Source organism: Oncorhynchus mykiss, chromosome 6, assembly GCF_013265735.2.
Source record: "Oncorhynchus mykiss isolate Arlee chromosome 6, USDA_OmykA_1.1, whole genome shotgun sequence".
NCBI lineage: Eukaryota > Metazoa > Chordata > Actinopteri > Salmoniformes > Salmonidae > Oncorhynchus > Oncorhynchus mykiss.
In genome coordinates, this window is record NC_048570.1 from 27,877,879 (window position 1) to 28,148,522 (window position 270,644).

At 43.2% G+C, this 270,644-nt stretch overlaps 5 protein-coding genes across 12 annotated transcripts in view; 2 read left to right on the forward strand and 3 right to left on the reverse strand.

The window, feature by feature from the left end:
- Positions 1-82,183: 82,183 nt before the first annotated feature.
- Positions 82,184-145,540, forward strand: LOC100136655 (beta-3a-adrenergic receptor). 6 transcript variants are annotated; one of them, XM_021604933.2, is made up of 3 exons: positions 82,184-82,697; positions 82,796-84,144; positions 99,618-100,162. In XM_021604933.2, exon 2 carries the CDS (start codon positions 82,796-82,798, stop codon positions 84,140-84,142), a length of 1,347 nt encoding a protein of 448 aa, XP_021460608.1. In that variant the 5' UTR covers positions 82,184-82,697; the 3' UTR covers positions 84,143-84,144; positions 99,618-100,162.
- On the forward strand, positions 142,017-147,484 carry LOC110525656 (prolactin-releasing peptide receptor). The gene is made up of 3 exons (XM_021605983.2): positions 142,017-142,466; positions 145,436-145,947; positions 146,455-147,484. Exons 2-3 carry the CDS (start codon positions 145,481-145,483, stop codon positions 147,089-147,091), a joined length of 1,104 nt encoding a protein of 367 aa, XP_021461658.1. The 5' UTR covers positions 142,017-142,466; positions 145,436-145,480; the 3' UTR covers positions 147,092-147,484.
- A 2,813-nt stretch (positions 147,485-150,297) lies between these two features.
- LOC110525658 (rab11 family-interacting protein 2) lies at positions 150,298-166,422 on the reverse strand. 2 transcript variants are annotated; one of them, XM_021605984.2, is made up of 6 exons: positions 165,517-166,422; positions 158,808-159,247; positions 157,752-158,706; positions 153,139-156,099; positions 152,527-152,632; positions 150,298-152,439 (listed from the first exon to the last, which is right to left on the reverse strand). In XM_021605984.2, the coding sequence occupies exons 1-6, from the start codon at positions 165,864-165,866 to the stop codon at positions 152,233-152,235; spliced, it is 5,019 nt and encodes a 1,672-aa protein (XP_021461659.2). In that variant the 5' UTR covers positions 165,867-166,422; the 3' UTR covers positions 150,298-152,232. The 2 variants fall into 2 exon arrangements, with proteins under 2 accessions (XP_021461659.2, XP_021461661.2); XM_021605986.2 differs by lacking the exon at positions 153,139-156,099 and having other exon boundaries at positions 165,517-166,408.
- A 504-nt stretch (positions 166,423-166,926) lies between these two features.
- Positions 166,927-227,291, reverse strand: LOC110525659 (adhesion G protein-coupled receptor A2). The gene is made up of 19 exons (XM_021605987.2): positions 226,201-227,291; positions 193,598-193,669; positions 179,846-179,917; positions 178,776-178,847; positions 178,582-178,653; positions 178,103-178,266; positions 176,586-176,799; positions 176,211-176,375; positions 175,907-176,105; positions 175,563-175,712; positions 175,234-175,395; positions 174,946-175,146; positions 174,424-174,613; positions 174,072-174,283; positions 173,788-173,915; positions 173,571-173,694; positions 173,342-173,490; positions 172,410-172,499; positions 166,927-172,245 (listed from the first exon to the last, which is right to left on the reverse strand). Exons 1-19 carry the CDS (start codon positions 226,443-226,445, stop codon positions 170,826-170,828), a joined length of 4,101 nt encoding a protein of 1,366 aa, XP_021461662.2. The 5' UTR covers positions 226,446-227,291; the 3' UTR covers positions 166,927-170,825.
- A 5,798-nt stretch (positions 227,292-233,089) lies between these two features.
- Positions 233,090-270,644, reverse strand: part of LOC110525660 (PDZ and LIM domain protein 2) — a 69,753-nt gene continuing 32,198 nt past the window's right edge. For both annotated transcript variants that reach the window (XM_036979772.1, XM_036979773.1), the window contains 6 exons: positions 267,146-267,297; positions 261,165-261,234; positions 243,057-243,175; positions 240,106-240,251; positions 239,420-239,534; positions 233,090-234,869 (listed from right to left, as the gene is read on the reverse strand). In XM_036979772.1, the coding sequence (XP_036835667.1) occupies positions 234,671-234,869; positions 239,420-239,534; positions 240,106-240,251; positions 243,057-243,175; positions 261,165-261,234; positions 267,146-267,297 (801 nt within the window). In that variant the 3' untranslated portion in view covers positions 233,090-234,670. The remainder of the gene's footprint in view (positions 234,870-239,419; positions 239,535-240,105; positions 240,252-243,056; positions 243,176-261,164; positions 261,235-267,145; positions 267,298-270,644) is intronic.

Genomic DNA, 270,644 nt, shown 5'->3' on the forward strand with positions numbered 1-270,644 from the left:
AGAAGGAGTGTGCTTTGCACTTTAAAAAAATATATCAGATTGGAACGTGTCATGTGGATCTGCGAAGCAGGGTGCCTATCAAAGGGTTTATTCCAAACGTCGTAAATTGTTGGTTATCTGCATGAACTCAGTCTTCACTATGAGTCATCCATACATCAATTGTCTTAAATCATTTATTTATTACTAACTAAGTAATTCACAGAAATGCATAAACAAACTAACAAACAAGGTAAATGTGGTTACATGAAATGAGAATGTGCCCTAGTGGGCTAAACCGGCATGGCAAGCCGCCATGCGGCAAAAGGGGAAGTGGGGGTCGACTAAGAAGTCACGACAAAGTGATAATTCTAACAATTGAAATGCTAATCCTTTGCACATGAACGCTCACTCATTCAGGAACAATTGCAATCAATATATATATATTTATGCTCAGTGTGTCATCTTGATCGCTGGTTTTGGGGAAAATAATAAAGAAGAAAAATACTTTTAATGTCAAAGTGAATTATGTTTTTCGAAATGTTCACAAATTAATACAAAATTTAAACCTGAAATGACTTGTCATTAAGTATTCAAGCCTTTTGTGATGGCAAGCCTAAATAAGTTAATGAGTAAAATATGTGCTTAACAAGTCACACAATAAGTTGCATCGACTCACTGTGTAAAATAATAGTTTTTACATTATTTCTGAATGACTACCTTATCTCTGTACCCCACACATACCATTGTCTGTAAGGTCCCTCATTCGAGCAGTGAATTTCCAAGTATGGTGATGGCTGCATCATGTTATGGGTATGCTTGTCATCGGCAAGAACCAGAGAGGTTTTTTTTATAAAAAGAAATAGAGCTTAGCACAGGAAAAATCCTAGAGGATAACCTGGTTCAGTCTGCTTTCAAACAGACACTGGGAGACACATTTACCTTTCAGCAGGACAGTAACCTAAAAAGGTGAAACATACACTGGAGTTGCTTACCAAGACATCATTGAATGTTCCTGAGTGGCCTAGTTATACTTTTTTATTAAATCAGCTTAAAATCTATGGCAAGACTTGAAAATGACTGTCTAGCAATGATCAACAACCAATTTGACAGAGCTTGAAGAATGTAAAAAATAATAATGTGCAAATTTTGTACAATCCAGGTGTGCAAAGCTTTTGGAGACTTACCCAGAAAGACTCACAGCTGTAATCACTGCCAAAGGTGATTCTAACATGTATTGACTAAGGGATGTGAATAATTATGTCAATTAAATATTTATGTATTTAATTATCAATACATTTGCAAATATTTATGGTGTATTGTGTAGATGGGTGAGGGAAAAAATGATCATTTCATCAATTTTGAATTCAGGCTGTAACACAACCAAATCTGTAATAAGTCAAGGGGTGTGAATACTTTCCGAAGGCACTCTACCTCCTACCTATAAACTGACTCGTCATTGTTCATTATCAGGCTTGCAGCCAATGTGTCGTCAGCAAACTTGATGATGGAGTTGGTGTCGTGCAAAGCCACGCAGTCGTGGGTGAACAGGGAGTACAGCAGAGGACTGAAGACAAACACCTGGGTTCCCATGTGTTAAGAGTCAGTGTGGAGGAGATCTTGTTGCCAATCCATACAGCCTGTGGTCTGCCCGTTTAGGAAGTCCAGGATGCAGTTGCACGGGGTGGTGTCCAGACCCAGGTCTCTGATCTTGGTGTTGAGCTTGGGAGGGAATAATAGTGTTGAACACTGAACTGTGGTAAATAAACAACATTCTCACATAGGTGTTTCTCTTGTCTAGATGTGTTACGGCCACGTGAATAGCAATGGAAGTGGCATCTTCCGTGGACCTGTTGGAGCAGTAGGCAAATTGGAGTGGGTCCGGTGTGCCTGGCATGCTGGCCTTGAAGTGGGCCATGACCAGCCTCTTAAAGCACTTCATGATGACAGAGGTGAGTGCGACGGGGCGATAGTCATTGGGCATGTCACCTTGTTTTTCTTGGGCACTGGGATGATGGTGGTCTCCTTTAATTAAAACCTCTACAGGATTGGTGGGTCCCCCGCGGGACGGTTGAGCTAACAAAGGCTAATGTGATTAGCATGAGATTGTAAGTAACAAGAACATTTCCCAGGACATATCTGATATTGGCAGAAAGCTTAAGTTCTCGTTAATCTAAGCGCACTGTCCAATTTATAGTAGCTGTTAATGTGAAATAACACCATGCTATTGTTTGAGGAGAGTGCACAGTTATGAACTTGAAAATGTATTAATAAACCGATTAGGCACATTTGGGCAGTCTTGATACAACATTTTGAACAGAAATGCAATGGGTCATTGGATCAGTCTAAAACTTTGCACATACTCTGCTGCCATCTAGTGGCCAAAATCTAAAGTGTGCCTCGGCTGGCATAATGCATTATGGCCTTTCTCTTGCATTTCAAAGATGGTGCCAAAAAAAATACAAAAAAAATGCATGTTTTTTTCTTTGTATTATCTTTTACCAGATGTAATGTGTTATTCTCCTACATTAATTTAACATTTCCATAAACTTCAAATTGTATTCTTTAAAATGGTATCAAGAACATGCATATCCTTGCTTCAGGTCCTGAGCTACAGGCAGATCGATTTGGGTATGTAATTTTAAGTGAAAATTGAAAAAAAGGAGTGGATCCTTAAAAGCAAGTGGGTACTACAGCTTGGAACAGGAACAGCTTGAAGATGTCAGCTAAGACTTCCACCAGCTGGTCAGCACACACTGAGTACGTGGCCAAGGATGCCACCTGGGCCAGCAACTTTGCAAGTATTCACTCTTTTGAGAGTCCTTCTGGGTGAGAAGATTGCATGGAGAAGATCCTTGCTGGCTAATGATCTTGTACAGTTCGCTGAGTGCCGCCTTAGTGTTTGCTTGTGGCGGTATGTACAAAGCTGTCATAATAACACACATGAATTCCCTCAGAATTTTAGCATCAGAAACTCCAGGTTGGGTTAACAGGAGCTCGCAATGTTTTCAACTTTGGTACACAAGGATTTGATTATGATGAAATATACCCCTGCCCCCGACTCTTACCCGAAGCCACCGTGCGATCCATTCGGAATATGGAGCCTTCTGGTTGAATAGCAGAGTCGAATGTATTGTCCTTAAGCCATGTCTCAGTAAACACAAAGACACAGCATTCCCTGATGTCCCTCTGCGAATATAGCCTTGCTCTGAGTTCAAAGTTTATCTGAGTTCACAAAGTTTACAATGGAAACTGATGCAACCCTGCTGGCTATGTGGCTAGCTACATGACCAGTGGTGCCAGTGAGGTCCATATGAGATTCAAGGCTCTAATAAGTGCCATCATGCAGAAATAGCAAAGAAAATAATGTTTGATGAGCTAGCTAAGTTAGCTAGCAAGGTATACCGGTTAACAAAGAGGATGCTAGCTAGCTTAATTTGAATGCACGGCAGGACCAGTTTTGTCAAAGATAGATGGTAGACTGTCTTTGGTGTTGTGTCAACATTCAACCAGGATGAACTGTTGGCAAAAATGCCGGCACATACACATATGCAGCGCTCATGCAATGCAATGATCTTTTATTATCTGTAGTTAGTAGTTAGTATACAGTCAGTACACAAACTCACATAGCTATGAGCGAACATGTTGAAGACAGTAAAGTAGCTAGCTATATGTGTTATCATCTCCATACATCTTGCATTTGCATAAAAAATACATACGACAAAATACACTATATGTCCAAAAGTATGCGGACACCCTTTCAAATGAGTAGATTCGGCTATTTCAGACAGAAACATGTATAAAATCGAGCATACAGCCATGCAATCGCCATAGATAAACATTGGCAGCAGAATGGCCTTACCCGAAAAGCTCAGTGACTTTCAGCGTGGCACCGTCATAGGATGCCACCTTTCCAGTAAGTCAGTACTTCAAATTTCTGCTCAGCATAGCTGCCCCGGTCAACTCTAAGTGCTGTTATTGTGAAGTGTAGGCCATACAAACTCACAGAACAGGACTTCAGAGTGCTAAAGTGCGTAGCGAGCAAAACGTTGTTTGCAACACTTAGTTGTAACTCTCCCTACCGAGTTCCAAACTTCCTCTGGAAGCAAAATCAGCACAAGGACTGTTCGCCGGGAGCTTCATGAAATGGGTTTCCATGGCCGAGCAGCCGCACACAAGCCTAAGATCACCATGTGCAATGCCAAGCGTCGGCTGGAGTGGTGTAAAGCTTGCCGCCATTGGACTCTGGAGCAGTGGAAAGGTTTTCTCTGGAGTGATCAATCTTCACCATCTGGCAGTCCGATGGATGAATTTGGGTTTGGCGGATGCCAGGAGAACGCTACCTGCCCGAATGCATATTGCCAACTGTAAAGTTTGTTGGAGGAGGAATAATGATCTGGTGCTGTTTTTCATGGTTCGGGCTAGGCCCCTTAGTTCCAGTGAAGGGAAATCTTAACGCTACAGAATACAATGGCATTCTAGACGATTAATTGTAGGATCAATTGTAACGCCGACTACAAGCTAGGCCGAATTGCCCAACACCAGTGCCCGACCTCACTAATGCTCTTGTGGCCGAATGGAAGTAAGTCCCCACAGCAATGTTCCAAAATCTAGTGGAAAGCCTTCCCAGAAGAGTCAACACTGTTATAGCAACAAAGGAGGGACCAACTCCATATTAATGCCCATGATTTTGGAATGAGATGTTCGACGAGCAAGTGTCCACACACTTTTGTTCATATAGTGTATCTCTCAATACATTGCGTATTAGTCCACAACATCTCTGACATTTGGCTCGTAGCTCTTGCACAGGAAAGAAGTGGAGACCGTTTTCAGGGACCTACCAAATCACAATAGACAGTGAACAGCGAGGGGATGGTTTGGGAGATGGTTAAGGAGAAACAACCATACGACTGACCACTAGGTGTCATTGAATACCCACAGATCAAATCAAATTGATTTCAACAGTACTCGATAGAGTCCACTAGTTTTCTACACTGGTGTAAAATGTCACTATTGCATATCATTTGTATTTTAACATATCTGGGACATTTTGGAGAACACTTATGGATCTATTAGACACATACATGCATACATCTATGTATTTTCTCTGTCAACTGTTTTGCATTTCTGGATTGAGGTGGGTTTAACTAACTGAGAAATGGCAATCCAGGGGAAATGGAAATACAACATACATTGTGATATCAAATTACCTTCTTACATTTTAAGATGGGGGATGCAACCAAGCCCACGTGAAACCATTCATGAAAACAAATGATCTGAAGTACTTAGGCCCTTACCAGCTGACTACAAGAAACAACAATTATTATAGATACCCCAAAATAGATTGATTGGACTTGTCATTCTCACAGTGTTGATGAAATACCAAGTGTGTTTTTATCTAAATATGGGTATACGAGGACATCTTGTGGTCATAGGGTTTTCCTCAGTCACTAGCTATCATAAAAGTGTATCCCCCTTCACAAGCTCGATTTTGAGCGTGTCCCCTTTCCTATGCAAACATTTGCATGCACTTGCATGAAATGCAATGAGATATATTTGACGCATGTATTTACTTTGCAACATGTATTTTCATTGAGTAGATCGAACAAATATGACCGTACTGTTTTTGTACCCCTCTTCTAGCTAGCTACTGTAGATGGGTCAGTCCAGTCCCAGAGGCAGTCCGTTCTGCATGTGTCACGAGTCCGACCGAGGGTGTTTCCCTTTCCCGGGCAGGTGGCGCTCGGCGGTCGTCGTCACCGGCCTATTAGCTGCCACTGATTGTTTTTCCTTCCCCTCCTTGTATGTTGAGTGGTAGCACCTGTGAATGTGTAATTAGTTTGTCTTTATTAGACAGCCGGCCCGCCTGGTTGTTGTGCGGGATTATTTCATTGTAAACCTTCGGCTCTGTGGTATAGGCACGTTGTGTCCCATTTGTACATTTTGATTCCCTGTGTTTTGGGAACGTAACGTTTTTGTGAGCACCCTGTGGTGCATTGGTGCGATTAAAGGACGCGCAGCATTGAACTCTCTGTCTCCTGCATTTGACTCCACACCCACGACACCCGGAGCATTACAGAATCCCGCACCTATCAAATTGATGGAGTCAGCAGGAGCAGCAGCCAACCCTCTCCCATCGATGGAGGAACGGGTTCTCCACCACACCACCGTCCTTCATCGGATCGGATCCGCGATGGATCAAGTGATGGAGAGAATGGACAGATGGGAGAGGAGTGGGCTCCTCTCTCCACCTTCGGCACCCACGGTTCCGGACTCCCCATCTCCCGACTCCAGCACCCTCCGTCTGACGCTACCGAGGGCTTATGATGGAGCGGCGGCGGGTTGCCAGGGGTTTCTGCTCCAGCTGGAGCTATACCTGGCCACCGTCAGACCCACTCCCTCAGGAGAAGAGAGGGTGAGTGTCCTCATCTCCTGCCTCACGGGTCGTGCCCTGGAATGGGCGAACGCGGTCTGGAATGGTCCAGACTCAGCGCGGGAGCACTACCCAGAGTTTTCCCGTCGCTTCCGCGCCGTGTTTGATCACCCTCTAGATGGCCGAGCGGCGGGAGAACGACTATTTCACCTCAGGCAGGAGAGGAGGAGCGCCCAGGATTACGCGCTGGAGTTCCGGACCTTGGCAGCCGGATCTGGGTGGAACGACAGGGCTCTCATGGACCACTACAGGTGTAGTCTCCGAGAGGATGTCCGCCGGGAGTTAGCGTGTCGGGACACCACTCTGTCACTGGATCAGCTGATTGACATGTCCATTCGACTGGATAATCTGCTGGCTGCCCGCGGGCGTTCAGAGAGGGTCCTGTGCGTTCCACCACCCAGCCCCTCCGCTCCCATTCCGATGGAGTTGGGAGGGGCTGCGCCGAGGGGTACCGGAGGAGGAGGCCTTCCCTGCACCAACTGTGGTCGGAGAGGACACACGTCTGATCGGTGCTGGGGGGGTCCGTCTGGGAGTAGAGATGGCAGGCGGAACGCTTCTCGGTCACCCCAGGTGAGTCAGCATCAAACTCACCCAGAACCCCCTGTTGGCCACATGTTTGTCTTAACTTTTTTCCTTCGCTTTTTTCCCTCTTCCCAGCATAGGGCGCTCGTCGATTCAGGCGCAGCTGGGAACTTTATGGATCGCGGACTCGCCCTTAAGTTAGGGGTTCCGCTGGTGCCGATAGATTCTCCTTTCCCCGTGCACTCCCTAGATAGCCGGCCATTAGGGTCAGGGATGGTCAGGGAGACCACGGTCCCACTGGACATGGTGACGCAGGGGAATCATAGGGAGCGTATCAGTTTCTTTATTATTGACTCGCCTGCGTTTCCAGTGGTGCTGGGGACTCCCTGGCTGGCCCGGCACAATCCTAAAATTTCGTGGAAACAGGGGGTTCTCCAGGGGTGGTCAGAGGAGTGTTCTGGAAGGTGTTTGGGAGTTTCCATAGGTGCCACGTCGGTGGAGAGTCCAGACCAGGGTTCCACGGTGTGCATTCCCCCCGAGTATGCCGATTTGGCAATCGCTTTCAGTAAAGTGAAAGCGACTAAATTACCACCTTATCGACCGGGAAGGGATTGTACGATAGATCTCCAGGTAGACGCTGCGCTTCCCAAGAGTCACGTGTACCCGCTGTCCCAGGAGGAGACGTTGGCAATGGAGACATATGTCACGGAGGCGCTGGGACAGGGGTACATTCGGTCCTCCATTTCACCCGTCTCCTCAAGTTTCTTTTTTGTGAGGAAAAAGGAGGGAGGCTTGCGTCCGTGTATCGATTATAGAGGTCTAAACGCCATCACAGTGGGGTATAGTTACCCTCTACCTCTCATCGCTACGGCGGTGGAATCGTTCCACGGAGCGCAGTTCTTCACAAAACTGGATCTCAGGAGCGCGTATAGTTTGGTGCGTATTCGGAAGGGAGACGAGTGGAAAACCGCATTTAGTACTACATCAGGCCACTATGAGTACCTCGTCATGCCGTATGGGTTAAAGAATGCTCCAGCCGTTTTCCAATCCTTTGTAGACGAGATTCTCAGGGACCTGTGCGGGCAGGGAGTGGTGGCTTATATCGATGACATTCTGATCTACTCGGCCACTCACACCGCGCATGTGTCTCTGGTGCGCAAGGTGCTTGGTAGACTGCTGGAGCATGACCTATACGTCAAGGCTGAGAAATGCGTGTTCTCTAAACGAGCCGTCTCTTTTCTGGGATATCGCATTTCCACCTCGGGGGTAGTGATGGAGGGTGACCGCATTAGGGCCGTGCGTAATTGGCCGACTCCGACCACGGTAAAGGAGGTGCAGCGTTTTCTGGGTTTTGCCAACTACTACCGGAGGTTTATCCGGGGTTTTGGCCAGGTAGCGGCTCCCATCACCTCACTGCTGAAGGGGGGCCCGGTGCGTTTGCAGTGGTCAGCAGAGGCGGACGGAGCATTCAACAAGTTGAAGGCGCTGTTTACTGATGCGCCCGTGTTGGCGCATCCGGACCCCTCTCTAGCATTCATAGTGGAGGTGGACGCGTCCGAGGCTGGGGTGGGTGCCGTGCTATCACAGCGCTCGGGTACGCCACCAAAACTCCGACCCTGCGCTTTCTTCTCAAGGAAGCTCAGCCCAGCGGAGCGTAACTATGATGTGGGGGACCGGGAGTTGCTAGCGGTGGTTAGAGCTCTGAAGGTGTGGAGACACTGGCTTGAGGGGGCTAAACACCCCTTTCTCATCTGGACCGACCACCAGAATCTGGAGTATATTCGGGCAGCTAGGAGACTTAACCCACGTCAGGCAAGGTGGGCCATGTTCTTCACCCGGTTCCGATTTACTTTGTCTTATAGACCGGGCTCCCAGAACGTGAAGGCTGACGCACTGTCCCGCCTTTATGACACGGAGGATGGGTCCACCGAACCTACTCCCATCCTTCCCGCATCGAAGCTGGTAGCCCCAGTGGTATGGGAGGTGGACTCGGACATCGAGCGGGCGTTACGGGCTGAACCCGCGCCTTCTCAGTGTCCAGCGGGGCGAAGGTACGTGCCGCTTGGTGTTCGGGACAAACTGATTCGGTGGGCTCACGTTCTACCCTCCTCGGGTCACCCTGGGGTGACGAGGACAGTGGGGAGCCTTCAGGGGAGGTATTGGTGGCCTACGTTGGCTAAGGACGTTAAGGGTTATGTCTCCTCCTGTTCAGTGTGCGCTCAGAGTAAGGCTCCTAGGCACCTTCCTAGAGGGAAGCTACAACCCCTCCCTGTTCCACAGCGGCCATGGTCACATCTGTCCATAGATTTCCTAACCGATCTCCCGCCGTCTCAGGGGAACACCACGGTTCTGGTGATTGTGGATCGGTTCTCTAAGTCCTGCCGTCTCCTCCCGTTGCCCGGTATCCCTACAGCCCTACAGACTGCGGAGGCGTTATTCACCCATGTCTTCCGGCACTACGGGGTGCCGGAGGACATCGTTTCTGATCGGGGCCCCCAATTCACGTCCCGGGTATGGAGAGCGTTCATGGAACGTTTGGGGGTCTCTGTCAGCCTGACCTCCGGTTATCACCCCGAGAGTAATGGGCAGGTGGAGAGAGTGAACCAGGAGGTGGGTAGGTTTCTGCGGTCGTATTGCCAGGATCGGCCAGGGGAGTGGGCACGATACATTCCCTGGGCTGAAATGGCTCAGAACTCACTACGCCACTCCTCTACTAACGTGTCCCCTTTTCAGTGTGTGTTGGGGTACCAGCCGGTCCTGGCACCATGGCATCCGAGCCAGACCGAGGCTCCTGCGGTGGAGGAATGGGTACAGCGCTCCAAGGAGACCTGGAGGGCCGTCCAGGAATCTCTACGACAAGCGAGTGGACGGCAGAAGAGGAGTGCTGACCGCCACCGCAGTGAGGCCCCCGTGTTTGTACCGGGGGACAGGGTCTGGCTCTCGACCCGAAACCTACCTCTCCGTTTGCCCTGCCGGAAGCTGGGTCCGCAGTGTGTAGGGCCCTTTAAAGTCCTGAGGAGGATAAACGAGGTGTGTTATCGATTACAACTCCCTTCGTATTATCGTATTAACCCCTCGTTTCATGTGTCTCTCCTCAGGCCGGTGGTAGCTGGTCCCCTGCAGGACAGTGAGGTACCGGAGGTCCCTCCCCCCCCGCTGGACATCGAGGGGTCCCCGGCGTACACGATCCGGGCCATTCTGGACTCAAGACGCCGGGTGAGGGGCCTGCAGTACCTCGTGGACTGGGAGGGGTACGGTCCGGAGGAGAGGTGCTGGGTACCGGTGGGGGACATCTTGGATCCCTCCATGTTGAGGGATTTCCATCGCCTCCATCCGGATCGCCCTGCGCCTCGTCCTCCGGGGCGACCTCGAGGCCGGTGTCGGCGCGCTGCGGGAGCCACGCGTCAGGGGGGGGGTACTGTCACGAGTCCGACCGAGGGTGTTTCCCTTTCCCGGGCAGGTGGCGCTCGGCGGTCGTCGTCACCGGCCTATTAGCTGCCACTGATTGTTTTTCCTTCCCCTCCTTGTATGTTGAGTGGTAGCACCTGTGAATGTGTAATTAGTTTGTCTTTATTAGACAGCCGGCCCGCCTGGTTGTTGTGCGGGATTATTTCATTGTAAACCTTCGGCTCTGTGGTATAGGCACGTTGTGTCCCATTTGTACATTTTGATTCCCTGTGTTTTGGGAACGTAACGTTTTTGTGAGCACCCTGTGGTGCATTGGTGCGATTAAAGGACGCGCAGCATTGAACTCTCTGTCTCCTGCATTTGACTCCACACCCACGACACCCGGAGCATTACAGCATGCCTTCGTGACTTCGATACATTGTGTCGTCATGCATTTATGCATGCAGACTGCTGATAACTGTCATAGCTACCTTGCTAGCTAATTTAGCTAGCTCATCAACCAGTATTTTATTTGCTATTTCTGTACGATGGCACTTATTAGAGCCTTAGAGCACCACTGGTCATCTAGCTAGCCGTTAGCCAGCAGGTTTATCGGTTTCCATTGGACTAGGAGAACATTTGACATGCTGTAATGGTGCGAATACATGCCCTCAGTTGATGAGATCATAAAAAATGTCCCTCTTAAGTACCCCTCAAAAAACCTAATTTAATTACAGCTAAGTGTTCAACACAGTTCCGTCTGTTATCTTAGCTAGCTAGCTAATGCCGATACACCATAGTCGTGGGTCTGCAAAATCAAGCAAATAGTATAGTACGGAACTCATGACAAAATCATGTTTTGACATTATAGTGGCTATTGATGTTTTGCTTGCTTTGCTTGTACTTTGCAAATAGCATTTTTGGGATATTTAACTCTGCTGTAACTACCGGTATGTATTTAATCTGGTTTCGGCAGGAGGAAATTAGTGAAGTGCCAATTTCCTTCAAGAATTTGCGCACTCTAGGCTACGGAGCCTCAGAAATAAAAGATCCAGTCACGGATTAGGAGCCACTCCAATTTTTTAAATGTGAAATTAGATTGCTATTGTTTGTGAACAGGCTACTGGGTGGTTGTTGAGTTGTTTTGTAACAATTGTTTGCTATCACGTTTTAAGGTATGACCCAGGTGCAGACAGTGTTGAAGAAACCAAAGTGTATTCTTTAAACAGGGACAGGCAAACAACAGGTCAAGGTAGGCAGGGGTCAATAATCCAGAGAGGGTAAGGCACCGGCAGGCGGGCTCAGGGTCAGGCAGAGGTCGATAATCCAGGGCGGGCTCAGGGTCAGGGCAGGCAGAACGGTCAGAACCCGGAAACTAGAAAACAGGAGCAAGGAACAGGCCAGAGCAGGGAAACAAAACGCTGGTAGGTTCTACAAACAAAACGAACTGGGAACAGACAAACAGAGAACACAGGTATAAATACACAGAGGTAATGGGGAAGATGGGTGACACCTGGAGGGGGTGGAGACAAGCACAAGACAGGTGAAACAGATCAGGGCGTGACAGTTTGCCCTGTTAAAATGTTTCATATACACCCTTTAAACTATAACATGGAGAGAGGATGTTTGATGTTTATGTTTCATCACTACTCATTGACTACAGCTCAGCGTTCTACACCATAGTGCCCTCAAAGCTCATCAATAAGCTAAGGACCCTGGGACTAAACACCTCCCTCTGCCACTGGATCCTGGACTTCCTGACGGGCCGACCCCAGATGCTAAGGGTCGGTAACAACACATCAGCCATGCTGATCCTCAACACAGGGGCCTCTCAGGGGTGCGTGCTCAGTCCCCTCCTGTACTCCCTGTTCACTCATGACTGCACGGCCAGGCACAACTCTAACACCATCATTAAGTTTGCAGATGACACAGCAGTGGTAGGCCTGATCACAGACAACGACAAGACAGCCTCTAGGGAGGAGACCAGAGACCTGGCCGTGTGGTGCCAGGACAACAACCTCTCCCTTAACGTGATCAAGACTAAGGAGATGATTGTGGACTACAGGAATAGGAGGACTGAGCACGCCTCCGTTCTCATCGACGGGGTTGCAGTGGAGCAGGTTGAGAGCTTCAAGTTCATTGGTGTCCACATCACCAACAAACTAACATGATCCAAGCACACCAAGACAGTTGTGAAGAAGGCATGACAAAACCTATTCCCTCTCAGGAGACTGAAAAGACTTGGGATGGGTCCTCAGAAGGTTCTACAGCTTCACCATCGAGAGCATCATGACTGGTTGCATCGCTGCCTGGTATGGCAACTTCTCAGCCTCCGACTGCAAGGCACTACAGAGGGTAATATTATCATCTATGCATGGTCACTTTAATAACTCCACCTACATGTACATATTACCTCAACTAACCGGTGCCCCAGCACATTGACTCTGTACCAGGACCTCCCCTGTATATAGTCCCGCTATTGTTATTTTACTGCTGCTCTGTAATTACTTGTTACTTTTATTTCTTATTCTTATCTGTATTTTTTTTAAACTGCATTGTTGGTTAGGGGCTCGTAAGTAAGCATTTCACTGTAAGGTCTACAGCTGTTGTATTTGGCGCATGTGACTAATAACATTTTATTTTATTTGATATCATTTAGGGACCTATTCCCTGTCAGGAAATCTTCTACATCTGTATTTATACAATAAATGCAATGCTTCTAAAGCAGGGCCAATCAGCACATACTTGAGCAGATGGATTTGACTTGTTGAGCTTCACCTGCAAGAGGTTCAATCTCTAATGACTGTGTAGCCATTTTTCAGAACCTAATGATTTACACAGGAACAGCCCATGACCTGACATTCCTTTAGAGTCTAAAGAATCTGAAATCTTAGGGAGAGGGGAAACAGCATGTCTAATAGCAGCTGGTTTCTAACTTGGTGACAGATACACTGCATAAAGTGCCTTTTGAGTGGCATGGTGAATAGTTATATTGTGCTTGAGGTTAAAGGAGAACATTTGATATGTAATAATGCGATGACATGCTCTAAATTGATAAGATCCCCTCAAAAAACCTATTGTAAGTGTACAACACAGTTCAGTCTCTTCCAAAGCCGCGAACACACACCTCAGAAAAAGGAAACAGAGTAATCAACAGAGTAGAAAATCGAATGCAGATTTCCCTGCTGCATAGGCTATTATCCAAGAAAGACCATGATGGCCTCCCGGGTGGCGCAATGAGCTTGTTTTGACTACTGAGGATTATTTAAAGTATGCAGAACAGAACACTTAAACATCATGGTCTTTCTTTTTATTTAATTTGAACATTTTACTCCCTTTTTCTCCCCAATTTCGTGGTATCCAATTGTTAGTAGTTACTATCTCTTTGGAAGAGACTGAACTGTGTTGTACACTTACATTAGGTTTTTTGAGGGGATCTTATCAACTTAGAGCAAATAATCCTCAGTAGTCAAAACAAGCTCATTCCTCAGTTTTCCTCTGTTCCTCCGAGTGCTAATCCCATGTTAGGACACTAGAATTTACACATTATTTCAGCTGTTTTCCTTTACAGCAGAGTAGGCCTGTCTTCAGTTTTCTGCTGTGCCACCAGAGACTCTGGGTTCGAGCCCAGGCTCTGTCGCAGCTGGCCGCGACCGGGAGGTCCATGGCGCGACACACAATTGGCCTAGCGTCGTCCGGGTTAGGGAGGGTTTGGCCGGTAGGGATATCCTTGTCTCATCACGCACTAGCGACTCCTGTGGCGGACCGGGTTCAGTGCACACTGACCAGGTCGCTAGGTGCACGGTGCTTCCTCCTCCATTAGTGCGGCTGGCTTCCGGGTTGGATGTATAAAAAATAAAAATAAATAAAAATAATAAATAATAAATAAATAATCCTCAGTAGTCAACACAAGCTCATTCCTCAGTTTTCCTCTGTTCCTCCGAGTCCTAATCCCACAGAAATTACATGTTAGGACACTAGAATTTACACATTATTTCAGCTGTTTTCCTTTACAGCAGAGTAGGCCTGTCTTCAGTTTTCTGGCCTAATGTAAAGAAACAGCAAGGTGCATAAGGGAATAAACTGCATCCAAAAATAGATGTACAGCTCTGTGCTTGCACAAATATTTATACTCTGAGTTGTGGTTTATATATTTGTGTAATCATTTTATATGTGAATGGAATATGTCAGTGCATGTTTATTGGTCCATGCTATGGGATGTGCTCTCTGTCACAGGAGTCCAGTAAAAACTGGAGTCAAGTTGTTAGACCCACACAATGCTTCCTCAACTGGTGGGCTGCTTCTGACAGCATTGACTAGGAAGGTGACGGTGTAGATGGGCTCTGTGACAAAGCCAGCACAGGTGACGAGAACAGCGATTCTATCTATTGTAAGCACTTATAGCAGCCATTGAATTTAGATACTTCTTCCTGGTAGAATTGATTTGGATATCCCTGATAACACTATTCAATTTCTTTATCAATGCTGATGCAATAACCTCTCATTTATAATGTAGACACAGAGTATTTTGCATTGATTCATTGTGGCTTACTTCAGAGCAGTGTACCGTTGGTTCACACCATTACTGTATGTGTGCAGGCCAGGCCAGGGGTCTCCCCGACTCATTCTCTTATCAGCCCACAACAATCAGCACAAATCTGAAAGGGTGGACAGGAAGAGAGAGGGAAGAAGGGAAGAGTAAACTTCCTTTGGAATGTGCCTCTCCTCAAGCAAAGGGTGGGGCGCTCTGAACAGACTGCCCACAGAAGGAGAGGCAACCGAGTGTAAAATAATGATCTCTTTTCCACAGGACTGTTGAGCTCATAATGTAACCTCATGTCTCCACCTGAGCCTTCAGAAACTTTGGATATAGACACCAGCATAGAGCCTTCAGTAAGACAGTGAGGTGAGGAGCTCTCAAATCGGCCTATACCAAGACGATCTGCCTTCGATTGTCATCAGCCATGCACAGAGAACAAATAGAGCCAGTGCCCTGGTTCTTCATCTTCAGCCCAACCACAGGTTCTGTTAGTGATTAATATGTAGACCACCCCTGGCCCCCCAGCTCCACTCCACAATCACAGCTGCCTACCTAGCTGCTGATCAATATCAGCCCTGGCTCACATAACAAAGCCATTTTTAGTCTTCGTTAGGTTGCAATCACATGCACAGATAACAAAGGCTTTCCACTCTGAGCCAACATCGTGAGGGTCAGATCTTGTCCCATTCGAGAGCAGCCTCATTAGAACATTTCTATGTTTGGTGAAATCGCTACATAAATGGAAGCAAAGATTTTAGAGGCGGTTTAAGGTACTGTGGATAGAATTAAACTTTGCAAGCACCAGACTGCAAGTTCCTAAAAATGCAAAAAAAAGTGGCACAATCGCTAACCTTAAAAATAAAACCTAATTCATTGCACATCACCCTAACCTTAAAGATATAAATTAATTTGCACATCATGCCTAACTGTTAAAAAACAACTTAATTGCACATCATCCCTATCTCTAACAAAATACAACCTGATCAACAGTAGCAGCAACACAAGGGGGCAAAGGGACAGTGGAGTGGTTTCTCTTAGTTGACAACCTCACCCAAATGAATAACTTTGCATGCTTTTTAAAGCTGTTTCTATAATTAATTTGCTTGATCTCTGAGGGGAGGCTATTCCATAGACAAATGGCTGTATAGAAACATGTGCTCCTCGCAGTACTGTTTACGCTTGAAATCTTACAAGACATCACTAACTCTGGTATTATAAGAAATTACATTATCATTATGGAGAAAATCAAGATTACAAAAGATCACAGAGTCCCACAAACGTGTTTTCATTAATAGCAGTCACTTGAATTGATAAAGGAGTGAAATGATAGAAAGACTTACTATTAAAAATAAACTATTTTCAGAACTTAACCATATCATAGCCTTTCTAGTAAGCACATACACAGCTCACATCCTATAAACAATTATAATCACTTAGCTGGAGGGGGATTGATTTTTCTTGTTTGTCTATGTCTGTTTGAAGATGGATCAGAAGGAGATTTAGAGTAAACAGCAGAGGAAACTGAAGTTTAGGTGATAGCAGATTGTTTCAAAGATGACCTCGACAACAGAGCCCCTTTGGGATCATGGTCAAGGCTCAGAGTGTAATAGAGATTAATACAGATTATTAACACCTTACTTACACAATTATCAAATCAAATTTGATTTGTCACATGCGCCAAATACAACAGGTGTAGACCGTACCATTAAATGCTTACCTGCCCTTAACCAACAATGCAGTTTTAAGAAAATAGAGTTATGAAAATATTTACTAAATAATCAAAAGTTTAAAAAAAACATAATACAATAAAATAACAACAATAGTGGGTACCGGTACCGAGTCAATGAGTGGCGGTACAGGTTAGTCTAGGTAATTTGTACATGTAGGTAGGGGTAAAGTGACTATGCATAGATAATAAACAGTGAGTAGCAGCAGTGTAAAAACAAAGGAGGGCGTGGTGTGGGGGGGGGTTGTGGTCAATGCCAATAGTACGGGTTGCCATTTGATTAATTGTTCAGCAGTCTTATGGCTTCGGAGTAGAAGCTGTTAAGGAGCCTATGGAGTCTATGACTTGGGTGACTGGAGTCTGACAATTTTTGGGCCTTCCTCGGACACCGCCTAGTATATAGGTCCTGGATGTCAGGAAGCTTGGCCCCAGTGATGTACTGGGCCCAACGCACTATCCTCTGTAGCGCCTTACGGTTGGATACCGAGCAGGTGCCATACCAGGCGGTGATGCAACGGGTCAGGATGCTCTCAATGGTGCAGCTGTAGACCTTTTTCAGGATCTGGGGTCCTGAGGGGAAAAGGTGTTGTCGTGCCCTCTTCATGACTTTCTGTAGCAATGGATGTGTTTAGATCATGGTTGTTGGTGATGTGGAAACCTGCTCCACTGCAGCCCCTTCGATGTGAGTGGGGGTGTGTTCGGCCCTCCTTTTCCTGTAGTTCACGATCTTCCCCCCAGTCTTGCTCACGTTGAGGGAGAGGTTATTGTCCTGGCACCACACTGCCAGGTCTTTAGCCTCTTTCCTATAGGCTGTCTCATCATTGTCGGTGATCAGGCCTACCACCGTTGTGTCATCAGAAAACTTAAAGATGGTGTTGGAGTCGTGCTTGGCCACGCAGTCGTGGGTGAATAGGGAGTACAGGACGGGACTAAGCACGTACCCCTGAGGGGCCCCATGTTGAGGATCAGCGAGGCAGATGTGTTGTTGCCTACTCTTACTACCTGGGGGCAGCCTGTCAGGAAGTCCAGGATCCAGTTGCAGAGGGGAGGTGTTTAGTCCCAGGGTTCTTGGCTTAGTAATGAGCTTTGTGGGCACTATGGTGTTGAATGCTGAGCTGTAGTCAATGAACAGCATTCTTACATCAAATCCAATTTATTTATATAGCCCTTCTTTCATCAGCTGATATCTCAAAGTGCTGTACAGAAACCCAGCCTAAAACCCCAAACAGCAAGCAATGTAGGTGTAGAAGCACGGTGGCTAGGAAAAACTCCCTAGAAAGGCCAAATGGGTGTTCCTTTTGACCAGGTGGGAAAGAGCAGTGTGAAGTGCGATTGAGATTGCTTCATCTGGGCCTCCCGGGTGGCGCAGTAGTCTAAGGTACTGCATCGCAGTGCTAGCTGTGCCTCCAGAGATTCTGGGTTCGAGTCCAGTCTCTGTTGCATCCGGCCGCGACCGGGAGGCCCATGGGGCAGCGCACAATTGTCCCAGCGTCGTCCGGGTTAGGGAGGGTTTGGCCGGCAGGGATATACTTGTCTCATCACGCACTAGTGACTCCTGTGGCTGGCCAGGCGTAATGTACGCTGACCAGGTCGCCAGGTGGACGGTGTTTCCTCCGACACATTGGTGCGGCTGGCTTCCGGGTTGGATGGGCATTGTGTCAAGAAGCAGTGCGGCTTGGTTGGGTTGTGTTTTGGAAGACGCATGGCTCTCGACCTTCGCCTCTCCCGAGTCCGTACGGGAGTTGCAGCGATGAGACAAGACTGTCACTACTACCAATTGGATACCACAAAATTGGGGAGAAAAAACGGGTTGGGAAAAAAAAGAGATTGTGTCATCTGTGGATCTGTTGTGGCGGTATGCGAATTGGAGTCGGTCTATGGTTTCTGGGATGATGGTGTTGATGTGAGCCACGACTGGCCTTTCAAAGCACTTCATGGCTAACATTGTATCTGTGCTACTGTATCTGTGCTACGTTAAGTTTCTGTTCTCATACATCTTGTCGTCATACATTTTTCGAAGAGAATACTAAAACGTTAATGTGATTTAACTTATGGCTGTGCTCCCTGCTTAAGGAAGGGTTGGGGTGTTTTTTTTTTTGGGGGGGGGGGGGGGGGGGGGGGTATCTAGAACATGCTCCTGATTAGAAATGTGGTTGGATGGTTATGTTGTAAAGGGCAGAGCACAATCTATTTATGTTGAATCAAGTTAAAAACAGACGGTATTCTGTGATGGAAGATCACTAACAAGAGTCATCACTAATCAGTAATCATTAATGGTGGGACTGCATTAGTTAGCTTTGTTCATTGAGTCAAATCCCACTGGGCACAAACTGGTTGAATCAACATGGTTTCAATGTAATTTGTTAATGTATTGTGACATGGAATCTATGTTTAAAATACATTGGATTCGCAAAAAGTCACCAACATACGATGTTGTTTTGAGGGTGAAATTTCAACCACAGGATTATGCCATTTGGGTAACCAATTTTCAACATAGACAAACCTTGTATAAAATATGTTGAATTTGTACTTTTGAAACAACGTCAGATCTTCAACATTAGGCTGAGGCCCAGCACCTCCTACGTGATAATCTATGTACAACTGAACTTTGTTCTCCCATCCAGGGTTTTAGCCGAGCCCAGCTTAGTTTTGATATTTGTCACTGACTTCTACTAATGTGCTTTCGTGGAAATTATTATTGAGAATCCTCCACGTAAAAAATATATACCATCAATAACATTATTTAGGCATACAGTTGAAGTCGAAAGTTTACATACACCTGAGCCAAATACATTTAAACTCAGTTTTTTTAATACAATTCCTGTCTTTCAATTCGAGTAAAAATTCCCTGTTTTAGGTCAGTTAGGACCACCACTTTATTTTTAAGAATGTGAAATGTCAGAATAATAGTAGAGGGAATGATTTATTTAAGCTTTTCTTTCTTTCATCACATGGTGGGTCAGAGGTTTACATACACTCAATTAGTATTTGGTAGCATTACCTTTAAATTGTTTAACTTGGGTCAAACGTTTTGGGTAGCCTTCCACAAGCTTCCCACAATATGTTTGATGAATTTTGGCCCATTCCTCCTCCTCAGGTTTTTAGGCCTCCTTGCTCGCACATGCTTTTTCAGTTCTGCCCACACATTTCTATAGGATTGAGGTCAGGGCTTTGGATTGGCCACTCCAATACCTTGACTTTGTTGTCCTTAAGCCATTTTGCCACAACTTTGGAAGTATGCTTGGGGTCATTGTCCATTTGAGACCAAGCTTTAACTTCCTGACTGATTGCTTCAATATATCCACATAATTTTCCATCCTCATGATGCCATCTATTTTGTGAAAGGCACCAGTCCCTCCTGCATCACAGCACCCCCACAACATGATGCGTGCTTCACGGTTGGGATGGTGTTCTTCGGCTTGCAAGCCTCCCTCTTTTTCCTCCTAACATAATGGTCATTATGGCCAAACAGTTCTATTGTTGTTTCATCAGACCAGAGGACATTTCTCCAAAAAGTACAATATTTGTCCCCATGTGCAGTTGCAAACCGTAGTCTGGCTTTATTATGGCGGTATTGGAGCAGTGGCTTCTTCCTTGCTGTGCGGCCTTTCAGGTTATGTCGATATAGGACTCATTTTACTGTGGATATAGATACTTTTGTACCCGTTTCCTCCAGCATCTTCACAGGGTCCTTTGCTGTTGTTCTGGGATTGATTCGCACTTTTCACACCAAAGTACGTTAATCTCTAGGAGACATAACGTGTCTCCTTCCTGAGTGGTATGACGGCTGCGTGGTCCCATGGTGTTTATACTTGCATACTCTTGTTTGTACAGATGTACATGGTACCTTCAGGCATTTGGAAATTGCTCCCAAGGATGAACCAGACTTGTGGAGGTCTACAATTACGGTCTTGGCTGATTTCTTTTGATTTTCCGATGTCAAGCAAAGAGGCATTGAGTTTGAAGGTAGGCCTTGAAATACATCCACAGGTACACCTGACTCAAATTATGTCAAATAGCCTATCATAAGCTTCTAAAGCCATGACATAATTTTCTGGAATTTTCCAAGCTGTTTGAAGGCACAGTCATCTTAGTGTATGTAAACTTCTGACCCACTGGAACTGTGATACAGTGAATTATATGTGAAATAATCTGTCTGTAAACAATTGTTGAAAAAATTGCCTCTGTCATGCACAAAGTAGATGTCCTAACCGACTTGCCAAAACTATAGTTTGTTAATTAACAAGAAAATTGTGGAGTGGTTGAAAAACAAGTATTAATGACTCCAACTTAAGCTTATGTAAATTTTCGAATTCAACTGTATATAGCAATTTCAAAGTAATCAACATTTATTGTTTCAATTCAACCCAAGATTCAACTAAAAATAGACAATACATATAGGCCTAGGGTTTCAAGCTTTGGTTGATTTAAAATGTAATTTACAAGTTAATAATTAATATGTTGGATTCACATCTCCATCTCAACCAAAAATCAAAGTTAAAGAATAGGACTAAATCCAACATATCAATTATTAATTTGTAGACTGGAATTAAAGACAGATTAAGTCAGTGGCACAGATGGTACTATCCAAGCAGAAGATTCATCTCCTTTAAATTTTGATATTTGGTTGAGTTGACAACAAAACACAATTCAATATAACTTTTGCAATAGAGTAAATAGCCTGTTAACTTGTTGACAACTTAACAAATTATATGTTGGATTCACATCTCCAACTCAACCAAAACATGTAAATTCAATAAGAGCGAGTGGCTCATATTAAACTATCCAAGCAGTAGATACAGTGCCATCAGAATTGTTTACAACCCTGGACTTATTATTCCACATTTTGTTGTGTTACAGCCTGAATTCAAAAAGGATTAAATATATTTTTTCTCACTCATCTACAGACAATACACCATAATGAATTGAAAATATGTTTTAGATTTTTTTGCAAATGTCTTGAAAATGAAATACAGAAATATCTAACTTACATAAGTATTCACACTCCTGAGTGCTAGAATCACCGTTGGAAGTAATTACAACTGTGAGTCTTTTTGGGTAAGGAGCTTTGCACACATGGATTGTACAATATTTGCACATTATTCTTTCAAAAATTATTCAAGCTCTGTCAAGTTGGTTGTTGATCATTGCTAGACAGCCATTTTCAAGTTTTATCATAGACTTTTAAGCCGATTTGTGTATACTTGGCCTTGTGTTTTCAGGTTATTGGCCTTCTGAAAGGTGAATTTGTCTCCCAGTGTCTGTTGGAACCAGGTTTTCCTCTAGGATTTTGCCTGCGCTTATCTTTATTGTGTTTATTTTATCCTGAAAAAAACTCTAGTCCTTGCCGATGAGAAGCATACCCAGAACATGATGCAGCATCCACCATGCTTGAAAATATGAAGTGATCTGTTGTGTTGGATTTGTCACAAACAAAGCTTTTTGTATTCAGGACATAAAGTTAATTTATTTGCCCAATTCTTTTTGCAGTTTTACTTTAGTATTTTACTGCAATCAGGATGCATGTTTTGGAATAATTGTATTCTGTCTTTTCACTCTGTCATTTAGGTTAGTATTGTGGAATAACTACAATGTTGTTGATCCATCCTCCGTTTTCTCCCATCACAGCCATTAAACTCTGTAACTGTTTTAAAGTCACCATTGGCCTCATGGTGAAATCCCTGAGTGGTTTCCTTCCCCTCTGGCACCTGAGTTAGGAAGGATGCCTGTATCTTTGTAGTGACTGGGTGTATTGATACCATGCTCAAAGGGATATTTAATGTCTGCTTCTTTTATTTTTACACATCTACCAATAGGCACCCTTCTTTGTGAGGCAAACCTCCCTGGTCTTTGTGGTTGAATCTGTGTTCGAAATTCACCGCTCGACTGAGTAACCTTACAGATAATCGAATGTGTGTGGTACAGAGATGAGGTAGTAATTCAAAAGAACATGTTAAATGTCGATATTTGATTGCATTGTCAACCAAATATTCCATATTACTTTTGTAATACAGTAAATGGTCAAAAGAGTAACACATCCATTGCCACATTTTTGAGGTTACTGTAACTATAACGTCCTCTTATGTAATCATAGAAAGCGTGCATGTTCAAGATAGCATTCAAAGGTTGCAGATATCAAATCAATCACTTCCCAACAATGCAGAATACATAAAAAAATAATAATAATAGAAAAGTCTGTGGAGATCTTCACAATTGCTATAATAAAGAATCTCAAACCGCATTGATCACTTGCACTATGCAGACAGTAGTGTACCTACTTTTAATGCAATATCAACTGCAATCAAGGTAATTTGACTGTGCTCTAGAAGATGAATTGCATTGATAACACAATACATTGTGTAAACAAAATATGTGACATTGTATTCCCATTTGAACTGTGTTGTTGTGCTTGTGGATGGTTGGAAGCACAGTGATAGCACATTTAGATGACAACTAAACCAAAAATCTGTCATTGTTTTTCCAGTGGAATTTGTTTGTGCTTTTAGATGGTTGAAAGCATAGTGATAACACATTGGGAATTCATCAAACTTTTGGCTGTCTTTTTCCGTGAGTGAAGGTAGGTTGAAATCTCAGTGAGTAATGTCTCAACCAAATATGACCCAAATGTCCACATTGAATTGTTATTTTGTTTTTTTACCTTTATTTAACTAGGCATGGTGTGCCCATTTGGATGTTGCTTTTGACAGTGACACATTTGAAAAGGAAAAGGCTCAACACTCGCTCACCATTAATTATTTGTTTTATTTAAGCAAGGTTAAAATCTAAAGTTTCGTCCTTCAATGGCCTTCATATTTTCATAATTACACTTTATTCTCAATTTTGTCTTATGACTCCACAAATGCATAATTACTCATCATTTAGTATCAGTTTCAGTATTCCCCTTCAGACATGTATGACAACAAGATGTTGTCTGAGGACAGTAAATCTGAGTACAATGAAAATGATACCTTAAGGTCATGTGTAGTTCACGCAGGTGCAACGTAGTTAAAGTGCCGTGAGATCATTTCACAGCTACAGTTGAAGTCGGAAGTTTACATACACTTAGGTTAGAGTAATTTAAACTCGTTTTTCAACCACTCCACAAATTTCTTGTTAACAAACAATAGTACTGGTAGGTAGGTTTTGGACATCTACTTTGTGCATGATACAAGTAATTTTTCCATCAATTGTTTACAGACAGATTATTTCACTTATAATTCACTTTATCACAATTCCAGTGGGTCAGAAGTTTACATACACTATGTTGACTGTGCCTTTAAAAAGCTTGAAATATTCCAGAAAATGACGTAATGGCTTTAGAAGCTTCTGATAGGCTAATTTACATCATTTGAGTCAATTGGAGGTGTACCTGTATTTCAAGGCCTACCTTTAAACTCAGTGCCTCTGCTTGGCATCATGGGAAAATCAAAAGAAATCAGCCAAGACCTCAGAAACAAAATTGTAGACCTCCACAAGTCTGGTTCATCCTTGGGAGCAATTTCCAAATGCCTGAAGGCACCACGTTCATCTGTACAAACAATAGTACGCAAGTATAAACACCATGGGACCACGCAGCCCTCATACCGCTCAGGAAGGAGAAGTCTCCTAGAGATTAACATACTGTACTTTGGTGCGAAAAGTGTGAATCAATCCCAGAACAACAGCAAAGGACCCTGTGAAGATGCTGGAGGAAACAGGTACAAAAGTATCTGTATCCACAGTAAAACGAGTCCTATATCGACATAACCTGAAAGGCCGCTCAGCAAGGAAGAAGCCACTGCTCCAAAACCACCATAAAAAAGCCAGACTGAGGTTTGCAAGTGCACATGGGGACTAAGATCGTACTTTTTGGAGAAATGTTCTCTGGTCTGATGAAACAACAATAGAACTGTTTGGCCATAATGACCATCGTTATGTTTGGAGGAAAAAGGGGGAGGCTTGCAAGCCGGAGAACACCATCCCAACCGTGAAGCACAGGGATGGCAGCATCATGTTGTGGGGGTGCTTTGCTGCAGGATGGACTGCTGCACTTCAAAAATAGATGGCATCATGAGGATGGACAATTATGTGGATATATTGAAGCAACATCTCAAGACATCAGTCAGGAAGTTAAAGCTTGGTCGCAAATGGGTCTTCCAAATGGACAATGACCCCAAGCATACTTCCAAAATTGTGGCAAAATGGCTTTAATCCTATACTTCAATCCTATAGAAAATGTGTGGGCAGAACTGAAAAAGCATGTGCGAGGAAGAGACTTACAAACCTGACTCAGTTACACTAGCTCTGTCAGGAGGAATGAGCCAATATTCACCCAACATATTGTGGGAAGCTTGTGGAAGGCTTCCCAAAACGCTTGACCCAAGTTAAACAATTTAAAGGCAATGCTACCAAATACTAATTGAGTGTATGTAAACTTCTGACCCACTGGGAATGTGATGAAAGAAATAAAAGCTGAAATAAATAATTCTCTCTACTATTATTCTGACATTACACATTCTTAAAATAAAGTGGTGATCCTAACTGACCTAAGACATGGAATTTCTACTAGGATTAAATGTCAGGAATTGTGAAAAAACTGAGTTTAAATGTATATGGCTAAGGTGTATGTAAACTTCCGACTTCAACTGTAGCTTAAAATGTTGCTGATGGAGCTAGCAAATTTGATTATTTTCTATAGATCATTTTGTTTGTCAAGGAGGGCGGTCACGTGTATTTGCAATCAGATGACCACTGGTTCGAGCCCGGTATGGGACATGGACAAAAAGTTTCCACTCTACTTAGAGTGAAGCTGCCTGTACCCCTGTGTGACTTAAACAGAAATCCCTGCTGCTTTCATTCCATCCTTTGGCATGTCAGACTTTGGCATGTCACCAAATATACATCAACCTCAGTGGACCCTAATACCACAGTATTGTGTGGAGCAGGAAAGACGCCGGATGGATCTTAGTAGTGGCTCCCTCAGGGCTGGAGAGCAGCATAAACCGGGACATGATGAGCTGACATGACCACAACGGATGGCTTCATTAAGTACATGGTTACAAGCCTCTCCAAAGAAATCAACTAGAATAGGCTAGCAATAAAACACTGTGGAAACCAGCATTGTTGATATTCATCTGTGTAGTTTTATCAACAGTTATGTGATTTTATCTTAATCCCATGTGTCTAAGTAATGTTCAGAGTAGCAACAGATCCGATTTACGAGCCCCTGGTGGGTTACATAAATATCTTTCCCCAGAATTAAATGATTCACACCTGTGATCCACAGCTAGAGTGGAATAGAATGTAGTCTATAGAGGCACAGGAAGTAACCTAATACTCAAACAGGCTGTTAACCGTGTGGATCAGTCCTTCATGAGAGTCCTCACCTCTAGAGGTCACATAAGAAGAAGCATAAACTTCTCTCATCACAAAAGAAGAGGCAAAGAGGTTCATGGAGGGCGTCCAACTGCACAGAGGCACCATGAATGCATGCAGGAACACACTGTATGCCTGGCTGAGGACCATACGTTGACAAACACAAATGACCAGCTACTGCAAAATGAGCAGAGAAGTGTGAACTAAAGACGCCATTAGAAGGGGTGTCATACATGTCGGCACTGCGGCTCCTATACTGTGAGCCCAGCAACTTAGAACTTCATTAATTGTACGCACAAAAATAACACAAAAGATACTGGCAGACAAAACAGAGCTCCGACTTCAAATAACAAGCTGTAGGAGGTTGTGCTTTCTCCCTCTGATTCTATTTCAGAGACTGTGCCTTCTTTCTCCAGATCATTAGTCATATAGAACCTTTTCATTGCACATTGTGCACAATACATTTCAAGCTCAGTGCTTTTTTTTATGGCAGTATCTGTCAATCACTTGTGTGACCCCAAGATGGAAGAAGTGCTAAAATCTTCCTGTATTCCTATAAAGCTAAAATGCTATTTTCTTTCTGTTCTTCCCATCTGTCTCGTATTGTCTGTCCCACACACCTTAGAAACAATTAAACTCATTCAAGGGTATAATAAAAATGCTTCTTCACATTCACACTGTGCATTTGCCTAATAGCCTACTAATTAAAAACCTTTTTAGCACCATTCTTATTCATATTTTAATATTTTATTGACTGATTAAGTCTGTGTGTTCAGTGACGTAGTGAGATTAATTTCCCTCATGCCTATTTTATTTTAATTAATTGCTTTCTGATCGAAATACAATTTGAAAAGGTAATATTGTTTTTGTTGCTCAGGGCCAGTATTACATTTGATGCATTAGAGAGGGGTCTTTTTCCATTATGTTTTTTGTTTTCCTTGAACTGAGGAAGAGTTCAATACCAACATCAAGCTTTGAGTGTTTTTGACAATCTGAATACTGTTCAGCATGTGTAGGAATCGTATCTTACACTATAATCGTATTTTAGATGATAGAAACTATCATTTGAAACCACTGATGGCTGAATTTACAGCCATTGGCCCTTGGCCTCAGGGAGGTCACCTAGGATACTAGGTTCTGCTTTATGATGATGCTTAACCTCTTGGAACTCACTCAGGGGCTGAGTTCAGATTTTAGGGGGCCAAGAATTTAGATCTTAATAGTGTGCACGCTGTGTCAGTATTTGCAGTATACTTCAAGAGCAGGGCCAGATGTTGACCATCATTCCTATCCCAGTGCCTAATCCCATTTGGCATTCCTGGACCAAATGGCAGCTGATTTATGATCTATTACATTGTTATGATTGTCTTTTAGGAACAGTCAGTCACCTACCAATTGTGTCCTGTAGACAGGAGTTGGGTCTACTGACCCTAGATCTGATCTCTAGACCATAGGATTCAGCTGAGCTGCCCAGAGATGAGTAATGAGCCTCAGATTCACTCACTGGCAGTGTGTCCCAATCAGCAGAGCCAGCCTCTGAAATACTACTTGCTGACTATCTCACTCAAAGGCTAAACCTGGTCTGCACGAGCCCCAGACGGTAAGAGGATAATTTCTATGCTATATTGGAGATTTTACTCAGACCGTGTCTTGTAGGTTTCCTTCCACACATAAAGCTGATCAAATTGTAAGGAAGTGGCCAGGCATGTCTAGAAATTTCTATGATAAAGCTCTGGGCCCAGACTCGTACAAATTATGTTAATCTAAGGTCTTGTGCTTTTGATTAAAATTGGACCAGGTTTACAATTGGTTTACAATTGGACCAGGTTTATGTAGAGTCGTACAACAAACCAACCTGCAGATCATAATGCCTTGTCATTGTGTCAAAGTCTGACTGGGCAGTGTCGGCATAGAGAGTTACTACTAAAGGATTGGTTACTAAAGAGAAAGGAAACAAACGATTGTGTCCTAATGAGATTAAGGTAGGGCATGAACTGGAGAAGTTATTATCTATCTCCTTATATGACACTAATTCCTAGGGACGATATATGGCTTTGTCAGCCAGCCTGTGTCTCCAAGCTTTGGTGGAGATATTTGCCAATGATCTCCTCTTCCTTTTCAGGGAAGATGGGTATGATCCTGGAGAGATATGGATTACAAGCATTGGCTCTGATCAATAGATAGAGGGGGAGAGGTGATTTTTCAGATACTTCTTACAGGTGGGAAAGGGACATGTGATTTTGTTAGTGTCTCTGTCAGTCAATGCAATGAAAGACTGAATCAAACTATCAACACATTTTGGCCGAATGGAGTTATTATTTGGGCGTTGATTAGTCAACAAGGTACTCTAAACTGAACTTCATGGAAGAAATGTCCCTGTGCTTTTCTTTGGATCTGGTGGATTTTTTTATCACAATTCCACTCAGATGGGTGACTGGTGACTGTTTGAAATTACCCTCCCAATTCATAGTGGGCAGAGGCAGGCTGGGAAAGGATTAAAGAGGTATGAGATTGGGCAGTGGGCCCAAGGTTATTGCCCCTGGCTCCCTATCACACAGCCCCGCAGTGGTCCAGACACCAAGGAAACTCCAGTGAAACATCTCTCCCTCTGCTTCACTCCATCCTCTAGTCTTGAATATCAATGGGAGACAAAGAGTCATAATTAGCATTCATGGATTTATAATCTTATAGACAGCTCTAGTCAAACAAACTTTTTTTATGGCTTAAACTTGACAAAAGTTCATTAAAAGAGTATCTGATGCTTCTGGGTCAAAATAACGGCAGCAACAGTCACTATTAAATGTACCTATCTAATCACAAAGCCTTCATGATGCTTTAACCAAAACAAAAAGTTTACATATTGCTCAGTCTACATTTAGCAATCCTGATGGCAACGGCATGAGTGTGATCACAGAGCATTTTTAAAATGCCTCAAATAAGCGACTGCCAGTACAGAACGTCTAAATGTCTAGTAATTACCATAATTAGCATGGGGAAGTGCTAGCCCATGGGAGTGGAGAGCAGAGAAGTACTAGGGCCAAGATAATGGCACAGAGCATTATGTAATCACATTATCTCTGCTGATAATGGCACAGAGCATTATGTAATCCCAGGGAGTTTTCCGCTTGGCCCACAAGTTTGTGCAACACTATAAAATGAAAATAAGAAAATATTGCATTGAGTATGTACTGTATATAGCTACAGCATGATGCACAGCAAGTAATATTGGTATGCAAAATTATACTTTCACTGACCAGTATAATTCATCACAGACACAATTTTTATCAAATTTCTGCAGTTGTCTGATCAGAAGAAACAGTATGGTCACTTTGGTGGATTTGTTGTGAAGTGCTTGACAGTTGCCTGTTATTGCCAGATCAAACTGACAGCAGATTGTGATATACTGTGTTACCTTTCACTTGACTTGCATTGAGTATTTGTGGTATTTGGTTAGGAAACAGTCATTACAGTACAATGAAGAGCTAATTTTATATCAATTAAAAAAAATAATATATATATATATATATATATATATATATATATATATATATATATATATATATAGACTTAGCACACAGAGAGTAACACCTGCCTGTCCAATTTTTGACATGAGGTAGCACCTGCTCATCCTCACAGCATGCAATTTGACCTGGGGAGGCACAGTACCTTCAGAAAGTATTCATACCCCTTGATTTATTCCTCATTTTGTTGTGCTACAGCCTGAATTCAAAATGGATTTTAAAATAATAATAATTTTCACCCATGAACACACAACACACACATATTGACAATGTGAAAACATGTTTTTAGAAATATGTGAATTTTGTTTTAAATGAAATACATAAATATCTAATTTACATAAGTATTCACACCACTGAGTCGATACTTTGTAGAAGCGCCTTTGGCAGCGCCTTTGGCCATTTTCAGGTCTTGACAAAAAATCTGAATTTAATCTATTTTATTTTCCGGCTGTAACATACAAAATGTGGGAAAAGTCACAGTGAAAAGCACTGTAGTTCTAGTTTCAAGCTTTATTGTCACGAGTACAGTGAAATGTCTTTCTTGCAAACTCTTTTCCAAACAATGCAGTAATCAATATCAATATATAGTACTGTAAAATAAGGTAAAGTAGAACAATAACACACAATAAATCTCTGATCCACACTGTTCCTCTGCTTGCAAGGTACTCATCTATTCCTTATTTGTGTGACTAGTGCAGAACTGCTCAGCGGCTGAGACCTCTCAATTTCTCCAACAACTGGCTCCAATTCCTTTAAGTTGGTTCAGCATTCAGTGTATTTGAATTGGATTCAACTGTGCCTTGTTCTGTGGCAGGAGCAGACCCATAGGGACACAGTGGGGGGACTAGATGCAGGGCCTGAGAAAAGAATGGAATGTCTGTCCCAATACGATTACACTAGTGATGTATACTGCACAGTTGAGCCCAAAATATATCAGCACAGGAATTATAAATAATTGTATAGGTTTAAGTCAAATATCTCGTTTTTCTTTTTAGAAACCATAACTTAAATCTCTCAAGGGAATTGGGCCTTTTAACTTGAATCACACACTCATACAGACATCTCCTATTGGCTAGGGCCAGGTTCCCACAGGCTGCCATTGGTCACGGCCGCACATGGCCGCAATCATGTTGACAAAATGAAACCCAGACCTCTCCAAGTTCACAATTGCCTCATGCATCCCCACCCCCACTTCCCATTGTCTCCTCTAATAAAAACAGCATGTGATATCTCTTGAATTGCTGATAATGCTAGAGGAATAAGTGCAGTATTGTTTGTTCAGCCATTATGAACTAATTTCATCAGAAAACCCCCTGTTCAGACACTATCTCACTGAGCCTTGTTACTTCAGTCTGCAAACAGAACAATTAGCATAGGCACAGCCATCTCTTCTACTCAAGCTGTATCAATCACTGCCCCACACATCATTTTGTGAAACTTCACATTCTGTTGCTGCCTACTGCTACCTCATGATTACCCTACTGCATGCAGACAGTTGTGTACTGTCTGCATGCCTTCTCATCTCTCTTGACGTGCAGTTTTTCAACAGTCAATAAATAAATGTTATCCCTAGTTCTGATCCATATCTGTATCTTGAATATTTAAAACATGTGCAGTGTGTACATTAACCATGCCTGCAGTCAGACAGGGAGTGGGTGAATGGGTGAGTGTCGAGGGGGCATGTGGAGTTGAGGCGCAGGTACATGTTTACAGCATTAACTTAATTCATAATATTAATTACCGTATTGTGTGCGTGGGTTTGAGGGTTGTCCATTGTTGAAGATATGGTTCCTGTTGTGGAGAAGAGAGCAGCTCTGGTGGTTTGTTCAAGGACTTTAGGGAAAGGATCCCTGTTCTTTGGCAGCTTAGTGTAGCCCATTCCCCTGTGCCAGTCTCCGTGCCCCACAAACTCTTCCTGTACACTCTCTGCTCTCTGCCCATCCTCGCTCTCCTAGCAAGCTCAAACACAAAGAAAACAATCAATAAATCAATTCGTACACCTCCACTGTTTTTCACTGAATATGTAGACTGTAGAGATAGGAAATGGATGTAGCCAGGCCCGGCGCCACGAGGGGGCAAAAGGGGGCAATGTCCCCTTAGTTGGAATATTGTGCCCCCTCAGTTTTGTATCCCTATTCTGTCCCACAATCTGCCCCCTCCGTCATGCCCAAACAATTTGTTGTGTATCCTTCATTCATGCAACTCCCTTGTACGCATCATACATACGTCATACACATTTTAACAGTTGAAAAAAAACGCATTTTGATTGGCTGTCACAGTAGAAAGGCGGGGTCAATTTGACCGTTTAGGTTTACTTTCAAAGTTAAGTACTACAAAAAAAAGTTTCACTGCCCAGCTGGTTGGAATATAGCTAATGTTAACAGGTAGGTAGCTGATAGCATGATGGATATTAGAAATTGGCTTTGCCAGGGCACCACGGCAGCATCGGATCAAAGCGGCGGGGAGGGGGAGGCCTGCCAGAGGCCAAGGCCGCTGAGCCGACGCTAAACACCGAGGCCAAGGCAGTTGAGCCCAGCAGCACCTGCACAACTGTCTAGCAGCCTGGTGACATAGGAGATAATCAACACGAGGGGCCTGCAGCCGCCAAGACCGAAACTAGCAGCAGCACCACCAGGATATTACAAGCACTGATGCCTCTGTTAGTGCCTAACGACCTCAGTGATGAGGAGCCAGCACAGGTTTGTCTGGGGAAATATCCAACCTGCCTGTACTGTGGGAGAAAACTGACATTTTGTAGTGTGTGGCTGGAATATTCCTGCAAGGCAGATGCAGATTTCTGCTATCCTTGTCAAAAATTTAACAATTCGGCTTCAATTCTAACGCTGATAAGGCTTTCACCCAAACTGGATATAATAACTGGTGATATGCCATTGATAGCAACAAGGGACTGGAGAGCCACGCATCAAGCAAGTAACATTTAAAATGCATGGTACTTTGGACAGAAAGACAAACAAGGAATGCGGAGATTTCAACACTTGTGTATTCTGCAAAGCTTGCAAGAAATCGTCAAAGATTGTGGACATTGTGAAATTTCTTGCTGCCAATGAGCTTCCTCTATTCCTGGCGATGTTAGATTTTATGCTCAGGAAAGACAAGGAACTTGCTAGTGCCTTTTAAGCACAATTCCCCGCAATGCCACATGCACATCTCATGACCCAGAACTAAATAATTGGGCTCATGAGTGAGGTAGTCACAGAGGAAATTGTGAAGGAAGTAGGTGATTCATGGTGCACACTTAAAGTGGGAAAGTGCAGCTGATTTCAACTAGCATTTGAGAGGGATCTTACAAGCAAATTCCATGGCGAGTGGAACGAGAGACGGCTGAGGACGTTCAACACCGCACCAAGGTGGCTGCAACGCTTTTGAATCTGGGTAAGAACAGTCAGCCTGTCACACCCTGATCTGTTTCACCTGTCTTTGTGATTGTCTCCACCCACCTCCAGGTGTCGCCTCTTCCCCATTATCCCCTGTGTATTTATACCTGTGTTCTCTGTTTGTCTGTTGCCAGTTCGTCTTGTTTGTTCAAGTCAACCAGCGTTTTGTATCTCAGCTCCTGCTTTTTCCAGTCTTTCTTTTCTCGACCTTCTGGTTTTGACCCTTGCCTGTCCTGACACCGAGCCCGCCTGCCTGACCACTCTGCCTGCCCCTGACCCAGAGCCTGCCTGCTGACCTGTACCATTGCCCCCCTCTGGATTACCAACCTCTGCCTTACCCTGACCCTGCCTGCCGCCCAGTGCCGTTGCCCCACCTCTGGTTACTGATTCTTCCTGTCTTGACCTGTCTATTGCCCGCCCCGTTGGTATATTAAACTATTGTTTATTTGATGTGGTCACCAGTGGAACAGCAATACCGGATCAGCACAAGGAGTTGTCTGTATTGTGGGACTTTGGGGAATTTTGTGTCCTCATGCCCGGTAAAAGACCATTCTCACTGGTAGGAGCGAATACTCTGGTGAGCCATATGGGGAACTTTTCTGCTCCCCTTACTCGCACCCCTTTCATGTCATTCTGCTATGGGGAAACCAGTCCAAATCACTCCTGGTCCTCATTGACTCTGGGGCCGATGAGAGCTTTTTGGACGCCACACTGGCTTCCGATCTGGACATCCCCTCTGAGCCCCTCTCCTTTCTTGTGGCTGTGAGAGCATTGGACGGACGCTTTATAGGTCGGGTCACCCATAACAACACTCCCATCAACCTACGGGTGTCAGGGAATCACAGCGAGACCAGTCAGTTCCTGCTCATCAAGTCCCCCCAGATCCCTGTGGTTTTGGGATTCTCCTGGCTCCAGCAACACAACCCGCTCATCAACTAGTCTACAGGTGCCATCATGGGCTGGAGTCCGTTCTGCTACGGCCATTGTCTGATGTCGGCGCAACCTGCCCCGGGACATCTTCCTGGGTCCTCAGAGGTAGTTTCCGATCTCTCCGCCATTCCCGCGGAGTACCAGGATCTCCGGGAGTTGTTCAGCAAGTCCCAGGCCATTTCCCTTTCACCACCCCGCCCCTATGACTGCTGGATTGACCTTCTCCCTAGCACCACGCCACCCCGGGGGCGTCTGTACTCGCTGTCGGGACCTAAAACCAAGACTATGGAGGGCTACATTGGGAACTCCCTAGCTACTGGATTTATCTGCCCCTCTTCCTCTCCCGCTGGCGCAGGGTCCACTCCTTCTCCTCCACAAAGAAGAACCCTGCCCGTGCAGATGACTCAATGACATCACTGTTAAGAACCGTTATCCGCTACCACTCATCTCCTTAGCCTTCGAGCCGCTCCAGGGGGCCACTGTGTTCTCCAATCTGGATCTACGTAACGCCTACCACCTGGTGTGGATATGAGAGGGGGACAAGTGGAAGACCGCCTTCTAAACGGCCAGCGACCTCTACCCTGACCCTGCCTGTCGCCCGGTACCGTTGTCCCGCCTCTGGATACTGACCCCTGCCTGCCTTGACCTGTCTATTGCCTGCCCCTGTTGGTATATTAAACTATTGTTTATTCGATGTGGTCTGCATCTGGGTCTTACCCTCATACCTGATACAGCCTGCCTGGGCTTGTATTATTTTGTTATTTGCTAGCTTTTGGGAATGCGTGGCAAATGTCAGAAATAGGCATAGACGTGATTTTCTTTATTGGCATTGCTGCCAAGTCTACTGCTTGTTTTCTGCGAAGTGATTGGATTGGAAATGTTTGGTTTACAGCATAATCAGATTGATGTTGTTCTATATGGTAGAAGAGGTGCTTTGCATTACATTGATGAGGGTGGGCAAACCTTGAACAATGGTTGAGTAACAATGTAGCTATAGTGTTGCCATAAACAAATCATTGCTATGGAATACAAATTTCTCTGTTATCATACGGTGTAGTATGGCACTCTTGTGGGAAGACAGCTTGGTAAACTGCGTCCAAGCTACATTGTACCGATAATTCATGGTAGTGCATTGTACATTATTGTTTGCTTTCCGCGATGGGACATGCATTGTATTGGCATGGGGAAGTGTATTATGGTACTTAGCAACTGTTTTGCATTGCATTGTTGGGTATTGTGCATGTAGCTGTGTAGCGTTGTCATAACTTGCAATTTCTCGAGCTGGTTATGTGTCAGCGATTGGGTGCAGAGATGTAGCAGAGTCAGGCGCAGGACACAGGTTTGAGCAACACAACTGAGTTTACTCACAGAAATTCAAACAATATTCCAAATAGGAAAATATATACACTACACTAACACCTACAACAACCACTAAGACACCAACAATCACGGACAGAACAGAAATGTATGCCAGAGGGTTAAATAAGGAACATGATATGAGAATTGAAACCAGGTGTGTGTAATACAGACAAAACAAAACGAAAATGCAACATGGATTGGTGGTGACTAGAAAGCCGGTGACGTCGACCGCCGAACACCACCTGAACAAGGAGAGGGGCCGACTTCAGCGGAAGTCGTGACATTATGAATTGTCCATGTTTGTAAAGCGGTGCAGTAGCCTGTATTCTTGCGTCAAGACAGCCGTGCGTGGCTGCAAATACAATGTGTGTAATTGTACTATTAATTATTATCCATCGTGTGGTGTCAGCAAGCAAAGATAGTTGTGCCCCCTTAGTCATTTCTGATGCCCCTTTGCGGAGTTAATCCTGCCGCCGGGCCTGGATGCAGCTACTTGTCCATTTCCTGAATATAGAAATATTGTATTTGTGATCATTTCAAAGTATTTCAAAGCCACTTAAGACCGTGTTTATCTTTGCACAACTACAATAACTGTTTGTTTGTGTCCTGTTCAAACGGCCGTTAAAATGATTTTTCTATACATTGAAAAATGAATCACCCAAAAAATAAAAGCTCTCTAAAAAGCAACCAGGTACAGTGCACAACATGACCAATGCTCAAATTGTTTTGTGAGGTATGTGGAAGGGAGACGACCCCCAATATATGATTGGATCAACTGTCACAAACACACCTGTAAAACAATGTAAAACATGCTGGAGTCAGCAGACAGACAGAAGGTCAAGGTGAAGTCAGCAACAGCCTGACTCACAGTCCTGATGGCTTAAATTCCTCACATGACTGATAGATAGACCTGGAGCTCCAGACCTGCTGATGACCATCATACACGCTTCTCCAAGCCCAGAGCCAGTCCATTAATCATAGTCTCTAGAGAGCTCTTCCTGACAGACATTGGATTATACACCCACAACTGTTAGCACCCAGATAGTGGGAAACCACTGTAGTTCTTCTATGATTGAATGCTGGATAACATTAAACCCTATCTGCACCACCTCATGGCTGCAGCCCAAGCCTGGACCTGTTGTACCTGGGAGAGGAGAGGGGGCTGGGATTGGGCCATGCAGGATAAGGGAATGCTGGAAAAGGCCAAACACTAAGTTTCCAGGAGCCTCTGGGAGGCAGCAGAAGCAGGAAGTGTGATTATGTATTCAGATAAAAGAGAAATCCAATTAAGGGACAGTGCGAGGGGCATTGACAGAGACTGATAGCACAACCGGCCCAGCACAGAACCAAAATAGCAAAGAGCAACACGATCATTCGACAAGAGCCAAAAAGATAACATGACCTCCTGCCAAAAGGAACCCACACAATAAATGCTAAGCTGCGTTAAAAGACCACAGACCTGACTCTATGGTCATGACTTACCACCACATTCTCCCAGGCTAGACTGGAGACAAGGCCCTGCAGGGGAAAAGTGATCAATTCAGAGACAATTACTTCACACATGAAGTACTACGTTTCCTGTACAGTCGTCCCATGCCATTGCAGACATACAGTATGAATATGTCTCTTCATTAAGGGGGTGTATAATATAAGGCTAGCATTGGCACTGTGTTCTAGCCTGTAACTGAGACCCCACTTCAACAGATCTCATAACACTGAACTAAGATTTCAGTATGCATGGCTGTTGGCTAGATCTTTTTTCTAACGTATGTGGGAATGTTCTGTTCATATTGAGGAATTCATAGGGTGAAGTGTCCCCCACTACTCTAAGTCAAGGAAACTGTAAAAGAGTTACATTTACATAATTGTGTTATCGATAGAATGATAATTATATGCAGCTGCAGCGAGACAGTGTTTTGAAGGGATTTGGCATTTAAATCAAATCTAATTTTATTTGTCACATGCTTCATAAACAACAGGTGTAGACTAACAGTGAAATGTTTAAGGCCCTTTCCCAACAATTCAGAGCGATTTAAAAAAAATATAATAACACAAGGACTAAATACACAATGAGTAACAATAACTTGGCTATATGCACGGTGTAGTCAATATGCGCTCAATGGTGCAGCTGTAGAACATTTTGAGGATCTGATGGCCCATTCTAAATCTATTCATCCTCCTGAGAGGGAAGAGACGTTATCGTGCCTTCTTCACAACTGTGTTGGTGTGTGGACCATTTTAATTCCTTAGTGATGTGGACACCGAGGAACTTGCCGCTCTCAACCCGCTCCACTACAGCCCCTTTGATGTGGATGGGGCATGGTTGGCCCTCTGTTTCCTGTAGTCCATCATCACACTGCCAGGTCACTGACCTCCTCTCTATAGGCAATCTCATTGTTGTTGGTGATCAGGCCTACCACCGTCGTGTTGACAGCAAACTTAATGATGGCGTGGAGTCTTGCGCAGCCACGGAGTCGTGAGTGATCAGGGAGTACAGGATATGACTAAGAACACACCCCTGATGGGCCCCTGTGTTGAGGGTCAGTGTGGCAGATGTGTTGTTGCCTACCATTACCACTTGGGGGCAGCCCATCAGGAAGTCCAGGATCCAGTTGCAGAGGGAGGTGTTCAGTCCCAGTGTCCTGAGCTTAGTGATGAGCTTGGAGGGCACTATGGTGTTGAATGCTGAGCTGTAGTCAATGAACAGTATTCTCATATACTCCTGGGCTCTCGAGTGGCGCAGCGGTCTAAGGCACTGCATCTCGGTGTAAGAGGCGTCACTACAGTCCCTGGTTCAAATCCAGGCTGTATCACATCCGGCCTTGATTGGGAGTCCCATAAGGCGGCGCACAATTGGCCCAGCGTCGTCCGAGGTAGGCCGTCATTGTAAATAAGAATTTGTTCTTAACTGACTTGCCAGGTTAAATAAATACATTTTAAAAACGGTGAAATGCTTACTTATGTGCCCTCCCCAACAATAAAGAGAGAAAAATAGAGAAATAACATTGGAATAAATACACAATAAGTAACGAGACCCTTGTCTGCAATGGCATGTACTTTGTTGAAGCACCTTTGACAGCGATTACATCCCCGTGTCTTCTTGGGTATAATGCAACAAGCTTGGCACACCTGTATTTAAGGAGTTTCTCCAAATCTTCTCTGCAGATCCTCTCAAGCTCAGGATGGATGGGGAGCGTCACTGCACAGCTATTTTCAGGTCTCTCCAGAGATGTTCGATAGGATTCAAGTCCGGGCTCTGGCTGGGCCACTCAAGGACATTCAAGGACAGTCCTACTTTGTCTTGGCTTTGTGCTTAGGGTCATTGTCCTGTTGGAAGGTGAACCTTCGCCCCAGTCTGAGGTCCTGAGTGCTCTGAAGCAGGTTTTCATCAAGGATCTATGTACTTTGCTCCGTTCATCTTCCCCTCGATCCTGACTAGTCTCTCAGTCTCTGCCACTGAAAAACATCCCCACAGCATGATGCTGCCACCACCATGCTTCACCATAGGGAATGCCTTCAGATGCCAGGATGCCTTCAGATGGTATTCTTGCTTGGTATTCAGGCCAAAGAGTTCAATCTTGGTTTCATCAGACCAAAGAATCTTGTGTCTCATGATCTGAAAGTCCTTTAGGTGCCTTTTGGCAAACTCCAAGCTGGCTGTCGTGCCTTTTACTGAGGAGTGGCTTCTGTCTGGACACTCTACCATAAAGGCCTGATTGGTGGAGTGCTGCAGAGATGGCTGTCCTTCTGGAAGGTTCTCCCATCTACACAAAGAAACTCTGGTCACCTCTCTAACCAAGGCCCTTCTCCCCTATTGCTCAGTTTGGCCGGGCGGGCCAGCTCTAGGATAAGTCTTGGTGGTTCCAAACTTCTTCCATTTAAGAATGTGGAGGCCACTGTGTTCTTGGGGACCTTCAATTCTGCAGAAATGTTTTGGTACCCTTCCCCAGATATATTCCTCGACGCAATCCTGTCTCGGAACAACGGACAAAAAACAATTATTTCGACCTCATGGCCTGGTTTTTGCACTGTCAACTGTGGAACCTTATATAGGCAGGTGTGTGCCTTTCCAAATCATGTCCAATCAATTTAATTTATCACAGGTGGTCTTTAATGAAGTTGTAGAAACATCTCAAGGATGATCAATAGAAACAGGATGCACCTGAGCTCAATTTCGAGTCTCATAGCAAACGGTCTGAATACTTATGTAAACGTGATAGGAGTTTTTTTTATTTTTAATACATGTGCAAAAAAATTCAAAACACAATTTTGGTGGGAGAGGGCAGTATGGAGTGCAATAGAGATTGTGTCATCTGTGGATCTTTTGGGGCGGTATTCAAATTGGAGTGGGTCCAGGGAGTCTGGGATGATGGTGTTGATGTGAGCCATGACCAGCCTTTCATAGAATTTCATGGCTACAGATCTGAGTGCTACGGGGAGATAGTCATTTAGACAGGTTACCTTGGCGTTCTTGGGCACAGGAACTATAGTGGTCTGCTTGAAACATGTAGGTATTACAGACTGGGTCAGGGAAAATGTCAGTCAGTGAAGACACCCGCCAACTGGTAAGTGTATGCTCTGAGTAAGGGTCCTGGTAATCCGTCTGGCCCTGCAGCCTTGTGAATGTTAACCTGTTTAACCCAATGAGTCCCACCGCCACACTGGCGTGAAGTAGGATTGTTGAACATGGTGTGTTTGAGCTACAGACTTCTTGGTTGTACCATTGGATTAATCTATTTAGTCTGTGTGATTAAGAGGGGCTGAGCTAGAGCAGTGTTTGTGAGACAAGGGCGGATCCCAAAGGGGCCCAGGGCCGGGGCTTTGTTTTACAAAATGTCTGTAGTGCTACAAACTATTCAAAACTATCTATGAAAAGCTGAGACTCTCACACACAGTAACATGTTTTTGCTTTGTTAGAAGGTAAGGGGTTCTTCTACATACTGTAGAAGGCCATATGAAATCCCAGGACATAGTGTCTACTGTAATAAGATCACATAGTAATTATCACCAACTCCAAACTCCACACAGTTGTTACTGACTAGTTAGATATTAATTTCCCACTGAGCAAACAATTTATACAGCATTCATATGAATTCATTTTTTTTATCAGTCTTTAAAAACATGTACATTTGTCAATATAACTCATAAATGCAATTGTTTATTGTTTTGTGTTCTACTTGTATCCCTGGTTATCCTGAAAAGAAAATGGTAAAACACTTCATTGTGAGGCTAAATATAAGGGCTGGACATGCTGATCAATGAGTCCGGATTAGTGTCCTGCTCCTTGAAAGAAGCAGCTCTAGTCTTTAGATCAGTGCAGATGTTACCTGTAATCCATGGCTCTTGGTTGGGATATGTCCTTAAGGTCACTGTGGGGACCACTTTGTCGAGGCACTTATTAATGAAGCCGGTGACTGATGTGATTAACTACTCAATGTTATCGGATGAATCCCGGTACATATTCCAGTCTGTGCTTGTGGGGCACTCTTGTAGCTTAGCATCCGCTTTATCGGACCACTTCCGTATTGAGCACGTCACTTTTACTTCCTGTTTGAGTTTTTGCTTGTAAGCAGGAATCTGGAGGATCGAGTTATGGTCAGATTTGCCAAAGGGAGGGTGAGACAGAGCCTTGTATGCATTTCTGTGCATGGAGTAAAGGTGATCTAGAGTTTTGTTGCCTCTAGTTGCACAGGTGACCTGCTTGGTAAAAATGAGGTAAAACGGATGTCAATTTCCCTATATTAAAATCACTGGCCACGAGAAGCACCAGCATCGGTACCAGCATCGGTTTGTGATGGTAAATAGATGGCTACGAAAAATATAGTTGAAAACTCTTGGTAAATAGTATGGACTGCAGCTTATAATGAGATATTCTAACTCAGGTTCCTTAACATTAGAGATGGCCCACTGGCTGTTAACAAAGATACACACCCCTCCCCCTCTCAGATTACCTGAGGCTGCAGTCCAATGATGACGATGCATGGAAAAGCAAGCGAGGTGTATATTATCCATGTCCTTGTTCAGCCACGACTCCGAAAAACATAGGGTCCTTTTGATAGGATAGTCTCGACTGGAGCTTGTCCAGTTTGTTCTCTAGTGATTGTATGTTTGCCAACAAAACAGAGGCAGTGGCGGTCTAGATGCTCGCCGACGTAGTCTATTCATGATGCTGCCTCACTTGCCTCTCTTTCGCCTCTGCTTCCTCTTTCGGATCCTGGGGATCAGGGCCTGATCCTGGGTAAGTATAACATACAGAGCTCCCGACTCGTTGAAATATACATTTTCACCCAATTCGACATCAGTGATTGCTGTCCTGATGTCCAGAAGCTGTTTTTGGTCATAGGAAATGATGGCTGTGTTAAAAAAACACACACACACATATACAAAATAGCAGAATTGGTCAGGAACCTGTAAGATTTCAGCCCTCCCCTGCAGCTATCCACTTCATGGAGTGAATAGAGGAGGACATTATGTAACTGTCTGGTACAGAGACCAATACTCTCCATCTAACATACATCTAGGTCACAGTGTTTGCTTAAAGTGAACTGACAGCATTTTAGCAACATGACATCTTATTAAAATCTGTTCATATACACCCCAGGAAGAATATTACACCTTAAAAAAATCAGACAAGAAAGCACTTAGAAATGGTCCTTTTCACATTTTTCATGAATTCATAGAATGTTTGGGAATGATGTATAGTAAGGCATTTGTGAAAATTCTATAGCAATATAGAGTGGGAAAACGGCCGTGCGTTTGGACAATTAATAGACACTGCAGTAAATGAAACCTAAAACAAAACATCTGACTTGTCCAGGACTGGAGTCTATGCAGACAGGAATGCCATAGCCTATCAGAGTTACAGTAGGCCTATATGCAAATAAGCCATTTGTCACACGGGCTTGCCATCATTCACTTTGAACTGGAATGTGTGTTTATAAGCAGTAGCAAAAGCACAACTTTAGATCATTAGAACGCTTTCAAAGCCACAAAATACACCTGAATAGATTTCTGCAAATATGTAAATACAATTGGAGTCCTCTTGCATTTGGGAACTTTACAGTCCTATTGATCAAACAACCTTGAAAAGGTACTCTTGTTCTCCCTCAGTTGCCTATGCACTTCAACAACAACAAGATCAACAACTAATGATAGCCAGAGCGAGATAAGCTAAATCTAATGAGGGAAAATTAGATAAACCCTCTCAAGCTTTTTAAGCTAGTTGGCAGTCAAAATTGCACTGAAACAATGGGCAGGCTACAATAGTAGCCTGCTCATCCTTCTGCAGCTTGCCTGACAATGGATGCTTGTCCCAACCCACGTTTTGACAACAGATTGGGAACTTACCTGCCTGCCCCGCCCATTTGATCGATGTTAAATACATTTGATTGACAACTAAGAGATATGCTAACTATGGATAATTGTCGCCGCTAGCTAGCAAAGCGATTCACATTTCTTGGTAGTTAACCAAATGACACCTGCATCTCTAGCTGTAGTCACCGAAAAACGATATGAGGGTAAAAAGTCGGTCACTCATCCACTCCTCCAATGACATTACATCCTCCCAGCAGATAGCTAATGTTAGGCTCTGTGTTCTTAGTTTGCTAAATAAATAGCTAGCTACATAAATAGAAACGCTCGCCCAGGGGTGTCAAACTCAATCAGATCAACGGGCCACATTGAAAAAACACAAGAAATTCACAGTCCAGACATAGCCTATTTTATTTTATTAAAAAAAAGTGCAACTGCTACCCAAACTGGCAATTGTTGTATTAGAAAATATATGGCTCTTTATAATGTCCACACATACACACACACACATATATATACAGTGGGGCAAAAAAGTTTTTAGTCAGCCACCAATTGTGCAAGTTCTCCCACTTAGAAATATGAGAGAGGACTGTAATTTTTATCATAGGTACACTTCAACTATGACAGACAATGTGAGAGAAAAAAATCCAGAAAATCACATTGTAGGATTTTTAATGAATTTATTTGCAAATTATGGTGGGAAATAAGTATTTGGTCACCTACAAACAAGCAAGATTTCTGGCTCTCACAGACCTGTAACTTCTTCTTTAAGAGGCTCCTCTGTCCTCCACTCGTTACCTGTATTAATGGCACCTGTTTGAACTTGTTATCAGTATAAAAGACACCTGTCCACAACCTCAAACAGTGACACTCCAAACTCCACTATGGCCAAGACCAAAGAGCTGTCAAAGGACACCTGAAACAAAATTGTAGACCTGCACCAGGCTGGGAAGACTGAATCTGCAATAGGTAAGCAGCTTGGTATGAAGAAATCAACTGTGGGAGCAATTATTAGGAAATAGAAGACATACAAGACCACTGATAATCTCCCTCGATCTGGGGCTCCACGCAAGATCTCACCCCGTGGTCAAAATGATCACAAGAACGGTGAGCAAAAATCCCAGAACCACCAAGTGAATGACCTGCAGAGAGCTGGTACCAAAGTAACAAAGCCTACCATCAGTAACACACTACGCAACCAGGGACGTCTGGCACTGCAGGATTTGAGTCCCTGGCGGTGTAGTGTGTGTCCCGTAGTGTGTGTCCCTATGCTTAAGCCAGTACATGTCCAGGCCCGTCTGAAGTTTTCTAGAGAGCATTTGGATGATCCAGAAGAAGATTGGGAGAATGTCATATGGTCAGATGAAACCAAAATATAACTTTTTGGTAAAAACTCAACTCGTCGTGTTTGGAGGACAAAGAATGCTGAGTTGCATCCAAAGAACACCATACCTACTGTGAAGCATGGGGGTGGAAACATCATGCTTTGGGGCTGTTTTTCTGCAAAGGGACCAGGACGACTGATCCGTGTAAAGGAAAGAATGAATGGGGCCATGTATCGTGAGATTTTGAGTGGAAACCTCCTTCCATCAGCAAGGGCATTGAAGATGAAACGTGGCTGGGTCTTTCAGCATGACAATGATCCCAAGCACACCGCCCGGGCAACGAAGGAGTGGCTTCGTAAGAAGCATTTCAAGGTCCTGGGGTGGCCTAGCCAGTCTCCAGATAGAAAATCTTTGAAGGGAGTTGAAAGTCCATGTTGCCCAGCAACAGCCCCAAAACATCACTGCTCTAGAGGAGATCTGCATGGAGGAATGGGCCAAAATACCAGCAACAGTTTGTGAAAATTGTCAAAATGTCATTGCCAACAAAGGGTATATAACAAAGTATTGAGAGAAACTTTTGTTATTGACCAAATACTTATTTTCCACCATAATTTGCAAATAAATTCATTAAAAATCCTACAATGTGATTTTCTGGATTTTTTTTCTCATTTTGTCTGTCATAGTTGAAGTGCACCTATGATGAAAATTACAGGCCTCTCTCATATTTTTAAGTGGGAGAACATGCACAATTGGTGGCTGACTAAATACTTTTTTGCCCCACTGTATATACTGTATGTATATATATATATATATATATATATATATATATATATATATGATGCTGTCTATAGCATTTTAACATGGGTCAGACTGATAAAGAGCTGTGTGTAACAACATGTTAACCTGCAAGCACGGAGGAATCTGGCCTGGCCAGTTAATGCTTGAGTTGAACCGAGGAGACAGAGAGAGTAAAATGGAGACAGAGGAGGGTGTCATAAGGTTGGGTTGTCTGGGGGTGGGGAGTTTTCAGGCATGGCAGAGGAGGAAGAGACAGCCAGGTTTATAGCCTACTGTGTGTTGAGACAGGAGGGGGTGAGAGAGAGGGGAGCGAAAACATGAGATCTTGGCCTGTGATAGCATCTCTGCAGCCCGCTTCCCTTTGCTTTGGAACATTACTCACATTGCTAATGGTATATAAAGGCTGGCGGCGAGCTCAGACCTGTTCTTCTGACTTCTAAAATAGAACAGCTAGTCTCTGCTCCTGTGTTTGGCCCAGCCCTTATAGAGGCTAGCAAAGCAGAGCAGACAGCATGCCAGCCCAAAAATACAAACAGGACATCTCAGTGCAGCACAGGGGAAAGGTCCTCATTATCTGGAAACAACAACAGCACTACAGAAACATGCCACTCCATTCATCAGTCATTACTACATACAGTACAGAGAGGTCCACTGAACCAGAAAGAATAGAAAGTGACCATTTCTAAAAAGAAACCGTAATAAATAGAGTATTTCTTTCAGAATACAGAGTGACACAGAAGCAGTGAGCTGGTCCTCTATGCAGATCAAGTCCAAATTCCAGCCGGGAGAGAATGGGGTTGGAATCCCAAGGTTGAATTGCCAGTAATCACATTTCAGGATGAGTTGATTTGATTGATTCCCTGACATTGTTCTGTCATTCAGACCCTCATATGCAGATTGAGCAAACAACATGTAATTTGTCCAGCTAAACAATTTTCCTTCCTATCCAATTGGGGTGACGCAAGTGATGACATTGGAGCCCGGCACAAATTGGTGCACTGGGATTTGGAACTGGCTTCATGGAACAATCTAGGATTTCCCAATGTTCATTAGGGGTAAGAACACCAATGGTTGCAAAGTAGTAATTTAATTATATGTCACTAAAACCTTTATCGCTTTGTCTAAGGTCTTATCAGCAGCAGACTAATGACAATGCAGACAGGTGGGCTTAATACAGGTCAGCTGGTAGCCTAGGGTATTGAATGAACCAGAGATGGAAATGTGAGTGCTCATAATATGCACCAAGGCTGTTAAGATAAGGGTCTTACCATTATGTCCTCTCATTACTAAGTGAGAATAAACATTTGTACACAGCTCATTTTTGTAGTGTTGTCGACCTACATTATCCTTACTCTTTGTCATACTAGCTGTGGCATAAAATCAGACAGAGAGAGTGTCAGAAATCTTTAGCAGACTGTTTTTTCTCAAGGCTCCATCCTCTGTGGGCTTGATGCCCAATCAGTCCTTCTGTCTGTACGCTGCAGCCATTTCCCATTGCTGCACCGGTTGTGTGATGATAGATTACACAGAGGGTCACCAGGAAGCTGGTCCCTTTAAATGCATATCGTAATGATGCCAAATAGCACAGAAAAATTGAATGGGTTCATTGGAGCCAAGGGGAAGTTGTTCATTGAGATACGAGAGCAATTGCTTTTACTTTTGCCAGTCTGACAACTCCCGCTGTGTTCTTTACGCTTATCAGTCTGCAGTAGAAGTTTTACTGTAAAAAGGGTCTCCCGCTTTGACGCCACAAAAATAGAAGTGTTGTAAGAATTTGATAGTCTACGTGATACAGTATGTTTATGATGTTGGCAATTTCCCATTCCTGTGATGTGGGCCTTGTCCTGTTTTGCCTGATTTACAGTTATTGTTATTGTTTTTGTTGCATGCCATCAGAAAAATGTTTTGGTTCCACGGTTGGCCGTTGAAAATAGACACACCAGGCTGCTCAATACATCCACTCGATTAGATCTATTCAGGCAATCTGACAGAGCTGGAATGACTCACCAGAGTTACCTGAAACTTTAGATTGAGTTTGGTGCTTTCCCATGTCCATCTTACTCACCTTGTTCTGGCCTGTTTATGTGCTACCAAGGAAGAGTGGTAGGAAATTTAACATGTGGAATTTAACTGTGGGGTTTCTGCTTCTGGCCAGTTGAGATTGGACATTTGCACAGTTTCCTTTCACACTTGACAGGGGTAATATAGCTCATTTAGGGTAATATATAATTCTGCATTCTGGTCAGGGCTTAAGCTCACCTTCTTGGCCTCAGCCGGACATAAGAGTGCAACCATGCACGTGGGTCTGTATGTGTGTGTACATGTGTGGGTATGCATAGGTGTGTGTGCTAAAAGCCACATCTGCAGAATTGGTTTTGTAGTGAGGACTTATGCAGTGTGGTTTCATGTGTGTGGATGTGGGCAAAGTGTGGGATACAAGCAGAGAAAGTGAAAACCAATATTTGTCCACTGGCCACTTTTCCATCTTCAGTTACAGTTGCCTAGCCATGAATTGGAAAACTTGAGACGTGCATGGAGATGAGGAGGAAGAGGGAGTGGGGGAGCGATGGGGAGGTATGTCTCGGGGTCTAATCTCCAGGTTTAGTATGCCATTGTGCGAGTTTCCAAGCCAATACCTCCCACCCAGGTACAGAGACACTGCAGATTAAATTAAAATGATTATATTATGCTGCACTTTTGTTGTAGACCACTTAGCCACAATGAGGTGATGAGACCAGTGCACCAACCATTACAGTGTACTGAAGGAGCCCAGCTAGCACATTTGGTTCCTTAGAAGTTGTGGGAATGTATGTTTTCGGTTTCCCATTAGTTCTGAGAACATTTTACTATGGTTCCCTGAAAGTTTTCCTGTGAGGTTTTATTAACAGAAATTCTAGGTTATTTGAAGGTAATTAAATAATGTTCTGAGAACTTTTAATAACACTGCTGGTAGCTTAGGTTAACTTTTTTTAAAACTCCAACCAATGGAGCTAGAATGCCATGTATTTTTTACTCATAAAAATATGTTCATTTTAGTCTTTTCAAACAAACCCAATTTCAAAGGAAACAAGCACTCATTAAGATGAGGTGTAGCCATTTACTCGGCGTGACCAACACACTTGAACACACTTAACAAGATAGAGGATAGAAAGAATGTTCTTTGGACTTTACTAATGTTTTCTTGTGTTTTTTTTATGGAAAGTTTTCTTAACGTTCTCAGACCAATTTGAGATCATGACTTTAAATAGAACTATTAAGAAACCTGTAGGAAACATTATGCTGAAGTACTGAAGTTCCCACTGAAGAACTGTTTCTTAACGTTCTCTGAACTATTTGAGAACATTCCCAATGTCAAACTAGTTGGAGAACGTTCCTAGAATATTACAGAAATGTTAATTAAATGTAACCATGTTTGAACTTTAAGGAAACGTTCTGTTAAAGTAATGAAATACCAAGAAAATCATGTTTTTTTGTCATGTCCGTAAATGTCCTGAGAATGTTCCAAAGTCAAGCAACTGTCCTGCACCATTCCCAGAACTTTGTGGGAAGGTTGTATGCAAAAAAAAAACATAGGACAACCACAATCTCACCAGGCTCTAAAAAACACAAGGTTCTCAGAACGTTATGTGTTAGCTGGGAGGACTATATATTGTCTTGGGAGTTTGGCGGCAGGAGACTGGCATCATGATGGCTCAGGAGACAAACTGTTGTTGTTCAAGGCAAATAAGTCAAAATCAGAACTAAAATACCTACCAGACAAACAGAAAAATAACTATGTGAAAAATTGAGGAGAGCTAATTGATCAAATATCAATATCACAACATCTAGCAATTGAATGTCAATCTTTTCATGTTTTAGGTTTGTATAGTTTTTGTGGACTGTAATGTTAAATAATTAAAGTTGAACTGACAGGGTTTTAACTACTCTGTGGATATGAAACAGACAATATCAGTCAAAATATAAAATTCCCAGTTTATGCTTCAAAACCAACTTTATAAAGAGGTTTTAAAAATAGGTTATATTTTACTCAAAATTCCATGAAGTACAGTAAGACATTGTTGCCAGAATCAATGGATACAGTTCAATGCATGATTAATATAATTAATCAAAACATTTCTTGGTAGTCCCAAAACTATTGCTATCAGGTTGTATGTAAATCACAGCTGGCCTGGTACATTGTTTGCTGCCTCCACCCATTCCGGATGCATTGTTTCAGTTTCTATGACTCAATATTTTGAAAGAAACAGATGACTATAACTAAGGCTGGGAATGTCAATACAATCAAACTAGCAAGGGTAATGATCACAAGTCAGTCATAATGTGGCTAATAGGCTAGCCCACATGTGTCAAACTCAAGGCCCGTGGGCTGAATAGGATACACAAGCGAGTATAAATGAGTCACCAGTTGAGTCAGCTACTTTATGATATTACATCTTGATGCCTTCACATTGGTGAATTCAACTTCAATTGCGCTGCTTTCGTGTGTCCCGTTTACAGCACGCAGCGGAGGGAAAGTGTACTGACACAGTCCTAGCTAGGCTACTAAAATGTTGCAGTCTGGCTTCGGTTTTTTAAAGCTTGACAAGGAATAACCAAAACAACTAAACCTGCAACAAAACACTGTGCAAAGGAGAAACATGTAGGCCTATTACAGCAGAGTGGCTACTCAACTACAATATATTTTGAGTACACCATACAGCAATGCTGCATTCAACCGCAACGGTGATCCATGTAGTGCAAAAGAGACATGTTTTAAGTTATTTGGAGTTATTAAATAATTTTTGATTAGGGTCGCAGCATATTATGCACATCTGCAAGCACAGCAGCAAAGGCTGGACAAATATTATTTAGCTCTTTTTTTGTTTTAATATGTTAAGAAGGTGAGTATGTTCATGGGCTTGCGTGTAGTGAAAGCATTCAGCAACAAAAGAAGGCAGATGTCTGGAAGTCTTCCAGCCCTTCTCCTCTCCCGTTATCTCTAAGCCCTCCTTGGATCACCATGAGTACCACCAGAGGCATTGTTGCTGTGAGAGGAGAGGCCTGACAGTGTCTCAGACGGCCTGATAATCCGAGTGCACACAGTGTGGAGAGATAAGGCCCCCTCCGAGCCCCTTCCTAGCCACATGGCCTCAAGTTCTATTACAGCAGAAACATACAGCATCAGTAAAGGACATTTTGAACAACAACCCAAGTTTTACCTGTAGTAATAATATGCAAACATTTGTAGCATTCTCATTAAGACAGCCTGTAAAAGGGATTTCAATATAGTACATACAAAGGACACATGTACACATGTATTTATAAAGCCCTTTTTTACATCGGCAGATGTCACAAAGTGCTTATACACTGTAAAAAATATTGTGCTACTTCCACTTCAAAAAATTGAGGCAACTATTTGCTTCAGTTTTTTGGGTATTTCCAACATGATGTGTTTTTACTTATAATATTCTTGACATGTAGTGTTTCACAAACACTAATATATTAAGTCCAGCTTAAAAACATTTCTATACATGGCTTTATATATTTCATCTCTTGACATTTTGATCCACTTTAGCAGGAATTGTTGAGCGCGGTGGAGATAAAGCTGCAAGCATTGTAGCTTGATGTATTTGTCTCTGTCAAGAGTGTGTGCATGATCTTACTAATGGTGAAAATGGCTGATCTCATTGAACGTCAATTTGCCTGACAGTTTTGCTATTTGTATTTATTATGGATCCCCATTAGCTGCTGCCGAGGCAGCAAAATTAAGGCAGTTATACATTTTAAAAACATTACAATACATTCATCATGGATTTCACAACATATTAAGTGCGTGCACTCAGGCCACTACTCTACTACCACTTAATCTACAACACAACATCCATGTATATAGTGCGTATGTTATCGTGTGTTTGTATGCATGTGTCCATGTTTGTGTTGCTTCACAGTCCCCGCTGTTCCATAAGGTGTATTTTTATCTGTTTTTTTAAATCTAATTTTACTTGGTGTGGAATAGAGTTCCATGTAGTCATGGCACTATATGTAGTATTGTGCACTTCCCATAGTCTGTTCTTGACTTGGGGACCGTGAAGAGACCTCTGGTGGCATGTCTTGTGGGGTATGCGTGGGTGTCCCAGCTGTGTGCCGGTAGTTCAAACAGACAGCTCGGTGTATTCAACATGTCAATATTTCTCACAAATACAAGTGGTGAAGAAGTCAATCTCTCCTCCACTTTGAGCCAGGAGAGATTGACATACATATCATTAATGTTAGCTCTCTGTGTACATCCAAGGGCCAGCTGCGCTGCCCTGTTCTGACACACTGGCTTTACTCAGAGCCAGTGGCATGTTCTTTTATTTATTTATTTCACCTTTATTTAACCAGGTAGGCCAGTTGAGAACAAGTTCTCATTTACAACTGCGACCTGGCCAAAATAAAGCAAAGCAGTGCAACAAAAACAAGAACACAGTTACACATGGGATAAACAAATGTACAGTCAATAACACAATAGAAAAATCTGTATACAGTGTGTGCAAATGAAGTAAGGAGGAAAGGCAATGAATAGGCCATAGTGGCGAAGTAATTACAATTTAGCAATTAACACTGGAGTGTGCAGATGAGGATATGCAAGTATAAATACTGGTGTGCAAAAGAGCTGAAAAACAAAAACAAATATGGGGATGAGGTGGTAGTTGGTTGGATGGGCTATGTACAGATGGGCTGTGTACAGCTACAGCGATCGGTAAACTGCTCTGACAGCTGATGATTAAAGTTAGTGAGGGAGATATAGGTCTCCAACTTCAGTGATTTTTGCGATTTGTTCCAGTCATTGGCAGCAGAGAACTGGAAGGAAAGGCGGCCAAAGGAGGCATTGGCTTTGGGGATGACCAGTGAAATATACCTGCGGGAGCGCGTGCTACGGGTGGGTGTTGCGATGGTGAACAGTGAGCTGAGATGACCTGGAGCCAGTGGGTTTGGCGACGAATATGTAGCGAGGACGAGCCAACGAGAGCATACAGGTCGCAGTGGTGGGTAGTATATGGGGCTTTGGTGACAAAATGGATGGCACTGTGATGGACTGCATCCAATTTGCTGATTAGAGTGTTGGAGGCTATTTTGTAAATGACATTGCCAAAGTCAAGGATCGGTAGGATAGTCAGTTTTACGAGGGTATGTTGCGAAATAGGAAACCGATTCTAAATTTAATTTGGGATTGGAGATGTTTAATATGAGTCTGGAAGGAGAGTTTACAGTCTAGCAAGACACCTAGGTATTTATAGTTGTCCACATATTCTAAGTCAGAACCGTCCAGAGTAGTGATGTTAGTCGGGCTGGCGGGTGCGGGCAGCGATCTGTTGAAGAGCATGCATTTTGTTTTACTAGCATTTAAGAGCAGTTGGAGGCCACGGAAGGAGTGTTGTATGGCACTGAAGCTCGTTTGGAGGTTTGTTAACACAGTGTCCAAAGAAGGGCCAGATGTATACAGAATGGTGTTGTCTGCAAGAGCAACATTGAGCGACATACATCATTGATATATACAGAAAAAAGAGAGTCGGCCCGAGAATTAGACCCTGTGGTACCCCCATAGAGACTGCCAGATGTCCGGACAACAGGCCCTCCGATTTGACACACTGAACTCTATCTGAGAAGTAACTGGTGAACCAGGCGAGGCAGTCATTAGAGAAGCCAAGGCTGTTGAGTCTGTCCATAAGAATACGGTGATTGACAGAGTCAAAAGCCTTGGCCAGGTCGATAAAGATGGCTGCACAGTACTGTCTTTTGTCGATGGCAGTTATGATATTGTTTAGGACCTTGAGCATGGCTGAGGTGCACCCGTGACCAGCTCGGAAACCGGATTGCATAGCGGAGAAGGTACAGTGGGATTCGTAATGGTCTGTGATTTGTTGAAGACTTTAGAAAGGCAGGGCAGGATGAATATAGGTCTGTAACAGTCTGGCGGCATGTCTCCCCCTTTGAAGAGGGGGATGACTACTGCCGCTTTCCATTCTTTGGGAATCTCAGACGATACGAAAGAGACGTTGAACAGACTAGTAATAGGGGTTGCAACAATGGCGGTGGATAATTTTAGGAAGAAAGGGTCCAGATTGTCTAGCCCTGCTGATTTGTAGAGATCCAGATTTTGCAGTTCAATCAGATCATCAGCTGTCTGGATTTGGTTGAAGGAGAAGCGGGGGCTTGGGCCAGGGGGGCTTGGGCCAGTTACTGCGGGGGTGCAGAGCTGTTGGCCGGGGTAGCCAGATGGAAAGCATGGCCAGCTGTAGAGAAATGCTTCTTGAAATTCTCGATTATCGTGGATTTATTGGTGGTGACAGTGTATCCTAGCCTCAAGTGCAGTGGGCAGCTGGGAAGTGGTGCTATTCTTCTCCATGGACTTTACAGTGTCCCAAAACTTGTTGGAATTAGTGCTGCAGGATGCAAATGTCTGTTTGAAAAAGCTAGCCTTTGCTTTCCTAACTGACTGTGTATGCTGGTTCCTGACTTCCCTGAAAAGTTGCAAATGGCGGGGACTATTCGAAGCTAGTGTAGTACGCCACAGGATGTTTTTGTGCTGGCCAAGGGCAGTCAAGTCTAGAGTGAACCAAGGGCTATATCTGTTCTTAGTTCTGCATTTTTTGAAAGGGGCATGCTTATTTAAGATGGTGAGGAAAGCACTTTTAAAGAACAACCAGACATCCTCTACTGATGGGATGAGGTCAATATCCTTACAAGATACCCGGGCCAGGTCAATTAGAAAGGCCTGCTCTCAGAAGTATTTTAGGGAGCATTTGACAATGATGAGGGGTGGTCGTTTGACCGCGGAACCATAACGAACACAGGCAATGAGGCAGAGGGCAAGATGGTCAGGATGATATCTAAGAGTGTGCCCATGTTTACAGATTTGGGGTTGTACCTGGTCGGTTCCTTGATAATTTGTGTGAGATTGAGGTTATCTCGTTTAGATTGTAGGACAGCCGGGGTGTTAAGCATATCCCAGTTTAGGTCACCTTACAATACGAACTCTGAAGATAGATGGAGGGCGATCAATTCACATATGGTGTCCAGGGCACAGCTGGGAGCTGAGGGGGGTCTATAACAAGCGGCAACAGTGAGGGACTTATTTCTGGAGAGATTGATTTTTAAAAGTAGAAGCTCAAACTGTTTGGGCATAGACCTGAATACTATGACAGAACTCTGCAGGCTATATCTACAGTAGATTGCAACTTCGCACCCTTTAGCAGATCTATCTCGACGGAAAATGTTGTAATTGGGGACAGAAATTTCAGAATTTTTGGTGGCCTTTCTATGCCAGGATTCAGACATGGCTAGGACATCAGTGTTGGCAGAGTGTGCTAAAGCAGTGAATAAAGCAAACTTAGGGAGGTGGCTTCTGATGTTAACATGCATTAACCAAAGGCTTTTACGGTTTACGGTTCAATCTTGTAAATATTGAAAAAGGTAAGGGGCCTTAACAGCTGCCCTGGGGAATTCCTGATTCTACTCTGATTTAAAAAAAAGATGCTACCATTAAAGAACACCCTCTGTTCAGTTAGACAGTAAAGCCATATAACATATGTTTTTCCAGCAAAAACCTATGATCTATAATGTCACACTGAAGTCTAACAAAACAGTCACCACAATTTTTTTATCATCAATTTCTCTCAGCCAGTCATTTGTGTAAGTGCTGCTGTGCTTGTTGAACGTCTTCCCTATAAGCATGCTGGAAGTCTGTTGTAATTTAGTTTACTGTAAAATAGCATTGTATCTGGTCAAACACACATTTTCCCGGAAGTTTACTAAAGGGTTGGTAACAGGTTGATTGGTCAGCTATTTGAGCCAGTTAATGGGACTTTACTATTCTTAGGTAGGGGGATAACTTTTGCTTCCCTTCAAGCCTGAGCACATACACTTTTTAATTGGCTTAAATTGAAGATATGGCAAATAGGAGTGGTAATATAATCTGCTATTATCCTCAGTAATTTTCCATCCAAGTTGTCAGACCCCGGTGGCTTGTCATTGTTGGTAGACAATAATTCACCTCTTCACAGAATAAAAAATTACAATGCTTGTCTTTCCTAATTTGGTCAGATATACTTGGATGTGTAGTATCAAGTTTGCCAATGAAAAATATTTAAAGTAACAGTGTGTTTTGTGATGAATGAGCCATCTGTTTCAATTAATGATGGAACTGAGTTTGCCTTTTCGCCCAAAATTTAAGTTAAGGTGTTCCAAAGCGTTTTACTATCATTCTTTTAGGTAATTTATCTTTGTTTCATAGTGTAGTCTCTACTTTATATTCAGTTTATTGCAGTATGTTTGCTAATCAGTTGTACAGCCAGACCTATTTGCCATTCCTTTTGCCTCATCCCTCTCAACCATAAAATTTTTCAATTCCTCATCAATCCATGGGGACTTAACAGTTGTTACAGTCATTTTATTAACCTTTCTGGGAAGGGGGTTCCGCTAGCGGAACGCCTGGCCTACAGCCAGTGAAATTGCAGGGCGCCAAATTCAAACAACAGAAATCTCATTATTAAAATTCCTCAAACATACAAGTATTATACACCATTTCAAAGATAAACCTCTTGTTAAACCAACCACAGTGTCTGATTTAAAAAATGCTTTACACCGAAAAAACACCATGCGATTATGTTAGGACAGCACCTAGCCACAAAAACCATAGACATTTTCCTGCCAAGGAGAGGTGTCACAAAAGTCAGAAATAGCGTTAAAATTAATCACTAACCTTTGATAATCTTCATCTGGTGGCACTCCCAGGACTCCATGTTGCACAATAAATGTTTGTTTTGTTCGATAAAGTTAATCTTTATGTCCAAAGAAAAAGTAAAAAAGTTTAAAAAAAAGTTCCATTAAAGTTCGTAGAAACATGTCAAACAATGTTTCTAATCAATCCTTAGGGCGTTTTTATCATAAATATTCAATAATGTTTCAACCGGACAATATTGTTTTCATTAGAAAGGAAAGGGAATGAACGTTGCGCTTATGGCCACGCGCGATAAACAACTCATGGCTTTCAGGTGAGCCACTTACTCTGAGTGCTCTTATTCTCTACCCTTTCACAATAAAAGCCTGAAACAACTTCTAAAGAATGTTGACATCTACTGGAAGCCTTAGGAAGTGCAATCTGATCCCACAGACACTGGATATTCGATAGGCATTCACTTGAAAACTACAAACCTCAGAATTCCCACTTCCTGGTTGGATTTTTCTCAGGTTTTCGCCTGCCATGTGAGTTCTGTTATACTGACAGACACTATTTTAACAGTTTTGGAAACGTTAGTTTTCTATCCAAATCTAATAATTATATGCATATTCTAGCTTCTGGGCCTGAGTAACAGGCAGTTTACTCTGGGCATGCTTTTCATCCAAACTTCCCAATGCTGCTCCCTATCCCAAAGATGTTTTAATGGGTGCATGCTTATTAGTAACTAAGTTGTGTGTCAAGCACAGCATCTGGTTGCTCATCATTACACACCATGGACCAACAAATATTCTTCACATCAACAACATAGGAATCACTACAAAACTTATTGTTTGACCTCTTCTACAAAGTATTGTTTCTTAAGCTACAGTTGAAGTCAGAAGTTTACATACACTTAGGTTGGAGTCATTAAAACTCATTTTTCAACCATTCCACTAATGTATTGTTAACAACCTATAGTTTTGGAAAGTTGGTTAGGACAAATTACAGATTATTTCACTGTATCACAATTCCAATGGGTCAGATGTTTACATGCACGAAGTTGACTGTGCCTTTTTAAACAGTTTGGAAAATTCCAGAAAATGATGTAATGGCTTTAGAAGATTCTGATAGGCTAATTGACATCATTTGAGTCAATTGGAGGTGTACCTGTGGATGTATTTCAAGTCCTACCTTCAAACTCAGTGCCTCTTTGCTTGACATCATGGACAAATCAAAAGAAATCAGCCAAGACCTCAGAAAAAATATTGTAGACCTCCACAAGTCTGGTTCATCCTTGGGAGCAATTTCAAATGCCTGAAGATACCACATTCATCTGTACAAACAATAGTACGCAAGTATAAACACCATGGGACCACGCAGCCGTCATACCACTCTGGAAGCCTTCATATTGCGTTCTGCCTCCTAGAGATGAACGTACTTTGGTGTGGAAAGTACATATCAATCCCAGAATAACAACAAAGGACCTTGTGAAGATGCTGGAGGAAACGGGTGCAAAAATATCTATATCCACTGTCAAACGAGTCCTATATTGACATAACCTGAAAGGCCGCTCAGCAAGGAAGCCACTGCTCCAAAACTGCCATAAAAAAAGACAGACTACGGTTTGCAAGTGCACATGGGGACTAACATCGTACTTTTTGGAGAAATGTCCTGTGGTCTGATTAAACAAAAACAGAACTGTTTAGCCATAATGACCATCATTATGTTTGGAGGAAAAAGGGGGAGTCTTGCAAGCCGAAGAACACCATCCAAACCGTGAAGCACAGGGGTGGCAGCATCATGTTGTGGGGGTGCTTGCTACAGGAGGGACTGGTGCACTTCACAAAATAGATGGCATCATGAGGGTGGAAAATTATGTGGATGGATTTTTTTTGTTGCTTGGATTAAACGTCAGGAATTGTGAAAACTGAGTTTAAATGTACAGTGCCTTGCGAAAGTATTCGGCCCCCTTGAACTTTGCGACCTTTTGCCACATTTCAGGCTTCAAACATAAAGATATAAAACTGTATTTTTTTGTGAAGAATCAACAACAAGTGGGACACAATCATGAAGTGGAACGACATTTATTGGATATTTCAAACTTTTTTAACAAATCAAAAACTGAAAAATTGGGCGTGCAAAATTATTCAGCCCCCTTAAGTTAGTTAATACTTTGTAGCGCCACCTTTTGCTGCGATTACAGCTGTAAGTCGCTTGGGGTATGTCTCTATCAGTTTTGCACATCGAGAGACTGACATTTTTTCCCATTCCTCCTTGCAAAACAGCTCGAGCTCAGTGAGGTTGGATGGAGAGCATTTGTGAACAGCAGTTTTCAGTTCTTTCCACAGATTCTCGATTGGATTCAGGTCTGGACTTTGACTTGGCCATTCTAACACCTGGATATGTTTATTTTTGAACCATTCCATTGTAGATTTTGCTTTATGTTTTGGATCATTGTCTTGTTGGAAGAGGGTCCCAGTCTCAGGTCTTTTGCAGACTCCATCAGGTTTTCTTCCAGAATGGTCCTGTACTTGGCTCCATCCATCTTCCCATCAATTTTAACCATCTTCCCTGTCCCTGCTGAAGAAAAGCAGGCCCAAACCATGATGTTGCCACCACCATGTTTGACAGTGGGGATGGTGTGTTGCTTTTACGCCAAACATAACGTTTTGCATTGTTGCCAAAAAGTTCAATTTTGGTTTCATCTGACCAGAGCACCTTCTTCCACGTTTGGTGTGTCTCCCAGGTGGCTTGTGGCAAACTTTAACCGACACTTTTTATGGATATCTTTAAGAAATGGCTTTCTTGCCACTCTTCCATAAAGGCCAGATTTGTGCAATATACGACTGATTGTTGTCATATGGACAGAGTCTCCCACCTCAGCTGTAGATCTCTGCAGTTCATCCAGAGTGATCATGGGCCTCTTGGCTGCATCTCTGATCAGTCTTCTCCTTGTATGAGCTGAAAGTTTAGAGGGACGGCCAGGTCTTGGTAGATTTGCAGTGGTCTGATACTCCTTCCATTTCAATATTATCGCTTGCACAGTTCTCCTTGGGATGTTTAAAGCTTGGGAAATCTTTTTGTATCCAAATCCGGCTTTAAACTTCTTCACAACAGTATCTCGGACCTGCCTGGTGTGTTCCTTGTTCTTCATGATGCTCTCTGCGCTTTTAACGGACTTCTGAGACTATCACAGTGCAGGTGCATTCATACGGATACTTGATTACACACAGGTGGATTGTATTTATCATCATTAGTCATTTAGGTCAACATTGGATCATTCAGAGATCCTCACTGAACTTCTGTAGAGAGTTTGCTGCACTGAAAGTAAAGGGGCTGAATAATTTTGCACGCCCAATTTTTCAGTTTTTGATTTGTTAAAAAAGTTTGAAATATCCAATAAATGTCGTTCCACTTCATGATTGTGTCCCACTTGTTGTTGATTCTTCACAAAAAAATACAGTTTTATATCTTTATGTTTGAAGCCTGAAATGTGGCAAAAGGTCGCAAAGTTCAAGGGGGCCGAATACTTTCGCAAGGCACTGTACATTTAAACTCAGTTTTCACAATTCCTGACGTTTAATCCAAGCAACAAAAAAAATCCATCCACATAATTTTCCACCCTCATGATGCCATCTATTTTGTGAAGTGCACCAGTCCCTCCTGTAGCAAGCACCCCCACAACATGATGCTGCCACCCCCGTGCTTCACGGTTTGGATGGTGTTCTTCGACTTGCAAGACTCCCCCTTTTTCCTCCAAACATAATGATGGTCATTATGGCTAAACAGTTCTGTTTTTGTTTAATCAGACCACAGGACATTTCTCCAAAAAGTACGATGTTAGTCCCCATGTGCACTTGCAAACCGTAGTCTGTCTTTTTTTATGGCAGTTTTGAAGCAGTGGCTTCCTTGCTGAGCGGCCTTTCAGGTTATGTCAATATAGGACTCGTTTGACAGTGGATATAGATATTTTTGCACCCGTTTCCTCCAGCATCTTCACAAGGTCCTTTGTTGTTATTCTGGGATTGATATGTACTTTCCACACCAAAGTACGTTCATCTCTAGGAGGCAGAACGCAATATGAAGGCTTCCAGAGTGGTATGACGGCTGCGTGGTCCCATGGTGTTTATACTTGCGTACTATTGTTTGTACAGATGAATGTGGTATCTTCAGGCATTTGAAATTGCTCCCAAGGATGAACCAGACTTGTGGAGGTCTACAATATTTTTTCTGAGGTCTTGGCTGATTTCTTTTGATTTTTCCATGATGTCAAGCAAAGAGGCACTGAGTTTGAAGGTAGGACTTGAAATACATCCACAGGTACACCTCCAATTGACTCAAATGATGTCAATTAGCCTATCAGAATCTTCTAAAGCCATTACATCATTTTCTGGAATTTTCCAAACTGTTTAAAAAGGCACAGTCAACTTCGTGCATGTAAACATCTGACCCATTGGAATTGTGATACAGTGAAATAATCTGTAATTTGTCCTAACCAACTTTCCAAAACTATAGGTTGTTAACAATACATTAGTGGAATGGTTGAAAAATGAGTTTTAATGACTCCAACCTAAGTGTATGTAAACTTCTGACTTCAACTGTAGCTTAAGAAACAATACTTTGTAGAAGAGGTCAAACAATAAGTTTTGTAGTGATTCCTATGTTGTTGATGTGAAGAATATTTGTTGGTCCATGGTGTGTAATGATGAGCAACCAGATGCTGTGCTTGACACACAACTTAGTTACTAATAAGCATGCACCCATTAAAACATCTTTGGGATAGGGAGCAGCATTGGGAAGTTTGGATGAAAAGCATGCCCAGAGTAAACTGCCTGTTACTCAGGCCCAGAAGCTAGAATATGCATATAATTATTAGATTTGGATAGAAAACTAACGTTTCCAAAACTGTTAAAATAGTGTCTGTCAGTATAACAGAACTCACATGGCAGGCGAAAACCTGAGAAAAATCCAACCAGGAAGTGGGAATTCTGAGGTTTGTAGTTTTCAAGTGAATGCCTATCGAATATCCAGTGTCTGTGGGATCAGATTGCACTTCCTAAGGCTTCCAGTAGATGTCAACATTCTTTAGAAGTTGTTTCAGGCTTTTATTGTGAAAGGGTAGAGAATAAGAGCACTCAGAGTAAGTGGCTCACCTGAAAGCCATGAGTTGTTTATCGCGCGTGGCCATAAGCGCGACGTTCATTCCCTTTCCTTTCTAATGAAAACAGTATTGTCCGGTTGAAACATTATTGAATATTTATGATAAAAACGCCCTAAGGATTGATTAGAAACATTGTTTGACATGTTTCTACGAACTTTAATGGAACTTTTTTTTAAACTTTTTTACTTTTTCTTTGGACATAAAGATTAACTTTATCGAACAAAACAAACATTTATTGTGCAACATGGAGTCCTGGGAGTGCCACCAGATGAAGATTATCAAAGGTTAGTGATTAATTTTAACGCTATTTCTGACTTTTGTGACACCTCTCCTTGGCAGGAAAATGTCTATGGTTTTTGTGGCTAGGTGCTGTCCTAACATAATCGCATGGTGTTTTTTCGGTGTAAAGCATTTTTTAAATCAGACACTGTGGTTGGTTTAACAAGAAGTTTATCTTTGAAATGGTGTATAATACTTGTATGTTTGAGGAATTTTAATAATGAGATTTCTGTTGTTTGAATTTGGCGCCCTGCAATTTCACTGGCCGTAGGCCAGGCGTTCCGCTAGCGGAACCCCCTTCCCAGAAAGGTTAATAAAATCGCAAAGTTCAAGGGGGCCGAATACTTTCGCAAGGCACTGTATTTGGCTAAGGTGTATGTAAACTTCTGACTTGAACTGTACATATGTTAACTTGGGTTATTTTTAACAATATGCTGGGATGCTAGATTGTTTTTCTGGGAGGCTTAGCAGAGGTAGACATGCTAAGACATGGGTTATTTTTATTAGTGCAGGGTGAGCTGCATGCTGTGAACTTCCTACTAAGGCACACCACCTCAGTGCTAACTGTATTACTCTGGTTCATAGGCATATGATTACTGCATGCAATAGCTGTAGGATCAGCAGAGGCATTCAGGGAAGTAAGAGGGACATAAATTAGGTTACTTATATTTTGGTTACTTATATTTTACTTTTATTTCTTCCTACGCCCCCAGGATTTACTGAAGCATTATGACAACTCAGCGACACAATGGCAGGGATTATATGAGCTGGACTTGGGTCGTTGATAAGTAATTGTCTCAACGCAGCCTTATAAAGCGGCGAAAGGATCCAGATACCCAAATTATTTCGGTGGATCCCATTCTTCTTATAATATGAGCTTTCCCACAGAGCAGCTGTTTCATAGCCAGTTATGGAGTGGTAAAAGTCTGCTGAACTGTTCAATGCCACAATTTAGGGAGGGCAGAGGGCCAGATATTATGGGCCGTTTGTTGGTGTCAAGTGGAGACCCAATCAGTTCTTTAAAATCCATCTTTAACTGCTCTGAGCTGCACTTCATGATGTCTTTTGACCCCACATGAACCATGACATTATCCGCCCCCGGTGACTGACTCACAGCCTCGGGAAGCAACCTGGTGATATCCTGAACTTTTGCCCCAGGAAAGCACAAGGTCTTTGCCCCTGGTACAGATATATGCCTCACCATCGAACTCCCTATCACAATCGCCGTAATTATCCGACCTCTGCTGTGTCTCGAAGCTGATTACGGGGCCAGAAACACAGAACTCACCTGAGAAGAGGGCTGCTGAGAAGCCGGCAGGCCAAAACAAAGGGTGCTCCCTCCATGGCCACTGACACCCCCACACAACTGTGTTGTTGTCTGTCTCTCGTTGAATGTGAAGAGCGAGACAGAAGCGCGGGGGGGGGGCGGGTGATGTCTGGGTCAGTTGTCAGTGGCAGGTCGCTGGCTGTTCCTTGCTTTGCACCGGCCCGGCTGCGTGTTAGTATTCAGTGTAGCCTCTCAGAGCTGTATCGGGCGTGTCCTCAGTGTCATGAGCTGGGGGACTTTGTCAAATGGCGGAGTTGCTATCCATTCATCATGATCCATTACACCTCAAAGCATAACAAACTGTTTGATACTAATATAGAAATGTGCTTTTCGTTTTTCAACCATGCATTCAACATTGTGTAAAAGTATCAAAAACATTTTATTTTACCCACAATCCTCTGAAAACAGAGCCACATGGCAACTCTAAAATGTGCAGTTTTGTCACACAACACAATGCCACAGATGCCTCAAGTTTTGAGGGAGCGTGCAATTGGCATGCTGACTGCAGGAATGTCCACCAGAGCTGTTGCCAGATTATTTTATTTTAACTTCTCTACCATAAGCCACTTCCAACTTCGTTTTAGAGAATTTGGCAGTATGTCCAACCGGCCTCACAACCGCAGACCACGTGTACGCACGCCAGCCCAGGACCTCTACATCGGCTTCTTCATCTGCGTGATTGTCTCAGACCAGCCACCTGGACAGCTAATTAAACTTAGGAATATTTGTCTGTAACAAAGCCCTTGTGTGGAAAAACTAACTCTGATTGGCTGGGCCTGGATCCCCAAGGGTGGGCCTATGCCCTCCCAAGCCACCCACGGCTGCGCTCCTGCCCAGTCATGTGAAAATCAATAGATTAGGGCCTAATGAATCTATTTCAATTGACTGATTTCCTTATATGAACTGTAAACTCAGTAAAATCATTGAAATTGTTGCATGTTACATTTATATTTTTTATGTCAGAATAATAATATTTTCATGTATAATTTACTAACCAGCTGAATCATTATTTTTTTTTTTACAGTGTACAGAAACGCAGCCTAAAACCCAAACAGAAAGCAATGCTGAGCCCCTGGCCTGAGAGGGTGGAAGTTCAGTATGTACATTAGCTAGATGTGGGGAAAAAGAGAGAGAGAGAGAGATATCATGAACAGATCCTGCATTTTCCACATGTTTTTACAAAAAGGTAGATTTAGAGTTAGATAAACTTGGATTTTTCCGCAATATAACCTTCATTCCAAATCGAAACTCCAAACCTACAACCTGATTTTGGACAAAGTCCTGAAGCAATGGGAATCCCTACATCTTTTTCAGATTATTACCAATCCCACAAGGTATGACTACAAACACCCAGAAAAGGCTACTCTCCTTGATGTTATCCTCATTAATATTCCTGATAGGTATCAGTCTGGTGTTTTCTGTAATGACCTTAGTGATCACTGTTTTACAGCCTGTGTTCATAATGGCTGCTCAGTGAAATGACCTGTCCTGTCTTGTCATAGACGCTTGCTAAAAACCTTTAATGAGCAAGCCTTCCTTCATGATCTGGCCTCTGTAAATTGGTATAGAATCAGCTTGATCCCCTCTGTCGAAAACGCTTGGACCTTCTTTTTTTGATATTGTCAGAAGTGTTAATAACAAATAGGTGCCCATAAAGAAAATTTGAATTAAAAAGAGGTTCAGCCCCTGGTTCGACCGTAATCTGGCAGAGTTACTCCACCTCAAGAATTACATTTGGAAAATCGCTCGGCACACACATACTCAGGCTGACTGGTTCTCGTTCAGGCAAATGAGAAATAAGTGCACTCAGGCTATCCGGAAGGTCAAAGTTAGTTACTTTAAGGAGCAGTTCTCTCTAACCCCAAGAAGTTCTGGAAAGCGGTTAAAGACCTGGAGAATAAACCCTCCTCCTCACAGCTGCCCATGTCCCTTAATGTTGATGATATGGTTGTAACTGACAAGGAGCACATGACTGAGCTCTTTAATCACCACTTCATTCAGCCAGAATTCCTATTTGACTCAGTCATACCTCCTTGCCCATCCAACATTTCCCCATCTCCCACCCCTTCTAACCCAATGCTTCTCCTTTTTCCCCCTGCCCCGCTACAAAGTTTCTCCCTGCAGGCGGTCACTGAGTCTGAGGTGCTAAAGGAGCTCCTTAAACTTCTGGGTCAGATGGTTTAGACCCTTTCTTCTTCAAGATTGCTTTCCCTATCGTTGCCAAGCATATCTCTGACCTGTTTAACCCGTCTCTCGTCTCTTGGGAGTCTCCCATTACTTGGAAAGTAGCCACAGTGCATCCTTTATTTAAAAGGGGGAGATCAAGCGGATCCTAACTGTCATAGGCCAATTTCTATTTCACTCTGTTTATCAAAAGTTGGAAAAACTTGACAATAATCAACTGACTGGCTTTCTTGATGTTTATGGTATTCTCTTTGGTATGCAGTCTGGTTTCCACTCAGGTCACTGCAACCTTAAATTATGGCACTATTGCCCTTGATTCTAAGAAATGTTGTGCTGCTATTTTTACTGACTTGAGGTAGTGGCCTCATACAAGTACTTGGGAGTATGGTTTGATGGCACACTGTCCTTCTCTCAGCTTCAGGCTAAGGTTAACAATGCTCCTTATAGGACACATCACTGCACTCTATACTCCTCTGTAAAATCTCTGTATACCCGTCGCAAGACCAGCTGGTTGATACTTATAAAACCCTCTTAGGCCTCACTCCTCTGTATCTTAGATACCTACTGCAGCCCTCATCCTCCACATACAACATCCGTTCTGCCAGTCACATTCTGTTAAGGTCCCCAAAGCACACACATCTGTGGTTCGCTCCAGCTAGCGACTGGAATGAGCTGTAAAAAAACTCAAACTGGACAGTTTTATCTCCATCTCTTCATTCAAAGACTCAATCATGGACACTCTTATTGACAGTTGTGGCTCCTTCGCGTGATGTATTGTTGTCACTACCTTCTTGCCCTTTGTGCTGTTGTCTGTGCCCAATAATGTTTGTACTATGTTTTGTGCTGCTACCATGTTGTGCTGCTGCCATGTTGTGTTGCTACAATCCTGTGTTGCTACCATGCTGTGTTGTTATCTGAGGTCTCTCCTTTCGTAGTGTTGTGGTCTCTCTCGCCGTGATGTGTGTTTTGTCTTATATTTTTAATCCCAGCCCCCGTCCCCACGGGAGGCCTTTTGCCTCGCTAGCCTGGTAGCCCCAGGATGACAAAAAAATTGTTTACTGTATGACAGTGATGGACTGTTTCGTTAACATGAAATCGAGGAGGAAGGCATTGGCGTTTCTCTACAAGTAGGGGGAGTCAACATTTTCTACTTGCACGAACGCGCACGCAAACGCACACATGCACACAGAAATCAGAACCATGGACAGCCACATCATATTTAGCTTAAGTTGATTGGACTAAATTGTTTTGTTATCTTTTAGTTGTCACTGTATTAGAATAAGCAGAGGTGAATTGATGATGTTGAAATGTTGCTGGAACAGTAAAGGCAGCTCCTGTTTTCTTTGTGACTTGAGGTAACTCTCCGTGGTTCTAAATCAATAGTTATTTAGTGGGGGACACTGTTCAACGACAGGGCCAACCAGGCAGCATATAACCCCACCCACTTTGCCAAAACACAGCCTCCACACCACTAGATAGGTATATCAACAAACCACCAACTTACTACCTTATAGCCCACAAAGATGTCCTCGACCGCATGAGCCGTCAGTGACTCAACCCGCTCAAGTCGAGTGTAGCTAAAAAATCCTGGCACGACGCGACGCACTCCTCCTAGGGACGGCATAGAAGAGCACAAGTAAGCCAGTGACTCAGGGTCAGAGGCCACGCCAGAGCCTTATCCAGTATCTCCATATCTGATACACATAACTACTACGCAACCCACAAACTATATACATCTCACACAAACACATCCACACACTACCTACACCCAGTCTCACAGAAACGATGTCGTAAACACACACTATTGACTGTCTGAACTAGTTTTTGTGAGAAGCCGCCCTGTGAATTTCCTATCCCTGGAGTGGTATGAGCCCAAGGGGGCAGACAGAGACAGGGCATTCAGGAAGGCTCTGGCGTGGTGATGGAGAGGTAGATAGGACCGGGTGGGTGGAGGAGGCCGACTAAGGACAGCATGCTCCACTGGCTGGACAGGGTTTACTGCCAGATTTGGGTTACAGGCGGTTAAGAATGGTGCCCAGATGAGGTACACAGTGGTTATACTACGCTAGTTACTTATCTCCACCACAATATCTATATCAATACACAGAGATCTGTGCTGTGGTTCATTCATTTTCCCTGCTGTCAGGTTAACCTATGTAGAACTGTAATTCATATGACTATGTATGTAGAACAAGTGTGATTTATATGACTCTTACATAGAGTCCCTGTTTCAACCACATATGACCTCTCCTTTCATATGACATTGCATTAGCAGGGTTAGGGTTAGCCCTGGCATCCCATCTGAGTTGGTTATTTGTAGTTACTCTGCATTGGCCTCTTTAAATACAATGATTATAAATAACTTGCTGGGCCACTTAATGGGGGAGGTGTGTTGCTCTGCTGGGTAAAGAAACTACAATGCCCCACCTTGGTGATCCCCATGACATGCACACAGGGTAGGGGAGTAACTGATTACATGTAATCGCTTATATTTACTCTGATTACCAAAAAACTGTAATCAGTTACGTTACCAGCAAAAATATTGTAACCAGATTATAGATACTTTTGAAAGACTACATGATTACTTCTTGGATTGCTTTTACATTTAGAAAGAAAAAATAAATACATTGACATCCTTTTTGTTTTCTCAATAACATTCAATTCAACGTTGAAAAAAGGTGCAGGTTTAAGTTTGTTCAACCTGAGAGAGTCTGACCACAAGTCAGAGACCACTATGATGACACACCAAATGTGTTTGATGGATCCTTTTTGTCTTCTTCTAATGACTCTTAAGGGAAAAGTAATCCAAAAGTAACTGAAAGTAATCTGATCTACACAATTACGGTTGTTGTTTACACAGTCCAAAAACAGTCCATTACACAGTAAATCACAATCTGGATCAGGTGGACATAATTTGAATGCCAACATGACAAGACAAAATTATAAAATACGATCTTACTATGTTAAGATTTCACTAGGCAATTCAGAGAAAATAGATAATTTCGGTGCGCATAGAATGGAGTCTTGAGTGCATTTAGATGCGTGGTCAGCTGCAATGTTTTTTCACAATACAACAAAAATCGGCTAATTCTATTCAGGACAACCCAGGGTATAACGCCATGTCATTTTGGAACTGCACATCAAACAGTGATCATAAACGTTGACACTGTATATTACCTGTGTTTTATGATATGGAAATGTGATGTACACATTTGAACTCACTGGTGTTTGGCTTGCATGTATGACATCAAAGCGGTATTTATTATAATCCTCAACGTAGAGTCCTCGTAATTTACAGCATTTCCCTCACTCAGACAACAAAAAAATTCAAAAGTTTCCCAGTCAGCCGGCGGGATGGGGGCAGCTTCTTGTCGTGCGTGGTACTCAAGTTCAGAATGGCTGTCAGTCAAAACCCATACAGCGCTGTGAAAAGGCGGCCCAAACATAATTTATTAACATGTTACTGTACAGCTACTGTGTTCCAATTTAAGCGCTTATCAGTGTCCAAATTTGCCATTTTCAACCCAAATACGGGTACAAGTGTAAAGGGCTATGAGTTGCCCTATTGCCTGGGGCAAGTGAACTAGGCAGTCGGGCCTGCTCTGTGGTTGTCCAATTGGGCAGGGGATTAAAAAAAACTGAAAACAACCAAACTACAAAGAATTCCAGTGCTGTGTCAAATGACTGCTCGCCACATGTTTGTCGGCGGCCCTGACACACAGACACACACACAACCCTGGAGAGTATGGTCAATAAGGACCGAGGCCAGTTAAAAGGATCTTTGTAGGCTTGAATAAAGGGACTTTGTTGCTGTTGTATAAACATCTAGGGGCTTCCCACATATTACTTCAGCTGAAAGTGAAGGGGGGGGGACATTGAAACAGGAAGGGGTGGGGGTGGATTTAAATGTGTGGCCAGTCTTAATAGGAATCAGTGAATAATTGTGATTTCAGACTGTAATGTACTGTAGGCTTTGACTATATTGAGGACTGACATTGGACAGGAAAATACATTATGTCTAAGTCTCTCTCATTGCATTTTGTAGAGGAGCATGTCAACACATCATATTTCATTTTTAGAGAGCTAGAAATACATGAATTGGGTGTGGTTCCCTGCTTAAGTCACTGAAACATTGAACTGGTCTAGAACCGAACAGCATGATAGAGTAAGATACACACCTGATAATGAACAACTGCAGTTGAACACAATATGACGGCTATCTGGAGATCTGGAACACTGGAGGAGGAAGAATGAAGTGTTTACAAGACAATTCCTAGAACTTTCCACTTATCTGGACATCTTGAACATGTCTGTTTGAACCTGTCTAAGATTCTTAAACTGACACTCCACTGCTCTGGCATATCTGATCACTTTGTGACTAAATACCCTATGGATTGATCATCTCAGTTCAATGGATTTACAGATGTGTTCTAAGAGGAAAACCATTTCAACTGCTACAGTATAGGGAAGTAGCTATTTGTGAACTAGGGCACTGTATTGATGTTTTGAGCAAACTGTCAGACCTTTGGGAATATGAACAAAATCCATTCCACCCTTCTCATGCAAGAGCCAGAAAATCCTCAAGATCCCCCGAGTTTTCTTTCAGTGACCACTGTGTTAAACAATAAACCAAGTTGGATCTCATGTAGAAGAGAACACTGAGCTTTCTCTTCTGCAATACATTGGATTCTCAATACTGTAACTTCAACTGAACCCAACTAACCTCTTCATAGTCTTGATCACATCAACTGTCTGTTACACCAGTGAGTTGTGAAATACTGTTGAAAACAACACTGACATTGTAGAGCACTGTCCTCATACGTTAACTCCCACATACAACACTGCCAGCATTACTTTAATGCCATTATTGTTGCCTATTTTAGGCTATTCCCCGCTCAATTAAAAATGTTTTTCTTCAGCTCAGCCCCTCCTTACTTCATGTTGACATTAGAATTCTTCTCACGTGTACATTGTAGTCATCTTGTGTCATGGTAACTTCATTTTCCAAATTGACATTTTTACTTGCTTTATTAGGTTGTCATCTTCCCCTGATGCAAATGTATTGCTCCTGGATCTCACCTTGACTCAGATTGCTTGCCATAATTCAGCTAGATCATGGATGTTAATAAGCAATTACAATGATGAACGTGTACTAAAGTCAGTGTGACTGCAGCAGGTCATCAGGGTACTGACACTATCCCCACTGATCTATCCCAGAGGACACAATGATGAACTGAAGCACCTCTTTTTCTCTTGCTTCTCTGCTGCCATTTTGCCTGCGCCAGAACAAGCAAACCCTGGCCTCTTAGCCTGTCCTCTGTTCTATGACACATTCACGTGTTCAGCAGAAGTGCAGGGGGGACATGACTCTCTTAAAGTGCTGGTGCTATATCCCAACTTTGAGCCAGCTTTTCTACTGCCTTCAACCAGGCACTAAAATAGATAAGAACAAAACAAATATTTACTGTACAGGTGATTTACAATCAGGGTTGAAAGCAAGCCGCTATAGTCCGGTATGGAGTACTGGCAAAATAAATAGTGGGGATACGCCTTACCGGTAAAACATGAGCCGGGTGGTACATGCACAATTGGCCCAGTGTTGTCCGGGTTTGGCCAGGGTTTGGCCAGGGTAGGCCATCATTGTAAATAAGTATTTGTTCTTAACTGACTTGCCTAGTTAAATAAAGGTGAAATAAAAATGTCTCTAAATTGCAGTGTGGTTTGATGTGAACACTGAGATTTTTTTATTAATTGGTTTTGTGAAGCTTGCATTCCATTGCCACTCCCTGTTCCACGCAACAAGCTTCCATTCCCCCTGTCACAAAGGGATTTATGGCGTCAACCCTGTTACTTTATTTGTCACTTACTACAGTATTTAAAATATATACATATTTAACCTCTTGAGATGGGAAAACATGTTTATGAAGTTGAGCATGTGCTCTTTTTGACAGAATATGAATTACAGTTGAAGTCGGAAGTTTACATACACTTAGGTTGGAGTTATTAAAACTTGTTTTTCAACCACTCCACAAATTTCTTGTAAACAAACTATAGTTTTGGCAAGTCGATTAGGACATCTACTTTGTGCATGACACAAGTCATTTTTCCAACAATTGTTTTTTCCAACAAATTGTTTTCATACAACTATTTTTTTTGAAACTTTTATTTAATTTTCTTTGAGATTGTTGTGGAGATTCTTACACAGGGCCACTCAAAGTCAATCTTAAATTAATCATTGTTTATTGTCAGCGCATTGGATATGTTCCAACAAACTTGATGCACCATAGTGAACGTCTGTCAGGAGCCCTCACGGGGCAGTCCCCTTAGTTCTCTTATAAACATCCAGCAAAAAAATAAATGTCCTCTCACTGTCAACTGCGATAAACGCGAATCCGACCATCACCCCTGGTGAGACAAAACCGTGAGTCGTCAGTGAAGAGCAATTTTTGCCAGTCCTGTCTGGTCCAGCGATGGTGGGTTTGTGCCCATAGGCGACGTTGTTGCCGGTGATGTCTGGTGAGGACCTGCCTTACAACAGGCCTACAAGCCTTCAGGACAGCCTCTCTCAGCCTATTGCGGACAGTCTGAGCACTGATGGAGGGATTGTGCGTTCCTGATGTATGTCGGGTAGTTGTTGTTGCCAACCTGTACCTGTCCCGCAGGTGTGATGTTCAGATGTACCGATCCTGTGCAGGTGTTGTTACATGTGGTCTGCCACTACAAGGACATTCAGCTGTCCGTCCTGTCTCCCTGTAGGATTGTCTTAAGCGTATCACAGTACGGACATTACAATTTATTGCCCTGGTCACATCTGCAGTCCTCATGCCTCCTTGCAGCATGCGTAAGGCACGTTCAAGCAGATGAGCAGGGACACTGGGCATCTTTCTTTTGGTGTTTTTCAGAGTCAGTAGAAAAGCCTCTTTAGTGTCCTAAGTTTTCATAACTGTGACCTTAATTGACCTTAAAGCTGTTAGTGTCTAAACAACCGTTCCACAGGTGCATGTTCATTATTGTTTATGGTTCATTGAACAAGCATGGGAAACAGTGTTTAAACCCTTTACAATGAAGATCTGTGAAGTTATTTGGATTTTTATGAATCATCTTTGAAAGACAGGGACCTGAAAAAGGAACATTATTTTTTTGCTGAGTTTATATTGCAGACAAGTCATATTTGCATGATTTAGCTTATATCTGATCTCCCCATCCCGGATCCGGGATCGTGAATACAGACTCAAGCTCATTACCATAACGCAACGTTAACTATTCATGAAAATCGCAAATGAAATGAAATAAATATGCCATCTCTCAAGCTTAGCCTTTTGTAAACAACACTGTCATCTCAGATTTTCAAACTATGCTTCTCAACCATAGGAAAACAATCATTTGTGTAACAGTAGCTAGCTAGCGTAGCATTTAGCGTTAGCATTCGCGTTAGCATCCAGCAGGCAACATTTCAACAAAAACATAAAAGCCTTCAAATAAAATAATTTACCTTTGAAGAACTTCGGATGTTTTCAATGAGGAGACTCTCAGTTAGATAGCAAATGCTCAGTTTTTCCAAAAAGATTCTTTGTGTATTAGAAATAGCTTCGTTTTGTACATCACATTTGGCTACCAAAAAAACCCGAAAATTCAGTCCTCAAAAGGCGAACTTTTTTCCAAATTAACTCCATAATATCGACTGAAAACATGGCAAACGTTGTTTAGAATCAATCCTCAAGGTGTTTTTCACATATCTCTTCGATGATATATCGTTCGTGGAAGCATGGTTTCTCCTCTCTATCAAATGGGAAAATACTTGCACCTGGCGTTGCGCACCAATTTCGACGCAGGACACCAGGCGGACACTTGGAAAATGTAGTCTCTTATGGTCAATCTTCCAATGATATGCCTACAAATACGTCACAATGCTGCCGACATCTTGGGGAAACGGCAGAAGGTCTAAGCTTATTCCTATCGCATTCACAGCCATATAAGGAGACATTAGAAAACAGAGCTTCAGAAATTCTGCTCATTTCCTGTTTGACGTTTCATCTTGGTTTCGCCTGTAGAATGAGTTCTGGGGCACTCACAGACAATATCTTTGCAGATTCTGAAACTTCAGAGTGTTTTCTTTCCAAAACTGTCAATAATATGCATAGTCGAGCATCTTTTCGTGACAAAATATAGCGCTTAAAACGGAAACATTTTTTATCCAATAATGAAATAGCGCCCCTATAGATTCAAGAGGTTAAAATTAATGAATCATTCACGTTCGCTTCATTCATGTGACCAACCTATACTGGATCATGCATGTGACAGACCAGTACCTCACAAGGCTTCTTCTCTCTAAACTGAGACCTTGAAACGGAGATATCTTTCATTCTCAAAACAAGGGTCCGGGCGTACTGACAAATTGCAGGGTTTGTTCAATCAGTCACTGCATGAACACAGAAAACAGTTATTAGAAAAGCACTAACATAGAACGCCAGAATTGGTAAATAGAAAAGCACCAACATAACATTTACCATCATAAGATTTCTTGTATAATGAAAAGCGTTTTATAAATGTAACATATTATTATTATTACTGGGAATAATGAAATCTACGTTCACCCGTGTTTACAATATAACATTTTAATAACCACAGTTAACGGTAGTATCTTTGCAGTTTTATCGACTATAGCCTTTGAAGCTGTCCTTGAGTTAGTTTTGGGGTAAATGCTTGTATTGGATGGGTGAAATTAAAACATGTAGCACATACATATCAATAAAATATATCACAGTGCATTACAGGTCAATGTTGCATTGTTTGCCAAATAATACTGCCCACATTGGGTGTTTTTAATGACATGTGGCAATGAGTTTTCTTTTGAAACTAGAGTAGAAGCATTCTCTTATTTCCTCCTGATGATGACTGTGTTTACTGGCTCTATGTCTAATATGCACTGCCCATGGGCCTCTTTTGGACTTGGAAGCTGTGGAAGCCTGTCATACCTTGTTACTCCCAACAAAAATATAAGCTCAGCTCCCCACGTATTATAGATCTAATTACAAGGTAAGGGAGTCAAACTGTGGAGGAGGGCTTTCTAGAGTTGATTACAACTTGATTGACAGCAACTTCCCAGCTCATTAGCAGGTGGTTAGCCCTCCTCCACATACACACTGTGTAGCAACATGCAGTCCATGCATGCACATAAATACATGCATGCACAGAAACACACATGCACAGTCCAACACAAGCATACACTGTGGTCAACTGATGTTTTTCTTATTTGATTCTTCTTTAAAATAACAGGAACACCCTACTTCAACATGTAATTGGATCACTCTTTTGTTACCGAGAATGTTCCTGCACAGCAGGAAATACAAACTTGTAACGCATTTGAGTTTATAATTTACACTTTGAAATTTTAGACTTGATTTGCTCTAACAAAACATTTATCGACCCCTACAAAATGTTAATGAATTATAATCCACGTAATAATTCACATTTCCTGTTGCTGTAGGATGATTTTCCTACTGTAGCAAACTGTCTCAACTAAGGTCCTACACCTGTATGATCCAGAGAGAAACTAGGGCTCTCGGATGGCGCTGCAGTATAAGGCCCTGCATCTCAGTGCTAGAGGCGTCACTACAGACCCTGCTTGATTCCAGGCTGCATCACAACCGGCAGTGATTGGGAGTCCCATAGGGCGGCTCACAATTGGCCCAGCGTCGTCCGGGTTAGGGTTTGGCCAGGGTAGGCCGCCATTGTAAATAAGAATTTGTTCTTAACTGACTTACCTAGTTAAATAAAGAATAAATAAACATGAAAACATATGTATGCATTTTGGTGGTTATCAGAACTCCATGGTCCAATGAACCCAACAATAACCATGCTGTTTAACCCCCTAGAGTCAAATCTAAGTTACGTAAGTAGTCAGCATTTATGAAACATTTTCTTCCCAGAATCGTCAGGTTAAACGTCAGGTTAAACGGGACCATACAGACATATGTCACAGATAATTATTGTTGTATCTCTGTTGGTGGTGCAAAGACCGTGTTATTATGCTCTGATCATGGCAGATAAATGGTGAGGTCTCCGATGTGGTAGTCAGATCAGGGTGGGAGGGTCAGACTGTTTTGCAGTAGCAGTTTCCTCTTTCCCCCCTGTTGTCTTGATTAGCTTCTCATGCTAATGGAGAATTTCCTGTTAAAAAAAACAATCAAACAAACTTGTAAACTTCAGATAAACAGCAAAGTCACGACATTCGAGAATTGCGGAAGGATTGTCCTGGATAAATCAAGCCTGTCTTTGAACCAATGGGAATCCCTATAGTCAAGCAGAGGTGGGAATTCCAGTCCTCGAGGGCCTGGTTGGTGTCACAGTTTTGCCCCAGCCCCATCTAAAACACCTGACTCCAATAATCACCTAATCATGATCTTCAGTTTAGAATGTAATTTGATTAATCAGCTGTGTTTGCTAGGGATGGAGAAAAAGTGTGACACCAATCAGGTCCTCGAGGACTGGAGTTGCCCAACCCTGCTAGTGGGATTACATGAATCCCTACAGTGGGATTACTTTTTAATTTACGGTGAACTGATGGAATTTGATATAATACATTGGACATATGAAGAATAACAAACTTGGCCAATTTGTTCATACTGAATCCGTTATATGACGTGATTTAAATTTCATTTTTGTTTGACTGAGTTAAAGCCTAAAGCCTCCCTGTAGGCCTTTGGGGTGGTGTCTCCTTGAGAAATAAGCACAACTGGAAACTTCAGTTACATGTTTTAGGACACCTGCATTGCCTGATATACACCCCAAAATACCATAACTACATTTACATCAGGGGTATTTGCATGTATGAAAATACCCCTTTTTATTTTCTTTGGCTTCTCCAGCTGTATGACGAAATATCCTTTTCAGTAAAAGACAACAACATGCTGACAAGCACATGTCTCGTTAATCTAGTTACAACATAAGACTCACTCAAACTTGAGTCAAGCACATGGGAGCCTAGAAAATGTCATATTCATGAATTCACGAAAATCTCTTTTCTTCCCAGGTTTCTAATCTGCTTTACAATATTTTTTATCCATTGCCATAGGCCACTTTAGTAAGTCATCTAAGAACAGACACACACCAGTTGTGTGAGAGCACTAACTAATTTGATCATGGTAAAAGTTTCCATAGTAATGAAGAAAACATTCCCATGACGTGGGCAGGGTCTGTGATAAACAGGCTCCCTAACGCTCTGCGACAGTTCCCATGATTTACTGGCTGACACACTGTATTGAGCAGTTCCTGCAGAGCCTCTGAATTATGTAAACTGGGTTTCCTTCCTATGAAATATGGAGTTGCTGCTCTTAAACCTCTCAAAGGATGCAGAGTGTGTTCATCATAAAGGGTACAGTAAAAGTGAAATAATACTGAACAGATATGGATCTGTGTAGCGAGAGCACTTTGATTTCACCTTTATTTATAAAGTTAAGTCAATTTAAGAACAAATTATTATTTACAATGATGACCTGTAAAGCATCAATAAACAGCACATCAATTAACAACAATTACACTATACATACAGTGCCTTCAGGAAGTATTCACAACCTTTACCACATCTTGTTGTGTTACAGTTTGCATTTAAAATGGATTACATTTATGACTACCTCATCGCTCTACTCCACAGCAGTGGCGACCCATCATTCAGGGCACTTTTTGCTGATTTGATTTCCTACAGTTCTGACTTGGTGTACAGAGAGAATACCTGAAGAATGGCCCATGTTCTGAATTCTGTCGCTGTACATTTCAAAAGTGCTTAACAAATAGTTATATTGACTACGCCCGTCCTAGCTCGCTCACAGATTGCCTCTTATGCGCTTGTCGTCCCCTTATACCATATTTTGTACATCTCAATTATCAGCTATGTTTTTTAAAAGGCAGTAAATGAGGCTGAATGAACTGTTTCACTTCCAGACAAGGCTCCTCTGATAGCCAGGTGTAGCAGGGGTAAGGTGTTGGGACTGCTGTACGCCCTAACAGTTTGTGGACACCGTTTGTCACCGTTATAGTGCAAAAATGTATTGTTTAGTGTTGTGTTGTGTAGTGTAGTGTCTTTGCTCGTATACATCCCCAACATTTTTTTTGTTTGTTTGCCCCACCAAGATTTACATTCTAAAATCGTCACTGCTCCACCCACACAATTATCTGTAAGGTCCCTCAGTCGAGCAGTGAATTTCAAATACAGATTCAACCTCAAAGACCAGCGAGGTTTTTCAATGCCCCATGAGGCCAATAGTGACTTTAAAACAGTTACAGAGTTTAATGGCTGTGATAGGAGAAAACTCCACAATACTAACCTAATTGACAGATTTAAAAGAAGGAAACAGAATACAAATATTCCAAAACATGCAACCTGTTTGCAACAAGGCACTAAAGTAATGCAAAAATGTGGCAAAGCAATTAACGTGTTGTCCTGAACAAAGTGTTATGTCTGGAGCAAATCCAATACAACACATTACCGAGTACCACTCTCCATATTTTCAAGCATAGTGGTCACTGCATCATGGTATGGGTATGCTTGCAATCGTTAATGACAAAGGAGTTTTTCAGGATAAAAAATAAATGGAATGGAGCTAAGCACAGGCAAAATCCTAGAGGAAAACCTAGTTCAGTCTGCTTTCCACTAGACACTGGGAGAATAATTCACCTTTCAGCAGGACAATAACCTAAAACTCAAGGACAAATCTACACTGGAGTTGCGTACCAAGAAGACAGTGAATGTTCCTTGGTGGCCGAGTTACAGTTTTACTTAAATCTACTTGAAAATCTATGCAAGACCTGAAAATGGTTGTCTAGCAATGATCAACAACCAATTTGACAGAGCTTGAAGAATTTTGAAAAGCTCTTAGAGAAAAGCTCTTAGCTCTTAGATACTTACCCAGAAAGACTCACAGCTGTAATTGCTGCAAAAGCTGCCTCTACAAAGTATTGATTCAGGGTAGTGAATACTTAAGTAAATAAGATATTTCTGAATTAAATTTTCAATAAATTTGCCAACATTTCTAAAAACATGTTTTCCCTTTGTCAATATGGGGTATTGTGTGTAGATGGATGAGGGCAAAAAGTATTTGATCCATTTTGAACTCAGGCTGTAACACAAAATGTGGAATAAGTCAAGGGATATGAATATTTTCTGAAGGCACTGTACAGTATATACACATAAATGATACCATACATGAAAGCAAACACGAGAAGCAAAACACGATCATATGATCCCATGTGGTTCAGTTGGTAGATCGTGGCACTTGCAACACCAGGGTTGTGGTTTTGATACCCACAGTGGACCAGAACAAATTAAAATGTATGCCCTAGCTACTGTAAGTCACTCTGGATAAGATGACAGTAAAATAAAATATGAAACAAACACATTATTCAGTAAAAAAGTCTTGAACAATATGTTACTAGTTGGTTGGAAAGGTTATGTGTATGTGAAGGCCTTAATTCAGAATAATGACTCTGGAATTACCCAATTAAAAATAAGTCCACTGCAAAGAGGGGGGAGGTCAACACAATAAAACAGATACATTTAAGTAATTTATGGTCTGTTATTTATCTTTGGCTTAGGCTACATGCCACAAGTTGCCCAAGTGGCATTTGTTTGAAATGCATCACAGCCATGATAGGGGCAGTCTCCAGAAATGTAAACAGCCTGTCCAGTGTGGAAGGGTGAGAAAGCTGTACCCATATCAGGCCCATTCCTCAATCAACACCTCAGACTGTGCCAGTCACCATGCCCCACTGGACTAGCACCAGCTCTGGATTCATCCATGGCATATTCTCACGCAAAGACAAACGAGTGGCTGTCAAGCTGTCATCTCGGTGTCACTGAGTCTCTCCCCTGATGCCTTTGAAACCGGCCTCTCTGCCAAAACCAAGGTTAAGCACTGTGTTCAGTGCTCTGTCTCCTCTTGCCTTTGCACCTCTGCCCTCCCGACTACCCTGCTTCATCTCTGAGCCGTACAGCACCACAGAGCCTTGGACAAATAATTACATTAGAGGGAACAGGGGAAGAGGGAGGGACTCACTCCTGAGAGGGCACTGAGAGAGTTAGTGGTAATGCATCATGGTGACAGGGAGCAGTACATGCTTTAACTACAATTCAATTACCGGTAAGCATCTAAAACAGTGGTCACCAACCGGTCGATCGTGATCTCCAAGCCATTCCTAGTCGATCACCAAACATTTCTGTAAAAAACCCAATGATAAAGCCTTGCATTCCATTTTTTTTAATTTGTTTTTATTTGTTTTTAGCACCAGGAAGGCAAAGTGTTCCCATTTTTAACCATTTCCTGTGTCTGAAGCTAGAACGCTTACCTGGCGGGCCCAGAGAGCAAATCAAGTGCACCTATAGGTCTACCGGTGGCCAATCAAATGGCACAGATCACCGTGTCTGCACAGTTTCCTTGTGTCATAGACTGTAAAAACTCTCTAATTCTCTCTTTCTTTCTCTCTCTCGGAGGACCTGAGCCCTAGGACCATGCCCCAGGACTACCTGACATAATGACTCCTTGCTGTCCACAGTCCACCTGACCGTGCTGCTGCTTCAGTTTCAACTGTTCTGCCTTATTATTATTCGACCATGCTGGTCATTTATGAACATTTGAACATCTTGGTCATGTTCTGTTATAATCTCCACCCGGCACAGCCAGAAGAGGACTGGCCACCCCACATGGCCTGGTTCCTCTCTAGGTTTCTTCCTAGGTTTTGGCCTTTCTAGGGAGTTTTTCCTAGCCACCGTGCTTCTACACCTGCATTGCTTGCTGTTTGGGGTTTTAGTCTGGGTTTCTGTACAGCACTTTGAGATATCAGCTGATGTACGAAGGGCTATATAAATACATTTGATTTGATTTGATTTAAAAAGAAACCTTGAACACACAAATTTATAATGTAAGATTTCAAAACTTTTAAAGTCATGACTAGAGAGAGACTCAACAAATACAGCAAAGAGTTGCTGTTTTTATGTGTAAGTTCATGTTTAAATTGTTATTCAGCACTGTCAACTCTTTGTTCAACAGTTTTATAAACCATAAAATGCACATTCGCTACTTCCACTCACGCTACAACCAGCACTGCAGCTGCAATGAATGTATAGAAAAGTGTTTCGATAAACTTATGTTGTAATTATTTGCAGCTTGTGTCTTTGTTAATATAAAGGAATGGTTATAGGAGTAACAACATGAATTGGTGCATGAGTCAGAAATAATGCAGTGAACCTTAAGTGAAGTTTTTGCCAATCAGCTGGAAGACATCGTCCCCTTTTTTTACCGGGGGGCGGGAGAGAGGAGGGACGGTGAGTCGGGTGAGAGGCAGCCTCACCACTGTTCCCTTCCTCCCCTCAGACTGATCATCAGATGCAGGCAATCAATCCAGTAAAAAAAAATCCTATTATTATGCTCACTCAGCTGTGCCTCACAAGTAATACAACAAATGATCTATTACCAGTGCCAAAATGTTGTATTTTGACATGTCTCTCCGTCAACCCTGTGTCACCTCTAGGAAGATTTTAATCCATTTAACCCCCTTAATTTCTCCAAGTTTGACCTTCATTGTAAAATTCATTGTAAAATGTATTTATTTTGTTGCTCTGACAAAGTCATTCCTGAAGATGATTGTTTATTTCAAGAGATTCGTGATTCATTTACTTCTGAACCTCATTTTAAGGTCAACCCTGTTACGTGAACTGAATTTTCATTTTAATATGGTGAAATTATTCCTTTTAAAATATTTATTTCTAAATTAACATTGAACATTAACAGTTAAATCACAGTATAAAAGCATATGAGCTGGTTGTACTGTTTTTGGCCATTTTCTGGTGTTTTGTGGTGGAAAACTGAGCAGGTCGAGCATAATAACTTAACCCTGTTGCCCAGAGACAGGCTAAAAATGTTTTAACAATAAAAACAATTTTGTGAAGCTTGAATTTAATTGTTGCACACAAAAAGCTTCCATTCCCCCTGTCACAAGGGGATTTATGGCTGATTTAAGCTTAAATGGTCAACCCTATTACGGTCAATCCTGTTACTTTATTTGGCACTTAATAAACACTCACTATATAAACATGTTTTTTATGAAGTTGAACATGTGCTCTTCATGACAGAATGTTGAAATTAGGTCAAATCAAAAAGCCACACTTCTCAAAAGGCACCAAATTGGTGGAATGACCCTAATGGAACATTTACTTTAGAGAGAGCATTTATTACCCATAAACAAATGAGTACAGATGCAGACAGCATCTGTACAAATCTAATTCACCTTTTTTTTTCTTAAACCATGGTTAATAAAGGCAAATCAAAAAACATACAGTACTGTTATACTGGTATGGAATAAAGGAAGTAATATCCCAAAAGAAGAGATGCCAGTCAATCTGATCTCTGGTTTGACACAGCTTCTATTTAAATGATCCCTCCTAAAGGAGTTACTGCATCAGCAACGGATCGATCCTACAGCCATGTCCTTGACCAAGGTACCTAAACTAAGCTGCTGCGTCAGTGAAGATCGTGATCTATGAAAGTCATAGGTAAATAGTTCATGTTTCTTATCATTATTAATGACCATTTTAGCAGAGGAGTCCCTCGTGTTCTGTTTTGTATTCCTCTGAACGTTTGAATAATTCAAACAGACATCAAAATGTTTATCCAAGATAAATAACAGTCAGAAGCTGGTTTTCATTTCCTAGAAATAAGTTCCTAATTAGCAATGGATTTATGTAAACATTATTATGTTTTGGAGTACAAAAAGGCAAGGCACAGTACTGTTCTCACCCCAATTGAATTAGAGAAACAGAAATGACATTATCATTGTGACAGATACACACTGAGTTAGTAAAAGGCATTTTGAAACTTCTGTTAGTGAACTGTCCATAAAAGGAACTACGATGACAACACCCCATAGCACCCCCACGGCTATCTGAGGTGGATGGCATGCCAGGCATTTGCTTGATTGTTCTTCCTCAATGTACTAGCTGGCGTGAGTCATGTCAAGATAACAATCTATTATTTTTAGTGCTGGTCTACTAAGTCAGAAGGAGGGCACTGGTTTCCTTTTCAGCTGGGGGTGTCCTGACTTGCAGTCTACACTTGTTCGAGAAACGTTACCACAAATTGTGTTAGTGTGTCAACAAATAACTGAAGCACATGCCCAGTCAAGAAACCTTTCAATTTTCCTCATGGATTAGAATTGATGGTATGAATTTTCCAGCGAATGAGGAAGGACTGAAAGTGTGACAAACAATATGTAAACAATACGTTTTTTGTGCAATTCCAATACCATCTGTAACAATATATAGAACAACTCAAAAAGGTCTGTGCAGCATGCAAGTGACAGTGATTCATCGGTTACATAATTGAAAGGCCACAGAATAAAAGGGAGCTGTCTATCTTAATGGGGCCAGCAACGAACAAGCCTGTCAAGTCGTGGGCACTATCAGGTGATGTCAGCAAAGTCATGGGTTAACCTACAGTAAAATCACGTAACCTCCGGCAATGCTCCATCAAGACTAAAAAGGAACACCAGTAGCTGCAGCACTTGATCACACTGAAGGAAACCTTACCTCATACAAGAATTGGTCTACTAACTAATAGTTACCTGCTAGGCTTTGAAAGTGAGTATCTTAGAGTGTTTTCCAGGCATGAATCGCCTGTGATTGGTTTAATTCAAATTCTACACACTGGGCACAGGCGTCAATTCAACATCTATTTCACATTGGTTCAACGTTATTTCATTGAAATGACGTGGAAACAATGTTGATTCAACCGGTGTGTGCCCAGTGGGGATTGAGTATGTGGTAGTGACTGTACAGCATGAGCAGATTGCTCCCTGACTAGCAGTGTCTCAGTACACACAGGCAGGCACGCTTCACAGCTCCTCCCTCAGCTAGGGTGTGATTAAAGCCAGTGCACACAGAGAGAGAGAGAGAGAAGGGTGGAGAGATAGGGAGGGAGAAACACTCAAAGAGGGAGGGGCAGCTACTTGGTGGACTTTTGTGGTTCTTGCAGCAGCGTCACAGCTACTTGCTCTCGACAGTGTGGCATCACTCTCATATTACACAAGGCGAAAAGCGCTCCAGCCAAATACTACAGTATGTATGATTGGATTTATTTCACAGGTATAAGGGTTGGCCTTCTTTTTGAAAAGTTTTTCTTTACTTCTTGAATTGGTTGTTTGTTTCACTATCCTCTCCATGGATGTATAAAACTAAGGCAAAATAAGCAAAAAGGATTGTAAAGTATTTTTTATTTTAATTTGTACATTTTGGATGCATTGCACTGACAAGACAACATGTTGTTGTCAGCGACATTAGAGGAACTTCTCACCAACCTTTTTTGTCTTTGGAGACAGACATCCATAAACCACTGGTAGTGTTTGTAGGATCTGGACACTGGCCAGTGATACATGAAAGCTGTTTTACGTTTGCTTTGAATGAATAGAAGCGAGAGGATGTGACATAGAGAGACCAAGTTCTTGTGAGTTTGACTTTAAAAATGCTGGTACAAAATGTATTTTTTTACCCTTAATACATGAAAAATATATTTTCACTTTGTGTATCTCTCTGCTTATGAAGATGGATTTCAACTTGAGTAGCACAGTGCTCTATGCGGTCAACAGCACTGTGACCCCCTTCCTCAACAATACAGGACCCTACCATCCTGCAGCGGGACCCTGGAGTTTATTACTGCTGGTGATAATCATCATGACCATCGTGGTGGGCAACCTGCTGGTCATCATCGCTATAGCACGCACATCCCAGTTACAGACTATAACTAACATCTTCATCATGTCCCTGGCCTGTGCTGACCTCATCATGGGGGTCCTGGTGGTCCCTCTGGGGGCCACCATAGTGCTGACAGGGAACTGGCAGCTGAGTGACACCTCTTGTGAGCTCTGGACCTCCGTAGACATGCTCTGTGTCACGGCTAGCATTGAGACTCTTTGCGTGATTGCAGTGGACCGCTATATTGCTATTACAAGGCCCCTCAGGCACAAGGTTCTGCTTAATAAGTGGCGTGCCCGGTTAATAGTGTGTGTGGTTTGGATTGTGTCTGCTCTGATATCCTTTGTGCCCATCATGAACCAGTATTGGCGAGCAGAGGATGACCCGGAGGCCGTGCTGTGCTATCAGGACCCTGCCTGCTGTGACTTTTTGATCAACCGGACCTTTGCCATTATATCCTCTGTAGTGTCATTCTACATCCCTTTGCTCATAATGATATTTGTCTATGCCAAAGTCTTCCTTATAGCCACACGACAGGTACAGCTCATAGACAAGATCCGTCTGCGCTTCCAGAGTGAGTGCCCAGTCCCCCAGACGCAACAGCTGAGCCACCACAGTAACAACATCCTGCCCTTGGGCTATGGAGGCTCCTGCAGCAGAAGCAGCACCAGCTCAGCTCGCAAGAGGAGCTCCAGGCGAAGGCCTTCACGGCTAACGGTTATCAAGGAGCACAAGGCCCTCAAGACCTTGGGCATTATCATGGGCACCTTCACCCTCTGCTGGCTGCCTTTCTTTGTGGCTAACATAATCAACGTGTTTGACAGGAATGTGCCCCCTGGAGAGATCTTCCGCCTGCTCAACTGGCTGGGCTACATCAATTCTGGCCTCAACCCCATCATCTACTGCAGAAGCCCTGAGTTCCGCACTGCTTTCAAGAACCTACTGGGCTGCCCCTGGTTTTCCACCCCACGATTTAACATCTTCTACAAGGAGCTGCGGACACGATGCCCCTGCTTCCTGGGTTCGGCTGAGGCAGGGGCGGCCTCTTTTCAGAAGCCCCCTGCTGCTGCCACGCCTGAGGGTGATGAGAGCATGGCCAGCAGTCAGAGCAGCTATAAGAGTTTGGAACCTTCCCCAGGACCCCCACACTCCAACGGCATCACACAGTTCAGTGACTTCTCAGAACCAGAAAATTAATTGTAAGTTTCTTCTTGTTATGATTTCAAATTTTGCACACTACATTTTCTCATTCCATGCAGTAAAATACTATAAACAATGCATTAAAAAAAAATTGCACAGATAACTGGGTCTTTCCACCAATTCAGTGGCTTTTGAGATACAGTGCCTTCAGAAAGTATTCACACCCTTTGACTTGTTCCAAATGTTCTTGTGTTACAGCCTGAATTTAAAATAGATGAAATGTAGTTTTTGTATCACTATAACTACACACAATACCCCATAATGTCAAAGAGGAATGACGTTTAGAAATGTTTACAAATGAATAAAAATTAAAAGCTTAAATGTCAATAAGTATTATTATTTAGGCTTGTTACGGCAAGCCTACATAAGTTCAGGAGTAAACATTTGCTTAACAAGTAGCACGTAATACGTTGCATGGACTCACTCTGTGTGCAATAATAGTGTTTAACATGATTTTTGAATGACTACCTCATCTCTTTACCACACACATACTGTAAGGTCCCTTAATCAAACAGGGAATTTCAAACACATATTCAACCACAAAGACCAGGCACGTTTTCCAATGCCTCGCGAAGAAGGGCACTTACAGTATTGGTAGATGGATAAAAACAAAGAAAATTAGACATTGAATATCCCTTTGAGCCTGGTGAAGTTATTCATTACACTTGGAAGGACACTGCTCAGGAACTTCACCATGAGGCCAACGGTGACTTTAAAACAGTTACAGAGGTTAATGGCTGTGATGGGAGAAAACTGAGGATGGATCAACAACACTGTAGTTAATCCACAATATTAACCTAAATGACAGAGTGAAAAGCAGGGGCGTAAAGTACTTAAGTAGAAATACTTAGTACTATTTAAATCGTTTTTGGGGGGTTTTGTATTTTACTTTACTATTTATATTTTTGACAACTTTGACTTTTACTTCCCTACATTCCTAAAAAAATATGTACTTCTTACTCCCTACATTTTCCTTGACACCCAAAAGTACTTGTTACATTTTAAATGATTAGCAGGACAGGAAAATGGTCTAATTCACACACTTATCAAGAGAATAAGTGGTCATCCCTACTGCCTCTGATCTGACGCACTCACTAAACACAAATGCATCGTTTGTTAATTATTTCTGAGTGATGGAGTGTGCCCCTGGCTATCCGTATATTTTAAAAACAAGAACATGGTGCCGTCTGCTTTGCTTAACATAAGGAATTTGAAAAGATGTACACATTTTACTGTTGATACTTAAGTATACTTAGAACCAAATACTTTTAGACTTTTAATCAAATATTATTTTACTCGGTAACATTCACTTTTACTTGAGCAACTTTCTATTAAGGTATCTATACTTTTACTCAAGTATGACAATTGAGTACTTTTTCCACTATTGGTGAAAATAAGGAAGCCTGTATAGAATACAAATATTCCAAAACATGCAACCTGTTTGCAATAAGGCACTAAAGTAACACTGCAAAAAAATGTGGCAAAGCAATTACTGTTTTGTCCTGAATACAAAGTGTTATGTTTGGTGCAAATCCAATACAACACATTACTGAGCGCCAATCTTCAAACAGCCCTCACACTAAATTCCAACCTCAGTGTGGAAATATAACAAATCTAGTTTTTGACTGTACTGGGTCTTTAAAGGGAACTTTATTGAATATAAAATTCAATATTGGTGCACAATGTCTGCTTAAAAGATCAAAGGGATGCAAAAGTCCCTCATTTTGTGGAACGACCCAACTCACATTTTCACGTTTCAGCATTTGCACTATTAGATTTGGTAATGATAATCTTGAGAAGACACTATGGTCCATGTCTAAGGTGCTCAGTGTGGTCACAATGAAATGCTTGTGCACATTTTAGCTCTGATAAAAGTTTTAGTCTATTGCCCACAGGACAGCTCAGGCACAGTTAAGACAGGCAGTATGTTTGGGAATCTGCGTAAATGTGTAATGTCTGTGGTAGTAGAAGAAAAATATTGCATCAGTGGTCTGACGTGAGCATTAAATCGTTTTCTTAAACTTTAGGGCTCCTCTTATCTTTAGCGGTCTACAGCTGTGAAGAATGATCTGAGAAGTCACAACAGATCTTTTGTTAAGTAGGACACTCTGAACTTCAAATATCCCTATTTCTCTCTTAATACCATCAAATACTGTCAGAGGAACCTTTTTAATGTTTAGAAATCCCAAAACTGTGAAAGACAAGCTTTTTGTTGTCATGCAAGGCGACTAATTCTCAACCCTCCCGTATCAAAATGAGAAAAAAAAGTTGAGTGACATAATATTATTTCAGTTAAGTATTAAAGAGAAAACCACTTTAAAAGTGATTTAAAGATGACAGTTTTATGACAAAATGCAAGCATACTGTAAACCAACGCAAGCTCTGAACTGAAAAGTTTTGCTTGTAAAATAAAGACAGACCAAATAGTATGGGCAATGAAATGAAATCAACCAAAGTACAGGAATATAAATTATGTAGATGCTATACATTTTCAGTTTAGTTCTAATTGTCTTTTCAATGTAGGCCTATTGATATCTGATATTTCCCTGTAATATTGTTGCAATACACTACCATAAGTTAAATAAGCATTTTACAAGTGTTTACAAGTTTTGTGTGTGTGTGTGTGTGTGTGTGTGTGTGTGTGTGTGTGTGTGTGTGTGTGTGTGTGTGTGTGTGTGTGTGTGTGTGTGTGTACTGTCAATCATTCAATGCATCTCTATTTAAGAATGAAATCAATCCAGAGGGCATGTTTAGGATCGTATCTGTAGTTTTAGCGGTATACCTTTGGGAAACGGGAAATGTTTTTGGTAATCAAACAATCTCTTGAATCTTTCCCTCACATGTTTCATAGAGCTCACTGGGCATGCATGTTGAATATCAGGGAGAATCCATATTTGGATATGTTCTGAATACATCAAGGTGCTGTGTCCGACTAAAATAGATTTGGCAGAACCATGTACAATAAATAAATACACTCAATGCTTACATATTCAAAGATAAGCTGATGTGGGAATATAACATTGGAACATAATGTGAAATGTAATATTTATATTTCCATTATCTTGATCCATAAATATCAAAGTAGTTTGTTTAAACACGGTAGATTAACTAGTTGCTGGTACCATATTATGTTATCTGTAATCCATCTTTGAATCCAGCTCATGTCAACCTTATACAAATTACTATCAGATGTCCACGGTTTTTCTCTAAGAAACAAACACATCAGTAATTTTGTGCTTCTGTAGTTGTATATGTAGCTGTATATGTAGCTGTATATGTAGCTGTATATGTAGCTGTATGTGTAGCTGTATGTGTAGCTGTATATGTAGCTGTATATGTAGCTGTATATGTAGCTGTATGTGTAGCTGTATGTGTAGCTGTATATGTAGCTGTATATGTAGCTGTATATGTAGCTGTATATGTAGCTGTATATGTAGCTGTATATGTAGCTGTATATGTAGCTGTATGTGTAGCTGTATGTGTAGCTGTATATGTAGCTGTATATGTAGCTGTATATGTAGCTGTATGTGTAGCTGTATGTGTAGTTGTATATGTAGCTGTATATGTAGCCGTATATGTAGCTGTATATGTAACTGTATACTGTATGTAACTGTATATGTAACTGTATACTGTATGTAACTGTATATGTAACTGTATACTGTATGTAACTGTATATGTAACTGTATACTGTATGTAAATGTAAATGTAGCTGTATGTGTAACTGTATACTGTATGTAACTGTATATGTAACTGTATATGTAGCTGTATATGTAGCTGTATATGTAACTGTATATGTAGCTGTATATGTAACTGTATATGTAGCCGTGTTTATCCAATGGCATTGAAGAGTATACCACCTCAGACATCGGCTTCATCAATAATTGCACCGACGATGTAGTCCCCACAGTGACCGTACATATCCCAACCAGAAGCCATGTATTTCAGCCAACATCTGCATCGAGTTAAAGGCCAGAGCTGCCTCTTTCAAGGAGAGGGACACTAATCCGGACACTTATAAGAAATCCCGCTATGCCCTCAGACGAACCATCAAACAACCAAAATCAATATAGGATTAACATTGAATCCTACTACACCGGCTCTGATACTCGGATGTGGCAGGGCTCGAAAACTATTATGGACTACAAACGGAAACCCAGACGCGAGCTGCCTAGTGACACAAGCCTACCAGACGAGCTAAATGCCTTTTATGCTCGTTTCGAGGCAAGCAACACTGAAGCATGCACAAGAGCATCAGCTGTTCTGGATGACTGTGTGATAACGCTCTCAGTAGCCGATGTGAGCAAGACCTTTAAACAGGTCAACATTCACCTTGCCGCGGGGCCAGACGGATTACCAGGACGTGTACTGAAAGCATGCGCGGACCAACTGGCAAGTGTCTTCACTATCATTTTCAGCCTCTCCCTGACCAAGTCTGTAATACCTACATGTTTCAAGCAGACCACCATAGTCCCTGTGCCCAAGTAAGCGAAGGTAACCTGCCTAAATTATTACTGCCCCGTAGCATGTCAGTGGCCATGAAGTGCTTTGAAAGGCTGGTCATGGCTCACATCAACAGCATCCTCCCGGATACCCTAGACCCACTCCAATTCGCATACCACCCCGACAGATCCACAGATGACACAATCTCAATCGCACTCCACACTGCCCTTTCCCACCTGGACAAAAGGAACACCTATGTGAGAATGCTGTTCATTGACTACAGCTCAGCGTTCAACACCATAGTGCCCACGAAGCTCATCACTAAGCTAAGAACCCTGGGACTAACACCTCCCTCTGCAACTGGATCCTGGACTTCCTGAATGGCCTCCCCCAGGTGGTAAGGGTAGGCAACAACATGTCTGCCATGCTGATCCTAAACAATGGGGCCCCTCGGGGGGTTGTACTTAGTCCCTTCCTGTACTCCCTGTTCACCCACGACTGCGTGGCTAAACATGACTCCAACACCAGCATTAAGTTTGCTGATGACAACAGTGGTAGGCCTGATCAGTGACAATGATGAGACAGCCTATAGGGAGGAGGTCAGAGAACTGGCAGTGTGGTGCCAGGACAACAACCTCTCCCTCAATGCAAAACAAAGGAGCTGATCGTGGACTACAGGAAAAGGAGGGCGAAACAGGCCCCCATTCTCATTGACGGTGCTGTAGTGGAGCGGGTCGAGAGTATCAAGTTCCTTGGTGTCCACATCACCAACAAACTATCATGGTCCAAACACCAAGACAGTCCTGAAGAGGGCACAACAAAACCTATTCCCCCTCAGGAGACTGAAAAGATTTGGCATGGGTCCCCAGATCCTCAAAACGTTCTACAGCTGTACCATCGAGATTATCCTAACCGGTTGCATCACCGCCTGGTATGGCAACTGCTTGGCATCTGACCATAAGGCACTACAGAGGGTAGTGCGTACGATCTAGTGCATCACTGTGGCCAAGCTTCCTGCCATCCAGGACCTATATAATAGGCAGTGTCAGAGGAAAGCCCATAAAATTGTCAGAGACTCCAGTCACCCAAGTCACAGACTGTTTACTCTGCTACCACATGGCAAGCGGTACCAGAGTACCAAGTCTAGGACCAAAAGGTCCCTTAACAGCTTCTACCCCCAAGCCATAAGACTGCTGAACAATTAATCAAATGGCCACCGGACTATTTACATTGACACTGCTGCTACTCGCTAATTATTATCTATGTCACTTCACCACTACCTACATGTACAAATTACCTCAACTAACCTGCACACTGACTCTGTACCGGTACCACCTGTATATAGCCTCGTTGTTGTATTTTGTGTTACTTTTGATTATTCTTTACTTTATTTGGTAAATATTTTCTTCTTGAACTGCACTGTTGGTTAAGGGCTTGTAAGTAAGCATTTCATGATAAGGTCTACACTTGTTTTCGGCGCATGTGACAAATAAAGTTTGATTTGATTTGTATATGTAGCTGTACGCTACCATGCTCTTTAACACCAGATCTTACTGTGTTGTGGGACCTTAACTACCAGTTGATTATCAATTTAGAACCTGAAGGTTAATACAGCTAAGAAAACATGAATATAACATCTTTGATGAAAAAGGACTGCATTATAAAAATACATGACAGTAAAGTATGTCCAAACTTTACCAAATGAAAGTGTGAATGTCTCATGCAGAGCAACATGAGCTGATCAATGTTTAGCCTGTATAGAGAAGCTTCCCAATAGTTGAGTGGTTTTTATGCCTCTGCTGGGGCCCCTCTGCAGCCTGTCCAACACCACCCGCAGCTGATAAAGCTTTATCACTGGGCCACAATACTTCCACTCACTGGGAGACGCTATTTACAAGACAAATAGGCGAAGGGAGCACACGGTTTGGTTACAGTTGGACTGCTAAACATGTCTTACCAAACCAATCCAATTTGCAGAGTAACTCCATACACTATACAGATGCTGGGATCAGGTTTCCTTTTTAATGACTACCAATTCCCTCTAACAACTTCAACCATATGTCACAACCTGGCTCTTAGATGGTGACAAGCAAGGGAGTCCACACGTTGGCAATTGAATAACAAAAAATATTTATTAAATAACAAAGTATAAAACTACAAAGGAAAACTAACCTGAGAAGTGTGAAAGTAGGCATGTGAGGGATGTAATGGAGATGCATGGATGAAGGTAAAATGTGTGAACTCTTGAAGGGTGCACCTAATCCAAAAACATAATCAACCAGATCACAAAACAAAATGGTGCTTGTGGAGAAAGAGAGCCAAGACTGGGCACCAGGAACTTTTATCTCCTAGTTGATCCCAAACCCAGGTGCAACTTGTCACCTTAACGACCCAATCAGCTCCACCTGTCCCCAATCTGAAAATAAAAGCACAAACACAGAGAGAGTGAGGCAGGGAGAGTGAGGCAGGGAGAGTGAGGCAGGGAGAGTGAGGCAGGGAGAGTGAGGCAGGGAGAGTGAGGCAGGGAGAGTGAGGCAGGGAGAGTGAGGCAGGTGTAACCCATAGCAAGTGCGGGCACTCACGGCTGTCTGCATCAGTTGAAGGGTAGTGGGCTATGTTATCTTTACTGATCTCCAGCAGGGGTTTGGGGGCAGTTAGGACTCGTTATGAATGCACTTTCTTCTCACACATGCACTATTGGATCTAAAGATTACTTCAAAAGCTACAGAGGTGACGATTGTCTACTAATATGTATAGGCAGGTGACATGAAATTACAATTTTAGTTATCCAAACAGTTCATTTGTATCGTCACATTTGTATCTAGATACATGTTATTTAGCAGACGCTTTTTTTTATGCTGCCATCTGAGGTCTTTTACAGATAGAGCCAATCAGTTGGGCAGGAACATGGGAGACATTTTAAGAGCACATAAAGTATTCCTTAAAAGTAGCAGAGCCTGTCCAGTTCAGCCTGAGAAAGAAGGCTATAGCTCAGTGTAATACTACTCACACCGGCACTGCAATGCTTTGAGATAGATTTGATCATGTCAGGAAGATCAATGTGTCTCAGACAAACTGGGCCGTGGCTTTGACAGTATATCGAATGTGGATGATAAAGCGTGTGCACCATATTAGCTCGGCAGGCAGGGCGGCTAGGCTAAGACACGGCATGAATCAGGGATCTGTGGTTAGGCTAGGACAGTGATTCCCAACCGGGGTACTAGAACCCCTGAGGGTACCTGTCCTATCCACAGGGGGTACTTGAGAAGACTCATGAGACCATAGGCCTACTGATAAAATGCACATGAGGGGTACTTCACTGTCTCATAATGGTTGAGAGGTCTTTGAAACGTCAGTGGGACAATACTAACAATTAATAACTATTCTTATTAAAGTGCATGACAAACAGCCCTAAATAGGGAATAGTCTGAGCTTTGTTCAAATGACTGCTTATACATTGTTCTTGACAAAGTCGATGCCACATGGGCAATTCATGGTAATTATTTGTTCTCTCAAATGTGATACTGATAGTGCTGAGCATGAGGTAGAGAAAGATAAGCACCCAACACAGAGCAACAGATAGCAGTGCAGCTTTGTGTAGGTTAGCTGTCATCAACAGATGTTTTATTTACGTGACAGACCTCTAGGCACGCAATCGGCTGCCCATATAAGTAGGCACAGTGGCTTACTTTGAGTTTCTGCCACATATGCACCATGTTGTCTGGGTGGATGTTTTCTACATTTTCCATTAGGCTTACCCCATTTCATGAATTCCATTTACTGTATGAATAGGACATGTAGTATATGAATAGGACATGTATGGAATAGGACATGTGGATTGGAATAGGAAATGTAGTATATTAATAGAACATGTATGGAATAGGACATGTAGTATAGGAATAGGACATGTATGGAATAGGACATGTAGTATAGGAATAGGACATGTGGATTGGAATAGGAAATGTAGTATATTAATAGAACATGTATGGAATAGGACATGTAGTATAGGAATAGGACATGTAGTATAGGAATAGGAAATGTAGTATAGGAATAGGACATGTAGTATAGGAATAGGAAATGTAGTATAGGAATAGGACATGTAAGATATATGAATAAGACATGTAAGATATATGAATAAGACATGTACAGAATAGGACATGTACAGAATAGGAATAGGACATGTAGTATAGGAATAAGACATGTAATATAGGAATAGGACATGTACAGAATAGGACATGTAGTATAGGAATATGACACATAGTATAGGAATTGGACACGTAGTATAGGAATAGGACATGTACAGAATAGGACATGTAGTATAGGAATATGACACATAGTATAGGAATTGGACATGTAGTATAGGAATAGGACATTTACGGAACAGGACATGGAAATTGTTAATTCCATATGGTAGTCTTAACTAGCACGCATTGCAGCAAAATAAACAAATCTGTTTATGTCCTCAGAATTTCTCATAACAAACAGTAATGTTTTTTGGAGATCTATAGAGTGACAGCTGCTACTGCATTAGTCCCCATGATGCGGCAGCGCTACATACAGCCTCTTGTAATAGTTATCACACACTCATTCTCTTTCATAAGCAGTGGCCTGCTCGGGATGGGTCAGGGGGAAGGTGATAAGACTAATGAGAAAGGAAAACACTTAGTGATAGAACACACATTCCTATGTGTCAATCTTATCTTTAAGCACGGCAGTGGGGTATTTGTTTTCAGAAAAAAATAATGATTAATTTTGAGTCAACACTTCTCCCAACATACAGATTATTAAAAAGCAACATAGGCTATGTTTACATAGGCAGCCCAATGCTGATCTTTTGCCCAATGATTGGCAAAATATGTGATCTGATTTGTCAAAAGACCAATTAGTGGCAAAAGATGTGATCTGATTTGTCAAAAGACCAATGATTGGCAAACGATGTGATCTGATTTGTCAAAAGACCAATTAGTTGCAAAAGAACAGAATTGGGCTGTAGGTGTAAATGCAGCCATAGTTGTCAACTCCTGGAAGCTAAATGCCATGAAGAACTTTAGAATTCTAGAGCAGGGTTTGATTTTATTTATATTTGAGAAAAGGCTTAGGCCTGAAAAAAATAAAGATACGGCCTCTCGGGTGGTGCAGTGGTTAAGGGCCACCAGAGACTCTGGGTTCACGCCAAGGCTCTGTCGTAACCGGCTGGGACGGGGAGGTCCGTGGGGCTACGCACAATTGGCACAGCGTCGGAGAGATTGGCCGGTAGGGATATCCTTGTCTCATCGCGCACCAGCGACTCATGTGGTGGGCTGGGTGCAGTGCGCGCTAACCAAGGTTGCCAGGTGCACGGTGTTTCTGGTGTTTCTGGCGGCTGGCTTCCGAGTTGGATGCGCGCTGTGTTAAGAAGAAGTACGGCTTGGTTGGGTTGTGTATCGGAGGATGCATGACTTTCAACCTTCGTCTCTCCCGAGCCCGTACGGGAGTTGTAGCGATGAGACAAGATTGTAGCTACTAAACAATTGGATACCACAAAATTGGGAAGAAAAAAAGGGGGGTAAAATTGAATAAAGAAATAATGTATTGTTGTATTGTTTGATTATACAAGGCCAACACAATCAATATTGCAAGTTTGATTTCTGGAGCACCATTTCATTGTTATCTTCAATTGAACCATTCAGCAAAGAGTGCATAGCTGTTTTGTTAACACTGGAGCCAAACTGAGATAGAATAGTTCAGTTCAGCCATGGGACAAAAGGAGGAAGACTGTATAATAGAAAGACGCCGTTATCACAAAAAAATTCATGTTTGATTATCATACTAATTAAGCATAAAAAATTCAGAGCCTCAATGTTAGAAGAGAGGTTGGTTTTATAATGGCTTTGCAATCATTAGCTAAGTGGCACTGACTTTTGTGTTTGCCCAGGCACTAAAAGGTTATGGCTTAAATTGCCATCTGACAGAGTCATACCAGGGCTTTAAAAAGGGGAACCTATTGCAGCTTTCTGTGGAAATTCTTTGTGGGCTGTGTCTGGAACAGTAATGTCCATCTGATGGCTGATGGAGTAAACTCTCTTTCTGTATGCTACCAAGCAATTGAGACTGAGGCATGATCCAAACACCACGTCCCTCAAAAGAAACATGTAGTGTGTCAGGCATGATTATCAAATCTCCCTCCCAAAATACAGCAGATGAAAGATTCCTAGAACTCACATCGCAAGGATATCACATGAAATCCACAGAAATCCTAGGTTAAGAAGTTTCTGTGCAGCACCTATATTCAGTTCAGTAATTGCTTTTGTGAAATAGCACTCACGAGGCATCACAACAAGTAATGAAGGCCAACATGTTGTGGCAGTGTGAACTCAACTCTCAAATGCTTATGTTCAAAGCAAATTGAATTGCTCAGACACATTACACTTTTCCCCCTCTGAACTTTCAGCTTCCATTTGTTTGGCATGGCAACTATATCAGGCAAGAAATAGCTTTTGGATAGAATCCACCAAGCGTAGAGGCGGTGGAAATATGTCCATCTGCAGGCCTGCCTAATATACTGAGTGACTCAGAGCACCTGCCAAAATTGGCTTATTGCTCCAAATGACTGAGTAAAACATTTATACACACTTTAGGTGCCACCAGAACTATTTTTAACAGACATTGGTGATGCCTGAGTCCTTTAATAGAACTGCATGCTGAGTGTGTAATGCCACACAGCTAAGTGTGAAATCTACATCCCTGCTCCTGTAGACTGGAATGCAGCGATGTATTGATATGAATAAACAAATACATTGTACTCTGTTTTAGATCATTTTGTCAGTTAAACAGCATTATCAACTGTAAAATGCCATTGTAAGTACAGTCAATGTTTAGAAAGGCTAGTCATAACAGTTAATATATTAATTGATTTTTCTCATGACAGGATCAATGCTGCATGAAATACACCACATACTACAGGCATGCAGGACAGTCACAAAATATAACCAGTGAAACAGGAAATTGATCTGCTGACAGATGAATGCACTAAGGCTAAGCCTTTCCATTCTGTCTCAAATAAATCACATTGTACAATCTTTAACACAATGGCCACTTTTTCAGATTACAGCCAGTGACAAGTATTGTATATCAAAAGTATGGTCAGGATTCCATACAAAGAACAATTGCAAAATGTAAATGTCGTTCTCAGAGTGGCCATTGCAAAAGAGCTCTTTATGTGTGCAGACGACCATAACAGACCAAGCATTACCCTTTTTATATGTGAACACTGACAATAACTGAGACCTGCACAATATCGATTAGGAGTCTTTTGTTGGATTAGGATGGGATCAAACCTCAGAGAACATAAAACGAGGAACAGGATAAGAGGAGCATGGTAATGTGAGTATCTGATCAAATCCTACATCTAAAGCATCAAGAAGAAAATGGTGGGAGTTGAGTAAGCAGTTCACTATGGGACAAATCCAAATGTTAAGCCAACGTTTTACTTCGCTGTCTACAGCTGAGTAAAGTTTAAAGAAATTGGCAAGTAACTTAAATCAACTTTATCTCATCGATTGTTTCTTTCATACTTACTGTACCATTGATAGTAATGACCGGAGAGAAAGATCTACGCGTTCGAAGGTTCTTAATTTTAAGGAACCGTATGTGTTCCAGGTGGTTCTTAAGAAACTGCAAACAAATTGATTGAAATATTTTAATGCCATCAATCATTGGAATCAACATATTTTTACAAAATAATCCCTTTGGCCCCAAACCTCCCAAGGGCCATACCTCACTTTCTGACCACAAAGTACACTTTACCCTGTTGACAGGTACTGTAAAAGAAAGTACACTTTGCCCTGTTGACAGGTACTGTAAAAGAAAGTACACTTTACCCTGTTGACAGGTACTGTAAAAGAAAGTACACTTTGCCCTGTTGACAGGTACTGTAAAAGAAAGTACACTTTGCCCTGTTGACAGGTACTGTAAAAGAAAGTACACTTTACCCTGTTGACAGGTACTGTAAAATAAAGTACACTTTACCCTGTTGACAGGTACTGTAAAAGAAAGTGCACTTTACCCTGTTGACAGGTACTGTAAAAGAAAGTGCACTTTACCCTGTTGACAGGTACTGTAAAAGAAAATACACTTTACCCCGTTGACAGGTACTGTAAAAGAAAATACACTTTACCCTGTTGACAGGTACTGTAAAATAAAGTACACTTTACCCTGTTGACAGGTACTGTAAAAGAAAGTACACTTTACCCTGTTGACAGGTACTGTAAAAGAAAGTACACTTTACTGAAATGATGGATGTCTCTGCATGAGACTTTGGGATGGAGCGAAAGCTACATTTTAACAAAGTTTTAAACTGCACAGGCAATTCTTTCCCTCAGAAGTCCACGTGAAAGCACAATACTTGCTGTATAAGGGATGAGGGTACTTCTCTAGATTTCTCCAACAAAGCAATGGTGGTCATTGCTCATATTTTCCTGTGTAGACATGTACTGTACAGTTGATAGGATCAGAATCTCTGGCATTTTGAAAAAAATATTGGTTGAGCAGGGAGTATGTTTGTGGGAAAGAGAAACCTTAAGAGTACACACTACCATGAAGTGATTGATGGGAATAGGAAGGACATTAATCAATCAGGATAGACACATTCAAAAGCTCAAAATCAAATAAGCAGTAAAACTAACTGTTATTGTTCCCCAGTCTGAAGTGAACCCAAATCACATAATGTTCAATATGGTAATGTGGGTTACACATTTCAACCTCCTTCCACCATGTTAGAGTCATCTCTCCCACTGTGCATTTGCCAAGTCAAACAAACACATCATCTCCTGATGAGACAGTTAGTTGGCCTTCTTGTCGAGATGTTTTAATAGTAAAGAACATGTGCTTGGGATTTCATGGGAAGATGGGATAAACAACAAACAAGTCTGATATTGCAAAGCAAATTTAAATCACAAGTGACACAGTCACATAAGACAATTGGATCGATTTCAGGGTTAGATCTCAATGTTATGAATTCCAATTCCATTATTTAAAATATATATATACATTTCCCAAAAAGTTATGTCATATCAATGTAAAAATGTTTTCATCTTCCCCAAGGCAGGAACAACAAAACCAATTGTATTATTTTAGGGGGTCAGTGTAAATCAAATAAAACTTTGAAATGTAATTTATTTGTAATGTATTTTTGGAGGTATAGTCAATATTTCACCATTGCTTACAAGAACCACTTTCTGATGGTTCTGAATTGCTCTTTTTTATAACCATTACAGTAAATTGTGCTTAGTACAGTGAGGGAAAAAAGTATTTGATTCCATGCTGATTTTGTACGTTTGCCCACTGACAAAGAAATGATCAGTCTATAATTTTATTGGTAGGTTTATTTGAACAGTGAGAGACAGAATAACAACAACGAAATCCAGAAAAACGCATGTCAAAAATGTTATAAATTGATTTACATTTTAATGAGAGAAATACGTATTTGACCCCCTCTCAATCAGAAAGATTTCTGGCTCCCAGGTGTCTTTTATACAGGTAACGAGCTGAGATTAGGAGCACACTCTTAAAGGGAATGTTACCTATATAAAAGACACCTGTCCACAGAAGCAATCAATCAGATTCCAAACTCTCCACCATGGCCAAGACCAAAGAGCTCTCCAAGGATGTCAGGGACAAGATTGTAGACCTACACAAGGCTGGAATGGGCTACAAGACCATCGCCAAGCAGCTTGGTGAGAAGGTGACAACAGTTGGTGCGATTATTCGCAAATGGAAGAAACACAAAATAACTGTCAATCTCGCAAAGGCCTGGGGCTCCATGCAAGATCTCACCTCGTGAAGTTGCAATGATCATGAGAACAGTGAGGAATCAGCCCAGAACTACACGGGAGGATCTTGTCAGTGATATCAAGGCAGCAGGGACCATAGTCACCAAGAAAACAATTGGTAACACACTACACCGTGAAGGACTGAAATCCTGGAGCGCCCGCAAAGTCCCCCTGCTCAAGAAAGCACATATACATGCCCATCTGAAGTTTGCCAATGAACATCTGAATGATTCAGAGGACAACTGGGTGAAAGTGTTGTGGTCAGATGAGACCAAAATGGAGCACTTTGGCATCAACTCAACTCGCCGTGTTTGGAGGAGGAGGAATGTTGCCTATGACCCCAAGAAAACCATCCCCACCGTCAAACATGGAGGTGGAAACATTATGCTTTGGGGGTGTTTTTCTGCTAAGGAGACAGGACATCTTCACCGCATCACAGGGACGATGGACGGGCCATGTACTGTTAAATCTTGGGTGAGAACCTCCTCTCAACCAGGGCATTGAAAATGGGTCGTGGATGTGTATTCTAGCATGACAATGACCCAAAACACACGGCCAAGGCAACAAATTAGTGGCTCAAGAAGAAGCACATTAAATTCCTGGAGTGGCCTAGCCAGTCTCCAGACCTTAATCCCATAGAAAATCTGTGGAGGGAGCTGAAGGTTTGAGTTGCCAAACATCAGCCTCGAAACCTTAATGACTTGGAAAAGAGCTGCAAAGTGGGACAAAATCCCTCCTGAGATGTGTGCAAACCTGTTGGCCAACTACAAGAAACCTCTGTCTGACCTCTGTGATTGCCAACAAGGGTTTTGTCACCAAGTACTAAGTCATGTTTTGCAGAGGGGTCAAATACTAATTTCCCTCATTAAAATGCAAATCAATTTATAACATTTTTGACAAGTGTTTTTCTGGATTTTTTGTTGTTGTTATTCTGTCTCTCACTGTTCAAACAAACCTACCATTAAAATTATAGACTGATCATTTCTTTGTCAGTGGGCAAATGTACAAAATCAGCAGGGGATCAAATACTTTTTTCCCCTCACTGTATATTTTGGCTAATAGGGCATCAACATTCCTCTAAATAAATTCTCATTAACCAAAATGACATTCTTTGTTCACAGTGAATTATAGGCTTTAACAAAGTCTGGAATATGACAGTGTCTCAGAATATGAAAATGACAGGAATATGAGCCAAAAATTCTAATTTATCCTTATTCACTCAGTTTCACATTACAGGATGGGTGAAAGATTTGGAAACAAATCTCAAGAAATTAAAAACATCAAAAGGCCAACCCCAACAGTGACGTTCACAACTGACTGAGCAGAGATTGGAATGGCTAAGATGAGACTGCACGAAGAACAACCTAATAATGCAGATGCACTGGCCCTGGTGAATATGGGCAAGGAAGATTTACAAAACCCCGAGGAGGAGAACTGGACTGGGCAGTTTGGGTTGGCTGGATATTTGGGAGCGGCACCAGTTTAAAGGTCCAGATCACAAGACTTGAAGACTAACTGTGTCAACACAGCACCCTGAGGAAGACGGTTCACTGCAACCCAGCATTAAACCATCATCATGGACTGAGGTATCCTGGCCTTGTCTGCCACCAACACGCTCACAGCATACTGTGTACAATAGGATGGACTCTTTCTTTACAACCAGGAATGATTGCAGATGTGTAACAGTAATACACCGTAGATATTCATGCACAATGTGTGTGACCTCTGGTGTAAAGTGGGCAGTCAGAATAAATGGTGTACATTATCTAATGCAAAGTTATTTATTTATTATATCCTCACTATCTGCACATGCAAAACTTGTCAACTTAACACAGGAATATCATGTTAAATGTCTTTACTCTCCAGTAATGTCCATAGTGTAGCAACACATTTTCTATTCAGTGTTCATGTCATTAACCTCTGCACTGCCAAATCAACCTAATTAACTGCACTTGAAATATAAGTGTTCGTATCAAGTGATCTGCCTAAATAACACTGGTAATAACCAGACCCATTAACATACAGTACCAGTCAAGAGTTTGGACACACCTACTCATTTAAAAGTTTTTCTTTATTTTACTATTGTCTATGTTCTAGAATAATAGTGAAGATATCATAACTATGAAATAACACATATGGAATCATGTAGTAACCAAAAAAGTGTTAAACAAATCTAAATAAATTCATAGTAGCCACCCTTTGCATTGATGACAGCTTTACACACTCTTGGCATTCTCTCTACCAGCTTCACCTGAAATGCTTTTTTTTTCAACAGTCTTGACGGAGTTCCCACATATGTTGAGCGCTTGTTGGCTGCTTTTCCTTCACTCTGCGGTCCAACTCATCCCAAACCATCTCAATTGGGTTGAGGTCGGGTGATTGTGGAGGCCAGGTCATCTGATGCAGCCCTCCATCACTCTCCTTCTTGGCCAAATAGCTCTTACATAGCCTGGAGATGTGTTGGGTCATTGTTCTGTTGAAAAATAAATGATAGTCCCACTAACTGCAAGCCAGATGGGATGGTGTATCGCTGCAGAATGCTGTGGTAGCCATGCTGGTTAAGTGTGCCATGAATTCTAAATAAATCACTGACAGCGTCACCAGCAAAGCACCCCCATACCATCACACCTCCTCCTCCATGCTTCATGGTGGGAACCACACATGCAGAGATCATCCGTTCACCTACTCTGCATCTCAGAAAGACAAAAATCTCAAATTTGGACCCAGACCAAATGACAGATTTAAACCGGTCTAATGTCCATTGCTCGTGTTTCTTGGCCCAAGCAAGTCTCGTCTTTTTATTGGTGTCCTTTAGTAGTGGTTTCTTTGCAGAAATTCAACCATGAAGGCCTGATTCACACAGTCTCCTCTGAACAGTTGATGTTGAGATGTGTCTGTTACTTGAACTCTGTGAAGCATTTATTTGGGCTGCAATTTCCGAGGCTGCAGCAGAGGTAACTCTGGGTCTTCATTTCCTGTGGCGGTCCTCATGAGAGCCAGTTTCATCATAGCACTTGATGGTTTTTGCGACTGCACTTCAAGGCACTTTCAAAGTCCTTGAAATGTTCCGCATTGACTGACCTTCATGTCTTAAAGTAATGATGGAATGTCATTTCCATTTGCTTATTTGAGCTGTTCTTATCATATTATGGACTTGGTCTTTTACCAAATAGGGCTATCTTCTGAATACCACCCCTATCTCGTCACAACACAACTGATTGGCTCAAACGCATTAAGGAAAGAAATTCCACAAATGTACTTTTAACAGGGCACACCTGTTAATTGAAATGCATTCCAGGTGACTACCTCATGAAGCTGGTTGAGAGAATGCCAACAGTGTGCAAAAGCTGTCATCAAGGGTGGCTAAAAGCTGTCATCAAGGGTGGCTGAAGAATCTCAAATATATTTGGATTTGTTTAACCTTTTTTTGATTACTACATGATTCCATATGTGTTATTTTATAGTTTTGACATCTTCACTATTATTCTACAATGTAGAAAATAGTACAAATAAAGAAAATCCCTTGAATGAGTAGGCGTGTCCAAACTTTTGACTGGTACTGTCCCTATTTTCTAAAAAGTGATATGTAACTCAAGATATTGTTTGCAATAAACAGTCATGAATATAAGTCAAGGACTACCAATGTCAACCTATGAAAAGCTAAGACCATTTGGAGCATCAGCCACACAAAATGTACCATCATCAGGTGTACTGACATACAGCCAAATACATCCTCATTGTACTTCGTACACACAGCAGAAAAATCTGCATCTCTGCCCTAAGTCACTGACGACAGACATTGCTTTGACCCATAAGATCTAGTAACCATCCCTTGCATCTCATGCAGCTCATAACTTATTTATTGTGTGATGACGAAGCAGTGAATGAGATTGATGTGATTCCAAAAAAGAACCTTGAATATTGTCATGAACTAAGTCATTATGAATTCTGACAATGTGTACCTCTACAAACCTTTCACTAAACATATGACTGTACAACTGAAATAAATGACAAGGTTTCCATGATCCTTCTCACTTTTGTCATTGTGCGAGAGAGGGACAGACAGAGACAGAGAAAAAAAGTGAGTGAGACAGACAGTGACAGAGATTTAGAGACATAACAGAGTGAGAGAGAGAGAGAGAGACAGACAGACAGACAGACAGACGGACGGACGGAGGGGGGGAGGCAGGGAGGGGGGGATGGAGGGGGGGAGGGCAGACAGAGAAGATGGGCTGAGAGAGGGTCAAAGAAATAGTGAGTGAGAGACTGAGAGACAGAATCTTGACTATGAAGAGAGATACATATAGATGTAGAGTCTCTCTCTCGCTCTAGGAGAATAAACCCTGGACTCTCTCTCACTATAGGAGAATAAACCCTGGACTCTCTCTCACTATAGGGGAATAAACCCTGGACTCTCTCTCACTATAGGGGAATAAACCCTGGACTCTCTCTCACTATAGGGGAATACACCCTGGACCGCATAATGCTCACAGTAACTGCGTGGGGTTGGAAACAGTCATGCTACAAAAACATCCTTATCTCCTCAACCTCAACTCCTTGGGATGGAAACAATTATCCGGCTGGAGTTCAACTCGATTCCTATCAGGTAATTCCTGTTACAATTGGGCTTTTTAAAAGTGGCAGGCCGGTAAAGTATTCATTAATCACAACACAACCTACTGTGGTTTATAACACTACTACTATACAGGCCATAGTATATCAAAGGTGGCCAAAGCCAAGCAAGGCCCTGTGGTGTAGACGACAGATTAACCCAATGACAAAGCCAGGATTGAGCCATTTGTTGTTTTTCAAAGTTAGGGTGTCTAGCCAATATGATTATAAACACCAATGAACAAGTACAAACAAAATACAGTTTGGTATGATCTGCAAGGACAATTATGATGCTATGGTCACATAACCACTGATGAAATCAATTATCAGACACTTACCAGATAGTCATTCTGTACAGAAAGGGATACCTATCTGATAAACTTAAAGGACAGGCAGCTTCTCTGCAACTATTAGCTTGCATAACACACAAACAAGAATGTATTCACACAGTGGAATGCAGTCAAACAGTAGGTCAGGGGGAGTATTCAAGAGGCCATCTCATAATTACAACAGTGATGCGTACTAGATGACCAACGAATGATGTTCTCTAATCAAAAATGGGTACAAATATGCAATGGGATCTTGTGACTCTTGGCATCAGAAGAAAATTAAATTAGGTCAATTGTTAAGAGAGAACAAACATGAGTTTCATCATTCACATTGCCCATCAATATCAAATGTGTGCACATTTGTTATATTCAGTGAATAAGGGCTCTAACAAGAATCAGGGGCTCAAGTAAGTATACCTTCTGCAAATGGAGAGCAACTATTAACCTAAACATGCAGTGCCACCTAGTGTAACAGCTGAGTCTGAACAATCTGCCTTAAATGTTGTAAGTGACCACCGATATAAGCTTTTTACTTGCTTTGTGGTGATGGGCACAATGTTCACACTTGTGCAGTGAGAAATGTGTGCGAAAAAAAAAGGAATGGAATATTTTTAATCGATTTTCGCTATAGTCCTTGCAAATAATTTTTAGTAATTATAACACAGAAATGGATTGGCCCTCTTTGCTTATCTAGTCATTTTAAAGTTGGGTAGCCTATGCTGAATGCAACACTCTCTGGCCAAGGGCATGGTTAATGGAGTGGTTACAATGTATAAATCAAACGTTTGCCTGAACATTCTCATAAAAGGTCTGCGGTGAAGCCACGGGAGCAAACGAGTTTGGTACAGGGACATATAACATTTTCAAATTTGATTGGATTCAGCATTTGAATTTTGAAATATTATACTAAATTTAACTACAGAGATGCTTTTTTCTTTCTGAGTGCTAATCGGGGACATTTCCGGGCACAGCTCTAACTGGGGACAGGCAACCAAAATCAGGGACTGTCCCTGTAAATCAAGGGGAAAATTGGAACAAATGGTCACGGTTCCGGTCTGCTTATGGGGTGGCTCTCCCATAGGCACCAATGCATTAGCAGAGTCTGGACTGCTTAGTTCAATGGCTGTATATGAACCAAACAATGGAGTGAGTGAGATGTTTCGCTTCCTCTTCCGTCTCAGGTTAAAATAATATATTTTTAAGCCTTGAGACAATTGAGATACGGTTGTGTCTGTGTTCCATTCAGAGGGTGAATGGGCAAGACAACACATTTAAGTGCCTTTGAACGCGGTGTGGTAGTAGGTGCCAGGAGCACCGGTTTGAGTGTGTCAAGAACTGCAACGCTGCTGGGTTTTTCACTCTCAACAGTTTCCCATGTTTATCAAGAATGGTCCACCACCCAAAGGACATCCAGACATCTTGACATAACTGTGGGAAGCATTCGAGTCAACATAGGCCAGCATCCCTGTGGAACACTTTCGACACCTTGTAGAGTCCATGCCCTGACGAATTGAGGTTGGGCTGAGGGCAAAAGCAGGTGCAAATCAATATCAGGAATGTTTTCCTAATATTACACTCAGTGTATACAGGGCATTCAGAAAGTATTCAGAACCCTTGACGTTTCCCACATTTTGTTACATTACAGCCTTATTCAAAAATGGATTAAATTGTTTTTTTCCCTCATCAATCTACACACAATACCCCATAATGACAAACCAAAAACAGTTTTTTTGCAAATGTATTAAAAATATAAAACGTATATATCACATTTACATATGTATTCAGATCCTATACTCAGATCCTATACTCAGTAGCGATTACAGCCTCGAGTCGTCTTGGGTATGACGCTACAACACATTTGGGGAGAACGGGATCGTTCTGATGACTGGAGCAGAATAGGTGGAATGGTATCTAAAACATTTTTTAAAAACTGTTTTCAGGTGTACTCCAATCAAGTTGTAGAAACAGCTCAATGATGATCAATGGAAACAGGATGCACATGAGCTCAAATTCGAGTCTCATAGCAAAGGGTTTGAATACTTATGTAAATAAGGTATTTCTGTTTTCTATTTTTCATGTTTTCCAAAATGTTAAACCTGTTTTTGCTTTGTCATTATGGGGTATTGTGTGTAGACTGTAGAAATAATTTAATACATTTTAGAATAAGGATGTAACAAGATGTGGAAAAATTCAAGGGGTCTGAGTGTGGGAATACTTTGGAAGAGGTTTCCCAAATTAAAATCATTTGGGCTGATTTGCTGGTGTTTTTACAATCTTTTATGTCCCACAATTAAAAACAACAACAAATATATACAGTATATCACAAAAGTGAGTACAACCCTTACATTTTTGGAAATATTTGAGTACATCTTTTCATGTGACAACACTGAAGAAATGACACTACAATGTCATTGTACAATGTAAAGTAGTGAGTGTAGTGAGTGTACAGCTTGTATAACAGTGTAAATTTGCTGTCCCCTCAAAATAACTCAACACACAGCCATTAATGTCTAAACCGCTGGCAACAAAAGTGAGTACACCCCTAAGTGAACGCTGTCAAATAAGGTTTAAAAACATGTGGATAAAAACTGGAACATGGAAGATCCTGGATAAAAATGTGTTTTTAAAGCTTATTTTATAGCGAGGGATGTTCAACCCAAGTAAGTATTGTTCCTAGAGATTCGTGTTAGGGGTCATTCCACTAATTCTGTGCCTTTTGAGAAAAATAGTTTTCACCTAATTTTAACATTCTGTCATAAAGACCACATGTTCAACTTCATAAAACCACATGTCCCATCTCATGAGGTTAAACTCTTGAGATGGCAATCAGCAGTTGAAACAAGAACAAAGGTCTCCCTGCCACTGTTTTGCTAAAAAGCTTAGGGATGGGGATGGAGAAATGTAACCACTTGTTTTGATGCTATTCAGTGTTTGTTTATATTTACTTTGTTTACAAACATTGGAGTAAACAAGCTTATATATTGGGTTCTGATGGGGTATGACAGTTCATGAAGCGTTTATAATTGATATTCTTCAACAATCAATGGGTGGTACATATACAGTATATCATTAATTTAGTCCAACAATGGATGTAGCGCTTGCAGATTGCCCCTTTAAATAAATAAAAATACTATTGTAAGTGCCCTTTACGTGCCAAATAAAGTAACAGGGTTGACAATTTCATGTAAAATCAGCCATGAATCTACTTGTGACAGGGGGAATGCAAGCTTGTTGTGTGCAACAGGACATCGAAAGGGAATGCAAGCTTCACAACAAAAAAAAAAAAATGTAAAAAAATGATTCTAGCCTGTCTATGGGTAACAGGGTTGAAGTTTTATGCTCGGCTTCTCAGTTTTCCATAACATAACACCAGAAGAATTGGCAAAAACAGTAGAACCAGCTCACCTGCTTGTACCATATGATTTCACTATTAGATTTCAATGTTTCTTTTGAAAAAAATATTTACAAGGAATACTTTCCGCATATTTAAACGAGAGCTCAGATCACATAACAAGGATGAAATGACTTTGTCAAAGCAACCAAATACCCAGGGCTGTACAATGATGGTGAAAAGTCACAGAGGGTGCACGGAGGGACACTTAAGCAAGTCGTTATTCATATTTACATAACGGGTGGGTTTAATCTTGAATGCTGATTGGTTAAAAGAACATTCCAGCTGGTGTCTATTCCACAAGTTACCACCGGCTAAATCTACTCTGTTCCATCTGACTGTGCAATCCACTGTCTCATCCGCCCATCCAGGCAAATTATGAACTTGATCTCCACTATAAAAAGCATTTAGACATTATCTCACATTTCTTTTAAACTAACATTTAGTTTTCAACAGCGGAAATTTGTATATCTTTCCAGTCTGTCTCTCCAACATTTGCAACATTGTTTCAATATTTAAATGAAATCTCCAGCCGTCCAGTAGTAATGAACGTGTCGGGAATCGGGACGAGACAGACAGATAGGCAGGCAGCGTTTCTCAGCCAGTCGAAATCATGAATCAGCTGGCATCATTTGTATGGATATATACAAAGGCATGTCAATTGAGAAAAAGTAAAATGAATGAAGTGCAGCTAGTTTGAGGTCTTTACAGCTTCAGTGTTTGAAGTGATTGTGTTTGTGTTAGCTGTGTTGTTGGCTAGCTCCTCTGAACAACAGTGTCCTGACGAGAGAGCACATTTTCTATGCCAGGCGAAATCGCGCCTTATTAGCTCATTGTTATAAATGTATCCAAATAAATGTCACTAGAAAACAGCTTAAACAAATGCAAATGCAGCTACTGTTGTTATTGTTGTTTACATTTGGCGTGACTGTAAGTTAGCCATAGTTGGCTAGCTAGCAAGCAAGGAATAATAATTTTGCCAGCCAGTATGGCAGTGGAATATTTAGAACGAACGGCTGGGTCACGTCGATAGATACAGAACAAAAAAACTGAACGACTGGATCGCATCTCTGGCAACCAAACCAATAGAACTAATGACAAGCCAGTTTAGGTGGCAACCTTAGATTTGTGTTGGGACTATATATTGTGAAATAGTATGAATAAATTAATCTAAATAAAGTTTTTAATGAAAATATGTCCATCATTATTTGATTATGTTGGTAACCCGTTGTATAAAAGTGATAATGCCCTTGAAGCTGGTGTTTGGAGGATATATTGGCACAATACCTGTGCACAATACCTGTGCCAATATATCCTCCAAACACCAGCTTCAAAGGCATTATCACTTTTTTAAAAATCTGATTGAATTCTCCCTGTGGTCTATTTTAAAGGGCACTTAATGTATTATAACAGGCTTTTAAAATACAATATTGGCAATTTCTACTAAATGCAAAAGGCACTCTTTTCATGACACTTTTTTGGTGAAACCAACTAGTTTAGGTTAGGTTGATCAAGGACATCACGCTACTGTTCTTAAAAGTCAAAATTGTTAATATAAATATTATTGATATAAATGCCTAGTTGCGGATGAAGCTACCTAAAGTGGGAACCCTCTCCATTGGGTCACAACAGGTAGGTAGGATACATACATATTATGAATAGTCCTTAACAAATATGTCATTTAGTAGGCCTATTTATTATATAGCCTTAAAGTAAAAATTACACACTTGTATTACAGTAAAGTAAATGCCACGTTTACCTGTTCTGGCGCACTTCCTGGAAAATTGCAGCTCTGTGTGGATGCATCCCACTAAGCATGGACCGACGCCGACGTCTTTTGGACGTCTTTTTTAGCGCCAGTCTTGATTTCAAACCAATCATAGGCGTCTATGTTTGGTTCTGATTTTGGTCTTATTTGGGGACTGAGCTCATTCGAATAATACCCAGCATGCTTTACAAGTGTTTGTTTAACATTTACATTTGGGTCATTCAGCAGACACTTTCATCCAGAGCGACACACAGTCAGTGAAACAACATATCACAGCCATGGCAAGAAAAAAATATTTCTGCAACCGTTATTGAGGATGTTTATTTAACCTTTATTTAACTAGGCAAGTCAGTTAAGAACAAATTCTTATAACCCTAACCCTACAATGACGGCCTACCAAAAGGCAAAAGGCCTCATGCAGGGACAGGAACTGGGATTAAAAATATATATTTTTATAAAAAATATAAGTATTGGACAAAACACACATCATGACAAGAGAGACAGCACAACACTATATAAAGAGAGACCAAAGACAACAACATAGCAAGGCAGCAACACATGACAACACAGCATGGTAGCAAAACAACATGACAACAACATGGAAGCAACACAACATGGTAGCAGCACAAAACATGGTACAAACATTGTTGGGCACAGACAACAGCACAAAGGACAAGAAGGTAGAGACAACAATGCATCACGCAAAGCAGCCACAACTGTCAGTAAGAGTGTCCATGATTGAGTCTTTGAATGAAGAGATTGAGATAAACTATCCAGTTTGAGTGTTTGTTGCAGCTTGTTCCAGTCACTAGCTGCAGCAAACTGAAAAGACAAGCAACCTATGGATGTGTGTGCCTTGGGTGACCTTTAACAGAATGTGACTGGCAGAACGGGTGTTGTACTGTATGTGGAGGATGAGGGCTTCTTAGAGATCATGTTTGACTACTTTGAAATTCATGCTGTTTTAAAGATTGTAAAATAGAACATGTATTACAGCTCCAATCTTCAGTTGGCTCCCCTTTCCTATATTAAATGGACTTACAAATGATTATTATTATATAATGCTTACTTCATTGAGACATTTGGCCATTATTTGGAAAGTAATGACCAAAAAAGACATCTTGTCAATGTCTGTAAATTGTGTCTTTTCAACTTTAATTCAGAACTGAAAAGGAACCTGATTTCATCCGGAAAATACTTATTTTAAACGTCAGGAAAATACATATGTTCACCTTTTATTCAGAACATTTAATGAATGTCTGGAAAATACGAATCTAAAATTCATATTTTCAATGTCATTTTGCTTATTGGGTGTAGCTTCTGTGCAGAGGTCATGATGACTTAAAATCATTGCCTGAAGTAGAAAGAAGCAAGTCTGAAGAAAGCATTCATCACAGACGTTGCCAAGATACAGAGTAACTAAATTGTATGTTGTGCAGCTAAGCAACAACCATAAACTAAGGCTTGGGAGCATGCTGTGTGCTGAGTCAAAAAAAAAGCAAACCTGTAATACTGATTGTGGCGTGGTAGAGTACCATTGGAAATGTTCAAGTGCTGGGAATTACTTTTCTCTCCATATTCGTTGACACTCCTACTGCTGCACCGAATCCTGACGTTAAGAAAAATACTTATCTCAGCAAGGTGTATTTAGTGGGAAGCGATGAGTCAGCTTGAGCTGCGTGTGAACAGGTGGCTGACTTCAATGCATCTCAGACATTAGCTGGGCCAGCCAGCACAGTAGCCCCCTTAGAAAGTTTTTGCTTTGAGTAAGAACCACGGACTGAGTTTGCCAATGATTCATTTTCAACTATACTAAATGCCAGAATATCACTAGTAGTGATGAAATAATATTTGTTTTATTATTTAGTTTCCATGTGAAATTACTATTTTACAGCTTAATCTCGATGAGGTTGAGGAAGGTCAGATCTCAGTCAGTGCTCCCACTCATTGGGAAAATAAAGCAACAGATCAGTACAGACTCCTCTCTCTGTCCAGAGTATCCATCATCCTGTGGCCTTCCAGAATTCACCAGGAGAGCAACAGAATTTGCTTCGGGCAGGGACTGCCATGCCATTGTTGAGAACTGAGTAATGTTGACTGCCTACTGTATATCTTCCATGGATCAACTTTACCTCACGTGATCCTCACAGTTTGCTCATACTGTAGATGGCTTGCTGATTTATAGCCGAAAAACAAATGAAACAAGCACTGCACCCAGACACCAGTCACAAACAGCCACCTGGACACACAGATAGGCCTATCACAAGCTCAACGGCAGCATACTCTGCAATTTTGCCACCCCTTCCCTAGCCACACACTACTTTTTATATAACCAATCAACATGAGCTTGTAAGTGGCTCCTTGTGCTCTCTTTCTCTTCTTCTCTCTGAATCTTTCTCTCTTCTACACTCCCAGAGGAGTAGGTTTTTCGCTGTCTTCCTTCTGCCTGCACAGGGCCCATGCCACGGGGTCTTTGAATAAGACTCCTGGCCAGTGTGTCAGTGTGCCTCTCTGGGGATGGAGCTTCTGTCCTTCTCCTACAGCTTTGGTCTTTACGGTGAGTCACGTCAATGGTTCACTTGCCTCTCAGTGTATCTTTCATCGAATGTGACGATTGCAAGATCCCAGGACATACAGTAGACTGACAGTTAATCTCTGTAGGTAAATGCATTGTCTTATATAGTAGGCATCCTCAATTTGTCCTTACTGCAGTCGAGAGGGTTGGGCACCTCTTATGTGCCCTAAAGCAGAGCTCCAAACTGCTAGCCATTCAGTCCCAGGCCTAATCATTCATGATAAGCTAAATGGACCTCTGTGCAAATCCCTGTCCTAGGCAGTAGGGAGTGAAGAGCATGGTGGAGAGAGGCATGCTGGTCAGAGAGAGGTTGAGAGAGAAGCTCAGGCTTCTGGGATGTCCTGGCAGCTGGGATCACCTGATCCAGCATGGTGGACTGTACTGCTGCACTTGGCTGAATGGTGAGCAAACCATCTTAGTCAAGCTCAAAATGTGTCATCTTTTGACCAATTCAAACAGAACAATGTAGCTACTCCATTTAGGCATTGCAACTTCCGGTCTACATTGATCGTGGAATTGGTCGAAAGTCTAAGAGCATTTGAAAACATCAAGACAGGTTGCTTTCATTTCTTTGCTTTTAAAAAAACAGCATTTTCTACCTAGCCTTTGCTGTCAGCACTTTTCTCACACAATTTCCATGTCTAGTTTGTCTACTTTATTCTCAAATATATTCATTATACCATTATCAATGATGCTGTACAGTTTTACTTGAACTGAATTTAACCCCTTTTAGCCGAGCTAAGTTGCAGCAATCATGCTTTGTAAAAGCGTCTGATAAATGACATAATATACAGTAATATGCATGTCCACAATATTCAATACTCAATATAATAATTGCCAGTTCTTTTGTACTAATACACTACCTGGTACCAGTAAATGATGTAAAATAAAATAAGTGCTATGGTCCATGTTGAAAATGTATTTTCTTTGATCTTCGATTATGACCTCTTCCCCTGTCTACTTTAGTCCAACAAGTGGAATTAATGGAAAATAGGAGACATATCTACCTGCTTCCCAATGGCTGTCTAAATGTGAGTGCTATCAACAGCCATAACCTAGACTACGTAGCTGAGTCCATCCGACTTGCATTGACCTCTGTCTTTTGAAGTCCGGGGCCTCATTACATTATAGTGACAACCTCTATAAAACTCTTATTCAGCTTGACTAAATCCTGTGAAGGAAGCATATTTATGTCACATAGAGTACCAAACGAATGAGGGCTGAACGCATAAGGAAAATGGCTTTTAATTATCATTTGAAACTAAGTGTAATGTCAAGCTTTCAAATAGAGATAGGGAATATGAATTATTATCTGCATAGCTGGAGAAATACAGTGGGCATGTAGTTGTGGTATGATGGTCCAGTAAGGAGCACTCTTTCCTCTGGTCCCAACCTGGTCTCAGAGCATTTTGTAATATTCTGTATGTAAATCTGAGACACTCCATTTAGTATGATATGTTACATTTCGTATGATATGTTACATTTCGTATGAAATGTATTAATTTGTGGATGTCCTTCACCCATTTCATATGATATGTTATGAATTACAGTTCTTATTATATCTTACGAATTTGTAAAACATATGATACTGTACGTGACCGACCGGCTATATTCGGTCTTATGTAGCAAAACGTTTTTTATATTAGATAAAAGTAGAAAATGGTATATCATACTCGACTGTTGTGGAACAATGGAAAAGTAATTAAAAAAGAAAAAAATAGAAAAGTAATCCTTTGACAGTTGATAAAATTATTACCTCACTTTAGAGAAAATGGCCCTGGGAATGTTTTGGTACACCTACTGGAGAGCTCTTCTTTGTCAACAACCGTTCAGCATCATTCACACCCTCTAAAGCCTTATCCCCACCCATCTCTTTAAGTATTCACATGTGAGACCATGTACTAAACAACCAAAGATTTAAAGACTAAAGGCTGGTTTATACAATGTGTGTATTAATATATTTAATCTGGAGTGCCAGAGTGTGCTCAGAGTGCGCTCTGGGCATTAGTAAACTCGGGGGCATTGTCAGATTGTCCGTTGGTAAATTCAGAGCATTTCGCTCTCGGAGTGTTCACTGGACGCTCTGGCCGAGGAGTAGGGTTGATCCGAGCGTTCTGACCTAACAACAGCAGTCAAACTTCCAAGCTAACTGGCTAACGTTGGCTAGCTTGCTAGCTACTTCCAGACACAAATGAGAGACACATCACTCTGATCATTTTACTCGCCCTAGCAGAGCTGGTTAGTCTGTTTTTACATTATCCAGAGCGTTGGTGACTGCTACTGTGTTTCTGGCAACAATTTAGTTACATTTTTTCGGACACCGTCCATATTCACCGGGTGTTGAGTGTTCGTAAATTGCACACTCAGACTAGAGTGCTCTGAAATCAGAGTATTTACTAGCTACGCCTATCGTCAGTTGTCGCATTTGACATAATGAACATTCTATTGAAATGGTTACTTGCATAGTGGAGTCTTTTGTTTAGACATGTAGCTAGCTAGTTAAACAATGAACAACAATCCCAACTCATAACGTTACTACCCTGCATGAATCTGCAGGTAGCTAACCAATCAGGTTTAATATTAGCTAGCTAAGATTAGGCTATAACTAGCAATGCAAATGGCTCTGACATACGAATAATATAACTCCATAGATTATACACGTAATGTTAGCTAGTGAACCAGCCGGCTGACATTAGCTAGCTAGGTAACAGTACACTTTAACTTGAAATTAAAGATATCATGTAGTGGAACTGCATAAGTGTTGCTCTCCACTTTCTGGAGGACCGAGTTTTGAAATCTTTGGAATGCACCATGGAATTAGAGTACGATAGCTAAGGAGATGGAGACAATTATTGCGTTTGTTTGCAAATTATGCAGACGGAGTCAAAAAGAGAACACACTGAAGTCTGTTGTATAAAATACCTGTCTCCGGATTACATGGAACTGCATAAGTGTTGCTCTCCACTGTTAGAAAAGTGTACTGTTAGCTAGCTAGCTAATGTCAGCCGGCTGACATTAGCTAGCTAGCTAACAGTACACTTTAACTTGAAATGAAAACAGCTTTCTGACAAAATTAGAAAGGTCTAATATGAAAAATGTAGCTAGTTAGGCCATCCTACATGGATGGACACTTCGCCCTCTCTGTCACGGATGCCGTGGCTGCCCTTAGTTTGAAGATGTAATCCGGAGACAGGTATTTTATACAACAGACTTCAGTGTGTTCTTTTTTTGACTCCGTCTGCATAATTTGCAAACAAACGTAATAATTGTCTCCATCTCCTTAGCTATCGTACTCTAATTCCATGGTGCATTCCAAAGATTTCAAAACTCGGTCCTCCAGAAAGTGGAGAGCAACACTTATGCAGTTCCACTACATGATATCTTTCAAAAAAGCTGTGTTAGAAAGGATTACTTACACATACTGACCAGCTCATGTTATAGACAGAAGCATGCTACATGGCAGACCAATCAGAACTCATCTCTCGGCATGTCCAGCCCACTCATTATCTCAGCCAATCACGGCTAAACCAACTACACAGCTAGCAATGAGGAAGCGGCCCAGAAGCGGCCCACTTCCGGAGGGCCGGAACTGATTGAATCGTCCTGGAATCGGGTGTCGGACTCGACCCGGAATCAAAATGATTGACTGCCCAGAATTGGCCCAAGTACATCGGACCCTTTCCGTCAACCGTAATTCAGCCCACTTTGCTGACATCTTACCAGAATCCCCCCAGAAGCAGCCTGATACAAATTTAAATAAATGTACACAAAATGACCCGATTTAGTCATTTTAAATATTACTGTTATACATTGTATACAGTGGGGAGAACTAGTATTTGATACACTGTGATTTTCTGGATTTTTGTTTTAGATTCCGTCTCTCACAGTTGAAGTGTACCTATGATAAAAATTACAGACCTCTACATGCTTTGTAAGTAGGAAACCTGCAAAATCAGCAGTGTATCAAATACTTGTTCTCCCCACTGTAAATACAAATTATACCCATCCACAAAAAAAAAACATTTTGTCGGAGGAAACACCATACACCTGGTGACCGTGTCAGTGTGCATGCGCCTGGCCCACCACAGGAGTCACTACAGCGCGATGGGACAAGGACATCCCGGCCGCCAAACCCTCCCCTAACTTGGATGAAGCTGGGCCAATTGTGCATCACCTAATGGGTTTCGAACCAGCATCTGTAGCAATGCAGTTTGCACTGCAGTCTTAGACCGCTGCGCCACTCAGGAGGTTCTAGCCACAATGTTTTTAATGCTTATCCACAAAGTTTTAATGCTAAATAAAATAAAATAGTGCACAGTACTCTTAAAGAATTTCATTTAAATGTTAATTGTATTAATTGAAATGTTAATTAAATAAATCAGCCCGTGTAATCATCTGCCAGAGAGTAGCCCCAATCGGCCCGAGCCTAAGTAATACATTTGGGCCAGATAACTCACACTGGAATCGGCCCGAGCCCCAAGCAATTTATACATTTGGGCCAGATAACTCTCACCGGAATCGGCCCGAGCCCCAAGTAATATATACATTTGAGCCAGATAACTCTCACCGGAATCGGCCCGAGCCCCAAGTAATACATTTGGGCCAGATAACTCACACCGGAATCAGCCTGAACTCAATCCCTACATCCTAGCCATAAGTAATATTGCCAAAGGCGGCCCAGACTCGGGCCACATGATGTCGTCTGACTCTCAGCCAAGTGCCCCGACTCTCAGATGGAATTGGCCCAGATCCACTGTGCTAGCTGGGTAGGCTCGTAATTTAACAATTTTATTTGTATTTACAGATGGCATAGAAGTTTGTTATTAAGGCACATGAAAGTTCACATGTTCCAGAAGGCATTTCTGCCAAATAACACATTTTTTTAATATAAAAACAAGTTTACGTTCAAATGGCTCTCCTGTGAAGTAGTGACGCGCCACATACACCTAGTTTCCTTAAACTGTTATATTATGAATTCTGGCTAGGTGGCTAACATTAGCTAGGCTAGGGGTTAGGGTTAAGATTAAGTTTAGGAGTTAGGTTAAAGGCTTAAGGTTTTGTTGTTAGGGGAAGGGTTAGCTAAAAGGGTTAAGACAGATGGTTACTTAAGGCAGAAACGAAAGTAGGGTGGGTGGGCGTATAAAGCAATTGCCTAGAAAGGCACAGGTTGTGAGTTCAAATCTCAACATGGACAACTTTAGCATATTAGCAACTTTTCAACAACTTACCACTTTTGAGCTACTTTGTAACTACCTAGCATGTTAGCTAACCCTTCCCTTAATCTTAACCTTAATAACCATACCAAACATAACATAAAACTAATTTGAGTGTCCCGGATTTACATTTACTATGTTACGTCTAGGCTGCTGGTCCAAGTCCTAATACCCTAGTATGGTAAGATGGTTCTCTTGTGTAGTCAAGGCAAGCATTCATATTTTGGATTAGATGTTAAACAGAGGCCCTGACTTACAGATACACCTATTATGACACATACTATATGGAGGGAGTAGAGGGATTGTCCTGGCCAAATTCCCATTCCGACTCTAGCCTATCTACCCTATTGGTCTGCCATTTAATACTTGTGGATTGTCTTCATTCTCATCACTGCAATACCTGTTGTTTGTGCTGAACACTCACAGAACACTGAGTGTTTTAAATCTACCCATGGGTTCTGAAATGGAGACTAATATCTAAATATTTTGATGGCCATCATTCATTGATATCCATATTCTGAACGCACTAGCTAGCCATTTCACATCGGTTGCACTCACCCCCCTTTTGACCTCCTCCTTTTCCACAGCAACCAGTGATCCGGGTCACAACACCAATGTAACAGTTTAGCTTCCGTCCCTCTCCTCGCCCCTACCTGGGCTCGAACCAGGGACCCTCTGCACACATCAATAGAAGCATCGTTACCCATCGCTCCACAAAAGCCGCAGCCCTTGCAGAGCAAGGGGAACCACTACTTCAAGTCTCAGACTATTGTGGAAAGCTTGTGGAAGGCTACCCAAAACGTTTGACCTAAGTTAAACAATTTAAAGGCAATGTTACCAAATACTAATTGAGTGTATGTAAAATTCTGACCCACTGGGAATGTGATGAAAGAAACAAAAGTTGAAATAAATTATTCTCTCTACTATTCTGACATTTCACATTCTTAAAATAAAATAAATGACCTAAAACAGGGAATTTTTACTTGGATTACATGTCAGGAATGTTGAAAACGGAGTATAACTGTATTTGGCTAAGGTGTATGTAAACTTCCAACTTCAACTGTATATCATGCTTCTTAGGTAGTTCTTCATTAGTTTTAGTTTAGAAAACGATCTCTCCGCAGAAGAGACAGATACAGGGATGGAAAAAACAGCTTGATTGCCATAGCAACATCAGGGGAACTTTGGCAGACTGGAGTGGTGCTTCAAATACGCTAGTTCTACAACACCTTTAATTGAGCCTCTCATTCTCCTTAATTGCCAGCCTCAACACGTTACGGAAAGAGAATAACTTTATTGGAAACTCTAGGGACATGTCGTCTGGATTCTGGTCATCTTTAGTGGACAATAATTATTGAGGGCTTGAACACAAAAAGTGGTTTGCGATTTCGTTAATACTGCAATATCAACAGACTCTTATCTCTGGTACAGTATATCCTGAAAGATGTCATTCAAAACTAAGTTTAAATTGTGTGCAGTGCTATTGACATATAATGCACAACGTCTCAGGAACGATTGTCTGGGTGAAATACTCGGTGTAGAAAACAGCCGGGCCTGCAACCTGGGCCTAAAGGCCTTGGTGAAAACATTTGCACACAAGAAAGTAGGACTTCAGGAGACGAGTCTCTCAAGTTGGATTTAATTTAATTTAATTTAAATTTAGCCTTGAGTATTGCAGCCCATTTGTGTAGACTATTAAACAGACAAAACCCGAGTTCAACAAAAAATAGTGGCTGAATTTATCCTCAAGCCAACTACTTTTTTCCTCATTGTTAGGCTATTTGATTTGTCATTTTTATAAAATAGTTTCTAAATAGCAGATAAATACGGTATATAGCTATTGATAGTAAACTGCAGAATGAAAGCTAGTTTTCTATCCAAGCTGGGAGAGGCGCAAGAACGGCTCATAGATTTCCCAAGTCTAAATCGTGCACCTTGTGCTTTCAGGGGAACCTCAAGACACAATTTATTAGTAGAAAACAACACATTTGGCTATTCAGTCCTTTGGGTGGTGGACCATTCTTGATACACACGGGAAACTGTTGAGTGTGAAAAACACAGCAGTATTGCAGTTATTGACCCACTTAAACTGGTGAGCCTGGCACCTACTACCATACCCTGTCCAAAGGCTAAGGATCCACCCCTTTTTTAAATTTTTGCCTAAAATGACATACCCAAATCTAATTGCCTGTAGCTCAGGACCTGAAGCAAGGATATGCATATTCTTGATACCATTTAAAGGAAACATTTTGAAGTTTGTGGAAATGTTAAATTAATGTAGGAGAACATAACACATTAGATCTGGTAAAAGATAATGCAAAGAAAAAAAACATGATTTATTTTGTATTGTTTTGTACCATCATCTTTGAAATGCAAGAAAAAGGCCATAATGTATTATTCCAGCCCAGGCGCAATTTAGATTTTGGCTACTAGATGGCAGAAGTGTATGTGTAAAGTTTTAGACTGATCCAATGAACCATTGCATTTCTGTTCTAAATGTTGTATCGAGACTGCCCAAATGTGCCTAATTGGTTTATTAATACATTTTCAAGTTCATAACTGTGCGCTCTCCTTTAAACAATAGCATGGTATTCTTTCACTGCAATAGCTACTGTAAATTGGACAGTGCAATCAGATTAACAATAATTTAAGCTTTCTGCCAATATCAGATATGTCTATGTCCCGGGAAATTTTCTTGTTACTTACAACCTCATGCTAATCACATTAGCCTACGTTAGCTCAACCGTCCCATGGGGGACCACCTATCCTGTAGAGGTTTTAAATATTTTGTCTTGCCCATTCACCCTCTGAATTGCACAAATACACAATCCATGTCTCAATTGTCTCAATGCTTAACAATCCTTCTTTAACCTGTCTCCACCCATACATCAAAACTGATTGAAATGAATTTAACAAGTGACATCAATAAGGGATCATAGCTTTCACCTGGATTCAGTCTATGTCATGGAAAGAGCAAGTGTTTAAAACTAATTGTATACTCAGTGTATTTTATTATGTATTCTATTAAATTAATAGTAAACTATCCTTCTTGTGAAAGAGTGTTGAAGGCTTTTCCTGATAATATATATTTATGTTCTCACAAAAGTAGGCTCTCTAGAGTTCATTCTGTTTGATCATGTCCTCTCACCGAGGCCTAATGTCTATGCTTTACTGTTGCTTAATAATGAACCTGACATGTCTGTGCTTTCATCCGTTTTTGTCTAAATTCAGTTTGACAATGTGAGCAGGAAGGACACTGTGTCACTTCCAAAAAATCCAACCAAGATGGCACACACCTCACATAACACATAGTTTCAGCCCAGTGTAGATAAGTCCAGCCCTCACTCCTACACCCTGCCAATTTTCCCAGGCAACTTTTTGTGGCTTTTGTTTATTTATGTGGAATGGTAGCATAAACTGGGTACAAATTTATATTAGCTAAAGACCCCACAGTATGTTCATAATGCATACATTACAAAAAACATTTGGGGTGACAGGTAGCCTAGTGGTTAGACCCCACAGTATGTTGAATTGGGTCAGTAACTGGAAGGTTGCTGGATCAAATCCTGGTAAAGGTAAAAATCTGTTGTTCTGCTCCTGAACAAGGCAGTTAACCCACTGTTCCCCAGTAGGCTGTCATTGTAAATAAGAATTTGTTCTTAACTGACTTGCCTGGTTAAATATGTTTTTGATTTCATAAATGTGACATAGCCATATCATTATGAATGTATGAATAAGAGAATAATCACAGATGTCAGAGCTTAACCCATAATACATAGACAGCTGATGTCATAATAGACAGCTGACAGATAGACAGCTGATGTCATAATCATACACAATCCCTAACATCACAGAGGAGACAGTCTAATTGAACGGTATTGTGCTTGGTCATGTAATTTGTATACCTGCAAACATCAGTCTGTGCCTCTAGACACTGGGACTTACCAAACACAATCTATCATATGTTAAATCAAAAGGACAAAAACAACCCGAGGAAAACAATAGGTCCTGATAAGCTCCAAGCAAGCACCCATCAATCTTTTACTGAAACACGCAAAGATGCTCTCCAGCCATGGCAGCCTCTCTGCTGCCATTAATATCACCCACGTATATAAAACCAAGATATATGTCCACAACAAAAGACTCTGTGTACATAGCAGATCACAGCTCCCAGTTACAAGAAAACAAGGTTTACTGAGTAAATTACCTCCACAGGAACATCGTCATACCTGTCGGTGCTTCCTGACACTGACAATACTCATGTACAGGCAGATCTATTTAAGGGGCAGTGCAGTTAAAAACATGCTTATCCAGATTTTTAAATCATATTTCCAAACTTTGTGGGAGAAATATCATTCTAAATTGTGAAAATTATGATAATGCCCTTTTTGAAAAGAAAATGCTGGAATTTCAGCCTGTTCAGGTGGGACTTTTGGTCCATATCATGACATCGCAATATGATCTGATTATAAAAGACTGTTCATCTGAGTAAGGGGGTGGGCTCTAGACCATCCTATCAACCAATTAGGGCTGTATATGTAATTATCTTCTAATTTGTTTCCTAGAGCCCACACAATCAGACAGCATTCCAAGGGCAACAGGAGGCTCAGGGAAATAAATTATATAAAATGTATTTTGGAGTTATTTTCATTTAATAAATATACACAGGGATTTATTTGATATACATTGATGATGTAAACATGTTATAATTGCAAAGACTGAATGGGGGCTTTAAAAGAGCCTTATATATTTCATTTACATTGAGTCTACAAAACATTAAGAACACCAGCCTGGTCAGTCTATGATCCCTTATTGATGTCACATGTTAAATCCACTTCAATCAGTGTAGATGAGGGGGAGGAGACAGGTTAAAGAAGGATTTTTAAGCCTTGAAACAATTGAGACATGGATTGTGTATGTGTGTATGTGAATTGGAAAATATTTGTGTGCCTTTGAACGGGGTATGATAGTAGGTGCCAGACTCACGCTCAACAGTTTCCCATGTGTATCAAGAATGGTCCACCACCCAAAGGACTGAAAAGCCAACTTGACACAACTGTGGGAAGCATTGGAGTCAACACGGGCCAGCATCCCTGCAAGGTGTGTTTGACACCTTGCAGAGTTCATGCCCTGACAAAATGAGGCCTTTCTGAGGGCAAAAGGGGGTGCAACTCAATATTAGGAAGGTGTTCCTAATGTTTAAACACTCAGTGTATGTTAACCATTAGTGGGAGGATAAACCCACTAGTACACGACCAGAAAGTGCATGTACTACAATGTAATTACTAGGCGTTACACAGGATTCAGCTAGCTAACCCTTTGACGCATACGAGCACATGGTTGTGATCATTCTACAGTGGTCCCTGCAGCATACGCTCAAACTGGTTTCATTACAAAACTTCGTTAGAATGTCTAGTTAAAATAGACACATCAAATCAAATCAAAAATCAAATCCAATTTTATTTGTCACATACACATGGTTAGCAGATGTTAATGTGAGTGTAGCGAAATGCTTGTGCTTCTAGTTCCGACAATGCAGTAATAACCAACGAGTAATCTAACCTAACAATTCCACAACTACTACCTTATACACACAAGTGTAAAGGGATAAAGATATGTACATAAAGATATATGAATGAGTGATGGTACAGAACGGCATAGGCAAGATGCAGTAGATGGTATAGAGTACAGTATATACATATGAGATGAGTAATGTAGGGTATATAAACATAAAGTGGCATAGTTTAAAGTGGCTAGTGATGCATGTATTACATTAAGATGGCAAGATGCAGTAGATGATATAGAGTACAGTATATACATATACATATGAGATGAGTAATGTAGGGTATGTAAACATTATATTAAGTGGCATTGTTTAAAGTGGCTAGTGATATATTCTTACATCAATTTCCATTATTAAAGTGGCTGGAGTTGAGTCAGTATGTTGGCAGCAGCCACTCAATGTTAGTGGTGGCTGTTTAACAGTCTGATGGCCTTGAGATAGAAGCTGTTTTTCAGTCTCTCGGTCCCTGCTTTGATGCACCTGTACTGACCTCGCCTTCTGGATGATAGCGGGGTGAACAGGCAGTGGCTCGGGTGGTTGTTGTCCTTGATGATCTTAATGGCCTTCCTGTGACATCGGGTGCTGTAGGTGTCCTGGAGGGCAGGTAGTTTGCCCCCGGTGATGCGTTGTGCAGACCTCACTACCCTCTGGAGAGCCTTACGGTTGTGGGCGGAGCAGTTGCCGTACCAGGCGGTGATACAGCCTGACAGGATGCTCTCGATTGTGCATCTGTAGAAGTTTGTGAGTGCTTTTGGTGACAAGACGAATTTGTTCAGCCTCCTGAGGTTGAAGAGGCGCTGCTGCGCCTTCTTCATGATGCTGTCTGTGTGGGTGGACCAATTCAGTTTGTCCGTGATGTGTGCTTAAAACTTACTACCCTCTCCACTACTGTCCCGTCGATGTGGATAGGGGGGTGCTCCCTCTGCTGTTTCCTGAAGTCCACAATCATCTCCTTAGTTTTGTTGACGTTGAGTGTGAGGTTATTTTCCTAACACCACACTGCGAGGGCACTCAACCCCTACCCGTAGGCCGTCTCGTCATTGTTGGTAGTCAAGCCTACCACTGTAGTGTCATCCGCAAACTTGATGATTGAGTTGGAGGCGTGCATGGCCATGCAGCGTGGGTGAACAGGGAGTACAGGAGAGGGCTCAGAACGCACCCTTGTGGTGCCCAGTGTTGAGGATCAGCGGGTGTAGATGTTGTTACCTACCCTCACCACCTGGGGGCGGCCCGTCAGGAAGTCCAGTACCCAGTTGCACAGGGCGGGGTTGAGACCCAGGGTCTCGAGCTTAATGACGAGTTTGGAGGGTACTATGGTGTTAAATGCTGAGCTGTAGTCGATGAACAGCATTCTCACATAGGTATTCCTCTTGTCCAGATGGGTTAGGGCAGTGTGCAGTGTGGTTGCGATTGTATCGTCTGTGGACCTATTGGGGCGGTAAGCAAATTGGAGTGGGTCTAGGGTGTCAGGTAGGGTGGCGGTGATATGGTCCTTGACTAGTCTCTCAAAGCAATTCATGATGACGGAAGTGAGTGCTACGGGGCGGTGGTCGTTTAGCTCAGTTACCTTAGCTTTCTTGGGAACAGGAACAATGGTGGCCCTCTTGAAGCATGTGGGAACAGCAGACTGGGATAAGGATTGATTGAATATGTCCGTAAACACACCAGCCAGCTGGTCTGCGCATGCTCTGAGGACGCGGCTGGGGATGCCGTCTGTGCCTGCAGCCTTGCGAGGGTTAACACGTTTAAATGTTTTACTCACGTTGGCTGCAGTGAAGGAGAGATCGCAGGTTTTGGTAGCGGGCTGTGTTAGTGGCACTGTATTTTCCTCAAAGCGAGCAAAAAAGTTATTTAGTCTGTCTGGGAGCAAGACATCCTGGTCCGCGACAGGGCTGGTTTTCTTTATGTAATCCGTGATTGACTGTAGACCCTGCCACATACATTTCTCTTGTGTCTGAGCCGTTGAATTGCGACTCTGCTTTGTCTCTATACTGACACTTAGCTTGTTTGATTGTCTTGCGGAGGGAATAGCTACACTGTTTGTATTCGATCATGTTTCCAGTCACCAGTGGTTCGCGCTTTCAGTTTCGCGCGAATGCTGCCATCAATACACAGTTTCTGGTTTGGGAATGTTTTAATCGTTGCTGTGGGTATAGCATCGCCGATGCACTTTCTAATGTACTCGCTCACCGAATCAGCGTATTCGTCAATGTTGTTTTTGGACGCAATGCGGAACATCTCCCAATCCACGTGATCGAAGCAGTCTTGAAGCGTGGAATCAGATTGGTCGGAACCGGCGTTGAACAGACCTGAGTGCAGGAGCTTCTTGTTTTAGGTTCTGTCTGTAGACTGGAAGCAACAAAATGGAGTCGTGGTCAGCTTTTCCGAAAGGAGGGTGGGGGAGGGCCTTATATGCGTTGCGGAAATTAGAATAACAATGATCCAGGGTTTTACCAGCCCTGGTACCACAATCAATATGCTGATACAATTTAGGGAGTCTTGTTTTCAGATTAGCCTTGTTAAAATCCCCAGCTATAATGAATGCAGCTTCAGGATATGAGGTTTCCAGTTTACATAGAGTCAAATAAAGTTAGTTCAGGGCCATCGATGTGTCTGCTTGGGGGGGAATATATACGGCTGTGATTATAATCGAAGAGAATACCCTTGGTAGATAATGCGGTCGACATTTGATTGTGAGGAATTCTAAGTCAGGTGAATAGAAGGACTTGAGTTCCTGTATGTTGTTATTATCACACCACGTCTCGTTAATCATAAGGCATACCCCCCCACCCCTCTTCTTACTAGAAAGATGCTTGTTTCTGTCGGCGCGATGAGTGAAGAAACCAGCTGGCTGCACCGACTCCGTTAGCGTCTCTCGAGTGAGCCATGTTTCCGTGAAGCAAAGAACGTTACAGTCTCTGATGTCTCTCTGGAATGCTACCCTTGCTCGGAATCCATCAAGCCTGTTGTCAAGAGACTGGACATTGGCGAGTAGTATGCTAGGGAGTGGTGCGCGATGTGCCCGTCTCCGGAGCCTGACCAGAAGACCGCTTCGTTTGCCCCTTTTACAGCGTTGTTGTTTAGGGTCGCCAGCTGGGATCCAATCCATTGTCCTGGGTGGAAGGCAAAACACAGGATCCGCTTCGGGAGAGTCATATTCCTGGTCGTAAGTGTTTGAGCTGGCCACACTGTGTTTTCACAGAAACATTTTTGCACTAACAGTCTTTCCAACATTATGTTCTCAATGTGAGCACTTTTGTATGAAGATGTTAAGACATTCACAGAAGTAGCAACAGCATAACACAAATGTCATCCAAATCGGAAAATGTGAGCTACATTAGTCCCAGCACTGACTGGGGAAAGAGTAGGCTAACACAAGCGGTCATGTTTAGCTAACTCTCGGCTGACAGAAACCCTAAAATGAATTAGCTAATAACAATTGCTATTTACAATTGATGACATGATGGGCTCATCAGCGATCAAAATTAATTGAGTAAAAACACTTTCTAATATTAATCCGACGGTGGGTAGAGTTTGTGCATACCGCCATGTTTGTTTTTCCATGTCAACCAGAGATAAGACGAGGTGAAAAAAATGAGTTGGGTCTGTATGCAGTATGCATGCCGAAGGCGAAGCGGTGTGTTGTCTACCATCATTCACTTTTCATGATTCACTTCCGGAGGTTTACTCAAAAGGCAAGTGAACCATCCCTTCACCTCATTTTGCAATAGCATCCTATATCTGACACACATTTACGTGACACCCAGAATGCTTTGAATGATGTCAACAAACAGGGCTCCGTACATAGCTGGCAAATAGCTTAGCCTTAGCTCATCAGAATCAGTACAACCTTCAAAAAAGTATTTTACACAAATCATATGTCTCCATTACAATCTATGCAAGAATCGGAATGCATGATTTGCCACCAGTACTTGAATACTTGAATAGAACACCAAATAAAAAAATGACTACCACACAAACCATTTTCTGATAGTGATTTATTTATACCAGTGGCCCATGCCGGTGTTCTGATACTGATGATTTGTCGCCACAAATGATTTGTTTATGTTTCTACCATTGTGGCTAGATGGAGTAGCTAGGCATCTTCCTCACTCAGCGCAAAGCTGTCTCTGAATTCAAACAGCAACTGCCACAACTGTTCCTGCTGCTCAGGGTCAATACCAACACAGTTCCTCCCTCATATCTACCTCACAACAGACAGTATCCTCTCCTCTCCCATCTGGAGTAGCTGAGCTACTGTTTGTCCACCCGCCTCTAGAGGATTGACCACAAGTTCTCAATGGGATTAAGGTCTCGGGAGTTTCCTGGCCATGGACCCAAAATATTGATGTTTTGTTCCCCGAGCCACTTAGTTATCACTTTTGCCTTGTGGCAAGTTGCTCCATCATGCTGAAAAAGGCATTGTTTGTCACCCCTAAAAAATTGTCACATTGTTTGTCACTAAAATTGTGAGTGAGCCCACTCCCTTGACTGAGAAGCAACCCCACACATGAATGGTCTCAGGATGCTTTACTGTTGGCATGACACAGGACTGACGGTAGCGCTCACCGTGTCTTCTCTGGACAAGTTTTTTTTCCGGATGCCCCAAACAATCGGAAAGCGAGTTCATCAGAGAAAACAGAGAAAACGACTTTACCCCAGTCCCTTTACCTTTTGCAGAATATCAGTCTGTCCCTGATGTTTTACTGGAGAGAAGTGGCTTCTTTGCTGCCCTTCTTGACACCAGGCCATCCTCCAAAAGTCTTCGCCTCACTGTGCGTGCAGATGCACTCACACCTGCCTGCTGCCATTTCTGAGCAAGCTCTGTACTGGTGGTGCCCCAATCCCGCAGCTGAATACATTTTAGTAGACGGTCCTGGCACTTGCTGGACTTTCTTAGGCGCCCTGAAGCCTTCTTCACAACAATTGAACCGCTGTTCTTGATGATCCGATAAAAGGTTGATTTAGGTGCAATCTTACTGGCAGCAATATCCTTGCCTGGGAAGCCCTTTTTCTGCAAAGCAATGATGACGGCACATGTTTCCTTGCAGGTACCCATGGTTGACAGAGGAAGAACAATGATTCCAAGCACCACCCTCCTTTTGAAGCTTCCAGTCTGTTATTCAAACTCAATTAGCATGACAGAGTGATCTCAAGCCTTGTCCTCGTCAACACTCACACCTGTGTTAACGAGAGAATCACTGACTTGATGTCAGCTGGTCCTTTTGTGGCAGGGCTGAAATGCAGTGGAAATGTTAAATTAATTGCAATTCTTCTGATCACTCTTCATAACATTCTGGAGTATATACAAATTTCCCTCATACAAACTGAGGCAGCAGACTTAGTGAAAATTAATATTTGTTTAATTCTGAAAACGTTTGGCCTCGACTGTATATGTCAGTTTCAGGGATACGAGGAGCTGGGGGGGGGGGTCAATGTTTATTTACCTCTGTAGGTTGTGCGAGCAGTTGCCATACCAGGCAGTGACGCAACCAGTCAGGATTCTATCGATGCTGCAGCTGTAGAACCTTTTGAGGATCTGAGGACACATGCCATATCTTTTCAGTCTCCTAAGCGGAAATAGGTTTTATCTTGTCCTCTTCACGACTGTCTTGGTGTGCTTGGACCATGTTAGTTTGTTGGTGATGTGGACACCAAGGAACTTGAAACTCTCAACCTGCTCCACCGCAGCCCTGTCGATGAGAATGGAGTCGTGCTCGGTCCTCTTTTGCCTGTAGTCCACAATCATCTTCTTTGTCTTGATCTCGTTGAAAGATAGGTTGTTGTCCTAGCACCAGACGGCCAGGTTTCTGACCTCCTCCCTAGAAGCTGTCTCATTGTTATCAATGATCATGCCTACAACTATTGTGTCATCAACAAACTTAATTATGGTGTTGGAGTCGTGCCTGGCCGTGCAGTCATGAATGAACATGAAGTACAGCAGGGGACTGAGCACGCACCCCTGAGGGGCCCCTGTGTAGAGGATCAGCGTGGCGGATGTGTTGTTACCTACCCTTACCATCAGGGGGCGGCCTGTCAGGAAGTCCAGGATCCAGTTGCAGAGGGAGGTGATTAGTCCCAGGGTCCTTATCTTATTGTTGAGCTTTGATGGCACTATGGTGTTGAACGCTGAGCTGTAGTCAATGAATACATTCTCACATAGGTGATCCTTTTGTCCAGGTGGGAAAGGGCAGTGTGGAGTGCAATAGAGATTGCATCATCTGTGGATCTGTTGGAGCGGTATGCAAATTGGAGTGGGTCTAGGGTTTCTGGGATAATGGTGTTGATGTGAGCCATGACCAGCCTTTCAAAGCACTTCATGGCTACAGATGTGAGTGCTAATGGTCGGTAGTCATTTAGGCAGGTTATCTTAGTGTTCTTGGGCACAGGCACTATGGTGGTCTGCTTAAAACATGTTGGTATTACAGACTCGGAAACGGAGAGGTTGAAAATGTCAGTGAAGACACTTGCCAGTTGGTCAGCGCATGCTCGCAGTACATGTCCTGGTAATCCGTCTGGCAATGCGGCAAGGTGAATGTTGACCTGTTTAAAGGTTGACCTGTTGCATTGGTATCAAGTTTCCATAACTAAATAGTTAGATTACAAATAAATACAACTTTATTTACCTAATAGCAGTTTGTCGGACGGAGAGCTCTCTCGAGCTGTCACCAGCTGTCTACTACCTTAAAACTTCTTAGGGATCAAATCCCGTTAACAGGATCGATTTGACAACATCTGGTGAAATGGCAGAGCGCCAAATTCAAATTAAATTACTATAAATATGAAACTTTCATGAAATCACACATGCAATACACCAAAGTAAAGCTACACTTGTTGTTAATCCAGCCAAAGTGTCAGATTTCAAAAAGGCTTTACGGCGAAAGCAAACCATTCGATTATCTGAGGATAGCACCCCACCAAACAAACACCTGACATTCATATTTCAACCCACCGGGCGCGACACAAAACTCAGAAACAACGATATAATTCATGCCTTACATTTGAAGATCTTATTTTGTTGGCACTCCAAAATGTCCCATAAACATCACAAACGGTCCTTTTGTTCGATAAACCCCGTTGTTACATATCCAAAATGTCAACTTATTTGGCGCGTTTGATTCAGAAAAACACCGGTTCCAACTCGTGCAACATGACTACAAAATATCTAGTAAGTTACCTGTAAACTTGTTCCAAACATTTCAAAGAACTTTCCTAATACAACTTTGGGTATTTTTTTACGTAAGTAATCGATAACATATCAGACGGGATAACCTGTGTTCAATACCGGTCGAAAACTAAGTGGAGCGTGCTTTCAGTTCGTGCGCCTCTAACAAACAATACACTTCACTCGACCCTCGTTCTGAACTGCCCTACTTCTTCAAACATCAACCAATTTCTAAAGACTGTTGACATCTAGTGGAAGTGATAGGAACTGCAAGCAAGTGCTTTAGAAATCCAGATCCCCATGGAAAACCCATTGAAAAGAGAGTGATCTAAAAAAAAATATTCCTGGATGGTTTGTCCTCGGGGTTTCGCCTGCCAAATAAGTTCTGTTACATCTTTCAAACAGTTTTAGAAACTTCCGAGTTTTTTCTATCCAAATCTACTAATAATATGTATATCCTAGCTTCTGGGCCTGAGTAGCAGGCAGTTTACTTTGGGCAAGCTTTTCATCCAGACGTGAAAATACCTCCCCCTAGCCTTAAGAAGTATGGCTGACGTGATTGGCAGGTGTGATTAGCAGCGTTAGTACCATAGATAGTACAAAAGTTTTGATTGGTTTACAGTTTAGTACTTGGCGGCATTTGCCTGTCCAGCTAGCTAACATAAAAGTAAGTATTTAGAAAAAGCAAGATTTGACATTACAATCGTAAATGTGTGAAGAATAAATAAATATTCACAATATGTGAAGCCAGCTCCACCTTCGACAGAGATCAATCATGTCAAAAAAACTAATGCAGATCAAATTAAATCAAATTTTATTTCTCACATAAACATATTTAGCAGATGTTATTGCGGGTGTAGTGAAATGCTTGGGCAAGACAGCTTGCCTATTACTGAGTACAATTGCCACCAATTACATATTGTTTGTACAGTGTAACTATTAACTATTACTAAATAATTACAATACTTGTTAAAGTGTAATTACATTTGTAATCACACTGTTTATTTATTTCACCTTTATTTAACCAGGTAGGCAAGTTGAGAACAAGTTCTCATTTACAATTGCGACCTGGCCAAGATAAAGCAAAGCAGTTCGACACATACAGCGACACAGAGTTACACGTGGAGTAAAACAAGCATACAGTCAACAATACAGTAGAAACAAGTCTATATACGTTGTGAGCAAATGAGGTGAGATATGGGAGGTAAAGGCAAAAAAAGGCCATGGTGGCAAAGTAAATACAATATAGCAAGTAAAACACTGGAATGGTAGATTTGCAGTGGAAGAATGTGCAAAGTAGAAATAAAAATAATGGGGTGCAAAGGATCAAAATAAATAAATAAATAAAACAAATACAGTAGGGAAAGAGGTAGTTGTTTGGGCTAAATTATAGGTGGGCTATGTACAGGTGCAGTAATCTGTGAGCTGCTCTGACAACTGGTGCTTAAAGCTAGTGAGGGAGACAAGTGTTTCCAGTTTCAGAGATTTTGGTAGTTCGTTCCAGTCATTGGCAGCAGAGAACTGGAAGGAGAGGCGGCCAAAGAAATAATTGGTTTTGGGGGTGACCAGAGAGATATACCTGCTGGAGCGCGTGCTACAGGTGGATGATGCTATGGTGACTAGCGAGCTGAGATAAGGGGGACTTTACCTAGCAGGGTCTTGTCGATGACATGGAGCCAGTGGGTTTGGCGACGAGTATGAAGCGAGGGCCAGCCAACGAGAGCGTACAGGTCGCAATGGTGGGTAGTATATGGGGCTTTGGTGACAAAATGGATGGCACTGTGATAGACTGCATCCAATATGTTGAGTAGGGTATTGGAGGCTATTTTGTAAATGACATCGCCGAAGTCGAGGATTGGTAGGATGGTCAGTTTTACAAGGGTATGTTTGGCAGCATGAGTGAAGGATGCTTTGTTGCGAAATAGGAAGCCAATTCAAGATTTAACTTTGGATTGGAGATGTTTGATGTGGGTCTGGAAGGAGAGTTTACAGTCTAACCAGACACCTAGGTATTTGTAGTTGTCCACGTATTCACGTATACTGTAATAAGGACCCCTTCAAATGTAGTGTTAGCGTGAGGTTTTACTGACAATGCTAAATTAATGGACATTATGTACGGTTTATATGACAGACAAAGAGGGATTGCATTGACCATCTGATATCTGGTATCGCTGTTAAAATTCCTTGAGACAAACACCACTGCAACAAGCGAACAGCAGACTTGGGTTCAAATACATGAGAATTTAAACAAACTTTTCTGTGTACACAGCCCAAAACAACTATCCTACTTTTATTTAAAGTATTTGAATGTGAAATTGTAAAACCAAATATTCTACCAGGATATTTTAAGACAGTACAAATAGTATTTTGGGAAAGTATTTGAATGTAAAATTATATTTATTTACTGTATGTATAACATAGTCTGTATACGTATCCTCTTGTCTAATAAAAAGTGTGACAGAAATAATAATGATTCCATGCTATTTTCTCCCCTATTGTGTAGTCTTCTCCTCCATACTTGTTGCAATGGTTTGAAAATTATTCTTCACACACCTGAGATTCCTGTGCCTGCAGTGTTCATTATGTTTCATGCATATGGGTACATGTTTGAGACATCACAGCTAGAACAACGTTTAAAATCAACTAACGGCACCTCACAGCTGCCAACTGGAAACTACATGTCAGATCATCTAAAAATCTATTTTATTTGTCACATACACATGGTTAGCAGATGTTAATGTGAGTGTAGCGAAATGCTTGTGCTTCTAGTTCCGACAATGCAGTAATAACCAACGAGTAATCTAACCTAGCAATTCCAAAACTACTACCTTAAGGGATAAAGAATATGTACATAAAGATATATGAATGAGAAAAGAACGGCATAGCCAAGATGGAGTAGATGGTATAGTGTACAGTATATACATGAGATGAGTAATGTAGGGTATGTAAACAAAGTGGCATAGTTTAAAGTGGCTAGTGATACATGTATTACATAAAGATGCAGTAGATGATATAGAGTACAGTATATACATATACATATGAGATGAGTAATGTAGGGTATGTAAACATTATATTAAGTGGCATTGTTTAAAGTGGCTAGTGATATATTCTTACATCAATTTCCATTATTAAAGTGACTGGAGTTGAGTCAGTGTGTTGGCAGGAGCCACTCAATGTTAGTGGTGGCTGTTTAACAGTCTGATGGCCTTGAGATAGAAGCTGTTTTTCAGTCTCTCGGTCCCTGCTTTGATGCACCTGTACCGACCTCGCATGAATGATAGCGGGGTGAACAGGCAGTGGCTCGGGTGGTTGTTGTCCTTGATGATCTTTATGGTCTTCCTGTGACATCGGGTGGTGTTGGGGTCCTGGAGGGCAGGTAGTTTGCCCCCGGTGATGCATTGTGCAGACCTCACTACCCTCTGGAGAGCCTTACGGTTGTGGGCGGAGCAGTTGCCGTACCAGGCGGTGATACAGCCTGACAGGATGCTCTCGATTGTGCATCTGTAGAAGTTTGTGAGTACTTTTGGTGACAAGACGAATTTCTTCAGCCTCCTGAGGTTGAAGAGGCACTGCTGCGCCTTCTTCACGATGCTGTCTGTGTGGGTGGACCAATTCAGTTTGTCCGTGATGTGTATGCCGAGGAACTTAAAACTTACTACCCTCTCCACTACTGTCCCGTCGATGTGGATAGGGGGGTGCTCCCTCTGCTGTTTCCTTGAAGTCCACAATCATCTCCTTTGTTTTGTTGACGTTGAGTGTGAGGTTATTTTCCTGACACCACATTCCGAGGGCCCTCATCTCCTCCCTTTTGGCCGTCTCGTCGTCATTGGTAATCAAGCCTACCACTGTAGTGTCGCCCGCAAACTTGATGATTGACTTGGAGGCGTGCATGGCCACGCAGTCGTGGGTGAACAGGGAGTACAGGAGAGGGCTCAGAACGCACCCTTGTGGGACCCCAATGTTGAGGATCAGCGGGGTGGAGAAGTTGTTACCTACCCTCACCACCTGGGGGCGGCCCGTCAGGAAGTCCAGAACCCAGTTGCACAGGGCGGGGTCGAGACCCAGGGTCTCGAGCTTAATGACGAGTTTGGAGGGTACTATGGTGTTAAATGCTGAGCTGTAGTCGATGAACAGCATTCTCACATAGGAATTCCTCTTGTCCAGATGGGTTAGGGCAGTGTGCAGTGTGGTTGCGATTGCGTCGTCTGTGGACCTATTTGGGTGGTAAGCAAATTGGAGTGGGTCTAGGGTGTCAGGTAGGGTGCAGGTGATATGGTCATTGACTAGCCTCTCAAAGCACTTCATGATGACGGAAGTCGTTTAGTTCAGTTACCTTAGCTTTCTTGGGAACAGGGACAATGGTGGCCCTCTTGAAGCATGTGGGAACAGAGGACTGGGATAAGGATTGATTGAATATGTCCATAAACACACCAGCCAGCTGGTCTGCGCTTGCTCTGAGGACGCGGCTGGGGATGCCGTCTGGGCCTGCAGCCTTGCGCGAGGGTTAAAGTTTTAATTGTTTTACTCACGTCTTTTGCAGTGAAGGAGAGTCCGCAGGTTTTGGTAGTGGGCCGTGTCAGTGGCACTGTATTGTCCTCAAAGCGGGCAAAAAAGTTATTTAGTCTGTCTGGGAGCAAGACATCCTGGTCTGCGACGGGATTGCTTTTCTTTTTGTAATCCGTAATTGACTGTAGACCCTGCCACATACCTATACTGACGCTTAGCTTGTTTGATTGCCTTATGGAGGGAATAGCTACACTGTTTGTATTCGGTCATGTTTCCGGTCACCTTGCCCTGGTTTGTTACGGTGAGTGAATGAGGACCCAAAAGCGAACTAACTTAAACAGAGCTTCTTTAATAACCAAACATAGGTAGGCTCAGATAGACCGGCAGATTCCGACAGGACAGGACAAGGTTACAGCAAACATGACGATAGTCTGGCTCAGGCATGAAACACAACAAACAAGAATCCGACAAGGACAGGAACAAAAACAGAGAGAGATATAGGGGACTAATCAGAGGGAAAAGGGGAACAGGTGGGAGAAGGGGTGACGAGGTAGTCAAGAGGAGACAAGGAACAGCTGGGGGAAAGCGGGGGAGAAAAGGTAACCTAATACGACCAGCAGAGGGAGACAGGGTGAAAGGAAAGGACAGAAAGACACAACATGACAATACATGACATGGTTAAAAGCAGTGGTTCGCACTTTCAGTTTCACGCGAATGCTGCCATCAATCCACGGTTTCTTGTTTGGGAATGTTTTAATCCTTGCTACGGGTACGACATTATCAATGCACTTTCTAATGAACTCGCTCACCGATTCAGCGTATTCGTCAATGTTGTTGTTGGACGCAATGCGGAACATATCCCAATCCTCGTGATCGAAGCGTGGAATCAGATTGGTCGGACCAGCGTTGAACAGACCTTAGCGCGGGAGATCCTTGTTTTAGTTTCTGTCTGTAGGCTGGGAGCAACAAAATGGAGTCGTGGTTAGGTTTTCCGAAAGGAGGGCGGGGGAGGGCGTCGCAGAAGTTAGAATAACAATGATCTAGGGTTTTACCAGCCCTGGTTGCGCAATTGATATGCTGATACAATTTAGGGAGAATTGTTTTCAGATTAGTCTGGTTAAAATCCCCAGCTACAATGAATGCAGCCTCAGGATATGTGGTTTCCAGTTTGCATAGAGTCAAATAAAGTTTGTTCAGGGCCATCGATGTGTCTGCTTGGGGGGAATATATACGGCTGTGATTATAATCGAAGAGAATTCCCTTGGTAGGTAATGCGGTCGACATTTGATTGTGAAGAATTCTAAGTCAGGTGAACAGAAGGACTTGAGTTCCTGTATGTTGTTATGATCACACCACGTCTCGTTAATCATAAGGCATACCCCCCCACCCCTCTTCTTACCAGAAAGATGCTTGTTTCTGTCGGCGCGATGCGTGAAGAAACCAGCTGGCTACACTGACTCCGTTAGCGTCTCTCGAGTGAAGCAAAGAACGTTACAGTCTCTGATGTCTCTCTGGAATGCTACCCTTGCTCGGATTTCATCAACCTTGTTGTCAAGAGACTGGACATTGGCGAGTAGTATGCTAGGGAATGGTGAGCGATGTGCCCGTCTCCGGAGCTTGACCAGAAGACCGCCTCGTTTGCCTCTTTTACGACGTTGTTGTTTTGGGTTGCCAGCTGGGATCCGATCCATTGCCCTGGGTGGAAGGCAAAACACAGGATCCGCTTCGGGAAAGTCATATTCCTGGTTGTAATGATGGTGAGTTGACGTTGCTCTTATATTCACTAGTTCCTCCCGACTGTATGTAATGAAACCTAAGATGACCTGGGGTACCAATGTAAGAAATAACACGTAAAAAAACAAAATCCTGCATAGTTTCCTAGGAACACGAAGCGAGGCGGTCATCTCTGTCAGCGCCGGAAGTGCCTAACAGACTACAATATCAGCATAATTTAAAGAACATAATTATTTACAGTGACGTCCTACCAGAAGTCAAAAGGCCTCTTGCAGGGGGCTGGGATAAAAAATAAAAAAATAAAAAATTAAATAAAAATATAGGACAAAACACACATCACGACAATAGAGACACCACAACACTACGTAAAGAGAGACATAAGACAACGTAGCATGACAACAACACATGAAAACACAGCAGGGTAGCAACATGACAACAACATGGTAGCAATACAACATGGCAGCAGCACAACATGTTAGCAGCACAACATAGTAGCAGCACAAAACATGGTACAAACATTATTGGGCACAGACAACAGCACAAAGGGCAAGAAGGTAGAGACAACAATAAATCAGGCGAAGCAGCCACAACTGTCAGTAAGAGGGTCCATGATTTAGGTTTTGTAGAGATGTAGAGATGGAGATAAAACGGTCCAGTTTGAGTGTTTTTTGCAGCTCGTTCCAATCGCTAGCTGCAGCAAATTGAAAAGAGGAGTAACCCAGTGATGCGTGTGCTTTGGGGACCTTTAACATAATGTGACAGGTGTTGTATGTAGAGGATGAGGGCTGCAGTAGGTATCACAGATAGGGGAGAGTGAGGCCAAAGAGGGTTTTATGAATACGTATCAACCAGTGGGTCTTGCGAAGGGTATACAGAGATGACCAGTTTACAGAGGAGTATAGTGATGTGTCCTATAAGGAGCATTGGTGGCAAATCTCATGGCCGAATGGTAAAGAACATCTAGCCGCTCAAGAGCACCATTACCTGCCGATCTACAAACTACGTAGCCGTAATCTAGCATGGGTAAGATGGTCATCTAAATCAGGGTAAGTTTAGCAGCTGTGGTGAAATAGGAGTGATTATGATAGAGGAAACCAAGTCTAGATTTAACCTTAGCCTGCAGCTTTACTTTGTGCAGAGAGAAAGACAGTGTAACATATAGCCATATTCCCAAGTACTTGTATGATGTGACTACCTCAAGCTTTAAACCCTCAGAGGTAGTAATCACAGCGGTGGGGAGAGGGGAATTCTTCTTAACAAACCACATTACCTTTGTTTTTGGAGGAGTTCAGAACAAGGTTAAGGGCAGAGAAAGTTTGTTGGACACAAAGAAAGCTTTGTTGTACAGCATTTAACACAAAATCCAGGGAGTGGCCAGCTGAGTATAAGATTGTATCATCTGCATATAAATGGATGAGCTACTGCTTGAGCTATGCTTAATTTTTCTTGAGCTATGCTCAATGTAAATTGAGAAGAGTGTGTGGCCTAGCATCAAGCCTTGGGGTAGCCAGTCAGTTGATTATTGACAAGTTTCTCCAACACTTTTGATAAACAGGGCAAAATAGAAATTGGCCTATAACAGTTAGGATCAGCTTGATATCCTACTTTCAATACAGGATGCACTTTGGCTGCCTTCCAAACAATGGGAACCTCCCCAAAGAGGAGAGACAGGTTAAAAAGGTCAGAGGTAGACTTGGCGATGGTAGGGGCAGCAACCATAAAGAGGAAAGGGTCTAAACCATCTGAATCAGATGTTTTTTGGGGGTCAAGTTTGAGGTGCCCCTTTAGCACATCAGACTCAGTGACCGCCTGCAGGGAGAAACTTTGTAGCGGGGCAGGGGGGAAAAAAGGGAGGAGCATCGGGGATAGTCGCATTAGAAGGGGAGGGAGATGAAGAATTGTTGAATGGGAAAGGAGGCATGGCAGAGCCAAATAGGAATCCTGACTTGATATGGCGATTAAAAGAGCTCAGCCATGTGCTCCTTGTCAGTAACAACCACATCAACATTAAGGGACATGGGCAGCTGTGAGGAGAAGTCTTTATTCTCCAGGGGCCTCATTTATAAAAATGTTCTTAGATTTATACTTGAACTTGGTCGTAAGATAATTTCCGACAGTGTGCTTGAGTTCGATTCATAAAAAATGCTGAGCATAAAAAAATCTTGCTTACGCAGGTTCTAAGAAGCCCATTTGTGACTTACACACCTGTGATCTATATATCTCAAATTAACTGCACCTGAACGTGCCTTTACAATCAGCATTTTCCCCTTATAGAATGCTAGCACAAATGAGGGTTTAGTCAGGAAAAGCCATGGACCAAAAGAGAAAAGTTAACTTTTTGGAAGACGAGATCACGGCGATGGTAGAGGAGATTGAAGACAGGAAACACGTTTTTTCGGTGGACTAAATAGTGGGTTGACCAGCAAAGCCAAACAGGTAGCTTGGGAGTGTGTCACTGCTGCATTGAACAAGGTGGGGCAGCAAGACAGAACTGTGGCTGATGTGAAAAATAAATGGTATGACCTTAAACTGCAAGGGGAAAAAATAATAGTCATATATAACCGCCGCATTAAGGCAACAGGAGGGGGACCTGGAACGCCGGAGCTCTCCCAACTGGACCAGCGCATCGGGGCAATCATTGTGGAAAGCGCAATTGACATTTTTTGGTTTATCCCAACTTTTACATCGTTAAGCAGTAACATAGGAAACTGTGAAGTCGGGCAACGAAACCACCACGACTACATCACTGGATCACAGCAAGTAATTAAGAGAATGTGAAACTTGGTTGTCAGTCATTGTAATATACAATATACAAGACATGCACTGATTTATTTGATTATTTTATTCACATGGAAATGGGTGGAGTTGCGTTGCAGCCCGTGTGCCGGGTGAGGGTGCCCCCTCCACCAAGGGAGGTTTGCAGCCCGTGTGCCGGGTGAGGGTACCCCCTCCACCAAGGGAGGTTTGCAGCCCGTGTGCCGGGTGAGGGTACCCCCTCCACCAAGGGAGGTTTGCAGCCCGTGTACCCTCCACCCAGGGATAAAGTGCGTAAGGCTCCCAAATCAGCAGGTGCCAGGAGTGAGGGGGAATGTTTGGCCACAGGTGTCGAGGGTCCGTCTGTGTCCGTGTGCCGGGATGAATTCCCCAGCGTCGCAGACCCGCAGGTGCCAGGAGTGAGGTGGAATGTTTTGCCACCGGTGTCGAGGGTCCATCCATGTCTGCGTCCACGTCTACAGTTCGCGTGTTGACTGCCTCAGTCCTGCAAACCCAGAACAAGTTGAACACATTGGTTGAGCAGATTGTGACTGAACTCGGAAGAATACGCAGGCTTTTGAATCATTTACATAATGCAATTGTTGAACGTTTTCCACAACATGAATAAAAAAAACTTTGTATATTGTCTGGCATTCTGTTTCTTACCACCAATCTCTGTATGAGCTGCGCCTCCGCCGCGGGACTCAATTGGGTGGTAGGTTAGAAGGCTCTTGGGGGTCCATTCTAATGCCATTCCTCAGGGCTATGTTGTGGAGCACACCACATGCCAGTATTATGCCTCACCTTTGATTGGGGAGGAAAACCATTCGTTCTTAAAACCGGCCAACATTTTATACTTAGGTGTTCTTGTCAAACAAACTTGCACTACTAATGGGCACTACAGTCACTGAGCTGTCCCCTGGAAATCTGTTTGCATTCTGTTACAATGCTAGTGGAAATGATAGGAATCAGCTGATTCCATTGGTTTACACTAGCGTTGCTTCAAAATGCACAAGCTTCAAGGTGACATCTCAGTAGCCGCAGGGCCAAATTAAAACTGTTTTAATCTATTTGGCCAGAACCTTTGGGTGTGTAATTTCAATAAAATGCTAAATATAAAATGTTTATCTGTTGCTTTAAGTTGACCCATTTTAAAACGAAATTACATTTTAGCATTTTTATTAAATGGAGTTACATTTTCTGGCTTGTAGAGGAGTTTTCCACCTGATGCATCAAGGCAAAGCCACCTGCCCTTCAGCAGTCCGATGGTGCGCCCCACAACCGACCTTGTTCTGCCGTGTGGCAAGTTGTAGCCATTTCCGCTGCTGTTCGGGGATCGGCAAAGGGAGTGAGAAGCCACGTTTTCAGTGGATAGACCTGTCACCTAATAGGGTAAAACCGTTGTTACATTATTTTGCACGGTTAATAGGCTATTATACACTGAAAAGAAAATAACTCACTGAGAAGCCACCTGCCTCCACTCTCACCAGCTTCTAGATGCAGGCCTACTCTGCTGTGGCGCAGAATGAATTAGTCGTGGGTAGACCCTGGCCACTTAGAGCATACATTGAGAAGTTGCATACAGGCATTGCAGATAATCTGAACATTCAATTAATGGAAATTCTTCCTGTTAACATATTCATGCTCATCTGTAGATGGTGCACGTAAGGCAATATGCGTGCAGTCAACTGCACCTATGACCCTTGGGAAATTAAATGAGCGCACAAACTCGGCTTTGAGGCGCGCCTGTTCGTCGGCTGTAAATGGGAAACTAATGTATCTCCTGGACAATACGTGTAGTATCGCCTCGATCACTTGTGGCAGGATGCGGTTGAATGATGGCTGTGATATAGAACATTTCATCCTGTTGTTAATTCAAAACACATTGCCTCTGGCAATTAATTCCTTGCACCTTTAATTGATAATTCCTAACAAATTGTTCATAAAGCTAATGCACAGTTCACCACAGGCTTGGACGCATATGCGCCCCAAACTGCAATACTCCTACAAAACCAGCAGGAAAATCACTTACGTCAAGACTAGACTTTGCGTAGAGACAAGATCATTTCCACATCAAAGTGAGGTTTTATAAATAACTACGTATACATGGTTTTCTGCATAAGTCATACTTAATTAAGATCAAAATTTATCGTAAGTCCGTTTTATAAATGAGGCCCCAGGGTTGAACCGTTTTCAATAACTTATTGGGGTTAGACCAAGAGAGAGAACTGCTCCTTAAAGTAACTAACTTTGACCTTCCGGATAGCCTGAGTGCACTTATTTCTCATTTGCCTGAACGAGAGCCAGTCAGCCTGAGTATGCGTGTGCCGAGCAATTTGCCAAATGTAATTATTGAGGTGGAGTAACTCTGCCAGATCACGGTCGAACCAGGGGCTGAACCTCTTTTTAATTCAAATTTTCTTTATGGGCACGTATTTGTTAGTAATATCAATATCAATATCAAAAAAGAAGGTCCAAGCGTTTTCGACAGAGGGGATTCTATACCAATTTACAGAGGCCAGATCATGAAGGAAGGCTTGCTCATTAAGGTTTTTTAGCAAGCGTCTATGACAAGTCAGGACAGGTCATTTCACTGAGCAGCCATTATGAACACAGGCTGTAAAACAGTGATCACTAAGGTTATTGCAGAAAACACCAGACTGATACCTATCAGGATTATTTGTAAGGATAACATCCAGGACTTGACTTTAATGAATCAAATACCAGTTCCCATTTGAAAATAACATATATTTTCAATCATTAGGTTTGCTTGGTGAAGCTGTAACAAAATAATGAATTATATGGAGAGCGAAACAACTGAACCCAGTACATTACATTACTATCCATCCCATCCGATCTGTAAAATTGTAAGAGAGCAGACAAAACAGGACCAACAAAATAATTTTTGCTGTTGTAGTTGAGCTTACAGCTCCCAACAATCACAGTGAGTCATGAATATGCAATTGCAGCTGTCAAAACTGCCACCGGCTACATTGTGCATACTGTAGCATTGCTTAGAAACCTGCCTATTGCCTACAGACTGCCTTCACACCACTCCAATTTAACACCACACTGTCACTATGGCTCACTTCCCAGGTGGCTGACACAGCCAGGAGCAGTGTTTTGTACGAGTAGGTGAGGGAGGTTAACATCTATTGATCTCACTACTATGTGTTCTATGATGAACAGCCCCATGCTTTAATGAATGCAACTGTCAGAGCGAATGAAACACCTGGTCGCCCCTGGCCTGGCACGTAGCCCTGGTCTTCTTAAATCACAGTCAATGATTTAGAATGAATAGGCATTCAATGAATAGCCAATTATTTAGAATCGATAGTCATTCCCTCCAACATGGACAGCCATTGATTAAAACCTAGAGATACTGGAAGACGAAGGCTTTTCTCTACATTCATTGGCCATGAAAACAGGGATCATGTAATCAACCCATGTCACGTCCTGACCTTAGTTCCTTGTTTTTGTTTCTATTTTAGGTTGGTCAGGGCGTGAGTTGGGGTGGTCATTCTATGTGTTGTTCTAGTTTTGGTTTTCTATGTGTTTGGCCTGGTATGGTTCTCAATCAGAGGCAGCTGTCAATCGTTGTCTCTGATTGAGAACCATACTTAGGCAGCCTGTTTTTCCCACTTGAGTGGTGGGTGATTGTTTTCTGTGTCTGTGTTTCCGCCATACAGAACTGTTTCGGTTTTTCGTTTCTGTCTTTCACTTTGTTATTTTGTATTTTTGTGTTCAGTGACTTTTCATAAAAAAATTACGAACACTTACCACGCTGCACATTGGTCCTATCTGTCATACTCCTCATCAGAGGAAGACGAATTTCGTTACAACCCAGTCTAATTGACAAATAAATAAGGATGCTTGAGGAGATCCATTTGAATAGTTACTGTTGCGTTTCCACTACGTGATACCGCTATAAATTCAATTTTAAACCCTATGCTTAACCCCCCTGTTCTGCCGTTCCAATATCCACTTCCAAAAATAAAACAATTTAATCTACGGTGATGTAGACATGTATAGATTTATATGAGTAACTGTATGAATCCATCATGATGCGCTTTTTGATAAAGCCATCACAAATAGCCATCTGTTACATTCAAATAGGCTACTGTATAGGATGCGACAGACCAGTCCAGTACCTGTTGCATACAAGCAGGTGGTCATCAGAGGCAGCTGTGCACACTGCAGGCAGCCCACTGAGGATTTGGTGCACAATTTCACAAATTACTCTACTGTAATGAAGGCTATGCTGTAAAACAGCTGAGAGCGTTCAAGGGTTATTTATTTCCCTCTGCTCCTCTCTCTGGAGTGGGAAACGTGGGGACCGTTGATGCGCTCAGTTTGGTGATTCTCCAATGTGGATAAGTTGACAGTCACAGTCAGATTCACTGTCAGTCTCCGCTGATATTGGAGGAGTTGAAACGTGGACACCTGCTCTTCTTGCCGAATAGGTAAGGTTTAAAATGTGAATTTCCATGTTTTCTAGGCTTAATAGGCTATAGGAAATCATTTTACAATCGTTTTTCTGAAAATATTAAATTAGTAATGTCACTTTTCCTATAGCCTCTGTCATTTGCATTATACAATCATTTCAATCAGAGCCAGTTTTGTGCCACTGCAAACTTAGAATAAATTTTCTTTCCTGGGAATATATATTTCTAGGATTCATTTGGGTAGAACATTTTACAATGTTTTCCAAATAAGGGAATATTTTGTCAGAATCTAAATAACCTAAGTTTTAGTATGCTTTATGTTTACTAAATAAGATGTATTTGGATGTGGTTATAAGGTAAAATTACATGCTTTATAGTAGAACTTATATGGTCTTTAATAACCAGAGATTCTACCTAGACAGGGTGTCTAACAGGCTGACATCCATCAGCACTACCAAGATAAAGACCTGTATTAGCGGCCATTCAAATGCATTCTCAGAAAGAGGTGAACAACACATTAGGGAAATGTTTGCGTGCCTGGGGGCATCCCCTGGCATTATTAGACAAAAATGTTCCAAGCTAATGTGTTGCAGCACTTTGCAGAGAGTGAAACCCATGTGCACAATGTGCCTCTATTATACTGAGTCCTGTGTTTTTCATCTATTGAGATCATATTGAATCAGATATTCTCTTTGTTAAAATGTTCTGTCCTTGGTTGAGTATGAGGCCAGTGGAACAGATATTGACTGACAGGGATATAGATTGTTTAGTATTCCAGCCCTGTCTGTCTCCCAGTAGGAGAGTGGGTGAATGTTTAGACAACCTGTCCCACTGGGCAAAAACTGGTTGAATCAATGTTGTTTCCATGTAATATCAAACAAAAAATGTGGAAAACTGATTGGATTTGCAACAAAAAAAATGCATTTCACATTTTTTTCACCCAACTTTTAAACTAAATCTAATGACACAGTGACGTTGTTGAATTCACCTTAGTTGAGAACTCAACCAAATGTAAATCAAAACTAGATGTTGAAACTGACATCTGTGCCCAGTGGGGTGGTTTCTCTGACTAAACATTCACAGCTCTGTTCCACCTATTTTCCTGACCAGCGGGAGTCATGAGTACATTTTATTTTGTTGGTGTAAAGCGATGGCTGTGCAATCTGAAGAGGACCTCAAAAGTCCATTACCCTATGTTGCTGCATAATGTGGCTGAATTCAAAATAGAGAAGGACACATACTACCCACTGGGCACAGATGTAAATTCACCATTTATTCCACAATGGTTCAACGTCATTTCATTGAAATGATGTGGAAACAACATTGATTCAACCAGTGTGTGCCCAGTAAGTGTAAGTGCTAAAATTGGATCCATCTGTCCATCAACTGCACTGTGTGCTTCCTGTTTAAGCATGACTAATCCATGTCTCAAAAGCGTTTGAGAGACAGTCAAGATTGTAGATGTGATTGGGTAAAACCGTTTTGGCTCTGATGGTTTGCCCTCCCTACACGGCACAGTGTCTCTCATGAACATGGTTCAACTTCTCAACTCATACCATCTGTGTACCTGTTCTCAACATGGGTTTCTGTTGAACCGCTGCTAACACAGTAAGATGCTGAATGTATGCAGTCATCTATAGACTATATAGAGTCATACCCTATTGATCCTGTGACTCCTTTAGCAAAAAATGCTGAAATTAGGGTCACAACAACAAATCAACAAGCAAAGTAGGATTACACATTTAGAGGCTTGTTGAACGAAAGAGCATATGTGTCATTCATGTGTCACTGTCTGTTACTTGGCTTTGGATCATTCTCAGTAGATTTAGGGAACTTGACAAAGAAATTGTATTTTCTTGGTATTTCATTACTTTAACAGGACTTTTCCTGAAAGCTCAAACATGGTTACATTTCATTTCACTTTTGGTAATGTTCTAGGAATGTTCTCCAACTGGTTTCACATTAGGAATGTTCTCAAATAGTTCAGGGAACGCTAAGAAACAAATGTTCTTCTGTGGAAATTTCACTACTTCAGCGTTTTCTACAGGTTTCCCCATGGTTCTATTTAAAGTCATGTTCTCAAACTGTTCTGAGAACGTTAAGAAAACTTTGCATAAAAACCACGAGAACTTTAGTAACGATCAGAGAATGTTCTAAGAATGTTATTTAAAAACATGTACATTCCGTTCTCAGCAGCAACAACTCTTTCTACCCTCTACCTTGTTAAGTGTGTTCAGGTGCGTTGGCCTCGCCCACTAATTGGCCACACCTGATCTTAATGAGTGCTTGTTTCCTTTGAAATGGGATCTGATTGAATAGATTAAATTAGCACAGTGGACAAATTCCATGGACAGAACACAAGATTATAGGTTTGAATCTCACTGATGCCATGTGTTTGCATGATTAATGCCTAAGGAAATAAATGTTCATGTGTCCTATCTGTGCTTGGAGTAAAATAATTGTTATCCCAAAATACGGTGTTATTAAAAGTCTTGAAACATTCAATGAAAGTATTAAAGACATTTTCACTTCTGTTCTCAGAACATTAAAAAAGACATCCAGTTTTACAGGTCATGAAACATGGTTTCGTTCCCACAACCAATGTGGATCCAAAAATATATGTTCCCAGATCTTCCAAGGAACCAAATGTGCTAGCTGGTTGATGTGCTGTGTAAATATATTTTATGCATGTTTTATTCACTCTAGGCGCCAAAGAGAATTATTAGATTCCAACCCAACTGTTCCAACCCAACGGTTTATTCAGTGGATGCTAGTATCATCCAGTCCAATCAAGAGATACAGCTAGCACAGACCTCTCAGAGATATGTTCACTGTCACCACAGTGCTATAATAGAAACATGCTTTTAGGTTGTTATTTAGTTTGGATATGAAGAATTTCAATAGACTTGACACATCAGAATCCATTGAGCCCAACAAAAACAAGTGGACTGATAAGCTAAGTCTTCCTTTTTCTATCTTCTCTCTAGGCACCTCTGGCCCTTTCTACAGTGTGACGTGCTTGACCTACTAAGATGGAGGGCAGTGGCAGTGGGTGGGCTGTAGATCTGGCCTCTCCTGGGCCATGTGTGGCTGGCATGGAGGGGAATGCCAGCGGTCAGGTTTTTGAGGTGGAGCTGCAGAACTCCTCCTCGTCCAAACGCAGCTCTCAGTTTGTGGGGGTGGAGCTGCCGCAGTCCTTCAAGCTGCTCATCATCCCCTGCTATGCCCTGGTGGTGCTGATCGGGGTATTTGGCAACTACCTGTTGCTCTACGTCATCTGCCGCACCCGCAAGATGCACAATGTCACCAACTTCTTCATAGGGAACCTGGCCTTCTCCGACATGCTGATGTGTGCCACATGTGTCCCCTTCACCTTGGCCTATGCCTTCAACCCCCGCGGCTGGGTGTTTGGGAGGTTCATGTGCTACCTGGTTTACCTCATCCAGCCAGTAACGGTCTATGTGTCTGTTTTTACTCTCACTGCTATTGGTGTTGACAGGTAAGCCTTGGTTGAGGTGGCTTTAACTATCATTCATCTAAGTCAGACTAGACAAAACGTTTTGATTTTGGGTAGAATGAACACATTGCTATTACATGTCTATGTAATTATTATTATTACGTAATTTAATTTCCGCCACAGGTTTGATCATTTATCCTCTATTGACATTTCCTCCATGGTGTTTCAGTATTTGCGGCTGTAACAGAATGATGATTAGGTATACATTCAAGGTCTGTAACATAAAATACTCTTAACAGCTCTATTCAGCACCATAATATGACTCTTCTATAAACTCAAGTCAGTTGAAGATGATTTAATTTCCACTTCACGTCAATAACAATAAATCCAATAATCTACAGCAACAGTACACGCATGTGATATCAGCGCGACACAGTGCAACAGTGCAATTACTGTCAGATCAAAGAGCAAAAAACATACCAAATCACACTTTTTTTTCATGCTTGTAAATGAGCTGTTAAGTAGATCTCTTTTCCCGCCTGTTCCTAGGTACTATGCCACAGTGCACCCTCTGAAGAAGCGGATCTCAGTGCTGGCGTGTACCTACCTCTTATCTGGGATCTGGCTGCTCTCCTGTGGGCTTGTGGCCCCGGCTGTAGCCCACACGTACCATGTGGAGTTCAAGAATGAGGGCTTCACCATCTGTGAGGAGTTCTGGATGGGCAAAGAGAAAGAGAGGTTGGCCTACGCCTACAGCACACTCTTCATGACCTACGTCCTGCCTCTCTCTGCCCTCTGCATCTCTTACCTCTGTATCTCTGTCAAGCTGCGTAATTGTGTGGCGCCTGGCCACCGCACCAAGAGCCAGGCCGAGGCCCAGCGAACCCGCAAGCGTAAGACCTTCCGTCTGGTCACCTTGGTGGTGGCGGCTTTCGGCGTGTGTTGGATGCCCATCAGTGTATTCAACGTGCTGCGGGACATTGACATTGACCTGATTGACAAGCGCTTCTTCCTGCTCATCCAACTGCTGTGCCACCTGTGTGCTATGAGCTCCTCCTGCTGTAACCCTTTCCTGTACGCCTGGCTACATGACCGCTTTCGCGCCGAACTGCGCAAGATGTTCACCTGCCACCACCGCATCGGCATCCCTGCCAACAACTGTGCCACAAACAGCGTGGTGCTGTGAACCACTTCATCCCACGCTGGATGTGTTCAGAGAATGTCCTGAGGTATTTGGTCCTGGAACTAGCTGGACGATTTTCTGTCAGGTTTTTGCATAAGATAAGAATATCAAATGAATACATTAATTTACAATTAAGCTTAAAATATTTTGTGAATAATAGATTGTTGTGCATATTATGTACATTTCTACATGAAGTGGTTTTTCATTGCAATAAACTGTGCCACAAACAAGACTGCTGCAAAAATGCGTACTGCATTAGAAGTTTTCAGACATGTTGAAATATCAGAAGTTGGTTGAGCAAGATATGGACATCTTCTGTATATGCTGTTTAAATAAGAATGTTCTTTATTGTTCAGGTTATTCCCATGATACAAACACAGTGATGGTTTAATAATATGTCCTTTGTTTGGTGTTTACTTGAATTCTACAACCTCAAGGCTGTGACTGACAGGCGATGTTCTTACGGTCCTGGCTTGGTGACAAAGATGATAGCTTTCATCTCTCAACCACTAACACAAATTGAAACACATTATTTGGTCATTTCGAGAAAGATTGTAATTTATTCCATTTAACCTGGTTTCCATTTTTGATCAATTGCATGGTTAAAACACTCCTCCAGTATAGTAGTTTTTCATTTCTGGGTCAATGTGACCGCATTGATGTTGCATCATGCATGTTACATCTTTGTAAATGTAATTTGAAGTATGGATTCTTTATTTCCCATATTGATGTGATTGTTGTCTTGAAATATATAAAGAAACAAATAGGTTAGGATTCATCACCCAAATCAAGTTATTAAAATGCAGATGATTGTCTGGTAAAGCAAGTCTGAAGTTGGTATGAAAGAGCAGTCAAACCTAATTAATTTATTATGACATTAATTACATTTTTTGGTTCATCAAACTGTTTCAATAATACATGGGCGTTTGAGTTGATTCCTGAAGAACATTTGAAAAAGAGAGGCTTGAAGAGGAGAATAATTCTTGCCATGATCACATACACATTCAAGACTCCTGTTTTTCTCTCAGGTTGGTTATGGCGTTTTCAATGGTGTACACTGTATATGCAAAAGTAAGTGGATACCCCTACAAATTAGTGGATTCAGCTATTTTGGCCACACCCGTTGCTGTAAGGTATATAAAATCGAGCACACAGCCATGCAATCTCCATAGACAAACATTGGCAGTAGAATGGCCAGTAATGAAGAGCTCAGTGACTTTCAACCACCTTTCCAACAAGTCAGTTTGTAAAATGTCTGCCCTGTTAGAGCTGCCCCGGTCAACTGTAAGTGACGTTATTGTGAAGTGGAAACGTCTAGGAGCAACAACAGCTTAGCTGCGAAGTGGTAGGCCACACAAGCTCACAGAATGAGACCGCCGAGTGCTGAAGTGCATAAAAATCATCTGTCCTAGGTTGCAACACTCACTACCGAGTTCAAAACTGCAGCTGGAAGCAACGTCAGCACAAAAACTGTTCACCAGGGGCTTCATGAAATGTGTTTCCATGGCCGGGCAGCAGCACACAGCTAAGATCACCATGAGCAATGCCAAGAGTCCGTTGGAGTGGTGCAAAGCTCACCTCTATTGTACTCTGGAGCAGTGGAAATGCATTCTCTGGAGTGATGAATCACGCTTCACCATCTGGCAATCCGATGGACAAATCTGAGTTTGGCAGATGCCAGGAGAGCGCTACCTGCCCCAATGCATAGCGCCAACTGTAAAGTTTGGTGGAGGAGGAATAATGGTCTGTGGCTGTTCATGGTTCGGGCTAGTCTCCTCAGTTCCAGTGAAGGGAAATCTTAACACTACAGCATACAATGACATTCTAGACAATTCTGTGCTTCCAACTTTGTGGCAACAGTTCGGTGAAGGCCTTTCCTGTCCCTATGCACAAAGGGAAGTCCATACAGAAATGGTTTGTCGAGATTGGTGTGGAAGAACTTGACTGGCCTGCACAGAGCCCTGACCTCAACTCCATCGAACACTTTTGGGATGAATTGGAACGCCGACTGCTAGCCAGGCCTAACCCCCGAACATCAGTGCCCAACCTCACTAATGCAATTCTGGCTGAATGAAAGCAAGTCCCCACAGCAATGTTCCAACATCTAGTGGAAAGCCTTCCCAGAAGAGTGGAGGCTGTTACAGCATCAAAGGAGGGACCAACTCCATATTAAGGCCCTTGATTTTGGAATGAGATGTTTAATGAGGTGTCCAGATACTTTTGAAGGTAAATGTTTTGTCAGTGTCTGCAGTCTGGTTTGTACAAGTTCCACATTTAATGAGAAATCTTGCACTGCATGTATTTGTTTGGACCATTGCTCCTGAGATGGTGAGGGACTCTCTATTCACAGGTTGTGGTTATTTATTGTGAATTCTTGTCTGTGGGTCAGAGACTTCTACCATGATTTCTCACCTATTCGTTGTTTTTTACATGTCTGAAAGTGCACTACAATATCAATATACTCGAGAGCAGGGAAACATCCCGCGTGAACCACATCTTTCTATGGGCTCAAGCACTGTTCATGACACAAACAATTCACACCCCCCCCCCCCCCTTGTTGGTGGATTAAACATTTTGCAGGTTTAAAGCTTATTTCCTGTAGTTCTACACATTTTGTCATGGGGTGCAGAGAAAATGTTGCCGTTTTAAAGCAAATGTCATTTCAATTCTATATATTTTGCCATGTATCATGTGTCATGTGATATGAGTGACACAAACATGAAATCTATTGGTTAAGAAACCTAGTATTTTTTTTTTTACCTGACATGGGCTAGTTCTAAATAGCACTAAGGTATGCAATGACTGACATGACAAAAACAGATGCACTACCCAATTTCAAAATTCGATGACTACAACTTTCAAGAGTAAGTTGAAAGCCGGACTGAGTTCCTTAAAATATATAATTTAACACGCACCCTGTCCTCCCCACAGTTTGAGAACCACGGCTCTAAAGGTCAGGCAAGACAATGTTATCACAGATGAAGTTACCTAATTCTTCAGAATGTGTATTCAACATTTTATATTTTTACTAATAACCTGTGAGAAATGTAAAGGTAGTGATGCATTTATTGAACAGACCCCAAAAATATATTCCTTGCACATACACAAGTCATTCCTCAGTTAATTAAAAAATGTCTAGGTCAGTGGAGCATAAGACCTACAGCTATTATAAGTCTTCAAGCTGTCTTAATAATATACATGACAAAACATTAAGATTTATTATACTTTATTTCAATTGGAACGATCAAAGTGTATACAATACTCTGAATTTAAAAGCAGTATAAACAAAAAGCTCTTAAGGAATCCAGACTTACAGTAATCACAAAAAGTAAATTCTTAGGTATAAAACCCTTGAAGGCACAATCATAGACATGTGAATATTTCACAAGATTTCTTATTGCTATGACATGACACGAAGGCATAGTTGCAGAAGATGCATTGAGTAGATTACATTGAGACTTACACAAGTTGTAAGGCCATTGTCAGTGTCAAAACCTACTGCTTATTAAGCACTTCAAAGTACCAAAGGCATTACATCTAACATGGACAAGGTTCATTTTGAAACATTCATAATGCTTAAAAATGGAAATTTCAACTTCATATTCCTCATCTGTAGCAGCTCCCCAACATCAACATATGTGAAAATGGCACGTTTCTATGTTTTGTAGTAAAGATGGAGGAAGGTGGTTTCCAATGACATCATTGTGCACCAATTATTTGGCATTGCCTACTAACTGTTTGATGTAATTGGAAACACTTAGCTCTCATTTTTACTACAAAACATAGAAACACGATTTTCACATACTGTTTGTTGATGTTGGGGTTGTGCTGGAAATGAATATGAAGTTGTACATTTTTTGAATTTCCATTTAAAACGTAATTATATTGGAAGCTCTTACTCAAACTCTTAGTTACTCTTGCATAAATATTTGACATGGTGTGTGCACTTATATTTGCATAAATATTTTACAATAGAAAGAAAAGACTGCACAGTGGGTACATCAGTGATTCAACAGCAGTAGATAAAAATAAATACATTTAAAAAGTGAATATCAGGTCTCTCCTTGCTCATGAACATGATCAGTTCTTTCCACCTTGAGGGATTCGAACCAGTGACATTTTGGTTACTGGCCAAACACTCTTAACCAATAGGCCACACTTATCCATGACTTCAAAATGTAACAAGGGGACGGTAGGATAAACAACTAAAGTAATAAGGTAACGAATGCAAGAAACGGAAGTAAGGAATGTTGACTGATGAGTGTTTCCAATCAAAGGTTCAATAATGCGTCAACGAACTACACTAAGACCATTGTTTATCCGACATTTTCCTACCACACAACATGGACTTTCTGATTAAGGTTGATGTACTTGTACCTAGCCCCACAATAATTATCCATTTTATTTGGTATTAGATTAACTCCTGTGATTACACCAAGTAGTATAGCAGCAGCACCAAGGCAAGTCATGATAATGTAAAGAAAAGAATGACAAACATAACCCTAGAAAACAATGAAAGAAGATAAAGTTAAGAATGCAACAAAATAAAACACTAGCATCTTATTATTGAAGCGCTGTGTTAAGGCTTTGGGATGAGCAGATATCAAAGTATCACTAGCTAATTAAAGTCCACTGAATTGTAGGCACCATGGAGTCACTGTGCAAAGGCCTGGACAGATACATTTCATCAGTGACATGGACATCAACATACCGAGGGCACCCAGTTCTATTCTGCCTGAAGAGGAGACCGATTTAAAAAGTTGATTAAAAAAGTACCAACCCAATGACGAGAAATGTGCGCATACGGTAAATTAGTATAAAAAGGAATTCCAGTAGCAGAGCAAAAGAGCAAAGAGCAAAAGCTGGTCAAATAATAGTAGCCTGGAATGATTCATTAATTAGTTATAGAAAAAAAGCATTCCAGCATGCATCCCGGTTTCTGAAAGAAACCTGGAAATTGAATCTCAGCCTGACTCCTCATGGAGACAAAAGTGCATATGAGCAAAGGAAACAAGACCTTCATAGAGATTGCTTGATCCAACACAGTGACAGCAATATAAAACCACACAAACTAAACGGAATATTGGAGTAGAAGCCTAAATCTTTCCCTCCATCCTACAGTTCCCTGGCCCACTCCTCACACCTTACAGGGCCTTCTTGGGAGAGTTGAGGCCTTGCAGGATGCTGGGCTTCTCCTCAATGACACGCACCAGCAGGTTGTCTATGTACTCCTCCAACTCAATGATCTTGAAGTCCTTCTTGGAGAGCTCCGTCTGCTGCTTCACCACCAGGGTAATCAGCTCCTCCTGGGTCAGCTGGGTGTATGGCCCACTCTCCACCTTACCTGGTGCCTGAGGATGATGGAGCAAACAGAGTCACAGATATTAGCGTTCTATCACTGCTTTCAAAAGGTAAATAGACATATGAACATGTAGTACCTTCATATTTCCCAGTGAGCTGTCATAGGTCTTCATCTCTCTCACCACTGGGGTGTTGATGAGAGCATGGCTCTCCATGGAGCTCATGGGCTTCACTGGGTGAGGCCTGGAAAGACAAGATTAAAGAAAACACTAAGAGGGTGGAGCATAACAATTGTTCACGGAAGTCAAGAGATTAGTTGGAAATGGAATGAACAGAGGTCTATTTCAGTTAGACTCCAGTTACAGAAACCAGGGAAAATGACAAAAACTGTCCCAATGTGCCATCATGAATCAGAATAGGTGCACTGACAACCAAGACTTTTCCCAAGATAAAAATTATTTAAAAAAAAAAAGAGAACTCAATAGCATATCCCATGCTCACACCAAAACCAAAAATACAAAACACAATTCCCTTTGATCCAACGTACCCAGCTATCCAGCAATTTGTTGGACATTTGACACGTAAAATCTCTCCAAATACACAATTGTTAGACTAGACTTGAGGCTTATTGCCCATTACACAGACTTAAGTTGATTGATTGAACAGAAGAAAATCCCCCATGCCGTGAAATGCATACAATCATTGAAGGGCTAAGGGCTGGTTATGACCTCAGAGGGGTTCAGGCTCACCTGAGTGGTGTTAAGTCTGGCCGATCTCCATTGCTACTCAGAACAGTGAGTGGCTGCACCTCAGAGGTTGAGACCCAGGCCCGTAGCAGGGTCTTACCCTCAGCCCCTGCCTGGGGTTTGGGTTCACCTACTGACTGGGGAGGCTCAGGAGAAGTCAGGTCAGAAGACATACGGGAGAAGGTAAAAGGGTCTGCTGTCCACTTTTCTTTCCTGGCTTGGGTTTCTACCTTTTCTCTACTATAGAGATTTCTCTGTCTAGTATTTTTGGCTTGCGGCTCAAGTTTGACAGATCCTGTAGTGGCTAACCTGATTGTCTCGTTTTCTCTGGGTGAAGGGTCTTGTTTAAGCAGCTCACCCTTTCCCATGGCTCCTTTATTGCTCAAATTAGCTGGAGGCTGAGGTGCTGCTCGTTTATTTTTCCTTTGAGAAAATAACCTTTGAAAAGCAGGACTGGGCCCTTCTGGTTTTTCTTCCTCTGGATGTTTTTCTGAGTCACTGTCATTACAACTGGAGAACAGATCGGTTGGGTTGTTTGGCACAAAAAGCTTAACCAAATCGTCAGTTGTCAGTCTCTGTTCAAGCTTGTCGTATTTCTGTGGTCCTACAGAGAACAAGTCATCGCCACTGTGGCTCTGCTCTGGTTGGGCCCATGGGTCTTTAGGTAGGATCTCAGCAATGGGGAAAGGGTCATCAAACGTCTCTTTCATAATGAGTTCCAGTTGTTTTTTGTGAATGTCGCCTTCTACAGAGTCAGTAGCTTTAGCCATCGTTGGACTACTTTCCATGATGTCCGGGGTTGAGACTGCCCTCATCTCGGATCTGTTCTCCTGCTGTACAGTGGCATGCTCTGCTGATGTTAGCTCAGGATCTGCTTGCTCTTTGCGGACTAAACTTTGTCTGGGTTTGGCTGAGGGGAACTCTTTGGGAGTGTTTGGTAGTCCTTTAGGTTCATCTGTAGAACTTGACACCAAAACTTGTGGTGTAGGTCTATTAGGCTTTTCTAGTCGGAGAACAGATTTGCCATCATTGGCTGACAAAATAGATGTGTTAAGCACCTTCCTTGCATCTTCCTGAGGTTTCACATTTCTGCTCTGAGCCATAGGATTTGTAGAGACTAAGACTTTGGAGACGAAGGTGTTGTGTCTTTCAACAGATGGATTATTCTGTGCAGTGCTCTGGCTTTGCTTTTTGTTTGAGTCGGCCTCTAGTCTACGGGGTTTGGGAGGGGGGATAAGCGCTGGTGAACTGTTGGGCCCCACTCTCCTCCAAGATGAAGATTGAACTTCCTGAACTTGTGTCTGTTGCTGGTTAAGGCGTTCTGCTGCCCTCTCTTGCAAGTAGGAATATTTGTCAGTAAGTGGAGGTGCTGGGGGGTCGAAGTCTGTGCGTTCCTTTTTCCTTTGTGAAAATCCCCTTTGAAAAGTAGGACTGGGCTCTTCTGGTTTTTCCTCTGGATGCTTTTCTGAGTCACTGTCATTACAGCTGGAGGACGGATCTGTTGAATTGTTTGGCGTAAAATGTTTATCCAAGTCATCAGTTCTCATTCCCAGTTCTTCAAGCTTGTCCTCTTTCTGTGGTCCTCCAGAGAACAGGTCATCTCCACTGTGGCTCTGCTCTGGTTGAGCCCATGGGTATTTAGGCAGGACCTCCGCAATGGGAAAAGGGTCAGGTTCAGAAAATGTCTCTTTCATGAAGCGTTCCAGTTGTTTTTTGTTATTGTCGCTTTCTACAGAGTCAGGTGAGGGTTGCTTTTCACTGTTAGCAGTTACCTCAGTGTTCTTTGCCATGACTGGACTACTCACTCTCATGTCTATGGAGGCTGCCCTCATTTCTGATCTGTTCTTCTGCTGTACATTGGTAGTAGACTCTGCTGCTTTTGGCTCAGGATCCAATTGTCTCACTGGCTCTTTGCTGGTTAACCTTTGTCTGGGTTTGGTTGCGGGAATCTCTTTTAGAGCGTTTGGCAGTCCTTTACGTTCATCAGTACAACTTGACACTAAAACTTCTGTTAATGTAAGTCTAGTAGGCTTTTCTATTGGGAGAACTGAATGGCCTTCACTGGCTAAAGCAACTGATGTTTTAGGCACCTTCCTTGCATCCTCCCAAGGTTTCACTGAGGGTACGTTGCTGCTTTGAGCCATAGGAATGGTAGAGCCCAAGACTTTGGAGACGAAGGCGTTGTGTCTTTCAACAGATGGATTAGCCTGTGCAGTGTTCTGGCCTTGCTTTTTGTTTGAGTCCATCACTAGTCTAGGGGGGGCTGCAGCTCCAGGTTTGGGAGGGGGGATGAGCGCTGGCAAACTGTTGGGCCCCACTCTCCTCCAAGATGAAGATTGAACTTCCTGAACTTGTGTCTGTTGCTGGTTAAAGCGTTCTGCTGCCCTCTCCTTCAAGTACAAATATTTGTCATTGTGTGGAGGTGCTGGGGAGTCGAGGCCTGGGCCATCAACACTCATCTCTTCGCCAATGAGCTGAGATGTGTATTGCTGCTGTCTCTGATTCACTTCTGCAATGATATGGTCCCATTGAGTCTGTCCTTGTACTCCATGCCTCTTCTGTGGGAACAGGCGATCATAGTCAGGAAGAGGTAGAGGAGGTCTTTTGGCCTCAACCTCCTTAATTGACACAAGAGAGCCACAATTAGCAGACACACTTCTGGAGCCTTGATTGGGATTTCCATGCAGTTCCATTGGGCTGGGGGGCAGAGGAGCTTGCCGCTTCCTCTCAGATCCGATAGGGGAAGATCCTATGGCAGTCAGGTTCTCAGTGCTGCTGCAGGGGGACTCAGAGGTGCTCCTCTGTGTCTTAGGTGGAGCCAGGGAGGAGTGAAGGTTGGAGAACATATCAGGAGACTCAGAAGGGACGCTAGAGAGAGGGGATTCGGTGCAGGACAGGGAGGGAGATTGTTGCCTATGGGAGTCTGAGTTGGGGGTTTCAGGCTGCTTCAGAGACTCCACCAATCTGCCAAGGAGTGAAAACAATGCTTGGAGGTCAGTGTCTGACCGTCACAATATACCAGAGTTATGAGCATGCCCAGCACAGCTGAAATAGTCAACACACCTCTCATGAGTTAGCCTAATCTTTGTGTGGTGTTTCATTCCATCAAGATCTTATCTTCACATGTGATGATGCACCCCAAATGCTTCCAAGAAAAGAATGTCAGAAAAATGTGTGCTCTTTCCAGGCTGTCTCTGTTCTTTGTTCCTCATTTGGAGCCCTACTGATGATAATTGTGTATACCCAGAGCCTTTTCTGTCTGATATTTCAAATGTTCGTATTCATTTGTTTCAAAATTAAAGAACAATCCAGTTATGACAAAAATATCCTATCCTGTCTGAAAGTGCGAAAGTGAACAGGGACCCGCTCAAACATTCTGACGTTCTTTTCTTGAAAGGAGAAGGTTACATCATCACAACTGGTAAGGTCTTGATGGAATTAAAACATAATTTGGAAATATTGGAATGCCCACAATTGCCTTTCTTTTAAAAAAACACTTAAAAAGGTAGTTATAAAAAACATAGTACATTTACTTTAGGATGGACCATTTAATAATTATTGTAAAAAGCTCAAAAACATAGGCTAGTAAACAAATCCAGATTTAGAATGTCTGAATTTCAAATAAGAGTAGGCTATAGTGAAACTAAGTATTTTCTCCTTTAAAGGAATTGGGCTATATTGAGTGGACAACTCACCATTAGGAAAGAATGGTTCAAATAAATCCAGAAAACAGAAATAGATGAGTGGAAAAACAAAGCCTTGTTTTCCCCAGCAGACATTTTCAGTGTAGTTAGTCACCCTGTGCGAGCGCACGTCATCACTTCCAACCTGTTCTGCACCATACCACCCCGTTTCAGACACACACACAGGTTCCACACTACAGACCAATCAGCACACCGGCCAAACAGGTCCATCACGCGTCAAATGGAATTCCTTAAGGCTTTAAAGAGCCTTAAGACAATCAAGAGGAACAAAGAGATGAAACTAATTGCAGCCAGCATAGATTGGAGACATGGTCTGGTGTACAGATTAGTTCATCCTAATCCAAACCACCATTTGATCACTAAAGTCACCAGACAACCAATTGCAACTGAGAATAATAAACTACTAACTTCAGTTGTATATCATATCAAGCGAGGAAAACATCACCACAGCTGTCCAATCTGGACAATATACAGTAATTTCCATGAAAAAAAAATATTTTAAGAGAGTTATAAGAATGCAGTAGTTCAGTAGTGACAGTTTGGAAAATGGGTGATAAAGGCTACCAAGGCAGTCATTGTGATCACTTGCATGTGCTGGCTCTGAGGTCAAAAATTCCACCACTAAATATTTCAAAATAACATGAAAACTACAGAGACAGAAAAAGGTTATTGGTTAGTGTTACCAGATCAGTAGTGAAATACATTGTGTATATAGTAGCTCCACTTACCATTGTGTTCTGTCAGAACATCAGGTAGGCCTACATTACATTAGTAGGCTGACATCAAAACTCACAGCATATAGAAGGCCAAATCCTAACTTGAGATCTGCACTATTAAAATCATGCATTGGTGGGAGATTTGAGCAAAGTTAGAAAAGAGCTGTAAGTGCATGAGAACAAGACTGACACCTACCTGGGCTTGACTGCAGACACCTTGGCAGTGCGGGTGGAGTTGAAGACTGCAGCGCTCGGGGTGTTGGTGCCGCAAACACCCTTCTGGTGGTCCACCGGGCTTTCCTCAAATGGGATTGGAGGGTCTGGACTGAGGAGAATATCCTTGAATGGGTTGGCAGCATGGCGAGGGGCAGGAACAGGGACCTCCAAATCTCTGGTGCTGTGACTGGGAGATGGGTTGGGCCTCACCTCATTGGCGACACTCTGCTGCAGCTCTTCCTTCTTCTCCTCCTTCTTCCTGATCATACCAAACAGAGAGGACAGCCTCTCAGTCACAGAGGCCTCCTCCTGTTGTTGTTTCTGCTCCTCTGCCTTCTTGGCCTCCTCCTGCTGCCTCTGCTCCTCCCCCAGCCTCTGAAGCTCACCCGCCTTCAGCCGCCTTCTTTCTTCCGCTAGCCGCTTCCGGTCCTCTTCCTCTTCCTGCTGCTTCTTCTTCCTCCTTGCCTCATCCTCCTGGAACCTTCTCTCCTGCTCCTCCTGTTTCTTGCGTTCCTCCTCCTGCAGTACCTTGAGCTGCACTCTTTGTTTCTCCTCATTATGTCTCTTCTCCTCAGCCTGCCTCTTCTCTACCTCTTCCTGAAGGCGCCTTTGCTCTAGCAGAGCCCTATCCCTATCTGCAGACTCCTTTCTGTAGCTGTTGACAGGGGCGCCCTTGAGGGAGTCTACAGCGGCGTCAGATGGTTGCCTGTGGCTTCGTACATCCTCCACTGAGCCCTGACCAGAGCTGTTAAGGCTGAGGGTGGACCCAGACATGGGTTCTACCTCCTCTGCATACACATGATTGCCGTTGATGCACGTGATGTTCGGGTCTTCTTTCTGCTTGGATCTGCCCAGAAGAGAAAAAGGTCCTGTAGACACTTTGCTGTCATTGCTGCCTGTGCGCTTGTGGCCCAGGAACTTGAACTTCTTTTTAACTGTAGATAGAAAGAGGTTACTGCATATGCCAATTATCATTACTCAAATATGAAAAGGTCAGCAGATAGTCAAAATGTTTAACTGAATAGAAGGAGCTCACCATCAGGAGAATCCACATTGAGGCCAGAAGAGCGACTGCCACCGAGGGATGCGTTCTTCTCAGGAAGAGTGCCCAGTGTGGACATGGACTGGGAGACATTGCGCTGCAGGTTGGATTTAGGGGCAAAGAGGGACTTGAGCTTGGATTTTTTCTTTGCCCCAGGGGACTCTGGGCACACTGAGTGGGAGTCAGCCTCTCCCTCACTGTCAGTGACTACCTGGCTGAAAGAGGGCACTATTGCAGAGGCCGAGTCAGAGAAGCTGTCCTTTTTTTTCCCACGCACTTTGTCCTTGAGCTTTCCGATGCGGGAGCGTGGTTTGTCTTGCATGGAAAGGTCAAACATGCTGGCTGTTAAGTTGTTTCTCATGAACTGGATGTCCATCATCACTTCCCCTCTGACCTTGTCCTCCTTCCCATTCTTATCCAGCAGTTTGTACCAACTGAAAATGAGAGACAGTCAGAGAAAGAACAAGATTAGATCCTCCTGTTCAATTAATTAAAACTACTGAAGGTCAAATATGACCGGAATTGTTTATTACACAACCAATGACATTTGAACTAGCCTAGCCCCTAGGTAAAACCTTTTCAACAACATCACGATTTGCCAGGAAATCAGATGTACAGAAACTGTGGTCAAACATGACTTGATAACAATTGAGGAACTATAAAAGGACAAACCTATGACATTTCTAACAGTTTGAGGTCAGGACCTAGAATAGATCCAGCTCCTCTAGTGTTGACGTAAATAGGCTGTAAACGAATTGCAGTTCAACTAAGTGTCCTTTGCTTTGTGTATACATGTCTCTTAAGTGAAGACCAGACACATACATGCCATTGACTGGCATGCACCCTGTTCCAGCAACCACTGGGCCAAACAGATAAAGTAGACAATTACTCCTTTGTTCTGCCTCTGCCCTCATCTCCTCCCTGTTGAGCACATTGTTTTTGCCTACTCAGAACAAGGGAAAAGGCAGAAGTGTTTGAGAGCCTTTTCCATAACCATGACAAAACAAGCTATTAGTATGCCCTGTCACACTGAGTCTCTCTGTGATTGCAGAGACTGCACTGAACAAAAGCACTGCTAGATTTGTTGGTAAATTAGTAGGCAGGTAACGCAAAGTATAGCTTCACAGACTGTCCCCCAGTTGAGTTCTCACCTTTCCAAGACCAGAGAAACACATCCAATCCATCCTGGAGCAAGTTTAGTGCAAGTCTCTTGCAATAGGCTTTTAATTTGTTTAGCATATTCAGTGACTTGCAGTATGCCCCTAGTCTTTTTGCATATTTAATTAAGTTATCATATAAATGGAAGTAAACATTTTTTTGACTGGCTTAGAAAAGGAAGCCAATAGAGGCTAAAACTCCCTGGTTAAATCCAGTGTCATCACTGAACCTCCAGGTTAAGGTCAGCTGAGACCAGGAAAGCATTCACAGGGTCAGAGTTGTAAGTTGGGGCTCTAGTGAGCAGTACACACATTCTTCCCTGATGACATCCTCCATCCATCCATCCATAAGCAGGAAAAGGTTAAAGGAAAACAAAAAGACAGCAGCTGGTCACATTTTACTCATGGTAGATCATTAGCCTATGTGCCTACATTTAGGATGCATTCAACTGAAGTTCTCTGTACTCTGCTGGGCAGTGATCAAATCAATTTGGTCACAAGTGCCAAATGCAACAGTTTTAGACCTTAGTGTGAAATGCTTACTTACAAGCCCTTAACTCGATTTCTTGAACTGCATTGTTGGTTAAGAAAATATTTACTAAATAAACTAAAGTAAAAAGAAAATCTAGTCAAAAAGAAAACATACATTTTTATTTATTTAACCAAGAAAATCCCATTGAGACCCAAAATCTTTTTTTCAAGGGAGACCTGGCCAAGGCAGCAGCAACAATTGATGCAATAGATAATTAAAACATACAACATGATCCAGCCTAAAAAAAAAAAGCATTTACACTCCTCTGTAACAGAGTCTCCCTTCAATATTTTAAATTAATTCTGTGGCACTAACATATCTAGATGAAGCATGGAACATAAATTATTCCATGCGTCTGGGGCACAAGAAGAGAAGGCAGTCTTGCCTAATACTGTGAATGTATAACTAGGCTATATACAGAGGGTACCGGTACCAAGTCAATGTGCGGGGGTACAGGATAGTTGGTAATTTGTAGTGACCATGCACAGCTAAACAAAGAGTAGCTGTTATTTAAAATCAGACATTCTATGTGGTTCATGTAAAAGATCAGTGCAACATTACCCTGTTACTGGTGTACTAAAACAAAACATGACCAGACATGATCCTGCAGGAAAAGTCAGGAAACATGCATGGGAGAAAACCTAGCCCACCTTCCATAAAGCTCAGCAGAGCACTACAGGACTCCTAAACTGTAGGCTAATGAAAGCTGTGCTAAAACTTCTCCAAGCATTACTAATCTTCTTCCCTAAATGGGCCATGCCAAGTAAAACAGCAACTACCAACTTCTGTTTATGTAGTACTAGTTGGACTGAACACATCAGTGATGGAATGTTATGAGTTTAAAAGGAACAACGGGTTGACAAGGTACATGTGATAGCGTTTACAGAGAAATAGAAAACCCTGGCCCTAATAGAGGAGTGGTGGTCTGTCCTGTTGGACCGGTTCTCTCTGAGAAAGTGGTAGAGGCACATACTTCTCTGAATTATAATGATTAACATGTCACATCCATCTAATGATTAGGGTTGGGCAGTATCCAGATTGATACCGTCATACTGTCCTTCTCTCATCCTGTGATTTACGGTATTACAGGGTTAGTACACAAGGGGGCGCCAAATAACTCAAAAATGCCCATTGGGCCTCTATTACCAGAATAGTAATAAAATTAGCACAAGTAAATCGCGCATTTCCAATAAGGCTGGTAGCTAAATATGCTAACAAATGCAAACACAAAAAGCAAAGACATGCAATCCAGCTCATCAAATTACACACATTCAGTACCAGTCAAAAGTTGACACAGGCTTTGTCTTTATTTTTACTATTTTCTACATTGTAGAATAATAGTTTGTAGTTTTGATGTCTTCACTAACACATGGAATCATGTAAACAAAAAAAGTGTTTAATAAATTAAAATAGATTTTATATTTGAGATTCTTCAAAGTAGCCACTCTTTGCATTGATGACAGTTTGAACATTCTTGGCATTCTCTCAACCAGCTTCACCTGGAATGCTTTTCCAACAGTCTTGAAGGAGTTCCCACATATGCTGAGCACTTGTTAGCTGCTTTTCCTTCACCCTGCGGTCCAACTGATCCCAAACCATCTCAATTGGGTTGAGGTCAGGTGATTGTGGAGGCCAGGTCATCTGATGCAGCACTCCATCACTCTCCTTCTTGGTCAAATAGCCCTTACCACAGCCTGGAGGTGTGATTGATCATTGTCCTGTTGAAAAACAAATGATAGTCCCACTAAGCGCAAACCAGATGGGCAGAATGCTGTGAAGCATTTATTTGGGCTGCAATTTCTGAGGCTGGTAACTCTAATGAACTTATCCTCTGCAGCAGAGGTAACTCTGGGTCGTCCTTTCCTGTGGCGGTCCTTATGAGAGCCAGTTTCATCATAGCGCTTGATGGTTTTTACGACTGCACTTGAAGAAACTTTCAAAGTTCTTGACATTTTCTAGATTTACTTTAAGACATGGTCAGTCATTATGTACTGTTGTTTATCTTTGCCTATTGGAGCGGTTCTTGCCATAATATGGACTTGGTCTTTAACCAAATAGGGCTATTTTCTGTATACCACCCCTACCTTGGTCACAACGGATTGGCTCAAAACACATTAAGGGAAGACATTCTACAAATTAACTTTGAACAAACCTGTTAATTGAGATGCATTCCAGGTGACTTCCTCGTGAAGCTGGTTGAGAGGTTTGTAAAGTGTGCAAAGCTGCCATCAAGGCACTTACTACATGATTCCATATGTTATTTCATAGTTCAGTCTTCACTATTATTCTACAATGTAGAAAACAGTAAAAAATAAAAACCCTTGAATGAGTAGGTATGTCCAAACTTTTAACTGGTACTGTACATACAGTACCAGCTACCGAATATCATTGTTGGTGAGTTACAAGCGAATGTGAACGAGAGACATCGTGCAAATAAACAAAATTGATAGATGCTTGTCTGAAGAAAGAACAGTATTGGCTCTGGAGCAGCATGTTTATACCCTGTGTGGAGTCTGGAGTCACTAGGGCAATGGGCCTGCCTGCTCTGAGTAGAGGGGGGAGGAACAAACAGGCCAATGGAGAGTCACCTTAACTCATCCACTTAGATTAGTAACAAGTTAAACTTAAGCGTTGCATTAAATGCTGAATTCTGCATCCCCCCCCAAAAAATGCATAAGAAATATATATCTTACTGCGTTTTGCAAACGCAGACCTAAAAATACTTCTCAGTGTCATGTCTGTTCATCATCAGACTAATATTCTCAGGTGAGAATTCACAGGCATTCTATCAGCAGACAGCGCTCAGACTGATTTGTAACTACTTTTCTCGGTGTAGCCGCATACTTCTCTCTGGTAAAATGTGAGAAAAACTAAGCAAGACATTAGGAAATGTAGCTGGCTACATTCTTTCTATGATAAACCTTAGAAATATGATGGCCATGCATAGTATTTGCCAAAAGACCTTTGTTTCTTTGTAAACTAATTTACTTGTGAGGCTGACAATTTTTTTTTGCATTGCTCTTTGTTGTCATCTGATTAAGATGAAGCCATTTTCTGCCAAATGTGTTGCACCAATGTATTTTCTGTGAAGGAAAACTTGACTTTCAATATAAAAAGCGACCCGTCTACAGAGCTGGATTCACCTGGTCCCGCTTTCTCCTGATGTGCCATTTACAAACATGTGACTGGCTCAAATGTTTAGGGAACTGTGGCAAGCTTCAAAATGTTAAATAACGTGACAGGTCAAATGAAGACGTATTCCTAACATATTGCACAAGTTAACTGCAAGTATTTACTTAAAAAGTAACTACAAATATGAAAATGTATTGAAAAACTGCAAAGAAAGTGTCAATGGTATTGACAGTTTTGAAAAACATCCCGTGGCTATTTCCAAATACCTCAGTATACTTCCCAAGACTACTAATGACTAACATGACAGACTAAACAGTATGGATTTGTTAATTGACAGAAGATCGGTTGTGTGCCTTTGAGAGAAATATAGAAAACATTAAAGAGTAAACTTCGAGTTATGCACACATAATTACATAGGCCCATTTCATGATGAATTTGGTGTTGATAAATAGCCTAATTATATTTTACACATCTCATGAACATGAAACAGGCCTACAGCTAAGCCAATTTCCAATGTGGATAAGGACACACCAAACATAGGCCAATACTGTTGTCAGTAGTGCCTCCACATTTTTGTATATCCAAGTTGGAACTTGCTCTTTCAACTAATAGGCCTAAGAACAGTGATGGCGCATGTTCAGAGCCATACCCAGAACATGGTGTGTTATTTGGTGTCAGATCATTTAAATATTCTGCTACATTGTGAGAGAGGACAAAGAGCTCCCATGCAGGAGATCCTAATACCTTACTTCAACATCAAACCCTGACCTATCAGCATTTTTCTTTTTCCCTTTATTTAACGAGGCAAGTCAGTTAAGAACAAATTCTTATTTTCAATGACGGCCTAGGAACAGTGGGTTAACTGCCTGTTCAGGGGCAGAACGACAGATTTGTACCTTGTCAGCTCGGGGATTTGAACTTGCAACCTTGCGGTTACTAGTCCAACACTCTACCCTGCCGCCACAGCATTACACTAAAGTAGGTCAGTAATATAACACCATACATTGCTAGGGGAAACAAACAGCAACATCCAATACCCTTTTTGTGTTGGAGAGAAGGAGCAAGAAAAGGCAAGTGAGAAGGAAAGTAAAGACTAGTAGAGAGAACTTTGTCATCAAAAGCTATACAAACCGATTTAGTAAAATCTAGATAAGGTTCCAGATATGAGTGTATAATAAGTAAGTGAATTAGGTCATGGAAGTACTGTACAAATGCTGCCTGTGTGGCAGCCTAAACAGAGAACATTTTACACAGGAGGATACAACCATATGACTAGTAGTCACTCACTGCCCTCAACAACAGCAATTGACAAATAGCCTACAATTCAAAAGCCAGCCAGCAGTCTTAAATATTAAAATCAGTGTCCTTCGGTCTAGAAAACAGTGGCTGTTAAATTAACACTATTACATAAGGCAAGGGTGTGTACATTTTTCTGGAATTATTCATGGTTTACCATGTTTTGTTATGAAGTTCGTTACACCCATTATGATGGGCCTATCCCATCATTGTTGTGAATGTCATCCATGGATCCCAGCTCAACAACATGTCAGTGTGATGGTGTGATTAACCCTCTGCTTTAAATAACCTTGTAGGAACATGGGGAATGTCAGGAATGTAGACACTGGTCAATATTCCTCTTAATGAGATATGGCCCGACCATAAGCATTACCTGATCCAGCTGTGAATGCCAGAGATACAGTAGGCTTCACAGTTAACACTAATGAGCTGGAATTTCCCAACTACTAACAATTAGGCTGGGTTCGGATATCAACTCAAGTAGGCTATTCACAGTCTTGACTCAACATAATCAGATTGCTTTCCCACCAGCTCCATGACTCCACACACTCAGATCTTTTTGCTTCAATCAACATTAGTTACTTACTCGGTCTTTTTGCGGGCGCTGTTATCGTGTAGATCAAGTAGGTTGATCACAGCTCGTCCCAGGAGCTTGTCCAGTCCCACCAGAGCTCTGTGCATTACTATGATGTACAGTGTGCAGCGTTCAGCATTGCCATGGTGGAACAGTGGCAGGTCAAACGTTGCCTCTTCCTTCCATACCGGTGCGACACATTTTTCGGCAACCGAGGTAGAAAACTTGTCTTTGGCCACCTGCATGATGGCATAGGCATCGTTGGTTCCATTCTTTCCTTTGATCCTCAAATTCCTGGCTTGGAACACGGTCACCTGTACGCTTGTGGGATACCACTGCTGACTTTGGTCAGCCAAAGACATTTTCAAAGCTTTAAGCTTTTACAAAAATACTAGTTTGGCAGGTTAAGATATCACAACGACTTTGTTCTCACTTCAAGAGACAGACTCGCCAAACGGTAGCTCGTCGTCCTCTATAATGTCGACTCTAGCTGATTATGTCGTAACACTTGACACGCCTCCCCAGTTCACTGTACAACACCGTCCACGTACGTAGGCCACACCGTGACTATGCCAAGGATAGTCTGAGTAATGTAGCCGACCTTATATAGCTATCAGGGTCAATTAATGCAACGCATGTGTTTGTCCTTACTAACCTAACGTTACTGGGTATCTAGCTACTATAACTAGTTAAAGATTAAATGTCGCCAAGAACTTGCTAACGTACCCCCCAAAATAAACTCAGACGTTTCGCAAGGACCATCGTATAATATTTTATTCTACAATCAAATTATACTCTGCTATGTCATAGAAAGGTAAAATACTAATACAACGGCTATCCACTGACTGCAATACTTGCTTTTCACAGCATCTCTCTTCTTGTTTTGACTTGTTTCATTGTTGAACAATAAACTTCCTCAACAACCATTCTTACCGCCCATACTCTCCCACAACCTATCTGATTGGTAAGGATTTGCGTCAATAAATGAAAGACCTACCGTGATTGGACAGTTGTGCTGGTGCCATTGTAACGTGAATTACGCAGTATTTTAATCGACACTAGGCACAGGTCTAGGATCAGTTTACAATTCCTGAATCCCAGGACGATGGTGACCTTCCTACACCCTCAGGCTTCCTGAATTTCTGTCGTTTGCTCTGTTTCTTGGTAAACTAAACGGAACAAATTGTCATAAAAAAAAAAAATTGTGACAAAGGTTTCAGCTTTGTTGAACAGACAGGGAGGGTAAAGAAGTCACAAATTATACCAGAACGATATTAACGGAGGCCTCAGAGACAGCTGATACTCAGACAGTCTGCAGACAGCAATAACTGAGTTTGTCTCAGACTTCTTCATTCGCATTCATCTGATGCTCATATCAGAGAAGCATAATTGCACCATCAGTATGAGAACAATGACAAGATACAAAGTTGTATTTTTTTTAATTTTGCATGAGTTTTTTCTATAAGGCACAGTCTGAATTTCTTGAACAATATATTATTGAATTAAAAACAGTTATTTGTCACAATCATTTCATTCTGATGTCACTGTGACAAATTAAAATATAAATATACATACAACATTTTGAAATCTCCCTTTTTCAATTTGAGATGAAAGTGGACACAAAACTTGGAAATCATTTTGGGACCTATCACCAATGTGATGAATGTTAGTAAATGGATGAAATGTAAATCTGGGTAACCATGAGTGAAAAGATGACACATTTTATCATTGTGTTCTTGCACATTTTGACATTTAATACCTAATGTCAATAAGTGGAATAAGAAGGGTGTTTTTTTCCAGTGACAACGTGTTGTAGAAGGTAAACTCATGAATATCAGACACAGGTTATATAAACATGTTGTGACCGGCCACTACCGCAGGTTTAGCAGTTTGACATCCCCTCAACAATTAAATGCAATACATGTATTCACGTATATGATACCACTGCTTTGTACTTATCACAAATCTGAGCTTTGTGAGTTTGAGTTATTAACATTAACCCAAAGGGAGATTTCAGGACCTAGAATAAGGATACAATCTATGAAATGCATCCAATTTGCTAAACACTGATGTTGAGGTAAGCTCTGCTATTCTACAAAATTCTTTGGCATAATAATTTCCCTGAACACATTGGAGTTGTTTAGAGGAGTTTATCTAAGATGCACTGAGTTGTTGCATTCTTACACACTCTGAAAGAATACTCAAGATCAAAATAGCATAATATGATTTTACACAATATTGGATGATAAAGTGTGTGAAGAAACATGAGGCAATTATGTAGATAACATGAATCAGTTCTGTCATCATTTATTTTGCCTTTACTCTGAGCTTTGTACATTGATAGAAAGAAATAGTGTAGAAGTAGTTGATTTTTACTGTAACAAGCTTCTAAGCCATTCGTTTATGAGGTAAATGTGTGTGTGTGTGTATGTGTGGGGAGCGTGGGGGGGGGGGGGGGTCAGTAAGCACTTACTGTATCTTGATTAATGTGTTAGAAACCAGAGCCATTTACCACATAATTTAACAAGCGTTAACATAGTCTCCTGATGCAGATGACAAACTGAACATGGTTTTACTGATGCATCCCTTTGACTTGTCAGCGCATGAACAATGATGTTTGAAATCCTGGAGGGGGCAGTGTTTAGATAAGTGTAAATCCAGAGATTTGAAACTCCGAGGGTGTGAGAGCGTGCGTTCAGTTCGATTGAACATTTGGTACACTGTGTAACCATTTGTACCGAATGACACATTTCCCCAAATTGTTCTTCAACGTTCTTGAACAGACTTTGAGGTACGTTTTCTCCGTTTGGTGGGGTGTGGCTTGAAGCAGTGAGTGACATATTTAAAGGGTAGCGGCCATGCTGACAGCGTTCCACAGCCCACAACCCAATCCCTCCCTGTTTTTGAACTGGTCATTCAGAACAGCACTGTTTCCGTTTAATTGAATGTTACAGTACGTTTTTATCCCGAACTGAACATAGGCCAGTAAGGGAAAACGGAAAAAGGAAGAAGGATGGGGCAGTTCATATGAAAAATAACCAGGAACATTTCCGAGTACATGCCAGGGTCAAAGAAACGTCACTCTTAGTTCATTTTATCCAAACACCGATACTTGTCCAACCTGTTCATGAAGGGGAGAAGTTCCCTCTCAGTGCTGATGCGTATTTGAATCCGAGTTTTAGTAAAAACATATTATTTTACAAACTGCATTCTCTCATCCTAGATTAAGGATCTCACACACAAACACATATTCACGGAAGCACACGCACACACACACACACACACACACACACACACACACACACACACACACACACACACACACACACACACACACACACACACACACACACACACACACACACACACACACACACACACACACAATAATACAAGTCAACATAATAAGAGCAAAAGGATTCTTCACAGAGGCAATGCATAGCCGTACTGTACAAATGGACAATCTCAGATTCCATTTCATGCTATAGTTGATATGCACAGAATAAGAATACAACTGCAAATTGCCCCTTTAAGGTATCCAAAATTAACATCTTATGTCAATTTTAGACTTAGCTTGTAAAACTTCCTGTGAATAAATGAGTATTTTAGGTACACAAAAGACAGGCCTTGAATTCCTGGCAAACCCAACAAACAGTTCATAAGTGACAGAGATGAAAGTACACATCCCATACCATCACTGTGATGGAAGCAAAAGTCAGAAGCAACACAACCCCATGATCTATCTCCAACCCCATGATCTATCTCCAACCCCATGATCTATCTCCAACCCCAGGATCTATCTCCAACCCCATGATCTATCTCCAACCCCATGATCTATCTCCAACCCCATGATCTATCTCCAACCCCATGATCTATCTCCAACCCCAGGATCTATCTCCAACCCCATGATCTATCTCCTTTACACATTTAAAATAAAAACCTCATTATGAGCTGAATCCCAATTTGAGATCCACAAGTGCAACTTGAAGTTCTTTGCAATTATTTACATGAAATGTACGAAAGTCTCACCCAGTGCTCTGAGAACGGAAATTATAGGTGATCTGGAGGTTTTTGGATTACGTTAACTGAATGTTTCAATAAGACTTTTAGCAACACAACTAGCTTATTTTGAGTCAACTTTATTGAACTCCAAGCACAGACAGGACACATGGAAATTAATTTCCTTAGGAATTAATCATGCAAAAACATGTATTTTTTATTGTGATGCATCAGTGAGATTCAAACCTATAATCTTACGTTCTCTATTCATGGAATTAGTCCACTGCGCCACCCAGATGGAGCTAGCATGCCATGTTTTTTTACGAGTACAAAGCTTTTAATTTTAGTCTATTCAAATGGACCCCATTTTACAGGGAAAGAAGCACTCGGTTATGGCCAATTAGTGGGCAAGGCCAACACACCTGAACACACTTAACAAGATAGAGGATAGAAAGAGTTTCATTGATGCGGATGAATGGAAATATATGTTTTTAAATAACATTCTTAAAACTTCTTCTGAACGTTACTATAGTTTTGTTGTGTTTTTTTTATGGAAAGTTAACTTAATGTTCTCGGAACAATTTGAGAACATGACTTTAATTAGAACCTTGAAGAAGCTTGTAGAAAACGTTATTCTATGGTAATGACATTCCCAGAGAACAACGTTGTTTCTTAACGTTCTTGGAACAATTTGAGAACATGACCTTAAATATAACCATGACACTATTTAGATTTTCTATCTTTATCTTTAACTCTGTATTGTTGGAAAAGGACCTGTAAGTAAGCATTTCATTGTTAGTCTACACCTGTTGTTTACGAAGCATGTGACAAATACATTTAGATTTAATTATGTTTTATTCGAAACCTGTAGGAAACATTATGCTCAAGTACTGACATTCCCACAGAAGAACGTTGTTTCTTAAAGTTCTCTGAACTATTTGACAACATTCCAAATGTCAAACCAGTTGGAGAATGTTTCTAGAACATTACCAACATTTTTATTAAATGTAACCATGTTTGAACGTTTTTTTGGTCAAGCTCCTTGAATGTGCTGAGAATGTTCCAAAGACAAGCAACTCTCCTGCACCATTTGCAGAAAGGTTGTGGGAAGGTTTTATACAAAAAAACCATAGGACAACCATGCTCTCACCAAGCTCTATAAGAAACATATGGTTCTCAGAACGTTATATGCTAGCTGGGGAGTTACACACATGGATCTCAGATCAGGATTTGTCTCTATAGGTGTAGGACACTACAACAACAGCAGTCATATCAAATATTGCCAGGGTCCACTGTGGACATTTGCTGGGAGAGAGTGAGTGTCACACTGTAGTTTCACTCTTCCACATACTTTTCATGCCCACAGAGCTCTGGGAATGGTCTGTACAACTTGTGTCCAATTCCAGCTCTATCACAGAGCTCTTGATGATGCCGTTAGGGGCAGCCCCTGGCACAGTGGTAGTGATACTGTTCAGAGGGTAGGAGCAGCGCTTAGCTTCCCGCTCTGCAGCCACTGCCAGTTTCAGATTGTCTCGGCTGGCGCTGCACCTATTACCTTGCATGGCCACCCTGCTGGCCACAGAGGGGAGCAGAGGGAAGGGCTTACGGCTGCCGCTGCTGCCCCCGTCGCTACCCTCTGAGGGGCTGGTGGTCACTGTCCCCCCCACTCTCCTACCGTTACCGTTGGTTAGCGGGCTGGCTGGGCTTTCAGAGTGGCTGTGATGGAGACTGCCATTCTCACTAGTAGCCTGTTTGTGGGCTGGATGGGCAGTGTTGTGCTGCTCTATACCTGTAGGTCCCAGTGCTCCCATACTGCCCCCTCCCCCACCAGTCCTCATGGCTTTGAGACGGTAGTGACCTCTGCCTTCACCTCGGTGGTGATACTGACTGCTCCCTTGTTTAGTTCTGCCACTGACCTTCCTCCTCTGAGGCTGGACAGGGGCTACAGAGCCTAGTGTGGGCAGCAGGTTGTTAGCTTGCTTGTTGTTATTGTCTGTACTGGTGCTGGTGTTGATGCCTGCTGGGGCACGCGTGGCATTGTTGGTATTTTCTTGTGCCACCTGCAGCAGGTTGGTAAGTTTGCAGGGCCCAGGGCCCACACTGCTGATCCCACTGGGGGTGGAGGAGGACCTGGCTGATGAGGTGTTGTGGGGATCTCCTGGAGGATGGCAGCCAATGAAGATCTGGGATCCCTGTTCAGAGGTGGTCTGCACCCCACTCACAGTGGTGCAGGTGTGTGTGTAGACTGGTATGGGCTGGGAGAGCCGATTTCCTGGACAACACCTTAGCCAGGAGGCCTGCACGTCCAGGCGTAGGAAGCAGTGGTGGACCACCAGGAAAACCCCCAACACGGTGGCAGCTACTCCATAGAGACAGCTGAACAATAGGCTGCTGCGCCCTGTCAGCCACATGGCCATGGCTCCACAGCTCCACAGGGCCAGGAACAGGAAGTGGGTGGCTACCAGCACCAGGAACTGCACCTTCAGGGTGTACTGGTCCTCTGGGGTCAACGCAGCATGTATGGTCCCCACCACAGAGTCTGTGGACAGGAGGCTGGTGCTGCCACCCAGGGCTGGCTGGCTCTCAGGCACAGGGGAGGACAGGGAGAATCTTGGGCACTCTTTGGACACCCGGTGCCTCAGGCGAAACACAGTGCACAGGAAATAGATCCAGGTCACCAATACCGCCAAGCCTGCGGGGACAAAGAAGGCCCCCAAACTGGGCCGCCACACCAACCAGCAGCTGGAATATGCAATAAAAAAGTCGGTAAGGTCACAGCAAAACAAGGACACCTCTATGTATTCAAAATCTCATAAAAATGTCAACTTTTGCTCTTGAATAAGCACTAAACCAAAATATACTGTGTGAAGGGCCAATGGGTCAATAGTAAAATGTGAAGCACTCACTAAGGGTTGTTGTCCCCATAGTTGTTGACGTTGACAGCTGCTGTGATGCCACATACGATGAGAGGAACACCACCAGCTATTAGATAGAACCTATATTCAGGAAAAACACCAATTAGAAGGATCAAATCAATTTGTATGAAAAAGGAAGTAACAGTGAATAACAGTGGACTTATTTAGGAGTGAAGTATCACGTGAGAGATACAAGTCTATAATATTGGAAACAACAACCAAAACCCAAGAACTGTATGACAAATCGTTTCTGTGTATTCTATATGATATTTAGGGTCTTTGTTCCTTTGTTTTTTCTTTCAGCAAACATACACTTCACACAGCTGTAGTGATCCCTAGGCTAGTTGTCTGTGATCTCCTGAGCTGAACTGAGCTGTTAGTTGGGCAGCTAGCTGATACAGTGTAACAGTGGGCAGTAGGCTGCAGCGGGGTTGTGATTTATCAAAGGGCCAGGTGTCATTGGAGGGCTGACCACATGCGGCGGTGGTCGACAAAGGGGTTTGGGAAAGCCAGAGAGGTCAGCAGTACAGTGCTCCAGCCAGGGAGCACTAGGGCAGAACGGAACATGGGGAGGAGGGGAGTGGCGCAGTAATGAGGGGACAGTACGCCCCCTCCATCACCCTGGCCAGATTTACAATATTCTCCTCAACCTCTGTTATCCCTCGCTCGTATATTCCTCTTCTGTGCCTTGGCAGTAGTCTACTGTTTTTCCCTCCAAGGTTTTCTAAAACAGAAGAGCCTTGCTTCTAAACACAATGGTGGTCTTTGATATGACACAGTTTGGGTGTCTGTTCACATGAATACAGTCATTTAAAATAGCACCCCACGATGAGCTCCCAATTCAACCACTGACCTGTTTGACAATGACTCACAACCTTCTCATATAAAAGTCGACTCTGTCTCGCCCTGATGACGTCACTGACCTGAGCATAGGCCGCTGAGTAGGGGGAACAGTAGACTCTCCCTCTGGTTGCCGTGGTATCCTCCAGACAGACTCTTTGTAGAGGACTCTGGCGCTGACACCGATCCACAGCAGAGTAGACAAGGAGGAGTAGTGTAGAGCGATGCCCACCTGACACAAATCACACCGGGTCAGCCGTCACACACCACACGTAGAGAGCATAAGCTGGGTCTGAGAGGAGAGGTACTTACTGCCTGGCACACCATTGGGTAGCTGGTCAGGGTGATGCCTCCTGTGTACACAGCTGTGGTCATAGCGATGTGGAAGCAGGTATTGAGTAAGGTGTGCCAGCTCTTTCTGGATATATTTATAGAACTACAGGAGGAAAACAAAGATGAACATTAGCAGTGAAAAAAAGACAGTGGGTTATGTCAGATAATAAAGCATGCACGCGCAAACACACAGTACCTGTGGTGTAGTATGTGTGTGATGATGATGGTGAAGAGGCAGAGGAGGAGGATTGCAGTACAGGTGTAAACCACAGGGTGGAGCACCCTCACTGACATGGGTGGGGAGTGGGGGAAGTCAGGAACCTCCTAGGAAAAAAAACATATATATGAATGCAACGGCCACACTGTGGGGCTTGGTATAAAATCCTGAGATCGTGAGAAGAGAACATTCTTCCAGTGCAGTCCTCATTACATTACATCCACCGTGTATATCTGAGAGTGAGTGATCCCAGGATACCCTACCTGCAACACAGCGTAGTTGCTGAGCACAGAGCAGCGCAGGGTGGAGGTGGCAGAGTCCGTGTGGGCTAGTTGGCAGCCCTCCTGGCTCCACCCCCCCTGCTTCTGCAGCAGTGCCTGTAAGCTCCAGTGGGCCGCCACCGGCTCGCTGCCTGGGGTCAAGTGACGCAGGGACACCAGGATAGCCTCCGAGTGGTTCCACAGACTGCACCCGTCTGCCAAACAAAGGAGGAGATAACCATCACCAACTATTTTTGTATTATTAAAAAATGGACATGTTTTGACCCGTCTCTGTGAATGAGATGAATTGTGTAATAATAGTATAATAACTGCGCCAAACAGCCAGTTCCCTCACCCAAGCCTACGTAGACCACTGGGCTGTTGATACTGTGTCTGCGGACGTGCTCTCCAGGACCGTTGGAGTTCCCAGAGAAAGGGAAGAACCTCCCTGTACGGAACGCCACAAACTGGAGCTTACAGTCTGACGGGGCGTCCGGGGGGAACAGAGAGGCAGGAAGAACCACAGAGGCCAGGGCTACAGCATTCTAGAAGGAGGGAGGGAGGGAGATCCTTTACTTTCCTACTTTCAAATATATTTGGCCATATTATCTCAATGGAATAGGCAACAGAAAGTTCAAACACTAAATTACAAAGTCTAAAACCTTAGGATTTTCTCCCTCTTTCATGTCAGCTGTTGTAAATGACTGTGCTAAATGCGGTTCCATGCCATCTCCAGTAGGTCACGAACTGAGGTGTGTTCCCTCTAATGACAACCGTATGCACTGTCTGCCATTGTACCAAAGACACACAACCACAGTCCTGTTAGTGGGTGAGGTTAGGTTCAGGTCTGGGTGAGGGAGACGGAGACATTGCTCACCTTCATGGGGAAGTTGTTTAGGGAGGTGTTGTGGGTGCCAGTGGTGCAGCGGAAGCGGAGCTGCTGTTCGTGGGTGGGCTCTGCCCCCTCCATGCCCAGGTTGCCTAACAACGTCTCCCTGCGTTGGTAGGCTGTGCAGCTCATTCCAGTGAAGTGGGCCGGACGGATAAGGTGGGCCTCCATCACAATGTTCCTGGAGATCTTTGTAGGGAAAAAACAACTTTGATTATAATTCAACCTTTAAATCAAAATTCTAGTACATAAAAACATGCTCAACTTTGACAGTACCATGGAGAGGTCCTGGGCATGGCTGTGTAGCTGGGGCCAGGCCAGAGTCTCCAGAGAGTGGACTATGGAGCTGCAGGCTCTCTTCTCTCTCTGGGCATGGGCCAGGATCTGATCATCCACCTGCATCAGGTTACTGCCCATGTCCACCAGCATCTCTGACAGCTGACACATACATACACATGTAAAGACATGAGGACAGAGTCAGACACATACAAAAACAGGCATTCACATAAACACAGGGGGCAGAAAGAAACAAGGGAATCCAGTCAAAAGACACAACATGAAACACAAAGACATGCATTGAGGGTATAAAGATCTCATCGCCCTACCTCTCTCAGTGGTCGGATATATTCCATGAATTTCTCCATCATCTGGGCCACGTACATCACGTCCATGGTGTCAGTGAAACCGGATGCCTCCACAGTGTAGGTACGCACCTGACGTGCCAGAGTGGCCGCATTAGAGGCATTGATGGGCATCTGGAACAAGAGGGAGCGATAGTATGATTATTTGTTTAGTAACAAAACATAACTCATATGTTTTGTTACTTTTTACACATTTACCTTTCAGGCTATTTACATATTACTACCATAAGACATGCATCATACTTTGATTTTATATGTACTGGACAAAAATAACTTGGGACAGCCCAAGCACAGCCTTTGGCACTGACCAGGATGAAGGTGTGTAGGACCCGTGTGATGTCGTTAGTGTAGAGACAGTTGTCATAGTCTCCCTCCTCCCAGCTCCCTGAGCGGTCACAGTAGCGTGATGCCTGCTTCTGCACCACACCACCCCCCATGGACAGGGAGGGGTAGCGCAGCTGGAGACAGAACTGGTAGGAGGTGATACCTGCCAGGGTCTTCTGCCACCTAGGAACCACACCCAGAAATAATGAGGAAGCATGTTTAATCAGAAAGTCTGTTTTTATTGTGGATTTTGTTTCTGGAGAGGGGAATTATTGTTTTCTTCCTTACTTGAACTCCCCCCGGTTGTTAGTGACTCTCTCCTCCGGACAGAAGGAGGCACTGTTCTCCAGCACCACTATCTCCACACTGCGGGAAGTGTTGCCCCGCCCAGTGGCCACCACACACTCCCACTCTCCACTGGCCTCCACATGCACGTTGGACAGGATGAGCTCACTGCACCGAGGAGACAGCACATCATTCACTGCCGTCACCACATACAGCACAGCACACTAAACCGCACGTCCTGTCAGCAGAAACTAAACAAACAGTGTCATATTTCACTTAAACCTTTATAATAAATAAGTGAAAATAAAACAACTGAGGGTTGCAATAAAAGGAACAATTTGAGTGCTGGGAGCAGACCCCTCAGTACTGTAACGTTACCTGGTGATGAAGGTGCAGTCATGCACCACGCTGGCCTCCAGACTGATGCCCTGTTCAGGGTCAGAGGTCACCAGCTGGCCATTGTGGCGCCAGTGCATCGCAGTGATTTTGTCCACCAGGGAGGCAGTGCAGTGGAAGGGCATTCGGTCCCCCTTGAAGACCACCTGGCGCTGGGAGGGCAGGAGAGACAGGGTGTGCAGCTCCAGAGGCCCATCTGAGTGAGGAGAGTAACACAGCACAGTCAGGGGAAGGGAAGGCAGATGAGACCATAACAAATCACTCTGGTTATTTCTGCTGCTCTCTCATTACTCAACCTCAGCTTAATGCTTATGAGGAAGGCATTATGAGTCAGTTTTTTTTAGGAATATTGGATGCAGACAGCCCCAGTTCATAAAGGCAGACCGCAGAGGAGTTGTCAACACAGGCACATGCACAGGCACACTTGGAAATACAACCCACTGAGTGGAAGAGGAAATAAACCCACTGAGTAGAAGAGGAAATAAACCCACTGAGTAGAAGAGGAAATAAACCCACTGAGTAGAAGAGGAAATAAACCCACTGAGTGGAAGAGGAAATAAACCCACTGAGTAGAAGAGGAAATAAACCCACTGAGTAGAAGAGGAAATAAACCCACTGAGTAGAAGAGGAAACAATCCCACTGAGTAGAAGAGGAAATAAACCCACTGAGTGGAAGAGGAAATAAACCCACTGAGTAGAAGAGGAAATAAACCCACTGAGTAAAAGAGGAAATAAACCCACTGAGTGGAAGAGGAAATAAACCCACTGAGTAGAAGAGGAAATAAACCCACTGAGTGGAAGAGGAAATAAACACACTGAGTACAATAGGAAATAAACCCACTGAGTGGAAGAGGAAATAAACCCACTGAGAGGAAGAGGAAATAAACCCACTGAGTGGAAGAGGAAATAAACCCACTGAGAGGAAGAGGAAATAAACCCACTGAGTGGAAGAGGAAATAAACCCACTGAGTAGAAGAGGAAATAAACCCACTGAGTAGAAGAGGAAATAAACCCACTGAGTAGAAGAGGAAATAAACCCACTGAGTGGAAGAGGAAATAAACCCACTGAGTAGAAGAGGAAATAAACCCACTGAGTAGAAGAGGAAATAAACCTACTGAGTAGAAGAGGAAATAAACCCACTGAGTAGAATAGGAAATAAACCCACTGAGTGGAAGAGGAAATAACCCCACTGAGTAGAAGAGGAAAGGGAACTAGATTATCCTGCAGGAATACTATAGACAGCAGACAATTAGAGATATCAAAACAAGGATATTTTGCTTTTCAATAGAACCTCTTTTTTTAATTTAATGGTCACTAACAGCTAGTTATTTTTCACATACTGTACACCTACCTAATAGATATGGGACATCGAAAAACAATGTCATGATGAGAAAACAATGACTCTGTCATTCACATACTCAAGTTTTCATACTATTTGAGGGGGGATAGTGGTGAACCACCTCATTCATATGCATTACATTTCCTGTCAGACACTCACCACAGCTCAGCTGACTTTCCCTCAGTCCACGCAGAGGCTTTCCATGGAGGCTTTTGGGATAGGCACAGACGGTCTCGTCCCCCAGCCACGCTGTACTGGTAGGAAAGTAACCTGGCACCCAGCGCAGCCCACAGTCACATGACAGGAAGTCAGAGTTGAAGTTCCTGGTGAGAAAAACCAGGGTGTTTTACAATACCATTCATCATGGGAGATTACACTGAGGAGCGGGTGCACTTTCCCTCTAATGGCACATGTTCCCCATCAGTTAATATCTACAGTATTCTCTGATGGTACATTATAGGATCAACATGTCAGATGTGACAAATGGCTATCCACTGCTTGAACTAAGCCTATAGGGAGAATAATGTGATCAGATTGCCTAGATTTCTTTCATACCACTTACTAAGTTTATACAAACATCTGTCTGGAGCAAACAGGGACAAAGGTGATGACTGTTATAAGCAGAGAACTGTACTCACACTTGCTTAAGAGAGTGGAGCTCCTGAAAGACCCCCGAGTCCAAGGTAGATAAGATGTTTCCAGAGAGGTTCCTAACAGCAGAAAACAGACAGATGCTCAATCACAATCACTGTACTAGGTACAGTACCCACAATAGTACACTAGGATGTGTTCAACGTGACACGCTTAATGAACAGTCATTTAGCCTGCTTACAGTTTGGTGAGGTTGGTGAGTCCCTGGAACATGTCTGGAGTCAAGCAGCCGATGCGGTTGTTGGACAGGTCACTAGGAGAGAAAACACAGAGAGTGAGGGCACAGCGGTGAATAATGGTAATTTCTTAAGCTTATAGGTTTATCAAGATTGTTTAGAAAGTACAGATTGGGTTATCTTGACACTGTATGTTGTTTTTGTGATTTCATTGGGAAAGCACATTGGCCAATAGACTTTCGCTTCTTATTTTCATTTGTTTACAATAACAAAGTATTATTCAAAGAGGCTTTCTTGGCCTGTAGGCCTATCTTTCACAATTTCCATTCATACAGCTAGCCAGAGTGTAACACAGCAGGATTTGCAACACTAATGACTTGTGAATGTTCCTTATCAACAGACCATGAAGCTTCCTGTCAAGCCTTATCACCAAAGACGGAGCAAAAGCCCTCTGTAGCCCCTGTATGCTGTGTCTGCATGGTATAAGGACAGTGTCAGAGAGGGCCTTGTTCCACTGTCCCCCTGACACAACCCGGCCGAGAGCGTGTGTTTATCTCTCCCTGTTTGTTTTGAAAAGCCCCAGACCTTGCAGGGAAAACACAAGCAGTACAGGGAGGGGAAAAGAGTCATGCAGCGCAGGGCAGAGGACCGGAGCCGACCGCGACGTAACCAGACCTCATGGTCCAAACACACAATGAGTGAGCAACAAGCGGTCGCAAACTGCTGCCCTGTCACATCCAATGATGTGTGAGGAACCTCTGCGCGGTCCTGAGGTTTCCATGGCGGCAGAGCAGGGCACCAGACATGTCATCCCAGGCCCCACAGAGATTAGCACAGACCAGCATATACACTGAACACAGTTATCCACAACATATAGCTGAGCCAGCCAGGCTTTTATGATGACACTAAAACTGAGAAGATATGGTGTGGTATGGTATGGACCAGTATCATAAAACGTTATGACTGTGTGCTGCTTACGAATAAAATAGGGAAACTGTGGCAACTAAAATCTTTTTTTAATGCAATATCACTGTTTACAACGCACATAATGAAAACAGAGGCGATAAGCACTTACAGCTTCCGAAGAGCAGATAAACCTTGGAAGGCTCCAGGCATGATGGTGCTGATGAGGTTGCTCCTGAGGTCTCTGAGGGGAGAGCGAAATAAATATTTTACACAAGACATTAGACTGCATGGCAATGAAACAGACATTTGACATTAGACAAAATGGCAATGAGGAGAACTAGGGCCTTGCACAGAACTAGTTGAAACATTGGCCCATAACATCCCCAAACTAAGGCTACAGGTAGGGCAATCACCAGGGGTGCATTAGAAATGGTTAGTAAATATGAACGGTGAATAGCTGGACACAATATTCAGCCTGGATCCCCAATACAGTGGTTTCTTTAAAATGACTGGGAGTGGATACCTATGCCCCAAACATGACCCCGCCAGTCAGACACAGAAGGATATATCTGCATTCAGATGGTTTGGAAATCTTACCCCAACAGCCACCTGGGCTTGGGTCAAGCAAGGATGCAAAAACTTCACCAAAGAAAACATAGCAGGAATGGAATAGTTTGAAAGCATCTCTTCCCCCGATAAAGTTACTCTGGCTATTGCCAAACCATAAATATTGATTTCTTTGAATGGCTTTGAAGAGCTAATTTCATACTACCCACCACATTTCACACCACACTCTTCCCATGCCTTGCCCAGCCATGCCCATGTGTTAAAACACTCAGCCACATGCCCTTCTCCGACTGTAGTCAGACCTGCTGGAGAATTAACCTCTGAAACTCAGGGAGGCTCTTTATTGGTCAGGTGGGAATAGCAATGTTGGAGAAGGTCATCAGACAAAGGGTTGCAGGCAGGACAAGGCTGACGTGTGGAGGCAATGTGATCCTTGTTCCTACAGCATGAAAAACGCCTGCTCCCAAAGGAACAGTAACAGAGAAGGATTTCCTTACAGAAGCTCCCAGACATCAACCCCCCCCCCCCCCCCCCCCCCCATTCCAATCCTTCCCAGCATGCCATTGTGGTAGCCAGAACCTTCAGGGTCTTTCTGTTCCACTATCCCACAATGCATTATCGCAGATCTATTTTCCTAACCACATCGCCTCACACCATTTAATAAAATGAGAGCCACCTCAAACCTCAGACATCTCCTCTCGCACTCTTGTCCTCCGTCCAAGGGATGAGCTATTTTGACCAAATCAGGGAAGAGTAATTCTGAGAATGGATTCCAGTAAATATGAGAGAGAGAGAGAGAGAGAGAGAGAGAGAGAGAGAGATGATGTATGGCTAGAACAAAGTGAGATACAGGCAGGGGTTTCATTGGTCAGGATGTGTTTTGGTCATTACTCATATCAGAATGATCTAAGCCAGCACATAATGATGGACCTGGTCTCATGTAGTGTTGTTCTGGCTGTGACTGATTGGACCAGAGACAGATGTGTCTATCTGAAAGGAGTAAGACAGACAGCCTTAGACAGAGCAGACCAGATCTTTCAGCACAGTATGCCAGCCCACTGATGCAACAACTTCACTTCTTTTTACAGATGTGGAATTTTCCCCTGAAAAAGTGCTCACAGAACTATGATAACTTCCCATGTCTGTTCGGCATGTGCTTCAACGCTGACCTACAAACAGTAGTCAGCATGTATGGAGGGAGAGAGGGCAAGACATCACTTGCATTGAGAAAACATCTGAGTGTATTAGAGTGCAAATTACAACATGTGTGTGTGTGTGTGTGTGTGTGTGTGTGTGTGTGTGTGTGTGTGTGTGTGTGTGTGTGTGTGTGTGTGTGTGTGTGTGTGTGTGTGTGTGTGTGTGTGTGTGTGTGTGTGTGTGTGTGTGTGCGAGAGAGAGAGAAAGAGAGAGAGAGTCAGAAACCCTAGCTGGAGCTCTTAACCAGGGAGGGGAGAACAATGATAATGTTTCCGGCCTGGCGTGTCCCGGGTCTCGTTAACACCGTGATGAAAGACGGGGCACTGCCCACAACTTCCTCCCTTATGGTGACTACTGTGTTTCAGACACACACTTACTGTACAACACACACACACACATATTGTGCCATAGAGACATATTAGCTCTGTGCTACATACTGCACAATAGACACACTACCATGCTAAAGACACACACTCTGTACCACACAGATACACACTCTGTACCACACAGATACACACTCTGTACCACACAGACACACACTCTGTACCACACAGACACACACTCTGTACCACACAGACACACACTCTGTACCACACAGACACACACTCTGTACCACACAGACACACAATATGTACCACACAGATACACACTCTGTACCACATAGACACACACTCTGTACCACATAGACACACACTCTGTACCACACAGAAACACATTCTGTACCACACAGACACACACTCTGTACCACACAGACACACTCTGTACCACATAGACACACACTCTGTACCACACAGACACACACTCTGTACCACATAGACACACACTCTGTACCACACAGACACACACTCGGTACCAGATAGACACACACTCTGTACCACATAGACACACACTCTGTACCACATAGGCACACACTCTGTACCACATAGACACACACTCTGTACCACATAGACACACACTCTGTACCACACAGACACACACTCTGTACCACATAGACACACACTCGGTACCACATAGACACACACTCTGTACCACACAGACACACACTCTGTACCACACAGACACACTCTGTACCACATAGACACACACTCTGTACCACATAGACACACACTCTGTACCACACAGACACACACTCTGTACCACATAGACACACACTCTGTACCACACAGACACACACTCTGTACCACACAGACAGTCAGGTACTTGGGTCCTCTTAAAGGAAAACTCCACCCAAAAATTATCTGTTGGTATTTGTTTCATTAGTCCATTGTTAATATGTTTTGTATGTCAGTAATCAAGTTTTCAAGATATATAATTTTCAAAATACAGCCGGTATGATGCATTTAAAACACAGCATCATATGATGCAAAATTCCTCATTGCGTATTTATGTATTTTGAAAGTTATATATCTTGAATGCTTGATTACTGACATGCAAAACATTTTGGGACTATGTTAAGAATGGACTAATGAAACAAATACCAACAGGGTGGAGTTTTCCTTTAAGCCTCAGCACACGGCCCCTCCCAGAAGATGAATCTGATGCCCAATATGTCAACAAAAGTCTTGAGATAAAATCAAGTTCCATATGCACCCACATATCTGTACTCTCCACAATCTGCCCTTTCATTCACATTTCCGGAAAGGGGCAGAGCAATGTGTGCTTTAGGCCTATGAATCTCAAGTTGGGCACTCCGATACACTCTCTTATCACTGAGCTGGGGAATGTGGAGGAGAGCACCAGAGTCAACAGAGACAGCAGCACAAGCTCCATGCAGCCCCATGCAGGCCACACACCCAGGCAATGACTCCCCTCTGCGCTCTGAGGCAGCACTCTCCCAGGCTACGACTTCACAACTCACTGGCCCTCACACTGATGACAGCAGCTGTCAACAGAGAAGAGGAGCAGCATACACAATGTCTGAAGGAATTTCAAATGCATATCCTCAAGGTACTTTATTTCACCTTGAAACATAATGGCATGGAATTGCAGCCTTATGTCCTCTATGAATCTGACATTTGATGGTGGGTATGTTCTCATCATTGGCATCTCAACAACAAAAACAATACATTTTGTAGTAATTTCCCTCCCTTATATTGACTCTTATCCACTATCACCCACTCCCACTCCCACTTATCATCCCTTATAGTTGCAGCACAAACATATTTGAAATGAATGGAAAATCTAACTTCTGATGTGATATTCACAAGCCTCACTTCTAAATGACGTATGGCAGCAGTACCTTGGCCAGACAGCATCAAAATGTTTTTTTACTGTTCAAAATAAATAACTGGTCCTCAAATTGATTTGTAACCAACATCCCTCTGAGCCCAGTGCTTTATCCCCTGTACCACATGTGGCCCATATGATTGGGCCCTGACAGCATCCAACCCACTGCCAGTCTAAAAATAACCATTGTGTTCTTCAGCTGGGCCAGACACCAGGATCTGCCATTAAAGACTATATTTTTTTCTCCAAGCCTTCTCCTGATCAATGGGGCACATCTATTGCTGCTCTGAAGAGTCATTCCTGTCTGGGACGGGACGGGGCACAAGCACCTGGGGCAGGGGAGGGAGTGCTCCATTATCAGGCCCACAGTGGCAGGGGATGGAGTGCTCCAATATCAGGCACGCAGGGGATGGAGTGCTCCATTATCAGGCCCAGCGTGGCAGGGGATGGAGTGCTCCATTATCAGGCCCAGAGAGGCAGGGGATGAAGTGCTCCATTATCAGGCCCACAGTGGCAGGGGATGGAGTGCTCCATTATCAGGCCCACAGTGGCAGGAAAGGGAGTGCTCCATTATCAGGCCCACAGTGGCAGGGGATGGAGTGCTCCATTTTCAGGCCCACAGTGGCAGGGGATGGAGTGCTCCATTATCAGGCCCACAGTGGCAGTGGATGGAGTGCTCCATTGACATTGTTCAGACCATAGCCCTGGGGAATGCTGGGAGAAGGACTGAAGCCAGGGAACGGCCACTTATTATCGCCAGACTGGAATCAAGAATTTCCTGTTTCACTCGATTAGGGATAGAGTTTTTTATAAGTAGAGAGAAAGGACATTCCATTTCCCATGTTCTATACTGTACCTAGTTGCGATGCACAACACAGTTCACACAATCAAAAACCACGATATGAAACAAGCGTTTGTTTGGGTGTGCAGAGTGAGACAGAGAAAAAAGAGAAATGGACTGAATGGTTAACTGGCACCAGAGGTCAGTGGAGACCATTTTTGTGCCGCGTGTCATTTCCTGTCTCGTTGGTGTCTCCAGAATAGAGGCCCTTGCTCGTTTATTTTTACAGTTTCTCTTTTTTTACGAGCTGCTTTTCCCCTGTAGGGAGGGGCAGGTGGGGATGGGGGGGTTGAGGGATTCGGCATTGAGTAGAATTGGCCCTGTGAAACGGCCCCCGATACCCCCCCCCCCCCCCCACTCCTCAACACACTTGCTCACAATGGGGGCTCTGTAACACAGCCCCCAAAACCTACTCCTGCCTTCCCCCCAAAACAGGAAACCAGGATCTGCTGAGGTCTTGTTTTTCTACTAATTTCCTGCTTTCCTGCCCCTTCCACAGATTATTTTCTTACATTTTTTTCTGGTTCCCCTCAGATTGGATCTCTAATCTACGTTAGCTGGTGTGCATCTGGAAACCACTTGCTTTTGCCCTGTCGGTTGATTCTCCATTCCAGAGCTACAGTTATTAACCACTGCATGCAGCCTATTCTTTCATAGCAATAATCACCTAATAATAATGATAAATTAGAAACAAGCCAATCATTACTCTGGAAAATTCAGTTAAAATAGGCCACACACACAACCCTCAGTTAGAAATACCATTAAAAAAACATCCAGGTGATTTAAAATCCTCATGGTAAATAGCGCTTCACCTGAAGGAACATATGGGCACATCTGATGTTGGGTGCAACTAAGAAGGAGCCTCTTCCAACACTGGGTAATTTCAACCATGTCATGCCACAGAGCTCTAGAGTGAACTGTCTTGAAGGAAAATGGCCACAGCTCTGGCCAAGACTGGCACTAATTTAAACTGTGGTACCAACTGCACGCTAGTTGGGGAAAGGATGAAAGGACTGAAATAGCCATGTTATACTTTTATTTGAAGTGTGACATTTCCTAGGTTGATTATATGTTTCCACAGTCTGCTGTTAGGGGTGCTGGAGATCATTCTGCCAAGGAAAACTCTGGAACCATGGACTTACTGACTCCAACTCTGAGTTCTGGCAGGAACAGGGCTAGATGACAAAAAGGAGGTGATGTCCACTTTGGCTGTTCTTTTGATTGCAATTAGTATGCATGAGGTCCTGGTAGCAACACTGTTATACACAACTTCAACCAGGAAAGACTCAGGAATTGACCACAATTCACTTCACGTCACCAATGTAGAGCCCATTCATGTTTATTTAGCTGTTTGTTCATGAACAGCTGTCCCTCTATGTAGAACTACCATAACAGTATGGAGATATTCGTCCTAAAAACCAGCCAGCTCATATTCAATACTTTTCAGCAGTAAATGAACAGAAGCCCCCCCCCCCCCCCCCCCCCCCCATAAAAAGATAATGAAAGTGTAGTAAATCCATAAACTTATTTAAAAAGCCGACAAAAACAAAGCCAGCAAAAGGCCACCTCCTCTATCTCTCTTCCAATGATCTTGCATACAGTAGTTTGGAAATACTCCATTTAGGGTTGGGAGTGGGCCAACTCTACCAGTGAACTGGCAAACAATGCTGTTCATACAAAATATCAATGAAAAGGAGGGCAATCATGGGCGATGTGTGACTATGCATCCAGTGGGCGGACTACAGCGAATAGAGGAGTAGTGAGAGAAAGGGGGGGTGGGACCGTCCGGTAGATGCAAAGAGGAAAGCAGAAAAGGAGTGAGAATGGAAGTGGGGGGAAGGGAACAGGGAGAAACCTCAAGAACTTGTGAAGGAAAAAGCCATTGAAATCATGTCAGGTTTGCTGCATGTGCATCCAAGAACCACTGGTATATAAGGAATTCTGTTTAGTAATGAGCTTATGAGAGGGCTTGCTAGCCGTTTCAATAAATGCCTAGAGCCACGATTAGGTTAAGCTTGCAATACAAACACTCCCCGTTCCTTCAGTTTATCTCCCAGACACATCTGGAGTCTATCAACTCCAACAGCCCCCCCCCCCCCCCCCCTTCTGTTTCCACTCTCTAGCACACTTAACCCCTTCCTCACTCGACCCCTCATGTCACATACACTCATTAAGTGACCGTTGCCTCACAGGGGCCATTCAAAACCGTATGCAGGAGAAAGTACAACACAAACGCTAATTTGTTTGGTTAGTGAGAAATGAGAGTCCCATGTCCAGCCATCCCTAGCTGCTCCAGCCAGGAGTTCAGGTTGTTTTTGTTTGGTTAGTGAGAAATGAGAGTCCCATGTCCAGCCATCCCTAGCTGCTCCAGCCAGGAATTCAGGTTGTTTTTGTTTGGTTAGTGAGAAATGAGAGTCCCATGTCCAGCCATCCCTAGCTGCTCCAGCCAGGAGTTCAGGTTGTTTTTGTTTGGTTAGTGAGAAATGAGAGTCCCATGTCCAGCCATCCCTAGCTGCTCCAGCCAGGAGTTCAGGTTGTTTTTGTTTGGTTAGTGAGAAATGAGAGTCCCATGTCCAGCCATCCCTAGCTGCTCCAGCCAGGAGTTCAGGTTGTTTTTGTTTGGTTAGTGAGAAATGAGAGTCCCATGTCCAGCCATCCCTAGCTGCTCCAGCCAGGAATTCAGGTTGTTTTTGTTTGGTTAGTGAGAAATGAGAGTCCCATGTCCAGCCATCCCTAGCTGCTCCAGCCAGGAGTTCAGGTTGTTTTTGTTTGGTTAGTGAGAAATGAGAGTCCCATGTCCAGCCATCCCTAGCTGCTCCAGCCAGGAGTTCAGGTTGTTTTTGTTTGGTTAGTGAGAAATGAGAGTCCCATGTCCAGCCATCCCTAGCTGCTCCAGCCAGGAATTCAGGTTGTTTTTGTTTGGTTAGTGAGAAATGAGAGTCCCATGTCCAGCCATCCCTAGCTGCTCCAGCCAGGAGTTCAGGTTGTTTTTGGGAGGACAGATTAAATTAGAGCGTTCCTGTAACCTGGATATGGACTCTGCTCTGTTGTGTCCAGAGGGGTTTAGACAGTAGGGCTCCTGGCCACGGCCACAGCCACCATTGGATTTACATAGCAAAGCAGAGCCCACCTCTGCACTGCTCCCCCTCATCAAGGTCATTTGCTTAGCCTCTGTGGAAATAATGTTCACCTCCCCCACTAAAGAAAACAACATTATATACTGAACAAAAATATAAATGCAACATGAAACAATTTCTAAGATTTTACTGAGTTACAGTTCATATAAGGAAATTAGTCAATTGAAATAAATTATATGGATTTCACATGACTTGGAATACAGATATACAGATCTGTTAGTCACAGATTCCTTAAAAAAAAAGGTAGGGGCGTGGATCAGAAAAAAATGTCAGTATCTGGTGTGACCACCATTTGCCTCATGCAGCGCAACACATCTCCTTCGAATATAGTTGATCAGGCTGTTGATTGTGACCTGTGGAATGCTGTCCCACTCCTCTTCAATAGCTGTGCGAAGTTTCTGGACAAAACCGGGAATTGGAACACGCTGTCGTACACGTTGATCCAGGGCATCCCAAACATAGTCAATGGGTTACATGTCTGGTGAGTATGCAGGCCACGGAAGAACTGGGACATTTTCAGCTTCCACGAATTGTGTACAGATCCTTGCGACATGGGGTTGTGCATTATCATGCATGATGTTATGGCGCGGATGAATGGCACAACAATGGGCCTCAGGACCTCGTCATGGTATCTCTGTGCATTCAAATTGCCATCGATAAAATGCAGTTGTGTTTGTTGTCCGTAGCTTATGCCTGCCCATACCATAACCCCACTGCCACCATGGGGCACTCTGTTCACAACGTTGACATTAGCAATCCACTCGCCCACACAACACCATACACATGGTCTGTGGTTGTGAGGCCTGTTGGGATTACTGCCCAAACTCTCTAAAAACAATATTGGAGGTGGCTTATGGTAGAGAAATGAACATTCAATATCTGGCAACAGCTCTGGTGGACATTCTTGCCAATTACACGCTCCATCAAAACTTGAGACGTCGGTGGCAATGTGTTGTGTAACATAACTGCACATTTTAGAGTGGCCTTTTATTGTCCCCGGGACAAGGTGCACCTGAGTAATGATCATGCTGTTTAATCAGCTTCTTGACATGCCACACCTGTCAGGTGGATGGATTGTCTTGGCAAAGGAGAAACGCTTACTAACAGGGATGTAAACACATTTGTGCACAACATTTGAGGGAAATAACCTTTTTGTGCATCAGGAACATTTCTGGGATCTTTTATTTCAGCTTATGAAACATGGGACAAACACTTAACATGTTGGGTTTATATTTTTGTTCAGTATATAAGGGAAACTGCTGGTGCACTCACTCTCTTTCACCAACAGCCTTCACACCATCTTTAGCCATCTCGTCTCCTCCCCTGCCTAGTTCCTAACCCTAACTTCTCAGAATGGCAGAGACGATTTCAAGGTCTGTTTTAGCAGGGCTCAAGCACAACTTGAGAAACTCCTGTCTCTACTTTACATAACTGATTTTATCAGGGTAAATATGAATGAATAGGACACAGTATTTCAGAGTTATTTCAATGTTATCAAGGACTTTAACCCTCTGCTAAACTCTCCCTCTCCACATCTGCAAATTCCCATGCCTTTCCTGACTTATGATGACCAGGAGTTTCAATGCAAACGTTCCCTCATTTTTAGCCTTCTATATACATCACAAACAGTGTGTATTTCCTGTTCTTAGCTGAAGTGGCTTCAACTATGCAGGAAGTGAAGGGAAAAGGAGGTAAAAAAGGTCAATTGCAAACCAAACATGTCTTACACACAAACCATCCATATATTTATATGTACATGTTCTTATTCATTCCTTTACACGTGTGTGTATAAGGTAGTTTTTGTGAAATTGAATAGATTACATGATAGATATTACTGCACGGTTGGAACTAGAAGCACAAGCATTTCGCTACACTCGCATTAACATCTGCTAACCATGTGTATGTAACCAATAAAATTGACTTGATTTGATTTGAACCATGGTTAGAATAGCTATAAATGGCTATGAAGGAAATGTATAGGTTCCGGAAGAATCACGTCCAAAAGTGAGTTTTTTTGGACAACTTTCAAGTGTGTGAGCTGGCCCCATCCTGCTTGGCAGTCCCAATCCCATGCAGCTAACTTAGCCCTTCCTTACCTGTCCACCACAGTGCTCCTGCTCCTTCACCTATCCACTCTATCTCTCCCCTCTGTTCTCCCTCTCCACTTCTGTGCTCCATCTCTCCCTGTAGGGTGAGCAGCCTGGTAATGAGGGACCCTTATGCCCTGGCTGTCCTGTGTCCCATGGTGCAGTGGGGCCCGTTTGGACAGGAGCCAGACCCCCTCTCTGCTCATTATTCTCATTACCTCGCCTCAAATCAGTGCAGGACAGGCCACTGGGATCTGTCCACAACTCATAAAGGTCCCTGCTCGTTAGTGGACCAGCCTTGTTAGGGCCTGCGTCAGCTCCCATCAGAGAGGGTGTGCTGCGAGGAGGTGGAGGTACCAGGAAAGGTGTGTGAGAATGTGTGTGTGAGGGTGTGTGTATGTGTGTATGTGTGTACACTAGAACGCTAAGTGTCGTACACTGGAACGCTGAAGATGTCCTATAAGAGGGCAAAACAAACATAGCTAAATTGCTCTCTGCTCTTGGGTGGCATGACAGTTTACGAAGGCAACAGCGGCTTTGAGGAGGTTTAGCCCAATGAAAGGGCTAACTGTGTGGAGGAATCCACAGTGTGGCCTGCTCTGCTCTGGTTGGAGGAGGGGGTTCCTGTCCTGTAGCTGTGCTTTTATACTTATAACAGCAAAGCTCTGATTATACTCAGCTCTGCCTCTGCTTGGACTACTGTTTCAAACATGGCTGAGTAGGCTGAGAGGGACATCATTTCTGTTTAGACATCTACTTCTTACAATTATGCATGGAGGAGTTTGGGATGCCCATAATAGGACACACACACAGACAAACATTGAAGTTGAGACTGAGATCCACTGAAAGTGTGGGTGCAGTTGACTGTCTGGTTGCCCTCCTGACTTTGGGGAGGGGTTGCTGTGGTGTTATTCCCTGGTGTGTGTTCAGCCGGGCTCCTAGCTAGCACATACAATTCTGAGAACCATGTGTTTCTTAGAGATTGGTGAGAGCGTGGTTATCCTATGGTTATTTTTCATACAACCTTCCCACAATGTTCTGGGAATGGTGTAGGATACCCAGCATACATACAAATCTTAGCTGTTACGTTTCTAAGGTGGGAATTTCAGTACTTCAGCATAACATTTTCTACAGGTTTCTTCATGGTTCTATATAAAGTAATTCTCAAATTGTTCAGAGAATGTTAAGAAACAACGTTCTTCTGTTGGAATTTCAGTACTTCAACATAACGTTTTCTGCAGGTTTAGTCATGGTTCAATTTGAAGTCATTTTCTCAGAACGTTAAGAGAACTTTCAATAGAAAACACAAGAAAACATTAGTATCGTTCAAAGAACATTTTCAGAAAGTAAAAAAAACAAAAAACAGATCCATTCCATTCTCAGCGTCAACAAAACTATCTGTTAAGTATGTTAAGCTGTGTTAACCACACCCACTAATTGGCTACACCTGATTTGAATGAGTGCTTGTTTCCAGTTAGATTGGGTCCGTTTGAATAGACTAAAATGAACAGCTTTGTATGAGTTCCAAAACAACTCCATGCTAGCTGCATCCTGGTGGCACAGTGGACTCATTACATGGAGAGAGAACATAAGATCATAGGTTTGAATCTCAGTGACACAATAGATAAGAAATGTGTTTGCATGGTTAATGCCTAAGCAAAGGAATCTCCATGTGTCCTATCTGTGCTTGGAGTTCAAAACAGTTGAGCTAACAGCTTTATTCAAAGTCTTATTGAAACATGTTCTAAAAATGTTATTTAATTTACTTTCAAATAACCTAGAATTTCCATTCTCAGAACATGAATTAAACCTCCCAGGAAGACTTTCAGGGAACCATTGTAAAATGTTCTCAGAACCGGCATGCAACCTAAAACTCAGAACAGACCAAACGTTAACTTCTGTGCTCAGAACATTTTACCGTTCAGGAAACGTATGGCTTTGTTCCCAGGACCAATGGGAAAACATAAACGTACGTTCCTACAACTTCCGAGGAACCAAATGTGCTAGCTGGGCTGGCTTCTACAGCACTGACCACATATATGAGTAACTGCTCGCCACTGGACCAAATGACAAGCACATGTCGACAACAGGCTGGAAATAATGAGAAAGACCTGAACGGTGACCAAGCTAGAGACAAAACAAAACAACATAGCAACTCGCAGGGGGAGCAGCACAGTAGGTGGACAAAAAAGCTAAATTAATCTTGCAGTTGTGTTTTTTTACTTCACATCTATCCATCTTTGCCCAGTTAGATTTTTATTATATCAAGTTGGTATATTTTAATATGAAAATAGTTGTTTTCCCATGAGCTCATTTTTTATTGTAAGTCGTGAAATGCTCAATTACAGAGTGTGGAGCACAAGATGAGTGAGCAGACCTCCAGTGCAGTGTGTCAGAGGGCTGGTGGAGGTCTGAGGTCTGAGCAGAGGAGTGAAACGAGTCCTGTGTGATTTACAACATGTCCTCTATGTGTGTGTGTGTGTGTGTGTGTGTGTGTGTGTGTGTGTGTGTGTGTGTGTGTGTGTGTGTGTGCTTGCGTGTGTGTGCGTGATTGTGTGCGGGGGGTTCTTGTTCTGTGTCCCTCTCACTAGGTCATGGTTTTAGCACTGCAAGCCTGCTCCACCCCTACCCCCTACTAGTTTTACCACTGTCCCAGGTACAAGGGCCTGCTAGTGGCCAAGCTCAGGTTACCCAACCAAAAACCCCATGGCATTCTGGGGGGCCTTATCTGCACTTGCAAAAACAAGTAATACCATCTCATTTTACATCGAACAAACAATTCTGCCCAAGCCCCTAGTTTGCCAAAGCCCCATACCACTAATCAAATCTCACAATACTGGTCATAAAGATGATCAAACTAAGACTGAATAGATGAGGCTCTAACTTTGCTTAGTAGAGAGAGTAAGAAGAAGGTGAGAACACTGTCCCACAGGAGTGTTCTTGTCCGGTTTAGCTCACATAAAGGAGGGTCAAGCAGTTTCAACAGATTTTGCTCTCTTTTCAGACCCGTCATGTCTGTGTTGAGCTCCAATAGGTAGGTACTAACAAGATAACAACTGCAGCAAATTACCATATTTGTCCATCTTCCAACATTTTGGTAAAGCTTGTTAACTTCATTGGTGGCAGCTCAGAGACGCATGTGGAACTAATATTGCTTTAGCACCCCCCCCCCCCCCCCCCCCCCCAAAAAAAAGACATACACAGGCAAGAGTTGGCCCCATTCCATATTGTACAGTACAACACTGGAAGACCACTGTAGACTCTCCTTTTGTTGACGCAACGTAAAACTCCCTTCCTCAGTATCACTCAGCATTTATATTTGTGTTATGTTTACAACAGCAGGGACAGTTTGTGCCACTGATGAAATCCTCAGAGGACTCAAATGTCATCTAAACTGTAAGAAACAATAAGAAACAGCCAGTGGACTAGCTAGGCAGTGGCACCCTACATCCACAGGGTAGAGCCAGCCAGCCAGCTGCCTGCCTCAATCTGAGCTACAGGCAGTGCAGGCAGCGCCAACAGCCTCCTCCTCCCATGGAAACCTCTTATCTTGTCCTGTAGAGCAGGGCTTCTCTGATAATGACGAATGGTGGGGTAATTATGTGATCTCTTCCACATAACTCTGTGATAACCACACTGAGTGTTTCATCCTCCCTGCTGGAAGCCAGCCCACTGGATAGCAGAGCTGCGAGAAGCACAGATCTCCCTGATACCCTGTCTCTGTGGGACTGTGGACTCCGCAGCACAAGGCCATATGGGCTACAAGCACCCAACCTGTTGGTGTTAAACCTGCCCATGTTAAACCTATGAGTGAGAACCCAGGACAGACTCATTCAGATTTAGTGAAAATCACAAGCGTTACTCACAGTTTCTCCAGGGCATAGAGTCCAACAAAGGATCCATTTCTCAGGACCCTGATACGATTGTTGCTCAAAATTCTGTAAAAAAAAAAGAGCAAATCAAGATATCATTAGTATTGTGCTTCAACAAAACATTAAAAATCACAAAGACACACGTTCATCTCATACTTAGCCTACCTGAGTTGTATTAGTCAGACCCATATAGAATATGAAAGGAGAAAGGGCAATATCAGAGAAAGAGACGACCAACAACTCAGTTGCCCAGAAAATGGGTTTCAGATAAAAGTATGACTCCTCTAAGAGGGTCAGAATCTCCATGAGAGGATAAATAAACTGCATGAGCAGCAGTCACACGTGACCACCCTGGCCAGAGACATTACACAAAGCTGTTTCCAATTCATCCTAAGGACTAAATAGGAGACTGAGATTGGGATTGGGGGTGGGGGGGAAGGAAGCTTGTGATAATCATCCTGGATACATTTTTACATCAAAAGCCAACGGCATTCACATCAAAGGAAAGTCTGTGCTCGTCATGACAATGACCCTTTTCCGTATTGGCAAATCATTTGGCTTATAGGGTGTGAGGGGCTTTCTAGAACTATCCTGCACTGAGCAGAGCAGATCTGCTTTGTCTCAAGGGGCATCATAGGAAACTGAATGTACAGTGATCAGCCAGCCCATACGGACCAGCTCGGATGGACAGAGAGGCTACACCACAACAGAGCCCGCCAGCCTAGCCCCAGACACAGCCAGGCCTTCACAGGGTCCACTGTGACATTCCCTATCGGTATAACCTGCTCAGGAGACACAGTCCCTGGTCCTGAAGCCTGTACCCCTACTACCCTACAAACCCCTGTGTCGTGGGTCCTGTCAGGTTGGTTGTGTGTCATGGGTTCTGTCAGGTTGGCTGTGTGTCTGCAACACCATGTCTTTGTGATCCTGGCCCCTCAGTGGGGTAGCAGGGTACAGCAGGGGCCCGGCTCAGGCGACAGCCCCCATCATTAACACGCCCCCCAGCCTCACGCCGCCTTCTCCCCGTTCCCCAGGGCACTTAATGGGCTGTTTGTGAGATGAAGTGTGTTTTTAATCGAAGCTGAGGAACAGAACCGAGCGGAGCACGGGTGTGTGTGTGTCTTTAAAAGAGGGAGCTGACTGTGAACAGCCTTTCTTGCCACATTAATACAAATACAACCCTCGGCCTTCACCTCCTCACCTTTTAGTTCACTTAATGAGCAGATGTAATGAGCAGCACCAACCGGTCACATTTCCAGCTAAGGGGTTGATAATGAATACGTTGGTCATTAGTCACTAAATCAGCACTGTAAGAAATGAACTATATATTTGGTAGACATATACCTGCACAGTGTTTAAAACTATCTATCCGTCTACTTAAACTATATACTGTTTTCCCTTCCTTTTTTGCTGAATCAAATTATATTCAAATCCATATGCAAATAACAATGAGCAGAAAATGCAGACTGTTGTGTATTGTGGTCGTCCTGGGGCGTAAACTGAATTTGAACCTGTGACTCCCAGTCCTAAGGTCTCATGCGTCAGTCAGACACAGTATCTCTCATATAACTTGATGCAGGCCTGAGATGAAAGCTACAGAAGATCCGGAACTGCCTGAATAATTCAATACAGATAGCAGAGGAGAAAGTAAGGTCTGGCAAAACAACAAGCCATTTAATTCAACACAGACAGTGTGTGTGTTCATGTTCATCTTTTTGCGCAGGTTAGCTTTTTTCATAATGAATCTTGTTCTGAAAGCTGCTCTGCAGAGCGGTCACTAGTGGGCACAGCCACAAAGTCATAAAATCGGATTTTACACCTAACCCTAGCCTTAACCTATAGTGCTAACCATAATGCCTAACCCTAACCTTAACCACAGTGCTAACCATAAGGCCTAACCCTAACCTTAAATTACATTTTTGCAATCAACATTTCTACCACTGCATGGCAAGTGGTAACGAGGCGCCAAGTCTAGGACCAAAAGGCTTCTCAACAGCTTTTACCCCCAAGCCATAAGACTCCTGAACAGGTAATCCAATGGCTACCCGGACTATTTGCACTGTGTCCCCCCCCAACCCCTGTTTTACGCTGCTGCTACTCTCTGTTCATCATATATGCATAGTCACTTTAACTATACATTCATGTACATACTACCTCAATTAGCCCAACTAACTGGTGCCCCCGCACATTGGCTACCCGGACTATCTGCATTGTGTCCTGCCACCCACCGCACGCCAACCCATCTTTTACGCTACTGCTACTCTCTGTTTATCATATATGCATAGTCACTTTAACCATATCTACATGTACATATTGTATATAGCCTCGCTACTGTTTTTATTCAGTCTTTTTACTGTTGTTTTTTATTTCTTTACTTATCTATTGTTCACCTAATACCTATTTTTTACTTAACAATTGCACTGTTGCTTAGGGCCTGTGAGTAAACATTTCACTGTAAGGTCTACTACACCTGTTGTATTCGGCGTCCGTGACAAATAAACTTGGATTTGTTTTGATTTGTACAATATAGCCAATTTTGACTTTGCAGCTGGCCTATCTAAGGGGAAATCACTCAGTTCTCCCTCCATGACAAGACTCATGATAAACATCAACCTGCTCTTTTTGCGTGATTGTGTACAGTAAGTGTGTTGTGTGAGAGAGAAAAGTGAGACAATCAGCTCAGAATCTAAAACTATTAGTCTCAAGCGCATCCATTTGAACAGAAAATAATGAAACCTATTTTCTACGTTGCACAGAAGAACTGGAAAGCTCACTTCAGTAAATACACAAACATGATAAAGTAAAGTTCATTGAACCCACTGTTTGGAAACATAAGATGTTCATTTCCAGGAAAACAAAAGGTCTGGAGATTCAGGACATTAGCATGTCATTTTCCTATTCTAGTACACCCATGTATCTCTGATGTCTGTAGCAGAGTATACATTGCTCTTTCACATGATCAACACAAACAATACAGAGTAGGACTCTGAGAAAGAGTGAAGGTGAGACAGAGCTCTGTAAACAGCCTGAAATAGGCTGGATGCTCCCTCCCAACAGGCTAAACAGGAAACCAGCCAATTAGCTGTTTATTCAGGATGCGGCTGACAGAGGTCAGGGGTCAGGAGGAGAGCACAGAGCAGAGCACTGTCCATGAGCAGGTGGAAGACAGGAGCGACCGGAAGAGAGAACAAGCAAGGGATATGAGAAACCTAAACTCAGAGTACACAAAGGCTGTATAGAGAATTGGTGTATTTTCAGAAGCACTGGAGATGAGCGAAGTCTGAGCTTAATTGAAAAAGCATGGATCACATACAGCATTCATCACTGAAGTGAAGAGAAGGAGGGGAACACTACTGCTCACCCTCAAATTGATAGAGTGGCCTGTGTTGTTTGAATGGCCTGCTGCGTCTCCACACTGACTGCCCCAATGACAGACGGCCCATTGAGTTAGTCTGCCTCCAAATACAATTGCAGCTCTATGGTGCACAATATGAAAAGTGCACTAACTCAATCCAGACGACCTCTAAGGTACAGCAGAGCTGCATTAGCCTCCTCATGAATTTAGCCCTTTCAGACCAGTGGCTTATCAGAGATCAGAGCCAGTAATAGAATCTATATCAGCTGTGTGTAAAACCAGGGCTGCAGGTCAGCATGGGGGGACACACAAAGACACTTCATCTAAGGCCATTCAGTGAAGATCAAATACTAGCAGGGCCAATGATAAGAGCCAGGTCATCCAAGAGGATTCAGCTGTTGGAGCAGTAGGCATGTTGTTAATAGAGGCTGAGTGTCTACAGGTTAATGGCCTTAACCCCGATCACAGCTCTGGTCAGGTGCACATACTCCTCTCATCTCCTCTCGTTTCTCTCCTAATAGGGATACAGTATCATGCTGGGATTACTCAACCGGATACATTCACCTCTGAGAGAAGGAGAGTATACTGTAAAAGCAGAAAGACAATAGAAACTGCTGGTAGCCCATACCTTAGTCCTCCCTCTTGGTGCCCAGCTGAGACAGTAAGTCAGGGAGATGCACACTGACTGCCAGACAAAGAGCCATGTCCCAGCAGTACAAACCACAGCAACCCCTCCCTGGGCTGTGCCACTCACTTTGTTGGTTTGCTCAATTTGCTTCCTCAACCCACAAAGCCTTTGAGAGAGAGATGGGGGCATGTCAGCATGTCTCAAATTGTATTAATTCACTGATTAATTTCTGCTCCTTCCTCTCTGGTGAGAGGATAGGATGAATGGTGACTCCAGGCCACTGTCTGTTTCAGACTGAACCTCTTCAGCTGGGTGGATCATGGATCCGATCAACACCAACATTAGCACACACTCACACAGGTGTGAAAGAGTGGGCAGATGGAGTGTGTGTGGGAAAGAGAGATTATGTGTGGGAGTCTGTGTCTATTTCTGTCTCTATGTCTGTGAGTGTCTCTGTGTGTTCGTACGTGTTTGCCTCTGTGTGTCTCTGTGTCTCTGTGTGTCTCTCTGTGTATTTGTGCATGTTTCCTGCAGCTGCACTGGGTTTCAGGTCTTCCTCTGCCAGTAATTTTTTTTTTTGTGAACAATTGTTCCTCTGGTGGTAATCTGAAGGCATGCTAAAGAATGTACAGTACGTAGACTGTATACAGCGGAAGAGAAACCTTTCAGCTATTCAAATGACAGCTGAGGGCAGAAAAACTGGTTTAGGATGAGTCTCCAGGCTCCACTTTATAAAATCCTTCTCAAACAAGGCAGGATATCCTCTCTTTCAAATCGCACATATCTGTTCCCAATAAACATTGGTGTAAAAAAAAACACGTTTTGATTCTGCTCCACTGTCTCGCTCTCTTTCCAATCATGTCCTCGTTTGGAGACCTTCTCTCTCTTCAATAACTGTGCTACCCAATACATTACATTCATCATGTTATCATCATTATCATTGTTGCAATCAAATCAGACATAAAGAAAAGAAGGGCGGTTACAGAGAAACAAACAACAGGAAACAAAAGACTAACTCGATGACAGTTCGTCTTCCATGGCTTCCTCCAGACGTTTGAGATGTGTAACGTATGAATGAAGAGTCCCATGTTCCCATTTCCCTGATATCCACTGCTTTCCCAAATACCCTGTCGTCTTGGAGCCTCTCTCTCCCTGTCTCCACTCCAGAGGGAACAACTGATTTTAGTTGCATTATCCTACGGCCGACCACAAGTAGGATAACAGACTTAAGGAGGGGGTTCTATTTAATAAGAATCCCTCCGCAGGCTAAACTCTACACTCTCATTAGCCGTCTCTAACCTGCCAACCCAGCATCTCATTACAACAATAACATCAACAATCTCCCTCTCTATCATAACACTGATCATCTCCAGAGTTGTTCTGAAACAAGGGTGCAGGAGACAGGGGAGAGGGGAGGGAGGTGCAAAGATCAGCCATGGCTGTGGGCTGTTACATGGCTGTGGGCTGTCCTACTACACACTGTGGAGACACAGTCCAATGGAACAACATGAGGATATGAGTACAGATTAGACACGACACGCCCAACCCCACCCAGACCAAGGCAAACAAAGAGAGGTGCAGGTTCAATGTAATAAAGAGAGTCAAAACAACTAAACACGCCACTGTTTAAACATAATTTAACTTTGGATGGACCTCTTCGCTAAAGGACCACACGCGAGGTGAAAGACAAGAACCCCTGAAAGAGTTTGGTAAAGCGCCACAAACTCGCACACGACACAAGGCTCTATAGCTCAGAGATTAAAAGACCAATAGCAGCCGCAATAAGAAAATTATTCACTGAGAGTTTCTGAGCATCCAATTCAAAACAGTTTAATCTGCATGGTGATTTTATACTGAAAGTATCAGATTGTGTCACAGCAAAATGTAGCCATTTAAATCCAATAACCTATTGAAATTAATTTATAGAGGAAACCGAATGAGGCTTTTAAAGAAGGAAGAAGTGACTTCATGTCTCTCAACGCTAAAGCAGACACAATACACCTTTGGGTACATTCTCAGTCTGGACACTTTATCTAGAATACTGTAGCTTCATGTAATTAAAAAAATATTTGACTAATCTTTATTTAAGCATTAGTAATTTCATACTCATGCATTATTTAGATCTTAGCGTCCTGGCAATGCATAGGAGAAGAGTTACTGTAAAGTAGAGACATGGCAGTCTATTTTTCAATAAAGACATCACAAGGTTGGAACTTGGACTGATGGTGACAGACAGATCGGGTCTGTGAATATCGCGGGTGAACCCACAATTTTATTTAAAACTCCATTACTTAACTTGGCTGTTAACAAGTTTCTCAAGATGTCTTAGTCTTTCCAAGTGCCACGTTTAACACATCAAAAGCAATTACCAAACTCCAGCACATTACGTAGCACCTTCCAACCTCGCCTCATACACATGGAATGGACTCTAACAGGCAAGCCCCAGCCAAAGAGTTAGCCAAAGGCTGCCTGCCCCTCTCTCTACTGGGAGAAGGGGCAATTGTCTTCAACACAAACTACTGTAAGGTGTGTGTGAGTATGTATACACACTGTAAAACATGATGTTTGATCATTGGGTGGTAGAGGAATGAATCAGTGAAGCAGCATCTTTGGATGGGTGTGTGACTTTCTGAATGGTTGGGGACCATTTGAACAGCTTAGCGTCTGGTTTGCAATGACAATCCACTTTTTCTGCATTGGCCAACAAGTTATGGACCAGGAGCAGGTCTGTTTCAGAGACACACGAAGCTGGTTATAAGGTTAAGGGGTGTGTTCACTTGTTAGCTGGCTAATGAGGGAGGGAGTCTGGTCACCTGCACACACACACTTTCATTGTGACATGTCACAGTCCTCAGTCATGCTACTAATGAAGGCCCAGACCAATTACTGCTGTAAGCTTTTAGCCACAGGAGCCCCATCTCAGCAGGAGCATGTGTGTGTGTGTGTGTGTGTGTGTGTGTGTGTGTGTGTGTGTGTGTGTGTGTGTGTGTGTGTGTGTGTGTGAGTGAGTGAGTGAGTGAGTGAGTGAGTGAGTGAGTGAGTGAGTGAGTGAGTGAGTGAGTGAGTGAGTGAGTGAGAGAGAGAGAGAGAGAGTGAGAGAGAGATGGTAAGAGAGAGAGACAGAAAAAGAGGGAGAAAGAGAGAGAACGTGTGTGTACGATAGACCTTCCCAATATTAAAGGGCCTCTTTTCATTGGCAGGTCTTCCAGTGCCTCTGCACTGGACTGGTAGCTCTATCCTGATGGCTAGTTGAGTGCCCTTGAATCACCATTCAGTGCCCTGGTCTGCCAATGTTCCAGACCCATCACAGGGAGAATCAGGTGGACAAGGGAGACTCCACAGCCACTCAGTGGTAGAAAACTAAGCTACCTCAGACAGGAAGCAGTTCTGTGTGGCCCAGGGGCACTGGCTCTGCCCTCAGAGGCCTGGGTCACCACACTGAATGCAGCAGGCCACTGAAGGCCCTTGAGCACAACAAGCACTTTAGCAGTAAATGCATCTTGAGCCGTGAATGTGTCCATTGTCCCTAAGCCACCAGTGTGCTTCCAGCAGGGAACAGGGAGCTTTGCCAGACTACAAGTCCTATTTATCTCCTGTCATGTACATGAACATCCATGTAATTGCACGTCAAATGTTTTTGTAAAATCATGTCACAGGCACTGATTGAGTTATTCAAGCATTATGGAAAAGTGAACAGAATCTCCCTGACGAGTTTGTTTGTTCTCAGAGTTGTGCAGGGTCATTCTTGGTGTGCAGTCAAAGGCTGTGAAAACCAGAAAGAGTTATATAGTGTACATCCAAATAGTATATATCTAAGATGCTATGTACAATATTTGTTTTCCAAGACTCAGGAAAACAAAGAAATTAAAGATTAATATAACATTTAAACTATATTGTGACAGTTGATTGCAATGTGTCTCATCTTGAAGCTGGATAGTGGAGTGAGCTTTTTCATATTATTTGTATTGTAGAAGCGCTTAGAGTATATTGCATTGTGCTTGGGTAACCAGGCAGGGCAAGGGAGTCTTTATGGTTTGTGGTTACATGTGTGTGTGGTTGCATGTGTGTGTGTGTGTGTGTGTGTGTGTGTGTGTGTGTGTGAGTGAGAGAGAGAGAAAGAGAGACAGTCAGATGTATCTGTATGCAACAGCATATACATATGTTTGAGTGTATGTGTGTGTGTGTAAAATGGCAAGCAGTCCTTCAGCAATTCCTCAGTCTAAAATTATAATTGGGGATTTATAAACAGTCTCTAATTAGAGAGGGGAGGATGGAATACTATTTTGGATGCTGTGGCCGTGCACGCCCTTCCCGCATGTGCGCACACACACACACACACACACACACACACACACACACACACACACACACACACACACCACACCACACACACACACACACACAGCTCCTGTGTTCAGAGATGGTCTCCCACATGGAAACAGTCTCAGGACAATTCAAGCAGCAACACTATCAATGAATGAGAAAGCAACTTCCATGACATGTGGGTTTTTAATTCTACATAGTTTTTATTCAGTATTTCCTTTTAGTTGCGCAACATATTTTAAACCTGGGCATCCAACAAAGACTGAAAGATGAAAGATGTAAGCCAGTGGCTGCCTAGAATCCTAACAATCAAGGGTAAAACACAGCAAGTAAATGAGTATAACTAAGTATAACTAAGATTTACACAAGAGAATGTAACAAACTGCAAAGTCCAACCACGTCAGCAACTCCATCACTGTGTAAAGTTTGTTCTTTTAATGAGGCAATTTAGTGAATCTAGGCTTTTCAAACAAGTGGAATGTGGTCCATGCCTGACTAACATTGTCTCATTGTTCTGTCTCATAACCAAGCTCTGTTTTCTGCTCCAATGCAAAGACTGCTGGGAAATGGGTTTGCTTTTACAAAGGATAGGGCCAAAATCATTCTGACCCAAATAACTTAACAATGCTGTTTGGCTAGATGGTGATTTAGACACTGTTTGTTTCATGCAATAAATATCTACAGTAGAAATGGGTGTTGTCTTATTGAGTGGCTCTGTAACGCTAAGTAAAGTGGAATACAATCAACAGGTTCCATAACCCCACTACAATTACTGAGTAACGGGTGTCTGTAAAGCCATTGTTCCCTTAGAATTTGTTAAATTGGACCAATTTTCACACCATGCAAATGGTTCTCATATAATTCACCAGAAAGATGTTCTTAGTGTAAGTGTTTACAACGATGATATCTCAGTTTGTCTAATTATAGTCGAAGAACCATTTGTTTTTATGACACATTTAACCCATTTATCAAACATAATCATGTTTTAGTTCAAAAGAGAGCAGATGCATCGTTTTCTTTTGCACTAATTCAATGATTAATTTCAACCAGTAAATCTGAACTGATGAGGGTACATTTTGAGATATTATAAACATTTGGCAAATTAAGTAGAACTATCTGAAATATGTCCAACACTAAACATACGGGTGGATATTCTTACTATCTTCAGATATCAATACTCAGTATCACACAACACTTACACAGAAGTGGTCACACACACAAACTTGTGACCGCATGCATTCTCAGCACGGACACCCACCGCCTTATTCTGTGGGTCTGCAGTCTACTGCTCCCAAAACAGAAACTCTGGAGGCCATTTCTGTGGTTCAGCACAGGGAAGAGAGGGGAAGGGGAAGACAGACAGATGGGTGGGGGCTATATCTGGAGAAGAATAACCAAAGAGTCATTTACTTTTTGGAGTAAGATAAGAAGGAGCTGTATGAAAGGAAACACTATAATAACAAAAGTCAATCAAGGGTGTAATGTTGCCATGACAACACATTTCTCTGTTTTTGTCAAGTCTGAAGATCGTGGCATTTTGAGCAACAATCTCAAGTGATGAATGAACTATGTACACCCTTGTAACTTATCCAGAATGTCGCAGCCCGTCTGGTGTTCAACCTTCCCAAGTCCTCCTACTGGCTTCCAGTCAAATACCTTCTCTATCCTGGCACCCCAATGGTGGAACTAGCTTCCCAAGTCCTCCTACTGGCTTCCAGTCAAAGACCTTCCCTGTCCTGGCACCCCAATGGTGGAACTAGCTTCCCAAGTCCTCCTACTGGCTTCCAGTCAAAGACCTTCTCTGTCCTGGCACCCCAATGGTAGAACTAGCTTCCCAAGTCCTCCTACTGGCTTCCAGTCAAAGACCTTCCCTGTCCTGGCACCCCAATGGTGGAACTAGCTTCCCAAGTCCTCCTACTGGCTTCCAGTCAAAGACCTTCTCTGTCCTGGCACCCCAATGGTGGAACTAGCTTCCCCATAGCTACAGTATCTTAAGATGAATGCACTATCAGTAAGTCTCTCTGGATAAGAGAGCCTGCTAAATGACTAAAATATAAATGTATGAATTCATCAGAGATGGACAAACGGAAATATACAGTAGGTATCAAAGAAGTGTTATTTCTAGAGCTGTGACTTTTCCCTTGAGCCCCCAGTCAGGCAGGGGTCCAGGGTATGTGTGGCGTTGACAGGTGCTGAGGCTGAACATAGTGCCCTGGGTATCCAGTGTCAGGACTTTGTTTTTATTTATTGCTGACCGGTGCCCCACCTAGGGCTGTGGTGGTCACACAATTTCGTCAGCCGGGTTTTAATACATTGTAAGGCTGCCTGATGTGACTCTAATGATGATTTGAAAAAAGTCGCTTGGAAGACATGAGCTCTGCATTGTTTTTTTGCGCAGGTTGTACACACTGCAACAGTCACTCATTCCCAATTTGACAAGCACTTGATAATGCCTAGAATTTCCCGGCAGCAACCACTTTGTGTGGCCGTAATACATTCTAAAAACATCCATGCCTTTTGCGGCCAGTAGCCATTGTGCACTTCTCCCTGAGTTCTGTACACTCCATCACATGATCGGGTCTTTCACACAGGCTATAAGTGAAGACAGACACATTGGGGACGTAACTGCGCGCGTCCTTAACCAATTCCGAGGTGCATATTGAAGATATTAGAAGAACTGTCCACATTTACTATTCGTCAGCCAACAAGATGAGCAGGCCTAAAGAACAGCAAAAACACTAGCCTATGTCAATCTACTATCCCTCATAGTACAAAGGTTCAGCTATTCTATTCTATGCGAGAAATAAATGTTCCAAACAGTCTGGGACAGTTGTGGGATGCAATAGATCCAAAATTAATACAACCACTAGCATCAACAACAACTTTTTTATGCAATGTGGCTGACGCAACAGATCAGAACATTTAGCTTAAAATGTTGATAAACTATTAGGCTATTTCATCACATTACAAGCACAGAAATGCACACATGGTAGTAGGCTATAAGCACGAATGTTCCATTAGTGGAAAACACCATTATCAAGTTTTTCCCCATAAATTTTTATGGTGAAAATTATCTTCCAAAACTTGAAACTCACGTGCATGCCAGTTAGGCTCTACACCCCTTGTAAAGCGGATGAATGTGCTTAATTTTAAGAAGTTATTTGGCCACTTTAGTTGTGATACAAACCTTTATAAAACATATAGGCCTATGAGCTAGGCTTCGAAAAAGTTGCCAAAGAAAAATACATTGTTTCTTATGCTGGGAATCATTCACAAGTGATAATATTTAATTCACATGTGATAGGCTAATATTTTCACCCATCAGACTATTCTTGATTTAATCTTTACATATATTAAGTAATATATGTTTGAAATTTGTTTTGATTTAGAACGGATCTTTATCAAGCACCTGTATTGAAACAGCGTCATTGGGAATAAAAACAAAAAGAATATATGCACTTAAATAACAAGTGGAGGACACTTTTCCCAATGGTATATTTTCATGCCAGCCAGGTAGGCTATACTCCCGTTGTACATATAAGAAATGAGCTTAATATTAGGAAAGTTGAGAAATAAATATAGTAGGCCTAGCCTATAAAAAGCTGATCCTCCAATTGTTAGTAGAGGCCATCTGTCATGCCCTGATCTGCTTCACCTGTCCTTCTGCTTGTCTCCACCCCCCTCCAGGTGTCGCCCATCTTCCCCATCATCCCCTGGGTACTTATACCTGTGTTTTCTGTTTGTCTTTTGCCAGTTTGTCTTGTTTGTTCAACTCTTTTTCTCGCCCTCCTGGTTTTGACCCTTGCCTGTCCTGACTTTGTACCCACTCTGCCTGCCCCTGAGCCTGCTTGCTGTCCGGTACCTTTGCCCCTACTCTGGATTAATGACCTATGCCTGACCTGACCCTGAGCTCTGCCTGCTGTCCGGTACCTTTGCCCCTACTCTGGATTAATGACCTATGCCTGACCTGACCCTGAGCCTACCTGCCATCCTGTACCTTTGACCCACTACTCTGGATTATCGACCCCTGCCTGCCTTGACCTGTCGTTTGCCTGCCCCTGTTGCAGTAATAAACATAGTTACTTCCACTCTGCCTGCCCCTGAGCCTGCTTGCTGTCCGGTACCTTTGCCCCTACTCTGGATTAATGACCTATGCCTGACCTGACCCTGAGCCTGCCTGCTGTCCGGTACCTTTGCCCCTACTCTGGATTAATGACCTATGCCTGACCTGACCCTGAGCCTACCTGCCATCCTGTACCTTTGACCCACTACTCTGGATTATCGACCCCTGCCTGCCTTGACCTGTCGTTTGCCTGCCCCTGTTGCAGTAATAAACATAGTTACTTCAACAAAGTCTGCATTTGGGTCTTACCTGAAATGTGATACCATCACTCTGTTTTCTCGCGGAATTGCATAGCCTATTGAAATGTTGCGCAACATGAGCTCATGGGCTCTCATGAAGTGTTTGATTATATTTTCGATTACATTTGCATTGATGTTAGAGTGATTAGAGGGACAATAGAGTGCTGAATACCAGGCAGTTAGAACGTTTGGTAGGCTACTATTGACCATTAGGAGCATCAGAGCTTGGAGAAGCATAATTACCATGACTTAAAGGTCATGTGGAATTTGACTACCTTCATGACTCGTGACCGACGATGTGGTGGTAATACGGTCACCGGTCACCGCAACAACCCTAGCTCCACCTAACATGTGTGGACATAGGAGAGCCCACTCCCCCTCCTCTCAACACCTTTCCCCACACAAATAAACCCTCTCCCAGCAGGAATGCCTGTGTGTTCTGAGTGCTCCACAACTCCAAGCTTTTGGAATTCTCTCTGTTGATAAGATGGCTGTTGGGAAATTTCATCGACATACTCCTGTCTCAACACATACTGACTCACAGACCCAACACAAACCAATGGCACATCTGCTAGCCCTTTTGATAACCCACACGGCCCACCCCATTCCCAAGATGCATTTCATTGGGTGGTGTATACCATGTGTATCCCGTACATACGACTAATAAAACTTGAAACTTGAAGATCACAATGTTGGATCGATGGGAGACACTATAACACTCCCATTAGAATCCATATAGACAGTGGTGTACAGTAGGGACAGAACCCAGGCCCTACTGTGCCCACGCAGGCAGAGAGCAGCCTCACTGCAGCTGTCTGAGGGGGTGTCCTGCTGCTACACATTCCTTTCAGTGCCTGCTGACGGCCAAGGACAGGCATTGGTGCCGCCCAGCCTGCCACCCCTCACATCTGCGGCCACTCCTTTGGGTTGGCACTTGCTGGACCAAGGTCATCAGTAACAGGCAACAGTGAAAACAAATGGCAAAGGAGGGGAGCGGTTTTAACTTTTATAAAAGCATAAATAATAACCACCCAGACGTATAGACAGTACACTCCCTCCCACTGAAGATGTGTTTTCACCACCTCAGTGCTACAGTGTATTTACCATTAGAGACAGAGGATCCATGGTTCTCCAGACCTTGCTAAAAGAAATGGGATGTGTAACCTCCAATGTGTAGCTTCTCTGTATCCTTCACAAAGTGCTAAACTACATAACACACAGGTATGCACGCATACACACACACACACACACACACACACACACACACACACACACACACACACACACTGACACCCATACACACAACCAAACACACACACGTTCACAAAACTAGTCCTAATATTTGGCTAAATAAATCAATAAATACTAATTACCGGGTGGTTAACATCAAATTACTTTTCATTAAATGATGCTACTGTATCGAAACTATACTATAGGTTTAGTCTCTTCCCTAGCTCTTCCCCCGGTGCCTGAGGTCCAGTGGGCAAAGAGAGAGGCAGAGACTGGGGAGCAGTCAGCCTCCTGGGCCACATCCCTATGAACAAGTGGAGGTTTCTCAGAGGAGGAAGGGGAGGACCATTCTACTCAGTGAATTTAAGAAAAGTACAAAAATCGATCCTTTTTTAGATAAAACTAAACTAAATATATCCACATTACCAAGTAACTATTACTATTCATGATGGGTATAGGGCAAGTTTGAGTATCACGTAGTTACATTGAGCTAGGTGAATGGAATATGAATGACAATCATCCAGTATGCTGTAATAGAAATAAGGCCATGCTCATTAAAAACAAATTGTCCTCCCTAATCTTAAACGGCACCGACCGACAATGCTGCCAAGCCTGTAGACTCAGCCTCTCCCCCTCTCTTTTCTCATTCTCCCTCTGTTCTACCATTTTTCTCTCTCCTCTGCTGTACCTCTTCTCTCTCTTCTCCTTCATTCTCGCTCTTCTCTACCTCTTCTCCCTCTCTCCCCTCTTCCCTCTGCTAAACCTCTTCCCTCTGCTATACCTCTTCTCTCCCTCTCCCTGCTATCCCTCGCCTTCACAGCCGTGTGCAATTAGCCCTAAACACAGCCCAGCCCTGAGCAGGCTCACATCTGGAAGGAGTTTAGACATGGCAGTATCCTACCAAGACGGCTAAATATTTATGTTGAGAGTTACTGTGTGTGGATGAACTCATGATAGAGGGGTGGGGAGGGAGGGAGAGAAAGAGGGAGAGATAGAGAGAATGAGGGAAAAGATGACTAACTCATGGAGAATTGGCTGGGAATAGGCTGGGAATAGAATTGTAACCCTAAACCACTGATAAGTTGTAAGTCAATGAAAAATGTACCAAAGGGCAGCCATTTAAAATATTTTAACGTACACCAATGGAGGATATCCAATGCTATATGATATACTTCAACCTAACTGATTTAAATTTCCCACACAATGTTCAACCAATCCAAAGCCCACAAGGTGTGGTGAGTCGCAGGAGGAGGTGACAGTGTTAGGCTCACTGTTTGTTCCTTTATGGTCCACTGGAATAACAAACATCCAACTAATACTGTTAATAAACAAACCCCCGTTGGGATTTCCCATGGGCTGAGCGGCCTCAGCTGGAATGTTCATGGGGGCCAGCTGTTTTGCATTAAACGTAGCAGTCAGCCCCAGAAGACCTGGGTCAGGCCTGGTGTCCCCTAGCACCATAGCCCTGTCCACCGCTGGCTGCATGGAAACATGGAGCAGGATATTCCTCTAACCTGCCCCAGGAGAGGGCCTGGGCGACAGGTAACCAAATCTGGGGAGGGAATGATGCAGAGCAGGCAAAGGCTGAGCCCCCCTACTGCACCTAGGATACAGTCTGCACAGAGTAAGGAATGTCAGGAATAACAGGAATATCAACACGACTTTTCACATTCCACATCTGGAGCTAATGTCATGGGCGAGGATGAGAGCATCAGTGTTTGGAGCAATTCATTGAAAGCTTTCTGGCAAATTACCTTACCAGTCACCTCGTATTTCAGTAAAGAAATGGTAAGGATGGCCTTGGACAGTTTTTCACATGAATGTGGGAAGGAATTGTTTGCTCCTAATACACAACAACATAAAAGTGTCACAGTATGCTAAACATGTGTAGGAAAACAAATAAAGTGAAATTAGTAGGTGCAGGGATGCGATATTATCTTCAATCACCTCCACTGCTGCCACCTAGGCCATTTTTAAAATGCTTTCCTCTCCTCTAGTTCTGAGAAACGTGTTCCGCAGATGTTTATGCTGCCTTTATTAAGCAAAAACACAAGGCCCTATAAATGGACCGCTAACCGCCTTGGGCTCCCTCTGGCATAAATCCTCTGGATGTACCTCCTTTGCATGCACCAATGGCCCTGTATGAGGTTTTACTGCGCCATATGAAGGCGAGTGATGCTCCCACTGGGTCAGAGAAAAGGAGAATTGTGGGATTGTGGAGGAGCGGAGTACCTTGGGAAACACTTAAATTAGTAAAAACATTGTGTTCTTTGGAGGCAGCTCGGTGGAAAGCAAAATGAGGTATCTAATATTACAGTGCACCTACTGTAATATAAATACGGTATAAAAACAATTACTGTGTATTGACAGTATTATACGGTAAAAAAAAGTAAATGCTACTATAATCGTAATGAATGAATGGATGGATTAATTAATTAAATGAATTGAGGGGAGGGGTTTGTATTACATTTACATTTTACATTTGACATTTTAGAAGACACTCTTATCCAGAGCAACTTACAGGAGAAAATAGGTTTCAGTGCCTTGGTCAATTTATTTTATTTTTTATATCACCTTCATTTAACCAGGTAGGCCAGTTGAGTTCTCATTTACAGCTGCGACCTGGCCAAGATAAAGCAAAGCAGTAAGACAAAAACAACAACACAGAGTTACACATAAACAAACGTACAGTCAATAACACAAAAGAAAAAATCTATGTATGTCACGTTCTGACCTCTATTTCTGTTGTTTTGTATTTATTTAGTATGGTCAGGGCGTGAGTTGGGTGGGCAGTCTATGTTTGTTTTTCTATGTTTTGGGGCATTTCTATGTTTTCGGCCTAGTATGGTTCTCAATCAGAGGCAGGTGTCATTAGTTGTCTCTGATTGAGAATCATACTTAGGTAGCCTGGGTTTCACTGTGTGTTGGTGGGTGATTGTTCCTGTCACTGTGTTTGGTGTCACAGGATAGGACTGTTTTGCGTTTTCACATTTCTTGTTTTTGTTAGTTTGTTCATGTGTAGCGATTTATTAAAACATGAATAACCACCACGCTGCGCTTTGGTCCGCTTCTCTTCCTCCTACAGACGAACGCCCTTACAGAATCACCCACCACAACAGGACCAAGCAGCGTGTCAACAGGCAGGAGCAGCAGGAGAAGCAACAGCGGCTGCAGGAGATACGTAGTAAGGAATTCTGGACATGGGAGGAAATCCTCGACGGGAGAGGACCCTGGGCTAAGCCAGGAGAATATTGCCGCCCCAAGGCCGAGCTGGAGGCAGCAAAAGCAGAGAGGCGGCATTCTGAGAAGCAAGCACGGCGGCGCGGACGGAAGCCCGAGAGTCACCCCCAAAAATTTCTTGGGGGGGGGCACAGGGGGAGTGTGGCAGAGTCAGGAGTCAGACCTGAGCCAACTCCCCCCGTTTATAATGAGGAGCCAAGGAGGAGCTCAGAACCAGAGCTGGTGTTGGAGGTGAGCGAAGCAGAGACTGTGAAGGAGTTAATGGGGAAATTGGAGGAGAGTGATATGAGGGACTTGCTGGTTTGGTGCATGAGGCACGACATTCGCCCGACGGAGCGTGTCAGGGATTTAATGGCACCGGGGTCAGCTCTCCATACTCATCCTGAGGTGCGTGCGAGGGGTCTGGTGAAGACTGTGCCAGCCTCACGCACCAGGCCTCCTGTGCATCTCCCTAGCCTTGCACGTCCTGTGCCATCTCAGCACTACAGTGCTCCTAGCAGTGCTAACTGTGGCGGGCGTGGTGCTGGTCAGGCACCGTGTTATGCAGTTGTGCGCACGGTGTCCCCAGTACGCGTGCTTAGCCCGGTGCGCTACATCCCAGCTCCCCACATCTGCCGGGCTAGGGTGAAGATCCAGCCAGGGCGGTTGGTGCCAGCCCTGCTCTCAAGATCTCCAGTACGCCTTCACGGCCCGGTCTATCCGTCACCACCTCCACGCACCAGCCCTCCGGTGGCAGCCCCCCGTACCAGGCGGTCTCTCCGGCCCATCCTTACAGGGGCTTCCTCCTCTCCAGCGCTGCCGGAGCCTCCCACCTGTCCGGCGCCTCTGCCGGAGCCTCCCGTCTGCCCAGCGCCAGCTGAGCTTCCCGTCTGCCCAGCGCCAGCTGAGCTTCCCGTCTGCCCAGCGCCAGCTGAGCTTCCCGTCTGCCCAGCGCCAGCTGAGCTTCCCGTCTGCCCAGCGCCAGCTGAGCTTCCCGTCTGCCCAGCGCCAGCTGAGCTTCCCGTCTGCCCAGCGCCAGCTGAGCCTCCCGTCTGCCCAGCGCCACCAACGCCGCCCGTCTGCCCAGCGCCGGCCAGGGGCCGCCAGTGCCGCCAGTCAGCCAGGGGCCGCCAGTGCCGCCAGTCAGCCAGGGGCCGCCAGTGCCGCCAGTAAGCCAGGGGCCGCCAGTAAGCCAGGGGCCGCCAGTGCCGCCAGTCAGCCAGGGGCCGCAAGTAAGCCAGGGGCCGCCAGTGCCGTCAGTCAGCCAGGGGCCGCCCGAGCAGCTGTCCCTCTGTCCCGAGCAGCTGTCCCTCTGTCCCGAGCAGCTGCCCCTCTGTCCCGAGCAGCTGCCGCCCCTCTGTCCCGAGCTGCTATCGCCCCTCTGTCCCGAGCTGCTATCGCCCCTCTGTCCCGAGCTGCTATCGCCCCTCTGTCCCGAGCAGCTGCCCCTCTGTCCCGAGCAGTTGTCCCTCTGTCCCGAGCAGCTGCTTCACATCTGTCCCGAGCTGCCCCTCTGTCCCGAGCAGCCCCTCTGTCCAGTGGGGTCATTGAGAGGGGTGGCCATGGTGAGTAAGCCAGGGAGGCGGACAATAAGGCGGACTAAGACAATGGTGAAGTGGGGTCCGCGTCCCGCGCCAGAGCCGCCACCGCGGACAGACGCCCACCCAGACCCTCCCCTATAGGTCAAGGTTTTGCGGCCGGAGTCCGCACCTTTGGGGGGGGTACTGTCACGTTCTGACCTCTATTTCTGTTGTTTTGTATTTATTTAGTATGGTCAGGGCGTGAGTTGGGTGGGCAGTCTGTTTGTTTTTCTATGTTTTGGGGCATTTCTATGTTTTCGGCCTAGTATGGTTCTCAATCAGAGGCAGGTGTCATTAGTTGTCTCTGATTGAGAATCATACTTAGGTAGCCTGGGTTTCACTGTGTGTTGGTGGGTGATTGTTCCTGTCACTGTTTGGTGTCACAGGATAGGACTGTTTTGCGTTTTCACATTTCTTGTTTTTGTTAGTTTGTTCATGTGTAGCGATTTATTAAAACATGAATAACCACCACGCTGCGCTTTGGTCCGCTTCTCTTCCTCCTACAGACGAACGCCCTTACAATGTATAGTGTGTGCAAATGTAGAAGAGTAGGGAGGTAGGCAATAAATAGGCCAAAGAGGCAAAATAATTACAATTTAGCATTAACACTGGAGTGATATATGTGCAGATGATGATGTGCAAGTAGAGATACTGGGGTGCAAAAGAGCAAGAGGGTAAGATATAATATGGGGATGAGGTAGTTGGGTGTGCAATTTACAGATTGGCTGTGTACAGGTACAGTGATCGATAAGCTGCTCTAACAGCTGATGCTTAAAGTTAGAGAGGGAGATATGACTCCAGCTTCAGTGATTTTTGAAATTCGTTCCAGTCATTGGCAACAGAGAACTGGAAGGAAAGGCGGCTAAAGTAAGTGTTGGCTTTGGGGATGACCAGTGAAATATACCTACTGGAGTGCGTGCTACGTGTGAGTGTTGCTATGGTGACCAGTGAGCTGAGATAAGGCGGTGCTTTACCTAGCAAAGACTTATAGATGACCTGAAGCCAGTGGGTCTGGCGACGAATATGTAGTGAGGGCCAGCCAACGAGAGCATACAGGTCGCAGTGGTGGGAGGTGTATGGGGTTTTGGTGACAAAACGGATGGCACTGTGATAGACTACATCCAGTTTGCTGAGTAGAGTGTTAGAGGCCATTGTAGATCGGTAGGAACAGTAAGATAGTCAGTTTTACGAGCCTATGTTTGGTAGCGTGAGTGAAGGAGGCTTTGTTGCGAAACCGGAAGCCGATTCTAGATTTAATTTTGGATTGGAGATGCTTAATGTGAGTCTGGAAGGAGAGTTTACAGTCTAACCAGACACCTAGGTATTGTAGTTGTCCACATATTCTAGGTCAGAACCGTCCAGAGTAGTGATGCTAGTCTGGCGGGAGGGTGCAGGCAGCAATCGGTTGAAGAGCATGCACTTAGTTTTACTAGCATTTAAAAGCAGTTGGAGGAAGGAGTGTTGTATGGCGTTGAAGCTCATTTCGAGGTTTGTTAGTTAGCACAGTGTCCAACAAAGAGCCAGATGTATACAGAATGGTGTCGTCTGCGTAGAGGTGGATCAGAGAATCACCAACAGCAAGAGCGGCATCGTTGATGTACACAGAGAAGTGTCGGCCCGAGAATTGAACCCTGTGGCACCCCCATAGACACTGCCAGAGGTCTGGACAACAGGCCCTCTGCTTTGACACACTGAACTCTATCTGAGAAGCAGTTGGTGAACCAGATGAGGCAGTCATTTGAGAAGCCAAGAAAGCAATTTGAGAAGCCAATCGATGGCGGTTATGATATTGTTTAGGACCTTGAGCGTGGTTGAGATGCACCCATGACCAGCTCGCAAACCAGACTGCATAGTGGAGAAGATACGGTGGGATTCGAAATAGTCGGTGATCTGTTTGTTAATTTGGCTTTTGAAGATTTTAGAAAGGCAGGGCAGGATGGATATAGGTCTATAACAGTTTGGGTCTAGAGTGTCTCCCCCTTTGAAGAGGGGGATAATCGCGGCAACTTTCCAATCTTTGGAGATCTCAGACGATAGGAAAGAGAGATTGAACAGGCTAGTAATAGTGGTGAAACATTTTTTGGAGGAACATTTTTAAAAGAAAGGGTCCAGATTGTCTAGCCCAGCTGATTTGTGGGGATCCAGATTCTGCAGTTCTTTCAGAACATCAGCTGTCTGGATTTGGGCGAAGGAGAAGCAGCGGGGGGAGCTTGGGCAAGTTGCTGCAGGTGGTGCTGAGATGTTGGCCGGGGTAGGGGTAGCCAGGTGGAAAGCATGGCCAGCCGTCGAAAAATGCTTATTGAAATTATCGATTATCGTATATTTATCGGTGGTGACAGTGTTTCCTATCCTCTGTCCAGTGGGCAGCTGGGAGGAGATGCTCTTATTCTCCATGGACTTTACAGTGTCCCAAAACGTTTTGGAATCAGTGCTACAGGAAGCAAATTTATGTTTGAAAAAGCTAGCCTTAGGATGTTTTTGTGCTGGTCAAGGTCAGTCAAGTCTGTGTTGAACCAAGGGCTATATCTGTTCTTAGTTCTACATTTTTTGAACGGGGCATGCTTATTTAAGATGGTGAGGAAAGCACTTTTGAAGAGCAACCAGGCATCCTCTACTGACGGGATGAGGTCAAGATCCTTCCAGGATACCCTGGCCAGGTCGATTAGAAAGGTCTGCTCGCTGAAGTGTTTTAGGGAGCGTTTGACAGTGATGAGGGGGTTGTTTAACAGGGGTCCATTATGCACGCAGGCAATGAGGCAGTGATCGCTGAGATCCTGGTTGAAGACAGCAGAGGTGTATTTAGAGGGCAAGTTGGTCAGTATGATATCTAAGAGGGTGCCCATGGTTATGGATTTAGGGTTGTACCTGGTAGGTTCATTGATAATTTGTGTGAGATTGAGGGTATCTATTTTAGATTGTAGGACAGCCAGGGTGTTAAGCATGTCCCTGTTTAGGCCACCTAACAGTACAAACTCTGAAGATAGGATGGGGGGCGATCAATTCACATATGGTGTCCAGGGCACAGGCGGGGTTCTATAACGAGCGACAACGGTGAGAGACTTGTTTCTGGAAAGGTGGATTTTTAAAAGTAGAAGCTTGAATTGTTTGGGCACAGACCTGGATAGCATGACAGAACTCTGCAGGCTATCTCTGCGGTAGATTGCAACTCCGCCTCCTTTGGCAGTTTTATCTTGTCGGAAAATGTTATAGTTAGGGATGGAAATTTCAGGATTTTTGGTGGCCTTCCTAAACCAGGATTCAGACACGGTTAGGACATCCAGGTTGGCAGAGTGTACTAAAGCAGTGAATGAAACAAACTTAGGGAGGCTTAGGAGGCTTCTAATGTTAACATGCATGAAACCAAGGCTTTTATGGTTACAGAAGTCAAAAAATGAGAGCGCCTGGGGAATGGGAGTGATTCTGGGGGCTGCAGGGCCTGGGTTAACCTCTATCACCAGAGGAACAGAGGAGGAGTAGGATAAGGGTATGGCTATAGGCTAGAAGAACTGGTCGTCTAGTGCGTTCGGAACAGAGAGTAAAAGGAGCAGATTTCTGGGTGAGGAAGAATAGATTCAAGGCATAATGTACAGACAAGGGTATGGTAGGATGTGAGTACAGTGGAGGTAAACCTAGGCATTGAGTGACGATGAGAGAGGTTTTGTCTCTAGAGGCACCATTTAAGCCAATAAGACAATAATCACTAACCAAAACAGGAATAGACAAGGCATATTGACATTAGGGAGAGGTATGTGTAGCCGAGTGATCATAGGGTCCAGTGTGTAGCTAGGCGAGCTGAAGACACGGCGATTTAGACAGCTAGCAGGCCGGGGTTAGCAGCAGGCTAGAAGATGGGCCTCAGGGGGACGTCGGAACGGAAGAGCCTGTTAAAACCCCCTCGGACGGTTACGTCGGCAGACCAGTCGTGATGGATCTGCGGGGCTCCGTGTCAGCAGCAATGGGTCCAGGCCAATTGGCAAAAGAGGTATTGACGCCAGGGAATTGTCTGATAGATCTCTTTGGCTAGCTGGGAGATGGGCCTAGCTTGAGGCTAACTGGTGCTTGCTTTGGGAGAGAGACGTTAGGCAGGAGTAGCCACTCAGATAGCAACTAGCTAGCTGTGATGATCCGGTGTAAGGTTCAGAGCTTGCGGTAGGAATCTGGAAATGTGGTAGAGAACAAGCAATCCGATATGCTCTGGATTGATATCGCGCTGTACAGACTGGTAGGAATTGACCCGGCTGAGGCTAGCTGATGCCCGATTTAACGGTGATGACCGCTAGCAGTGGCTAACTGACTACTAGCTAGTAGCTAGTTAGCTGGCTAGTTTCTGATGGGGGTTTGGGTTCTAAAGTATAAAAAATAGCAGATCCATACCATATTGGGTGAGGTGGGTTGCAGGAGAGTATGTTCAGTCCGTAGATGGAAATTGAGATTCAAAAATATAATAAAATAGATACGAAATAGATACGAAGAAAACATGGGACAGGACAAGACAAGACAAAACAAATGTCCAACTGCTAAGCCATCTTGGAATCAGGGGCACATTGACAGATTTTTCACCTAGTTGGCTAGGGGATTCTAACCATCGACCTTTCGATTACTCTCCCAACGCTCTTAACCACTAGGCTACCTACCGCTAGGCTACCTACCTATTGCATTTCACAGTATTTTACTGTAATTACAAGGGTTTTGTTTCAAGCAGGTTGGCTACTTGGTAAAGTATTTACACATTACAGTATATCAATGAATATTTTGTGTTTTATATCACTTGCACAGTTTTAGAAACTGTTCTTCCTACTGTAAGCATTACATGACAACACAGGCATTTTGATAGAGCACAGTGCTGCGGGCCACCATGTGGGTTCGTAGACCACCATGGACAAGAGTAATGATGGAAAAATCTCCTTTGTAGTAAAAGCACTGAATCTATCATCATATTTTCCTTTGATATACATTTCATGCAATTCTACGTCATTTTATGTCTGGAGACCTTAGCAGAATACCACAGAAATTACTGAAATTATAGGCAAAAAATGGACAGAGAGACGTTCATCTTGGCATATGCGTTCATTTTATCTTATTTCTCCAGTACCAAAACACTGTGTCTTGTTTGCAACGAAACTCTCCCTGTTAGCAAATAATTAAATCTGAGATGTAATTTCCATCCCAGACAGAGTAGGCCTAACAACACAGAAAAATGTAAGCTTTAACTGCTAGCTACTCTTGTTCCGTGGCTTAACCCAACAAGAGAAGGTCACCGTGTGAGAAGGTCACAAGTCCCTAAAAGCTTTCTGGGTTTGATCATCTTCTATTGTACAGAGAGCGAACAGCTTAATCAATTGACAGTGACAGAATGAGATTACTTCCCAAGCAAAGTACATTTTTGGCTCTTTGGCTATAGAAGCTGTAGCTCAGCTTCTGAATGTCAAAGAAACACATCTTTCCAACGTATTTTACAGCTTGTTTCTAGCATAAAGCATCGCAGACCCAAAGCGCTTTTATAAATGACTTTATATAATTTGATCTGTTTACTTTTCTTCAAAATCTTTATTTAACAATGGGTATGCAATGCAATGCAATGTTCTTTAATAAAAGGTAGGCCTATGGCATACCCTCTCATACCCCCTCAATTTGAGTTGTGGTTTTAACAGCCCTTCACTGACACTGAGGTACAGTAGGCTATTTAAAGAGTGCATGGTGGGTAAAGGAATTGGCCAACAAATCTATGGATACCAACCTATAGCCTAAATTCATCTGTCGAACACGTAGGCCTACCTACGTAAATAGGAAGAAGTAACCTCCAACACAAAGCCCTCTTGGTGTTTGTAAAGTCAAAAGAAAATGAAGACGTTTTAAATTAATTATGCCTACTCGAATTTGCCTACTTTCAGCACCATGAGCTGTCCAATTCCTAATGATTGCTGCCGCTTCAAGTTTCAGCACCACAATAGCTGCGTTCACACAGGCATCCCAATTTCTGATATTTTGCCCAATTATTGGTAAATAATCCAATCTGATTGGTCAAAAGACCAATTAGTGGAGAAAGATCCGAATTGGGCTGCCTGTGTAGACACAGGAGTCACAGGTTACTCGAATCTGGCATATTGTGAGGTCAATAACTCTGATAAATACATCATGGGCAAGAAACATATTGTTTTTATTCAAATCAATTATAGCAAGACATCAAAGTTGACCTCCTTGGAATACCCATAGCAGTGTGTAATGCAGCCCAGTTTTATTTACACCATCCCAGCAGTGCAAAAGACTCGGGATGGAAGTACATATTCTTACAAACATAACTCCAAACTTAGTTTCCCCTAGTAAATTTAAATAAAATAATTCAAAATACTTCCCCAGAGAGCATGACTTAGCCACAGAGGATCATTAGGTCCTTTAAAAAAATGGCTGTGGATTGTTTCAAATCACAAGCACGCAGGCCTATGCCTAGTTGGGAGCCCACAATTTGGCCAGCGTGCATGACAAACAGCCTAGGTGATTATTGAGTTGTGGCTGTCAGAGAAAATCATCTAAAAACATATGTGAAGATAATGTGTCTTGGGAATAATTTAAAAAGTTGAGACAAGAAGATGTGTGTGTAGGTAAGATATAGGCATGTTCCAGAATGATCTCAGTTCTTCAGAATGTGCTTAGCTGTCTTTCGCCAGTTCTTGCGCATTCATTGTTCCATTGTGTGAACTGTTTGCCCTTTGTTTGTTCATATTTGATCAATTCCCCATTATATGTGCCACCAGTAGTACATGTACCGTTACTCCCTGTCATTTGGTACATTCATTTCAGTTAAAGCATGTATTAATTAGGCCTACAGTAATTTACAGTTCTCATTCTCAGAGTGGAAAAGTTGTTTGCAAAGTTCACAACCTGCTACACCTGTGAGAAACAAGTTTAGGTTTATTTCATACATAATTATTATTATTTTGTTTGGAGTGCTCGATGTGAGCAATGAGCATGTATCTGGTTTCTCTGTCCTGTTAATGTTGACGGAGTGAGTGCTTGAGCATGCATAGATGTACCTGGCCTGCTGCGTGCAAATGTAAGAACGTGCCCTTCTGGGGAGGTCTGATATCTAATTGTCTTAACTCACCACATCCACCACTGATAAGCTGAGCTTCTCAGTCCTTTTTTCTTCACCTCACACAGTAAGTCATTCAGTTGAAGTAGGAAGTTTACATACACTTAGGTTGGAATCATTAAAACTCATTTTTCAACCACTCCACAAATTTCTTGTTAACCAACTATAGTTTTGGCAAGTTGGTTAGGACATATACTATGTGCATGACACAAGTCATTTTTCCAACAATTGTTTACAGACAGATTATGTCACACAATTCCAGTGGGTCAGAAGTTTACATACACTAAGTTGAATGTGCCTTTAAACAGCTTGGAAAATTACAGAAAAATGTCATGGCTTTAGAAGCTTCTGATAGGCTAATTGACATCATTTGAGTCAATTGGAGGTGTACCTGTGGATGTATTTCAAGGCCTACCTTCAAACTCAGTGCCTCTTTGCTTGACATCATGGGAAAATCAAAAGAAATCAGCCAATACTTCAGAAACAAATTGTAGACCTCCACAAGTCTGGTTCATCCAGCAATTTCCAAACACCTGAAGGTACCACATTCATCTGTACAAATAATAGTACGCAAGTATAGACACCATGGGACCACGCAGCCATCATACCGCTCAGGAAAAAGACACGTTCTGTCTCCTAGAGATGAACGTACTTTGGTGCGAAAAGTGCAAATCAATCCCAGAACAACAGCAAAGGACCTTGTGAAGATGTTGGAGGAAACCGGTACAAAAGTATCTATATCCACAGTATAACGAGTCCTATATCGACATAACCTGAAAGGCCACTCAGCAAGGAAGAAGCCACTGCTCCAAAACCGCCATAAAAAAGTCCAACTACAGTTTGCAACTGCACATGGGGACAAATGTTGTACTTTTTGGAGAAATGTCCTCGGGTCTGATGAAACAAAAATAGAACTGTTTGGCCATAATGACCATTGTTATGTTTGGAGGAAAAAGGGGGAGGCTTGCAAGCCGAAGAACACCATCCCAACCGTGAAGCACAGGGGTGACAGCATCATGTTGTGGGGGTGCTTTTTGCAGGAGGGACTGGTGCACTTCACAAAATAGATGGCATCATGAGGATGGAAAAGGATGTGGATATATTGAAGCAACATCTCAAGACCAAGTTAAAGCTTGGTCGCAAATGGGTCTTCCAAATGGACAATGACCCCAAGCATACTTCCAAAGTTGTGGCAAAATGGCTTAAGGACAACAAAGTCAAGGTATTTGAGTGGCCATCACAAAGCCCTGACTTCAATCCTATAGAAAATTTGTGGGCAGAACTGAAAAAGCATTTGCGAGCAAGGAGGCCTACAAATCTGACTCAGTTACACCAGCTCTGTCAGGAGGAAGATGCCAAAATTCACCCAATGTATTGTGGGAAGCTTGTGGAAGGGTACCCAAAATGTTTGACCCAAGTTAAACTATTTAAAGGAAACACTACCATATACTTATTGAGTGTATGTAAACTTCTGACCCACTGGGAATGTGATGAAATAAATAAAATATGAAATAAATCATTCTCTCTACTATTATTCTGACATTTCACATTCTTAAAATAAAGTGGTGATCCTAACAGACCTAAGCCAGGGAATTTTTTTAATCAAATCAAATCAAATCAAATGTATTTATATAGCCCTTCGTACATCAGCTGATATCTCAAAGTGCTGTACAGGAACCCAGCCTAAAACCCCAAACAGCAAGCAATGCAGGTGTAGAAGCACGGTGGCTAGGAAAAACTCCCTAGAAAGGCCAAAACCTAGGAAGAAACCTATAGAAGAACCAGGCTATGTGGGGTGGCCAGTCCTCTTCTGGCTGTGCCGGGTGGAGATTATAACAGAACATGGCCAAGATGTTCAAATGTTCATAAATGACCAGCATGGTCAAATAATAATAAGGCAGAACAGTTGAAACTTTAGCAGCAGCACGGCCAGGTGGACTGGGCCATTTTACTTGGATTAAATGTTAGGAATTGTGGAAAATTGAGTTTAAATGTATTTGGCTAAGGTGTATGTAAACTTCGGACTTCAACACTATATATATATTTGTTTACATCCATTGCTAATGATAATAGTTCCTTACAGTAGCCTATTTGAAAAATCTTTCCAACACTCTCGCCCTTGATAATCACAATTCTTGGTGTGAAAGAGCCAAATGAAATGCTCTGATGATCCCATATATCTAGTGGAAACGTGATAAATAGTTAAACACTTCTCACAGCAGTGTGCACAGGAAACTCTTGAGGGCCCGGAACAGGCTAGTTGATACATTGTTGCAAGTTTGCTAGCAACAGCTTCGGGCTGGACTCAGTTGATTGATTTGATTAAAAAAATTGCACTTCACAAGCAATAGCTAGTCAAGACAGAAAGAAAGGGAGGCAGACAGGCGGAGTAGAGAGATGAATGCGATTGAATGAACCTGGATTTTCTGATGGTTGATGGTCACATTAGCTGAATTTGTAGATTTGTAGATTTTCATAATTTTAATTCATATTTTTATGATTAACCACGTGACAATGATTTTGAGAAATTAAAACGTTATTATTGTAACGAATCTGTTCCACGAAAATGTGCATATGAAAATCATAATCGCACGCAGATAGATAGAAATTGATATGAATAATTTGATTGAGGCCACACTAATTAGCTAATACACACACTTGATATTGCGTGCTTAGCACACATTGATATATTGTATATATAGACTAATAAGCAACTCATTCTAAAACACTGAGAAATATAGGAATTTCATGAATTACAAATTACATTACATGACCCTCCACTGGACTAGATGTAAAAAAAGACTAAACCCTCCCCCTGACTGAAATTGAAAAAGCATGACCCCATTTTCCTCCAGGGCCCCATTCTGTACATTTCTAACCATCCCTGAGGGAGTATGAAAGCACAGATGGTCCCTTCGCCTAGTTCTGCTAGGAGCAACCCAAATCTATGTACAGTGCCTTTGTAAAGTATTTAGACCCCTTGACTTTTTCAAAATTTACAGCCTTATTCTAAAATGTATTAAATCGTTTTTCTATACACAATATCCCATAATGAAAAAACAAAAACAGGTTTTCAGAAATGTTTGCTAATTTAGAAAAAACATTTTTACAGAAATGACACATTTACATAAGTATTCAGACCCTTTACTCAGTACTTTGTAGAAGAATGGGAGAAACTCCTGAAATACAGTTGTACCCAGCTGGGAACACCTGTATTTGGGGAGTTTCTCCCATTCTTCTCTGTAGATTCTCTCAAGCTTTGTCAGGTTGGATGGGGAGCATTGCTGCATAGCTATTTTCAGGTCTCTCCAGAGATGTTCGATCAGGTTCAAGTGAGGGCTTTGGCTGGTCCACTCAAGGACACTCAAAGACTTGTCCTGAAGCCACTCCTGCGTTGTCTTGGCTCTGTGCTTAGGGTCGTTGTCCTGTTGGAGGGTGAAACATCGCCCCAGTCTGAGGTCCTGAGCGCTCTGGAGCAGGTTTTCATCAAGTATGTCTCTGTACTTCGCTCCTTTCATCTTTGCCTTGATCCTGACTCGTTTCCCAGTCACTGCTGCTGAAAACCACCCCCACAGCATGAGGCTGCCACCACCATGCTTCACCGTAGGGATGGTGCTAGGTTTCCTCCAAACATGATGCTTGGCATTCAAGCCAAAGAGCTCAATCTTGGTTTCATCAGACTAGAGAATCTTGTTTCTCGTAGTCTGAGAGTATTTAGGTGCCTTTTGGCAAACTCCAAGAGGGTTGTCATGTGCCTTTTACTGAGGAGTGGCTTCCGTCGAGCCACTCTACCATAAAGGCCTGACGCTCTGGACTGGGTACTGTCGCCGGACGCTCTGGGCTGGGTACTGTCGCCGGACGCTCTGGACTGGGTACTGTCACCGGACGTTCTGGACTGGGTACTGTCACCGGACGCTCTGGACTGGGTACTGTCACCGGACTCTCTGGACTGGGTACTGTCGCCGGATGCTCTGGACTGGGTACTGTCACCGGACACAACCCGTCCTGGCTGGATGTTTATTTTCGCCCTGCTGGCACAGGACACACTGGGCTGTGCGGATTCACCGGAGACACAGTACGCAGAGCCGGCGCAGGAGATCCTGGTCCAAGTAGGTATATTGGAGAACAGGAGCAATGAGCCGGCACCCTCCTTCCTGGCTGGTCTTCGACTTGACTCATGCAATCTCCTCGTGTGCCCCCAAAATTGTTTTTATTGGGGCTGCCTCTCGGGCTTCCGTGCTAGCCGTGTACCTTCATATCGTCGCTGTTCCTTTATTCTCCGGTATTTCTGCTCGTAGTATCACTGTTCCACTTTCGCTGCCTCTATCTCTTCCTTAGGATGGCGATACTCCCCCGGCTGCGATCAGGGTCTTGCTCCAAATAATATCTCCTCCCAGGTCCAATTCCACATTAAGAGCTTTTCCTCCTTTTCACGCTGCTTGGTCCTGGTTTGGTGGGTTATTCTGTCACGTTTGTCGTATAGAGGAGACCAAGGTGCAGCGTGATATGAATACATTCTTCTTTTAGTAAAAAAAGAACACTAAACAAACTAACAAAACAACAAATGAACGTGAAGCTATATAGAACAAGTGCTGGCATGCAACTACACATAAACAATAACCCACAAAACCAAAATGGAAAATGGCAACCTAAATAGGATCCCCAATCAGTGACAACAATAAACAGCTGTCTCTGATTGGGAACCAATTCAGGCCACCATAGACTTATAATAAACCTAGACTAACAACCACCCCTAGATATACAAAAAACACTAGACAGGACAAACAAGCATACCCACCCTTGTCACACCCTGACCTGATCAAAATAAAACATAGAAAACTAAGGTCAGGGCGTGACATCCCATCTCCACAGAGGAACTTTAGAGCTCTGTCAGTACGACCATTGAGTTCTAGGTCACCTCCCTGACCATGGCCCTTCTCCTCTGATTGCTTAGTTTGGACGGGCAGCCAGCTCTAGGAAGAGTCTTGGTGGTTCCAAACTTGATGGATGATGGAGGCCACTGTGTTCTTGGGGACCTTCAATGCTGCAGACATTTTTTGGTACCCTTCCCCAGATCTGTGCCTCAACACAATCCTGTCTCAGAGCTCAACAGACAATTCCTTCGACCTCATGGGTTTTATTTTATTTGTATTTATTTTTTATTTTTTGCTCTGACATGCACTGTCAACTGTGGGACCTTACATGGACATGTAGAATTGACCACAGGTGGATTCCAATCAAGTTGTAGACACATTTCAAGGATGATCAATGGAAACAGGATGCACCTGAGCTCAATTTCAAGTCTCATAGCAAAGGGTCTGAATAATTATGTAAATACGTTAAAAAAAAAAAAAAATATGTTTTATCCATTTGCAAAAATGCTGTTTCTGCTTTGTCATTATGGGGTATTGTGTGAGGATTTTTTTTATTTAATCCATTTTAGAATAAGGCTGTAACATAACAACATTTGGATAAAGGCAAGGTGTCTGAAGGCACTGTATGTGGACGTCTTAAGCAGGAATATGGCTATGGCCACACCACATCCAATGCTTGTGTAAAATGAAAAGTTGCAAATCTGATGTTGAAGCGAGATAGATCTCCCTAGACATATTTTACTAATGTAAATCCACCCTTGTTGGTGAATAGACACATCAATCATAGCAATTGAGATTGTCTGCCATACATGAATAGCCTATCAGACTGACAGTGATACAGGATGATTGAAGTGTCAGACAGCAGTGTGGGATCTCATCATGGGCCGGTCGGCTGGACAACGGTCTGTCAGTCAGCCTTCCTTCCTGAACAGAAGGCGATTGTGAGGCGGCTGTCTGAGATTGCTGGGAAGTTATGATATTAAAGGAAGGAGCCAAGCCGCCATTAAAGCACAGAGAGGGAGGATAAAAAGAGAAGAAATGTGTTTCTGTTTATTCTAGTTTAGCAAGGCCAAGTCAGCTGGATTGTGGGGTGAGTATGGGGAGCGAGGAGGGAGGAGGGAACTGAACCCCAGTGTGTTTCCTTGCGCCAGAAGCAGATTTAAAGTGACAGAGTTGTGACAAAGGGGCAGGGTCAGATTATGGCTTTACTTCACAAAGTCTTCCGTCAGGATCCACACCAGTCCAGACCAGACCGGGCTCCCTACATTGTGCTTTTCAGAGACACAACTGACATTGGATTTGAGCTTTCAGCTCGTGTGGTCTGTTACTATGCTGCTGTAAACTTATGGTCTTTATGAGCCAAAACCATGTCCATTATCTCAGGCAGTCATTAAATACCATCATAACTGAGACTGCAAGGTCAGGTTTGGAGGGTTTATCGGCATATGCCATGCATAAAGTGTTCAAATGTTCATAATGTCAAGGGTCCAGCAACTACGAACACTAGGTCATAATGTATTTTCTCATGTGCATATTCAGTTATAGTCAGTGTATAACACTGTTAAGATGAATAGGATACCAACATTTGCCACAACTTCACCTATCCTCTAAGGTGTAGATTTCCCATAATCCATTTACACGTTGGCACTTTGCCCCTTCTATCATCCTTTAGAATTATTTCCTCAAATGTTTTTCTCTTACTCAGTTCTGCGCTATAATAAAGCACACAGAGATTCTTAATGATGAAGATGTAGCCCTATCAACATTATTTTATATATTATCTACATCATGCTAGTGATACATCAGTCTACAGTGTTTGGAATTTTGGTTTGGACACTCATGATGCCCAGACCACATCTCCTCCGTTTGGATCAAATTGATTTTAATTTTAAATTCACAGTTTTAAGCGGGGAAAAAATAAGCATGTATGACTTACAAAGTAACGGTCTGGTTCGGTAGCAGACCGGACTCGGGAGTTTCAGAAAGCTCTTCGTTACCGCAGCGGACTCTTTTCCGAACAGTCTGAGTGGAGTGGGCTTTGGAGCGGTCATCGGTACAGCTGCAGCCACTAGTGATGAGCCCAGGGCAAGCTTGAGTGAGCCTCGACTCAGAGACAGACAGCAGGACCAACATCAGCAACAGACGCTCCGGGCGCGGGATGCCAACGCCGGGCACAATCATTGTCCTTATCAGTCTCACCTCAGCTGCCCCCTGTCATCCCATTTCTCCACCACGAAGGTGTCTGTGGCGATGACAGGAAGAAAACAGCTTTTTTTTTTTTTTTTTTTTTTTTTTTACAAATGTGTGACAAATTGCCAATTTCCGTTTAAATTCAAATTCAAAGATTCTAGAAACTTACTAGTAATAAGTCATTCCCAGTATTTGGCACTCCCAATTTTCTAGCTTTCCATTATGCCATGTCAAGTTCGTGCGCACATAGTCCTATGTGGCTTTCATCTATAAGAAAATACCAGTAAAGCTCACCCCGTTCAGTTGTCCTGAACTAAAACTCTACTTGAAATGTAAAGATTCGAGATGAAGATTAAGTATTTGTCCAATTTCCGTCACTTTGTATCTCCTTGATACACACTTCGACGCGTCAACACTGGATTTGATTGTCACAAATAGAATTTGGTTACCATTATCTGTCCAAACCACCTATATCCAAACTTCAGTGGTTTTAATCAAATTCCATACTGAATTGAATAAGATCTGATGCCCTCCACCGTTTAAGTTTATTCATAGATTTAGAAATACGTTTGGCACGATGTTCTGAAGATATCTCCGGGTGTCAACTTAAATTAAACTTTGTCTGAAAGTAACTGAGTTAATTTGGAAGACGGTTGAACTGGTCCTGATCGGATACTCTGTATTCACAAAATCTAGCGGTTTTGCTAGCCACTCTGTCCCACTGAAATTCAGTTACTACCCCAGTGCGCGCATTCCGTCGCCTGCTCGCGCTGATACGCGGGGTCCTAGCGCAGATTCTACTTTGCAAGTTTAACTTGTCTGCTCTCAATTCTTTTGTGTCACCGGTAGCCAGCCTTGATGTCTATGGTAGCCAGACTACAGTCTGTCTGAAAGTAGATCTGCAATTGAAGGGGGTGCACTGTGCACATCTGACATTCATAAACATATGAAGGCCTACCGACGACATGAAATGATGCTGCATAATCCATTTTCATGTGCCATAAATTGACATTTGTAAAGAAGAGTTCAATTGATAACTGTAATATCAATATGACATCAATAGTCATAGACACGCCTTTAGTTAATTAACAATGGCAATTTATATTTTCATCAATACAGTACTCACACATCAAATACTTAATGAACTACCATATCCCACAGTGTAGCTTGCTCTGAAGTACAGCAGAAATGCAATACTTGTCTTTAAAAGTAGATCTACAGTATTGGTTATCAGGTGATGAATAGATAACAAAAACTTGCAAACGACCCCAGATGTACAAGTAACTCTCTGACTGACTACACTCTTTTAATAACAATGCATTTGATTATGCATGATCCCCTGTTGCTGGAATATGTTTGCCAGTAGATGTAGCATTTATACAAGCCAACATCCAGGGATTTGCCTTACTGCTGGATTTCAACACATGCGGTAAGAAGAAGCTGGCCATTCATGTGTATCTTCCCCTTACCAATCTTTGGGCACTAGTGCTCATTTGCAAGTTTCCCATGGACTTCAATCCACCCAAGATCTTGTGTGTGAGCAGGGTTATAGCAGACTGGAAAAGGGCTTGGCTTCAATGAGCACATGGGTTATGAGAGCAAAAGAAAGTGAGTGAACCTCTAAAAGTTCCTTGTTAACAGATGATTCTGACATGTTTCTTACAATACAAAAGGGTTTTCTGAACTTTTGCTTTTGCCCATCAGGAGAGATCATATTCACATAAATCAACTCCTCCCAGCTTTAGGAAGAATGTAGTGAGGCCATAATGTTATGAGGGCTGAAGCTATCATGTTAGAAGCTAAGGTCACAGCTTGAGGAGCTTAAATCAGCCTTTCTCGATGGGTCAGATAAATTGGTCTGTTACAGTGGCAAGAAAAAGTATGTGAACCCTTTGGAATTACCTGGATTTCTGCATAAATTGGTCATACAATTTTATCTGATCTTCATCTAAGTCACAGCAATAGACAAACACAGTCTGTTTAAACTAATAACACACAAACAATGATACGTTTTCATGTCTTTATTGAACACCGTGTAAACATTCACAGTGCAGGGTGGAAAATGTTTATGAACTCTTGGATGTGAACACTTGACCCTCCTTTGGCAGCAATAACCTCAACCAAATGTTTTCTGTAGTTGCGGATCAGACCTGCACAACGGTCAGGAATAATTTTGGACCATTCCTCTTTATAAAATTGTTTCAGCTAAGCAATATTCTTGGGATGTCTGGTGTGAACCGCTCTCCTGAGGTCATGCCACAGCATCTCAATTGGGTTGAGGTCAGGGCTCTGACTGGGCCACTGCAGAAGGCGCAGTTTCTTCTGTTGAAGCCATTCAGTTGTTGATTTACTTCTGTGTTTTGGTCCGTTGTCCTGTTGCATCACTCACCTTCTGTTGAGCTTCAATTTGCAGACAGCCTCTTCTGCAAAATGTCTTGATAAACTTGGGAATTTATTTTTCCATCTATGAGCGCAAGCTGTCCATGTCCTGAGGCAGCAAAGCAGCCCCAAACCATGATGCTCCTTCCACCATACTTTACAGTTGGGATACGTTTTTGATGTTGGTGTGCCTTTTTTTCTCCACACATAGTGTTGTGAGTTCCTTGCAAACAACTCAACTGTAGTTTCATCTGTCCACAGAATATTTTATTATATTATTATATTATTATATATTTTGCCAGTAGCACTGTGGAACATCCAGGTGCACTTTTGCAAACTTCAGACGTGCAGCAATGTTTTTCTTGGACAGCAATGGCTTCTTCTGTGGTGTCCTCCCATGAACACCATTCTTGTTTAGTATTTTAGGTATCATAGACCTGTCAACAGAGATGTTAACATGTTCCAGAGATCTCTGTAAGTCTTTAGCTGACACTCTAGGATTCTTCTTAACCTCATTGAGCATTCTGCGCGGTGCTCTTGCAGTCATTTTTGCAGGACAGCCACTCCTAGGGAGAGTAGCAACAGTGCTGCACTTTCTCCATTTATAGACAATTTGTCTTACCGTGGACTGATGAACATCAAGGCTTTTAGAGATACTTTTGTAACCCTTTCCAGCTTTATGCAAGTCAACCATCCTTAATCATATGTCTTCTGAGATCTCTTTTGTTTGATGCATGGTTCACATCAGACAATGCTTCTTGTGAATAACAAACTCTAATTGTGTGAGTGTTTTTTACAGAGCTTGGCAGCTCTAACCAACATCTCTAATCTCGTCTCATTGATTGGACTCCAGGTTTGCTGACTCCTGACTCCAATTAGCTTGTGGAAAAGTCTTTAACCTAGGGGTTCACATAATTTAAACATTCACAGTGTAGGTTGGAAAAAGTATGTATTCAATATAGACAATAAAAATACAACAATTTGTGTGTTATTAGTTTAAGCACACTGTGTTTGTCTATTGTTGTGACTTAGATGAAGATCAGATCAAATTGTATGACCAATTTATGCAGAAATCCAGGTAACTTCAAAGGGTTCACATATTTTTTCTAGCCACTGTAGGTCTATACATGACTGGATATTTGCAACTGAAATAACATGTTGAGTGAACATAGCTTTTATTGCAAACATTATATTCCTAATGAATACTATACCATTGTGTTTAGATAGTTTTACAGGTTAATGACTGTACTGCTACTGCCAATTGCCTGTTGCTATAGCAAGCAATATTATGGGGCCTTATCCATGAGTCACCGTATGCTTTAAACAAAAACAAAAATAAGAAAAGGCAGTGAGCAAGCAGTAGTACTTACTACACTACTGGTCATTGAAACAGATGGTCCCTTTTACTTCCAGTGAGCAGTTGTGATTTAGTTCATGGCACTGTTTTCATAGCATTATGACCCCAACTAATGCTTATGCCCATCACCAATGGAAGTGTCTGCTTTAGTTCGTTATCCAAATTATTGTAAGGGCAACCACAGTGATCACCTTTCTAAAGAAAGATGCATCATTTTTATGTGGGGTAAAGAAGCATAGCTTAAAAGTTACGGATAAATGTACGTTTTGCAGTTGCTTTCAAGGTAGACTATATCAGATTGCGATGGTTATAGATCCTGATGGGTTGAAATCGAGATTCCATGGCAATGCCATTACAATTCCTCCAACTCTAAAATGATGTTTTGCTGAGAGCAAAGAATAAAATGTTATACAGCCTGGTAAGACTTTTTGTATCCTGAAGACATTTTGAACACTCAAAAAAACCTATGAAACTTTCTGCAGGCGTCCATTTCAACAAGTCTGTCTTTGTCTTTAAAAAATCCCAACAGTGCTGCAACTCTGTTTAAAAATACTTGCTGATATACAGTATGAGAAGCAGGGGATGAATGAATCTTTAGAGTTTCAAATCTGGAGTGCATTTTGAAATATGAAAAGGTGAACCAGGAGAGTATTTGAAAGGGGTCTTGGTGCAATTGGCGGTAACATGTATTCACAGACATATCCAAAAGGCAGGCACCTCAAGTCATGCTAGCATGCCCGGTCGTACAATGGTGCAGTGTGCTCTGACCCACCCTGCAGACCCCCGGTTTGTTATTCCTGTATGTGATACTGTACACTGGAGCAGGCTCAGAGAGACAGCATGATTTCTTAAGGAAACCAGAAAGAGTGGATGGTTGCCTGCTCAGCGATGAAACAGAGGGCTATTTATCCAAGCCGTTAAATAAGGCTTCAAGAACAACACCCCCTCCAACTCCCGCTCACCAGCCCCCAAATCTCTCTCATCTGGAGAGCACAGTTTCACATCCCAAACGGCACATAACATCAAATTGTACTTAATGGCATCCAGACAAACTTTAATGTCGTTCCAAGATTCTCTCTGCATTACCCCCCCCCATTGCAATCTCTCCCTCTCTCCATTCCACATCTGGACTCCATTCCAGGTGGAATATGGTAAGAGGGGGAACGGAAGGAAGGAAAGGTGGAGGGACCAGCTGAGAAGCTGAAGATCTGAGGAGAGAAGAGTGAGATTCAGTGTTGAAAGAGGTCGGGTGGAAGTGACGTCAGGATGGAGTAGGAATTTGATGATCCCTCTTGGGCATTTCCACTGGCTCTTCCCAACCTCACATTACACACCAGTACAACGAGCACTGTCGTATTCAAAGTGGCCAACACAATCACAGGTTTCTATAGCCGTAACAAAACAAGTTTACTAGATACAGTATCTTCAAGAAAATAAGGTAGAAATGATCTTAGCATTACTAACAGTGGTAACCATTACAGTGTAAAACTAAATACAAACAACTGCTGTACTGTGTCATCATGAGGTCTGATGTTGTTCCTTTCTTGAGGAAGCTATGACAACTATTGGTGGATTCAATGACAACATTGAAGCTGCTAATGGCTGACTTCCATGCAAAACCCACAGGAACCACACCCACATATCCTCAACCTAGACCACTGAATCTGTGGGATTATTCCAGTTGCTAAAAACAATACATAGTAATACTTAAACTGTCTTTAAAACCACTATCTATTAAATAACTTCATTGTGGACATCTCATCATTGTCTGCCTTGAAGTTATTGCACAAAAAATAATGAGTAAAATAGTGTAGTACAGTAGCGTACAGTACTTGAAGGTATTGGATTGTATACATTTTTGTGAATCTGTTGGTCTTTTAAAGTTATTTACTTAAGAGTTTTTTTTTTTTTTACAAGTCCTACTACACAGAATCACCATACTGTGTTGTAAACCCCAGTACAATACATACCAAAGATGATATGTCGGACAGCCTCAGTATAATGCAAAACTTTAACTGTGACAACGTGGCCCCCTTCTGGGAGGAAGATAAAACAGCAGTACCTGTGAAAAACAGTCTCAAGTATAAATGACCATAGTCGCAGGAAGTAGAGAGGCTGAGGGTCAAATAACATGGAAAACATTCACTTTTTAAACAGTATTCATTTACCATCCTTACAAACCACTCAATGTACATTACTGTATTGTACATAGGTTGGTCATCTAGGTTTGTACCTGTAGACTTTCCATCACCATGAAGAAGAACAACGCACAAGACAGTAATTGAGTACAGTGAGACATCAGGTGCTCTGTGATGATGTGGCTCAGTTGGTAGAGCATGGTGCTAGGGTTTGATTCCCACAGGGGATCAGTATGAAAATGTATGCACTCACTACTGTAAATTGCTCTGGATAAGAGCGTCTACTGAAAAGGAATGAATAGACCATTTCTGTTTTCACATAGAAATAAGTCGCATTTGCAAAGTATAAATAAAAAAATCTGGAAAACATATTCAACAAGTATTATCTGATTAACTATGTTGTACAGATAATGAACTACTTCCCACATCTCTGTAAATGACAGACGGAGCACAGTGCCCAAAGGAATGCTTTAAAGCTTACTGCCTTCAAGTCATAGCCATTTTATGTGTGGGGTTATAAAAGCCAATATTTTATTTTGATTCACTGATGTACCTTTTTATTTGAGGAAAGGTAATATGTGTGTTTCTATTAGATTTGCATCACTTTTCATGTATAAATCACAATTACTTGGCCACATGGTTCATGCAAAAGGTCTAAGGATATTTGAGTCTACATGCATTACATATTTAAGAAATCTTACAAGCATGAGATCCATTTTAGGATCTGTAGGTAACACAAAATGACCAATTCAACTCAAAACCCAATTTCAAGAGCATCAAAGATACAATTTATTCTTACAAAACATAATGCAGAAAAAAATCTGCTCATCACCAATTTACAGGGAATAGAAGACCTACTTCCAAGCTCGTTTTATAAATTCTGAATGTTGTTCCCAGTACAGCCAGGTTATAGTACAAATTAACCTGACTGTGTGTCCACAATGATTTCCCAGGTAGATAGACAGAGGTGGGACCAGTAGGCCAAATGTACCCATCTATAGGATGATCTACAGGATGAGAAGGGGTCCACATGGTGTTTATTGTCCAGGGAGCTGGAAGGTTTAGCCTACATGACATAATTTTCAACAACATAAGCTGTTGATGGTACAATTGCATAGCTAACTATACAAAAGGCCAAGCAAGATACATGTAGTTTTATCCTTACATATTTTTCAAAAACATTGATGTGTTTTTATGAAGTGTGACACTGTCTTTCTGTGGGTGCTGCTGTGAAGAAACATACAGCAATAGCATCAGCAAACCTCTTCACACTAAAATAGTACTACAAGTCATGCAGCCCTGTGCCTACACATGTCATATGATACGGTACTATATATTGTTCTATAAAATAAACATTCACAAAAATGTTTTTATTTATATATCACATCTTTATATTCCCTTATTTCAAATTTTAAAAAGCAATAAAGCAAATACGCATTTCATAATTCCAACTAAACTGATGTGCTACCACGAGGCAAAAACAAACCCAACAGGCTCGGCCTGACATTCTAAAGCTGAATCCACTGAAACCTTTCAATAGTGATCCCAATAGCAGGGGGAAATGGCAGCAACGCAGGCACTTAAACCATCACTTCAAAAGGAATGATCAAAACTCTCGCTCAAGTTGAATTCCACAAACACACGCACGCAAGCACACACACAAATGCACACAACCACAAATATAGTACAAATTTGGACACAGATGAAAGTTCTCCCTTTGCATATGTATGTCTTCTGTCTTTCAAATGCCTTGGAATTCAAATGAAGAGTTTATTTCCCTTCCTCCGAACAGGTCAGGAGGAGACTCAATGCTGTTTAAAGGATTAAAATGTTACGCTCTGTCATTGATCTGATTCATATACCAGTTCTGTTTTGTAATAAGTTGGTGTAAATGTGGCAGGTGTAGTAGCCCACTAAGTTGTCTGAATGAGATGTTATATTATTATATCTATTTTTTTAACCTTTATTTAACTAGGCAAGTCAGTTAAGAACAAATTCTTATTTTCAATGACGGCCTAGTGGGTTAACTGCCTGTTCAGGGGCAGAACAATAGTTTTTTACCTTGTCAGCTCAGGGATTCGATCTTGCAACCTTTCGGTTACTAATCCAACGCTCTAACCACTAGGCTACCTGCCGCCCGATACAGCTGTACATTAGCGATAACAATACATCTATAAGGGCTAAACCGGGAGGGCCTGGGAAAAGAAAAGTTCCATCCAAACCTCATAGTAAATGAATTAGAAAACTGGAGAGAATAGTTAAATGCTATAGAAAAGGCACAACCTCTGATGTGTTGGCACTCCCACTCCCGTTCCCCAGCCCATGGTCTATTGCTTAGAGCCTCAGTGGCGGGGTGAGACGGTGGCACAGGGGGCAGTGCCAAGGCCCTGGTAATTCTCGCGGGCATGCTTCTCACAGAACATCTCCTCTCCCACCCAGAAGTGACCTCGCATCTTCAGGTTGAGTCCGCACTCTGGTGTAGAACAGGTGTAGCACTCTGGGTGGCGGAAGCGGTCGTCCATGATGCGCACCGCCTGTGTACTGCAGACAGATGGACACAGTCGTACTCAACACAAACATTGTTTCAGCAGCTTATTATTACTTATTATTTGTCATCAGTTACGCAATTAACACTGTGGACAGAGAGAACATGTCACAATTACCCCTATGGGCAGAGAGAACATGTCACAATTACCCCTGTGGACAGAGAGAACATGTCACAATTACCCCTATGGGCAGAGAGAACATGTCACAATTACCCCTGTGGACAGAGAGAACATGTCACAATTACCCCTGTGGACAGAGAGAACATGTCACAATTACCCCTGTGGACAGAGAGAACATGTCACAATTACCCCTGTGGACAGAGAGAACATGTCACAATTACCCCTGTGGACAGAGAGAACATGTCACAATTACCCCTGTGGACAGAGAGAACATGTCACAATTACCCCTGTGGACAGAGAGAACATGTCACAATTACCCCTGTGGACAGAGAGAACATGTCACAATTACCCCTGTGGACAGAGAGAACATGTCACAATTACCCCTGTGGACAGAGAGAACATGTCACAATTACCCCTATGGGCAGAGAGAACATGTCACAATTACCCCTGTGGACAGAGAGAACATGTCACAATTACCCCTGTGGACAGAGAGAACATGTCACAATTACCCCTGTGGACAGAGAGAACATGTCACAATTACCCCTATGGGCAGAGAGAACATGTCACAATTACCCCTGTGGACAGAGAGAACATGTCACAATTACCCCTGTGGACAGAGAGAACATGTCACAATTACCCCTGTGGACAGAGAGAACATGTCACAATTACCCCTGTGGACAGAGAGAACATGTCACAATTACCCCTGTGGGCAGAGAGAACATGTCACAATTACCCCTGTGGACAGAGAGAACATGTCACAATTACCCCTGTGGACAGAGAGAACATGTCGCAATTACCCCTGTGGGCAGAGAGAACATGTCGCAATTACCCCTGTGGACAGAGAGAACATGTCACAATTACCCCTGTGGACAGAGAGAACATGTCACAATTACCCCTGTGGACAGAGAGAACATGTCACAATTACCCCTGTGGACAGAGAGAACATGTCACAATTACCCCTGTGGACAGAGAGAACATGTCACAATTACCCCTGTGGACAGAGAGAACATGTCACAATTACCCCTGTGGACAGAGAGAACATGTCACAATTACCCCTGTGGACAGAGAGAACATGTCACAATTACCCCTGTGGACAGAGAGAACATGTCACAATTACCCCTGTGGACAGAGAGAACATGTCACAATTACCCCTATGGACAGAGAGAACATGTCACAATTACCCCTATGGGCAGAGAGAACATGTCACAATTACCCCTGTGGACAGAGAGAACATGTCACAATTACCCCTATGGACAGAGAGAACATGTCACAATTACCCCTGTGGACAGAGAGAACATGTCACAATTACCCCTGTGGACAGAGAGAACATGTCACAATTACCCCTGTGGACAGAGAGAACATGTCACAATTACCCCTATGGGCAGAGAGAACATGTCACAATTACCCCTATGGGCAGAGAGAACATGTCACAATTACCCCTGTGGACAGAGAGAACATGTCACAATTACCCCTGTGGACAGAGAGAACATGTCACAATTACCCCTGTGGACAGAGAGAACATGTCACAATTACCCCTGTGGACAGAGAGAACATGTCACAATTACCCCTGTGGACAGAGAAAACATGTCACAATTACCCCTGTGGACAGAGAGAACATGTCACAATTACCCCTGTGGACAGAGAGAACATGTCACAATTACCCCTGTGGACAGAGAGAACATGTCACAATTACCCCTGTGGACAGAGAGAACATGTCACAATTACCCCTGTGGACAGAGAGAACATGTCACAATTACCCCTGTGGACAGAGAGAACATGTCACAATTACCCCTGTGGACAGAGAGAACATGTCACAATTACCCCTGTGGACAGAGAGAACATGTCACAATTACCCCTGTGGACAGAGAGAACATGTCACAATTACCCCTGTGGACAGAGAGAACATTTCACAATTACCCCTGTGGACAGAGAGAACATGTCACAATTACCCCTGTGGACAGAGAGAACATGTCACAATTACCCCTGTGGACAGAGAGAACATGTCACAATTACCCCTGTGGACAGAGAGAACATGTCACAATTACCCCTGTGGACAGAGAGAACATGTCACAATTACCCCTGTGGACAGAGAGAACATGTCGCAATTACCCCTGTGGACAGAGAGAACATGTCACAATTACCCCTGTGGACAGAGAGAACATGTCACAATTACCCCTGTGGACAGAGAGAACATGTCGCAATTACCCCTGTGGACAGAGAGAACATGTCACAATTACCCCTGTGGACAGAGAGAACATGTCGCAATTACCCCTGTGGACAGAGAGAACATGTCGCAATTACCCCTGTGGACAGAGAGAACATGTCACAATTACCCCTGTGGACAGAGAGAACATGTCACAATTACCCCTGTGGACAGAGAGAACATGTCGCAATTACCCCTGTGGACAGAGAGAACATGTCACAATTACCCCTGTGGACAGAGAGAACATGTCACAATTACCCCTGTGGACAGAGAGAACATGTCACAATTACCCCTGTGGACAGAGAGAACATGTCACAATTACCCCTGTGGACAGAGAGAACATGTCACAATTACCCCTATGGACAGAGAGAACATGTCACAATTACCCCTATGGGCAGAGAGAACATGTCACAATTACCCCTATGGGCAGAGAGAACATGTCACAATTACCCCTATGGACAGAGAGAACATGTCACAATTACCCCTGTGGACAGAGAGAACATGTCACAATTACCCCTATGGGCAGAGAGAACATGTCACAATTACCCCTATGGACAGAGAGAACATGTCACAATTACCCCTGTGGACAGAGAGAACATGTCACAATTACCCCTGTGGACAGAGAGAACATGTCACAATTACCCCTATGGGCAGAGAGAACATGTCACAATTACCCCTGTGGACAGAGAGAACATGTCACAATTACCCCTGTGGACAGAGAGAACATGTCACAATTACCCCTATGGGCAGAGAGAACATGTCACAATTACCCCTGTGGACAGAGAGAACATGTCACAATTACCCCTGTGGACAGAGAGAACATGTCACAATTACCCCTATGGGCAGAGAGAACATGTCACAATTACCCCTATGGACAGAGAGAACATGTCACAATTACCCCTGTGGACAGAGAGAACATGTCACAATTACCCCTGTGGACAGAGAGAACATGTCACAATTACCCCTATGGACAGAGAGAACATGTCACAATTACCCCTGTGGACAGAGAGAACATGTCACAATTACCCCTGTGGACAGAGAGAACATGTCACAATTACCCCTGTGGACAGAGAGAACATGTCACAATTACCCCTGTGGACAGAGAGAACATGTCACAATTACCCCTGTGGACAGAGAGAACATGTCACAATTACCCCTGTGGACAGAGAGAACATGTCACAATTACCCCTGTGGACAGAGAGAACATGTCACAATTACCCCTATGGGCAGAGAGAACATGTCACAATTACCCCTATGGGCAGAGAGAACATGTCACAATTACCCCTATGGACAGAGAGAACATGTCACAATTACCCCTGTGGACAGAGAGAACATGTCACAATTACCCCTGTGGACAGAGAGAACATGTCACAATTACCCCTGTGGACAGAGAGAACATGTCACAATTACCCCTGTGGACAGAGAGAACATGTCACAATTACCCCTATGGGCAGAGAGAACATGTCACAATTACCCCTATGGACAGAGAGAACATGTCACAATTACCCCTGTGGACAGAGAGAACATGTCACAATTACCCCTGTGGACAGAGAGAACATGTCACAATTACCCCTGTGGACAGAGAGAACATGTCACAATTACCCCTGTGGACAGAGAGAACATGTCACAATTACCCCTATGGGCAGAGAGAACATGTCACAATTACCCCTATGGGCAGAGAGAACATGTCACAATTACCCCTATGGACAGAGAGAACATGTCACAATTACCCCTGTGGACAGAGAGAACATGTCACAATTACCCCGATGGACAGAGAGAACATGTCACAATTACCCCTGTGGACAGAGAGAACATGTCACAATTACCCCTATGGGCAGAGAGAACATGTCACAATTACCCCTGTGGACAGAGAGAACATGTCACAATTACCCCTGTGGACAGAGAGAACATGTCACAATTACCCCTGTGGACAGAGAGAACATGTCACAATTACCCCTGTGGACAGAGAGAACATGTCACAATTACCCCTATGGGCAGAGAGAACATGTCACAATTACCCCTATGGGCAGAGAGAACATGTCACAATTACCCCTATGGACAGAGAGAACATGTCACAATTACCCCTGTGGACAGAGAGAACATGTCACAATTACCCCGATGGACAGAGAGAACATGTCACAATTACCCCGATGGACAGAGAGAACATGTCACAATTACCCCTGTGGACATGGAGACAGCATGTGACATGAGGTGACTCTTACACAATGCTGGTGCCACACTTCTCACAGGTGTGGTACTTGGGGACTCCGCCCCCGGGTGATGTGGGTTTGGGAGGGGTGGGTTTGGGCGAGAGTCCTGGGAACCGCACAGTTGCCTCTGCATAGAACAAACCAGAAAGCAACAGGAGAGCAGAGTCAGACAGAGCCGACACCGTTTGTCTGAACACCACCAGTTTATGATCCGGGTCACACACTTCATGACACCAGTGACATATGCTGGTTGTTATCACTTCATAAAACTTTTATTACCATCTCCACTTGTAAAAGTAAAAACAACAACACTCACACTCTGCTGTCCATTGAAAACAATGCTCTAAGTCAGAGTTTGTATGCAAGAGTTTCCTTATCGGACTTTATTTCTGCTCTGGACCAGGGGATGGCCTGATGTTTCTATCGATATCAAATAACTGTCTGAGTAGCCAGAAAAGAATACAAGGTTGATGAAACAATTGAGTAAAATTGTGGTAAATTGTGTTGAATTTGACAATAACCGTTATCTACAAATAACGTCTATCGACCTCAGAGTTGACCCATTAAATAGGTTTCAAACGGGACAGTACATCCTACACACCTGTTTATTAGACCAGCGTGTCTCACACACACACAGAGAGACAGAGAGACAGCGAGAGAGAGTGAAGACGAGTGTGTTTATGGGAGGATCTGCTCACCCTTCTCATCAGACTCCAGAACCTCCTGCAGCATGCGGAAGGTGTTGGACTGTCGAGGGGCCGTGCGAGACTCCTTGTTCTCCTGGATCATCTTGTAGACCTCTGAATCCCGGTCAAACCGCTGCATGGCAAAGTCCGAGCCAGAACTGCAGTGGGAGAGAGAGGGGATGTAGCTATTACCTATTACGTAACCACTCTGATAAATAGACTCATCAGTCAATCCATATCTATATACATTCCATGTACAATCTATGTTCTATCTACGTACTGTACATGTGTACATTCCGTGTACGGTAGACGGTGTAATAATGTCCACATATGTTCAAGGCGATGTGTACATTGTGGAGGACTTATGTGGGGTTAGTTTGAGAGAATCCAGAGGAAATTAAGATGGGGGCAGCAGTCAGCTTTGTGACTGACCTTCCAGCCCAAAGTCTACATTGCATACCCCCAGGAAAGTCGCCAAAGCCAGCCTCCAATCGCAGTCCAAACATTCACAACTGAACTGGATCACCTTGCTATCCACTTACAGCAACAACTGCTCTAGTCTGAAAATGTCCTTTTAGCTTTGAGGCAAGATAACTTATGAGGCAACTCAAGCCAATGCATGTTTTGTGGCCATTTTGGACCAATGGGAGTGCTTGTGGTGGGACATAGTCTTAAGAGTGAACCCCTCAGGGTAGTTTCTCTGCTGCCTAGCTAATTAGCAGATTAGCAGGCAGCACAGTAGCACTGCACTTATAGGTTTATGAGCACCACATTCTTAGCCACTGGGGTGGTGGAATGAAAAAGTGGTTCACTTTATTGTTCATTCAATAGCAACTGTGTGTGGTTGCCATTGTTATATTTTCATTGCCTAGCAACAACTGAGAGAGAAAAAAATGGACAGAAAGATGAGTCAAATGTACACACGGACCTATGCACAGAATACTGTAGTGAACATTGTTTGCCTGGAGGGAGCATTTCAGTCAGTCAGGGTGTGTGTGCAACTGGTCAGACAGACCCTCAGTCCACAGGTGCGGTGTATTGCCATTCACCTGCAGAGAATTGAGCAGAACATCCCTGCTAAACTGTCAGTAAAAGTCTGCCAATTCTCATCAGCTGGATCTGTGTTATCATATGCCAGGTTACAGCACATCTGTCAAAAACACTGACTGTATAAATTCCCCCTGTGCTGATCTAATCTAAGACAATACCATGGAAAATAATAATCATTCACATGGCTAATCCTGTTTAAGGCACTATGGAAATGGAGAGGTGTGTGCCTGCATTCATGTGGACTGGAGTTCATGCCTGCCTTTCATCAGCTGAAACAGGAGATGGCAAAACGATGAGACAAACCTCAATGTTTAAACTCTTTCCTTTGCATTATAGAACATGGTTTTCAATTGAAAACAGACTCTCCAACACACCCTCCAAGTCTTCATCATGCTCCACTCCACCCTGCTAAATCCATTTCCCTTTCCCCCTCATTCACATTACATCTTCAAACCAATGGGCATTCTGGGTCAAATGTACTAAGAGCACAAAAGCAAACATAACGGCAGAACAGTGAACCACAGAAACGTACAGATGGAGGGAAATCTGTTACAAAAACAGCCATAACTTGCCTAAGCTATATCGTAATATACTGCATGTATGCATACTCAAAAGAAGAGTACAACTGGAATAGGCTACACATAACACACAGTACCTGAAAATAATAATTGTCAGTTGGCTTTCCAGTAAGTACTTTGCGGACTCCACAACAGTCAGAATGTTTTTAAGAAACCACTCGAGAAATGTGCACATGGAAAAAGTGTCCTTTTCATGTTTCCACAGCCACAGAGAACACCTGATCTTCCTCGAGTGAAAATGCATGTCTTTAAAAAAGCCTCAGTCAAAACAGATGCTATCACTGCTGCCAGCTCCAACAGCATTCTCCAGTGTGAGAACAATAGGGCTGTTGGTGTTGTGTTGGTGTTGTTTGCATTGCTTCATTCAAAAACACAGCCATACTAATTAAAGCCAGTTAAAGCCTAAACTCATTACCAAATTCAATAAAACGTCGGAAATAACTCACCTCAGAAATAAAGAGGGAACAAAGAGGAGAATTCCTTTACAACTAGATAATCTTTGCTTTCAGATGTAACAGTTGTTCTTGGCTGCATGTCTATCCTCAGCTGTGGTAACCCAGCAAACACACAAAAACACAAGCACACACGCAGAGGCACACACCTATGTATATATACACACACCAAACAGGAGCAGATTGAGTTTCGGACTGAAAAGTGTGCCTTTCGGCTGCCACTCATTGGCCTGGAGAGAAAAGAAGCGTCTCATGGGGTGTCTCTTAGCCTGTGATTGGCTGAGTCAGAGGGGGGAGGCTTGATGTGAAGCCTGGGGACTACAGAGAGGGGGGCCAATTAAGGGAAGAATCCCTCATTCTTGCCAGAGACATGACCAGCAGAAAAGTGAGGCTCTTTAAGAACTGCACACAAACACAACCAAACCTTTCCAGAAGGGAGGATCACTGAGTACGGCTAAAAACAGACTACCTGAGAGGCTTTGTAAGGAACAGGTTTGAAAAATCTCTACTTTCTTCTTTTTGGCTGTTGAGTAAATAGCACTACAGTATGAGAGCACTGACTCTCAGAGTAAGGTACAATCAAAATGTCTAATCAATTACGTCAATGTTTGATGAAGACTGCTGAATCCTTCAATGCACACTAAAATAGTCTGACTTATAGCTCTAAGATCAACCACATCTGTTTTGGTTAACTAAGTGCTGCGTTATGCGGTTTTACACGTTACTGAATTGCTACAGGAGTTTGTTTTACCCTAAGCCTGTTTGTAGTAAGTCATAACCACGTATTAAAAATACACAACATCAACATACGTTAGAGTGGGTAAATTTGTACTGTACATCGTGGTAGATCTGTAGAGGAGCCGAGGATTGACAATGTTCTTACCTGCGTCTGGGGGAGACAGACAGCTCGCGCTCAATAGGGCTGTGGGGCGAGTAATGTCCTGGAGGGGTGGGGGTTCGGCTGGTCACAGAGTTATTCCTGAAGTCCGGAGAAGAGAACTCCTGTGGAGACAAAGAGATGTACAGGTCAGACTGGTCTGATCTGCATGGATCATCTTCTTCTGCTCGGTCAAACCACCTGCAGATGCTGAAACCCAGACATGCACTTTATAGAGTGGAACGAGTTTATAGAGTTGAGAAACCTGATGAGACCATGGGAAAGAAAGCACCATGTGATGCACTATCTCAATAAAAAAGTCAGATAAAGAAATAGCTATATTCCTTTCACTTACTGGATTTGATTTAATGTTGTTTCAAAAACATTGCTTCATCAAGGGTGGATTGGCATTGAAGAGAATGTTCTGAAAAATCACAACAACTAAAGAAAGAGATGAGCCTGGATGGGGAAAACGTTCTTTAAGCGAATAGACAGACAAAGAGCTGGACAGGGCCACATGAATAGGAACAGTCAAGGTCAGAAAGGGAGGGCTCTATGTGAACAGGTGACAGAAATGACCTCCCGGGGCCTGTTCAGTTGGGTGCAATGATCATGTACCAGTGTAAAGGTTTGAAATTATTATATTTTTGTCAAATACAATATATTTGTGGGCGTCTTGGGTTAATTTGCAGGGTACAAATTATTTATAATTATGTTCTGGCCCCCAGACCATCCCCTCAAGAAAAAAAATCGGGCCGCGGCTGAATCTAGTCGATGACCCCTGCCCTAGTGGCACCGACTTTAAGGACTTTTGGAGATCAATCCACAAAGCAGATTTCCCTAACTTGGTGGAAATTTAAGAGATCTCCAGGGTTAACCATTCCTGAGTCCGGGCCTGGTAACGTATACATCTGAAGGTTAACAAAGCTATGGTAAAGCTATGGCAGAAGTTTACGTAAGAGGGCTTTAAAGATAGAAAGAGCACAATGCATCGATCTACAAAACTTCAAGGCTTACTTTCTAATAGAAAATACAATGATGAAATGTATTGTGTGGATTGGAAACAATAGGATTGTCTGTCATGTAGAATCAAGTCGGCTCTATTCATTTCATTCTACAGTATCCGTTAAGTTTTACCTTACTGAATACACCCCAGATGTTCAGAACACACACACACACACACGTAAGCCTTCACTTCCTCAACGTTATTTGTGTACAATAATGAACTAACAGTTCTAATTCTGGTAGCCATGGCGGAAGGTTGCTACAGTCATCATGACTGGTGCTAATAAAGGCTCTGATTTGTCATGGTTTTCCTCCTGCCCTTCCCATACTGCGGGTTTCAATGGAGTGATCATGAGACACTCCCAGCATTCCTGTCCTTTACCTAACTCGTCCCTCCTTATCAAGCTCTCATTTATCTCCCAGCCCTAACTCCACGTGCAGGCTGCATGCCCGCTTTTGATTGCTATTTATATCTAAGCTGGGACTCAGCCCCCAGGCCTGATGACGGAGATGCTGTTCGCATGGTAACAGATGTTTGGCATTGGCTCTCTTGTTTGTTTGAATAGAAGGGGAGAGCCAACGTGTACTTCCATCGTGGACGCCAGATGTCCTACAATTATGCATGGCAGTTATAAACCATTATACCGCATTGGGAAAGAGCAAATGGCAAACTTTAGCAACTTATTCACCTCGGCATGATATGGTTTACTGACAATGCTTCCGACTTCCATTACCTAACTGCTCACTGCTAGAGTACCAGCTTGGCAGGAAGCTACTGCCAATGATGGTGGATTATGAATGTCTCATATTATGGCCGTTTACCATTGAAAGGAAATGGTCAAGGTTCCCGTCTGTGTAAGCGGTCTATCCTTCCTTCGGGTGAACATACAGTTCCTTCATAATCTCTGGCAAGCTCACTAGAGAAAGGGAACACCCACTGACATAGACAGGATTTTTTTCAATGTGAAACTGCCCAATAACACCTGCCCATTAATGAGCCTGTGAGATGTCTCGCCTTCTCTTCGGTCTCTAGCTACTGCTTTTATTAAGCCACAAGAGGGAGCTAGAGTGACATCATTGGTTACAGCCAAGCAGTAGATCCTTAGAGATCCTGAAAACATGGGACTGAATGGCTGTGTGTGTATGCATGAGTTTGAGCGTGCGTTTGGTATGCACACGTGTGCAAGTTTAATGGTATTATGCGTTTCCTATGTGGTGTCGGTTCGAAGAGAATTTCACCCCAGGGACATGGGGCACCCAGAACACACACCTGGTCCACTTCTGAGCAACTCATAACTCAGCCCAGACACTTTTACTGTCAGGAATCCCAGAAAACAGTTCGATTTTACTACAGTGCTATGCACTGCATCTAACTGTGACCACCTGAGATCCAATTCTAAAAGTCTCTCAGACACGCAACAAAATATTTATTTTCTATGGGGTATTCAGTTAAATCAAAAGTGAAATGAAGCTTGAAAAGTGAACACTACAAAAAAGATCAGTCACTTTATTTATGCTCTACAGATGGTCATACCATCATCAAACTATATGCTGATAAGCAACTGCTTGATAAGGTTAGGGTTAGGGTTATGGTTAGGGTTAGGGTAATGGTTAGGGTAAGGGTTAGGGTTAGAATAAGGATCAGGGTTCACTAAAAGGCGGCCCACAGGGTGAATTTGTCCCATGGCTGATTTTATTTGGGCCCTCAATTTTTCAGAGCAAAATAAATAAACAACAGTGCATTCAGAAAGTATTCAGACCCCTCGATTTTTTTCCCCATTTTGTTACGTTACAGCCTTATTATAAAATGTATTAAAAACGATTTTACCCCTCAGTTTAAACATAATACCCCATAATGACAGAGCAAAAACAGTGATTTTTTTGCAAATATATTAAAAGTCAAAAACTGAAATATTACACTTACATAAGTATACAACCCTTCACTTAGTACTTTGTTGAAATGACTTCGGCAATGATTACAGCCTGGAGTCTTCTTGGGTATGACGCTACAAACTTGGCACACCCGTATTTGAGAAGTTTCTCCCATTCTTCTCTGTATATCCTCTCAAGCTCTGTCAGGTTGGATGGGGAGCTTCGCTGCACAACTTTTGTCAGGTCTCTCCAGAGATGGGGTTCAAATCCGGGCTCTGGCTGGTCCACTCAAGGACATTCAGAGACTTGTCATGAAGCCACTCCTGCGTTGTCTTGGCTGTGTGCTTAGGGTCGTTGTCCTGTTGGAAGGTGAACCCTCGACCCATTCTGAGGTCCTGAGCGCTCTGGAGGAGATTTTCATAAAGGGTCTCTCTGTACTTTGCTCCGGTCATCTTTCCCTCGATCCTGACTAGTCTCCCAGTGCCTGCCGCTTAAAATCATCCCCACAGCATGATGCTGCCACCACCATGCTTCACCGTAGGGATGGAGACAGGTTTCCTCCAAATGTGACACTTGGCATTCAGGCCAAAGAGTTCAATCAATCTTGGTTTTATCAGACCAGAGAATCTTGTTTCTCATAGTCTGAGAGTCCTTTAGGTGCCTGCAAACTCCAAGCAGGCTGTCATGTGCCTTTTACTGAGGAGTGGCTTGCGTCTAGCCACTCTACCATAAAGGCGCAATTGGTGGAGTGCTGCAGAGATGGTTGTCCTTCTGGAAGGTTCTCCCAACACCACAGAGGAACTCTGGAGCTCTGTCAGAATGACCATAGGGTTCTTGGTCACCTCCCTGACCAAGGCCCTTCTCCCCCGATTGCTCAGTTTGGCAGGGCGGTCAGCTCTAGGAAGAATCTTGGTGGTTCCAAACGTCTTCCATTTAAGAATTATGGAGGCCACTGTGTTCTTGGGGACCTTCAATGCTGCATAAATGTTTTGGTACCTTTCCCCAGATCTGTGCCTCGACACAATCCTGTTTCTGAGCTCTACAGAGAATTCCTTCGACCTCATGGCTTGGTTTCTGCTCTGACTTGCACGGTCATCTGTGGGAACTTATATGGACAGGTGTGTGCCTTTCAAAACCATGTTCAATCAATTGAATTTACCACAGGTGGACTCTAATCAAGTTGTAGAAACATCCAAAGGGTGACCAATGGAAACATGATGCACCTGAGCTCACAGCAAAAGGTCTGAATACTTTTTTCTAAAAACCTGTTTTCACTTTGTCCTTATGGGGTATTGTGTGTAGATTAATGAGGAAAAAACAAAAAATGCGTAACATTTTAGAATAAGGCTAACATAACAAAATGTGGAAAAAGTCAAGGGGTCTGAATACTTTCTGAAAGCACTGTATAATGTGAAATAGGACAAATATAAGCGCCCACCTAATTATTAATGTGACTCCCTTTCCATCCTCGTCATCAGTTGGCATCAATGCCCCCACAAACCCATCCCAGGAAAAGCTGCGTCTCCACCCAACCCCTCTCCACTCCAGCAACAGAACAGGCCTGGGGCCTGAAGCTGACTGAGGCATGGGCACTGGTGGAGCCAGGGACTCTCTGTCTCCATAACCACCAGCAGCCGCTTCCAATTCAGCAGCTCTTTGAACAATGGCTCTGCTCTCAATCGGTCCAGTTTTCCATTTCTTTTTCCAGTGCTTGTGCAGATCACTGCTCACTGCTCTATGCCAGGAAGCTTTTACCCGGAACGATCAGTGGCATTCCTCACTGTAATTCCTCTCAGGGTCATTATTTCCCCAGAAACAAGGGCCAGATATTGTTAGTTGTCACCTTCTCCATGTCATCTTTGAAAAAGTGCAGAAAACTTCTCCCTTCTCCTCCGGCTATTGGCTACAGTAGACAAAATGTCAGTATTTTCCTATTGAAATCCTTTCTAACGGCTACATGTCATCTAGGGCTAACCTGTAGTTGTACTTTTATAAACATCTTGCTAATGAAGAAGTAAGAGTCCAAATCTAGGAGCGTTACATCATAGAGAACATCGTTATTTCCTCTGAGATTCGATGAAGTCTCCTGTCAGTATCAGATACCAACTGAAGCCATGTTTTCAGAAACAAGTTTTAGCTAGTCAAGTGAGTGAGCACTTTAATTACAGCTGTGATCCATGAGGCATGAGAGGAAAGAAGGAATAAAGAAAAAAGTTCAACAAAAGCAACAAACAGGCAAGGAAAAACAAAGGTTGGACGACGACAGGGACTAAGCAGCTGTGATTGAGTTTGACCATAGATGGGCTCGGCAGCTTGGTATGGAGAAGTAGTGGAGTTTGGGCATCAACAACACCGCTCCATTTTCCTCCATTCTCCTGACCTTTTATAGAAGCAGCCATGTCACCTCAGATTGCAGCGAATTCCCCTGCGGATGCCCCAGGGGATGCCACTCACTGGCAGAGGGGTACCGCCAGCCGGGCACAATGGTCGTTTGTCTTGGAGAAGGTGAATGGTGTTGGGAATGTCAAAAGACAGGGAAACATAACATTTGTGGAGGAAGCCCTCCCTGATTAGACCTGCTCTGAACTGTGATCATAAGCTCTTAATGAGCTCTGGGTCATCAAAGAGCCTGCCTGCCTGTTGCACAAAGCGAGTTGTGCACAGGACAAATTACACTTCAAAGCCAAACTTTGAACTTGAAGTTAACTTTTGAATCTACATGCCACTCAGGCGATGCCACTCTCGTCTTGCTGCTATTTTCAATTTTGACACTGAAATCTGCTGTCATATTTGATTAAAGAAATCAACTACAGCGAATGCAGTTATGTGCTTATTCCAAATGCTCTAGGAAAAACCCAAGGAAGAAAGACATTCCAGGTCCAAGCCATATCTCAATCCCAGGACATGGAAGGAGGATGGAGTTAGTGAGTGAATTAATTAATAAATGAAAGAGAGAAAGAGACAGAAAGAGAGAGTGACAGAGAGAGGAAGAAAAAGCATGAGTGAGAGAGCACAAAAGAGAGAGTTCTGAATCTGACACACAAACATGCCTCAGTCTGGGATTGGAGACACAAACATGCCTCAGTCTGGGATTGGAGACACAAACAAACAGGAAATGGAGAATTGGAAGCGGGGGCAGCTGTTTCAGATCAGGGCCCATGGGAGACACGGGACATTGGCATCTCTTTTACATTTTGGGAGAGGAGAAGCTCTCTGTCTGGCTCCAATCGGGGCCACTCAGCATCATCATCATTATTACCACCATGCAGCTTCAAATACAGGGCATGGGCCAGCAGACAGGGGTAGATGACACACAGAAGACGATACAGCAGTCCCCAAAATATAGTTGTATGAAAACACTTTACATGAACATAAATATGGGACAATTATCCAGGGGGTGGCAGGAGTCCTCGGGTTTGAAGGGAGATATATGCATACTGTATATATCCTGCAGTATGTGTACTGTCTATGCATGGAGGTCTCCTGTAAACACCTGAGGCAGACTAACCTGCTCTTTATCCTCCGTCACCACTGCCTCAACTCTGTTATTACGGTTACAGTATTCAGAGGTGAACTGTACTGTACCAAAACACCATACTGAGCTAAATAAGATATGATACTCCTAAGTATTTGAAAGAAATAGATGGCAATCCATCAATCCAAGATGGCGTAGCAGTCAGACGTCTTTGTCCTGTCGTGTCCCTTGTATATATCTTTTTACATCTTTTTCTTCGCATATCTTTTAAAAATATTTTCCTAAACCTCAACTTCTAAATACTCTTCTGCAACCCGCCTCACCCAATGTGGTGTGGAGCTGTTTTTTTCTTCTAAAGTGTTTCTATTTACTTCGGATCTGGAATCCCTCAACTGAAGCTAGCCAGCTAACTACCTACCAGTTATCAGTCAGCAAACCATTGATAGCAGTCATCAGCTAACCTTTAGCTCAGAAAGCTCTCGCCAGTTCGAACAACGTGACTCAAACCAGAGCACAACGTACCTATCATTATTATTATTCTTTTTTCTCCCCCATATCCCCGGATTCCTACCGAAAACTCTGAACATTTTCATCTGGATCTTCGCAACCAGCTAACCGCAATCCCGGGTGACTACTCCTGGCTAGCATTTCCATCCCGGAGCAAGCACCAATTAGCCTGAAGCTAGCCCGGCCAGGGCTTCTGTGATACCACCGAAGCCCACTCCTTTGCTACAATATCCAGACCCCTTTACTGCCGGTACGGGGCAGAAACGGGGCGGAACCCCGCCGATCCTCTACGGCTGGAATACCGACATAATCTGCCCGAGGATTCCAACAGGCCCCTCAGGCGCGACGTCCGCTGAAGGCCCATTCTGCTTACCGCGGCCTACTAGCTACCTAGAGCTATCTGGAACCCTACTAATCCCACGACTGGTCTATCGACGTCACCACACGAAGAGGCAAAAACAGACTTACCACCATCGCGACGTCCCCCAAAGGCTAACTTGCTAGCACCGGTCTGTTAACTGCTAGGTTGCTTGCCCTGGTCTGCTAACTGCTAGCTTGCCTGCTCTGCTAACTGCTAGCCCCGGTCTGCCAAATGCTTGCTTGCTAACCCGGTCTGCTAACTGCTAGCTTGCCAGCCCCGGTCTGCTAACTGCTAGCTTGTTTAGCCCCGGCCTACTAACTGTTAGCATCGGCCTGCTAACTGTCTGAATCGCCGTGTCTCCAGTCAGCCCAACCACTCACTGGACCCATATGTTCACTTGGCTACTCATTTCTCTCTAATATCAATATGCTTCATCCATTACTGTCCTGGTTAGTGATTGCTGTCTTATTTCACTGTAGAGCCTATAGCCCTGCTCAATATGCCTTAACCAACCATGTTGTTCCACCTCCAACATATGCGATGACATCACCTAGTTTAAACGTCTCTAGAGACTGTATCTCTCTCATCATTACTAATGCCTAGGTTTACCTCCAATGTACTCACATCCTACCTTACTTTTGTCTGTACATAATGCATTGAATCTATGCTATTGTGCCCAGAAACCTGCTCCTTTTACTCTCTGTTCAAAACGTGCTAGATGGCCAGTTCGTATAGGCTTTAGCCGTACCCTTACCCTACTTCTCCTCTGGTGATGTGGAGGTTAATCCAATTCCTGCAGTGCCAAGCTCCACTCCCATTCCCCAGGTGCTCTCATTTGTTGACTTCTGTAACCGTAAAAGCCTTGGTTTCATGCATGTTAACATTAGAAGCCTACTCCCTAAGTTTGTTTTACTCATTGCTTTAGGACACTCTGCCAACCCGGATGTCCTAGCTGTGTCTGAATCCTGTCTTAGGAAAACCACCAAAAACCCTGAAATCTCCATCGCTATTTATAACATTTTCCGCCAAGATAGAACTGCCAAAGGGGGCGGTGTTGCAATCTAGCCTGCAGAGTTCTATATTACTATCCAAGTCTGTACCCAAACAATTTGAGCTTCTACTTCTAAAAATTCACCTTTCCAGAAACAACACTGTTGCCGCTTGCTATAGACCTCCCTCTGCCCCCAGCTGTGCCCTCGATACCATATGTGAATTGATTGCCCCCCATCTATCTTCTGAGCTCGTGCTACTAGGTGACCTAAACTGGGACATGCTTAACACCCCTGCAATCCTTCAATCTAAGCTTGATGCCCTCAATCTCACACAATTTATCAATGAACCTACCAGGTACAACCCCAAATCCGTAAACACGGGCACCCTCATATATGTCATCCAAGTCTTAAATAAGCATGCCCCACTCAAAAAAGTTAGAAGTAGGAATAGGTATAGTCCTTGGTTCACTCCAGACCCGTCTGCCCTTGACCAGCACAAAAACATCCTGTGGCGTTCTGCATTAGCATCAAATAGCCCCTGTGATATGCAACTTTTCAGGGAAGTTAGGAACAAATATACACAGGCAGTTAGAAAAGCTAAGGCTAGCTTTTTCCAAACAGAAATTTGCATCCTGTAGTACTAACTCAAAAAAGTTCTGGGACACTAAAGTCCATGGAGAATAAGAGCACCTCCCCCCAGCTGCCCACTGCTCTGAGGCTAGGAAACACTGTCACCACTGATAAATCCACTATAATTGAGAATTTCAATAAGCATTTCTCTACGGCTGGCCAAGCTTTCCACCTGGCTACCCCTACCCAGGGCAACTGCCCGGGAACCCTCCACAGCAAACCACCAATGCCCTCACCATTTCTCCTTCACCCAAATCCAGATAGCGGATGTTCTGAAAGACCTGCAAAATCTGGACCCCTACAAATCAGCCGGGCTAGACAATCTGGACCCTCTCTTTCTAAAATGATCTGCCGAAAATGTTGCAACCCCTATTACTAGCCTGTTCAACCTCTCTTTCGTATTGTCTGAGATTCCCAAAGATTGGAAAGCTGCTGCGATTGGAAAGCTGCCGCGGACCTATATCTATTCTACCCTGTCTTTCTAAGGTCTTCGAAAGCCAAGTTAACAAACAGATTACCGACCATTTTGAATTTCACCGTACCTTCTCAGCTATGCAATCTGGTTTCAAAGCTGGTCGTGGGTGCACCTCAGCCACGCTCAAGGTCCTAAATGACATCATAACCACCATCGATAAGAGACATTACTGTGCAGCAATATTCATCGACCTGGCCAAGGCTTTCGACTCTGTCAATCACCACATTCTTATTGGCAGACTCGACAGCCTTGGTTTCTCAAATGATTGCGTCGCCTGGTTTACCAACTACTTCTCAGACAGAGTTCAGTGTGTCAAATCGGAGGGCCTGTTCTCCGGACCTCTGGCAGTCTCTATGGGTGTGTCACAGGGCTCAATTCTTTGGCCGAATCTCTTCTCTGTATACATCAATGATGTTGCTCTTGCTGCTGGTGATTCTCTGATCCACCTCTACGCAGACGACACCATTCTGTATACATCTGGCCCTTCTTTGGACACTGTTAACTAACTTCCAGACGAGTTCAATGCCATACAACTCTCCTTCCGTGGCCTCCAACTGCTCTTAAACGCAAGTAAAACTAAATGCATGCTATTCAATCGATCGCTGCCCGCACCTGCCCGCCCGTCCAGCATCACTACTCTGGACGATTCTGACTTAGAATATGTGGACAACTACAAATACCTGGGTGTCTGATTAGACTGTAATCTCTCCTTCCAGACTCACATTAAGCATCTCCAATCCAAAATTAAATCTAGAATTGGCTTCCTATATCACAACAAAGCATCCTTCACTCACGCTGCCAAACATACCCTCGTAAAACTGACCATTCTACCGATCCTCGACTTCGGTGATGTCATCTATAAAATAGCCTCCAACACTCTACTCAACAAACGGAATTCAGTCTATCACAGTGCCATCCGTTTTGTCACCAAAGCCCCATGCACTACCCACCATTGCGACCTGTACGCTCTCGTTGGTTGGCCCTCGCTTCATACTCGTCGCCAAACCCACTGGCTACAGGTTATCTACAAGTCTCTGCTAGGTAAACCCCCGCCTTATCTCAGCTCACTGGTAACCATAGCAGCACCCACTCGTAGCATGCACTCCAGCAGGTATATCTCACTGGTCACCCCCAAAGCCAATTCCTCCTTTGTTCGTCTTTCCTTCCAGTTCTCTGCTGCCAATGACTGGAACAAACTGCAAAAATCTCTTGAGCTGGAGACTCATATCTCCCTCACTAGCTTGAAGCACCAGCTGTCAGAGCAGCTCACAGATCACCTTACATAGCCCATCTCTAAACAGCCCATCTATCTACCTACCTCATCCCCATACTGTATTTATCTTGCTCCTTTGCACCCCAGTATCTCTACTTGCACATTCATCTTCTGCACATCTACCATTCCAGTGTTTAATTGCTATATTGTAATTACTTCGCCACCATGGCCTATTTACTGCCTTTAACCTACCTCATTTGCACTCACTGTATATAGACTTCTTAAAAATGTTGTTCTACTGTATGTTTGGTTTATTTCATGTGTAACTCTGTTGTTGTATGTGTCGAATAAAGCTATGCTTTATCTTGGCCAGGTCGCAGTTGCAAATGAGAACTTGTTCTCAACTAGCCTACCTGGTTAAATAAAGGTGAAATAAAATGTCAGTTTTTCTCAATGTTTACATATAATAACATGCATTAAGAGTCAGACATTCCCTAGTGATAATGGTGGGGGCTGACTGCTGAGTGCTGGTGGACTGATTGAGTCTCAGTAGGAGGTCGACTCTGGTTGACTCTGGCTGTGCTCGGACACTGTGGGGTGTCAATTCCAATATCACGGTCACCATGGTGGCTTCAAAGTCTCTCAGTGGTCAATACATAGCATCAGCAATTCAGGGTAAATATACATAATTGGTTCTGACAGGACCCTGCTTAGTCACAATGAGAACATGTCTAAGAGGCTGATGGACTCAAAAGCTTAACACCCACCTGAGTGATTCACTGCAATCTCTCTGGGCGAACAAACTTTCTAGCAGAGACTGTGTGAGCTGTAGGAGTGTATGTTTTTCCATTACCACCAGCAAAGTAGCATCATTAGACTGAGGAAGAAAGGTCATTTCAGATCATAGTCAGAGTCCTTATGGGGATGATTACTTTAAATAGGAACTTCGCCCCCAACTTTGTGGCTAGCTTCTCATACACACAGAACTTGAGCTCCCCTAAAACTCTTGTCTCTAGGCAAAGCCCACTCATGTTATGGTGAGATCATAGGTGGTCTCATATACTGTAACTGGTCTCATAAGGGGAGCAGTCCACCCAGCCATCAGCCGGGCTGCCACCAACAGGCCCAGATACAGTGAGAAAACCGATGCCAGGCAGGCCGAGAGAGAGTTTATTTATCCTTGGAGGGAGCTATGAGCAACACATTTTTCAACCCTATTAAATTCCCCACAAGGCTCCAACTGAAGCTGCATATCAAACTCATCTGGAGCTCATTATGGTTTTGTTAAATCGTTGGACATTTAATTTATGATCGGCAATCAATGATCGTCAGAATCCACCCTTTCATATACAATGCATTTGTATTCAGACCCCTTATTTTCACATTTTGTTATGTTACAGCCTTATTCTAAAATGGATTAAATAAAAAAAACATCCTCATCAATCTACACCCATAAATGCAAAGCTAAAATTATTTTTATTATTTTTTGCCCCCAAAATACTGAAATATATAAGTATTCAGTATTCTTATTTATAGAAGTATTCAGACCCTTTGCTGCGAGACTCAAACTTGAGCTCAGGTGCATCCTGTTTCCTTTGGTCATACTTGAGATGTTTCTACAACTTGATTGGAGTCCACCTGTGGAAGATTCAATTGGACATGATTTGGAAAGGCACACACCTGTCTATAGAAGGTCCCACAGTTGAGTCGAGGCACAGATCTGGGGAAGGGTACAGTAAAGTTTATGCAGCATTGAAGGTCCCCAAGAACACAGTGGCCTCCATCATTCTTAAATGGAAGAAGTTTGGAATCACCAAGACTCTTACTAGAGCTGGCCGCCCGGCCAAACTGAGTAATCGAGCGAAAAGGGCCTTGGTCAGGAAGGTGATTAAGAACCCGATGGTCACTCTGACAGAGCTCCAGAGTTCCTCTGTGGAGATGGGAGAATCTTCCAGAAGGACAACCATCTCTGCAGCATTCCATCTGGTAGTGGCCAGATGGAAGCCCCTCAGTAAATGGCACATGATGGTCCGCTTGGAGTTTCCAAAACGCACCTAAAAGGACTCTCAGACCATGAGAAACAAGATTCTCTGGTCTGATGAAACCAAGATTTGGCCTGAATGCCAAGCATCACATCTGGAGGAAACCTGGCTCCATCCCTATAGTGAAGCATGGTGGTGGCAGGATCATGTTGTGGGGATGACTGGGAGACTAGTCAGGACTGGGAGACTAGTCAGGATTGAGGGAAAGATGAATGGAGCAAAGTACAGAGATCCTTGATGAAAACCTGCTCCAAGAGCTGAGGACCTCAGACTGGGGCAAAGGTTCACCTTCTAACAACCCTAAGCACACAGCCAAGACAACACAGGAGTGGCTTCGGACCAGTCTCTGAACGTCCTTGAATGGCCCAGACAGAGCCTGGACTTGAACCTGATCGAACATCTCTGGAGAGACCTGAAAATAGCTGGGCAGTGACACCATCCAACCTGACAGATATTGAGAGTATCTGCAAAGAATGGGAGAAACTTCCCAAATACAGGTGTGCCAAGCTTGTAGCGTCATACCCAAGAAGACATGAGGCTGTAATCGCTGCAAAAGGTGCTTCGACAAAGTCCTGAGTGAAGGGTCTGAATACTTATGTAAATGTTATATTTCAATTTTTTTGCTTTGTCATTATGGGGTATTGTGTGTAGATTGATGAGGGCAAAAAAAAAATTGTACACTGCATAACAATGAGAGGCACCACTGAAGAAAAAAAAACAAGATGCACATACCAATTTAAGACTTGGAAAAACAGAATTGTGCTCATGTATTGGGAGATTCCACTGAATGTTTTAGTTGAAGAAATGTTCATATTGTTCTATATCCCATGACTTCTAAAATAACCTATTTTAATGAGTGGAGAATTTGGAGCAATCGTCATAAATCAATATTTCTGCCGTTTCCTCATTAATCCCATGGCTAGTATTCAACTGGATGGACATTTACAGTATGACTGACTACAGCAACGTTGTGCTTTACATTTGTACCTGGAGGGACACTTTTACCAGACAAACAATTATGATTTATGACAAACAAATGGATCCATGACAACCCTTATCCCAAATTCAAGGTGATATCCTGCGTAAACTAGAGAATATATGCTGACGTGTCAGTTTCTGCTGGAGCAAGGGGCAGTTATCCACACGGTTACCTTGACAACAACTTACGGAATGTTCACATACCATTTGAACGCCTGAGCAAACCGCACCAACTAATAAAAAGGTCCATCTCTCCTGGCCAAAATCCCCCCATAAAGCGAGTGGGGCCTGCATCGTCCCCGGCTAGGTGGAGAGTGAGCCCAGCCCAGGGGCCTGGGAGGCAGACAGGGGGAATCAGAAGTGTCCCAGTTAACTTTTCCACTTCAGGGGAAAGAAAAACAACGGTGCTGATCAATCAGTGGGGATGTGGAGAGGCATGCTGCCCGCCGAGGGGCCACAATGGACCCTGGGAGAATGGGCAGAGCGGCCAAAGCCCATGTGAAAAGGCCTGGCTCTGTCAGCTCACAGCCCTCACTCTGTGGAGAAGAGAAAACATCCCCCTCCCTCGTACTCCACTCTCCTGCCTCCACCACCCCCACACTAGCTTTAGCCTGCCCGTCAGACAGCACACCCCAGGCCTGCCAAGCCAGACAGCAGCTCTGCTCATGTCAGACCTGAAATAGCACATCAGTCCCAGCGATGTCTTCTCAATCTGTTTGGATATGGTGGTGGGGAGGAAGAGCAGGGAGACTGGGGGAGACAGCAAGGAGGAGAGGGGAGACTGATTGAAGGCAAAGGTATATTTTAAGACGTTGATCTGGAAGAGCGCTTTCTGAATATTTTTATCTCAGGCTAAAGAAAGCAGAGAGAGCCATTTCAAGTAAAAACCTTCGACTTGAACAACATCTAGTGACATTCCTACTGCTGTATGCCAAGCCGCCATCTCTCTGCTCCACAGCAACAACCACAACTTTGCACTCCAACCTGCCACACCCCCCAAAATAGACTGGGGTGAAACCAGTGGCTTGTGTGACGGCTGGGCTGCTGCGAGCCTGTCTGCCCATCGGGACGTACAGTATGGATGGAAGGAGGGATAGACAGATAGATGGAGGGATGGGAGGATGCAGGGGTTGTCCTCCCCTGGATAAAGAGTTTAGTGGGGAACATGGTGAGTGTCACAGTGCAGTTGGCCATCCCCCAGTATGATGGTTTATACAGTAACCATCCCGTCCCTGACACAGGATGAGGCAGCCCACCAAGGCTACCCTCAGGAACCGCAGAGTGTAGAACTGGAAACCCAGACCGGTGATCCTGCCCCTAATGGCCCAATGACGAGCCATGTCTTCTGAAAAAGAAGCTTGGTTTTGGCCTGGCTCGTCCCAACAGGGATGCTGTTGTGGTCACTTGATGTTATGAACAGACATGTTGCTTCCTACTGATTCCTGGAGGTGGCCAGCAGCGGGGCCAACTCAACAGCTCCAGGCTTGGCTCAGGGTATCCTGGGAGGAATCCGGGACCTGATCCAACTGTCGTCTTTAGTAGGCTGGCCTCTTCCTTTTGTCATGGTGTGCTGGTCCAGCAGATTGGCTAGCTAGTAGCTAGCACAGGGCAAAAGCAGTCATGCGCCATGACAAAATAAGATACTTAGATTGCAGGAACAACTTTCCATGTTCTGTATTTCAATACATGGAAATTATCTCCACCCATCAATTTGGGAGCCAGGCTAATGAATCATCCAACCCAAAACAAAATTAAGCTTTTTTGTGCATTAACAACTGTACATTTGATATCTTTATCAAGCCCATTATCTAGCTCAATGGAAGGCTATTGTCATCAGTAATGGTGGCTGAATATGGGCCTATACACAGCTACTGTGCTCTATGTTCTGAATCCATTGTGCATGAGTGACGTATGATGCTGTCAACTCTGCTCAGTCTCCTCATCGTTCCAGTGTGGGTTTCTGGGTCGGGTACAATGGGCATCTCTGTGCTGGAGCTGGTTGTATCGTATAAGGGAGGGGAGTGATGGTTCTGGGGAATTGTTTGGGAATGGCAGAGGCCCTCCCATGTCCCAAGTGTCCCTCTGCCTCTCTCCACCTTCCTTGCCCATCTCCTAGAGCTCCCCAAGTGCCCCATCACACAACGGCAGGCCTTGTAAGGCTGGGGAAAGCCAACACCAGCCTCCCAGAGGCCCTGCCATCAGAGCCACTATTGTACAGGGCATTTTCTCAGGATATCCAACACTCCGGTAAATGGGTGATCCAGCACATCCCAGTTTCCTCACTTGGAGAGCCAAAACATGGGTGGAAAAGCCTTTTAGACGCTTTTCAGAGTGGCTGATCACCTGATACAGCAGTACTCTGCACCTCTCAGGCGGGACAGAGGGCCTTGTCAGGGGAGCGGAGGCCCCGCTGCTCACAGGGCTGCAGTGTTCCTGCCAGCAAGTCGAGAGCAGCACAACACTACAGCACAGTGTGTCCATGCAGGCAGGGCAATCCTCTTTCCAGCCGTATACCCACCGAGCATACTGAAAGGGCTCCACTCACTAATCCCACATCCTTGGTGGGAGGCTCGTCTCCTCTTTCAGACCAGAGAGACCTCCACTGGACGAAGAGCCCCACCAAAATCCCCCCTCATCCACCGATGAATCCTGGTTAACAGCAAGCTGTCATGCTTTGAGGAGAGGACAGAGAGAGCTCTACAAGACAGGCTCCAGCCAAGCCACATTGGAGGTGGAGTGGGTGAAGTGGTGACTGAGGGCTCCCAGGGTACTGTCTGTAAACAGTAGGTCAGCCCTGTCAAACCACAGCAAGGAGAGGACACTAATACTGTTAACGTGTTACATGTACAGGTCTGACAAACAACCAAAAACATGTATCTAGCATGTCATGTCTCTTCAGTTCAAAAACACGGTAGTGTGTGACTCCAAACATTTGGTTAAACAGGGGGGGGGGGGACAAGTTGATACTGGAGTGAGACAGAAGGAATGTGATGGCTCCCAGAGGGGGTGAGAGAGGGGAAATGGATTCCAAACTTGAGGTGAAGAATGAGGGAAAAGGGTGAGCTTATCCTGAAATTGTCCAAAAAGGTTGTGAGTAAAGATTCTAGACCCTTTGGCCCACCTGCCTTCATAAATACCACAAACATGTAAGGTCATCTCAGAGAGCCACGAATGACAGAGGAGCATGTAAGTCAGTGCATTCATTAAAGGCTGCAGATAAAAATCTCAGACAACTAAATAGTTCTTAATAGTCGACACCCCAGTCTGCCTGGGGCATCTGTGATACATAGCTTCAAAAGTTCACAAAGAACATCTCATAACAAAACAATGTCCTTAGGAACGGTCTGCTCTGCACGGTGATCCAGTCAGGAAACTGATTCATGTCTGCACAGACAGGCATCTCTGCACCCTCCCCTGCTCAGCACAACCTTTTGGAGTATGCCAACATGCACAGCTAATACTCTTAAATCACGTAAGATAGAGTGACTGAAATTGAAGGAATGCAGCTTGCAACATAAGCTGATTTATTTCCCAGTCAAAAACTCCTGTTCTAGAAATAGGACAGACATACCACAAAGGGGAGAGGATTGACCAGACCCCCAAAGGAGTGTTGACAGACAGCTTGATAGTGATGATAATTGTAACATCTGTCAGCTATGTGCTCTCAGAGAGATCATTAGAGTATACTGAACAGTACAAGTTACTTGGCTGGCAGCGATGGGACCAGACTCATCATTAAAATAACTCAAGAGAATATCCCATATCAGACCAGAAGTTTCAGAGTGGCCTCTGCTCAAGTCATCTGCCCCTTAGATGAAGAGCTGAGTTCAATCTTCATTTTCCAGGCCAAAGAGACCATATTTATCTAGCTCCAAGAAATATTCACAGAACTTACAAAATGAATGGAATTCCATTCCCTGTCTCCCAGCCATTAAAGGTCTTGTCTGTTTTTCCTGCTCTGTCATCTCCCATGTTGTGTCTTCTGTAGGGCCAATGCTTGGGACTGGGGCCGTTATACATAGCTGGAATATCTTATGATGAACTTTCCCACAACATTCGCTCTCCTTTGGCTCACTTTCCAGATGCCTCTTTTAGTTGCTGGAATAGTAAATAAGCAGAGTGAATTCATGAAGAAATCAGCTTATATCCCAACCCCATATTTTACTGCTAGTGAGACAAGTGAATATTGCACTAATGAGTCTAATATACTGTAGCAAACCACTAAAAGGTCAAGTCTATTGTTTTACTGAGAGCTAATCATTCTCTTCCTTACATTGCTATTTGAATAAACCATTTCCAGATTGTATTCCAACATAATGTCAGATCTTTAAAAAGTGACCTTTCAGTTCCCCGGCAATGAAAATATCAAATGATGTCTGCATCCTGTCTTTCTTGCTGTGAAGTGTCTACATTGTAACGTACAATGGCCTTTGAAACTTCAATCATCAAGCTGTGCAGTTCTTTGGAGGTCTACGTTTACACTGATGGGTTGCGTACGTTGAAATAACATAGGAAGGAAAGAGTCTGCTATGGGACCTTGTCCCTGAGTATGAGACAGACCTACCTGTGACAGTGGTCTGGACAGTCTGTGACTCGATGTCTTCTCTTCTGGAGACCACGAACGCAGCTGGATGCTATGAAATGACAGAGAAAGATTACACTGATAATGGTGTTTGCCATCTCATCCAAAATAACCATAATGGTCTCAATCGAAATACTTCACTTGACCAAAATGTAATAAAAAATGCTTAAAAATGGATAACATAAACATGGTATAACACTTCTCATTACCTTTCATATTCCTTTATAAAAATGTGTGTATTTAGGGTCATGGGATCATATTTACTAGGTCTCAAGATTACTAGAACAGGAATAGATAAGGATAGTCGAACAGCCCTAGAATTTTTTTACATTGAAATGCTAGTCATTTAGCAGACACTCTTACCCAGAGCGACTTACAGTTGGTGTGTTCACATATCACAGTGATAGAAAGTACATCTTTCCCCAATAAAAGTGCTAGTAAGGGGGGAAAAAGTAAAGTGTGAGTGTTCACAAAGGCTTTTTATGTGTATTTTGGGATTATTTAAGAAGGTATTTGAAGAGGTAGGGTTTCAGGTTTTCAGAAAATGGGCAGGGACTCTGATATCCTAACTTCAGGGGTAAGCTGGTTTCAACTTTGGGGTGCCAGGACCGAGAAGAGCTTGGACTGGGCTGAGCGGGCGCTGCCCTCCCATTGGGGGTGGAGGGACAAAAGACCAGAGGTGGCAGAACGGAATCTGGTTTTTTAAATTTATTTTTTTATTTCACCTTTATTTAACCAGGTAGGCTAGTTGTGAAAAGTTTGCATTTTCAACTGCGACCTGGCCAAGATAAAGCTTAGCAGTGTGAACAGACAACACAGAGTTACACATGGAGTAAACAATTAACAAGTCAATGACACAGTAGAAAAAAAGTCTATAGACATTGTGTGCAAAAGGCATGAGGAGGTAGGCGAATAATTACAATTTTGCAGATTAACACTGGAGTGATAAATGATCAGATGGTCATGTACAGGTAGAGATATTGGTGTGCAAAAGAGCAGAAAAGTAAATAAATAAAAACAGTATGGGGATGAGGTAGGCAGAATTAGGTGAGCTATTTACCGATAGACTATGTACAGCTGCAGCGATCGGTTAGCTGCTCAGATAGCAGATGTTTGAAATTGGTGAGGGAAATAAAAGTCTCCAACTTCAGCGATTTTTGCAATTCGTTCCAGTCACAGGCAGCAGAGAACTGGAAAGAAAGGCAGCCAAATGATGTGTTGGCTTTAGGGATGATCAGTGAGATACACCTGCTGGAGCGCGTGCTACGGGTGGGTGTTGCCATCGTGACCAGTGAACTGAGATAAGGCGGAGCTTTACCTAGCATGGACTTGTAGATGACCTGGAGCCAGTGGGTCTGGCGACGAATATGTAGCGAGGGCCAGCCGACTAGAGCATACAGGTCGCAGTGGTGGGTGGTATAAGGTGCTTTAGTAACAAAACGGATGGCACTGTGATAAACTGCATCCAGTTTGCTGAGTAGAGTGTTGGAAGCTATTTTGTAGATGACATCGCCGAAGTCGAGGATCGGTAGGATAGTCAGTTTTACTAGGGTAAGTTTGGCGGCGTGAGTGAAGGAGGCTTTGTTGCGGAATAGAAAGCCGACTCTAGATTTGATTTTAGATTGGAGATGTTTGATATGAGTCTGGAAGGAGAGTTTGCAGTCTAGCCAGACACCTAGGTACTTATAGATGTCCACATATTCTAGGTCGGAACCATCCAGGAAGGCGATGCTAGTCGGGTGGGCGGGTGCAGGCAGCGAACGGTTGAAAAGCATACATTTGGTTTCACTAGCGTTTAAGAGCAGTTGGAGGCCACGGAAGGAGTGTTGTATGGCATTGAAGCTCGTTTGGAGGTTAGATAGCAGTGTCCAAGGACGGGCCGGAAGTATACAGAATGGTGTCATCTGCGTAGAGGTGGATCAGGGAATCGCCCACAGCAAGAGCAACATCATTGACATATACAGAGAAAAGAGTCGGCCCGAGAATTGAACCCTGTGGCACCCCCATAGAGACTGCCAGAGGACCGGACAGCATGCCCTCCGATTTGACACACTGAACTCTGTCTGCAAAGTAGTTGGTGAACCAGGCAAGGCAGTCATCAAAAAAAACGACGCTACTGAGTCTGCTGATAAGAATATGGTGATTGACAGAGTCGAAAGCCTTGGCAAGGTCGATGAAGACGGCTGCACAGTACTGTCTTATCGATGGCGGTTATGATATCGTTTAGTACCTTGAGCGTGGCTGAGGTGCACCCGTGACCGGCTCGGAAACCAGATTGCACAGTGGAGAAGGTACAGTGGGATTCGAGATGGTCAGTGACCTGTTTGTTGACTTGGCTTTTGAAGACCTTAGATAGGCAGGGCAGGATGGATATAGGTCTGTAACAGTTTGGGTCCAGGGTGTCCCCCCCCCCCCCCTTTGAAGAGGGGGTTGACTGCGGCAGCTTTCCAATCCTTGGGGATCTCAGACGATATGAAAGAGAGGTTGAACAGGCTGGTAATAGGGGTTGCGACAATGGCTGTGGATAGTTTCAGAAATAGAGGGTCCAAATTGTCAAGCCCAGCTGATTTGTACATGTCCAGGTTTTGCAGCTCTTTCAGAACATCTGCTATCTGGATTTGGGTAAAGGAGAACCTGGAGAGGCTTGGGCGAGTAGCTGCGGAGGAGGGGGGGGGGGCGGAGCCGTTGGCCGAGGTTGGAGTAGCCAGGAGGAAGGCATGGCCAGCCGTTGAGAAATGCTTGTTGAAGTTTTCGATAATCATGGATTTATCGGTGGTGACCGTGTTACCTAGCCTCAGTGCAATGGGCAGCTGGGAGGATGTGATATTGTTCTCCATGGACTTCAGTGTCCCAGAACTTTTTGGAGTTACAGGATACAAATTTCTGCCTGAAGAAGCTGACCTTTGCTTTCCTGACTGACTGAGTGTATTGGTTCCTGACTTCCCTGAACAGTTGCATATCGCGGGGACTATTCGATGCTATTGCAGTCCGCCACAGGATGTTTTTGTGCTGGTCGAGGGCAGTCAGGTCTGGAGTGAACCAAGGGCAATATCTGTTCTTAGTTCTGCATTTTTTGAACGGAGCATACTTATCTAAAATGATGAGGAAGTTACTTTTAAAGAATGACCAGGCATCCTCAACTGACGGGATGAGGTCAATATCCTTCCAGGATACCCGGGCCAGGTCGATTAGAAAGGCCTGCTCACAGAAGTGTTTTAGGGAGCGTTTGACAGTGATGAGGGGTGGTCGTTTGACTGCGGCTCCGTAGCGGATACAGGCAATGAGGCAGTGATCGCTGAGATCCTGGTTGAAGACAGCGGAGGTGTATTTGGAGGGCCAGTTGGTCAGGATGACGTCAATGAGGGTGCCCTTGTTTACAGAGTTAGGGTTGTACCTGGTGGGTTCCTTGATGATTTGAGTGAGATTGAGGGCATCTAGCTTAGATTGTAGGACTGCCGGGGTGTTAAGCATATCCCAGTTTAGGTCACCTAACAGAACAAACTCTGAAGCTAGATGGGGGGCGATCAATTCACAAATGGTGTCCAGGGCACAGCTGGGAGCTGAGGGGGGTCGGTAGCAGGCGGCAACAGTGAGAGACTCATTTCTGGAGTAATTTTAAAAATTAGTAGTTCGAACTGTTTGGGTATGGACCTGGAAAGTATGACATTACTTTGCAGTAGACTGCAACTCCTCCCCCTTTGGCAGTTCTATCTTGACGGAAAATGTTATAGTTGGGTATGGACATCTCAGAATATTTGGTGGCCTTCCTGAGCCAGGATTCAGACAGGGCAAGGACATCAGGGTTAGCAGAGTGTGCTAAAGCAGTGAGTAAAACAAACTTAGGGAGGAGGCTTCTGATGTTGACATGCATGAAACCTTTTTCAATCACAGAAGTCAACAAATGAGGGTCCCTGGGGACATGCAGGGCCTGGGTTTACCTCCACATCACCCGCAGAACAGAGGAGTAGTAGTATGAGGGTGAGGCTAAAGGCTATCAAAACTGGTCGCCTAGAGCTTTGGGGACAAAGAATAAAAGGAGCAGATTTCTGGGCATGGTAGAATATATTCAGGGCATAATGCACAGACAGGGGTATGGTGAGGTGCGTGTACAGCGGAGGTAAGCCCAGGCACTGGGTGATGATAAGAGAGGTTGTATCTCTGGACATGCTGGTTGTAATGGGTGAGGTCACCGGGTTGGGGTGTAGGGTGTGAGCACAGTCTGAAGATGGGGAGGAGCAGTTCCTCTTGCTGCTCCATGGGCAATTACTATGGTCTAGTAGTAAATGCAAGCTTCGACTGGAAGCCAGTGGAGTGTGCGGAAGATCAAGGTGACATGGGAGAACTTGGGAATGTTGAACACCAGGCGGGCTGCAGCATTCTGGATAAGTTGCAGGGGTTTGATGACACAAGTGGGGAGCCCAGTGAACAGCATGTTGCAGTAGTCCAGACAGGAGATGACAAATGCCTAGAATAGGACCTGCATCGCTTCCTGTGTGAGGTAGGGTCGTACTCCACTGATTGTAGAGAATGAACTTGTAGGTGCAAGTCAATGCTTTGATTTTTGATGAGAACGACAGGGTGTTGTCCAGCGTCACGCCAAGGTTCTTTGCACTCTAGGAGGGGGACACCGTGGAGGTGTCAAACATGATGGAGAGGTCTTGGAGCGGGCAGGCCTTCCCCGGGCGGAAGAGCAGCTCTGTCTTGTCGAGGTTGAGCTTGAGGTGGTGGGCCGACATACAAGTTCAGATATCTGCCAGGCACGCAGAGATGCGTGTTGCCACCTGGGTCAGAAGGGAGGAAGGAGAAAAGTAGTTGATTGTCATCCGCATAGCAATGATAGGAGAGACCATGTGAGGATATGACGGTGCCTAGTGACTATGTATAGAGAGAAGATGAGAGGGCCTAGAACCGAGCCCTGGGGGACACCAGTAGTGAGAGTACTTGGTGCAGACACAGATCCTCTCCACATCACCTGGTAGGAGCGGGCCTGCCAGGTAGGATGCAATCAAAGAGTGTGCAGAGCCTGAGACGCCCAGCCCTGAGAGGGTGGAGAGGAGGATCTGATGGTTCACCGTGTTGAAGGCAGCAGATAGATCTAGGGGGATGAGAACAGAGTAGGTTCACCTTTGGCATTGCGGAGAGGGTCCATGACACAGAAAAGAGCAGTCTTAGTTGAGTGACACATCTTGATTAGGGTCAAGAAGATAAGTCTCGGAGACATAGTGAGAGAGTTGGTCAGAGACCGCCTGCTCAAGTGTTTTGGAAAGAAGGGATACCAGTCAGTAGTTTTTGACATCAGTGGAGTCAAGTGTTGGTTTCTTGAGTGGGGGAGCAGCTCAGGCTATTATGAAGTCAGACGGAGGAATGGGAGAAGGTCTCCAATGATGGTCTGGAGAAGGGAGGAGGGGATGGAGTCGAGCGGGAAGGTTGTCGGGGGCCGGACCTCAGTAGTCGCAGGATTTCATTTGGAGAGAGGGGGAAGATGCCACGGCGTTGGGTAGTTTGTCAGGCATTCAATTGACCCAGAGCAAAATAAGGTTTGAACTGTGACCTACAAAGTGACTCAGGAGAATAGAAGCTAGGCCTACAGACAGAGCAGAGTGGTGAATGTTCCACAGCCTGGCCCTTTGTTGCTGTGAATTAACAGAGAGGAATGTGATATGCTGTGCACATCCTTTGTTACTACCACACAATCCCATGGCTCCATTTTCTGCCAGTTACTCTTGTACCTATTCACTCTGGTCCTGTGTGGGACTCAAAGGAGCACTTACAATAAGTGGATGCTCTAGTAGTCTACCCTACCCCCATCTCCAACTTATTTAAAGGCACCTGGATAACTGTGGAAACCTACTATCACTGACTATCCATTCAGGTATTCACTCTTCTATTCTCAAGCAACACATGCATCTCCTGGTCCTTTAGAGGGAGGTCAGATTGTGGTGCTGGTGGATGCTGTAGCGTACCTCTTGGTGCCGGTGGGTGTGAGCCTCTCTCTCTTTCCCTCAGGACTGGACGGGGCCTCTGGGGAGTAGAGTCCAGGTGACAGAGAGGCTGGGCTGGAGATGGAGTACCCTCTGTAGTTCTGGTTCTCATCTCGACTCACCAGCACCGCCTCCTACAACAGAACAGGGCGTGACAGTCTGCATGATCAATTTAATGTATTTATCCACACAAAACTGTGACAAACTGCTAATCCATATTCCTAAAATAACTTGTCTTGCAACCATGTTTAAGAAATGGATTCACGATGTAAATAAAACATTTGTCTCCTTGCACTTTTAGTGGGTGTTCAGACGTTGTTGATAAGGTGTTTGAGATAAAGTATAAGTCAAAAGTTTGGGAACACATACTCATTCAAAAGGTTTTTCTTTATGTTTACTATTTTCTACATTGAAATAACACATGGAATACGTAGTAACCAAAAAAGTGTTAAACAAATCTAAATATATTTTATATTTGAGACTCTTCAAAGCAGCCACCCTTTGCCTTGATGACATCTTTGCACATTCTTGGCATTATCTCAACCAGCTTCATGAGGTAGTCACCTGGAATGCATTTCAATTAACAGGTGTGCCTTGTTCAAAGTTAATTTGTGGAATGCATTTGAGCCAATCAGTTGTGTTGTGTCAAGGTAGGGGTGGCATACAGAAGATGGTCTTTTACCAAATAGGACTAAGTCCATAATATGGCAAGAACAAATAAGCAAAGAGATCAAATAAGCAAAGAGAAACGACAGTCCCTCATTACTTGAAGACATGAAGGTCAGTCAATACGGAACATTTCAAGAACTTTGAAAGTTTCTTCAAGTGCAGTCGCAAAAACCATCAAGTGCTATAATGAAACTGGCTCTCATGAGCACCGCCACAGGAAAGGAAGACCCAGAGTTACCTCTGCTGCAGAGGATATGTTCATTAGAGTTAACTGCACCTCAGATTGCAGCCCAAATAAATGCTTCAGAGTTCAAATAACAGACACATCTCAACATCAATTGTTCAGAGGAGACTGTGTGAATCAGGCCTTCGATGTCGATTTGCTGCAAATAAGCCACTACTAGAGGACACGAATAAGAAGAAAAGACTTGCTTGGCTAAGAAACACGAGCAATGGACATTAGACCGGTGGAAATCTGTCCTTTGGTATGATGAGTCCAAATTTGCGATTTTTGGTTCCAACCAGCTTGTCTTTGTAAACACCATCTCATCCGCTTTGCGCTTAGCAGGACTATCATTTGTTTTTCAACAGGCTAATGACCCTCACATACCTGCAGACTGTGTAAAGGCTATTTGACCAAGAAGGAGAGTGATTGAGTGCTGCATCAGATCACCCAACCTCAACCCAATTGAGATGGTTTGGGAGTTGGACCGCAGAGTGAAGGAAAAGCAGCCAACAAGTGCTCAGCATATATATATTTTTTTTCATTTCACCTTTATTTAACCAGGTAGGCAAGTTGAGAACAAGTTCTCATTTGCAATTGTGACCTGGCCAAGATAAAGCAAAGCAGTTCGACACATACAACAACACAGAGTTACACATGGAGTAAAACAAAACATACAGTCAATAATACAGTAGAAAAGACTATATACAATGTGAGCAAATGAGGTGAGATAAGGGAGGTAAAGGCAAAACAAAGGCCATGGTGGCGAAGTAAATACAATATAGCAAGTAAAACACTGGAATGGTAGATTTGCAGTGGAAGAATATGCAAAGTAGAAATATAAATAATGGGGTGCAAAGGAGCAAAATAAATAAATACAGTAGAGGAAGAGGTAGTTGTTTGGACTAAATTATAGACAGGCTATGTACAGGTGCAGTAATCTGTGAGCTGCTCTGACAGCTGGTGCTTAACGCTAGTGAGGGAGATGTGTTTCCAGTTTCAGAGATTTTTGTAGTTTGTTCCAGTCATTGGCAGCAGAGAACTGGAAAGAGAGGCGGCCAAAGGAAGAATTGGTTTTGGTGGTGACCAGAGAGATATACCTGCTGGAGCGCACACTACAGGTGGGTGCTGCTATGGTGACCAGCGAGCTGAGATAAGGGGGGACTTTGCCTAGCAGGGTCTTGTAGATGACCTGGAGCGACGAGTATGAAGCGAGGGCCAGCCAACGAGAGCGTACAGGTCGCAGTGGTGGGTAGTATATGGGGCTTTGGTGACAAAACGGATGGCACTGTGATAGACTGCATCCAATTTATGGAGTAGGGTATTGGAGGCTATTTTGTAAATTACATCGCCAAAGTCGAGGATCGGTAGGATGGTCAGTTTTACGAGGGTATGTTTGGCAGCATGAGTGAAGGATGCTTTGTTGCGAAATAGGAAAGCCAAATACAGTCTAACCAGACACCTAGGTATTTGTAGATTTGGGAGAAGGAGAAATGGGGAAGGCTTGGGTGAGTTGCTGTGGGGGGGTACAGTGCTGTTGACCGGGGTAGGGGTAGCCAGGTGGAAAGCATGGCCAGCCGTAGAAAAATGCTTATTGAAATTCTCAATTATAGTGGATTTATCGGTGGTGACAGAGTTTCCTATCCTCAGTGCAGTGGGCAGCTAGGAGGAGGTGTGTGGGAACATGTGGGAACTCCTTCAGGAAAAGCATTCCAGGTGAAACTGGTTGAGACAATGCCAAGAGTGTTCAAAGCTATCATCAAGGCAAAGGGTGGCTACTTTGAAGAATCTCAAATATAAAATAAGATTTTGGTTACTACATGATTCCATATGGGTCTTTTCATAGTTTTGATATCTTCACTAATATTCTACAATGTAGAAAATAGTAAAAAATAAAGACCCTTGAATGAGTAGGTGTGTCCAAACCTTTGATTGGTACTGTATATGCTTCATAAAACTCTTCAAAAAGAGGGCAATACACATCAGGTATAATGTACAGTCATGTTAGAGCTGCTCATCCTGAGGTAAGTAAATACAGGTTTGTGGAAATCAGATATGTAATATCCCCATGTTAGAATGACGACAGTCAGTATTCTTTCCTAAGCCTTGGGCCTGGCATGGACTTGTATTCTGCCAGTGTTACCACGGAGATCCAGCAGTAGTTCTGTCGCCCTATAAAACACAGGAACATCAGCTGATTTACAGCATCCCCTGGTTCCTCTCCCATGTTTCCACTGTCACAGGGCCACAGAGTTATCCTAGAGTTATGGAATATCTCTACAGTCACACTAGGATGTCTCATTCCAGCTCATCTGGACCTCTAATAAATCATTGATAAGCAGACACCATGCAATCTGTGAATATGAAGCAGACCCAGCGTCTGCATGGCTCTCAGGCATCAGCCTTGAAACAAAAACATTAAGACAGGATTAATCATGTAGAGATATGATGCTGATGTAACAAAATACCAGAGGATACTGGGATAAAAACTATAGCAAAGAATGTCTCCAAAGGTCACTCAATGAAGGCCTAAGGACTTTTAATAGGCCTTACATCCATCATATGCCCATCAACAAAGTGCTGATTCAC

What these genes read in the sequence shown, in the direction of transcription:
- LOC100136655 (XM_021604932.2), top strand. Translation starts at nt 82,790, where the DNA reads ATGAAGATGGATTTCAACTTGAGTAGCACAGTGCTCTATGCGGTCAAC.
- LOC110525656 (XM_021605983.2), top strand. Translation starts at nt 145,481, where the DNA reads ATGGAGGGCAGTGGCAGTGGGTGGGCTGTAGATCTGGCCTCTCCTGGG. An exon ending in ACTGCTATTGGTGTTGACAG is followed by an intron (nt 145,948 to 146,454) that starts GTAAGCCTTGGT and finishes GCCTGTTCCTAG; the next exon opens with GTACTATGCCACAGTGCACC.
- LOC110525658 (XM_021605984.2), bottom strand. Translation starts at nt 165,866, where the DNA reads ATGTCTTTGGCTGACCAAAGTCAGCAGTGGTATCCCACAAGCGTACAG. An exon ending in AGCGCCCGCAAAAAGACCGA is followed by an intron (nt 159,248 to 165,516) that starts GTAAGTAACTAA and finishes TCTCATTTTCAG; the next exon opens with TTGGTACAAACTGCTGGATA. An exon ending in GTGTCTGCAGTCAAGCCCAG is followed by an intron (nt 156,100 to 157,751) that starts GTAGGTGTCAGT and finishes ACTCCTTGGCAG; the next exon opens with ATTGGTGGAGTCTCTGAAGC.
- LOC110525659 (XM_021605987.2), bottom strand. Translation starts at nt 226,445, where the DNA reads ATGATTGTGCCCGGCGTTGGCATCCCGCGCCCGGAGCGTCTGTTGCTG. An exon ending in ATATCCGACCACTGAGAGAG is followed by an intron (nt 175,396 to 175,562) that starts GTAGGGCGATGA and finishes TGTATGTGTCAG; the next exon opens with CTGTCAGAGATGCTGGTGGA. An exon ending in ACCCAATGGTGTGCCAGGCA is followed by an intron (nt 173,491 to 173,570) that starts GTAAGTACCTCT and finishes GATTTGTGTCAG; the next exon opens with GTGGGCATCGCTCTACACTA.